The 256,548-nt window shown below is 43.5% G+C and overlaps 2 protein-coding genes and 2 long non-coding RNA genes across 5 annotated transcripts; 3 read left to right on the top strand and 1 right to left on the bottom strand.

Annotated features, from left to right (window-relative positions):
- Positions 1 to 19,644: 19,644 nt before the first annotated feature.
- Positions 19,645 to 25,449, top strand: LOC109283589 (uncharacterized). Its single transcript, XR_009461339.1, has 3 exons — positions 19,645 to 19,946; positions 20,870 to 21,001; positions 23,695 to 25,449. It is a non-coding gene; the product is annotated as an uncharacterized LOC109283589 (long non-coding RNA).
- A 1,776-nt stretch (positions 25,450 to 27,225) lies between these two features.
- Positions 27,226 to 30,837, top strand: LOC132250149 (uncharacterized). The gene is made up of 2 exons (XR_009461749.1): positions 27,226 to 29,881; positions 30,620 to 30,837. It is a non-coding gene; the product is annotated as an uncharacterized LOC132250149 (long non-coding RNA).
- Positions 30,838 to 50,670: 19,833 nt separating this feature from the next.
- On the top strand, positions 50,671 to 83,084 carry NT5DC3 (5'-nucleotidase domain containing 3). Its single transcript, XM_019489318.2, has 14 exons — positions 50,671 to 50,934; positions 58,259 to 58,443; positions 62,644 to 62,718; positions 63,206 to 63,261; positions 67,114 to 67,204; positions 68,283 to 68,420; positions 70,097 to 70,157; positions 70,374 to 70,476; positions 70,604 to 70,705; positions 72,283 to 72,364; positions 72,700 to 72,786; positions 76,068 to 76,208; positions 77,286 to 77,350; positions 79,341 to 83,084. The coding sequence occupies exons 1-14, from the start codon at positions 50,724 to 50,726 to the stop codon at positions 79,600 to 79,602; spliced, it is 1,659 nt and encodes a 552-aa protein (XP_019344863.1). The 5' UTR covers positions 50,671 to 50,723; the 3' UTR covers positions 79,603 to 83,084.
- Positions 83,085 to 83,787: 703 nt separating this feature from the next.
- Positions 83,788 to 222,710, bottom strand: STAB2 (stabilin 2). 2 transcript variants are annotated; one of them, XM_014608426.3, is made up of 69 exons: positions 222,363 to 222,710; positions 215,305 to 215,438; positions 212,696 to 212,817; positions 202,663 to 202,748; positions 201,464 to 201,533; positions 199,783 to 199,878; positions 199,322 to 199,447; positions 197,763 to 197,959; positions 197,014 to 197,147; positions 194,349 to 194,482; positions 190,502 to 190,584; positions 189,301 to 189,450; positions 183,658 to 183,801; positions 182,148 to 182,210; positions 181,904 to 182,023; positions 181,260 to 181,313; positions 180,412 to 180,492; positions 178,461 to 178,613; positions 175,766 to 175,828; positions 174,782 to 174,865; positions 173,198 to 173,284; positions 171,744 to 171,855; positions 170,697 to 170,877; positions 166,157 to 166,250; positions 164,727 to 164,885; positions 163,399 to 163,494; positions 158,664 to 158,759; positions 157,286 to 157,333; positions 152,909 to 153,045; positions 152,422 to 152,536; positions 151,112 to 151,189; positions 150,820 to 150,918; positions 150,604 to 150,711; positions 145,654 to 145,785; positions 143,945 to 144,073; positions 142,166 to 142,219; positions 139,876 to 139,971; positions 139,142 to 139,337; positions 136,783 to 136,878; positions 133,936 to 133,981; positions 132,998 to 133,074; positions 131,103 to 131,228; positions 130,404 to 130,477; positions 127,657 to 127,728; positions 124,250 to 124,369; positions 120,068 to 120,115; positions 118,763 to 118,846; positions 118,529 to 118,675; positions 117,963 to 118,103; positions 117,514 to 117,573; positions 116,687 to 116,863; positions 116,501 to 116,590; positions 115,281 to 115,427; positions 111,041 to 111,097; positions 110,347 to 110,470; positions 109,073 to 109,222; positions 106,064 to 106,168; positions 103,801 to 103,908; positions 102,092 to 102,285; positions 100,906 to 101,047; positions 100,295 to 100,428; positions 97,067 to 97,232; positions 96,717 to 96,823; positions 95,630 to 95,749; positions 94,574 to 94,732; positions 91,724 to 91,828; positions 87,787 to 87,915; positions 85,780 to 85,899; positions 83,788 to 84,634 (listed from the first exon to the last, which is right to left on the bottom strand). In XM_014608426.3, the coding sequence occupies exons 1-69, from the start codon at positions 222,444 to 222,446 to the stop codon at positions 84,584 to 84,586; spliced, it is 7,671 nt and encodes a 2,556-aa protein (XP_014463912.1). In that variant the 5' UTR covers positions 222,447 to 222,710; the 3' UTR covers positions 83,788 to 84,583. The 2 variants fall into 2 exon arrangements, with proteins under 2 accessions (XP_014463912.1, XP_019344862.1); XM_019489317.2 differs by lacking the exon at positions 182,148 to 182,210.
- Between the last annotated feature and the right edge of the window lie 33,838 nt (positions 222,711 to 256,548).

Consider the following 256,548-nt stretch of genomic DNA (forward strand, 5'->3'; position numbering starts at 1 on the left):
AGAGGTGCTCAATGAAGGCTAAAAATTTTCACCCAGAAGATTTCTGTCAAGTCAGTGGCAGAAGGACCTTAACCTAGTTAGATAGGATAGAACAAGTGGACAAAACAAACAAAGAAAGGACACGAACACTGGGTGATGAGGTAACAATAGACTAAAACCAGCTTAGCATAAAAGCAGAAGTCTTTCATATGCTGATTTACAGCAATATTCTTTTGGTGGCTGTGTCTTGTAGAGATGCAGCATGGCAGTTCCACACAAAAGCCACTGCCTTTGTATCACTGAATTGCTTTCTCACATATGAATTGGAAAATCTTACTCTTCTCTGTTAATTTTTCTTCTTGACTAGCCAGTTCTATATTATATAACAGAAGTGTACTTCATGTTTACAACTGCTTTTATCCCCAGCCTACAGGCGGCTTACTACTCCCTTTGCACCAGAACATATAAAATTCCCAAATCTCAAACTACTGCTGGTTTTAAAAGACCTCTTCTCCCTCAGTCCTCAAAACACCTTTAGCCTAAGATCCAGAATAGGCTACATAAATGAGACACTAATCTTAATAATGACTCCTGACTTATTATGACAATAATTGCAAAATTAAGATACCCACACATACTTTCAAAGAAGGTATTGGCACATTCTTTTTGCATTAGAGTGGTCAATATGGGACACATTATGGATGCTAATGGAGCTTCAGTATGCTTAAGCAGAGAAAGAGGCTTTGGCCTTATAGGCATAAAAACGCATCATATCCATTTGTGGCAGGCTAGTATTAGCTGAAACTGATCAGAAACCACTTACTGCTACTGCTAAAAAGAATTGCTAGAAAGAATATGGTATGGCTGGAATAGAAACATTTGTTGGCTGCAAACACACTGCTATAATGCAGTGTTTTAAAATGCTGCAGACAAGGTCTACACACTTCAAGCTGATAGAAAACCTGGTTGATCTTAATTAAAATGTGGACAGCAAGTGGCATATTTAAATATGATTTAAATGTAATTAAGGATTCAAAATATGATTAAGAATGGCCCAGACAGCTTGTTCCCAGCTCTTATTACAAATTCAGAGGGGAGTGTCCAATACATGGAAATCTCTTTACAGGCAGAAGAGTGGTGATCTATATGAGCATGTCCACATGAGTGCACATGTGCCTCTTGCCCCGCCTCAAACTCCTTTGAGGTGAGGCAACAGGCATGTGCGGGAACAAAAAAATGTTCCTCGTGCTGCAAGTTTACAGCGCGGGGAGAAAATTAGACCCCTGGATATCTAGGGGTCTAAAAAAATCAACGTTTAAAAAAGTAGCACAGGGCATGGTCCTAGACCGTGCTCTGAGGCAACCGGAGGCTGGGTCCTCCATGGAGACTCCTGACCCCTGCAGGGGCTGGCCCCTCCCCCTGCCAGCCCCCCGGGGCTCCTGCCCCGTGCCCTGGCCGGCCCCTCCCCCTGCCAGCCCCCACCTCCCCCCGAGGCCCCTGACCCCTGCCCTGGCTGGCCCCATCCCCCCAAGCCCCCCCAATCCCTGCCCCCCTGCCCCATAGTTCAAAAACCAAAAAAACCCCAGCACTTACCTGCAGTCTGGCTGCGTCTGGCTGACTGGGGCCCTGCCCGCACAGTGCGGGGAAGGCTGACAGCCCCAGCAGCCCCAGCCAGGCCTTCATGCCCCTCTGCTATCCTGTGCTGCCTGGGGGGCTCTGCCAGAAGGCCCTGCTAAGGTAAGCAGAGGCTTTTTTCCCATTTTTTTTCTGGGTTTTTTTTTTAAGTGATGGTGCCTGGGGTTGTGGGGGGTAGCCATGGGGGCCTGGGTGTGCAAATTGGGTGGGTGAGGATGGATGGGGCAGCCATCGGAGGGTCTGGGGGAGCGGGGGTGGGGCTGGGTGGGGCAGCCATTGGAGGGGCTTCAGCAACTGGTGGGGGCTGGGGCCAGGTGGGGCAGCAATTGAGGGGCTGGGTGGGGCATGTGAGCCTTGCAAGGTGGGTGATAGCTCTTGTGGGGACCATTTGGCCCCCATTGGGAACCCGTACCCCTTGTGTGGGGGTTGAACCCCCTGTTGGAGGACCGTACACCTTGTGAGAGTGCTGAACCCCCTGTTGGGGGGATGAACCCCTTGTTTGGGCATTGAATCCCCTGTTGGGGGGCCAAATCCCCTGTTGGGGCAGCATACCCCTTGTGTGGGGGCCGAACCCTGTGTTGGGGGCCATACCCCTTGTGAGAGGGCTGAACCCCCTGTTGGGGGGCTAAATCCCTTGTAGGGGGACCATCGCCCTGTGGGAGTGCAGCAAAACATGTATTCATGAATTCATGAAACATGTATTTAGAGTTCACTTTATTATTATAAGAGACTTGCTTTAACACTGTAAGATATATCAATAAAGCATTGTCCAACTGATCACTGTCTCTTTCTTGCTCTCTGTCTTTATAGTGGTCTTTTGTTTTACTTCTGGAGGAACATGGATTTGGGGGTATTTTACAGAGTGACTTTGGGATTTTTTTTAATCAGGGATTTTTCAGTTTTCCAATAGGGAACACCAGAATTCCTGCTAGGGAGGCCAGTGGCAGGACCCTGCTTGCTCAGAGCTGGCACCTTGGACCCATCTGGCTGTGGCTGATCTCCTGGCAGGAGGACATGCTTTGACAGTTCAAAGCAGGCCACCACACCCAGAACATCTTCCAGGTGATAGCTGCCCAGATGGCCGGGCAGGGGCACACGTGGCAGTAGTGCCACACAAAGGCCAACCTTGCAACCACAGTCCACTGGCAGCTGGCCCAGAGGGGTAGATGCCTCTACTGGCTATGCAGTCCCCATCCGAGTCTGGCAGGTGCACAGCAGGTCACATCCAGGCAGCAGCCCCCACTGCTAGACTGCTGCAGTGGGTAGAGGGTGCAGGAAACTCTCAGGGCTGCTTCAGCAGTCCAGTTAGCGCAAGGGTAGTGTCCCCAGGTACCAGTTGGCTGGGCCCCAGAAGCTCCTGAGAGCTAGTAGCCCTGAGCTACTTGCCAGGGCGGCTTTTTATACTGCTGGAACCAGGACAGGGTAGCTTTTTATACTGCTGGGGACAGCACAGGTGCTGGCCCTGGGCTCTAGCTCCCCCTGGCTGAAGATCCAGGAGGAGTCAGGCAGGGTTATTGTGCCCCAAGTGTCACAGTTTGCTCCACAACAAAGTGCATGTCTGAGCATGTGCGCTGAAGCAAAAAGCCCTGGCTCAAATTTGCACCGCTTCTGTTTGAGCTGCTATAAGCGCACGTGCTTGCATGTGTGGACGCACCCTATGAGATTAAAAAATATATTAGAAACAAACCCTACAGGTCATTTAGAATTTGAAAACAGTGTCATAGAAGGGTTAGAGAAACTTTATACTGTCCTCAAATGAACAGCAATATTGAGAAAGCTTTTGAGGCTTGCTGCATGCCAAAAAGATGGACCAAGTCAAGCGAGTAAGCCAATGTTGGTGGAAGGCATAGATCTTTTTATGTTAACTGGGAAAAATTACGTACTTTCTCTAAAGTGTCATTTTTGCTTCTATGTGGTAGCCTTTCCAGGAGGTACTATGGAGATGTGGGTAATCATGTGTGTCAAATATTTTTATTAGATATTGTCTATTTGGCATAATGTCTGACTGTGGACCACAGTTTAGCAAACTTGAATATAAGCACTTGTAATGAACTTCAGGACTTGACATAACCCAGAGCCCCTGCTATCCCTAATCATGGGTTGGTAGAAAACTATCAGAATACTAAAAACCTACTGAAAAAAAAGCTTCAGTCAGATACTGACCCATATATAAGTAAGGGTTGGCAACCATTTACTTATTTCTTGCAACCTAGGCAGTGCTGTGAGCTGCCCATCCCTTGCTATGTCCCAGTTCATACTCTGTGCAGAGGGACTGTGTAGATCAGTCCCTCAGGCCCCCATTTACTGAGCTCCTCTGCCCCCATCCCTCTTCAGCAGGCCCTTAGTAAAACGCAGAATGTGGAATTCAAGCTGGATCCCACAGCTAGACTGTAGCAGGGTTTTAGTGAGCCACTGGTAAAATGCAGAATGGAGTGCATTTCTTTGTGTGCCATATCCAACCTGTGGGCCATAGGCTGCTGACCCCTTATATATAGCTCTGTTAAATTGAAGATCTACAAGGTCCCTTCCGACCCTACTTCTATGATTCTGTGAAATTATAGGATGGCACCAATGAGGTATAGTTTGCCACCTGTGCTGCTAATATTTATTTAAAAGAAAAGTGACAGCAAGAATGCCTATAGTGGTAGATATTGACATCAGAAGAATTGGTGGGGGAGGATTTCCAAGTATAGACAGATAAAAATGATTCATGTTCCTGCAGTTTTCACTACATAAGGAAAACACCACCATGCATATCCATGATGGGTATCCATAGTTTCAACCACAGTGAACATGGGTGACTGGTGCCTCCTGATACTGGGGGGGCACCAGCGGCTGATCGTTGACTGGGGCGGGGGCTGGGGCTGACTGGGGGGGGATCCGCCAGTGACCGATTGCTGACTGAGGGGGGAGGATCCCCCAGTGGCCAATCGCCGACCTGGGGGAGGGGTCCCAGTAGCCAATCGCCACTGCCAGAAGTGCCGCTGGCGTGTCTCTCGGCGCCCCCACAATCTCAGGGAGGGCACCAGCTGTCACCCCCTACTCTCTGGCTGGCGAAGGCCAATCTCAGGGGGGGCATGTGCCGCCCCTGTGCATCACCTATAACAGTGAAATTCAAAGAAGTTGCTCACACACTGGGCACATCTACACATGTATTAATGTACTTTAGTTAATGTGCATTAAATCTAGTACCTCTCTGAATCTATACATGTGCTTCAGGGGGACAGGGTGCTTTAATTAGAGCAGCTCCAAGAGCTGCTCTAATGCTCTAATTAAAGTGCCCAGAGCATCTCGTGTATCAGTGTCTTTGTGCTATCAGAGGGTCAAATCTTGATGAATATCATCTATTCCCCTTGACTTCAAGGGAAGTGGAAGATGTTTAGTAACTTTCACTATGTGTGCAGCACTATGTAGGGTCATGCAGGAAGGCCATATTCTGAGAAATGGGAACACATCACTCTGAAGGTCAGTGTAACTTGCAGGGCATCAGCATGTTTCAGGATCTGGTTTCTTTTGAAAATTGTGTCCTGGATTTATTGATTAAACTAAATCAACTGTGAAGGCTTCTTGTGGCTGGAAGCAGGCTTGATAAGCGCCCAGAGCATCTCGTGTATCAGTGTCTTTGCACTTCAAAATGGCAGCGGGGGTGCTTTATCTAAAACTTGTTTGACAAGCTTTTGATAACGTGCACCTGCTGCCATTTTGAAGTGTGGGGATGCTGATACCTAAAATGTGGAGGCTGGCTGGAGCGCAGTAATTGCCATACTCTAGCAGACTTGATTAATCAAGTCTGTTCGGACACACTGTAATTACAGCATGTTGGAACATCCTCTGCACTCGTGTATAGATATCCTTCATTGTGAGGTATTAGGAAAATGTGCATCAGCCTGTTTTAATGCGCATTAACTAAAGAGTGCGGTTTTTAAGTGACACTTAATATGCATTTGCTTATTTTAATATGCATTAACTAAATAGCACTTTTAAAAGTGATGCCTTAATATTAAAATAGGCTAACTCACAGTAAAGCATACTAGCAGACACATCCACTGGGCATGTCTACACGTTCATTAAAGCACTTTAGATACTCTGCATTTAGTTTAATACTTCCTTAATAAAGCACTAACTAAATGTGTAGTACCTAAAGTTACCGCACCGTAGCACTGGCGCATGGTTGTTTAGTGATGCTTACTAACAATTAGCCTAATAACACTGCACAGTACATTATTAGCAGTTTTTGCTGTGACATGCTACTGCACAGTGTTATTAGGCCAATGTATAGTAAGCGTTTTGTGTAAACGCGCCAACTGAGAAAGAATGGATAGCACTTTCTCCAGTTTCCATAAGTGAGGGAGATAAGCAATACCAAGCCTACCGTTTTCCTGAAAAGTTCTCAGTTAGCTCCAGGGCATGGCGCTGTCAGAGTATATGGACCTTACCACCTGTTGATCACCACGATACTGATATCTTAAGAGAAACCTGCAATTTCAAGCAGTAGTTAAGGCATGCCAGGGATTAATTGACTCTTAATAGGCTGGTCAAAACTATTTGAAATTCTTTGTTATAGAAATATCAGTCATTCATTGTTACTATCAAATTTGGGTGGCAAAAGATGATGTAATCTTAGAAACTATGGGAAAATCCCTGTTTCAGTTTATGTACACGAATGAGCTTTCTAGTCTTGTAACCAGTGTTTTTGGCATTTATGCATAGTTTGCTGTCCCATGCAAATATGTAAGCACCCAAATGACTATGATCATGCTCAGTTGACTGTGCACTAGATGGGCATGTATCCAGCTCCATCTATATATACATAGCTGAGTGTAAATTCCCTAAAATATAGGTGGATGAAGAAGGCCTCCCATGTTGTAGCTGCAATAGCTTTGGGTAGGGGCATTTTCCCAGGAAGGATGTGACTGGTGTTCTGGACCTCCCCTTTCTTCCCTCAACCATCTTTCTGATTGTCTAGCACAGGGGTGAGAAAAATATGGACTGCAGGCTGGCGGGTCCCTCAGTTTTGCCTGGCCCAGGTGCTGTGTGGCCCATGGCATGTCCTGCTGCACCCTGGACATGCAGCAGAGCTTCAGCTGGACTACGTTTTTAGGCAGCCCAGGCAGTGGCGGCTACTTCCACCTGCTGCTGCCACTGGTCACAGCCCATACGCACAACCTTAATCCTGGCCCACCCCACGGTCACTCTGGACTTGGCCTGGCAGAGCAGACCTGCTCCAGCCCAGCTAGAAACTGTGCACAGCCCTGACCCCGGTCTATCTCACACCTTCTCTGGACTCACCTGCCCATGCTGAGCAGTGGCCAGACAGAAGCTACTACTTGGTGTGAGGGAAAAGAAGCCCCTCCCCTCCACCACTGCCAGGCTCTTCTTGCTGCAGTTGCCTGTAACCCACACCCAGGCTGCCCTGCAGCTCCTCTCTACTGCCAGTGCTGCCCTGCTGAGTGGCCCGGAGGTGGCAGTGACAGTGGTGAAGAGGTGCTACAGGGCAGCCTGGATACAGGCTCTGGGCAGCTGCAGCAAGAAGGGCCTGGCAGTGGTGAAGGGGAAGGGCTGCTTTTCCCTCAGGCTCACACCAAGCAGCAGCTTCTGCCTGGCTGCTGCTCAGCGTGGATGGGCGGTCCAGATCAGGCGCAGGGTGGGCCAGGTTTGGGACTGTGCGTATGGGTTCTGACTGGTCCACTCCAGCTCGGGCGAGTCTGGAGCAGGCACAGGGCAGGCCGAGGTCAGCACTGGGGCTGTGCTCTGTTGGCAGTGGTGCATGGGCTCTGGGCTGTTGTGTGTTGAGTGGCCATTTAGACAACAATTTTTGGTGGCAGGAAAAGGTGATATGCTCCCTGTGGCAGGCTCACGACAGACTTACCACATCACCGGCATCCAGGTGGCCAGTCTGCAGGGAAAGTGCCCAGAAGGGGGCCTGTGGAGTGGTCCAGTCCTGGAGAGTTCCCAGGATAAAAGGAACTCCTTGGCTGTAGCCTGAGGGTGGGGTTGGGGGAGAATGAGGGAGCACTGAAAGCCAGAGCAGAACCAGCATGCCACTGTGGGAGCTGGCTGCTGGGCAAGGCTGCTAGAACCTAGACCATGGTGGGAACTCTCTTGCGGAGCCTGGGAACCTACCTACCTGTGGTGCCAGAGCCAGGAATCCTTCCTGAGGCAGGAGGCCACAGACAGCTGGGAACCTGTGGAAGAAAGAGCAGGTTTTGGTTCGGGAGCCACAACCAATGAGATGAAAGATGTGGACCTGATCAAGTACCTGCCTACTACTGTGACGCTGACAGGTACTCTGAAGGCATCCAGGATGGGAGGAAGGATGTCCAAGAGGGACCTATGGGACACACCAGTGGAGGGAACCCATCTGGTATCCCTTTGGCTCCTTACATCGCATGTGAGTGAATGTGGACTCAGAAATCCCTTCAAGGGCAGCACCGGTTTTGCAGGGTCCAAGTGAATGTGAGGCAACATCTCATAAAGTATTGTGGTATATGTCCAGGTGCCAACAGGCCTAGGATGGGCTGGAGTGCAGGGGAGGAAGAGCCCCACAGAAGAAATACCAGCTGAGGTGCCTGGGGTTGAAAGAAAAAGCACTGAGCAACACCTCCAGGTAACCTCAAATAACAAGTTGTGGCGGGTGAGTAGGCCCTGGGATGGCGCCCAGGTGGGCAGGGCATGCTAGTGGTGGCCCTGCAAGCATGGGCCAGCCACTCTCCCCAACAGCTGCAAATCTTCAGCTGCTGTTCCTACGCTGTGCACTACTGCTGCTGCTCTATCATCTCTGCTGCCAAAGCCAGAGCTGGAACTAAAGATTCTACAGGGAAGGTGCAGGGGATATGTGCATATATGTGGGAGCAGGGGGATGGGAGGGTGAAGCACCCACCCTTAAATCCATTCCGGAGCTCCCATTCCTCTAGGTAGCACCTGGAGTTCATGCCCCACTTGTCCGCCATTGTTAGGCTACTGGCATTGAAGACCATAAAGTAGACAAGTATAGTTTAGTGTAGTAGACACACAACACAAGGGCCTGAATTGTCATGTATGACTGTTCTTCATTTCAGATTTAATTTCAGTTAAATCTTTTCAACACAGAGATGAATTGCTATTCTTCTTTTTTTTCTTTTAAAAAATTGCAACTGTAGTTTAGTGTTGGAATAATGAAGCCTTGTGTTTTTCAAATAGATTTCTTTTCAAACTGAAATAATATTTGGTGTTGAAAGTACCTATTTCCAGTGATGGAATTCTTGCTTTTTGTTTCACAAACTAGAGATGACTTCTTACTTTCTCTAAAGAAAAGCCTAACACAGTGATTTAGACTCTTAAACACAGAATAGACTGTTACTTCAGCTCTCATATTTGTGGGGTTGTAGCACACCCTAGTGGACTACAGGATTGCTCTTTATGAAAAAAATCATAGGTAATTCTGGCAGAGAGAAGTTACTTAAAATTGACTGTAGTTTATTGCTTTTAACAATTATTTTTATTACTACATTTAGTCATTCTCTGTAGGTTTCTTTTAAGAATGAGAGAGTTTCCGTGTGAAAGAGAGTCACCTGTATTTATCAGTCACCAGCAAAATTCATCCTTAGGGTGATGTAGAGAGAGGTAATGAGCTGTGTGAGTCTGAAGTCAGGTAGAAGGCTAGGTACAGGTGCACATGAGGTGAAGTGAATATGTAAGATGGGTATAAGCCAATTAATATTAATCAATTACTTAATAGAGCCATTAATATACCTGTGTTACTTTCTCTACATCTTTTTACTTGGTAAAAAGTTTTTTTTTATGACATGCATTTCATTATAATCTCATTGCATGTTTGTCATTTCTGATTTCTGATTGTCCTACAAATCACTTGGTGCATGTCCAGAAATTCAGATATTGCATCTCTGTAACACTTTCAAAGGTATACTAATAAGCATCTTTCAGCAACATTTATCAATACCACATAAAGCTCTCTTGGTCCCTCAAGGCAGATGCAAGTTAAATTTAGGATCATTACAATTAGCAATTTTTGCATTTGAGCTTCATGTATGTGCAATACACAGAAACGAATCTCACTGTCATAGTGAATACTTTGAAGTATGCTGATGCATGAGTTATGGTTAGGAGTTATTAAAGACTGGATCAAAAGCTGTAGCCAGAAGGTAGATAGAAAAAAAAAAAACATTTTAAGCAAAAGACCATCTTTAGGCCTCTCACAGAAGTAAATGAGCTTAGCATGTCTTCTCATTCATAATGCAGTTTTGAGAAATTGAAAGGGTTTTTTTTTAGAAAAACTGATATTGCATGATCAACAAGTTCAAAAAGAAAGGAAGCACTTCTCAGTGGGAATAAGCCATAAAACCTATTTTAAGAAGGAAGGGTTGACTTTCTTTGCCAGAGAGATGCCTCATAGGCCTTTAACAGCAGAAATAAAGTAGTATTTTAGAGTCAGGCCAATGGATTAAAGGAAGTAATTTTCATTTACATGTGCATAAACCCTTTGGTCAACAATGTCAATTGCAAACCTCACCACTATCTACCCAGATCAATCTTTTTCTTAGAAGAACCAACTTGCATGCCTGAGCTATGTATATAACTGCTGCATGCCACTATTTGCACACATAATAGCAGTGTCTTTAAAAACAGGCACCATGATATATAAATGATCCAATAAGAAGGAGCTTTGGCATCTGGCAATTCCATTTGGCAGAAAGGCATCTAGGTTAAATAGAGACAGTCAAAAAGCCCAAGGCTGAACTGATTCAGTCTTTGCAGGTTAGTTCTAAGTTGCAGAGATTAAACTGAGAAACAACTGGACAGACATTCACTTTTGATTTAGGAAATGCAACCACATGCCTGCAGTGGCTCAGGCCAGAAGCCAGGGGTGCTAAAGCACGGCTCTCTGGCATGTAGCCAGCATGGGTTGTGTGTTTTCTTCCTCTTCCTTCTGCCCCTGAGGTCTCTGGGCAGTTCAGACTTAAAGCAGCAGGACTCTGCGGGGTTGCTTCTCACTTCCTCTTCTTGCTTCCAGGTGCCTTTGGGATTTGTAGTGCACAGTTGCAGCCAGCAGTAAATTTTTAGAAGGGCAGGGCAGGGCAGGGCAGGGCAGCTCCGTACTCAGGGGAAGGGATGTTTAAGCCCTCTCCCTGGCCCCAGAGCCCAGCCAAGGTTTGCTGGGGGGGAAAAAACACACCTACTTCCCCCCAGAACCCTCCTCTGCTGGAGCAGACAGTACAGTCCAGCCCAGGGCTGGAAAGCATGCTGGGATGTTGGGGGGGGACTGATTTACCTTGAAACAAGAAGGGGTCTGGGACAGAAGTTTCCTAAACTGGGTTGACCCAAATCAGTTAAGTCTGATACTACATTCAATCAGGTTTATCTTAAACCAATTTCAACCGTTTTGAAACTGGTTTATGTACATTGAGCTTCTGTTCTGTTACAGGTTTAAACCAGTTTCTGATGACTTAAACCAGTTTATATGTAACTTCTTTCCCTAGCCCTAGAAATTAAGCAGCACAGTCTTTTGTGTTGTAGCATGTAAGTCTTTTTGTGGATGTAGCCTTGTATCCTTTTTTCCTTAGGAATAATTCTTGTAGAAAAGGGAAAGGCTGTTTAGTAGCAAGAGCGATTATATCCTTCAAAGTAAGTGGCACTGCATGAAAAATGCTTATTATAGCTGGGCAAAAAGTTGTAGAGCCCAAACCCCCTCAACTGCACAAACTTAACTATGAGCTGTAACTGCTGTAGAGACAATACTCATGCCTGAAGCATTAGTAACTTAATAAAGGATTGAAATATGTTTGATTTTGTAGCCAGGCATGCTCAGGAAAATAACTCAAGTTCTTTTCAAAGGTCACTGAACAAAATGACGAGTTTACATTTACATTACAATGTAGTGTGTGCAACAGTAGAAGGAACCAGGAGGCAATCTGCAGAGCTGTGCTGATGGTTAATTTGGACTACAACTCCCAGAAATCCATGGGGCCCAGGAGGCAAAGAAAAAAGGGAGGGGATAGGCTGAAGTAAGGGGAAGAGAGCAGCATGCAGGAACCTAGTCTGTTCTACACAGAGAAGTGCATAGTGGAGCTGGAGATTTAACTGGATCAGTCAGCCATGACTGTGGAGTAAAAGAGCTGGACTCAGACTTGGAGACAGCTGCAGGCTGCTGTTTGAGCACTCTAGGGACTAAAGGCATGTTTGGGGACATTTCTGGAGATGGGCGTGGGGGGTGCTGAGGTTCTTAGTATATGTTACCACAGTGCTGATGTTTCTTTAATATTTTCTCCCTTTGCCTATGGTAAAAAGTATCTGGGGGGGCTGAGTACACACATACACTGCCTAGCAGGTAAGTCTGTGGAGGGGAAGGGGTAGGGGGAGAGTGAAGGGGTGTGGCAGGGGGCAAATTAAGGCTCCCACAGTGAGGGAGGGAGTGGGGCAGGTGCTGGGGTGAATGAGGTCCTGAGGTCAGGAGAGGTCATGGGACAGTCAGAGCCTGGGTGGCTCGTCTGGAGGTGTGGAGGGCTCCCGCCACTGCACCCACCCTGGGGAAAGCATGGGGGACACATGCCCCCCCAGATTTGTGCACGGGGCAGAGGCAGGCTGCCACTGAGGGCTGGGTTCTGCATCCCACTGCTCCTGCCGCCTTGGGAGCTGCACAATGCCATGTGCCTGCTGCCACTGGGTAGGCAGGGGACGTGGGACAGTGTGGCAGCAACAGGCACACAGCATCAAGCAGCTCTTGAGGCAACAGCAGTGGGGCACAGAGCCCAGCTCACAGCAGTAGCCCACCTTCACCCCGAGCATAAATCCAGGGGTTATGTGCCCCCCATGTCTTCCCCTGAGTGCGCACAGTGATGGCAATGCCCCCACCCCCCTGCCCCTGGATAAGCCACCTGGGCTCCAACCATCCCACAACTGCCTCAGGGCCCCATTCATCCCAGCCCCTGTCCCTGCCCCTGCCCCACTCCCTCTCACTGCTGGAGCCTCAATCTGCACTGCCCCCCCCCCCCCCCAAGTGCCCCTTCCCAGACCTGCCTGTTGTTAACTCTAAGCACTGCCCACCACATATTTTTGAGTCCAAAAAGGAGGACACCTGTCTGGGGGAGAAAAGGGGAGAATATGACTTGGGGGTGGGGCAGTGATATGGCCGTGCCCTGCCCATTCTGTTACCCCTTGCTCCAAGCCACAGCGCCCTGCCCCAGCCCTGCTGCTGTCACTCACTCCGAACCCACAGATCCCAGCCCTGCCAATGCCCCTCACTCCCAAACCACAGTACCCTGCCCCCTGGGGCCATGCTGGTTCCCCTCACTCCCAGCCAGCAGCCCCCTGCTCCCCCCAGCCCTGCTGGTGCCCCTCACTCCCAACCTGCAGGCCCCTGGTCCCTGCCAGCCCTGCTGGAAAGGCCCCAGTTGCCCCTGTCCCTACCAGGCTGGAGCACAGTGGCTCAGAGCGAGTCTGGCCCTAGTGTGGGCTGGAGGGAAGAGGAGGGGGAGGCTTGTGACACCCTCTGCCCTGGGCTGGGGCTGCTGTACCTCTCCAGGAGGCCTGGCCATGGCCCACCTCCCCGCCACCATCTCCTGGCCACTCTGTTCCTGTAAGCATGGACACTGCTGGCCTGGCCCCAGCCCTCAAAAGCGCCCCCCCCCCCCCCCCCCCCGGTCAGAGGGGGTAGGCAACCCCCCCCTGCCCTGCTGCAGCCCCAGCTCCAGCCCTCCAACCCAGACTTACCTGCTTGCAACTCCCTGTCTACAGGAGCCCCTCCCCCTGCTCCCACCAGCAGAACAAAGCAAAAACCCAGATGTTTGTTCAGATTTGAAAAATGCACTCAGACAGAGATAGGAGGACTCAAAAAAAGGACATGTCCAGGAAAACCTGGACATATAGCAACCCTAGCAGTGCTCCAGAAACTGCTGGGCTGCAATCCTGGCTGCGTGCAGGCTGCAGCTGGGTGACAGTTTCTGTGTGCATCCCCTGCTGCAACCTCCCAGAGCCTGCACCTTGGCTGCCTGTGGCCCCCTGTGCTGCCACTGCTGCCCTGTGTTTGGGGGGGCACTTAGCCATTAGCTCTGGCCTCCCACTGCCTATGCCTTTTACCTATTTCATCCCTTTGGCCCTTTGGCTTGTGACCCTAACCCCTATAGTTTTCTATATAAAAAGTGGGAATTCCCCCTTGCTTCTTGTGCCAGTTTCTGAGGCTGCCAGGTTGACAGAACATTGAGTCTTAATTCAGTACTTCCAAGAGCAAAACTATTTTTGGAGAATATCAGGAGTTACCTTGGCATATGAAAATGAGAGACAGCTGAAAAGATTTGAAAATCTCTCAAATAACATGTAATCACCAGCTGTTTTGATATTTTTATGGCATATCATGGGCATCTTACCTTTACAACATGTATATCAGTGGGGACCAACCTTTTTGGCAGGCATACCACAAATTAGTCCAACACCTGCCCCAAGTGTCACTCTAATCCCCCTTCCCCTGCCAGTCTGTTCTGCTTTCTGCTTCCTTTCCTGTGTTGCCTGCCTAATCTGCTGCTTTGCCTTCTGCTCCCTGCCCTATCTGTCACTGTGCTGCCTGCTTCCTCACCAGTCTGCTGCCCAACACAGGCAGGCTGCCCATAGCACTTGTGACACCCATGCTGCATGTTGGCCACCCCTGATTTATATTATGCTGTGGTCTGGATTTGGAAGGTTCAGTTAAAAATTAAGTTTCAGATATGACAAACCTAAGTCTTTTCCTACCCTAACAGCCCCAATGGAGTCAAATACATATAGGTTTAAGAAGTGTTTGGATGCTTATCTTGCTGGGATCCTTTGACCCTAGCTGACTTTCTGCCTTTGGGGCAGGGGGCTGGACTCAATGATCTGCTGAGGTCCATTCCAGTCCTAATGTGAAATCTGTGAAGTGAAGTTGAAAAAGACTCTCCTGGGCAATCCTAAGAGTATTATACATCAAGTTCAAGTTTTTAGAACTTACTGAATGCTAAATAGGTTGGGGTTATTGGTTTGGGGTTTTTTTTAAGTGCTGTCATCCTAGAGTAGGTTTGCAAAGTTTTTGGAATGAATGGGGGCACCATTTGCATTTATTGTGTCTTGGCCCACAACACAAATCTAATCAGAAGAGGTAAGGAGGATTGTTTAAAACATTAACATGTATCAAATAATTTTCCAGCTACAAAGTCTGGAAGTGATTAAAGATTTGATTAGTCCTCATAATTAGTTGTTATTAAGAGCAACAGCACAGTTGTGTTAAAGAAGGTGGAAACTGGAAGTAGAACACTGTGAATGACAGAGTGCAATTAGCAAGCCTGATAAACTAACACAGTGTTGAAAGGTAAGGCCAATGTAGTTTGAACAAAAAGGGTCTAGGTTCCTGGATTTCTTTGATTAACAAGAATAAGAGAGTGCGGTATAGTTCTGGCATCAGAATTTCAATGGAACTCAGCATTCAGGAGCTCACATGTGGACATAAATGTGGGCAGGGCCAGCCCACAATTTTTTGAGGCCCCGAGCAAGATATAGTTTTGGGGCCCCCTGACGTGAAGAAGCAGGTGGCATCGGCTGTGTTGCGGGGGCGATGCGGGTGGCGAGCTGCTGAAGAAGCTGATGGTGGCAGCAGCAGCACGGAGTGATGGCAACAACCCCCCCACCTTTCATTGGCACAGATTTGGAGTGTTCACAGCTGCAGGGGGCCCCTTGGCTGCAGAGCCCCCTGCGGCTGCAGGTTCTGCAGGATAGGACAGGTCAGCCCTGAATGTGGGTGCAGATTTTTAAAGCATCTCAGCTCCCATTCAGATACTGAAATGAAGTAGACAAATTTTAAAACTGGTCCTCAGCTGGTATAAACTGATGCAAACTCCATGGAGTTTGCTAGTTAGGATTCTGTCCCAGAGGTATTCAGAAAGCCTTAATTTGAAGCAGTACATACTGTGAGCTTGCTAGATGGCGCTAGGATTGTATGGTATTGGTGTACAAGTAGACATTTCAGGCTATCCTGGCGAGAGGTGCCTAGAAGAAAACAGACTGGTTTTGCGGTGCTGAAGCTCTATTTGCAGTGTGTAACTCACCTCACCAAATTTGGGCAACGGAGTGACTCTGGTTTGATACTAGTTGTCAAGTCCATCTTCCAAAGGGCTATAGAATTACCTGCCAGTGGCTGTCGTTACCAATGGCATTTGCTCTGCGCTTCTTTGTCAGATTGTTGTCACTAACCCAGCAACTGAGGCAGTGTTTACAACATACATTGCTAAAAATCTCATTATCCTGAGAAACTGAGATGTAACTGCTGCTTAATATTGCTGCTCTTTAAGAAAACAGAGAGAATAAAGTGTGAAATGTATTTAATCTTCCATTAGAAAGCACATTGCATACCTCAGTCCTGCCCTTGAGGAGTGTCAGGGAATGGTGAACTATGCTTGTTCTGTGGCTAGAGAACTTTAATCTCAAAAGCTGATACAGTCTGATACTATTCACGTGAATTTGTTACTGCTGAAAAGATTTAAAACATATATTATATGGAAATACTTAAAAGAAATCACAATATTGAAGAATTGTAATAGGATTTAGTCATTAAAATGTTAGCTAACTTTTAGATTTTTTTTAAAGTTATGAAAATGTGGAAGTACAATGTTACTATCTTTATTATTGATAGCACCATATATTTAATATTAAAAATGCCAACCATATCTTTCAGATGAAGCTGAATCTCATCCATTACCGACAAGTACTATCAGACATGCTTCTGCAGTTGCCTGCTTGATCATGATGTATGAGATAAACAACTCATTATTCATCTGCTTCACAAATGTGAAACAAAAGTAAAGTTATAGTCACAAGCGTGGCTGATGAGCTGGGGGCTTTGAAAACAGTGGACATGTCTACCTCCAATGTGAGGTACTAAATTAATGTGCATTAGACTGTGCTAATGCACAGTATCACTAGCACATTTGCATGTTTTTTTAGTGAGGCTTAATGCACAGTAGACTATTTTACTGAGCATTAGCATAATGTTATGGTTTTTTATGACACTTTAATACACAGTAAAATACTGTACTGTTCATTAAAGTGCAGGTGTAGACCTGCTTAGTGTTAAGTGATTTAAGTCAGACTTGCACTAAAAAGTGGGCCAAAGTAATTAAATTCACAAATGTTATTATTTCAGTGCAAGTGTCTCATTTCAATGGGGTATCCTCAAAGCCTAAAAGAAGATCTTATGCACTGACAAAAAGAAGTTGCAAATTCAAGTGGATTATGTAACTTTTGCAGAAGCTGGTAAGCAGACTAGCCCCAGAGCATGATGCAAAATTCAATTAAGTTCTTTGCAACTGCAAACTTGCTTTATTATTTTTCCATACTCAAAATGAGAGTAAAATCTAAGAGCTGGCATTTTCTTAGAGGTGCCTTGAAGTCTAAAAAAGGTTGAGAACAACTGGTTTAGACAAATGATGTGCTGCTGGTAGGCAGCATGGGGGAGGTCAGGCTGTTAAACAGTTATCAGTAGGTGTTGCTTTAAACAGAAGGAATAACAAATGTTTGAAGCAAATTTTATAGCATGATATGCAACCAAGTCAAACAAGTATTAGCTAAAACCTGTCAGTAATGTGTGGGCTGGACTTCTTTTGTTTTTCTTGTTAATAACTGGGGTGAAGACTTGTATTAAATTACTGTTATGCCAGTAAAGCATGTAGGGTCCATGCTTTAGAGAAATACCTGACTATCTCCAAGGACAGTTTGATTATTCTTATTACTTTAGTTTATTTCTGTCTTCCAGCTTTCCCTGCCAAATGCCTTTGACCATTTATCAGAGAAAATAAGTATCTCTGCATTTTCTGATGTTTTTGCCATCTGTCAACAAAAACAACTATGAATTTAGGGTGTTTACAGAAGTTATATTTTTTTGTAAGATGAGGCCCCTGAAAGCACTCTACACAATAGCCATAATGTAACATTCACAGCTGCAGAGCACTTTTAAAATAGCTGAGCATGTGAAAATCTAAACTTTGTCTGATGAAGTATCAGACAGGGGCACACTAAGGCAGAGCACTGTAGGGAACCTGTGTACAGGTTTCCTGTGAGGGTTAAGTTTGAACAATTCTACCTGCATCTTATGTGGCTATGTGGGTTGGACTGGTGCTCACTGAAATAATTACTTTTGTGAGTGTGACAGGGGGCCATCCCCACGCTTGTCTAATGTTGCCCCAACCCTCTGTTTCTGGGCTAACCACCCACCTTTCTCTCCTGCCATGCCTTGATGGAACAATGATTATGATGTTACTCAGGTAGGAGGCTGCCCATTTACTACCCTGATGCCAGGGGTTGCTAGCCACTGCTCCAAATCTTTCGTATAGGGTAGACCATGCCTCGCAGATGGTATGTAAAGACTAGCACTTTTAATTCTGATTTGGCCTTGAGCAGCCTCAGGTTCACTGCAGTCCTGTCTCTGCACCTTTTCCAGTGCTGGGGCTCTACATAGTAGTGTGCCCCACTATGAGGGCTCCTCATCCCCAGTGGCCCCAGCCCGGTCTACTAGTTAAAACAACAACATAAATATGAGTCCCTGAGCTATAATGAGTAACATAAGCCACACTTTTACCTCTTTAAAACCCCAAACTGGTCCTAGAGTATTGAGTGCCTCCCATCCCTGGGTACCTTGTAGACCCTTGGAGCCTGTCCAGCAGCCACAGTGTTCCTAGGTAGCTCTTTCCTGCAGGAGCTCCTTCCCCTGGCAGCTTGCCAGAGAACTAACTCCTGCCAGCCTCAGCCCTGGGACTTATATGTGCCCAGAGCCCTATCTCCTTCCGGTCAGCTCACCGGCCTGTGTGGTTGGGCTTTTAACCCCTGCCTTCCTGGTTCTTGGTGTTTCTAAAGATTCTGGTTTTAAAGGGGCTGTCCTGACTCCTAGTAACAGGGCTAGGGTTCCCTGTTACAGTAAACACCAGCCCAGCCCTGCCTCTGGGGCTGTAATAGAGAGGAGACAGAAAACCTCTTGTGCAGTGGGGGAGGGAGAGAGATGAGGGAAGGGACACCCCTTGCCACATGTGCCCCCCCAGCTATGCCTGCTGGGGTCTTGGGTGGAGCTGGGCTGGGCCTGCGAAGCAGGGGGGCATCTGTTTCCCCTTGGCCCACCCCAGCTCTGGCCTTTGCAGCCTTGGCTGTCAAAGCGCTCATGCGGGGTGGGTAGGGATGGGGGAAGGGAGCCTCCCCTGTTGTGCCACTGTCAGGATGCTTGCATAGTGGGTGGAGGGAGTTGGGTGGGGGGAAGAGAGCCCGCCTGTTATGCATACCCGCCGCACCACAGCTACCCCTGCTGGGGTTTTGCGGGGAGCCAGGCTGAGCCTGCACAGCAGAGGGGGCTCCCTTCCTTGCCTACCCCCCACGCAAACATCTTGACAGTGGCAGCCTTGTAGTTGCTGTGCCTGGAGCTGGGGTGGACAGAGGTGTGAAACACCCTCCCTTACTTCATAGGCTTGGCCTGGCTACCCCTGCTGGGGTCTTAGGAGGAGCTGGGCTGGGCCTGTGAGGCAGAGGGGCCTAATTTCTCCTCCCCCACAACTTCCCTCCAGCTCCAGGTGCAGCAGCCTCTGCTGCTGTCAGGATGCTTGTGGGGGGTGGGGGCGAGGGAGGAAAGGGAGCCCTCCCTACCACATGGGCCCAACCCAGCTCCTCCCAAGACCCCAGCAAGGGTACCTGAGGGGGGCACGCATGGCAGCAGGGGCTCCCTTCCCCCACTCCCTGCTCCCTGCACAAGCATCTTGACAGTAGCAACCTTGTGGCTGCCCTGCCTGGAGCTTGGGCAGGGGTGGGGAACAGAGTTCCTCACCTCTTTGGCTCAGTCTGGCTCCCCATAAGACCCCAGCAGGGATAGTTGGAGGGGCCTGCATGGCAGGGGGATCTTTCCCTCCTCCCTCTCACCTAGCCACTGCTGACAGTTGCCAGCTGTGTGTGAAGTGCCATGAGTTCGAGTGCCTCCCCGAGAGGCTGCCTGAATTTATGTCCTCACATACCTTCTCTTGTCTATAGCATTAGTCAGTTAGAAGGGTTGGCTCATATTGTATGTTACAGACCTGAAATATTACATACTTCTGTGGAAGCAAGTAATATTTCCTGCTTCTTTGGACTGTGGACAAATGAACAAATTGCAAAAGTTAAATGGGGGCAGGGGCCTACCATGGAGCAATTGATCACAATAATTGTGTGCGTGCTCTTACCAGGACAGTGTAATCCTCAGTAAAATGGATAAATTAACACGGTTCAATTTTCACTTATTGCAGGGTAGCAGTATGCCCACAAACAATTAATTCATGGGCACAGTGGGGACCTTGTCCATGATGATTAATATGGCTTTCCTGAAACAGGTGAGAAGTGAACAGGGTTGGGGGAGGAAAGGGTGAAATTTTATTATTACCACCCATACATTTGTTTAAATAGTAAATTAATCCCTGCTGGCCAGACAGCGAGTGTAGGCCACTAATAAATCACTGCCCTTAGGAACAAAGATGAAGCAGGAAGTACTGACACAATAGCAAGTGCCTGAGTCATACCTCCTAGGGCTGTACCCAGGATGATGTGGCTTTCATCCTACCTCTCATTCAAGGTTGTGCCTAAGATCACAGTACAGCCCAAAGAATGTCTTATTGCAGGCAAAGTAACTTTTACTTTTTTGTTAAACATTAATGTTTTGCACAGACATTTCTTAAAACGTACTCTTTTTGGGAAATACAACTGTTCTAAAAAGAGAGTACAGTGTGTGCTGACATGAATCATTTTGATGCAGCATGAATCTGGAAAAAACTATGGCAACAAACATGCTTTTCAGAATGCAGAGCAGCATAGGAAAAGCTATGTCTTGAAACAGGACTGATGTGGAAAGGATTTTCTTATGACCAGTATGTGCAAAATATTCTGGGACTTCTACCATTGAATAATTTACAAAGAATCCAGTACAGTAGAGTAAAAAGAGTATGAGGGCATGAGCAAGAGCAAAAAACTGGTAAACAGGTACATCAGACTAGCTGAACACTTTCAGGTCATCCAGTCAAACATTATTTTCGTGTCCCTTAAATATTTGCGTAATATCTGTTAGGTTAATATGGGCTGATATTCATTGTCAAGTGATCTCTGCAGTATCAGATGCTCACTGTCATTTAACCAGCTGTGCTTGGTATCAAAAGCCTGATCCAGTATAAAAATTCAGTAAAATATATATAAAAAAAGAAGTCTTATGCTTGCATTCTGCATTCTGATAAATCTCTGACTCTTGCCCTGTTTGAATCACTAGATCTGACTGCCTACACTTCAGTCAACCCTGACACTAGGTACTAGACATTTTGTACTGTTTCCTGGCTCCAATCTATAAAGTTCATAAACAGTTATAAGAGAAGGGACTGGAACCCAAGTCCTCCACTCCCAGGTGAGTGCCCTAACCGTTATGGTGTGGTCTCGTTTCGGCATGCATATTCTCTGGCCCAGGGATTCTTTAAGTAGGCACACCAGAACAGCTTGATAGTGCCTTTATCCTCCACCCCAGAACAGTGCTTAGTTTGTTGGTTGGGATAGTCTCCTGGAAGATACGGGTTTGGTCCTTTCAGGGGAAAAAAAAGGAATGGATGTTGGGTTTCACATCCTCAGTTCATAATAACTAATAAACTCATAAATGAACAGTTCCAAACAGGGGATTTTACCACACCTTCAAGTCTCCTGTGAAATATGAACTTTCATTCTACCTAGGAGAACTTTTACAATATTTTCTCTTATGCCCAAAGAAGGGTGCCTGTGCCTGAAAGCTTGCAAATAAAGACTTTTTTTTCCCAAACAACTAGTTGTTCTAATAAAAGATATCACCTCTATCATGAGTTCTGATTCCTTTTACATTCTAAATTAATGCTCTAACTACTGAGATATTGGTATTTCAAATCATGCTTCTTCTTCTTCCTCTTCTTTTTCAAGAAAGGGCTTGGGCACCTACCTTAAGTTGAAGGTTTAAGTCTGTGAATCTTGAGCAATGCATCTTTATGGAAGAAGAAAGGTAAAATCCCGGGCAGGATTTTAGACATCTGCATGTCCTCAGCTTTTTCTATTGGGTATTTTAGGCAGCTCCCTGGTCAACATGTGGATTCCATCCTTGAGCAGCTAACTGTCTAGGGCTAGGGACAGATGTTATACATAAACTGGTTTAAGTGATCAGAAGCCATGCAGTTAGCAGGGCTGGATTAGCACATAGGAAAACTAGGCACATGCCTAGGGCCCTAAGTGAAGAAGGGCCCCAGTTGTCAGTTGTGCTTATCTTGCCATGGCAGTGCTGTTGCAGTGCTGCCCAGCTCTTTTTCCCTTCTAGGACTGCACACTGCAGCTCCAAGCCCCCACGGTGGTAGCAGCAGCTGCTGCTGCTGCTGCCGCCCTATGCAAAGCAACTAGGTGCATAGTTGGTTTGCCTAGGGCCCACTAAAGGATCAATCTAGTCCTGGCAGTTAGTTCAATGAAAGATATCATCCACAACAATTCCTGCCTCTCATAATTTCTGGACCATCACAGCTATAGCCGCACTCCTTAATCTACAGTGTGCAGTCCATAATGTGCTTTCTGTCTGACTTCAGACTAATGGGGCTAAAACCTCTCTCTGGAAAGATATAGTGAGCCTCTGGTTTAAGAAGCTGGGAGCAATACTGATTTGAAGGGGAAAGGAAACTTCAAAGATTCACAGATCCCAAATTTTCTTAATCTCTAAATGCAGCCTTACTTTTGGCTGAGTATCCTAAAATACACAGAATAACAAGAAGATACTTGTACAGGCAGTCCTTGGTTTTATGATACAATTGGTTCCTGAAAACCTCGTCTTAAGTCAAACCGTTGTAACTTGGAACCAATTTTCTCATAAGAAACTATGCTATAAATGGTTCCTGAACCAAGGCCCAATATCCTATTTTCACCAAAAATACCCCAGAATTTTGTACTCGATCAATTATAGATGAGTAATATAGCTACATTAATGTATTTATATGGTAAATAGCAATCATATTGATTTGGAAGGACTTATTTGAGGTGACTTTGCTGGGCTTTTTGAAGAGTTCTTGGCTGGAGTCTTCTCAGGAGCCCTGGCTGCAGGTTTTTCTGGAGTCTTGTCTGCTTTCTTAAAGAAAGTGTCCAAGGAAGTTTGGACAGATGTTCTCCAGGGAGATGAGCGATGCAGCGAACTTGTTCACTGGCATGGCGTCGCATTGGATCAAGTGTTATAAATTGAAATTGATGTCATAAAGTTGAAACAGGGTGTCAGTTTATAAATGTTGTAAGTGCAAAACTTTGTAACTTGAAACTTCGTAATTCGAGGACTGCCTGTATTACATACTGGCAAAAATATGATTAGTTAACTGATTCCTAGGAGCTGGGAAGTTTTGAAGCTTTTACAGTTGCTTGTTTTAATTTTTTAAGAGATTGACATGGCAAGATTTTGAATACTTGGAGGCTTTCAACTCAGACTGTTTTCAGTGAATATTTAGGGTGGGCAGTCCTTTAATGCACAGTTCCTTTTCACTTTTTTAGGGTACAACCTTAGAGAATTTTATGTAATTAGAAGAAACCTTTGAATAAACTTGGTTATTCATTGCTGATTATGCATAGTTAATACGTAGCACTCATCTGGTGTTTTACCTGTTCCAAGTGTTGAGGAAGTGCTCATGAATTAATGCTCAAAACCACTTTGTGATGTAGGTAAATCAGTAATCCTCATTTCACAAATTGAGAAACAGACTGAGGAGTGACGTGACTTGTCCCAAATCCCACAGCAGAATTTTTGTTATAGAGTCATCGCTTCTACTTGAGATTCATAGATTCATAGATTCGGAAATGTACGGTCGGGACATGAAGGGACCTAAGTAGGTCATCAAGTCTGACCCCCTGTCCTGGGCAGGAGAGAATACTGGGCTTATATGACCCCAGCTAGGTAATTATCAAGCCTCCTCTTAAAGACCCCCAAGGTAGGAGCCAGCACCACTTCCCTTGGAAGTTGGTAACAGATCCTAGCTGCCCTGACTGTGAAGTAGTGCCTTCTAATGTCCAGCCTGAACCTACTCTCAAACACTTTATGGCTATTATTCCTTGTTATTCCAGGAGATGCTTGAGGGAACAAGGTCTCTCCCATTCCCTGCTGGTCCCATTATTCCTTGTTATTCCAGGAGATGCTTGAGGGAACAAGGTCTCTCCCATTCCCTGCTGGTCCCCCCTGGTAAGTTTATAGACAGCCACCAGGTCCCCTCTTAGCCTTCTCTTGTGAAAGCTGAACAGGTTCAGGTCCCATAGCCTCTCCTCGTAGGATCTGCCCTGCTGTCCCAGGATCATGTGAGTGGCCCTCCTTTGGACCCTCCCAATGTTGTCCACATCCCTCCTAAAGTGCAGCGCCCAAAACTGGATGCAGTACTTCAACTGCGGCCTGACCAATGCTGCATAGAGGGGGAGGATCACCTCCTTGGCCCTGCTTGTGATGCATCTGTGGATGCATGACAAGTTGCGGTTAGCCTTATTAACCGCGTCCTCACATTGGCGGCCCATGTTAATTTTGGAATCAATAATGACTCCAAGAACTCTTTCAGCCACTGTGCTTTTGAGAAGGGAGTTCCCCAGCCTATAGGTATGCTGCTGGTTCTTACTGCCCAAGTGCAGTACCCTGCACTTGTCAGTATTGAATCCCATCCTGTTCTGATTCGCCCACCCCAGTAACCTGTGCAGGTCTAGTTGTATCCTGTCCCTCCCTTCTAGCGTGCCCACCTTGCCCCAAATCTTGGTCTCGTCAGTGAATGTGAACAGGGCGCTTTTCACGCCCTCATCCAAGTCACTAATAAAGAAATTGAACAGGTCGAATATGACCCGTCCACCACCACTCTCTGGGTGCAGCCCCTCAGCCAATTTGCAATCCATCTGACTGTGTAGGCATCAATGACACAGTCGCCTAGCTTTTTAATGAGAATGGGGTGGGAGACAGTGTCGAAGGCCTTCCTGAAGTCCAGAAAGACTACATCCACTGCGACACCTGCGTCCAATGATTTTGTGACCTAATCGTAGAAGGCAATCAGGTTGGTCTGACAGGACCTGCCCCTGAACATCATCCCCCCTGCTGGTCTTTCACAGATGTGCTCCTGGATAGTTTTCTCAAAGAGCTTCCCCAGGATTGAAGTAAAACTAATGGGCCTATAGTTGACCGGGTCCTCCCTCCTCCCTTTTTTGAAAATGGGGACCACATTGGCCTTCTTCCAGTCTTCTGGCACCTGGCCAGAGCACCATGAGTGCTCCTAAAGCCATGCAAGGGGCCCCGTGATAACCCCTGCCAATTCCCTCAGAACCCTGGGATGGAGAGCATCTGGACCTGCTGATTTGAAAACGTCCAGCCCCTCCAGAAGTTCCCTAACTCGGTCCTCCCTGACCCTAGGCCTGGCAGTCTCTCCTGAGTCCATCCTGAATCTTGGTGGGGGAGTCCTAGTCCCTGGACAAAAAAATGGAGGCAAAGAAATTGTTAAAAAGGTCTGCCTTTTCCTCTGGTGCAACCACCAGATTGCCTAGCGTATCCTGCAGGGACCCCATATTACCCAGTGCCTTCTTCACACTTCCTATGCATTTAAAAAAAGGACTTTTTGTTGTCCTTGATCCTTGATGTTAGCCTTAGTTCTATATCTGCTTTAGCTTTCCTAACAGCCCCCTTACAGACCCAAGCGATGGAGGTATACTCCTCTTTGGTGATAGTCCCTCCCTTCCACTGGGTGTACGCCTCCTTTTTGGCTTTCAGGCATTCCTGCCTGAGCCAGGGGGGCTTTTGAGCACTCTTGCCCCCTTTGATTCACATTGGGTCTGTCACCCCTTGGGCTTGGAGGATTGTCTCTGTGATGTCAGTTGTCTTATGGATGGTATCACCTGTCAGTAAGGTAGCCCCTCCCCTCGACTCGCCTGCCACGACTTTGCTGTTAAATTCTCATGATAGGGTTCTAGTGGAGATCTTCCCAGAGGGGTTCCGTGACATGGTTGTACTCACAGTTGTTAGGCGCGATGTTCCACGGGGCTCCGCCTCTCCTACACCCCATCCACTTGCCAACCAGTCATGTGCTGGTTGGATGTTAACCTCTGTCTTCGCAGGCTTGCCCCACAGTAGGCCTCGGAGGGAAGAGCATGCAGCTGAACAACTTAGCTGGCTCGTGTCCCTTCTCTCTCTATTCCTTGGACTTCCTTCCTGTAGTTTAGTGTCTTTTCTCCCTATCCTCTTCAGAAATAATATTCTCCTGGGGAGGAGTGGGATGCAGAGCTGCCTTCCCTTCCCCAGTGATCTCCAGAGGACTCTGAACCTCTCCCCTGTTCTATTTCTCCTAGGGGAAGCGCTGGTCTCTCCTTGCCCTCCTTCCACAGGGAGCTGCTGTGTTTCCCCTGCTCTATCTCAGTCAGGGGCTCAAAGGTTTCCCCTGCCTCGCTTGCCGGTACTGCACGGGCTACAGCGTGCCGCTTCCCGGCAGGAGCCTCAGCACGCTGGACGTGCTGCCAGCTGCCTCTTTCTCTCTCCGGCTCCCCCTCCCTGCGGGTCCTGTCAGGGTTTTTAAATGTTCCCACAGTGGCCATGCTGGCTGCCACAATTGGACCGGCTGCCTCCTGCACAGGGAACAGTTGCTTAAATAGCCAGCGTAATGCTGGCTCGCATGGCTGCAGCTGCGGCTGCCACCATGGTCCCGGCCCTGGCACCGCCGAGTCTTCCAGAGGTAAGTTCCTCCCTTGGGGGTCTGCTTCCAGGTTTTGCGCTCCCCGCAGTTTTCCCTCACCTCTTCTCGAGGCCGTGGTGGCACGTCGCCACCACAGTCTCCTTAAGAAATGACCACTTGTCTTGGACACCCAGTTCCCCTACCCTCCAGGACCCCAGTGCCCCTTCTACCAATCTCCTCAACTCATTGAAGTTGGCCCTCTTGAAGTCAAGGGCTACTGCCTTGCTGCAGGCCCTTGACACCCTATGCTGAATGGTGAATGATCACTGTCACCCAGGTGGTCAAGAACCTGGAGTCCCCTCACCAAGTCATTGCCTGTAGCCAGGACCAGGTCCAGCAGGGCATTTCCCCTGGTGGGACTGTGCACCTCCTGCATTAAGTGGAGGTCCTGTATCTCAGCAAGGAACCTTCGTGAGCAGTCCGACCTGGCTGACTGCTCCTCCCAGCAGATGTCTGGGTAATTTAGATCACCCATTATGACTACATCCCTTGCCTTAAGTGCCTCCGCAAGCTGACCCGAGAATTTGCGGTCCAGCTCTTCCCCTTTATAGAACCATAGAATCATAGAAGTAGGGTTGGAAGGGACCTTGTAGATCTTCAAGTCCAACCCCCTGCCTGGGCAGGGGGGAAACTGGGCTCGAGTGACCCCAGCCAGGTAGGCATTGAGCCGCTTCTTAAAGACCCCCAGGGTAGGAGCCAGCACCACTTCCCTTGGAAGTTGGTTAACCTTTGTTCCCCCCCCCGAGGGAGGAACTTACCTCCGGAAGACTCAGCAGTGCCAGAGCTGGGACCGCGGTGGCAGCCGCAGCTGCAGCTGCAGCTGCAGCCATGCGAGCCGGCATTACGCCGGCTATTTAAGCAGCTGTTCCCTGTGTGGAACTTGGTTCCGCACCAAGGTTAACCCCCTTGGTTGGGTGGTCTGTAGTAGACCCCCACCATTAAGTCCCTTTCCCCACAACCCCCATGTATTCTGACCCAGAGCGCTTCAGCCTGCCCCTCCTCTGACCCCATCCTGTTAGTTGAGGATGTGTATTGCTCTTTGATGTAGAGCGCCACACCCCCGCCTTTCCTCCCCATTCTATCCCACCTGTATAGATAATTCAGAGTGCTAAGAATGTTTCTTATCAGAAAGGGGCTACTTCTAGAAGCTTAGTTTTTCATTCTGTAAGAATGAACAAAGATAAACAACATCAATTGTGTATGAGTGCATTGCAGCAGTTGCTATCAAAACCCTGCATCATTTAATGGCAAACAGTAGTAGCTGAGATCCTGCCATTATTTTCTGACCTAAGAAGAAAAAAACAAACCATGAAAAAAAATCATTTCTCCCTGTGTAGTAACTGTTGATAAATTACTTTTTGACTGCTATGTCTGTTTAATCCATATTCATCAATAAGAATAAATGGAAGTTAGGACCCTCGTCTTCAGCTAATATAAATGTGCATAGGTTAGTTTAAATCAATAAGTCAGTAGAGCTGAGTGTCTGGCCCAAGATTTGCAATCTTTAATGACTAAGTAATATTTATTTATATTTATATATGTATATGCTGTTACAGAAGAGAGCAGAATAACTTAGAAAACAAGAGAACAAAACAGGAGAAACAAAATATCTTACAAAAATCCATGCACTATTAAAATAAATTATAAAGCTATAAAGCAAACCCCTCCTAAACAATATTTCAGCTTTGCCTTGCCTGCTAAATGCCTGCCCAGAAAGCAAGGACATACAGTGTCCAGGCTTGGGCTCTGGTGAGTGTCAAAGAGGAGAGAGTTCCAGAGCGGGGGGGACTACAGAGAATGACCTCTCACATGTTTTTGCCAAGCAAACTTGACACATTGGTAATACTTAGAGGAGGTTGCTTTTGTCTAATTTTAGGGGTTGTAATGGGATATAACAGAGAAGGTGGTCCCTTAGGTATACAGGGCTCAGACAGTTTAGGACCTTATAAGTCAAAAGCAGCACCTTAAATTGTGCCCAGAAAGCTACTGGGAGCCAGCACAGACTCCAAAGCATTGGAGTTATGTGCTCCTGGTAACCCAGCCCCCATAAAGAAGCTGGGCTACTGCATTCTGTACCTCCTGCACTTCCAAACAGTCATCAAGGGTGGCTCCATATAGAGCGCATTTCAGTAGCCTGGCCTCAAAGTTATGAAGACATGGGTGATGGTGGCCAGATCAAAATCTGAAAGAAAGTATCATAGCTTTCTTACCTGATGGATCTGGTGAAAGACATTCCTATTTATTGTCACCACCTAGAGATCTAGGTGCAGCGGAGAATTCAGGACCGCCCAAAGGCTGCAAACCTGTGTGATAAGGGGAGGCTGAACCCCATGAATGGTAGGTGTCCCAGTCTTTCCCAGGTAAAGGGAATGCCCTGAGGGGACAATGAGTTCTTGCTCATCAACACTCTCTGGGACCTTTCTGCTAGGAAAGAGGAGAACCAATTTAGAGTGGTCCTGTAAATACCCAACAGTAAAGCTTTATCAGCAACTCATGGTCAACTGTATCAAAGGCTGCCAGAAGATACTGTGCAGCAAATCAGCAAAGTACCATTTACCCTGTTGAACTTCAAACAAAGACTGACAACCAAGGTCATGTATGCAATTTTCATGCGCAGGGCAAAAGCCAGACCAACAGGGGTCCAGGAATCGGATCACATCCAGATGCACCTGAGGCTGTTGGGTGACTTTCAGTGACCTTCTCTAAAAAGGGGGAGTTTAGAGGCTGAGCAATAGCTGGCTAGGGAGTCAGTGTCCAGTGATGGTATACTGAGTATGGACCAGACAGTTGTAGACTTAACAACATCCAGGACCCTGCCCTCCTGAAGGGAGGTACTGACAACCCCACCAGCTGTGGTCCCACTCTCCCTTAACTAGCTTTTACAAGCTGGCAAGGGATGGGTCCAGTTTATAGCTAGTTGCTTGCATCCTCTTGAGCACATCCTTTGTGCCAAAAGTGGCAGTCCTCAAGTCCTGCTGAACACAGATGATTTTGTCACAAGGTAGGTGGTAAACTTTAGCACCTTTTGTGAACTTGCTGAGAGCTTATATTTTGCAAAATTTGGCATGGACTGCTTTTTAGTTTCCAGACACACATAGTCCTGTGCCAAAATGTGCAGCTTTATAAAGCAAATAACTTAAGATGGCAAGTTCTACCTTAGGGCATAATTTCAAAGCAGCATGTGAGTTCATTCTCATTATCTTACCTCACTAGACAGTAGTTGCATTTATAGAAAGAATAAGGCCATATTGCTCTGTCTAGTGAAGGCCATTTTATCAGGGGCATTTAAGCAAAAGCTGTACTAATGGAGTGTCTGAGCTGTTCTTTTAATATCTGTTTTTCCAAGGCTGAGAAAAGGTGAATGATTTCACATCAAGACAATTAATGGAATTGCAATAAAGTTAACAGAAGTTCTCTGCACAAAATTAGGACACAGAAAGCACCAGCACTAAAGCTTACTTAAGAACTGGAATAAATTGTAAGGATGAGAATTGTGATGTATTTTAAGGTTCAAACAGAAAACAGCAATGGAAATACATTTTTAAACACACATTTAACAGGAAGACGTAAGTCACAATGACTGATTTTCATTTACATTATTACCTTATCTATATGAAATTGCACAGGTGTAACTTGAGGTGTGGATTTAGTAGTCCTGTCTAACAGGATCAAACACCAATGTGGATACTCTCATATTAACATGCTCCATGAATAGATTTTTGGCTTAGGCTAGGACAGTTAGAGTACTTTGATTGACACTAAGGCCTGAAACAAATGTTACATTTGTTCCTGGGTAAGTTGTGTCTGTGTTTGTTCCAGAACAAAGCCGCTGGATGCACATGTGTGCCCCCTCTGCTCCCAAGCCCCGGCTGCTGGGGGTTAGGGTAAACCGCGACTTTTAAAATAATTGGTGCGTACACAAATCACTCATCTAATCAGGATTTAGTGAGCAGCTGAATGCAGTGATGCTTTTCTGCCATTGATTCAACAATACAATCCTGGAATAACTACAGGTGTTCTTTGCAAAATCCCAGTTTAAACTGTTACTACCTCTTATCTGGGAAACTTCTTTAGGATTTATCCTGGGACAGCTGGCATGAACATCTGGACCACTTTGTCCCAGATGCAATTATAGAAGTTTTAATTTAAAAATGTTCCCTAACAAAAAATTAAACTAATGAAGTTGGTAGTTAGCTAAGTTAAGTAGCAAGTTAGTTAGAGAGCCAGACAAAGACTCTGCAGAAGCTTGTCTACTGCTCCACAAATAAAGTTTATTGTCTAATTCTTTTTATTTTTGTATACAGGGACTGTGATGATGACACAGGCTGGAGACCATTGGAACCATTATATAACTTGCTTTGTTCTTTGGACAAATGTTATGCAAGTTGATTAAAGGCAATGATTTATAGCTATGCAAAACAACAAATTAAGAAACACTGGGAGAGGCTGCCAAACTTTTAGAATTACTTGTCAATAGTCTACATGTTTAAGCTACATTAAACTTTTCCTAACATTTCCAGGACCAAGCAGAAATTCTTTTTTTGTTTGTCTGAGACACTACTTTATGCAAGCAAGGGACTAGCAATGACTCCTGAATTCCATTTCCAGCTCTGTCACTTACTTGCTTACTTTGAACAAATAACTTTTTTTGTCTTTAAATCACTATCTTTAAAATAGGCATAAAATGTATTCACCCTTGTTGTGGCTTCCTGAACTTTTATGAAGTGCTTTAAGATCTTCATATGAAAGGTGTTATCAAATTTTGAAGTATCATTTCCTACTTAACCAGTTTTCAGACCACACAAACTGGAGCATTCCAGAGAGGATTAATAGACTGGAGTTATACATTTATTTTGATTTGCATAAATCTTGAAAACTTTAGTTTGCATTGCTGCTATTTTCATGCTTTAAAAATGGATTTTTCAGACTAAAGCTTAAAAGATTTGCTAAAGGGAACTGCTCATGTTTGGGAAGCAAAATTAGACATCAATTTTGGCACTGATTGTAGTCAGATATACTGAGATGCGACCTAGTAATCTTTATTAACCTTTTCTTGATTCAAGGAAATACGTTTATGCAGGTCATGATGTCCTTCTGCCCTGCTTTCTTCTTTCATTCTGAGAGTACACAGAAGATCAAAACATACCAGTACTACCCTGGTAGGATGATACATTTTGATATTTTGCAGACTCACAGTGTGTAAACAAAGAGGGTGACTTGGAACACCATATGGTTATAGAAAGATTGAGTGGGTTTGGTGTTAGGAGTAACCAAGCTCACATTTTAGTCATATTACAGTCTCTGTTTTGAAGCCTTGTTTTTTTTAGAGCTTAAGGTTGCATTTTGTTTAAACATGCTGAGAGATATTCTATTTGAAACTTCATAAACGTTGACATCATCCTTTTGAGTTAAAAAGTATTGCTGTCAGTCCAAAAGAAATTAAAACCTGTAACCCGGGTGCACCCACATATGTGCTTCCCTCTCCAAAAAGAAGGGATGGGTGACTAGGCAGGAGTGCTGTGAGAGGGACCTGCAAATGTAAGCCAGTTCCCTCTGTTCCCTATAGAGTCAGGCCAGGACAAAAATGCTGAACTATTTACAGATTTATTAATATACACAAAATCTAAAGAAATTGATATTGAGAAACGTATATACACAAATATACAATTGTCATATAGCATTATATCCCGCAAATGAAGGCTGAAAGATTACACCACCTCAAGAAGCATTGAACAATGCATGGGTAAGCAGTTGATCTGAAACAGGTAAGCACAGGTAAGTATGAAGGAAGGGGTCCCAGCAGAGCCCCAGCTAAGAGTCATATAATCTACACGCTATTAAACTACCAATATACAATTAAAAATACACAAAATATAAAAGGCAGTGTTACAAAATATGAGGCGCTCTCTCACAAAATAGAAGGCGCATAAACATCAAAAATAAACTTGACTTCAAAAGTCCCCAAAACCCAGGCTGTTCCTAAGGCCTTGACTGCACTCCAGTGACTAGTGAGAGGGGAAAACCCCAATGCCCCTTGGGCCTTCCGCAACCCTCAGTGAAGCCTATAAACTCAGAAGGGGCCCTCTCCCCTTGGGACCTCCCCTTCAGGAGCCCCTTACTAACTTAGAGGCAGTGGCGATGCGTAGGGGGTGCACAGGGGTGCACGTACACCCTCTGAGAGCATTGGTGCACCCCATGACCGGCCGCGCTCCCTGCTTAGGTGATGGGCAGGGGGAGCAAGCGAGAGCACCAGTGCCCCCCCTGCTAGTGCCAACTGGGGAGTGGGAGCACCGGATGTAGGCCACAGCCATTTCTGGAAACACTGCAGTCACTTTTGGGAGCACCGTGGCCACTGTCAGGAGTGTCGTGGCCACTCACTGGTCAGTAAGTTTTGCCGGGGGGGGACATCCCCTTGAGTTGGTGAGATTGGCTGCGGGGGACACCCCCACCCCAGTCACTGACTGGTTGCTGGGGGAGCATGTGCCCCCCCTGACTAAGGTGGCACCAGTCACCCATGCCAGGAGGAATTTCCCTTCCCCTGTGGGAATCCTTTTCCCCAGCAACTCACGACTCCAGGTCCAGATTGAGTGGTCCTTGGCCCTTCAGGTATGTTGCTCCTCGCTGGCAGGAGCCTCCTGGGCCTTTGACTCCTTCTGGGCCACTTGCCCACTTGGAACCCTGAGCACCATCATGTGCTCCCAGGGGGTTTGCCTTCTGCTAAGGGTTGGAGGCCTGGGTCACCTCGTGCAACACTGGGGTTTGGTCCACTCCTGGATTCTCTGTGCAGTGTTGTCTGCACTGGGTGGCTGGCTTTCTGTCAGGGGAGCTGCCATGTGTGGCTCACAAGGTCCCGATCCCTCCCAGACAGCTCCATGCCACATTGTCAGCACCAATTACTAGCCCCTGAGCCAGGGGCTGCAGACCCGAGCTGCCTTGAATGGCCCCTAGGGTCCTGCTCCATGCACTGGCCTGTGCACAGCATTCCTGGCTACACATCCAGGGTTGTAGACCCAAGCTGCCTCAAGCAGCTCGCAGGGTCCTGGTCCCTCCTGAACCCTCCGTACAGTGCTGCCTGCACCAATACTGCATTCCTTAGTGGTGGGCTGGGGGTGCAGCTACTGGCCGCTCCCGTCCAATGAAGAAGGGTCTTCAGGCTTTTCAGGGCACTGGCTCTGCCCTGCTGGCCAGCTCACACTATCTTTTCTTTGCCCATCCTCTTCTCCATCCCTCAGTGCAGCCACCCATGTGCTGGGCACACTGCTCTTTTATACCCCCTGAGGCTCCGCCCCCAGATTGCAAATGGACCAATCAGGTTGAAGCAAGGTGCAGGCTTCAACCAGGTCTAGGTTCTCTGCCTCAGGGTAGGGGCAGGGCAAGCTCCTCTCCAGGAATTGTTTGATTGGTGGAAGGGCTTCACCAATCACATTGAAGATTCTCTGAGCCCTGACACACTGGGCAGTTATCAGTAAGCCCAACACAAATCATTTTGAGAATGTCCTTCATTTAGGTTCAATATGTTTTGCCCTTATCTTTTTTCTATTTAAGTAGGTATAGGAGGGGCTGGATGCACACCTGTTATTAAGGTTGCCTAATACTTCTTATAAAACCCTGTTTTCAGTTACTTATACATTTGAAATTTTTCATGTTGGATATTAACTTAAGGATGATGTTTTGTTGTTGTTTGTTTTAATTTCAAATAAAACAGTTCACTTCTAAGAATGAGGTTAGGAAAAATATACGGGGTTTTGTCCATGATCAAAAATGTGAGTTCTTTGAGAAGCTCTTATACCTCCAGGCTTCAGACCAGGAATATGAAATGTAGCTGATGAATGGCTTATGTCAGGAAAATAACTTTGGCAGTTCTTGTGGAAATCTGCCAAAATCTGACCACATTATAAATCTTAGAAAAATTGAAAGTCACACATGTTCAGAAGAGACTTCTTAGATGTTAGCAGCTAAAACTTCTTAATAATTCCACCTGCACTGAACCTCCTCTAGCTGGCTTGACTGTGCAGCCTTACAATATTCTTTTAATGTGGTTTTGTGTAATGTAAAGACATGCAAGCAAACTGCTTATGAAAAAAATAATATTTGGAGGCAAACCTTAATGTATTTTTTGTGTTGTTTAGGAAAGAATGTCTTTGATATTTCTATTCTTACACAGAATATCTATCTGTTTGCCATAGTTTTTGTTTATAGCTGAAAAGCAAGCAATCAAACAAAAATCCTCCCAAGGTCTAGACTGGGATTCTTGCATGACTGAAAAATATGTTCATGAATCCTTACGTATTAGGTACAGTTGTGTGGCAAAAGTAACCTTTTAGCAAGAGCACAAGACCATTTGGTGAGTTAAGTTATGTTAGGATCAGTAAAAAAGCATGCATATAAAATCTAAGCAGTACTTGAAATTTATTTTCACTGATTCCTTACTTTAATTAGCTTGAGGAAAACTCATTATGCAGTATGGTACTACAAAAATTTTGAGCCATATTTGCCATTTTCAGTTGCTTGACAACTATTTATTTCAAACTCTTCTTATTTGTTTAGAGTAACTTCTGTGCAATTAAGTGATTAGCTGGATACCAGATCCTCAGGTGGCTTCAACTTGTCAATAAAGCCCTACTAGCTTATGATACAGATATTGGCATCTTGCCTGCTTGCATGGCTCACTGACAGGTCACAGGATTTGAATTCTGAACATGTGAGGCCAAGATGAGGGCTCCCATTACTTTTGTGTTAGGGCTGCTCTCTGTTGCACAGCTGATACCACTAACCCTAGAAAGATTGCTCCAGTGTAGGGGATTTGCTGGTGGCACAGAGGCAGCATAATACCTTCTTTAACAGCTTTTCTTCCTGTGGCCTTCCAAAAAAAGCATGTAACCTTGCTGCCTTCTTGGTTGTGTGGAGCCAATAGTAATTGGTGTACAGAAGCCTTTAGGTTAGTTCAGGGGTGCTCAATCCTTGGCCCACAAGACAGATCCAACCCTGGCACCATGTCATCCAGCCTGCAAGGGTCTCCATAGGTCTGGAAATCTGGCAGTCAGGGAGTGGTGCCACTAGTCCCCTCTTGCCAAATTTCTGGACTCGTGGGGGAGCCCCAGGGCCTATGCACTAGATTGGGCACACAGGGACTGACTTCAGCACACTGGGCTAGGCAGGGGCACTGCAGACTGCCAAGGCCTGATCCTGGCATGTGGGGCCAGGCAAGGGTGGCACCAGGTCCCAGAGCCTGATCCCAGGGATGGGAGGCGGCAGTGCAGGGCTCCAAGGCCTGATCCTGGTACATGGTGCAGGGCAGGGCCAATGTGGGGCCTGATTCTGGCACTTGGGGGCAGTGTGGGGCCCCAGGGTACAACCCAGTATGTGGAGCTGATGTGAGGGCTGATCCTGGAGCCAAACGTCAGCCACAGGGCCCTCTCTGCCCTGGCATGTGGGGCTTGATCTGGCCTGTGGACTGACCACATGCCACTCATCTGACCTGTAGGACCAAAAGCTTGAGCACCATTGGGTTAGTTAAACTCATGGTGGAGGATAAAACTAGGTCACAGCTGCCCTCAAATTATAAGAGCACAAAGATTACTTAGGATATATTCACACTGCAAACAGTAGTATACTGTAGAGATTCTCAAGCTAGCTATGCATGAGCTAACTTGGGTACTGGCTGCAGTCTAACCACAGCAGCATGGAGCTCTGCATGGGCTACTTTACCCTGACCAGAAGCACATACAGTATTTTGTGCCATTACTAAGAAACAAGGTAAATTAGTCTGTGCAGATTTCCAGGCTGCTAGGGTTGTGCTGCCTCCATACTAGCATAGGCCTATTCCTATTGACCTTTGCACACACAGGCTTCACCCATTTTTGAGGTGTACTGTGTACTCTTTAGCTGCCGCTGATTATTGGGCTCTTAGCTGCACAGTAAATATAAAGTAATTTGGCCAGATTTCAGTTCATTCTCAACCTGTGTAAACTAGGGCTGGTGTCCTAAGCTCTAGCATTGAGAATTAAAGATGTTTAACCCTCACAATATCAGACCTGCCTTTAGGTGAAGAGTTGATCATATAAGCCCATTTAATTATGTATACTTTGCAGTTTAAAACAGAAAGTTTCTTTCATCAGGGTCTTGCTTTTAGCATCAGTAGGTCATTGGGTCTCATACCTGGTTCTTACAGCAGCTATAGCAAGTGAGTAAGCAGTTAGCAGGATTACTGCTTTATTTAGGCTTACCCACTACCCTTATTTTCAGGCCTCTCCAGCAGGCACAAAATTCCTGTGGCATTTGCTTCCAATGAGGAAGTGTCATAAGTGCCTTGGCAGGTGATTTGTATATCTGATGAAATGGCTGGAAGGATTTCACTTGGCATTCAGATGTTGGAGGTGATAGGACATTTGAGTTGTTCTGCTTTGGTTAGCACAGAATCTGATCACTTAGTTGTGTTTTTTGGCCAGAGGGCTTGGCAGATGCAAGCCAGACAGAATTAAATAGCTGTAGTCCTCTACATTATTTCCCCAATGTATGTTTCACCTTAGATTTATACAGCATGGAAAATGAAATTGTATTTGTGAGGAATAAAATGTGAAACTACAACAGAATTATTGAACAGATCATTCAATGTAGGAGTAGGTTTTCCAGGTCCTGATTACACTCCTACCTTCAAAATTGAGTGTTTTCTTTAATTTCTAAGTCATACAATAATTTATATGAATTATAATTTCTATAAATACTTCCTGGCTAACACAGACTCTTTGCAGTTTGTTGAAGGGATTTGAAAGATATAGCCATGGCAGTAGACCAAGGTTCTGCATATAAAAGCCAGAAGGAAGAAATACCACTGGGTGCCTGCATTTGAAAAAGCAATCGGGACTGGACCAGTATGGCTACAACCTGGATACCTGAGTTTGAAAAATAAACTTTTGCAGACCAAATTTAGCACAGATCTCTGAGTTGTTTTACTGTGGCATCTCTAATTAGCAGTTTTACTAAACTTCAGAGTACCGTAAGTACAGAATTGCATCCTTCCAGAAAATCCGAATACAGTTGCATTGTGAAACGTGTCAGGATGTGTGTGGTTTGGGGTTTTTGTTTTTCTGTTTTTAAGTCTTCCTCAGAGGCATTGGGTGTTGGCGGCAGCCAAGGCTGGGGATTTTGATTGGTGTGTGCCAATCTGTGTTTTCCTCCTGCCCAGGCAGGAGGTCGGACTTGAAGATCTATAAGGTCCCTTCTGACCCTACTTCTATGATTCTATGATTCAATACTCCTGCTGAGACTTAAAGCTAGTGGTTCCTGGCTAGAGGGTCTTACTCCTCCATTCAGGGCCAGAGTGATTGTTGTTTTTGGTGTCAGGAAGGAATTTTGCCCCATGGTCAGATTGGTATGGACTATGGTTGGGGCATTTGCCTTCCTCTGTAGTGGCGGGCTTGACCCTCTTCCTGAGATCTCTTGGACATATCTTTTGTTTGAAGAAGCAGGATGTTGGTTGCGATGGTCCCCCTGCTTTACCTGTGGCAGGCTGGGTGCTGTCTTTTGTTGTGTCAGGTTTGACAGTAATTTTACTAAGAGATTAGATTATGGATTTGTATAGGATGATTTGGATAGGGATGATCCTGCCTCAGGCAGGGGTTGGACTATATGACCTGTGGAGGCCTCTTCCAGTCCTGCTTCTTTATGATTTCCATGAGTTCTATGAATATGCCAAGAAAAATTGATAGCATATTTAAAGAGGCTCCTTTTAGTCCTACATGGAAAGGTATTAAAAAAAATCTTATTACTAAGATTAGCACACTAAAAATGACAGTTTCACTAATAGTATAACTTCAGTCTCAGTAAATAAAGGCTTTTCAGACAAAAAGCTAAATATATTTAAATTTATAATTATGCAGTTAGAACATATGTCGAGTTAGAGAATTTTGGACTGGATTGCAGCATTAAGCCTTCTTTCCACAACAGTTTGCTCTTACTTAACCTTTGCACAGTCTTTGCTCAGTCCAGCAGTTGTAATAAATCAGAATATGATACAATCTGTCAGCTAGTTTTATTGCTTACAGTGTTACTTTATTTGGAATATTAGAAAATGGCAGCTACATTAGGCATTTTCACTTCATCTGTATTTTTGGTTTGGTTTTAATAACTAGGATCTGTCTGTTCAATCTTTGCTCTTGCTTAAAGGCTATATTATGAATTTAATTTAACTCATTAGGTGTCGATGCTGCAAACGCATAAGTATGTGAATAACTTTACAAACTGACCAGTCTCAGGAGGTACTAAGTGGCTTCAAGCATTAGTAAAGTTTATGGAATCTGAGAAGGCTCAGCAGACTATAGAAGGTGATTAATATTTTATGGAATCATGTTCCACATAAGCAAAAAAAAAAAAAAAGAAAAACAAAACAAATTAGATAGTGATGTGAGTAGGTATTGTCGTGGAAACACACGCAGCATACTTTTGGGTCAGGTCAGCAGAAGCTTTTATTCAAATGAAACTACAGCTGTAGGGGGGACTCCAAAGTGACATGGATTTCCCAAGCACTTGGAAGGGGTTCCCCCCCACAAGAGCAAAATCAGGAGGCTTATATACTTTTTAACAGTCGCTTACAACTCACGTGATTATATATATAGTAGAGTTTGCTAGGAAAAGCCGTTACAAACAAACATTCGCTCATACTGCTTTGCTGTTATCAGGATGGGAACTTATTGGGGAGGCGAGGTTAGTTCACAAACCTTCTTGTACCTGGAAATCAGAGTTGTACATACTTTTTGCTATCTTTAAGGCTGTGGTGAATGAAGCAGTTGCAGAGGAGTTACAAAGAACAAACACTTTCTCTTATCTGTTCTACTATACAGAGCCAGCAATTCCCCACAAAGCGGTTATGTCATCTTATAACTCGTATGATCAAAGTTTAAGGCATTTATTTTTTTCTGATTCCACAGTATCTATGATAATATGTGCCACACACTTCTGTTTATATGAAATGTATTTTAGAAGTTTGCAAAGGTGTTTTATGCATGGACACACATCAGTTGGTTACTATGAACAGACTCCTTGATTATGTCACTAGAAACTGTGGATCATGGGATCTATATGGTATCTCTGCTTGATTCTTTGCTCATCACAAAACCATTGGCTTGGCAGTAAATACATTTAATGTTTTAATGCGTATGTTGACATTTTATTTCTCTAATTTAAAACAGTGCCTTTGTTTTACAGCCTCTATAATTCTACTTACTTCAGTGAGGTTGGGTGTGTCTACACATGCACTATCTCGTGCAGTAAGGCATCACTGTCTATACATGTGCCACAATTAGGGCACAGTAGATTAATTTACTCCAGTGTAGGATAGTTTTGTGAGATACAGGTACTATCTGATGGCGGAGTAAATTACTGCGCTTAAATGCATGTGTAGATGATGGAGTTGGGATTTCATAGACATATGGGCTGGAAGGGACCCTGGAGGATCATTGAGTCCAGCCCCCTGCCGCAGGGGCAGGAAGTCAGCAGGGATCATAGGATCCCAGCAAGATAAGCAGCCAAATGGGTCTTGAAGGTGTTCGAAGTGGGTGCTTGAACCACCTCTGGTGGCAGTCTATTCCAAAACTTGAGAGCTCGGACAGTGAAGAAGTTCTTTCTTATGTTCAGCCTGAATCAGTCGTGGCAGAGTTTGTGACCATTTGATTTTGTCATCCCTTGGGTTGCTCTGGTGAACAGACGTTCCCCTGGAACCTGATGAGCACCCCTGATAAATTTATAGGTGGCCACCAGATCACTCCTGAGCCTGCGCTTTTCCAGGCTGAAGAGCCCCACAGCTCTCAGCCTCTCGTCATGAGGTCTGTTTTCCTGACCTCTGATCATGCACGTGGCTCTCCTCTGGACTCTCTCAAGCTTCTCCACATCCTTTTTGAATTGTGGAGCCCAAAACTGGACACAGTACTCCAGCTGTGGCCTCACCAAGGCTGAGTACAACGGGAGAATGATGTCCTGGGATTTGCTTGAGAAGCATCTATGGATGCAAGCCAGTGTTTTCCTTGCTTTACTAGCCGCAGCATCACACTGAAGGCTCATGTTCATCTTGTGGTCAACCATGACCCCCAAGTCCCTTTCATCTGTAGTGCTAACCAGCGCAGCACTACCAAGTCTATAAGCATGCTGCAGGTTTTTCCTCCCAAGGTGGAGAACCTTACATTTTTCAGTGTTGAACACCATCAGGTTCTCGTCCGCCCATTTCATGAGCCTGTCAAGATCCACCTGGATCACCTTCCTGTCCTCAGGTGTGGATGCTTTACCCCAGAGTTTGGTGTCGTCAGCAAACTTGGCCAGTCTGCTTCTGACACCAATATCCACATCATTGATCAAGATATTAAATGGTATAGGCCCTAGGACAGAGCCTTGAGGGACCCCACTGGTCACAGCGCACCAAGACAATTGGCTCCTGTCGACCACCATACTCTGGGTCCTACCGCAGAGCCAATTCCCCAGCCAGTGGATCGTGGTGGGGTTGAGGCCACAGCCGCAGTTAGCCAGTTTAGCCAAGAGGTGATTGTGGAATACCAGATCAAAGGCTTTTTTAAAGTCAAGATATACAACATCCATCTCTTCCCCCTTGTCCAGGTGATAAGTCACCTGGTCATAAAAGGAAATGAGATTGGATTAGTTTACTGGATGAAATGGATTAGTTTACTCTAGCTCAAATTGTGATGGAATTTATTCAGTCTCATTAATTGCACGTGTAGATGCACCCACTAAGTAGGGTATAGGTTAGGGAAGAATGTGGCACATACTAAAAAACACTTTGTGATTTTGTTTTATGTCTTTTATGTATATCTCTCATTCACTGTGCACCAAACAGCCTCCTTCAGATACTTCCTCAAAGACTATTTTTTGTGTTACATTTTTTTATGCTAACTTTCCTTCACAACTATATCTAAATCTCTGTTTTTGACCTTTTACATGATATATATCATATGGGTCTCATTTATTCTGTAAACATCTTGGGGAGCGTCCTTGTTTTTTATGTATTGTAAAACACTGCGTATATTCTTATGGCACACTAGCTATAATATCTTATAGGGCTGTACAAAGCTTCGGTCTCTGATTCAATTTGGCGGAGATTTGGCCTGATTCAGTGGCTGAATCTCTGAATCGAATCAGAGGACCCTTTAATCTCTCCAAATCGGATCGGAACCCTCCGAATCAATTCAGAGAGATTCGGAGATTTGGACATAGACACAACTTTAAATGCTTTTTCTACATACCTCTAGGTAGGAGGGGCTCGTGAGTGCTGAGATGCTGGGATGTATGGAGTGTCCCACAGAAGCACAGGGGGCTCCCCAGCGTGCTTGGCAGGAGACCCAGAAGTGGACCTGAAGCACTTCTGGTCCAGTTCTGGGTCCTCCAGGGAGTGTGCGGGGGGGGGAGCCCATGTTCCCCCGGCTCGGCGACTGGTGCCTCCTGGGTTTGGGGGGAGCACCTGGGGTCCTGCGGCCGATCACTGAGCTGGGGGGGCGGGGCCCTGTGCACTTCCCAGTGGACCTGAAAGTGGATCAGAAGTAGTTCTGGTCCACTTCCAGGTTCACTGCCGAGCATGCGGGCCACCCCCCTGCGCTCCTGTGGGATGCTCCATGTGCCCCAGCATCGCAGCGATCACGAGCTGTGCCTGCTACCTCAAGGTATGTAGAAAAAACTTTTAAAGCTGTGTCTATCAGTCTATCTATCAGTGATGTCTGAATCACTGATTCTCCGAATGAGCATTGAATCTTCAGATTTGTATTTGGCTGAATTGAGTTGGGGACAGTGATCTGAATCAACAAATCAAATCACTGTCCCTGATTCAGGCCTATTCGAATCGAATAGGGCCCGTTTCACACACCCCTAATATCTTATTATTTGGATGGAACTGATTGCAGTCTTAATAAGCAGCATTTAAAAATTAATAGCTTTTATAAAAAAGATGTTTCACTTCAAATGCATATTTCAAATTTCCAGATATCTATGTTAATTTAAGTAGTAATGCTACTTTAAATTAATTTATTCTTCTTTTTACCAAATAATTGTGTGCTGCTTAATAAGTGGACCAACTGGTAGGACAAAGGGTGTATCCTCATTTGTCTTGTATGTGCCCTGAAGAAAATGAAACAATAGGAGTTCATGTTGCTGTATTTTATCCAATATTTGCCTTTTGAGCTATGAATTGGGGCCAAATAGAGAAGGGACATTTAATATCATCATAGTTTTAAATCATGATGACTCATGTAGTCATATAGGTTCTGATCCTGCAAGCACTTGAGCTTGCATAATTTGATCCATTTGAGTGACCCATTAACCTCAAAAAGTTTTCTGCATTCTGCAGCAAGTTTAGGCTGTGTGTCCTTTAGGAGGATGCTGTAGCTAGCAGAATTACATAGGATAAGGTAAAGTTTTTTTGCAATCAAGTAAAATACATCACCCGTAGACAAACATTGTAAAAGTAAGTTCTCTGAACCCTAATGAAAACAGTCCTTAAAGCTCTGGGACTAATCCTACAAACATTTAATCATATGGAACTTTCAGTCATGTGAGGAGGCCTAATGAGTAGGGGGCACTTCAGGCTAACAGAAGATTGACAGCAACCCGAATAAAGTGTTTCTAAATCCAGTACTTCAAGGATTTTTACATTTTGGGCTGAATTTTTCACTACCTTACATTTTATATAATCATCGACATGTCTGCTAAATGAGTGTCAAATGATTCTGATTACAGGCATTACATTTCATAGAATCACAGAATAATAGAAAATTAGGATTGGAAGGGGCCTCAGGAAGTCATGTAGTCCAACCCCCTGCTTAACGCAGGACCAGCCCCAATTATATCATCCCAGCCAAGGGTTTTGTCTACCAGTGGTTCTCTTTGTAGAAATGATAAGTGTAGAAGCCCTCACTCAATTTCTCCTGGGGAGGGTAGGGAGTGGCAATTGACATACCCCTTCCAGAAGAGGATTTTTCCAGGTCTCAACCTGGAAGATCTCTCTTATGAGAGAATTTTGCTTGTAAGAAAGAATGCCAGTATGCTCCATTCCTGGCCTGATCTGGGAGTAGAGCAAAGAAGTGGGAAAATGCTCCATACTTTTCTCCAGACCAGAGACTGCCTGGTAAGGGGCATTGCCCTGATGCTCTAGTGCTCTCCCAGGCCAGTTTGGGAGGTGAAAAAGACCCTACCATTCCCCTGATTGGCATCTCCAGCAAAAGGAGGACACAGAAGGTATTGACTGGCTGCTCCTCTGCTTGTCTCCCAGTATCCGTGAAGAGAGCAGAGCACCAGCCACTTCTTGTGGCTCTAGTCTGAGAAGCAGGTGGGGGGCTTGTGGTCCTGATTGCTACGCTTGGCTCCTGGGCACTGGTACGAACCAAGCAGAGAAGCAGCTCCCTGCTGCTCCTCATCCTCTCACCAGACCAAAGTCCCCAGACTGAGGAGCTTTGCCCTTCTGCTCTCCATGCTTTCCCCAGACAGGGGTCACCCTGGTCTCTAGAAAGCACAGGGAGCCATGGAAAGGGGCAGTTGCAGGCTGAGTGCCTGTACTGCTTCCTCTCCTGGCATCATTTCCAGTGGAAACGTTCCACTGCTAGAAATGAATCATATATAAAGTTCAAAGCAACAAAGAAAGAGATCCTTCAGGTCTCACTGTGCTGAATCCTTATGCTACACTTTTCTTTCTAGTTTATTTATCTGAACTTTTAATAGGAATAACCTTGCAAATTTAGCATTAGTTTCTTTCAAGGGGACATATGCCACTTGCTCCCTAATTCTCTGACTGTTCACCTCTGAATGAGAAGAGTCTTTGCTTACTGGAAGAAAAATATAATGGTTTTCTCCTGTTTTGCTTTTGCAGTTAGTGTTCCCTTGGGAAATTGCTGTCTGAAGTCATGTTGGTCACACACTTGACATGGTTATTGTTCTCAATACATGTATTTTTTAGCACTTGGAAACCGTCTTGGGGGCTGATTCTTTGTAAATAGTGAAAGAACAATGTACCAGTTTATACTGATTTCAATTGAGTTGCACCAGATATTAGTTTAGCTCATTGTTACACTAGTGTAGCTGTCCAGTTCTATTCTGCTGTCATTTAACTTTTGTTGGAGGTGGTTAATTAGGAGTTGGAGACCTACAGCCACACTTAAGGTCCAGAATGGTCTTCACTGGTTCTCCTGATCTCAGGAAGTTGTTCTTTATTATTTCTGGTTTTACCTGGAAGCCCTGATAATGATTCATAGATGTTAGGGTCGGAAGGGACCTCAATAGATCATCGAGTCTGACCCCCTGCATAGGCAGGAAAGAGTGCTGGGTCTAGATGACCCCAGCTAGATACATATCCAACCTCCTCTTGAAGACCCCCAGGGTAGGGGAGAGCACCACTTCCCTTGGGAGCCCGTTCCAGACCCTGGCCACTCTAACTGTGAAGAAGTTCTTCCTAATGTCCAGTCTAAATCTGCTCTCTGCTAGCTTATGGCCATTATTTCTTGTAACCCCCAGAGGCGCCTTGGTGAGTAAAGCCTCACCAATTCCCTTCTGTGCCCCCATGATGAACTTATAGGCAGCCACAAGGTCGCCTCTCAACCTTCTCTTGAGGAGGCTGAAAAGGTCCAGGTTCTCTAGTCTCTCCTCGTAGGGCTTGGTCTGCAGGCCCTTAACCATATGAGTGGCCCTTCTCTGGACTCTCTCCAGGTTATCCGCATCCCTCTTGAAGTGCGGCGCCCAGAATTGCACGCAGTACTCCAACTGCGGTCTGACCAGCACCCAATAGAGGGGAAGTATCACCTCCTTGGATCTATTCGTCGTGCATCTGCTGATGCACGATAAAGTGCCATTGGCTTTTCTGATGGCTTCGTCACACTGCTGACTCATGTTTGCTTCAGGCTTCCTGGCTTCCATCTGAGAAAGCTGCTGCAGCAAAAGAGAGTAGTGTGGCCTTTCTTCTACTTTTCTCTCAGTAGAAGAAAGACCAGCAAGGGTCTTTGCCTTGAAATACTGCTGTTGCCAGGCTTTCTTCCCTCTTGCTTAGCGTCACCTTTGTACAAATTAACCACCACAGGCTTCTGTTCCCTTAGCTCAGTGATTCCCAACAGATGTGCTGTGGTACATTAGTGTGCCAGGAGAGCAACTGAAGTATGCTGTGAGATTTCCTGTGTGAGGAGGTAAATGCTCTTATCCTCCAGTCTGGTGCCCCGCACCTGTCCCAGGTACTAGAGGTGCCTATGGCTGCTCCTCTGGGAACTACTGCCTTCCTTCCCTCAGCGTGCTTTGTTGTGAGCGGGTGGGCTGGCAGATGCACAGATGGAGCTATGTTTTGCAGCCTGCCTTGCCCCTGCATTACAGCAGGGGTACTTGCCAACACGAGACCCTGCAGGGGTAGCCTTAGCAGTGCAGGCTGCACTTGTTCCCTGTGGCATAGACCAGGGTTTGGGAGGAGGCAGACAGTGGAAATAGCAGGGCACAGCAGGGTGAGTTCCTCTCCCTACTGCCCTTAAGTGGCACCAGCTAGATCAGCGATCCTCAACAGGTTTTAACCTTAAGGCCCCCTCTATGTCTTTTCTGAATTTAGATCTATCTCAGTGATTTTCAACTGGATGCCACAACATTCAAAAAAATTATAGGGGGGATGGGGACCCTGGGGCTAAAAAAGTGAAAACCATTAATATAGAAACTTATCCTTTGCTAAAACAAAGATGTATTTGGTGTAATTTTTAACAGTACATCTCAGCACTACAATGATTTCCTGTGGTAGGGGAATGGAATAATTTATGTGTTTTGGAAAAAAAATGCACCCTCCACCCCTTTTGAGTGTCAGAGTCAAGTGTGCCGCTGATTTTTTTTTTTTAACCCAGAAAAGAAGTGTGCTCTGTCTCAAAAATTAGAGAACACTGCCTTAGTTTGTCTTACTTCAGTGAGTTATAATAACGTCCGTTAGCAGGATCCATGATTACAATAACAAACATGCCAGATAACATAGTAGCAAGTAGGGCTGTGCGAAGCTTCGGGTGGTGATTCGATTTGGAGATTTGGCTTGATTTGGTGGCCGAATCTCCGAATCCAAATTGAATCAGGGGACCAATTTAAAGGTCCAAATCAATTCCGAAGATTCAGAGCTTTGAAAAGATTTGGAGAGCTTTGATGATTCGGGCAGTTCCCCAGTGGCTGCAGCAGGGAGCTGCAGTTGACGCTGAGGTGGTAAGTACTAGGGGCGGGAGAGGGGAACATGAGAGGACCCCGGCCAGCCCCCCTGACCCCTGCCTGCTCCCCCAGCCCACCGCCTGCTCCCCCCACCCCTCCCATGGCTGGTCCCCCGCCCCAGCTCGGCACTTGAAAGAAAAGCTCCAGTGCTCACCAGGTACTGCTGGGTGATCTCTATTCCCCCCCCCCCCCCCCCCCCCCCAAATGGGTGCCCTGCCCAGGCCAGCTTCAGTCCTTTAAGAAGAAAAACCCAAGAAAAGCCCCGGGGACTCACTGCTCCTGCAGCAGCCTTAGGGATTTGGGGGCTTATGCAGAGTCCCCCACATGGCATGGGGCTGCGGGCATCATCTCCCACTGGCAGGAGTGGTGAGTCCTGGGGGGGGTTTTTTGTGTTTTTTTTCTTAAAGGGCTGGAGCTGGCCTGTGTGGGGCAACCCTGGGGGGGCTGGGGGAGCAAGGAGGGGTGTCAGGGGGCTCGGGTAGAGCCCCCCCATGCAGCATGGGGCAGTGGGGGGCAGCAGGGATTGCTCCCCCCTGCCCAGCAGCACCTAGTGATTCAGAGCTTTTTTTTTTTTTTACAAGTGCCAGGAGCTGGGGCAGCCATTGCCAGGTTGGGAGAGGGCGGGGGATGGGCCTGGCCTGGCTCACTCGGACTTTCGGCTGCTGCTGAATCTCCGAATCAGATTAGGCCAAATCTAATTGGGACAGTGATTCGAATCACTGAATCGAATCACTGTCCCCTGAATCAGCCAAATCTGAAGCAAATACTAGCCACTTCGCACAGGCCTACTAGCAAGGTAAGTGTCCTTTGCCTGCTTCTTTAGTGAAGGCCATATCTGGTGTCCATAGATAACAGCATATCTTGTAAGTCCATACTTACTGTATGTACTCCTGCTACTGTAAGGAAGGTAGGAAAAGGTTTTATATAATGGGAGGGACTATGAGATTTCAGGAAGCTGCAACTCAAATGAGAGGAGCAGACACACTAGGAGTCTACCCACTAATGTTGCCCTTAGAATAATTTTTTTTCACCAAGGTTTTTCTCTATTTTTATGTAGAGGAAATAAAGGATGAAGTCCCTTTCAGAGAGGGAATTCTGGGAGCAATTTTATCTTTAGACCAGTGGCATTGAACCTTTTGGCTGTACAAGGCAGGTGAGTAGAAAATGGATGGTCTGTGCGGGCCAGATTGGACCCTGTGTACCAGGACCAGGCTCCAGGGCCTCTCACTGCCCATTCCCATATACCAGGATTGGGCTTAGAGGTCCCCATGCTGCTCCTATCTGGTCCCACGTGCCAGGATTAAACTCCGGGGCTCTGCACTGTCCCTGTCCAGTCCTGTCCAGTGGGACGTGGCACACCCAGTTTAGCCTGCAGCACTCCCAAAGGCTGGATGACATGGCCTGGGGGGCAGCAGTTGAGCAACCCTTGATTAGATTACTTAGACTTGTATAAGAAAATTACTTAAACGCTTTTACTTATGTATTAAGATTAATATGTTAAGAGATCAGTCTGAACAGGTGCGTATAGAAGCCTGAGCTAAACTGGCTGAACAAAAAGCCTTTATATTGTTGAAGTAATTTTTGGTATTATGTCAAAAAGAAGCCTCATCTGCTACACAGCACAATGGAAGGTCTGAGTAACAGGGAAAGTATGAAGTTGTGTGCAGCCTGGTAACTTGGTTCCCACACTTTGTTTCACTTGCTGTTACACAAAGAAATTAATCTTTGACAAAATCATAAAGGAGGTCAAAGGTAGTTGGAAGGCTCTCAGTATAGGTAGAACAGTTCTGACTGTCCTTATTTTAATCAAAAGTTGGACCTGCTTCATTGTCTTTTCTATATTCATGTCTCAGTGATTCTCAACAAGGTGCTGCACAATGCCAGTACTGTTAGGTGTGCAAACAGGATTCAGAAGATGAACCCAGAGATTTCACACAGGAAAACATAGTGTTAAAAACATTCTGACTTGTGGTCTTTCTGAGTTCTTTGCAGCAGAAGAATTGCTCTATTTTTCTGCAGTCAAAAAAGAGTGAAAACGAGCTGGCATTTTCTGAGTGGGGCCCCCAGGTTTAAACGAGGTGAGAACCATTGTTCTACACTATTCACAGAAGTGGCTGTGGTGTAGCAATATACAAACTAGCTTTAATTAGCTAGCCTAGGAACTAGCCAGCAATCTAGCTATGGCAGCATGGTTTTCTGTGCTGGCTAGTTTACCTGGCCAATACAGAGTTGCTTTCAGATGAAATCAGTGTCTATGCTACAGCAGAAAAAGGGTGCTTTTCCCTCAAGTTTGCTAACCCAAGTTAACTAAACTGAATTAAATAGCTGTGCAGACAGGGAAAGAAGGGTTTTGAGTGAGAAGGTTGCATTCAAGCTTGTTGGGGTAACTGAGTTTGAACACAAAAAACTGTTAACTTATAATAAGGACAGGGCAGTGGCTGCTGCACCACAGCCCAAGAGCTGCCCTGCTCCCCCCTGCCCTCAAAGGCACCTGGCTATGAAAGACTAGTTGCCTCTCATCTCCCCTCTCCCTGGGGCTGAGGAGGCCTGCCATGTACCTTGTCATCAGGGCACCTCTGGACATGGTGCTGGTGCCCCAGAGATGCCCAGGGCAAAGGTGGGGCAGAGCCTGCACTTGCTGCCTGCCCTATACTCACCCTTGGTTATCTTCTTGGCCTGCTTGCAGTGCAACCCCACTGTTTGCGGGTGGCTGTGGGCACACATATGTAGCTATCACTATACATCCTACTGTAAAGGCTAGGAGGAGGAAGAGCATTGTGTGTGGTTTGAACAAATACAAGCATAGAATCCAAAGGGTATTTACAGTCATAGCCGTGGGAGAGAGGGGGTTATAAAAAAAAAACCTGAAGGTGCATTCACCTTTAGACAAGCAAAATCCTGGCAGATGACAGAACAAGGAGCAACTGTCTCAAGTCGCAGCAAGGAAAGTTTAGATTAGATATTAGGAAAAACTTTGTCCTTGGGCAGGGAGTGAAGCAGTGGAACAGGTTACCCAGAGAGGTGGTAGAATCTCCATCCTTGGGGGTTTATAAGAGCCAGCTAGAAAAAGCCTTGGCTGGGATGAGATAGCTGGGGCTGGTCCTGCTTTGAGCAGGGGGTTGGATGAGATGTCCTCCTGAGGTCCTTTCCAGAGGCTGGATGACATGGCCTGGGGGCCAGTTGAGCAACCCTGGATTAGATTAGTATAAGAAAATTACTTAAACTCTTTTGCTTATGCATTAAGGTTAATATGTTAAGAGATCAGTTTGAACAGTCCCCTCATGATTTTACTGCCTGCCCTTCTTTCCCCAACACCTCCCCCTTCAACTCCCCCCTCAGCAGCCCTTCCAACCCGCTGCTCTGGTCTCATGGAGAGCTCAGATGGGGGTTTGTATGCGATGGTTTGGAGAGGGATGCGCCTGCCTCAGGCCAGGGATGGGACTAGACCAGGGGTGGGCAAAACATGGCCCGGGGGCCGGATGTTGCCTGCCAGGCCATTCTATCCGGCCTGCGGGGCCCCTAAACATTTTAGAAAATTAGCATTAATCTGCCCTGGGCTGCCTGTCATGCGGCCCTTGATAGCTTGCCAAAACCCAGTAAGCGGCCCGCTGCCCAAAATAATTGCCCACCCCTGGACTACATACCCTCTGGAGGTCCCTTCCAGCCTTACTCAAGGATTCTACACACACCTGGCAGGCCGTGCTCAGCTCAGTACCAGTGAGGAGGAGGAGGAGGAGAAGAACCCCCTCCCCCCCCCGCCCGGCCAAGGTCACAGGGATCCCGTAGGAGGGACACAAGCCCTTTCCTGCCTGAGGCAGGGGCTGGGCTACACTTGAGGCCCCTCGCAGCCCTGCTCCTCTAGGACGTGCCTTGTATGGAAGAAAAGGGAAGCGGCCAACTTGGACAGGGCTGAGCCCCAGCGGGCGACTGACCACCATCGCTCCCGCCTTCCAGCCCCGCACGGCGCCCTGCGCTGTGCCAACCTCCCCCCCCCGCCGGGATCGGGGCGGGGCGGGGCAGGTCCCCTGCACGGCTGCAGCAGACACGAGGCGGCCCCGGCGGCACGTCCCTCCTCCCTCAGCCGCGGGGCCCGGCTGGCTCCACCCCCGGGAGCAGCGGGGAAGGCGGGGCCCGAGGAAGTGACTTCAGTTGGCGGCGGCTGTGATCCGCGGGTCGCTGAAGTCGCGCTCGCACGCGCCCGGCCCGGCCCGGCCCATGGCAGCGGCGGCGGTGCGGGCGGTGCTGGGCGCCGGGGCGGCCCGGGTGGCTGCCGCCGGGCTGTGCGGCTGTGGGGCGGGCGCCTTCCGGGCGAGCCCCCTCTGCACCCTGGCCCCCTTGCAGCAGCAGCCGCCGCCGCCCGCGGCTCCCCCGGACATGAAGAGCTACTTGTGGTCGCACTACAAGGAGGCCAAGAAGGTGACCAAGGGTGAGTGCGGGCACCTCTGCGGCTTCAGAAGTGCCCTGATGCCGGTGGGGGGCGGGGAGCCGCGTGGGTGCGGGCGCCTGGTGAAGGGAGCTCAGCATCAGGGGAGCCCGGCCGGGCAGGGGCGCGTTTGGGCTCGTGAGAGATGTACAGGCATAAAAGCTCTCTTGAGCTGAAGCTTACTTTGTCAGGTGCTATGAAAGGAGGTGCCATTGTGTATGGTGTGTGGTATCTGGGCAGGGCTGGGCACAGGCAAACAGAAAGGCCTGAAAATGGTGAAAACAATGATTCATTATCTCTGGTGAAGGGGGCCTGATACTGAAAGCTCACCTGGGCCTCCAGGAGTCTATGCTGAGGCCCAGTATGCTGTATGTGAGGGTGTGTGTATTAGGGCTGTGTGAAATTTCGCCAGACGTTTTGTTTCGACGCTGTTTCGACTCATTTTGAGGTCGAAACAGCAAAATGAAAATGAAACAAAGGGCTTCAAAGCCGCCTTGAAACAAAATGAGGCTAGTCAAAACGTTTCGACCATAGCGCTGGGGATGAAAGTCAGTTCAGCTGGGCTGACTCTCCGTCCCTGGCCAATCTAGTGAAATGTGGAAACAGCCTCACTGTTTCGATGAAGCAAAATGGAACAGCTGTTTTGAATTGAAATGAAATTCTATATGAAACGCTGTTCCATCAAAACCTCAAAACTCAAGGTGAAATGGAATGGTGTGTTTTCTCACAGCCTGTGTGTGTGTGTGTGAACTGTCCCTGTGCCTGGATAGGTATCTGCCTACTCCTGGGTACGTATATCTCTGGATGCGTCTGCACGTCCGCTGGACTGCACAGTTGTTAGCACAGTGGTTATTGCACAGTCATCTAGTACTTCCTTAAGTGAGTACTAAATGACTGCATGGTAACCAACATTACTGCCCATTCCTGACACTGCCCAGGTTGTTTTCGACAGTACTGCACAGTAGCTTGTTGCTACTGCGCAGTAGGGTTGGCGTCACGGTTCATGCCTGCTGATGATTCATCACTGTAGTGACACGCTACGGCTCGTGACTGCAGTGATGTAGCATGTTGTGTAGACGCACCCGCTATGCATCTAGATCTGCTTTGGGTAGTCTAAGGTGCGAATTTATTCTTCCTTTCTAATTGATGTCAGACGACACGATTAACTGCCACTCTCTCCTCCATGACACAGTCCAAAGCATTTCGCTTAAAGCACGTTTTAAAATGGATTGTTTCCTAGAGATCCCTGTGCCAGCTAGTCTTAGGTTTGCTCTGGCACGTGGAATGAGACCAACTTTTCAGAGACTATATGTTCTTATAGCAAAACTGGAATAAGTGAGGTCCAGGCTGCGCCCTCTATATGTTTGACAGTATCTTCTTTCTTTATTTTCTGTATTTCTGAATCTGTCTGATTATGACATGCTTATGCACACCACAGTTACTGCAGCTAATTGGAGATTGCCAAAGTGTGAAGTGGCATTGTTCTGGGAGTCTGAATTCTTCTACTTGACTCCCCAACAGAGGAAGTATTTCGGTATGAATGGCTCTTATGTGGGTGGGTTTATCATCAGGCAAACTAACAGCTTGTTTTCACCGTTATCTGCTGTTTAAGTTTTGGGTGATTTTTCATTCTGGTAATGCTTGGAGAGGAATATGTTAAAAATAATAAGATGGCCTGAAGATGCAATAGTAAACTGTGTTTGGAAATACATTGCCCTGGCAGACTATATTTTTCAGAGTACAAATCCTGAGACAGTTCTAGTCCATTTTCATGACTTCTGAATTTAAAAGCACCTTGAAAGGCAACATTTCAGTGTGGTGCAGCTCAGAGCCAGTAAAACTTTTTAATGCACTTATTTGGAAATCTTGGACAAAACTAAATTTAATAAGGAGTTAATGAAATAGTTGTGTGTGATTTTTTTTTTTTTTGAGACCTTTCCTGTAAAGAGGTTTTTTTCTCTCTTCCCCCTCTCCCCCCAAACTGTTCAGCCAACACAAACATGAGACATATGAGATGCTATGCCTAGGGAAGGGGAACCAAATGTATGAATACAGAATTGGCAATAAATGGCTAGGCTGGAACATTTCTGAGAGAAATCTGAGGTTGTGGTGGGTCACAGACTCGAAGGAAGCCAGCAGTTTGATCCAGTTGCCAAAAAACAAATGCAATTTAGGGCTGTGTTAGCAGGACAGGAGTATAGTATGTAGGACACAGAAGGTGATAGTATCACTCTACTTAGTACTGGTTAAGTCTCAGAACTCTTGTGTGTTTTTGGGCTCTGCAGTTTAAGAAGGACCTGGAGAAACTGGAGAAGATGCATAGGCAAGGGACAATGATATGGGGGTTAAGCGTGCAAGGAAGTGTTGAGAGAACTAGGTATATCTAGCTTGGAGAAAAGGGAGACACGATAGCAGCTTTCAGATATTTGATAGGCTGCCATAAAGAGGGAGAACAACTGTTCTCCCTTGCTGCAGAAAGCAGGACATGAAGCAATGGGTTTAAAATGCAGCGAAAAAACATCCCCTTCACAAATCAATGCATCTTACTGTCAGGACAGCAAGATGGTGGAACAAGCTACCCAGGAAAGCTGGAGAATCTCCTTAACTGGAAATTTTCAGAAAGAGGCTGAATAGGCACTTGTCAAAGATAATGTAGAAATAGTGTCTCCTATATTCATTCATGCTGGAAGGCTATCTAGTTCAGGTCCTTTCCAACCTAATGATTTCCAAAGTTGTAGAATAGAGTGAAGTGTAGTTGATATGTATTTCTTCTGTTGTTCAGATAACTGTTCAGAATTCTTCAGGGGATTTTCCTCACTTCTGGCAAATTGCACTGATGTATTGAAGCAAAGAGGTAAATGCATACAAGAAATAGGTTTTATTACTCTGCCTCAGAATAGTTTTCTAAAGATCAGTAACAGAGCCCTGCCACTTCCTATCAGCCAGGTAAGACCAGAAGCTTAAGGTTAAGTGCCCTCAGTGACTCATTATTTAAAAGTGTGGTTTTTGAAGTGTTTTATGACTTATCAGTCACTATGTTTGTAGCTCTCAGATGGTAACAGCTTTCTGATGCTATTTGGCCTGTGCGTTTATTTTGGTGGATTTAATCCAGGTGATGATGATGTATTTTTCTTTTATTATGCACACTTTGCTGGGAAGGACTGTGGCTAATTGTGTACAGGGAATAAACTGTGCCTCAGTGTTGTGATGCAGGCATGTTGGCAGATGTGGAGAAGGTTGTCTTGCTGCTGCCTAAGCTCTTATTATGTGGATAATGTCAGTCTTTCATCAGAACCTAAGGTCTGTAAGGGACCATAGAGTTCACTGAGTCCAGTCCCCTTCAGTTGCAGGCAGCTGGGATACACAATAAATCCAGAAGGGTCCACAAGAGCTTTCACTGTTTCTTCCCCTCCAACACCTGCAATCCCCAAAGCACCCTTCCTGGCCTTCCTATAACATAACAAGCATCTGCTCCATGCACAATTTTGAATCTTTTTCTTCAGCTGTTTTGGAATAATTTATTCATGCTTGTTTCAAGCCATGCTTAAATAAATATTTAAAGGCATAGTTCACCCAGTGCTGATGTGAAGATACAGAATAATATGAGGGATCAGGAAGTCTGCAGATACATGAGTGGGAACAGAGGTAGGGGGAAAGATTTCTGAGATCACTTAGGAGTTGAGAACTTTTTGTTATGAACTATCTTATTTCAAATGTCTGATGGTTTTTATTTTAGTATTAAGATGACTTACTGGTTTTGACTTAGTTCTTAGACCAAAATGACATAACTTAACATGGTTTGGCATGTGCCATCCGGCTAAAGTAGTTAATACCTTCAACCTGTTTATAATACCTCTTTTTGCAGGCAGTCATTAATCGGACTCCGCCTTGTCAAACGTCTAACTTGGAAAATGAACTTTGACTTGGTGGTCTGGAGAATTTACTAAAATTGGCAATAATGATATCTCTTTTCAATGTCAATATAAAAGTAAATGCTATTTTTATGTGTCACTTAAACCTAAATACTGGCTTAGTTGAAGATCCTGTGGTGCTTTTTGATAGCCTAAACCAGTGGTTCTCAACCTTTTTTAGATGTGAGGCACCCCTTGATAGACTTGAGGCACCCTTCAAAAAATGCCAGATCTTGTTTTCACTCTTTTTTTGACTTCAGAAAAATAATAGAGCAACTCTTCTGTTGCAGATAACTCTGAGTGTTTTTAATAGTATGGGTTCCTATTTGAAATCTCTAGGTTTTGTGAAATCATGGTATTATCTCAAGGCACCCCAGGGTCCCATGGCAACCCAGTTGAGATTACTGGTCTAATGTGTGCTCATCCTAATCTGATTAGTTTTACCCTGCTACTTTTAGTACCAATGTGAGTGGTTGTGTAGGGTATGGTATTTTTACTTCATTTGTGTATTTTTGTCCTATGCACTGCTCCGTAGTTGCTAGTCTGGCTTGTTTTACACCCTAGAAGTGGCTGCATTTCAGTGATAGATAGAGCTTTTTATGTCAATATAGATGTGGTAAATGGTCTGGAATCGTTTTGAATGAGCAATACTGCACTTCTTTTGAAATCTGAAATGTAAATAAACTTGCCACTCCTTTTCCAAATACATTTGGATGTGTTTAACAAAAAAAAAAAAAGCCTGGCGAAGTTATGATGTTTCAATATACTACCTCTCCATTAGGGGCATCTTTGCAAAGTTTTTAAATGTAGCCACCCACTCATCTAATGCAGAACAGCATTTGGATTAGGAGATACCTTTTTTTTTTTTTTTTTAAAGTGATTTCTTGCCTTCCCATGTACCTGGGGACAGGTCTTCAAAATAATTTCATAGATTTCATAGACATTAGGGCTGGAAGGGACCTTGGAAGATCATCGAGTCCAGCCCCCCGCCCAAAGGGCAGGACGTCAGCTGGGGTCATAGGATCCCAGCAAGATAAGCATCCAGTTTCATCTTGAAGGTGTTCAATGAAGGCGCTTGAACAACCTCCAGCGGCAGGCTGTTCCAGACCTTGGGGGCTCGGACAGTAAAGAAATTCTTCCTTATGTCCAGCCTGAAACGATCTTGTAGTAGTTTGTGACCATTAGTCCTCGTCATCCCTTGGGGCGCTCTGGTGAACAAACGTTCCCCTAGATACTGGTGATCACCCCTGATAAACTTGTAGGTGGCCATCAGATCACCCCTGAGCCTGCGCTTTTCCAGGCTAAAGAGCCCCAGGGCTCTCAGCCTGTCATCGTAGGGTCTGCTTCCCTGACCCCTGATCATGCGCGTGGCTCTTCTCTGGACTCTCTCAAGCTTCTCCACATCCTTTTTGAATTGTGGAGCCCAAAACTGGACGCAGTACTCCAGCTGCGGCCTCACTAAGGCCGAGTACAGGGGGAGAATGACGTCCCGGGAAATTTGTAAATTTGCTAGAAAATTGTTGTTTTTCTAGCAAATATCAAATGGCCAACCATCTCTTCTGTCCAGACTGTTGTTTTTTTTTTAGGGAAAGGTGTGTAATGCTTCAAAAGAACAACATATCTTGCATCTCTTCTCTACATCAAGGGTGTTTACCTAAATCTGACTTCTCAAGTTTGGTTTCTTATGGCAAAACAACCATTTTCCAAAGACACTGTGTCAAATTACCAACAGAAATACAGGTTTAACATGAAGAACGCTTCTCCTTCCTTGCCAGCCTTTATTAGCCCTGAAAGATAGTTACTGCTTTGTATGATGCTGTGGGAAAAGGAAGAGATGAAGACTATCTTTACGCTTTACCATTGAGGGGGAAGTAGAATTAGCCTCTTTGTATTGGCATCCCAAGTGTTATAAATAAGAGAAATGTAGACTTCTGACCTCTAACATTTAATGTTAATGGTGTGGTTGGTAATGAAGTCTTACAGTATTAATATACAGGTGAGTATTGATCTCTTCTGAAAAAAAACCATCAAGAGAAATGTCCTTCTAAGAACAGAGGTAATATGAGCTTAATGGATGCACTGGTGCCCAAAGCAAGCAGAACATTTTTGCACTTTAGGACTGGTGAGAGGTAAATGGGCCAGTGATACTTACTGAGGTGCTGTTTGGTGTGGCAATCGAGTGGTAACAAAATGGCAGGCGGGTACTTTTGACCGATGGAGCAGAATTAGGCACGGAAGCGTATTGGTTAAACAAAGAGATTGCTTTACTTACACCATTGATGAATACAGCATAGGCAGAAAGTTAACTTCAGTTACAACCGGACGAGAGCTCTTTAAACCGAGATGAATTGTCTGTGACAATTCAACGAGCATGCAGAACACGGAGTACAACAATTCACGAGCATGCAGGATACGGGTACGTCGGGAAAGTCGATGACGGGGAGTCGTTGGTGGTTGATCAGGCCGCCACGTTCACTCCGAGATGGGCGCGGAGTTCTCCAACTTGGGCGGAAACTGGTCTAACTTTTATACAGCTAGCGAAACAATTGCTAGTCACCACGTAGGAATAATTTAGAACCAACCAATAATGGTGTGCGTATTTACATAGGGATGGCGGGAGCTTTTCTGCAGCGGAAACTCCACCGTGCCGAAAAGCTTCACTGTGCTAGAAAATTCCACTGTGCCGAGGCACTTAACTACTAAGTTCTGACAACAGAGGTAATGTGAGCTTAATGGATGCACTGGTGCCCAAAGCAAGCAGAACATTTTTGCACTTCAGGACTGGTGAGAGGTAAACGGGCCAGTGATACTTACTGAGGTGCTGTTTGGAAAGAATGATAATCTGTTATGTTACTTTTACTTGTCTGACAAGTTGCTAAGAGGATAAACGTGCAGTCCTACAAGTATTTTGTGGGTAGGGGAAGGAGAGACAAAGCAGGGGGATGGTGTGGGCTAGAAAATTAATTAAATAATGGTACCAAAGAGGCTCCTATTACAGGAGATGAAACTAGAAGTAAATACCAAAGACCAATTTTGGAAGCAAAGCCAACGTGAACATGTTCTCTTGTTAAGTCCATGCATTGTATATAAAACAGGGATTTTTGTCAGGTTTGGTCTTGAAACAGATCTTTTCCCTGTTACACAGCTACTCATATCGCTGAAGTATGTGTGCTGTATAAATAATATAATGGATTGCCAAGCTATTTTAATAAAAATATAGATGGCACTTTCTATAACGTCAAACACTCAATTTAGTTATATGAAAATGAAATGATTTGATTGTCTCCATCATCACTTGCCTGTATTTAGAAATCTCTAATGGTAAATATCAAGTTTGGGATTTAATCTTATGAATGGGATTGGCTCACACTTAGCATAAGGCTGAAATACTAATTCACTTTCTTTTTTTCCTGTAGATTTGGTTCCATCAATTATGAGTAACTTGCTAAATCCAGATGCTATATTTTCCAACAATGAAATGAGTCTGTCAGACATTGAAATCTATGGCTTTGATTATGACTACACGTTGGTCTTCTATTCTAAACATTTGCACACGTTGATCTATAATGCTGCTCGGGATCTTCTTATTAATGAACATCGGGTAAGTTAAATGAAACAACGGTATGCCTGTCTACTTGTAAGAATGCAACAGGAACTAATCTGAGAGATCCTTAGCTCAGCTCCTCATGATGTGCCTTCAGGTTGACTCCTTCATAGCAGGTTTTGTATACCAGCTATTTTAAGAACCACAAAGGTGCTGGTTCAGTTTTGGCTGTGATAATGCACAGAATGCTTGTAGTTCAGGATCTGGAAGGAAGACTCTTCCGTCCTTCTATTTGGCCCTTAGATATTAGGAATGTTCTTTCCTAATAGGAGTGTGGAGGTTCTTAGTTGGTTGTACTTTTAGGAGAGGGTAATTTTAGGAGACAGTGCTTCTTGCACTATTATGAATACAACTATTAATTTCTATTTGGAATATTATTTGTATGTGACCCAAGATGGACTGCATGGGCAGTGTAGTGTTGTGCATTTCCAATACTGTATTTCATTCCAAAGGTTAACAGCTATATATAAGCATCTATAAATATCTCCTGAGTAACAAACAAAACGTCATAGCACTACGAACACAAACAGCTAGATTCCTCCTAATATTTTACAACACTTGGGAGGTAATTTATGCAATATGAATAAACAAGTGTTATTCATGTTACGTTTTTATAATAGAAACTGAAATTACTGTGCAGAAGACAGCCAAGAAAGCACTGCAGACATCAGGACTATAGTGATAATGAATCTTGTACAATGTGTGAGGGTTATCTTATGCCTAGAATAAAATTATCTATGGGAAGGAAGCAGGAAATTGACAACTCTTGTCCATTGTAACCGACAAGATGGTTTAAAGCTTGAAGCTACTGGTTAAGATTAGTAGTTTCCCATTGGAATATATTTTATTTAACCCAAGGAGAACAATTTATTCTAACTCCATTATGGAACATTTGCTATAGCTGCATATATTCTTATTGGTTTTATTGACCTTTCTTTGTTGCAGCATCAGAATTACCGTGTGGAGAGTCTCTTAGATGACAACCCGTATGGTTTTTCTCAGTCTATTTAAAAGATGATTAATTCTAAGCAAGAAAGTGTTATCTGGCTAGTATATTAGAAGTTGCAAGTTCTGAGATGGGCAGTATGGATATTAGAAGTTAGAATTTCATGAGAATAAACATTCCCTGGAGGATTGTTTTGAGGTTTGACAGTAGATATAATTAACTTGACGATAACTTTTTATAGTGGTTTCTTGAAACTTTTGCCCAGGCTCCTAATTCAGATTGGATTGGTTATGATTTAACAATGAGAACTGGTAGCCCCCAAACAGTGCCATTTATCATTACTTTGTGTCTGATTGCAGGGTATACCTGACACTGTAGGGAGACATTCAGTTGCCACAGGGATTGTTGTATGATTTGGCTAAATATTATATGCATGCACTGGCATACATTTTAAAGACCATTATTAAGGATGTAAAAATCAAGTGCTCTGATGTTAGAAAATGCCAAAATGAAGAGTTTGTTCATCCTTATTCGGCTTCCTCCCATGGGGACATCTAAAGCCTTACTGGGCATCCTGATGCCACAACTGGCATGGGCAGTTGGGGAACCAGGAGCTCCTTGAAGCCCAGCTGTAGGCACCCCAGCATGGAAGCATGGCAGGATGTGCAATTGTTGGGCTCCGCTATAAAATTTTTCTCATCCCGTTGTGTTAATAAGTTAACATCTAACAAGGGCCCTGGTCCCAGACTACCCATTTCACCTCCAGTCCACTCATCCTCCTTTCCTTTCCAAGCTCCTCATTCGTCTTTATTCAAATTGGGCAGAATACTACTTTTTGCTACGTGGGAGTCATTGGGAGGATCAGGCTTTTGGCTCTAAATTCAGGTGTCTGCACCCAGGCCCAGCATAGCCCACAACTGCCTGCCTTGTACTGATTACATCTTTGAGAAACTTAGCTGGTAAAATCTAAGAAAGGCCTGTTGGGTGTATGTGAGGGATCATTTTTTTTTCAAAGACTTGTAATAACTTGACCTAAACAAAGTGTTTTTCTGGATGGGCAAACAGCACATCTTTGATACACCAGGCAAATTTCAAGTCCCTGCTGTAAGGCAGGCACAAGAGCTTTTCAAATAGAAGGTTGCCAGATTTTTTTTTAATGTGGGCAAAATATAGTTTTCTCTAGCTTTGTCCTCAGAAACAGCTGTCAGCAGAACCATTTTAACTGCACCTTTTTTTTAAAAAAGGCAAAAGCCCCTTCTCTTTCTCTTTGTATGTAGCAGACAGCATATAAAATTTCATCCCAAACTGCTAGTTTGGCATAGCTGTAACAGCTGAAAACAGGGTCTTATACCAAGAATTGTTGGGCAACCTCAGTACTAAGCTATAAGCCTTGTTTCATAAATGACCTGGAAAATGAGTAAGCCGTATGTTAATTAAATTGTTAGGTAATTCTAAACTTAGATTTATCAAAGACTGAAGGTAGATGGAATTGCAAAACTCTTAAGGATAATTTGAAAAATCCAAAAAACCCAGAATGAAGTAGATATGTATGGGGTAAGGAACACCCTGATAAACAGAAATGCTGTGAAAGAGGCAAAGAGACTAGAGCAAATAGAATGTATATTGCAATTGGAATATGATGTTTAGGAAGAAAATTTAATGCAGTGCCTGGTTCATGACTTAGGGATATGTAATTTGATTTTATGCATGCATGTGCATGTGTGTAAGCATAAAACACTATTTTTAAAGAATATGTACATGTTGGTTAACTTGCATCAAAAACAAAAGTGACAGCGCGCAACATCTCCAGGACACTAATAGTTATACCTTAAAATAGAAAGTTAACTGTTGTTAGTTCCTTCTTTCATCTTGCCCTTATAGAACAAAAATGAGGCAGGCAAGGGAAAAAAATGCAATTTTTTTGTTATCCTGGCTTAACTTTTACCAAGCAGATGAGTTCTTTCATCAGGATAGGCAATGCTTAAGCCTGTAGATACCACCTCTTCCACTGTAGTTGAGATGTGTAAAGCTGACTGGTTCCAGGGCATAACATGGTGGATGCCTAAGTATTACTTGAATTTTTATTACATGAGATTTTATGCAGGATTTTATGTTATTGTATAAATGATTGAACAGGTGCAAAGTTGCTGCTGAGCAACGTTCTGTAGCGAACAAGAAAATTCTGTTTATGGCTGTCTGGACAGGTCTGTGTAAAGATTGCAAACCTGTTCAGTAAAAATTGAAGAGCTGAACCTGGTCTTCTTGAGTCACTTGCAGATATAACTATTGGTTTGTGCAATTATATGCATATCACTTCAAAGCATTGCAGCCTGCTGTGTCATCATACAGCTGCAGCAGCACAGATGGCCCAATTCAGTGCCTGTAGGGAATATTTCTATCAATTTCAGTGGGCACTGCATCATTCCCTCTGTAACTGCTGGAAAATACTACTGTAATTTGGAAATGTCAACAGACAAGAACCTAGTTCCATTTGGGAGCATTTATGAAGTGAGTAAGCTATGGGTCTCAGCACTTACCTCAGAAATAAAATTTAAAAGAGCCTATAAAATGCAGTAGATAAAATCTTTTTTAAAATATGCTTGGTGAGATTGTTGTTTCTCTTTTAGAAATACTTTTCATTTGGGCCAAATTTCAAATATGGGTACCTCAAAATGGGCATCTGAATTCATATTTAGGTACTTTGTGTGCGTGTCCATGTGGGGGTTTTTTTTTTCCCTCTTCCCAAAGGTACTAAGTACCTGTAATGTACATTGACTTCAAAATTATTGCATTCTGCTCCCTTCCACTGGGGAGGTCTGTACTTGGCATATGTGAGAACCAAGCCTTGTATCCAGGTGTCTGACTCCGTTTCATACACCATTGGTCCATGCCTGTGCAATGAAGTGTGGTGAAGCCTTTTTGATTGGCACAAGAAAGGCCCAGTTTTCAGAAGCAATGAAGAGAAATAACAAACTAGGTGGAGTTTACTACCTCTGAAAATTGTGCCACCCAAAGTACCTAATATCAAACATCTATTTTTGAAAATTTCATCCACAGAGTTTTTTTCCAGCTGTTCTTCCCATTCTTGTACCAGAGCTGTATGTAATTTCATATGAATGTCACTAGTAGATTAAGTGGCATGCTTTAATGAATACTGAAAGTGACAAATGTGGAAGGCTAAGATTTTTTAGACTTGGAAAAATTGGTTCTTGATTTATGTATGTTTGTGAAATAACTGTCATTATTTTTAGTATCCTGCAGAAATAAGGAAGTATGATTATGATCCCAGTTTTGCAATACGAGGACTTCATTATGATGTACATCGGGTAAGTATAACTAACAGTGGTAAATTAAACAGCACTAAATACATACCGTATGAAAAGAAGTGTTGCATTTTATATATGTTTTCTAATGTGTGTTTTACATATGTTTTCTAATGTATTACTTAATGCTCACATGTAGGCAAACTCTTCCTTGTTCTCCTTTGTAGAAATCTACATTATTTTTAAAGCTCTTGCAATTTTTTTTAATGGCAAATCAGTTTGTGGCAGAATAAATATAAACTGGATAGTATTGTTAGGGAAAGTTGTTTATTCATGAGTAATCTCATGTAATTGGAAAATAATGGCGTTCTAACAGTCTGGCAAGCTTGAAATGCAAACCTTTGACAAAATTGCTTTTTAAACGGACTTTAAATAAACTGATTTAGTCTACCTGTTTTTGAGCAAAACCAGATAAAATGAATATAGTTTTTATAATTGAATGTAAGAGTGCTTTTATGATGTGTAGACTGCATTTTTTCTTGTGTTCAAGGCATTATTAATGAAGATTGATGCTTTTCATTATATCCAGTTGGGAACAGTGTACAGGTAGGTGAAATTATTGCTTAGTTATATTTATGTACACTCTTATTTATGAAACCTTTGGACATTTCACTTACAGCCTACTTAAAATTTGTACTGGCTATATAATAGAATGCACTGGGGTGAAGCTGTGTTGTAGTCTTCTGAAAAGCATGAATGCAAAAAGGGTGCTGCTTAGCTGAACTACAAGAATTAATTCTCTAGCACCTAGGTTGCCAAACTGGTCTTGACGAACTGGCTAGTCACAGAGTGCTGACTTGCATCATTTCCAGCTGCTAAATTGCTTTGAAAGATGACTGAAAATACATTAATGCTGCCTTCATTGTTAACTTGATATGCGACTAGTTGCCACTGGGATACTGTGACCACATGTGGGGAGGGAATTTATCAGTGAACCTTACTATGATATGGGTTGTGCAATGAAAAAACTTGTGCATTGATAGCATAGTGATGCATGGTGTGTCATTTTAAACAGAACCTAGGGTACCCTGCTTTAGTTCACTAGATGAAAGCTTTTGTTTTCTGAAGCCAAAAAGGTCAATTTTGAACTGGTTGTGATGGACCCTATGTAGTTCATACATAACAGCGTAGAAAGAATCAACACAGTGTATTTGGAATGTGCCTTCTCGCTAGGGCTGTTAATTCAAACTGTAGCTTTAGAACCTTCCTCTCAATATATTTGTGCCAATTAACTCACTTGGTTATTTGAATAATCTCATTACATGATCAGCTCTATTGTAATAAGGTTTGTCATGCTTACTTTCAAGAGAGTACAAGACCTCATGTAATATAGTGAATTTAATGTAGTTATCATCATGTTTATTGCATGTCAAGTTCCAAATCAGTGAGAGGTGTTACATGGTTCAGTGAATACCAATATAGTCTTTATGATGCATGTTTTGTATGTGAAATATATTAGCACAGGTTTTTTTGGGTATCCTTTTATCCCTAAAACTAGTTGCTTTTATTTTTTTGTGAATTCATATGTTTAGGAAAGTTTCTAAATAATGTGAAGTAATATTTTTAATTAAAAATTTGTAACTTCAGAGTCCTTTTGAGAAGGCTGTAAAGCCTGAAATTAATCTTCCTTTCCAGGAAGAAATTGCAAAGCTCTTTATGCACAAAGATTGCAACTTTTGGCTCCAACTCTGTGTTGTGTTGAGCAAAGTAAAACCGGGGTTCTTAATGTCCTAATTCTGTGCTAGCAATGCAGTGAGATAAGAGATTTTAAAGCCAAGAAACTTGTGTAGGAGGAAAAACTGCACCAACCAATAATTTTGCTAATCTTGAAAATTGGTCTAGTGTACCTCTGAAGAGAAGCAATGATTTTCTGTCAGGTTGATTTTATTTATTAAAAAAAAAAACAAAACAGTTTTATCTTCACACATAGCCTGTGTGTATCCTATGTGTACTGACACATGCTCACATCATCTCTTTAAAGCCTGATTTATAGGGCTGTGCGAAGCTTTGGGTGGTGGTTTTCGATTCGGAGGGGATTCAAATCTCCGAATCTGAATCGAATCAGGGGACCAATTAAAAGGTCTGAATCAATTCAGAGCTGTCTGAATCTACAGAAAAGATTTGGAGAGCTTTGATTTTGGCAGTCCCCGCCTGCTGCAGCTGGACTTGAAGCAGGTAAGTAGGGGTGGGGGAGTGTGGGCTGGTGGAGGGGATGGCAGGGGTCCCCCGTGGTCCTCTTTCTCCCCCTCCCCCCGCCCATGGCTGCCTTGCCTGCCCCAGCTCCTGGTACTTAAAAAAAAAAAAAAAAGCCCCAACTCACTGGGTGCTGCTGGGGGGGGGGGTGCCCCCCATGCCATGTGCCACGAGCCCCCCAGCCTCCCCATGGCTGCCCTGCCCACCCCAGCTCTGGCTCTTTAAGAAAAAAAAAAAAGAAAAACCCTGGGGGAAAAACTCCTGCATTGCCCTTAGGACTTCGGCGTGCTTGTGCAAAGCTGCTTATGTGGCCTGGGGCAGTGGGGATCGCTCCCCACCGGCAGGAATGGTATGTCAGGGGGGTTTCTCTCTTTTTGTTTTTTGTTTTTGTTTTTTTTTAAAGGGCCAGAGCTGTGGCAGGTGGGGTAGCCATGGAGGGGCTGGGACAGTGGGAGGGGGGCTTGGGGGCTTGTGCAGAGCCCCCCCATGCAGTGTGGGTCAGTGGGGATTGCCTTCCCCCCCCCCCCCCCCCCCCCCCCAACCTGGCAGCACCCAGTGAGTCAGGGCTTTTTATTTCCAAAGTGCTGGGAGCTGGGGCTGGCAGGGTAGCCGTTGCTGGGCTTGGAGAGCAGGCACGGGATGGGCCTGGGCTGGCTGATTGCCGAATCTCCAAATCGGATTCGACCGAATTGAATCGGGACAGTGATTCGAATTACCAAATTGAATCGCTGTCCCCTGAATCGGTCGAATCCGAAGCGAATACTCGCTGCTTCCCGCAGGCCTACTGATTTGTACTGAAGTTTGTCAGCAACATCAGCACCAATGCTTTACTGTAACTATTTGCATATTGCACTGGCAGTAATGGGAAAACTGGTGGAGACCAGTCATAACTTACTACCTAGCCTTGCTCTGAACTGGATGAAAAACCCTGTATGTGCACAGCTGAGGTATAAACTGTGGTGATAGCCAGGATTCCTGGCAACTTTCACCTTTCTTGCATGTTAAGGTTTGGACACTGCCACGTCTCAGAAATGATCTAAATATGATCCTGACCATATACTTCACAGACACCCGTAGTCTTCCGGCTGGCTTGGGATTATATGTGTCTGATAATTCCCAAGTGTTCTATTTTGCAGTACTCAAAAAGCACTTGGCAGAATTGTGCAGGGGTTAGAACAGGAATCACTGCTCACTGGTTCTGTTCTTGGCTCTGTAAGTGACTATATGCACCTTGGGCAAATAATGTCTCATTTTCCCTGACCCTGCTGCAAAATGGATAATATCAAATACTTTGGTTCCAGTAGTACATTTCAGTCTCAAATACTGATAGAATCTATAATTATTTTTTTTAAAACATCATCAGTAGTTATTAAGCCTCATATCACTTAAGGTAAGATAAGAAACTGAAGTCAGCTGCCTTGCCATAAAGCTCTGCAAGAAACCTGGGGGAGGGTTGGAAACAAGACCCAGATATTGAGGTTTATTGATATATCCAAAGTGCTCCAATAAAGGGTGTTAGTTGGCAAAAGAAAAACCTATAAGAGTTAAATAATGATCCATTTGGGGATTGTGAGGATAAATGAGGCTATCCTTACCTCTTCATATTATGAGTTTGTATTTAACATTTGTCACAAATCCTTTAATTGTCATTTAAAACTCAATGAGACTGAGTTGTATTGAAATTAAAAATAAACTTTATTTAGTAATAAAAGTTCCATTTTTTTCCCCCCTTGGTCCTTCAAGGTCATACTGCAGAATAATCTGGTTTAAACACTATTGCATCATTGATGCCTTATGAAACAAAGACAGGGAAGAGAATTGCTTTGTTGAAAAACTAGAAGCTATAACTACTCTTTACAAGCCCTGGAAGCAGAGTTTTAATGGAAGCTAATAGGCTTTTTTTGAAGAAAGAAAAAAGAGCTTAAAAATTGGAATGTGTTTCGTGTGCGTCAGCTTTGTTAAAATGTTACTTGTTTGTAATTTGGCAAGATCTGAATCTGTCTTAACTTATAGACCAAGCTGTTCCTTACAAAACCTGTGAGATCCTCTGATATAGTATTAGTATTTTAGGAAGTTTGGGGCTCGAGTTGTTGTTGGGTTTGTTTTTTTTTGTTTTTGTTTTTTTTGTACAGACAGGCTATCATGCAATAATTGCTTGAAATATCTGATGAACTTTAGAACTGAAATGAATATTGGTATTGCCAGGGGTCTTACTGTTGTTCCGGATGAAGAAGTCATTGCAATGTACGATGGTTCCCATGTCCCGTTGGAACAAATGAGTGACTTTTATGGAAAGGTAAAAATTATAAACTACTTGTGTTTTTAGAAAACAAATGGAAATCATAATTGTTTTTTTTCTTATTTTAAAAAATATTCCTATTAGTTGCATTACTGTAACACCCAAGTGCTTTTTTCTATACACTGTACAAACACGGAGTAAGTTCCTACCCTGAAGAATTTATTGTCTAAATTGGTAGACAACTAGTGGGAGAAAGCAAGAATTATCACCTTGTTTTTACAGATGGGAAACAGAAGCATAGAAAGATGAAGGGGCTTGCCCATTGTTCCTTCACACAGCTCAGTTCAGTAACACCAAAAGGCCTGGTGTTGAGTGGGAGGTCTGTCATTTTTTGTCTGCACCCAAGTGATTATTCAGCTAGGGAGGGATGTATTGACCCCTCTAGGGTCAATGAGTGGTGCTGACACATTCCCTTTTAACGCTGTCAGAAGGCATTAAATTAGACTGCGATATGTGAATATCCTGAAAAATGTTTTGTGTTCCTCATGGCATTATGTTAAAGAAGGTTTGGGGGGATTTTGTTTGTTTTTGCTTTTTTTTCCCCCCTGGTCTTGGCCTGTATGCAGCCTCAAGCCAAGCATGTCAAAATTTCTACATATTTTTGTGGAGAGGGGTTGGCTTGACTTTTGATTTTTACCATCTCACTTCAAGGAAGCAAAATGTTCTGAAATTGTAGTCTGTTTTGTTAGCTTATTGTATCATTCTTTGTCTTTATACTGTGTACCTTATCTAGAGGGGATGTAGATTGCAAACTCCTTGACAAATGGGTCCAAGAACCTTCACTTGATTTTTCCCCCCTCCCCCTTTTAAACAGCAAAAAACAAACAAACAAAAAAACCCCACCTAGTTTGTGTGTATTTTTAAGTGAAATGGTATCCTTATACATCTATGGAATTTTTGGTTCTTAAAAGTCAGACAGTTTTAACTTCATCTGATTGGTTGTTTGATGTTTCCCTTTTGTTAGTTTAAATACTTCTGATTAAGTAGTGGAAACAAAACATTTTTACTTAATAGGACACATTTCATATATAGGACTTCATTTTGGTCAATATTTCTGATGGCTTTTTATTTGCAGAGCTCACATGGAAACACAATGAAACAGTTCATGGATATATTCTCTCTGCCAGAGATGACTCTCCTTTCCTGTGTGAATGAATATTTTCTGAAGAACAACATAGACTATGAGCCTGTTCATCTGTACAAAGATGTCAAGGTATCAGTTTTAGCTGAGATTACTGACACTTATACCACTGGTGTTTTTACGGCTGTAAAAAAGCTTGAACCCTCTGTTTCTCCTTTAGTTAAAAGTCTGTTACGGAACCAGTTTTACCTAGTTGGCTGCAGGGGATTTGTGCTGAGTGGAACCTTGTTGACAGGAGATTGGGAAGAAGGTCTAGATTCAAGAGACTCATTCTTGTGAGAGAAAGTTTTGGATCAGCATTTAAATATGTGCATTTGATGCTGTTCCATATTAGCAAGCAGCATAAGACTACATGGGATTTCTATCCATGTGTACTGTCTGCATTTAGAACCCCCTGCCTCGCCTCCCCTCACACACACCTTACCCATTATGGCAGCTTTGAGTGGAGCTCTTCAGTCCTTCTGATTCCTAGAGATGTACCTGGAAAAGACTCAAATTGATAAAGAGGAAATAAAGAATAACTACATAAGAATACATAAGACTTTTCATTCCATTCAGTAAGAGCACACACCAACTGCTGAAGCTTCCTTAGCCTGACGAAGGGTTTTTGAACCTGAAAGCTTGCTTAATAACTATTCTCCAACCATTTGGGTTGGTCTAATAAAAGATATCAAATTCACCCAAGGAACCTTGTCTGCCTACACAGGAATATAGCACCAGAGAAGTTCATGGTCTTTCCTCTTGAAGGCAGTTGTGTTGTTTCTAGTCTATTTTTTTACAGCTTTTTTTTTAACATTTATTATTTTTAGTAGTCGGTCCATTTTTACAATTTTAATACAGCCTACATCTTTTGAGCTATGTATATGAGTGGTAAACTTAACTATACATTCCACTGCACTTTCCCTAATGGATGAGAAACATTTTGGCAAACTCTACAGGTCCCAAGTAACTTTATATTATTTAGCTATCACTGTTTTGGCAGAAGTTCTGAAGTTTCCAAAGCTCTGCCTCTTCTGTAGCTTCTTTCTCCATCTTCTTTTGTTTTATTGTTTGGCTTTAAGTTTTGGTGTTGTCTTTTGACAGGACCTGGACTGTAGCTACACCAGTGACAAAATGGTAGTAATATTGTCTCACTAGGAAATGCGTTATAGATCCAGACGAGGAAACCAGTCAAATGCTTTTAAAGTTCATTCTAGTTTTGTTTCTTAAGGTTTAAGTTATTATTGTCTGTTCATAAATCTCATTAAATGACAGGGTAGTTGGGAGTGATCCTAACTGGAAAAGCTATCTGACTAAGATTTCAGTTTCTGTAGGAGAGGAATGCATTGTGCTCCAAAGCTCAACAGAAATTTGGTGTAACTGGGGCTTTCCTAAGGGTTTTAGCCCCATGTTACCTCTTAAGGTTCACTTTTTGCAATCTTTTGCAATCTTAGCTAATTGACCCTGCTGCTTCAAGTTACACGCTTCCAGGAAGCCTTTAAATTTAGCATCTTGGAAGATAAGCTGCTTTATAGAGCAGCAGTGACGTATAGCTAGCGAACACCTCAACGGAATAAATTATTTTTTTGGTTGGTTTTTGTTTTTGTTTTTAGTTTATGCTAATTATTCTCTTTCCAGTCTGTTTTTTCAAAGAGAATAATTGTTATAAAAGAACGTTACTTGCATGGTACAGGTGAATAGAGTATTCAGATTTGAAAAGATGTTTTTCTTTGGTCTTTACTGTTAATGCTGTATTGCTATCCTGACAGGATTCGATTAGGGATGTACACATCAAAGGAATAATGTACAGAGCAATTGAGGCAGATATTGGTAAGTACCATTGAGATTAAACATGGATAATTTTTCTCTGTGTTTTAATTCTCCTTTTAGCTTTCATCTCCCTTCTAGAATTTGCAATACAATAAAGTGTTTTAGCATTTTACATTTATTTTATAAGATTTTTCTAATTAAATATGGCTTGCTGTGAATGTAACCAAGTATTCTCTTTGAACTGATGTTCTATGGAATTTTAATATCTTTTACTAGAAAAGTACATTTGCTATGCTGAGCAGACCCGTGCAGTGTTAGCGAAGCTGGCTGACCATGGCAAGAAAATGTTTCTCATCACAAACAGTCCAAGTAGCTTTGTGTAAGTGAGCTGCCACAAAACTTAACTATACTTCTAAAACATAAAAATGAGGGTAGTATGTTCTGTGGTATTGTAAATGTTAGCTCACTACTGCTGTATTTTATTAATGCTGCCATGCTTTCTGTAGGGACAAGGGTATGAAGTTCATAGTTGGAAAGGACTGGAGAGATCTTTTTGATGTTGTCATTGTACAGGCTGACAAGCCAAACTTCTTTAATGATAAGAGAAGGTGAGTATTTTGCCAGTCTAGTGTGGCTCCAGGAAGCCACTCCATGTAAGGGTGTGGGACATATTACTCTGTGTATAAAATTGTATTTATGGTAAGTGAGACTTCATCAGAGACAATTTCTTGTTAAAGTCACGGAAAAATATAAGAATACAAGCCCCTCTGGAGCCTCAACTTCCAGCTTTATATTTCAGATATCCATTATGGGACTGCTGGAGTGAGGAAACGCTGTTTCCTTATTATTACATCTTGAATGCTTTCCATTTTTCAGTTAGGTTTAGGGGACTCAGCACATTTTCAGGGTTTTCATTCGAAATGTTATTGTTAAGAATCACTTGTATATTAGGGTAGGCAGGCCTTAAAAGCAAAACAACTTGGTGTGCCTTCTCTGTGCCTATGTATTGGCTTGGTTTTTTTTAGAAAGACTTAATTCCTTTACACTTAATACTGTTTAGGGGCAATAGTCTGCTTTTTCTGCAGTATGATTCAGTTAGTCAGTTCCTCTTGGTAGGAGGGAAGAGGGGGAAATGTTACATCTCAAAGCAGGTTCTTTGCTTATATGTATATGTCATAGTCATCTACATAGCAGGGGTATCAAACTCATTTGACCCCACAGGCAGGATGAGGGATGGGTGGCATGGGGCTAGTCCATGGGGCCCATGGACCTCCTCCCGCTCTCTTCTACCACCCATGTTGGATCCACTACACGTAGTATCCATTCTGGGACCCACACCATATGCAGCGCCTGCCTCAGCTGGTCCAGGATCCATACTGGATCTTTGATACTCCTATATTAAAGGATCAACTAAAATAGTTGGAAAAATTCATCTTTGCAAGCTTTTGGGTACAAACACCCTTTGTCACACTGAGGAAGCATCTGCAGTTGGCTTGTGCTCTTTCTGGATGGAATAGAATGGAAGCCAGAAGTCAGTATGTGAGGGTGCCTCAATTTGCATTTTCACTGATGGGCAGTCAGTGGGTAAGAAGTGGGTGGGGAGGTGGGGGAAGAGGATGCTTTCTCAGCCTGATGAAGGATGTTTGTACCTGAAAGCTTGCAAAGAATTTTTCCAACTATTTTAGTTGATCTGATGAAAGATATCGGATTTACCCAAAGAACCTTGCCTGCCTATATCCTTAGACCAATACGGCTACAACCTATATCCCTGTATTAAAGAATCTCATCTGTATATCATTCCCAATTTTCTTTTTGTTCCCTTCCCAGTTAATATTTGTTGGCTTAGTAGCTGCATACTGCCATCCCTGAGTGGGAGGTCAGGTTCCTGACTTACTCTAGCTAGTTATGGAACTTCAGGGAAAACAACAACTGAGCAAAATTTCTTTAACTTTTTTTATATTTGTATATATAATATTTTATGTATATGAAAGAGATGCAAGATAATGTCTGGCTGTCTGTTGCTATAAATCAAGGCCCAGTAGTTATAAAATACATTTAGATTTATCAGGCCTTAGTTAAAACTTAAACTGATTATTTTGCTGAAAGATTGGCATATGATGAAGCAGTCTCTTGAGCACTGTGACAAGCATGGCAGATGTTTCTTTCTTCCTTTTTTTTTTTAAAGACCATTTCGGAAGGTGAATGAAAGGGGAGTGTTGCTTTGGGACAAAATTCACAAATTGCAGAAAGGCCAGATATACAAGCAGGTATGTACAGTTCCAGTACATTCTCTCATTGTCTTTATAAATTTCATTTCCAGTTGCTAGAATCTTAAGTCTTTCATAGCATTCATAATTTTTTAAAATCAAATTAAACTGTGGTTGAGAATTATTTGACTAATGGAATGATTGTTGTGGGCTTTCAATATACACATGTAATATACATATTCTGTGTACATTTTTGTAATAAAAATGTTACGTATAATGTGGAATTCAAAGTGTTTCAGTGTGGTTTTTAAATTTGTTTTTAAACATTTTCTTGTTCATGAACAGGAATGTTGGATGCTGTTTTGGTACACACTTTTTTTGTTGTTATTCTGCAGGGTAACTTATATGAATTTTTGAAGCTTACTGGCTGGAGGGGTTCCAGAGTCCTGTATTTTGGTGACCACATTTACAGTGATCTGGCAGTAAGCAATTTCTTTTCCTAATACGATTTCCTGAAAACAAACTTTTTTGCTTTTTGTTTTGAAAAGCGATTTAAAACAAGAAGCTCTCATATTCATGTTTCTAATTATTATATTTTAAACCAGCGCAATTTGTGGAAGTTAAAATTTCACAGAAAAGTGGCTTGAAGCATTGAGAGAACTTAATGTAAAATAGCTTCCAAAGAATGATGATTATATTACCTTGCACCTGCCGTGTAGCTTTTAGCTTGTTTCCAAATTGTCAAGGGCAGGAATGCAAGCCCTCATTCTTGAGTCAAATACTGGGTGTATCATTTTTAACTGAGAATAAATACGGATGTCCTACCATACAGTATATTGCTGATTTGGATGACATTTACAACTATCTGTAATGAGAGATGAATGAACTTCTGTTTTGAATTGCAGGAAGCAATCTTCCTGTCACTACTTACAACATCTTGTTTTATGCCGTGCTATCAAGGGCAGCCACATAAAACAAATAAAAGAACAGTTAAGCTGTGGCGTCAAGGTATAGGTTAGTAAAATTATCTTATTTGTGCAGTAAGATAGAGGCAATTAGCTTAATATGCTACTTAAGATTGTCTTGTGCCTTCCCTTATACTAATGGTTTTCAACATTTTGCATACTGTGTTACAATGGAAGAAAACTTTAGGACCCTCCATTCCATCTTGCCCTGCTTAGGGCTTAGCTCATGCAGCATAAGGTTAGCAGAATCTGGGCCAAAGAGGAAAAAAAGAGCAATTGTATTTTGCACAGGCACAGAGAAGGAGATAGCACAGGGAGCTAGTGGCACCTGCCTCACGATAAAACTTCCACAATTGACAGGTCTTAGCAGCTAATAGGGGGAGTGTCTTGTGGTCTGTTATGCCAAGGGAGGTTAAGTACATGAATATTGTGGAGCGTTGCCCAGCTGTGTACACTCCCCCGATACCTCTGGCCTTATGCCAGTAGAGTTCCTTGATGCAGTGTGTGGCAGGGCACTTGATGTACCTGCCACTTTAAGAGGTCAGTCAGTCTGTTGAGCCACCGACAGGTGGAGGTCAAGGCTAATTGCAGAGTCATCTGACCCAGGGCGGGCAGCAGGTGAGGCTAGGCCTGACCAAGGGAGTCACCTGATTGGAGGAGGTTTGGTTTAGATGGGGTATTAGCCCAGACCCTAAGAACAGGGCTGCCAGTAACATTGTGGAAGCTGGTGAAGGAACAGCACCCAGCAGGAAGGCTGCAGCTCTTGAATGCCAGCAAGGAGAATAACATCTGGGGAAAGGGACTGAGAGTCTGGGCCTATTGAGGGGCCAGGTGAGCCCTGAGAGAGGGGTTAAATATTTGGAAGACCTAGTGAAGGGTCTGGGTGAACCCAGTGAATGGGGTGGAGTATGGGGGCCTATTAAGGGTTCTGGATGAGCCCAAATAAGGAAGAAGCTGCATTAAGGAAGACCTATGGAGGGCTCTGGTTGAGCCTAGAGAGAGGAAGTGATCTATGGAGGGGCCTGAGGGGGTGGACCCACAGAGACAAGGGCTGAGGGCTGACCCTGGGAATCTCGACTAGCCTGTGTGGGGCCAGGGCCCAGAGGGGTTGAAGGGTGAAATAGACCACGGTAGAGACTGCCAGAGTTGGGAGAGCCTGGAGTTCTTGACTGGCCTGAGGTGGGACCAGGGCTTGAGAGAAGCTGAAGGTCCTTGTGTGGCTGCAGCCAAGAGGAAGGGACCAAGGGGCATGCAGCTGGGTTGATGATGGCTGATGCTAGGCCATCTGATAAGGAGGGGTCAAGGAAGGGGTCTGAGAGTGAGCCTGGGGGCCAGAGGTGGAGGAGTCAGATGGGACGTGGGGCCAGGGAGCCTAGTGGTTAGCAGCCCAGGAGGGGCATAGGGCATCTTGGGGGAAGGCTGGAGAGTGACAAGTAAGATCAGGAAGGCCTGAAGACTGATCCTGGTTAAGATCTGAAACTGCACCCTACTGAGGCAGGTTAGCGTGGTGGGGCTGCTTGTGGCAGGGTAGCCTCCATGAAATGCCGCATATGGGCCACTCCAGGGAAAGGCGAGGATGAGGCACTGGAAAGCCTCAACTCCCACTGCCTTGTGGGTTACTCCATGGAGGGGGAAGGCTAGGGGAACACACCCTGGCAGAAAAGCACTTGGCAGGAAAGACCAGGACCACATGGGTCCATTGGCCCAGTGCGGGGCTGGGGAATAGAGTGTGTCCCAGTGTGGGGCCAAAGGATAGCGTGCAGGGCCAGACAGATCAGAGGGCCTGGATAGTGAGGCCTGGCGAGGGGTCTGAGGATTATAGTGAGGCCCAGTGAGCATAGTGGGTCCAGCTGCCTAGCGAGGGGCTGGGATTAGAGTGCAGGACTGGGTGGGTCTGAGGGCCTGGAAAACAGCCGGGAAAGTGGAGATCTAAAATGGTCCAGGACAAGGGACCAAAAGGTACTGGCAGCCCAGGGAGTGGTTGTGTGAGACTTAAGGGTTTGAGGGGCCATAGAAGAGACTGAGGGGTCTGGCAACCTGAGTGGGGCCGAGAGGGAGATCAAGGGTCTGGCAGCCCAGGAAGGGGCTTTGCGAAGAGACCCAAGAGGTCTCAAGGCCCAGAGTATGGCTGAGGGGCTGAGGGGTCAGAAGGCCTAGTGAGGGGCGCTGTCAGCAATTGGTAGAACATCTGTAAGGATGCCACCTGCGAGGCATGGTGTAGGGGAGGTATGGAGTCTTGCAACTGGCCCATATGGCCAGGACCACATTCCGAGTGATCATTATCAGGGATCCTGATTTTCCCCAATTTAAAATATCACAAATTCTCTGATTTTTAAGAACCCGACCCCCCCCCCCCCCCCCCCCCAAAATCTGGGATTAAAATGAAAAGCCCCTCACTCTACCTTCCTCCTTTCCCCCCCAGCCCTGCTGGTGCCCCTCGCTCCCTGCCCTCCTCAGCCCTACTGGAGCGGGGGCACACAGCTTGCAGGGCTATGGGGCTAGGGACCCATGTCCACAGCCTCTTGCCCCCAGCAGGAGGTGGCGGCTGCTGCAGTGGAGCAGAGCATGGAGAAGTTGGGAAGTTTCCTTTGCGCCACCAGAATGAGTCCTCTGACTTCGGAAAAGCAGAATTTGAAGTGTATTTTTAAAAATATTGTATCTCATGTTAGGAGGGCCTGACGACCATGTGCTTTGGATTTCTGCTTACATATAGGAAGCAATTAATTTGATACCCTTGTATGGCTAAAGAATTGTAAGAAATTTTTCATTTACATTTTGCTATCCTTGTTGGTAAATAGGATTTGACTCTGAAGCATGGCTGGCGTACTGGTGCCATTATTCCAGAGTTACGATCAGAGATTAAAATCATGAACACGGAGAAATATATTCAAACCATGACCTGGCTACAAACCCTGACTGGATTACTGGAGCATATGCAGGTTTGTATGCTTTTAAGTAGGTTTTATTTAGCAGAGGGAATTCAGCCAGTTCTTCTAGTTACAATTCAGGTTACAAGTGTTTTCTGTCTGATTTTAAGTCTTTTATATTTAAGCCTTTAAATCTGATTGTAGATGACCAAAAATTGCAAGAAGTATTGAATTTTATTCAGCTAGTTTCTTCACAGGTTCTAATGAGTCTCAAAATATACTGAGCGGAAGCAAAAGCAACAAAATAATGTTGTGTTTTAAAGCTTACTCAGCAAAAACTTTTTCTTCAAGTATGCTGGTAAAAGAATCTGTGTATGTACCATGGCCTTCAGCTTGTGTTTGGTGGGTAGGGCATAAGAGATTTCTGCATATTTCTGTTTCTCTGATGATTGCATTTGATGCTTGCCTACCTTCTGTCATAACCCAGTGGTTTTGGTGCCTTGGCATGGTGGAATTTTCCCGCCACGTGAGAGCCTCTTGCAAAAGTAAAGGCTTTCTGTTGTTGCAGAAAACCCCCGGTGCAAGAGAGTTCCCGCCATTCGGATGTAAATTTGTGTCCCGCTATTGGTCAGTTCCAAATTATGCACACGTGGTGGCTAGTAATTGGCTTGCTGGCCGTTTTAAAAATTAGCGCGACTTCCGCCCAAGTCGGAGAACTTTGAGCACGCTGCAGAGTGCTTCTGAAGAGATCTGACTCGTGGCTGAGCTAATCGATAGCCTGATCACCTATCGATTCGTCTCCCCGTCGCCGAGCGCAATCCCAGATGTATCCCTTTCCCTGCCGGCCCGATTTGTAGATGGATGTGCTGGCCTGAGCCCTGCCAGCTGGAACAACTAACGTAGTTGTTCAGACGACCGGACCGTTTTCCATCGCCACAGCAAGCGACGTAAGTAAAGTTTTACAACCATAAAGCTTTCTCGGCCTCTCTATTCACCAGCCTGCCCCGATGAACAAGTAATTGAATCACCTCGAGTCGGCTTTGGCCATCCGAGACACCTTCAAACTTTTTTTCCAGTGTAGAAAGACTCTCAAGCAGCACTTTTTATAAATGGCATGTTCAGTTACTTGATATCTATATTTTTGTTCAGGTCCACAGAGATCCAGATTCTCAAATGGTTTTAGAAGAATGGAAAAAAGAAAGAAAAGAAATGAGGTAAGAAATGAACTTCCTTATATTTGGGTGTTCTTAATGATACTTGAAAATGTTAATATCAACCTCTTCAGTAGGTTTCTGGTTTGGAATTTCCCAGTTTCTTTTCCCCAGCAATTGATATTCTCTGTTATAGTTACTGATAGCCATGCATCTCATTTCTTTCCTATCTTCTATCTACCTCTCCTGCAGCTTTTGTCTCTTTCTACAGACCCCGTGAACTTGCACACCAACTGCAGAGCTTTGTCATGGTTTTTTTTCCTCCTACCCCCACAATACATACATTATGATCTTGGTCCCACACATAGCTTGATGTTACCCTGATACTGTTTTCACCCTCCACAGTCCTGATTTTGTAGTCTTAAATTCTACTTTGTTTCTCTGTGCCTCTTCCATGTTCAATTTGTACCCATTGCTAACAGCTCCATAGATTAACTTACGTCTAATTTAAAACCACATTTCTGAATTGAGAGAGCAGCACTTAAATTTCTCTGAAATGTTATAGCATCTGACATCAGATTTTTTTTTTTGTGGGGGAGGAGTTCACATTTTTTAAAGGATGCAAACAACCCCACTTCCCTCAAAAGAAAGGGAGATTGGTAATAGCATTACAGCAGTTGGCTAAAGAGCATTGGTAGGAAAGCCTTTGGAACCAAGAAGGCTCCTGCCAGTCCTCTTTAGCTGGAAAAACGGTGACTGGGGTAGATGGGATGGAATGCAAGAGCTCAAGAGTGAGATTTGCAAAAGCAGGAATGCAACTTCAAGGCAGAAGGAAAGGCTTTGTCTGGTCAAATGGGAAGAAAGGGGTCTTGTCTCCTTTTAAGGGATCTTTTCTTTCTTATGTGGGGAAGTAAGGCAGGGGGTTCTTCACCTGAGCTGAGAGTTGACCAGAGGTGCTCAGGTAAGCCATCATCCTTGCACACCAGAGTTGTATAGAATTACTTTTCCTGCCCACTGGAGCTCTCTCATACCCTGATGAGCAACTCCTTCCTGCAAGATCACAGCAGGACCAGGTTTTGTGTCCTGCTGTGAGCATTGGGCTGACACTGAAAAGGAGTGTACTTCCCTTATTGCTAGATTGACCAGGGCAGGGTGGGTCTCTTTTACCTTCCCCAAAGTAGCTCCTGGTTGGGTAGGTTAGGGAATATGGTTCAATTTACTGCAGCTTAGCAGGTATCATTGCAGGTACTCCATTCTACAGTGTATCTAGTTTATTAAGAAACTGGAGGTGGAAGTGCATTTTGGAGAAGGAACTCATTAAAGAAGCTGGGGAGCAGGGTTATGACTTCTAACAGCTGGTACAGTGAAGAGGCTTCTAACAGCTGGTACAGTGTTTCTCCAAACTCTCAACTCTCATACAGGGGGAGTCAGTGAGGTCACAAACAGGCTACGACTCAGTGATGGGTGGGACAAGAGGACAGGAGAGGAAGGAATGATGACTTTTGTGTTGGTCATTGCTAGATATCTCCCAGCTGATGACTCTGGCTTCCTTGCTTTTTCTTCCCCCCCTATCCTGGAAAAATGGGAATTATTAAGAACTTGACGACAACAACAAAAGCCTTCTCTTCTCCAGCCCCCCAAAAATCAGAAATCTGACACACTTAAGATTTTGTGTAATGCCAGTGAGGTCAGTGGCAATTTTGATGTTTGTTTCCATAGAAGCAAGATCAAGTTCTTAGGGTAGATTTTTAATATTATTAATAAATAAGTAACAGAATGTCAGGGAAACTTTTGAAGTGAGTTTAAGTGGCTTGCACACGGCGGCAGTGGCCACCACTCTGCATATGGCTGCTGGGTTTTTCAGTTACTGGAATTTTTACATAACTGGCAATCCCTTTACCCTTGGGATGCCGGGTAACAGAGATTTTACTGTATGTATATATTATGTTACCAGTTCTGATAATTTCAGATGCCACTGAATTAGTAGTAGCTGGTAAAAGGTGCTTATTTTTTTTTTTTTTTTCCTCTTTCTTAATTTTTCCTTTTGTGACAGGGAAACTACCAAGAACTTCTTCAATTCACAGTTTGGGAGCTTATTCAGAACTGACCAGAATCCAACCTATTTTCTACGGCGGTTGTCTCGATTTGCTGATATTTACATGGCATCACTGAGTTGTCTCTTGAACTATGATCCCAACTACACATTTTATCCAAGGAGGACTCCTTTGCAGCATGAGCTCCCTACCTGGTCAGATCAGCTGTGTACTGGTACATTCAGAATACCTTTCCTACAAGAGATGCTTCAGATCAAATGAGTGCTGGGCTTGTCCATCACTGTCATTAGTTCTCCCCACCAATGAGTGCATCTACCCAACTCATTTTATCAGAATGTAGATGCCCTTCTGTAAAGCATCTACTGAAGTAATTCTCAACCAGGGGGCTGCAGCACTTTGGAGTGCAGTGAGACCTTTTTACGGTGCCATAGAATATTAGCGCTCTTAGGTGTGCAAACACCTACACATGATTCGCAAGATAAAACCAGGGATTTTAAATAGGAACCCATAATTTCATAAACATTCTAATTTATTGTGGTCTTTCTGAGTTATTTGCAACAGAAGAGTCGTTCTATCATTGTGAAAGCTAAGAGCTGGCATTTTCCAAGGGGTGCCTTCGGTCTAAAAGCATTGAGAAACACTCATCTTGCACATCCATATTGCCTATCTTGATCTGGTCTACATTAACAGACCAAGAATTTATGCATTATTGGCCTCTTCTCTTCTCTGTGTGTAACTGCTCTTAAAAGTGGAGTTTGTTACAGTTGCACATGATGGGGAACATTGACCTCCAAGAATGTTAGCTGGAAAAACAGATTTTTTTTCCCCATAGCAAAACTCCTCTCCACATCCTTCTGGTTTACAGAGACAAAAATGTTTCTTTCGTTTTGGTACTAGAGTTCCACCTGGTGACTCTGATTATATTTTGACATGATAGAAAATGTTGAAGTTAATTTTTTTTAAATTCAGAGCACTATTGTCCAGTTGACTGTGAGGTGGGAGGGTCAGGTATAGTGTAGTATAGTAACTTCCCTTGCCATATTTCAAAGTGTAATGGCTTTTAATCATGTCCTACAGAGAGCAGGCCTATGCTGCAGTCACAACAATGATTGCATTGCAGTGCATTGTAGAGACTGCACCTGAGCTAGCTTTGAATTAGCTAGTTCAGGAGCCAGTAGGAATGTAGCCTCCATAGCATAGAGCTCAGCACAGGCCTTAGGCTGTGGTAGGTTCTGGGGTAGGTTTTCAACCCTGCACTGAGTTGTGCAGTGCTGCAGCTAAACAGCTTTGAGTACCTGAGCTAGTTTGTTTGGAAGTAGCTCAGGTGTTTCTATAATATACTGCAGTTACAATAGGGATCGCAGTGTAGACATACTCTGAGATTCATAGCTAAGAGGCTGCTTTTTCTGTCTGTGTGCATTCATAGCATCATACTTTGTTCCACCCATGACAAAAAAAAAAAATGTAAGCTTTGTCCATGTACAAGTGTGACTAGTAATACTTTTTAACTTTTGTGGTCAGCTTAATGCACCTTGAATGAACATAATTTTCAGACAGTGCTGAACCACCTGCCCTCTGGTGTGTGGAATTATGCATCTTTTGAAACCTGGGAACCATAGTTCTCCATGAAAGACTGCATTTGAACACTAAATCAACATGTAGCTTTTTGCTCATTGTTGAATGATGTCTTATAATGTTTTATATGTAATTATGAAAATGGTTTTATGTAACCTTTGAAATTTCAAAAGATGCGCATGACTAGCCAAAGGACTTTAAGACAAAGAAAACTGAAAAGCAAAATATCTAATTAATTTTTTAAAACTGTCAAAGTTGAGGTGAGAGACTAATTGGATGGAGTGAAATAACTTTGACTGTATGGACTAGCAAGAATATTTATTTAAAGTACTGATGTCCTATGTTAATAGATGAGCAGGAACTTCACACTGTACAGTTCTTGATGTTTCAAAGACTGAACTGAAGTTTACTTGTATTTCGCACAAAGGAAGCATCTTATGACACGTTTCCTGAAACAGGCACTTTATTAAACCACTAGAGAAGTGTTTTCTATCTGGGGTCTTTTCCCTGTTCTGTGACCAAAGGAGAGCTTTCTCTCATCAGTGCTTCCCTATCCAACCATTTCAGGACCTCCGTAGTTTGATTCAATTTAACCCTTTTAAAATATATATTTTATCTGTTAAAGTTTCTAAATTTTAAGTAGTTCCTGAAAATATAACTAGTAAATTGTATACAGCAAGAATTATTCTTCATTTCCTTTTAGGGCATAATTTGCTTCCAACCATGATCATCAGGTAAATGAACTTTTGCTGACCAAAAGGTGGCTTTTCTTTTTTTTTTTTTCTTTTTTTTTTCCCTTTCCTTCTTCCCTTCCACCTCTGTCCCCCTCCTCCCCGAGCCTTTTCCATTCATCTATATTTGTGTGTCTGGAATGTTTTTGACATGCAATATTTTTCAAATTCTAAAAAGCATGTTTGCAAACTGAAGGATGTATTTTAAAACTGCTTGTATAATTCCAAATGTCCTGGATGCTTGAAGTAAATTTGTTGCTGGCCTGGATATAATATTGGTTATAATATTCTTGTTCACAGTTTTCTTGAGCTTGTTTTCCAAACCTGAACACCCCCCCCTTGAAATGCATGAGTTTTAATTTGCTGGGGAGGAAGAGAAATCTCCAGTGATCCTTAGTCTAGCTTTACCAGGTGTGTTGTTGCCTAGATTATACAAGATCTCTTTAAGAGAAATCTATTTTGTATGCTGAAGTTTGTGTGTGGCAGAATCCCCAATTTAGTTTTCAGTACTTTATTATCATAATGCTAAGCTAGAACAGAAACTTGATTTTACTGTACATAGCATCTTTCATACTCCAGGGATCTCAAAACACTTTTCCAATGATTGTATTCTAGAGTATAACTAGTAAATGAAGCAATGAAGGCACTATGCTTTTTCCATCTGACTGAATGGTGAATGTTATATTTAAAAATTGTGCATTGTCACAACTTTTTGGTGCTTATGCTCTTGATGTTGACACTTAATGTTTAGTCTCTTTAAATCTGGTTTAAAAGTCAGTCCTGATATACTGCTCAAGTGTTAAACAAGAACAATTAAATAGATATTGTGTGGGAAGATTTTGTTAGTAAATCTGTACTGTGCATTGTTTCAAGTCTAATTTCATAAATCAGTAAAATATTATTGTTCATAGCTATTGAGAGCTGTGTGAGAGCAGTTGTTTAAATTTTTAGCATGTTGCTTGATTTCTTTAATATGTACTACACACAAGTTTTAGTGGTGGGGGATTCATATTTTTCAGCAAACAGTAAATATGAGTTTGACAAGTTTATTAAGTAGTCATATTTACATTTTCAGTGCTAGAATACTTTTCTTATTTTGGCATAACTTTAAAAATGCTTAGTTTTTCTAACTGCCTCAGCTCTTTAACTATGTAGCTCTGCTTTCTGTGTTAATTACTTCTTTAACACTTCCATTGCTGACTCCATGCAGATTTTACAGCATGTTTAAAGGACAGTGTCCCTTTTAATTTTTGAAGTTTATTTCAGGTGAACACCAAAATGAGGTGAATTGTTTATATCTAATCTAAATTGGTAATCCAGAAAACTTAATCTTCTGATCTAGAGGAAAAATAAAGTTTGGTTAGTAAAACTGTATAAGAGTGTAACCATTATGATAAACTATTTAATTTTGCCACAATAAAAAGTTCTTGTGTTTTATCTTTTTTTGTTCCTGTAAGAATCTTCAATTTTATTTGTCCAGTGAGGACAATAGGGATGGGAAACTGGCAAGCTTATTAACTGTGTCAGTGGAATTTCTTATTCTTTAATGGTGGTAGTTGGAAAAGGAAAGAGAGGGAATGACAAAAAGAATGTTAGTTTCCAGCTCCTTCCTTCAGTCACCGACGCTTTTAAACTTAGGATGTCAATACTTATGCCTGATCTGGTGCATCAAAAAGTGCTGGGCCGATGTGGCTTTTGTAACGTGTGAAGTTTGTTTATATAACCTGCATCTTAGGATATTTTCATAAAAGGAAAACTTTGCTATAAAAATGAGTTATTGTAGAAGATAATGCCAGTATGTGTCATAAGAATTAATATTTAATATCAATGGCCAACGGAGAGGCTATTTTTGATATAGTGTACCTAAAAAAGGTGGCAGCTATTGTCCATTTGACACTTATGTGAAATGTAGAGTATTTGTATCAGCTTAATCTATATGAACAATGCAGAGGATGACTTTTACTCTTTACAAACCTCTTAAGATGAATGTGAAAGGCAGAACAGATGGTGAACAATTTTTTTTTTTTTTTTTTAACAAGTAATCATACATGGTCTACATTTCCTATTAGTTCTGATGTGATGAATACTCCTCCCCTTTCCAAAGATGACAAATTCTGAATAATGTGAAATCAGGCATATACCATATTTGCATCTTCATTTACTTCAGTTTGTACAAGGAAGAACAGTAATGACAAAAGCAAACAATTTTAAAAATGAATGTCTTAATGCTATTAAGTGTTTTTGGCTTAAGCTCCATGTTTACCACATCTAGATTCAACCCCAAGACAAAGCGGAGCTATAGCGGCAAAAGAATAGCGGGCATATACCAATTAAGGTCAACGGGAGGAATGCCTGTGTGTTTTTGAAGAGGTAATATCTGTTATAGAAGGGCATGAGTTGTGAAATAGTTGCCAGGTGGACTTTGGGAAACGGTCATCTTGGGCTGTTATCTGGCAAATGCTATGTTCTTAAACTTTGATATGTTTGAGGAAGAAGAATGGGATCTGCTTAACTCTGGTAGGTCAATTCAGATCTTTATATTTTTGCATTTTGACATGTGAAGTTTGACCTATATATTGGTATAATCCAACTCACTATCTCATAACACCCTGAGCTACAGTTTAAACTAAAGGAAAGAGAAGGAATGACAGAAAAGGAACATTAGTTTCTGCCTTCTTTGTTCAGTCACTTTCCCTTTTAAACTTAGGCTCTCAATACTCGCACTTGCTTCGATCCCAAAACAAAATGAAGGCATAAAGGCAAAAGAACAATTTAAGTTTTAAACTTAAATTGTTGGTGTGATTGATTATTTTAAATGTTGTACTTTGATCATTTTGGAGATGATTCACAGTAAATGTTGGGTTGTGTTGGTTTTTGTTTTTTTTTTTAAACCCCATAAACAAGCATCTCACAGTCTAATTCTGTAAGTTCAGTCTTCAAAACTGATCTTGAGGACCACTCGTCACAAGCTGCTGTTCATCAGAATCCTGTAAAATATAAATTTTAAATTCAGTTTTTGACTCTCTTGTCCAATATATGTTTTATCTGACAGTGAGTTGCTGTATGTATATTCCTATGCACATGCACCAGGAAAACTAAAACCTAGGCTAAAATTTAAACTTCACTCAAATTCTTGACTAGATATCCTGCCAAGATGTTTTATCTTGTATCCAGAAAGGAATTTATGGCCTTTGAGTCTGCTCATGATAAAACAATAGGCAAGGGAAAATTGTCTTCAACCCTGCATTCCGTTGAAGTCAACAAAGGCATCAGTGGGATTTAAGTTTGTGCTTGTATGCTCTTCTGAACTGAGCAATAAGGATTAACACCACTTACCTTTGGTCTCCTTAACTCCTTCCCTGCAAATCTTTTAGGGTGCATATATAGTGCCTCCCATTCCTGTTACCAGAGCCATCCCAAGCAGGGGGCAGGGCCCGGGGCAAATCAGCCCATGTGGGGCCCTGCCCCCTGCTCCAGGGGGATGGGGGGTAGTGAGGGGCTGGATGCGAAGCTGGCAGTGGCAGTGTGGAGTTGCTGCAGCCACTCCTCCCAGCTCTGCGGGGCCCCCCAAAGTGCGGGGCCCAGGGCAGTCGCCCCAATTCACGCCCCCCCTAGGGACAGCCCTTTCTGTTACAAATGTCCACGGTTGTCACACCACATTTACCAGAAATACTTTGTACAAAAGCTGTATGCATGTCTCATAGGAAAAATATTGAGTGAAAATTCCTGTTTGTAACATGGAGTCAGTACAGAAAAGGCTGCAAATGGGTGTTTCCAGCAAAAGTAAAGAGATTGGCCTCAAAAAGAGGTGTGTTCTACATATTTTTCATCTTTTGTTACTGCTGTAGCAATAATGGAGAGAATGATGTTTCACATAGACAAATCACTACTAGCCACCAGTATTTTAACTGGAGTCCCTCTGCAGAGCAAGATTGGTCTAGTAGTCTGCAGTTCTGGTACTAGTATCACAGTATTATTTTTGAGGCCGCACAGTTAACAGTAGGTAATTGTGTAAGAAGTGTGGACATACTTTCCCTGTTCTAAACTAATGTCTTTTTGATACAGTTAATTATCTTCTCTTTCTGTGATCTTAAGCTAGCTACTACAGTTGGAAACCGCACTGAAAACTTACAGAAAATGGATCGTAGGTAGGTTCTGGTGGAGCAGTTGCAGTAGAACTTTCGTATGAGGGATTTGTAATGTTTGAAGGCTGTGAATTGTCCAGTGCTGTTGCATCAATGTCATCTATAGACTGCAGAAAACCACATACCCCTCATTAGATTCCATCATTCTGTTATCAAATGAAGCATTCAGAGTTTCACTCCTGGCTGTGCTTCATGTGACTAAATAATTCATATTGCTATGTCTGGAGGCAGTATGGGCTAGTGCAGCAGGTGCAGAATTGAGACCTGAGTTCTGGTTTGGGCTCTGTTGTATGATTATTGGGCAAGTGGTTTTGTTCTGGACTTCCCCCTTCTCCCCCACTATCTGTCTGCAGATGCTTGTTAGCACAGGAACAGTGTCTAGCAAATGGGGCTCCACTCCAGTCTTGGATACTACCCCATTTGAAATATGTTTCCCTTTATTTAATATTGGCATTTCTAAAAGAGTTGGTGTGTTCTGTATACAGGGTTAGAAGGGAGAGGAGCTCCTGACCATCTCCAGGAAGATTTTTTTCTAATGAACTGCTGCTTTCACCTTGTGTTTTTGACAAGGTGTCAGAATGACTGCTTTTGCTTTCTTTCACCCACACTTACCCCATTTTGGGTAACCTGCGCTGAACAGCTCTATTGTTGCTGGTTTGTTTCCAGTGAAGGAAATGTGCAAAACAAATGGGTTTTAGTTGACTGTTACAATTTTTCTTCTGTTTCAGAAGCATAGCAAACAAATGCTTTAATGTTTAAAAAACTCTGGCCTTTTTCTATTGAAGGGTAGTTCAAATAAACACAGTGGACAAGTCCAGAGGAATGTCTTTTAACATCAAAATATATGGGGAAAAGAGAACGGGTTCTAGTAAGAAACCGTAATTAGACTTTCAAATGAACTCTCTCTCTGTAGCACCTTAGGACGCTGACAGAAGTGATGCTTGTTGTACGATCAGCCCCCTGCATGACTGTAGAGTGCTTTCTATGATGTGACGTGTGCTCTAAAGTAGAGCACCTCGAAGAACTTTGTTCCCTAGGTCAGTTTCTCAGCATGATCAGGGCTGGCTGATGCAACCCATCCCTGCCCTTGGTGCTGTCTGCACAAAGGGAGGAGGAAGGAGCTGTGAGCTCAGGTTTGCCTGACCTGAGCTGGATGGGGGAGTGGGTGGGTTGGAGCCCTCCCAGCCCCCTCCCCCTCCCCCTCCAGCTCAGGTATGGCAAATCCCAGCTCACTTACCCACCCCTATACCCCCTCCCTTCCTGCAAACAGCACCAGAGCTGGGGAGGGGGGGGCGGGGCTAGGGGAGAGAGTCTGCAAGCGGGCAACTCCTCCCTGGACTGGCTCCCTCCCCTGCCTCATGGCACTTTATGTGAAGCACCAGGAATTAGAGCGGGGACCTGCATGCTTGTCAGTGCCCTTAGTGTCGGTGTCAGGGCTGTTGGAGAATACAAGTTTTAGGTGAGTCTGTTGCGCCTTACGGAGTCTTTCTGGAATGACCAGATCCCCAGCAAATGCAGATTTATTCTGGGTCAGACAAATGGGCATGCTGTTTCCCCACAGTGCATGTGGCCTGGTCTTCAAGAGGCCATTACTCGCCTCTTTCATGTTTAATCTCTAGCAGCTGGAGGGAGCAGCCTCGTTATGCCCTAGAAAGCACAGACTGCATATCTCTTGCCCTGTCTTTTTTTGGGAAGCAGTACTGAGAGTCTCCTTGTGCAGGTCACTGGTTTGTACGGGCAAGGCTGTTATTACAGTTCCCTTGAAAGTTTTTGCGTCTCTGTTTAGGAGCAGATTAAAATTTACAAAAGCAAAGCTAATCAAACATCCCTCTACTGGGGACCTTGCAGTGCATAGGTATATATTTTTAAAAGGATCACTGGAGACAGATGTCAGTGGATAGAAATCATATATTCGGGCATAGCTGCTCATATTTTGGGTATGAGATACTGATCCCTGCTCACGGTCAACTCCAACCCTCTTCTCTGCCTCCTACCTTGAAATGCTGGAAGCCACTGGTTCTGTTCTTGAGTCTGAAGTAAGTGTACCCAATAAACACCATGATTCCAATAAGCAGGATGGTGGCAAAGAAGATTCCTGTTCCAGATGCAGCACGTAGAGAATGCTAGTTAAAGAGAGACAAAAATGGTGAATTGTGGAAGCTCTGCTGAGCATTGTTCAAAAGCAGAGTTGTATATAAAAATGCTGGTTTTGGTAGAGTTCCAGGGCTGCGGAGAAGGCAGTGACACTATCTAGGCCCTGACTTGCTTTTCTATTTGAACTTCCAGCTTCATAGTAACCAGGACTCATGGTTGATATCTTTTATTAGACCAAGAACTTTTACAATCTTTTCTCTGATGCCTGAAGAAGGGTGTTTGTGCCCAAAAGCTTGCAATTAAAGAATAGATTTTTGGAAAAAACAAAAGGTCTAATAAAAGATATCATCTCTAACACAACTCCTGATTGCTTTTTCCTTTAGACCAATATGGCTACAACCTGGATACCTGACAGATTCATAGTAGGCATTTGTCTGTCTCGCAAGACAATAGGTTTATGCTGAGCGAGACATCGCCTCCCTGAAGGTAATCCTTGCTTGAAAATAAAGTGAAGCTGGAGTGACCTCTCCAGGGCACAAAAGCCTGGGCAGTGTATATGGAGACACTGAGCTGCCCACCCACCAATGTCCCCCTCTCAGCCTTGCTGGCTTCATAAACAAACATCGAACAAAGTCCCATCTATGCTGCCCTGAAAAAAATCCCCCGATTGTGATAAAAAAAAAAAAGGTCTCTTTTTACCCTACTTTAACTAGACAAATGGTACATGGAGCACCATCCACTCTGCTCATGAATATTTGCGTTCTGTGAAGAAATTACTGACAATTCTATAAATGGCCTTTTAGGTTGGTATGTTCAACGGTGTTTAAGAGTTAGGTACCCAAAATGCACACAAATTCCAATGAGAACTGGATGCCTAATTTCCTGAGGCTGCTTTGAAAATTCCCGCCAAAGTAGAGATGATCTAGACAAACTGCTGACCATCCTTTGCTCTTGTTGGCCCTTCTGGAAGTGGGGAGGGTTTGATTCTGATGCTTCCCTAGTAAGTGTTTAGCTTTATGGCCTAGTAAAAAAAACAAATCAACCCAAACAAACAAATGATTAAACTTGCTCTGGGGAAACCCCCCCCCTGCAGTTATTGCTGCTAAGTCATCTGGAAATTTATTTTTAGTCATACAACATTTAAATAATACAGCTAGACTTTGTTAAGACATTGACAATAGTTGGTGCCAGTCTAGCTAGTGAAATGGGGTGACACACAACGTGACATACTGCTACAATGCACCTGCTATAAATTTCCTATAAACTTGACTTTTTTAAATCCTATTTTTCCCCTCTCTCATGCTATTTTGCATTTCCAGAGATGGCAGGCTAGAAGGGATTTTTGCAAACCAAGTTTAGTTATAGGGAACAGGGCAGGGGGATGGTAGTGAAGAAGAAAAAAAAAAAAGGTGGACTGTTAAGTATCAATACAACAAATACACCTGTAACCCCCCTAATGACAGAGCCAGAGTTCTGTAGTGTCAATGGATATATTCCAGTTTGCTGGGTGAACGGCAGAAATGGAAAAAAAATACTTTGGGTGGCAGTGCTTGTGGTTTAGGCATGACAGCCGATTTCTTCTTTCAGAAGTCCTTACAAAACAGTCCAGATCTCCCCTCTTTTTGTGAGCAGGCACACACCACTCCTACACCAATTCTACCTTGAAGTCACAAGTAGCTCAATTACTGGGGGCATGAGGTTTCATTTGCCTGCAATCTGGTCTTAGCAACCATCAGTAGGTGCCCTCAGAACTCTTTCTAGTAACTACTAAGAGGGGTTAGGGACATTCAGGGCACACAGAAACCAGCAGAGATAGTAGCAAGCTAATTGCTTTCTCTAAAGCGAGATTTGGGACTGGTGCACTGTGAATGTGAATGAGACCTTTCCAATATACAAAAGAAAGAGACGAGGTAGGACCCTTTGAAATTTGCTGGGAATGAAAATAGATTATCCTTACCATTTAACTTAAGCTCTTTAACTGAATTGGGTAGAAATGATAATGCAGATCAGTAGATCTAAGTGGCTTACAAAGGAAAGTGTTTTGTAACAAAATACCAAGCTGCTCACTGCAATACTCCAATCCCTTTTCCAAAGGAAGTCCCCTCTTAGGCAAAAACCCTACCGTCAGCCAGTTTTACCACAGATGGGAGGGGGGGGAGGGGGGGGAAATGTAACTTTATGGAGCACAGTTAGTTTGGATTTGGGATTCTGTGCAGTGGAATGGTACAATCTTAGGCTACATGTTGATTCAGCATAAATGTGGTGTCTGGGGGGTGTAACCTTTTACCAAAATACAGACTAGTATAACTCCTGGTATGGATGCATTGGTATCGGTATAAAATTGCTTTGTGGTGTTAAGCTTTATTCCCTTGTTTGTATAGGAATAAAATATACTGGTAAAAATAGGTCTAGAATGGTATGATTGCATCTAAACTGTGGGGGGAATAGGGGTGTTCCATGTAATCTGTCTTAGAGTGGTGTAACTCATCCTCTTCCCCCGCTCTACTAGTTAAGGTAAAGTAATGCAACTTGTATAGAAGTCTTTTGAGCTGTTTTGGTTGGAGTGTAACAGACAAAGTGCCAGATCTGCCTACACCAAGATGAGGGCCCAAGAGCATCCATGAACCTTGCACTACACTGTTTTCTTTGCCCTGAATGTGATTACTCGATAACTAGAGTAGTGTCGGAATTGGAATTGCCACTTAATGTTATTTTTCTGAAATATTTTGATGATGATGTTCTCAGATTTAAAATGAATGAAAAGTTGCTGCAAATTGTTCCATGGGACAGAAGCTTTAGTCTGTCCAAACTAGAACTTTCAAGAATTGCCAGAGCAACACCTGAACTCCCAACAGGCCTCCCTCTGGGTGCATACACATGTACTAACTTTCTGACAGTTAAGGTGGCTTAACTTTTTTTAAGCTGATTTAACTGTCAGAGCATAAACACGTATGTGCAGCAGAGTTGGTTTAAATGCAGCCTGAGATAATACATCTCTGAGGTATATTATCTTGGGCCACATTAGGCAAGTCAGCTTAGTTTGCAAGACAGCTGCTACCATGTGAAGGAGCTATATATGTGTATGCTATGATATGGCTTAACTTAATTTGGTTTAATTAAGTCTCCTTATTTTAGGCCAGTTTAGTATGTGTGTATATACCTTACTTGCACATCAAATCTAGAGGGATGGTAAGCTTGGACTACTGAGGGAGCTGAGGAGCCAGCCCACCCACTGACCCACCTGACTGGTAACCATCCTGCCCGCTTTGTGTCCAAAGTCCTGATGGGAACAAGGGCTCCTAATACATGTAATTACAACATGTTGGAGCTGACTTGATTCATTGAGTCTGCCAGAGTGTGGCAATTGCCGTGCTCCAGCTGACTCCAGTGTTATGTGTAAAACTCATTCGAGCTTTAGTTAAAGTGCCCCTGCCACCATTTTTCAGCATGGGTATGCTGATCCGTGTGATGCTGTAGGCACTTTAATTAGTGTGGCTCTCAGAGCTGTGCTTATTGAAGTGCCCCCTCCCTCCCCACCTCCCAGAGCACATCTGTAAATGCCCAACACGTTCTTGTTCTGCAATGCTTCGGTTTCTAGAACCGGTATTTTTAAACAGCTCTGGTGGTAAACTTGTTCTCAGGGTTTAAACCTTTTAAAGCTTTCAACTTCTTTCAAAGGAAAATTTGTAACCAAAAGGAGGAAAAACCCCAAAGGAGCAATTACCAGGTTTTAAGGTGCTAGAGGTAGATCTTGTGAACAAATTATAATTCTCAGCAATGAACTCCAGAGAGAAGTTTAGAAAAGAAAAGAAGGGGGGAGAGAGAACCCCAACTTACAGGTATTGGAGGAGCCTTTAAAGGTGCTGAAATGACATGGATTATCCCGTTGGAAGCAATTATATCCCACTCAGTAATAGCTCTTCCATCCACAAAACTGGTCTCCTAGCCAAGAAGAAAACAAAGGGAACTGAGGGACTTTAAAGTAAAACTTATTTCTCTCAGGTTTTCAGTGACTGCGGTGAGGGCAACTTCTTGTGTGACCAAACAGCTGCTGAAGCAAACACCTGGCCTGGTTACAGGATGCCATAGCCCAGGATCACTCCAGTTCTCCAGGGCTTTTCTACAACAGAATTTACTGGCAGGAGGGGGGCTGCGATCTCACAAGCCAGCAGATTGACTTCAGTCACTATTTGCCTGTATCACATTTTCATGCCTGGCTCAATAGTGAAGTTCGTTGTTTATCAACAGAACAAGTGTAATAACCAGAGCAACAGGGAATCTTCCTCCATGCCATCCTGCCAGCGTACTTCAACATTAAACTGGAGCAATCACATAGCCCTCTGTGCCCTATCACTATTTGGTGTCTGTGCTGAAACTGCCCCTCGGGCTGGGGATGCTCTGAAGTAGGTGTCTAGCTAATTCAACTAATTTAAGACCGATCACTGAATAGGCCTTGGATGATAGCTTTTCAGCAATCTGGAAGCAGAATGGCAGCAGTAACGGGAGATTAATCCATCAACCCTGTTATCACCCCCAGAATTTTTAAATCTACCTGACAAACGTGGAGCCCTGGATTTCTCATGCAACAATCCTGAGCTTCTGCCAAGTCCCTTTATTTTGGTTTGTATCGCACAGAGAGGATCGATCTTTTTGGCTGGTGATTCTCTCTGTGTGGTTAGGTAGCATACGTCCAGCTTCCTACAGCTGTGGGGTCTAGGTTTACCGGGGAACTTGGAAGCGATGGTGACAACCTACACGTGGCGGTGTTGGAGGTAAACTGGCTTTGCCAGGTGCAGGAAGATGCAAACAACTTTTTGCCCCACACAACATGTGCTGGGCCTGGTTGTGGACTGGAGCTGAGGCCTTTAACCATTTTCCTACTTTCTTTATACACTGAAGTTTTGCACCCCAGCAAACTTCTTCAGATAGCAACCACTGTGGATGATTTTGCACATAAGTAGGTGACAGCTTTTCTGGCATTACAACACAGCAAAGAATGATTCATGTATGTACTGGCAAAAGAGAAGAATTGACCAGAGCATCTGTGGCTTACTATGAGAGAGAGGACATGCCCAGCTGCTTCCTGAGAAATGTTGGTTTCCATAGCCTAAGAAGATGGGGATGCTAGTCCTTGCACATCCTCCAAATTACCTTTAGCTTTCTTTATAGTGAACATGTATGTAGCTGTGTACCAGCAGCAGCGGGATTGGATGAACACCTTTTTCAGTTTTGCCTATGCAGCTATAACACTGCCATTGAAGCATGTTTCTACTAGAGCTAGGAACCTCTTCCTGTAATCCCTTATTTCAAAAACTGTCATTTTTTTTTCTATCCCTTTAGTGCTCATTTTAAAAGCCTTCAAAAAGCATCATGGGACTGTTCTGTAATGTTACTGAAAAACAAACTGGCTATAGAAAGGCAAATGTTTAGCTGACTGCAGTTAGACATTTCATTTAATTTATCTTCCACCCTCATGGGCGCTGCTGTAAGTAGGGACACTAAAGAACTATAGAGACCATTTGTTTAATTCAGCTTGTTAGAAAGATTGTCATTCATCCCCCAACCACCTTTGAAGTGATGTAGTGGTGCATGTTGGAGTAGACATGTTGCAGACAGGGGCGCACTCTAGTGTTAGAGCACATTCATTCATCCCCATGTGAAGTCTCAAGTGTTTTCTACACAAATCAAGGAGAACAGAAAATAGATTTTCCTGGTGGATTTTAAACAAGGAGTTAAAATTCTTCTGACCACAGGACCTGGGAATTTTCTTTCTCTGACTTGATCAGGAAGACAGATGGAGAAGCTGATTTTGTAAAAGCGATTATTTTCTAAGTCAAATATCAGTCAAGGGAAAAAAGTGGCAGTGGAAAGAACTATGATTCTAATACATGATACATATTAGTACTGTGCTGAGACAATGGTTGTGTCATGACTGTATAGGTAATTGTGCACTAGGCCGTACTGGATTAAAAAAATCCTCATGTTGTGTACTGTAATTGTCAGTGTCAAATGAAGAGAAGGGAGAGGGTTGGGGACAGGGAAGGGGATGAGAGCAATTTTGTTCCACCCTTGCCCTATTCATTTATATCTAATCATTTGTCTTCCTTGAGAAGCCCACATCAGGTTGGCTTATTTCTGTAGTCAAAGAAAGTTGGATGCATGTTCCTTGGAAGTTTGAGCTAATCAAAAAGTGAACACTTCTTATTAAAGTGTGTTCTTTCAAATACCTCTTCAATTAAAAAAAAACAAAACAAAAAAGAGTTAATTTTGTTATTTCAGTGAAAACTAAGCAAACCATTATTTTGTGGCAAAATGCTATTTTCAGTCAGTATTTTTTAAATTAAACTTTTTGAGCAGCTGAATGGTAATCTTCCAGTCCCCTTCAGCCACCATGCTGCTGTCTCCAGTTAATTTGCCAGCCTGAGGTGAAAGTTGGAGCCTAACCAGCATCCCACCACTAGATGCTTCTAGCTTAATAGCCAACCAACTTTTTTCCCTGCACTACTTCAAGTTGTCTCCTTGTCAGAATCCTGTCACTAAATCCTGGATAACTTATTTTGGAAATCCTGGTTTCCTGGGGACTATAAGACACGAAAGTAGAATTAACTGCCTGAACAAATTAAGACCAGTCCCTTGCTATTGTAAGCACAGCAGAAGATGGAGAAAAGATTAATGTGTAAAACATACCTGTTTAATTGTAGGGAGCTGAAAATCCTGGCTGAGGCTGCAGGTAATTAAAAGTTTTTTCCCTATCCGGGTTTGAAGAGTAGTTCCATTGGCCAGATCTTCATAAAACACTGTGCTAGCATTGGACAAATGATATTCAATGTCTCGTCCAGAAAGTGTCTAAAGAGGAGGAGTAAAGTATGGGAACATTAACGCATCCAATTATCGTACCTGATTTTACCACTAGGGGAAATTCCCGTGGTATATTTTTGTATTTGTCATCCCAACTGCAGCATTCATACTACCTGACTAGGCATCTTTAGGGAAATCCCCAAACTAATAAGGGACATGTTTCTCTTACTCCCATAGTACTTCAAACAGTGGCTGGATATGAGGCTTTAATTCTTTGCCCAGTCATCTACAGGAGAGAGGAGCTGCATTGACACTCAAATCACAGCCCAAACAGACAAACAGGGACATATGTCCATGTTAACCAAAAAAAGGGAGTACATTTTGGGTCAGTTTCAGGAAATGTGCCAATTTCAGCTTAGCTAGTTCATCACTATGGGATAACCTGTGTCTTAGGATGAAATCTTGGCCTTATAAATGGCCAGGATATTGCCCTTAAATTTTAAAGCAAAATTTGAGATGGAGACTATCATACCAGGCAGAAAAGCAGCCTCCTTTCAAGGGTGTTGGTATGTGGTACTTGCTACAAATGTGCAAACAACGTTCCTAACAACTCTCTCAACAGATGCAATTGCAAATAGACAGCTGACCTCACACCTTGGAAGGACTTATCTATGTGATAACAAAAAAATGCTCGATGGAAGAAGTGTCTTGCAACGTGTTTGAATGTAGCATTTTTTTTTCATTCATAATTAGGTAATGGAAAGATAGCAAAGAAACACACCTACCTTGTTCAGTAGTAGCATAAGAGCCAAACTCTTTAGGTTTATGTCACTTTACATTTACTAATTTTTATTTTAATTTCAATTTTAACATACTTTTGAAACTCATAAATACTTAAAATGGCCTCTTAATGTGAGAAAAGAAAAGGAAAAAATAGACCCTCACCTCATTTTCCCTTAGTCCATTATTGTTTGGAGCAAAGAGAGTGGCTTGGATTGACAAGTCTGAGAGGTATTTCAGGAACTCTTTCCCTTTCCTGGAGCTGTTAGAATAAGCCAGGACTTCCTGGGAAGAAACAAAGTTTATTTTTAATGAAGGACAGTCTAGATTCTGGTGGAGTTACTGTGAGAAGAGCTAACTACATACTGCATAAAATTAAAAAAAAAAAAAATTATTTTCACACATGCAATTTTGATGTGACAAAGTTACTAGGAGGAAAGCTTTTATTTAAAAACACTTTTAGCCCCTGCAGCTGTAAGTACTTACTTAGGCTTACAATACTTATAATACTTAAGTCCTTACCTAATTTGAAGGACCTAAGTAGGCCTATTGCAGACAATGAGACCATTATACGAGCAAAGTTGCCTGCCTGCCTAAGCAGGACCCTAAGTTTTAATGCTTTGTCTTCTACTTACAGCAATATGGCAAAATTCACATTAGACACTTTACTTGCTGTGGCACTTTAAGAATCTGCTCTCTGTTGGACATTTAGTTAATTATACTTTTTAATTGGCTGTCACGAGGAATGTGTTTTTAACTTAATTTTACAAAGTCTCAGCCAGACCAAAGACTTTTTTTTATAAATCACACTTTAAATTGCCTTTATTTAGATCATTCCATCCTGCTTTCCTGTTGTATCTTTGTTACTCCTATTTATGTTTTCATACAGTAAGAAAAGCGAGAGTCACATACCACACACATTTTTTTTTGTGCGTGTGTGCGTGCGCATGCCCAGACAGGGAAGGGGTACATTCAGAGACAACCATAGGTGGGTGCGGGGCCTGGGGCAAATCAGCCTGTGCGAGGCCCCTTTAACACTGCAAGGGGCACAGCTGCAGCCGCTCTGCCCAGCTCTCCCTCCTGCCCCCCCCAGTTCCACAGGGCTCTCCAAAGCATGGGGCCCAAGACGATTGCCCCCTACCCGAAGGACAGCCCTGGGTACATTTACATGCATGCATATACAGTTGGGTATTTGCTACTGTACATCTGCTCTGTTTTGTGTGTCACAAAACACTGCATTTCTAATCCGTACCGACACAAAGTTTGTGAACGTGGGGAAGGACATCAAGACTTGAAGCAGGTTCCCACTGCACATGAAGCCATCTCCCACGTAGCCAGGCTTACATGTGCAGTTCACTTCTGTAAAATACAGACACAGATGTGTTAGAGTGCAAGGTAAGAATGACAGTTTTGATCCAGGAGGCTGCTTGAAATGGTTCTGTGCAAGAGAACTAATTTTCTAGATTTAAAAAGCGTTGCCTAGCTCAAAAAGAGAGAACCTCCTGCACCTACTATGCTGCGATCTCTCAAACTTAAAGTTGCTGGAAATAATTATGTTGCTATCTTTTGACCCAACAGACTTAGACACAGGGGCTTTACTACCTTTGACTCTGTAGCAGAAGACATCCCAGGTTTCACTCAGGTTGACTCGAGGCCCATAGTCAATTATTCCAACAACTCCTGATCCACAGTTTGGAGAAGAGAAGGCAGTTGGGTAACCTACTCTTCCAGTGTCTAACCAGCCAGCAGAGCAGAGTTGGTATCTTGCCTGTAACCAACACACAAATAATATTACTGTAAATCACAGAGGAAAGAGATTTGTGACCTATCTAGTGTGCTGTGTATGAAACAAACACATGCCTCTATGTAGGGCCATTATACCATCTGTCTATTACCTATATATTACTTCTATTTGAGGGCATAGGCATTTTTCTGGCTCTTTGACCAAAATTGAATATTATTTCAGCTGCTCTTTTTTTTCTTTAGAGAAATGCCTGTAGTCAACCCCCTCCTATGCTTACCTCTGTTTTGTGGGGTTGCTGCAGTTGTGTGAAGCCCTCCTAAAGTCTATGGAGTTTCATGAACACACAGGGAGGGTCTTTTCTACATAGAGCTCAGAGCAGGATCGGAGTAACAGGGTACACCTACACATGCAATTAATGTAAAGCAATAAACCCTGGAGTTTATTGCTCATGGGCACACTGTTTGAACGTATGCCCGGGAGCAATAAACTCTGGCGTTTATTGCTGTTTGCACACGTTCCCCGGATCATAGCACATTGAACTGGGGTTGGAGAAGCCCCTGCTAGCAGAGGGCCCTGAGGGTCAACCTGCTATCTGGGGGCTTATTCTCCAGCTCAATGTGCTGTGGAAGGGTTGGCTGGGGCACAAGGGTGCTTCAGTGTGGAGTTAGCTGGAAGGCAGTTGGCTTATTCCCCAGCCAGCTAGGGCAGCGTCTACATGCCTGCTGCTGTGGAGTTTTTTACTTTGCAGCAGGATAGTACTTATATTTCCAAGCACTATCCTGCTGCAGAATAAATTAGTTTACTCCAGCCTAATAGGGGCGTACATGTAGATGCCAAGATGTTTACTGCAAGCTAATTAGTTTACTGTGCAGTAAATGTCTTAAGTAGACACTCCTATAGAGAAGTTAGCAACAATTGGATAGTTTTTGTATGTAAAAAGCCAACCAATCAGATGTGACTACAGGAATTAGCTTTTTTATCAGTGGTGAAGAAGAGCTGACAGACCTAGTTAAATTTTAATAATAAGTATTTATTGAAACAAGCTAGTACTACTGCTGGTTTTGCTGTCACATTAGAAATATCTATACTAAGGGTAAAACTGGCATGCCAGATCTGAAAGATCACAAACTTCAGAGTTATTTGAATCTTGAGTTCTGTTGAGGCCCCAGAAGAAGGTTGACATACTGAACATGCTCCAGGTTTCCATCTTACTGTTATCTTTTTTTCCCCTTCTAAATAAGGGGCTTCTTCACTACATTTTGAACTCCAAATGGACAGTATCTTCCTGGCTTATTCCTATATGGCATACTATTTAAAATCCATTCGTTTAGAAATCCAAGGTGAAATCCCTATTTTGTTGAAATCAATTGCAAAACTCCTCCTGACTCCAGTCTTCTGTAACCTAGAACATGCTTAATGAAAATCATGATGAAATGGCTACCCTAGGTCTACAGCAGCCAGGAAATCCCTCACAGCCTTGAGGAAAAAAACCAAACCATATGCATAATTTTGTAAGGGATGATTGTTTAAAAAATGTCCATGATGGGAATTTGTAATAAAAAACATGAGCTTTACAATTTTTTTTTCAGAATAAGTAGAATCAGGCATAAAGTTAGCATAGTAGAGACATTTTCTTGCCAGTATTTCCAGTTCTCAAACCATCATTTAACATTGACAAATAAGAACTCTAATGTTTTGTGACTGCTTGCCATAGAAACATAGCCAGACAAGAGAAATTAAGGTAAGAAACCCCTGCACTGATCTTCTTGAAACTTGGCAGGCTTTGTGGCCTCAGTAAGAGCTACCATCCCTGCAGTTTTCACCCCGCTATGTTGTAATGCTTAGATGTGACATGAGTTTTGCTTTCAAGAATTTGGGGTGCTGTTCCCCCCAAACCCCTGCACCGATCTTCTTGAAACTTGGCAGCCTGCATGCTCTCTGCAGAGTCTACCATCTCTGAAAATGTCATCCAAATCACACAAAAAACAACGTTATAGATATTTTATTGTTTCCCCATTATACCCTATGGCTGGATCTCCAAGGCGACTCTGAAGCACTTCAGGAGCTCCGAACCACTTGGGGAAGCCTAACGAGGCCAGCGCTTTGACTTGGATGTGCTGCTTCGGATCCCGAAGCATCTGAAGCTTCTCCGGATCCGAAGCCCTGTCCGAAACCTCGCACAGCCCTACTCTGTAGCAATGATATCCACTGCTAGATTGTCAGGGCTTCAGTTCCTATATGTAAGACCCAATCTGCTTTCAGAAGTGTGCATATAGTCCTCATTTGAAGTCAGTGAGAACTGTATATCTGTGCTGAAGAATAAAATTTAGCTCATAGTGCACAGACAGAAGTTATATTTGTTGTGCAATTGGCCCCCTGAAAGTGCTCTACAGCCATGCCATGACACACACGCATGGCTGCAGAGTGCTTTAAAAGTGATTGATCATGGGACAAATTAACCCTCATAAAATGTGGGATCAGATGGAGGCACTCCACTTCAGAGCACTTTAGGGAACTTCTTTTCCCTAGGGTCAATCTGCACACTCAGGGCTGGGCCCCTGGTGCTGTCTGTAAGAAGAGAGAGAAGGGGGAGTGAGCTGTGGGCTGGGGTTTGCCTGGCCTGAGTTAGAAGTGGGGCAGGTGGATTGGACCCCTCCATGTGTCACTTCCCTTCACACCCCCCTCTTCAGCTCAGGCCGGGTAAACCCCACCCCACAGCTCACTCCCCCTCCCTTCTTCCCCTCTGTTCCTGCAGATAGCACTGGAGCTGGGAGTGGGTGGGGGCCAGGGGAGAGAGGCTGTAGGCAGGCTCCTTGGGTTCAATCAGCTCCAAAGTGGAGCTTGATCCCCCTCCGGCCCCAACAGGTGAACATCTGCAGGTAGGAGGGTGCTCTAAGTCATGGCACTTTATGCAAAGTACCATGAGTTAGAGTGGAGGCCTGTACATCTGTCAGCACCCATGGTGTTCAGTGTACGTCCTCTAGGACATTCAACTTTCAAATAGCTGTCTTATGATCCTTTTCATCCCTGAGTAGCTATTAAATATAATATATATTGTGTCCACTGCTAGTTCAGCACTGTGTCACCTTCTGAGCATATGACAGCTGGTTATATGTAGCTATTGTTGCTGATTCATTGGCGCAGGCCTCTTTTGCTTTTTCATAAGTCAGTTTGTACTGCCCTTGAGGAGACTGGAAATGGAAAACTCCAACGGTGGCATCTGCAAGTAAAGGAAAAAAAATCTTACTCCAGGGCAAGTGAAAGCTAAGCTGGAACAATTCTGGGTTAAATTGCCCCAGTTTACCTTTCACTTACTGTGGGGTAATTGCTAATACAGGAACAGTCATTGCATATTAGCTGCTTTGAAGTAAGTCTTCACCTCCTAATACCTCCCTGAATTTGATAGTTTGTCCATACTCTATCTGGGTATAAACTGAAACTCTTCTTTCACAGTGTGAACAATCCTGAAGGCACTTTCTTGAAATACAGCTAGTATGTAACAATTCCTTCCACCTGTTGCTTCCACCTTTGCTAAGCATATAAGTACATGTTTAATCACTTGATTACATTCTATTATTCAAAGGTAAATTGCTAAATAGGCAAAGGTATCCATACAGAAACTAGTGCCCTTACTGAGACACCAAAAGGAAGGAGGGGTTCACCTTGATGAATCTAGGCCTGGGATATTAATACTAACCCTGGAAGTGAAGATCACGGCAGTTGGCGTTGGCATGGCACTGCCCATTGTCTTGCAAACAACGATCAACTGGAAGTTGCATCACAGTACAGTCCAGCCCATCACCAACATAGTTATTTTTACATTCACATTTCCGTTTATCCTAATAGAAGAGAGAACAAAAAATCCAAAGAGAATATTTTACAAATGCAGAAATGGCAATACAATACTGAGTAAAAACTACTACAAATTATCATTCAAGAAACTGCTTTAGTGCACAAATACGTTCATCTTTATTAAGCAAACCACAAAACCATATATTTGCTGGTTTGCTATATTAAGAATACAAGCATGACTTAAGAGTGTGCTTTGAACACTTGCATGTGATTTAATAAAGAGGCATGATAATTGCTTAGAATTAAATTAGAGGATTACATACGGAACCATAAAAGGAATTTACTAAACTACTAATTGAAACAAACTGGGAAATGAAACCGCTCTTGGAAGATTTGCAATCTCTTCCAGGATGCTCATATATCTCAATAAGCCAAGGGGTCACATGCAGGATGGAAATACCCAAGGACCCCAAAAATATACATGGAGGATACCCGTGCTGTGGGATTCATTCCTTTAGGGCAGGAATGTTATACATCCAGCCCATGGGCCGGATCTGGTCTGCACAGCCTCTTTAACTGACTTGCCAGGCTACTGGGGGGAGGCTGGCCCTCCACAGAATTGGGGGCCCCTTGCCTTCACTGGGTATGGCCATCAGCGGTGAGCTTGGCCATTGCTCCTGGACTCGCTCACCCCAACCTGCTGCTACTGCCACATCTTTTGTTGCAGACCCTTTATTACCACTGGACCCCTGTTGCTCCTGTCGCTGCAGTGGCCACTGTAGCAGCCCTTGTGACCCATGGCTGGGTTCCAGATTAATTTGACCTTGCTTTCTGGTAAAGAACTCACCTCAGTTCCCTGATTGTGCGTTTTTGTTAATAATGTATATATAATTTGTATTAATCTCAGAGAACTTAAAATTACGTGGAAAGTAGGTTGGGATGGATGCATCTGAGTGATGTATCTGAAAATGAGAGTTGTTGGAGAGGTAGGGGGTCAGATCCAGCTCCTGCTGAAGTCAATGGAAAGACTCCTTTTGATCCTCAAAGGGAATTAGCTTAGGCTTAAAGTGAGGGTTTCCAATTAAACTTACAGGTCCTGTCATTGTACAAATGGCATGTTCATGGCAACCACCATTGTACCCATCAGCGCAAAGGTTTATAGGCAGGCACACATAGCCATCTCCTTTGTATCCTTTTTGACAGCTGCAAAAGACTTTCACACCGATTTGTGTGCATTTTCCATTCTTGTGACACCCGCCGTTGTTTTGTTTACAAAGATTCACAGCTGCAAAGCAATAAGAAAACACAGAAGTTGGAGCACTTTCCAAGAGCACATCTCTTCCCCAGGGAAATGCTGTTTCTAGATCTTCACTGTTTTATGAAATATTTGGAATGTTTTTTGACAGACTGGATTGTAAGGTCCTTGGGCCACCTCTGCATTTGTTAGGGATCAGCCTCTGGGCACATCCTTAGCATGAAATCCTAATATCAAAAGTGGGTGAGAGCAGTGCTGCTTGCATGGAAAGCTGCAGCAAAACACCTTTTTGTAAAGAAAACTTCATGAGGATTAGATACTTTTCTGCATCATTGCAGAATGCAGTGGGGCAAGTCCCCCACCCTCAATCTTATTCCTTAGAAAAACTCTCCCCAAGGCTTCCTCAGAGGCTGGGATATGCACTGGTGCTGATGTCCTCAATGCTTCTTAACTGTATGACAGACTCCATGGCCATGGAGGTTCCTAGTGATCTTGGAGACTAAATTTTCTGGTTAACGTCTGCTTGGAGGTAAGGGTAATAATATGTATTCTCTCTGGTCTTATCTCCATCCTGCCCACTCCTTCCAGTGTCTGACCATACTTTTCTTCCAGGGGGAACCTCTGTAGGTTCTATGGAGAGCAAGCCACTGGTGCCACATCCTCTTTCAATTTATGGGTCTGTGGAGAAGATCTAGCCCCCAGGGCTGTCCAACTGGCACCACACAAGGATTAAGGTGTACCCCACTCAGACTCCTACCAGGCTGCCATTACCCCTATTGCTATGGCTGCAGCAGCAGCAAGGGTCTCAGGGCTCCCCTAGCTTCTGTTGCATGGCTCTGCCCCAGGGGGCAGGACAACACGGTGCAGTTTGGCCTGCAGTGCTGGCAATCAAGAACACCTGTGTGCTGTGGTGGCACTGGGGAACCCACAGGGAGCTGAAGGTATTGTAAGTGTGGCATCTCATCTCTGGGGGAATGCTTACTCATGTATGTGGTGAAGTGGGGCTAAGAGAGCAGCCATGTGCATGGTGTAACGGGATGGAGGGTCTGCTCACACATGGTACAGCAGGGGCGGGGAGGGGGAAATTCTTACACATTCTTGCATATGTGGGGCTTGCAGTGTAGGGTGGCCTGTAACCCCTGCTGATGCTGCCCCTATGGTATGCAGACCTGGGGCATGTGGCCTCTGACTGCTTTAAAGTTGGATAGCCTTGATCTAGCCAATAACAACACGTTTTCTCAAGTAATACAGTCACTATTCTCTTGTCTAAAGTCATCAAGTTAAGACTGTTGCAAACAAATTATTGAACTGGAAAACACTGAGGTCCTTGCATACCCAAATACAATTGCCTATCATGTTGCCTAACTTATACCTGGGAAGGTCCCATTACAATCACTTCATACTTTTTGAAGAAAAATATATAAACATTGTTTCTTTCTTTCTTTCAGTCTTTGTATTCTGAAGGTAGATTTTGGTTCAGGGCCCTCTTTGCAAGCATTTCCTCCTGGTTAATAGTTGTACATTAACAGATATAAAAGAATTCACCTGTACATGTGATTCCATCTCCTTCATAAAATGGCTTACACTGACATATATTGTTTTCTTGACAGACAGCGTTACTGGAACAACTAGGTGAACATACGGGTGGCAGAACTGGGAAGAATGTAAAAGAGCTGTGATGAAAATGATGCACTGTAGTTAAAACATACTCCTATCTCATCATAAAAGGAAAACTCATATACATTTCGTGTTAATTCATAAACCTAAGGAAAGATTCACTTTACTCAGCATAATACTGCCTAGCTCTCATGAGGCGTGTCTACACATCGCCATATGGAAATGTTGCTGTGGTGCCGTGCTTTGATACTTTCAATAGGAAGCACTAACCTATGGTGCAGTAACTGGTGCAGCACTAACCCATGGTGTCCGTACTGAGCTCTGTGTGTGGGGCATGGTTAGGTTTTGCTACTACGTGGCCGTAGCAGCATACTACAATGGGGGAGCATGCTAATACGGGGATGTAGCTGCCAATCATGTATAGACCCACATAATTGCTATGTCGCCATACTGCGCCATATGGTAACGTAACGTGTCACTATGTCGCCATAGGGCAATGTGTAGACTTGCCCATGCAGTTACTTTCCATCATAGATCCTAAAGCCCTTTTGCAATATGGGTAAGTACCATTATGCCCATTTTATACAGGGAAGCAGAAGGGTGAAGAGACACAGTCACCCAGCAAGAAAATGTCAGAGCAAGGAATGGAATAAGTCTCCAATTCCACGCATCAACCACACTAGACCTTGATACTAATCTGATGCAAATACTTCACGTTGCTGATCTATACTTACAATAACAGCCTGATATTATAGAGGGGGATAGTTTTTAAATTAGACATTAGGAATGATTTTTGAACTATACATTCATTTAGTATCATTGCATTTTGCACACACCTAGCACTTAATGCTTTCAAGACATCCCATAACGATGTCATAAAGAATCACTATTTAAAACTTCCTAACATCTCTGTGAATTAGGTAGGTAATTATCATCCCTATTTGGCAGAAAGAGAGTGATGAAGCCACTCTGGGGCAGGGGGTGGAGGGGGATACATAGCAACTCAATGTGAGATATGGCGTCAGAATTCTACTATGAACTTTCAGCCCTGTGGTTGGTACATTACACTGTGCTGTTTCCTCACGTAGACAATGCGATAATCTGCCACAGGTGGTTACGGAGTCATGAGAGCAGTCCCAGCATGGAGCTGATAAAAATACTTCCTTAAAGATCATTCCTGCTTTAGAGCAGGGAGATGGACTAGCTTAGTGAAACCCAGTCACTGTCAAGTCAGGCTTTTGTTGGCTGGTATTGATATTAATGAAAATCCCCAGCACTGCTGCTGTCAGCTTCCCATTCAGTTGCCTAAGTTTCCAAATACAAGGAAGCAGAGATCCTCCTGGTAGTTAAGTCTGGTATTGGGAGCAGTTCGAGGTCAGCACCTAGTAGGATTCTATACACCCAAAAATCAAGTGAAAATCATAGTTTGGAATAGTTGTGGGAGGGTTATCTAAAAAAGCTACAAATCCTAACTCAGATAGGTAGACCTTGCTAATGGACATTCCATTACTGGCTTCAAAGGGATTATTAGTATAATTCAGTATTAGCAAGGTCAGGTCTGAAACCCCTTCAATTCCTTTATAAAAGATATCAACAGAAAACTCCCTTGCTTCTGGCAGATTTCCTGGACTAACTGTCATGGCTACAGCAACACTCCAACTCTGCTTCAGTTGCTTTGGACTTCAAAGGACTGAACTCCTACTTCAGTGAACAGAATACAGCTGACTGAAACAATTAGAAACTACTGAAGTAAATGAGTTAGTACCAGCACAGACCAAGATTTCCCTCCATATGTGGTCTTCTAAACCACTACTAATTTAAATGGAGTTGAGCTCCCATCAGACACTTCTATGATAGTGTATTAACTGTTAATTTTAGTTTATTTTATGCACTGGATGGTCATTCATCAAACAGGTTCACAAAGTGCCAGCTTTAGAGGAAAAGTAGATCTTCTTTAGGTACAGTTCAATGATGGTATAGTTTGGCAGAATACATTTTATAAGTTCCTGTCTTGCTGACACCCAAAGCAATACATTCTCTCAGCATTTATCCTGCACAAGCCAGGATTCCTGATGCCAATAACCTATTCTTTTAAACTGCCTTCTCTCTGTGAAAACCCCAGTTAGGTTAAACTTGCTGGAAATGCTGTAATCTGTTGTTTAATGCAACAGATTCCATTGATAAGACAGACCTAGTTTGGTATCACAGAACTGGCCGGTCCATCCAGTCTCACAGAAACATCGTCCTGATCCAGAATATCCCTCATCACATTGTCCATAGGCCGTGCATTCACAAGCTGTAAAAGGAAGGCAGATTGATTGTTAACAGAATAATTAGGAAAGGAAAATATTTCTCTAGAAAAGTATGTCCTAAGTCATCTATTACAATACAAGTTAGCAAGAATGCATTTTCTTTAACAAGTGTCAATGCATACAAGAAAATAAATATAGACCCTCATTGTGATGGAGAAAATGAATTTCACATTGGACCACAGCAACAATGGGTTAATGGCCTATTTTGGAGATCCAGGCTGAACAGCTGCCAGCTCCACCTAACTTGGTCAAGGGCCCTTTAGCTAGTGGGGATACAAAGAGAGTAGTAGACCAGCTTGACAGCTGGGATGTTTTGTGAACAAGATCCTAGACTGTATGCAGAGGTTGAGCAGTCACAAACTAGAGACTCGGTGAGCAGCTGTATCTGGAGAGAAGCGTAGGATTGGCTTTTGATTGTCAACATTGCCAAACCTGGGGTTTGAGCCTTTCCTTAAAGTCACCTGATACACAACCCTGGTTCATGTTTCCTGATCAACCTGACATTTTCTGTTAGTTTTTATAGCATGGACTCCACCTGCTTTTCCCTATGTATTGAAACCTGGGACACAGTATATTACTTCACTGTGAGTAACTCTTCCCTTGTTTGTGCCCTGCAGCAAGGTATGGAACTAGTACCTTTTAAAGAAACCTTACTGTTAGGGGTTCTTTGTGTTTTGATGTTTAAAGAAGTTTTATCTTCTGTTTGTACCTCTCACTAGACTAGAATATCCCTTTTTACAAAAGGAAAGTGAGGATGTGGGCTTTGATTTATAAGCATTTCTGATTCTCTGGAAGAACTCTGGCCAAACAGAAGTCAGTAGCAAAGGCCCTAAACCCCAATAATGACAAGATTTAACTCTTTGATGTCTATTTGTAAAGGGTTCTGGATTCTTATAAGCAAGTGAAATATGCACCCTTCAAGAATATAGAGCCAGAAGTCCATTCTACTTGGCCTTGGTGAGGCCATAGCTGGAGTACTGCATCCATTTTTGGGCCCCCCACTTCAGGATGAATGTGGATAAGCTTGAGAGAGTCCAAAGGAGAGCCACCCGCATGATCAAAGGCCAAGAGAGCAAGCCTTATGAGAAGAGACTGAGGGACTTGGGACTCTTCAGCCTGGAGAAGAGAAGGCTCAGGGGGGACTTGGTGGCAGCCTATAAGTATATAAGGGGGGTGCACCAGGATCTGGGAGAACAGTTGTTCACCAGGGATCTGCAAGGGATAACTAGGTCTAATGACCACAAACCTCTGGAAGGCCGATTTAGACTGGACATAAGGAAAACATTCTTTACAGTCCGAGTGTCCAGGGTCAGACTCCCCCAGAGGTGGTGCAAGTACCTACTCTGGACTCATTCAAAAGGCATTTGGATGCATATCTTGCTGGGATCATTTGACTGCAGCAGGCTTCCTGTCTATGGCAGGGGGGCCTGGACTCAATGATCTCATGACGTCCCTTCTAGCCCCTAATGTCTATGAAATCTATGAAGTCCTCCTTGACCCTTCTTCTCCTAAACATGAAAGTTTTATATTAGAGCCACAGTTTATATACAGTTATAAGCATTCATACTGTGGAGCAACAGTTGGCAAACTGATACATTTTTATCAGGGCGTCTGAATTCATAACCATATATTTTAGTTCACCGCTAGACAGTACCAATCTGGGTTAGATTGAGATCTGGTGACTTAGCATGAAAGACTTGGTGTCACATTCCCCGATATTTTGATCAGTTTCCCAACTGCAAACACTGTGCTAAGATTTTCTAGAGTGAAATTTCCCCTTGTAAAGGGTCACAAGTTCAGTGCATCTAGGGAGTCTCATTTAAGCCCATAGCTTAGGGAACTACAATTGTGATCTTTTGTTGGCCTGTGCCCAAGGGCCCTGACACAAGTTACAATCAACGTATTAACTGCACCTTTAACAGTAAGCTGACCATCCATTAAAGCCAATTTATGGCATGTTAATATGGCAAATGTGCCACAAAGATATTCCACATAAAATGTTTAATGTATAATGGTTGCTTGTTTGTATCACTGAATGTGTGGCATATTGGGGCTGATCATGATGGGTCCTGAAGCTCAGCTGAGCATAGGGGTCCAGCTTGGGACATCGCCAGGGTCCAGGATTTGGCAGTCCCCTACCTGATCACTGGGATTGGGCTGGAGGCAGCACCAGGTTCTGGATCTGACATCCCTGTTTGACCCCTGGAGGCAGGCTGGGGGGTGGGGTGTGCCATGAGTCTGACATGAGTTAATGAGTTAATACATTGATTGTGATGAACTTATAGGCAGCCACAAGGTCGCCTCTCAACCTTCTCTTGCGGAGGCTGAAAAGGTCCAGGTTCTTTAGTCTCTCCTCGTAGGGCTTGGTTTGCAATCCCCTAACCATACGAGTGGTCCTTCTCTAGACTCTCTCCAGGTTATCCGCATCCCTCTTGAAGTGCGGCGCCCAGAATTGCATGCAGTACTCTAACTGCGGTTCCTAAATATATCCTGTTTCGTACTGTGGCTGGAATGGGGAAGGTATATTTTGGTTAAACTGAACTGTAGGCAGAGAAAGAAGTGGAGCCTCAATCTCTTTCTAATTAATGTCCAATGGAAATGTATACATGATGGTAGAATGGATGAAATTCACCCTGGTGCTGGTGATCAAAACACAGTCCATGCCCCACCAAGGTCTCATGCATCCTCTATTTTAAGGCCGTGTGCCAGTTTTATACCTGGAAATGATTTTTAGACAGTGTGAGGACTGCACCGGCTGCAGAAAGACTGTCAGTTGTGGAAGGGAAGAGCAAAGAAAGATGCATAAAAACATTTCTTTTTACTTTTAAAAGCAAAAAAGGAAAAAGGTTATTTTCAGATATTGATTCTGAAATGGAATTGGAACATACGTTTGCAAGAAAAGCCATATCGTCCTGGCAAACACAGCTCACATGAAGTCCCATTGAAGCCGGGGTTACATGTACATTCCCCTGTTCCTGTGTATCCATCTTTACATGAGCCATGATTATTACATGGGGCTTCTGGCCCACCTGGGCAGGCTAGAAAGGATATACAGCTAGTTAGTCAAGTATTTCCTGCTCAGCTTTGTATTTGGATGTTTCTTTGTTTTCCAGTAAAACTTATCTTTTTCTGAAATTACAAATGTTAATGCTTAATGTCTATGGATGGGGTTTTTAAAAGCACTTAAGAGATTTAGGAATACAAGGCTTGTGTTCCTAAATTCCTGAATTGCATTTGAAAATCTATCTCCTTCCTCTCCCAAAACACAGAGTGGACCACAGTGGATCCATACAATCCTATGCACTTGAAGGAATTGACTTAAGGCCTCAGTCTGGCAGTCCAATCCAGGCAAAGCCCCAGCAAACTGGAAAAAAAAAACCTGGTAGGATTCAAAACACATGAAACCCAGCATTCACCCTCATACAGCTGAGAGAAGGCTGGGAACCTAGGAATAGAGGAACCAGTAACAGCCTTAGAAATGATTCTGTGCAGCTGCAGTTTTCAAAACCCATATTAATTTAAACCAAGTAGGCCTCCAACCCCACTAGTACCCAATGCTCTCTGAACTCATACCAGATGCACACATGCCAGTGAAGAAATGATGAATTCTAGGATGTGTTCAGTGCTGGCACATGATCTGGATCTTACTTCTTTTGTCTGTTTTAAAATCAATTTCGAATTGGAGATAAGTGGCTCCATGTAGTGTCACAAAAAAGCAATATTTACCCTATAAAATTCATTTTATTAACCTGGAGTTTAAAAATTGCTGGTAAAACGTTTAAGTCTTTTTCTGAGCATATTTAAATATTTGGAGTGACAAGTAGTAATGTTCATATCCAAGCATATATTGGAACCTCCTCTACAGCATTATCCTGTTTTACAGGTAGGGCACGCAGATATATTGTCCCAGGCTCTAAAAGCTATACCACAGGTGATATTAGTTTGACATTATTCCTCTTCCTTATCCCTGTACTTTGCCAGTCTTGATCAGTGCACAGTCATGACTGCAACACCTTTTTAATTGCAGCTTTTAAAGTACTTAATGTAGCATATTTATATAGTAAAGTATTCAATATCATGCATAGCAGCTCCTGTTCTTGTCACCTTGTGGTTCTTACTCAGCAAGAAGTTTTTGCAAAAGTTAACAAGAGGAAAACCCTACCTTGGCAGTCTCGCCCAAAGTAACCCTTGCAGCACTTTGCAATCCAGATCACCAACGAACAGTCCTGACGACAACCTACTATACTCCTTCCATAGGCGTAATAAGTACATCTCTGGATCCCTCCCTAAACAACACCCAATGTAGCACAAAGAGGATAAAAACACAAGCAATTCAGTGTTCTGTGGATTATTTTAATTTATTTATTTTCTTAAATGTAGTGCTGATCAAGCGGGTGGCCCTGGAGGTTCAATTATTTATCCACAAAAAAAGCTAGGTGCAGGGTTTACCTTGACAAAATGATACCTGAGATCTACATAGAAGAATCAGATAGGGTTTTTCTGATGTTTGGTAAGCACAAAGACAGGACCACCAAATTCTCTGTAATTCCTGGCTTCATAAAAAAATTACCTTAATTCTTCATGTGGAATGATGGATGTGGTAGCCTGCTCCAAACTTCACTGGAGCACTTACAAAATCCATTCAAGTCTGACCTATCAATCACAACTGATGTCATTCAGGAAGGAAATGATTTGGCCCTGATTGCTTTAATCAAGTAATTTCATTCCCTATCTCTTTTGTTCTTCAAAATATGTAATTTTATTATTTGTACAGTGCATGGAGGTCTGTGGGCTAGACTGGTTTAAAAACATTATAATGTAATACTAGAATTAATATTATAATGTATTAGTATTACCTGTGGCTTAGCCCCAGTAGGGCATTTAAGCTTATTGTAACAGCCAGCACAATCCCCCTGTCATGAAAAGGAAAAATGGGTTTAAAAATAGCAACAAAAACAAGCTGTTTGAAGTATCAGAAAAGCATCTGCTGTTACATAGGTAGTAAAATGAATGAAGAGAGAAAGATACTTTGAAAAATCCTCATTTTTATTACTCCTTATATAGATCACACAAGCTTTCCCAAAGAGATATAATGGAGAAACTAGGAGGAAAAGGAACAAAAGGGGTGCATTAATTAATTTAATAGATTTCATAGACATTTGGGTTGGAAGGGACCCTGGAGGATCATCGAATCCAGCCTCCTGCCCCAGGGGCAGGAAGTGAGCTAGGGTCAAAGGATCCCAGCAAGATAAGCATCCAAATATGTCTTGAAGGCATTCAAAGTGGGTGCCTGAACTGCCTCCGGTGGCAGTCTATTCCAGACCTTGGGGGCTCGGACAGTGAAGAAGTTCTTTCTTATACCTAGCCTGAATTGGTCGCAGTGGAGTTTGTGACCATTTGATCTTGTCATCCCTTGGGGCGCTCTGGTGAACAGATGTTCCCCCAGATCCTGGTGAGCACCCCTGATAAATTTATAGGTGGCCACCAGATCACCCTTGAGCCTGCGCTTTTCCAGGCTAAATAGCCCCATGGCTCTCAGCCTCTCATCATAAGGTCTGTTTTCTTGACCTCTGATTATGCACATGGCTCTCCTCTGCACCTTCTCAAGCTTCTCCACATCCTTTTTGAACTGTGGAGCCCAAAACTGGACGCAGTCCTCCTGCTGCGGCCTCACCAAGGCTGAGTACAATGGGAGAATGACGTCCCGGGATTTGCTTGAGAAGCATCTATGGATGCAAGCCAGTGTTTTCCTTGCTTTACTAGCCGCAACATCACACTGAAGGCTCATGTTCATCTTGTGGTCAATCGTGACCCCCAAGTCCCTTTCATCTGTAGTGCTAACCAGCGTAGCACTGCCGAGCCTATAAGCATGCTGCAGGTTTTTCCTCCCACGGTGGAGAACCTTGCATGTTTCGGTGTTGAACACCATCAGGTTCTCGTCCGCCCATTTCATGAGCCTGTCAAGATCTGCCTGGATCACCCTCCTGTCCTCAGGTGTGGATGCTTTACCCCAGAGTTTGGTGTCGTCGGCAAACTTGGCCAGTCTGCTTCTGACACCAATGTCCACATCATTGATGAAGATGTTAAATAGTATAGGTCTTAGGACAGAGCCTTGAGGGACCCCACTGGTCGCAGAGCACCAAGACGATTGGCTTCTGTCGATCACCACCCTCTGGGTCCTACCGCAGAGCCAATTCCACACCCAGTGGGTCGTGGTGAGTTTGAGGCTGCAGTTAGCCAGTTTAGCCAAGAGGTGATCATGGGATACCGGATCAAAGGCTTTTTTAAAGTCAAGATAGACAACGTCGTTCTCTTCCTCCTTGTCCAGGTGATAAGTCACCTGGATAAGTTCATTAATTAATGAAATGAAAGAGAAATGAGATTTCCCAGTGGAAATTTTTAAGTGTGGGGACGTTAATACATTAAATGTGGAGCCTAACTGAAGTGCAATAATTACAACGCTCCAGCAGACTTGATTGAACCTGCTCCAATGCGCTGTAATTATACAGTGCATTAGAGCAGCCTCCTGGCTTGTGTACAGGCACCCTATAAATGTAATTTGAGATACTTTAAGGAGACTGATTTTTTTTTCAGAAAGTATGAAGCAGAGCTATGCAGATAACTGATTTTTCAGTTTAGACATCAAAGAAAAAATAATTACAATTAAGTTTTGGTAGATGTGACATAAAATTATATTTCCTAACTGAAATATAAACTTAACAATTCATTGATTTAGATCAAATGAAATGTTTTGCTTTATTTGGGCTTTTTAACCTTTTAGCATTTAAATTTAGTTAAATTTGGTCTCAAAATGTTATTTGCACATGCAAAATCAGAATGATTTATTTTAAAAATGTTGAAATGAAAGATTTTGACTTTTTAAAAATGTTAAAAATATTTTGGGGGCCAAAAGTATTCACCAAATTTGAAACTGCAAAGAGGCAGTCACTTTGAAACAGCAATTTTCGCAGATAAACTGGTCATTCAGAAAATTTTGCCAGATCCTCATGATGAGTACCCTGCAAAGTAGACTCCTTTATGGTAGGGGTGTGCGAAGTGGGCCCTATTTGATTCAGATTTGCATTTAGCCCAAATCAGGGACAGTGATTCGATTCCCTGGTTTGGATCACTGTCCCTGATTTGATTCAGCTGAATCTGAATCTGAAGATTCGATGCTGATTGGGAGAATCAGCGATTTGGACATAGACACAGCTTTAAAATTTTTTTCTACATACCTTGAGGTAGCAGGTGTGGCTCATGATTTGTACGATTCTGGGGCACATGGTGCATCCCACAGGAGCACAGGGGGTGGGTCCTTTCATGTGCTTGGCAGCGAACCCAGAAGTGGACGGGAAGTACTTCTGGTCCACTTCTGGGTCTGCCAGGGAGCATGCTGGGGGGCCTCCCCGCACCTCCCTGGCTCGGGGATCAGCCATGGGGGGACCCCAAGTGCCCCCTCAGACCCAGGAGGCACCAGTCACTGAGCTGGGAGGGCATGGAGGGGCTCCCCATGTGCTCCCAGGTGGACCTGGAAGTGGACTGGAAGTGCTTCTGGATCTGCTGCCGAGTGCATTGGGGAGCTTCCTGTGCTTCTGTGGGATGCTCCATCCACCCCAGCACTGCAGCATTCATGAGCCCCTGCTACTTAGAGGTATGTAGAAAAAAAATGTAAAGCTGTGTCTATGTCCAAATCTCCGAATCTTTCTGAATTGATTCGGAGGGTTCCGATTCAATTCGGAGAGATTAAAGGGTCCTCTGATTCAATTTGGATTCAGAGATTCAGCCACCGAATCAAGCCGAACCTCTGCCAAATCGAATCAGGTACTGAAACTGCACACAGCCTTACTTTATGGTGCCTCACGTTGGGTGCATCTATACATGCACATTTACTGCATAGTAATTTAGGTTACTGCACAGTAACTGAAATTTACTGCACAGTAAGGGTTTGTGTCTACACATGCATGCCCTTACTGCAAATAAATATGGCGACTTAAGATGACTAGGGTGTAAATTTGATACCTGCACAATGCCCAATTAGTTACTGTGCAGTAATACACGTGTGGACTCATTATTGCGCAGTAACACTGTGTATGTGGACTGGCTTGGGACTAACTTAAGTCTCAAGTCAGTCCGCACAGAGTTTTACTGCACTTTAATGACTGCATGTGTAGATGCCAGCCTACAAAATGCTTACTGTAGTAAATGTATGCGTAGACGTACCCATTGGGTATCTAAATCACTAGTCAATTTTTGAACTTTAGACTACGGTGGGGTTTTTTTGTTTTTTTTTAGATACTAGATACCAAAAAATTCACAGATACAAAATCCTTCTGCTTTTTGGAGTTCATTTAGGTTCAGCAAGAAGTTTCCCTACATGCTGCTGCATATTCAGATCACAAACTTAACATGGCTAGCACGGACACCCTCAATTATTACCATGGTATTCTGCATTCACTACCTTATGAACTAGAAGCAGTGTGGCCACATTTGTTATTTTAGCTGCCTTAACTCTGTGAGAAGACAGTGACGCCACTTCCATTCTGGGAGGTACTGCATGCTAAATCTGCAGTCTAGACACAGCCTCAGATGCATTTAAACACCTGCCTGGGAAGGCACATGGTACTGGCTAGTGTTAAAGTGGATTCCAGACTAGGTAGTGTATTGCTTTATGTAATTCAAGGATACTAATACCATCCTTTTATGGGTAAGAACTTCAATTTGTATTATTCAAAAGGGCAAAATAATTTTTGCACTATGTTTATAGTCATATTTGTATAAGATGGGCTTGTCTAGACTAGGAAAAATGGCTGAAAGATGTAGAATTAGCTAACATGTTTCAGTCAGCTCTGACCTAGTCCCTACCCCCTCTTTTCCTCCGTGTAAGTGCAGCCATACCCAAGAGTTCTTTCTGAAGTTTTTTTAGTGTACATTTAGCTAGTCAGAGTCCACCAGACAAACACAAAGTGGTATATAAAGCCAGGTTTCAGCCATAGAAGGTAATTGTGATTGTGCTGAAGTTGTTGGAAATGGTACTGCTGACTTTGGTGGGACCATGATTTGGCTCAAGGGAAAAAAAAACTGAGCCAAAGGACTGACCGTGAAATTTCCAGTGATAAAGGTATCACATCGTCCTCCAAGGGTAGGGTCCGTTAACATGCAGTCGATACCATATGCAATGCCACCATCAAACTCCAGGTGCCGCTGCATGATCTTACATCTCCTGTCATTCAGATAAAGAGCCCCCTGAAAGAGAGAGAGGCCAGAAAAGAAAGTCACAGTGTAAAGAGCTAACTTCATTGAATGCCTGGATAAAACCCTCTGCAACTTTTTCCAGGAATTAGTAAAATATGTCTTTAAGCCAATTACCTCTTCAGATACTGCAACAACATTTTTCGCTGTGCAGGCCCTGATCTCTATAAGGGGCCCAGAGAGCTAGGCCCCCTCACACTGTTATCATGGCTAATGGGGCCAGACATCACCACCCCATGATTCCCCTATTCTCCAAGAGTATGTCCTGTGCTTCATCACAACACTGACAAGAGAAATCCTTATCCCATGTGTGTATTTTCACAGGACCATATTTTCAGAGACAGGTACTAGAAAAATCAGTTCATTGGGCAGAGGTATAGCATGTTCTGTGCATAGGTAGCAGCAGTAGTAAAGGCAGTGATGGTGGCCAAAGGTGGTAGTGACTGTGGGCAGCCAGGTTGACAGAGGCAGCAGCTACCATTCTTGAACCCTCTCTAAGTCAGTACCTGGGGCTGGTGCCCTGGTTGTCCACTTCTGGGTATACTACTGCATGGACATGTAATAGGTAATTACACACACAAAACAGTGAATTTGTGCATTTAATTACTGTTTGGACCTCTGCAGTAATAATTTATAAAATATAGCTCTTACTGTATATATGCAACTCTTGATGTTTCTTTCAGAGTCATATTCACATTGCATTTATTCATTTTATTGTGATTTGTTACATATGATGCCACTATGATATTTTCCTTTTGAGGTATGTACCAGGCAGTCATTTAAAGCAAATACTGTCTTATGACAAATAAAATTATTGCTCAAAAGGGTAATGAACCATCTAATCTATTAAAAAAACCCACAACACCTTTTGGATCTCTTAGCTGGGGTATTAGGAGCGGCTAATATGGACCACCTCACAGATTCATTGACTTCAGAATCACCACTGCCTTTGGTAGGCTCTACAAAAGGCCAAGAGGAGTCTGCACTAGTGGATCCTAAGATCCATATCTAGGTCAAAGAGGGTGTTCCATGAGGGCTCCTGATGTGTTGGTGCATTAAACACTTACAATATCATTATTATCCCCACATTTTACACTGAGATCAGAACCTTGAAGGGTCTTCAGTGAGTTGGAGCCAGGGAGATCACAGGCTGAAATCTGTAGAAGAAAAAATTCACAGAGGAGGAGGTTTGGCATGGTGGGACAGAATCTTAGCAATTATGAATCATTTGGAAATGTTTGCAAGGACTTCACCTTGGCATCTCTGATGACGTGGAATTTCAGGTATTGTACCAGTTTGTCCTTGTTAGACTTTTTAAACAGGAAATCCTGTTGTTCCTGTGGCAGCGCTCTGATAGCTGCATCTGTAGGCCAGAACAAGGTGACTGGCTTATGGATAGGATCGTTGATTAGACTCATCAAACCAGCATCCTGGAATACACAAGAAGTGTGTGTGAAAGTGTCGTTGTCTCTGAAATCACCTCCATACAAAGGATTCACACAGAAACTTGTACTGTAGCTACCAGTACATTGGTGAAGAGGTGAGAATATTGAAAACATCCGAGCCTTCTTGGTAAATGGCATTTTTTCCCCTCCCTAGGTGCTAAGTCATGATTTAAGAAAGTGGATGTCTCAAGTTTCTATCAGCCTTCAAAATAAGTGAGCTGATTTTCAAATGTGTTTTAGTATCCAGCATCTCTGATTGCAAACTGGGTCACTTATTTAGACACTTAGGTAATGGATGCTTTTTTGAAAAGCTGGGCCAAATAGTTGTGGTACAACAGAGGAGGAGATGGAAGGCTATAGTTGAGGCAGTTATGGGTCCTCAAGGCTTGTGAGACCAGAGAGAGAGAGACATGGGAGGACCAAAGTTTGGGGAGAATTTATGAATATGCAGATCTGCCAAGTGGAAGACAAGCATATTGAACGCTGGGACTACTGCATAACCTGATGAGAGCCAGTCCACATGCCACACTGCACACAGCCTAATCTCACAGGTACTGTGCCAGTTCCACAATTTGACTCTTAAACTGTGTACATTTAAAACTGTGCCAACAGGTCATTGACTCATATATTCATACCTCTAGCAAGTTGCTGAACAGGATGTATCCATGTTTGGCTGCAACCATTTTAAGGCTTTCCTAGAATGACCAAAGCATTCAGTGAGTTTACTGTCTTGTCAGGGAAATAAATTACAACTACATTTAATATGTATATGTTAACTTTGGTTTGCTCATCACTGTGAATTCAAAGCCACTTTCAGGTCTTTTTTCAGATGCTCTCTGTATGACAGATGCTCTGCATTATATAAATGTATTTCTTTGATGAATGTTAAATATAACATTGATATAATTTAAAACATGCAGCAATAGAAAACTATGCTGATTACTCTTGGTAGGAGCTTTATCACAGCATTACTTTTTTTGGGTAACGTTGCTTTTTTTGGGCTAAAAGAAATTAGATAGAAACCCTTGGATTAGAAAGGCAGAATGATATCACTGGAAATTATATGTATGTGAACTAAACGTACCCGCTTAATGCCTGACTCCCCTGTGGGGAACTGCTGAATATGTTGTGGGACTAGGATTTTATCTATGACATGGATCACGCCATTTGTGCCAACAGCATCGCTGGATACTATCTTCGCTTTGTTGTTCAAATACAATGAATTCTGAAAAGGTAACACAAATGTGTTTTCCATGGAAATGTGCAGAAAGAAGACACAGAAATCAAACCCCTTTAACATGACAAAGTTAACACGCTGTTTGCAAAGCACTGCAACAAAAAGGCCCTATTTTTCATAATTTAGAACTGGGTCCTGCAATACTTAGTCACAAAAGTAATCCTTTTGAAGTCAATGGAACTTTCCAAGTGAGGAAAGATTGCTCATACGTGAGTTGAGCATTTGGAGAGTAGAGACCTAGCATAGTAAATGGAGAGGTTTACATTTATCAGGGTTTTATTTTATTGAATGTATTTATTTTGTATTAATTTGTAAAACCAAACGAAGGGAAAAGGGAACATTTTGATTTAAAAAAGCCAAATGAAAATGGGCAATTGTGTTGCTTTAACAATTGACTCTAACCATTTTGTTACCTCTGAGTAGTTGACCTGGATGGGATCCCCCTGGAGAGAAGTGACATTTGCAGTTGTTGTGAGGTCATTATAGAGTAGTCTGGCACAGGCCACCATGTGGTACCGAAGGATTTGGGGCATCACTCCACTGGTAATCCAGTATTTAGCCTAAGGCAAGAAATGAAGGAGTAAAAAGGCAAGGAAAGAATAACATGGAAAGCTGACTCACTGGAAGTCCTTTTGTCCTTGACTTACTTGTGGTTCATTGACAAATGCTTCTTTATTGGGTGCAAACACAGTGAATGGTCCAGAGCCTGTGAGATCATTGATAGCAATGCCCTGGAAAGTTTAAAAGAACAGAGCAGAAATTAATGTGCACAGTTCTACCCAGTTGATAGACTGTACTGGGGATTAGGACCTCAAAATATACCAGGGGCCTCTGTTTTGTCCTCTGTTGAACTGGAGTTGCAACTGCTCACCACCTTGCTTTTGCTCACCACCTGCCTCACACTGAATCCCCTTGTTCATCCCACCACAAGGAAATATGAGGGCAAGAAAAATAGACTGCTGCCATGTGGACTGTCCCCTCTCAATCCCTTTACCCTTGCAGGTTTTAAAGTGTTTTCTCTGCTGGATTTGCCTGACCATGCTCTCTCAGCTTCTTCCGTTTGATGGCAATTTATTCTGTTATATGCTGCCTGTCTTTATGACAATGAACAAGGAGTGCTGAAAAGTGAGGGGGAAAACCAGGCTCAGTAGCAAGGCAGAAAGGTTACAGGTCTTGCAATAGAGTGAGGATAACTCTTTGCTTAGAAAAGTCCAGAAGTGTTTTTATAGTGATGTGTGCACGCACACACTCCTGCATACATGCACTTATGTATAATTTTAATGTTGTTATAGGATCAAACTGAGACAGCTGCCCCCGTTTTGCAAGCTACTGGTCAGAGAAATCTCTCCCAACAATCTAGATAGAAAAGGCAAAGAATAAAAGGGAAACAGAAAGGTGAAGCGACTTGTTCAAGATTACACAGCTGGACAGAGGCAGAGCTGGAAATAAAACTCAGGCCTCTTTACTAACAGTTCAGCGTCCAGTTCAATGGGTTAGGAGTGTCTTCATACAGATGCTTACATTAAAAGAATTGCATCACCATCTGCTGAAATGTTGCTGTAACTGGAGGAGCACACAGTAGCTGCTTAAAAGCGTGTGACCTCATCCTACAGGTTTTCAGAAAGGTGATGAAAAGTATTATGTACACTCAAAAGCACAGCAGGTAAGCAGAATGCAGTTGTCCACATCCCAATGTGGATGTGAAAGGAACCAGTGGGTCACTGACTGTGAGTGGGCAAACCTCAGTTTTCTGTCCAAGATAACAGAGTACAAGTGCATGATGACTCCAGCCCTAAAGAGAGTTGAGGAGTAGAGTCACCAGCAGAACACCTTTTCTTCTTGAAAGTCTCCAAGGTCAATAATAATTGGCCAAAATCAGACTCAGTTAGGCTATGAGCTCAGATTAAGAGAGAAGGCAACAAAAATAAACATGTAATTAAAAAATTTCCTACCTTCATGTGATAATAAAACATGGAAGTATTGCTATTCCTGAGAAGCTCCTGCAACCAAGAATAAAAGAACACTTTAACTGAAATGTGTGAATTTAGGATTCTGCTTGAAGAATATAAATATAATGATTGCATATAATGGGGAAAGAGCAGTCTTTGTTTTAGAAAGGAAACTTGCTGGTCTAGAATATACAGTACCCATTTGCATTATTTCTGTAGTTCTTAACTGGCTCATGATATTCCTTATCTCACTAGCTTTTCAAAAAGCAGTTGCTTTGAGAATCTAAGAATAGTAACATTCATGTTCTTACTATACTGTCATGCAAGCTATATGTCAGATTACTCCATTTCTTTCTTTGATAGTTATTATTATTATGAAAACCCAATAACACCAAACAAAACTTCAATATTACAGGTTACAACCTGGAAAGGATCGCAGAATCAGAAGCCGGGGATGGACCTTGAGAATCATCTAGTCCAACCCCCTGCAAAATGCAGAATGCACTTTTTTTGAGCTGACCCAGAATGAAAGAGTAGGCATTTTTGTCTTGTATAAAGTAGGATCTTTATGGAAAGTTACATATATATGTCAACATTTAAAAAAAATGACTAGTGATTTGGGTTGCCCAACTTGGCACACTTTAAAAAGATCTGAATTTTAGAGGGTAACTTTTCAGTACTGTCTGAAAGCCACATTCCTTTAATAGTGTTGAGGTGATGTTGCCATTATAGTCCAGGAGGTATGTGAGAGGCAAGAAGTGTTGTGGGTGGTATCTTTTATTGGACCAACTGTATGGTTGGTATAGACAGACAAGCTTTTGGGTATTACAGTACCCTTCCTCAGGCCCACATTCCTGTAATGTGTCTCAAGCTGTGCGTTGACAACTACTGGCCTCTACTTAATGGAAAGAGACAGTACACCTAGGACTAGGAGGATAAATGTTTGTACGTTTGAAGAGGCCCTCCAGTGAGTCTCAGGCTTTAGGCTGCTAAAAATTTTAAAATTTTTAAACAAAAAGGAAAGAAAAATTACTGAACATGTTTAAGAAGTCTGACCTCTGAAGGAGGGGCTAAGACACGGGTGGGCAAAATACGGACCGCAGGCTGGATTCGGCCCGCCAATTGACTGGGTCCAGCCCATGGCTGTCCCTGTGGCACTCCACATGGGGCCAAACCCCACCCACTCCTGCTGGGGCAGCCCACACCATGCTCCCGCCTGCTTGTCCAGGCCCTGGACAGCACAGGCAGCTTCTGGCGGGGCTGTTCTCAGTGTGGCTGGAGCTGGTCAGGTGCTACTCTGCTCCTCTTGCCTCCAGCTGCAACTCCTCCTCCGGCCCTTGCTGTACGGCTCTGGGCAGACAGGGAGGAAGCTTCATCTGGGTGGCCCCTACCCCAGCATATGAGGCTCAGCATGTGCCCCGGCATTCAACACCCACCTGCAGGTGGCTGATCATCACTAGGTGGGTGGAGTGGGAAGAAGGGAGCTGAGAGTTGGAGCTGCAGCCCCTCACGCTGAGGCTAAAGCTGCCCAGCTGGAGCTCCCCCCTGCTTGGAGCAGTGAAGCAAGTGCAGGAGCAGGATGAAAAGCCACCGCTGGAGGTGAGAGGAGAAGAGCAGCACTTGGCTGGCTGCGGCAGAACTGGGAACAGCTCCACCAGAAGCTGCATGCACTGGCTGGGGCTGGGTCCAGGGCTGGGCTGGTGCGTGCGAGCGCAGCGCGGCCTGCTTGGGAATGAGTGGTCGGGGCTTGGCCCCATGTGACATGCTTTGGGGGCAGCTGTGGACCACACCACCCAGGTAAGCTCTGCTGCATAAGCCTCCCATGCCTGCCCTCCCTCCCCTCCCCTCTGGCTGGCTCCTGGAACCTAGTGCCCAGGCAGCCCCCCACAATACACGAACCCCTCCAACTCTCCCCACCTCTTCCACAAGACAGGTGTGGAGGGAGCAGACTGGGGCTTGGCCTGGGCCCTGGCCTAGAGCTGTCATTGCCCTGTGACCTGGCCCTGTGACCCTGACCTGCCCTGCTTCCAAACACTGTTCTCTGCCTGCCCAAAGCCCCATAGGGAGTTTTGGTGAGTTGGTGGGGTGTGGGGGTGGGGGTGCTGATCTAGCTCACAACAGCTCATCAAAACTCCCTATGTGGCTTCTGGGCCTAAATAATTGCCCACCCCTGGGCTAAGAGAACTAACTGTACACAGAGCAGAAGAATGGTAAGAAGTAACACACAGCCATCTCTTAGCATCCGTGAAGAAGGAGAAAAAAGCAGGAAGGGAATGACTTAGTGACAACTTCAGGATGCTTCTTATTTAACAGGTAAAGACCAGATTCATGCTAAATAAACTGAGGAGGAAATGTGTCTTGGACATCATCTCTGAGATATTACTGCTGATAACATAAAGTCCCTTCTACCTTTTCAGTTCTAGACCTTTTGTTACTAGATGTGGAGGAGCAAACCTTTGCTCTTTAAAGTTCAGGACTTTGTCTCTGCCCAGTTTATATGACTTGTGTAAATGGGGGAGATGATGCTTCCAAGAATACACCACTTACCTGTGTCCTCGCACATGATCCAAATTTGACATTGCAGTGGTGAGGACACTTCATAAATGTCTCCTCATGATTTCTCTCAATATCTTGGTTTCTAGTGACCTTGGCAGCAGCCACTGGAGAAGACTGGGACAGTCTTACTTGCACATGTCTAAGTCTGTAGTTTGTGAGTGAGGGTGGGAGGAATAGGTAGGCATGTTTGGAAGCATTCCTGCTATTACCTGGTGCAGCTGCAGTGTATACCTCTCTCAGAGGTGCCCTGAGCACTGTAATTTCCATTCATGTCAGCTGGAGAAATGGGAATTTTAAAATCTCTGAAATTGAGGCTGTGGGTGTTCGAAGCTGGGCATCCAATGCTGAGATACTTAACACTTGTTGGTGCATTGGAAAATTTAGCCCTGAATGATTTGTGCTGAAGTTCAATGGTAAAATAGGAGCCATTTATTCACTTCTAGTCCCATCCACAATTTACAAGCCCTTTTTGATCGTTCACAAACTACCTAACATACAGCAGCTGTACATTAGAATATACCAGATAAACTAGAGGTATTCTTTACAGTTATGGAAGAGAGAAGGAAATACTGAGGTAATCATATCTTTTATCTAAGCAGAATTGACATATTTTTAAGGCAGGGGTGGGCCAAATACAGCCTGCCAGGCAAATCCAGCCCACCAGGCCATTCTACCTGGCCCACAGGGGCCCTAAAAAATTTAGAAAATATTTATTTGCCTCTGGCTGCCTGTCAAAGATGACAAGAGCCAGGAACAGTTGGACCCAGGGGGAGCCATCACCAGGATGCAGCAGCCCACCCCTGCCCCACCCTCAGCCATTTCCTTGCCTTCCTGCCCTAGTACTGTTCCAGCACTATGTGGCTCCCAGCTGCATCATGTGTGTACGTGCGTGCGTGTGCATCTGTAGGGAGGGACGCTGTGTGTGTGTGTGTGTGTTTGTAGGGTGTTCCACATGCACACCCCACCATATACATGCACTCACACCCCCCTGCACTGTCATATGTAGACCCCCACACACCCTCACTCACCCCAGCCACCCTCCCCCCTACACAACCCTCCACAAACCCCATACCCACCCACATATCCCTAAACACACCCACATGCTCCCTCACCCCACATCCATACCTTGACACCTATCCATGCCCCCACACACCCACAGTCCCCCACAAACCTATACCCCCACAACAATATACAAGAGTAAGACTTCATATTAAGCTATTATATACAATAACCTCTATGTACACTACACAAATGGATGTAAACCAGGACAAAAATATTTTTTTGAAATCAAATTAATGAATGTTTTAGATGTTCGTGTTTTATAATATAATTTGGTATTTTTCTGGTTCCAAGATGACAAAACCCCTTGCTGAAAGGAGTACTTCCAGGGCCAAGGGGAGGGACTTCTGGTGACAAAGGTCAGGGGTCAGGACTTCACAAGATGGCAACCTGGGAGTGAGGCACCTGTCCAGGCATGGGGTTACCCATGCAGCCCTTGACAGCTTGCCAAAACTCAGTAAGTGGCCCTCTGCCTGAAATAATTGCCTGCCCCTGTTTTAAGGGATTACTATTGATTTACATAACTATTTGAAAACTATTCCGTGGCAGTAAAGGAATGTTATGTTTTACCTGATAGATGTTGCCTTGACATGTAAATCCATCCCCAATATAATCAGGTTTACAGGTGCAGGTCCGCTCTGTCAGCTCTGTGTCATTGCAGATTGCAAATTCACTGCAGCCACCATTGTTCTTATTAGATCATGAACACCAAACAAAATCTAATTAGTTGGTGTAGTGTTGCCAAAATAATTTTAGTTTGTCACAACTTCATTTTCATGTATTCAGACAGGAAATACTTAATCCCACATGCTACTCAAAAAAACCCCAACTTGATGAAATTTCCACAAATGGTAAAAAGTTTTCAAAATAATTATTGACACTTTAAACAAAGCACATGATCCATTTTTTGCTCCTTATCTCCTCAGTGTGCTGTAACATGCTATGACTTACTACTACCCAAAGGATTTCCATGCAGGCCTCCTTTTGGAGCCTGAGACTTCTGGGGTCTGGAGAGTTTTGGGACCTTGAGAATTCTGATCTCTTCAGAAGGGGGGGGGGGGGGGGAGCCACAAATGACTGTACACCACCTCTGTAAGTCTGAGATTCAGCTGGTTAAACTTCAGCAAATGCTCTATCTTATGGCTGTTGTACATTGCTCTCTGTGTAGCTGGTAGGTCAAAACACCTGGGCTAAGTACAGTCAAAAAGCCCAAGGTTGAATCGATTCAATCTTCTCAGGTTAGTCTAAGATGCATAGATTAAACCTATAAGCAGGAGAAACAGACATGCACTTTTGATTCTAGAAATGCAACCACATGCCTGCAGTGGCCCAGGCCAGCAGCTGGGGGGCACTAGAGCATGCCTCCCTGCTCTGCTGGAGCAGACAGCTTGCGCCAAGCCTAGCCTACCCATCATGGGAGTAGGGGAGGGTTGCTGGGGAGGTGCAAAGCATCCTAGGATGCTTAGGGACTGTGAGTTAACTTTAATCAGGAGGGGATCTGGGGCAGAAGTTTAATAAACCAATTTAACCTAAATCAGTTAAGTCTGATACTACATTCATCCAGGTTTATCTTTAAATTGGTTTTAGCCATTTTGAAAGTGGTTTATGTGCAATGAACTTCTGTTGTGTTACAGATTTGAACTAGTTTCCGATCCCTTTATTGGCTTATGTGTAATTTCTGTCCCTAGCTCTGGAACACAGAGCTGCCACATCCTTCTCCAACACACTCCCATTCTTATCCCAGCTCTCCATCTCCAGCTGGCCCTGTGCTGAGAAGTGTAATGTGAGAAGTACAGGTGTCCCCAGTTGCTCAGTCTGTTTTCCAGCCTCTTTTACACCCATTGTACCTGCCTACACTGGGTCAGAGTACAGCCCTGAATTGGGGTACAAGAGTAACTGAGATAATCTGATCTTCACACTGCAACCTGGCTTGCTTCCTGGACTTCATTTAGTCTGACCTCTTGTGGGAGAGCCATCCTGAGCTGCACCCTCACAGGATCTTGCCCAAAAGGATCCTAGCATACTTCTGATCATATGCAGTAAGGTTTCTGCGTGTGCACTGGTTATTTGGGTAGCTCTAGTAAGGCTGATGGAAAGGGAACTGCATTTATTCAAAATTTTCTGGGAGGCTTTGCCATGGAGAGGTTGGCTACATTACAGTTGGACTGGCATGCTGCACAATTGACAAAAGGCAACCTTTGGTACAAACATTTTTAAAAAATGTGTTTTAAACAGCATTATAATTAGCAAAGTAGAAGAGAAGCTGGTGGAATAAATCCCACACAAAAAACATATACAGCAACCCTCACCCCTAGCTTTTGATTTCTATTTTTTGCGTATTTTGTTTGTGCAGCCATTGAAGCTTGGAGACATAACCTGTTGACAGGCCAGGCCAAGGGGTGACAAAAGATTAACACCTACGGCTCAGTGGCTATGTCTGCATTGTGGACTGCTGGGTAGCAGAGCAAATTAGACTGTACAGAATGCTCTGCTGCTGTAGCTAGATCTAGTTGGGGATGGTCCTGCTTTGAGCAGGGGGTTGGACTAGATGACCTCCTGAGGTCCCTGCCAACTCTAACTTTGTATGATTCTGGTACCTGAACTAGGTTGTTTACAGCTGAACTTGGTTGTTGAACTAGGTTGCTAGCCCTGGTATTTGCACACTACATTATGCCCACCAGTGCAGACACACCTAGCAAAAATGTATTCGTTTTAAATACTGAAGATTTTTCCTCTGACACCAATAAGCAAATGCTTGTGTGTGTCCTATAGCTTTCTCCTGCACTGTTTATTTAGGGAAAATATAAATGGGAGTTTAGTCTGAGTCAGGTATACTCAATAACACCTCTTGGGCAAAATTCAACTCTACACCAAGGGCCAGCGCTAGGACTAGGGCTTAAGTGGAAGCAAATGGTGCCCGGAGCTAGTGCTGATCTCTGCACTGGGGTAATTTCATGAGAAAGGGCTTGACTGTCCAATCTGACTGAGCCCACCCCATGCAGAATGGCATTTCTCTAATTCAGCAGACACAGGGGCAGGCCTAACTTACCTCTGGGACAACATGCCACTGGAGGAGTTAGTGCAAAGTGTCCCTTCTTCCTTTTACACCAGCAAAGAGTTCCCTAGCTACTTTGTGCTACCTTCCTTTTGCAAACTAGGGAATCTGCCCCGCAGTAGTACATGGCTAGGGGAGCCAATAAGCAAAACAGGAATGAGGCATTGGTTTTCATCTCATCAATTTCCCATTTTACTATCTCAACCCAGTTGTTTAATTGTGTCTCCTAAAAACAGCACTTACAGAATTCTCTTAAAAAACTAGTACTCAAGAAATAGAAAGCATTTTATACAGTGGGGTTTTAAAAACAGTTCCAGCAACAACTGAAAACACCTGTAGAGAAACAAGGAAAGCTTCTGCTCATATTTACAAACAATGAACCAGAGTCTGTCCAAGGCTATGATTTCACACTCTTTTTGTACATCCAGTGAGCAAGTTGGTGGTGTATGTGGTGGCAGAGTAGTTTATACGTCTTGCTATGACCTCTGAGGCCTGCGTTTAAACACCTGAGTTCACATCAACTGTCCACAGGTGATCCAACTATAAACAGGTAAACTCGTCATTCAAGCTGGGGAATAATGGCAGCCAGATGTGATGCTGGCAACATCACTCCTTATGGTTGTTCAACTGTATATAGAAACTGGGGTACCTTAACCATACTAGCTCTACAGACTTCTAGGCTTGGAAAAAACTTGGAACAGGCTAAGCACTAAACTGTACTGTAAGGGAGGCCTGATACAGAAAAAGCCCAAATCACATGTTGACAGCACTGAAGCACATGCTTAGATGTTTTCCTAAATGGGGTCCTAGCTGGGATAAGATACACATTTCTAAGATAGGCTTGAATGCATGTCAATTCAAAAGCACATTGGTGTTATTTCAAAAATTTAAATGATGAACAGATATAAAAGAAGATACTCACCACTGAGCACAGACTGATGTACGTGCATGTTTTACCATCCCCTGAATAGCCCTTCAGACAATTGCACACTGCCTATCAGGAGAAGACAGGAGCCAGATTAACACTAAAGCACATGAAACTTGATCACAGTAACTTTTAATCTTATTTGTTTTATATCATCCAGGCTGATATTCATGCCAAATGAAGGGAAAAAAGAATGCAGAATCCCATTGTATAATCAGAACCATTTTGTAATTTTCCCTTTCTTTAGCTACAGGCACGTCATCCCCCTGGGGCACATCCCCAGATGGTGTAAGCCACTGTAGCCCCATCGGTCTCAATGGAGCTATGCCAGTTTAAACCAACTAAGGATCTGTCCTTGTACATCTATCTATCTATCTTGTTTTGATTTTGGAGCTCTGGCTATCTGGGAATGGCCTCTATCTCACCGCCTACAGTGTTTCCATTTCAAATATCAGCTGAAAACACAACTCCTCTTCCATTTTTATCCGTATTATTTAAATTGGTAAATCAGGTGACAATATTTGGAATAAAAATAAAAGAAAGAAACTAGGGCACTTTTATTAAAACCTTTTTAAGGTGATGAAATACTTTTACAAAAAACAAAAACATTTTGTTCAATAAAATGCATTCTGTTGTTGCTACAGGCATTTTCTTATTCAACAGTGTCATATTCATTTCTTATTGTAATTACACTATGATTTTTTCTTTGCTACATGCTGTTACTAGACAGCTGCAAAGTTAATATGGCTAAATGAAATTACTTGGTCTTCCTTTAAGTGTTGTACTTAATACCTGTCATTTTAGAGTCTGGGGACATCCATTACATTATGTTCTTGTTATGAAATAATACTTTCTGAGGTATTATTCAGGTATCAGAAACTAAAACTACCAAGCAGTAATGGCAGTTTATTTAGTGTACTGAGATTTTAAATATACCTTAATAAATGACCTAACTCTTTGGGGATACAAGTTTCATAGATTCATAGGTCAGAAGGGACCTCAACAGATCATCGAGTCCGACCCCCTGCCAGTGGAAGGAAAAAGTGCTGGGGTCACATGACACCAGCCAGATGCCTATCCAGCCTTCTCTTAAAGACCCCCAAGGTAGGGGAGAGCACCACCTCCCTTGGAAGCCCATTCCAAATTTTGGCCATCCTTATCGTGAAGAAGTTTTTCCTGATATCTAGCCTAAGTCTGCTCTCTGTCAGTTTGTGACCATTGTTCCTTGTTACCCCAAGAGGTGCCCTAGTGAACAGAGCATCTCATGATCACCCTTCCTGGACTCCCATCTTGCCAATACTCTTATCCCACAGTGTATCATTGACTAGACTCCTAAACATGCTGAAGTTAGCCAAGTTGTAGCCGTATTGATCTACAGGCAAAAGGAGTCAGAACTCATGAAAGAGGTGATATCTTTTATTAGACCAACTAGATATTTGCAAAAAAAAATTCTTTATTTGCAAGCTTGTGGGCACACTTAGAGAATGCAAAGATTGTACAATTTCTCCTAGGTAGAAATGAATACAAATGAGAAATGAGTATTAATAAAATATGAATTTTCATTTCCACCTAGGAGAAATTTTGCAACCTTTGCAGTCTCTATGCCTGAAGAAGGGTGTGTGTGCCTGAAAGCTTGCAAATAAAGATTTTTTTTTTGCAAATATCTAGTTGGTCTAATAAAAGATATCACCTGTACCACGAGTTCTGTTTCCTAATTCTTTGGGGAAGCACAGGCAAGTCAGGTTTAGAATTAATCCTCTGCTTGTACGCTTTTACAGAAGATAGAAGTATCAAACATATTACACTAGATGGGTCAACTATGGGGCTTCCTAGGAAGAAGCATAGCAACTGCTGGGCTGCCATGACCCCTTCCGTCTAGATGGGTGGTTTCAGGCCCCCCACTATGAGCTGTCCCATGCATAAGAGTTGAGATGAAGGAGTAAGTGATCTGTGCTAGCAAAAGGACTGATACAGATAATTTCCCTCCTAGAGGAAATGGGAAGCATGAACCTGACTATGACTCACATTCATTGTCTTTTTTGCCCTGCTCCTAGGGAACACACTTCTATATTTTCCTTTTATGCAGGCTGGATTATACAGTTACAGTCTGGTCCACAGTTACTGAAGCATGTCTGAAGTACTAAACTAGAAACACAGTAATAAGTAATTCAATTATACAGTTAAACTTACTTTCATGAATCAGTGGCAATTACAAGTGTCAATAAGTAGAACTGTAGTATTATTAGTTAATAATTTGTTGTAAACATATTGTACTTACAATCATTGAATTATAATGTCTAACTGTTAAACACTGCTAGCTTCAATTACATTTGAATGGCTGTAGCTACCATTGCTCTGATTTCAGTAAGGACAGAGCCATAGTGGTTGATATTTGCACCAGAGATGCCAATTGTGCTAATGGAAGTTTTTCCTCAGGGCTTCTAGCTCTGTTTTCAGATGAAAACTGCTAAAAAATATAAATTAATCGAGACTCTCCTCCAAATTACATTTCCTGTCAATTTTTTTTTAGCTTTATTTTTAGCTTTCTCCATTTTTTAGGTTTTAACAAGAAAATGAAAATTATTGAGGAAAGCAGACACTTCCCACAAACTACTTTGTCATACCAAAAATCCAGCATCTGAAAATAATAATTAAAAAAAAAAAAATCAGACAGAATTTTTTTGCTAGTTCTAACTGGAAATGGTCAAACTAATCTTATATGACTGCCCTGACATATTACTTACCTGGTTTGGTCCAGTTTGTGTGCATTCTGCATTTCTATCACATCCACCATTGTTCTTCAAGCAGGGGTTGATTTCTTTATATAACAAAAATAACCAGAAAGATCTGAATGATTTATACATTCTCACTTAATGGTCTGTGTAAAGTAAAGTGTACTAAGATTGTGAATTTGAGATAAATATGATTCTTTTTGCTTCTTAATATGCACCTTATAATTCTTTTCAACTTTCTTGGCAAGGACTGTAATCATTCAGACAATACTGCTCATAGAATGGTTTTCTGTGAGGTTTAATATGGTAAGTCTTTTTCATGCTTGAATGGGTTAAGGAACCATAATCCAAAACCAAATGCCCACTGAAGTCAATGGAAGCTTTTGACTTCAATAAGCTTAGCATTAGGATCCCCAAATAGTTATTTTTGTTGGGATTCAGATCTCTGGTATCTTCACAGTTATTAATGCAGAAGAATTGCTAGTTATGGTGAGTCTTGCATTTTGCATTTCTGTGGATATGATTTTCTTTTAAAAGTCTTTTGCATTTTGCTTCAAAGCAAAAGGTGCAGAGAGTGGTATCTCTTTAGGGATCCCTGGCTTCCCTTGCTTATGCTAAGCGGTATTAATATATACGGGATATGCATTCTATAGACATGCCAGTACTACCTCTCCAGATTATGACAGGACCACCGACACAGTTTGCACTTACCAAGGCAGACTATTCCATCCCCAGTGTATCCAATTTTGCAAACGCACACTCTGTTCCCAGGGTTGGTTCTTCTACATTCTGCTTTGACAGAACAGCCACCATTACCAGTTTCACATGCATCAATAGCTGCATCACAGGGGAGACAGAAAACCTTAATGCATTTGATTTGTTTATTTTTCATTTGAAATAACTCTAAATACAAATAGATTCATTGACATTTCATAAACAAACCTTTCTGATCTAAGAGTTCACAGAAACAATTTGCATTGTCCAATTTATTTCTTAATGATTACAATGGGAAAAGGAAAAAGTGAATTTCTAATGTGGGTATCATTTGTTCTTCCAAAATTCCTATCTCTTATTGCTACATGTGACAAAGAAAAATAAATGAGAAGGCTTTCACGATTTTCATGGGAACATAGGGATTCTCCTAAGTTTTCTATAGTTTGCTCCTTACCTCTACACTTAAACAATCTTGCTTTGCAGGATGTCTGGATGAGTGTCCAGTCCTTGAGCTTCCCCAAGGTGGATGCATGTGTCTGTAGGGCAGAGCGCTTTGCCCCTACCAGCCTAGTAAGTCAGAGATTGAACCTCTGGAATCAGAATTTCAGCCTCTAGTTTGACAAAGGTGAGCATTTCCTTCTGGGCCAATGGGCTTTTCTGATAAAAACAGAAGTCCTGTGGTATTCAATTCATGCTAAAAAATGCTGTCACAGCACTGGTGTCAGATGTCGTATTTTCAGCCATTACAGTCGAATACAATATTTTTAATATGGACAGTCCTATGACATCACTCAGCCGTCTTCTAGGAAGAAGTCCCATTGACACAAAGTCAAAATGGCATAAATACATGGGTGGCAGTACACTGTGTAGTACTTTGACTATTCAGATGGAAATTCTTGCCATTTTCTCAATTCCAGAAAATGCTGGGCCCCTGATAGTGACCTGGGCTGGGCTGGGCTCTGCTGAGATAGGTGTGTAGGGATGCAGAAACCTGATGCCCATGGCCCCAAAGAGCTCTTCTGGAAGCTTGAATAGCCATAATGCGGAGGCATTTTGGCTCATAAGCCTTTCTGCTCAGGAATATTTCAACACCAGAAACCAAGAAGGGTTGGCATAGAGCCACTATGTCAGCTCTGCACCACCAAGGGCTCCCCTTATACACGGAGAAGTTCTAGGTAGCAGATTAAACTGGCTCTCGGACTTCTGCCACTAGGATATAGCAAATATCCATCTGCAATACAGGTGCCAGAATCTTGACTTCGGATACTGCTCCCTATTATGGCGAGACAAACACTCCCTTGTTCTCCAGGGCACTATTTTAATCAGATAAGGATTAGGAAAGGCAACTATCACATTAATTACATGTACCGTAGCAGGAAACAATCTAGGTCATAAATCTGGACATGTCAATTTTTCAAAAGAACACCTGGGATTAACCGCAGTTGCCTCTTTCTTAAATTCTCCATTAAGTAGTTTTATTTTAGCATCTGAAAATGTGCATCCATTCAGAAAACAGACTAACTGCAGAACTGACTAAAAGTGCTATTGTACCCCAAATCAGCCTATATTCAACAGGCTTTGTCTGAAACAGAGAACAGACACAAACCAGATTTTGTCACTCCCAAACTAACCCAGCTCCAGTTGTGCACAATATGTTCCTTATTCCCCATTCTTCCCTTTTAGCCACACTCTACCACATCTCAAAGATTTGTCCTTTGCTTTTGTGAATCCGCACCTGTTGCCATCTATTCATTTTGAGTAAACTGGCAGCAATCCTGTTTTCAATTCACGTATATAGAAACATGCATCTCTTGCCAGCACTTCTGTTTCACAGTGAACATCAAGTACTTCAAGCACATTCTTTTAAAAGGTAGAAAACAAAATCTACTTGCCTGTACAGTATGTTCCATTCCCCTTAAACCCAGCTGCACACTTGCAATATGCACTACTATTAGACCGGAGAAAACAGCTAGAATAGTGAGAAAAAAAAAGTGCTACATCAAAAATAATCACTTCCTCTGTATTTTCATCATTCTTCCACTACAACTTTCTAAATGTGATGCTCATAAAACCGAATGGACAAGCAGCTTTGAAATATGACACTGTTATTACAATGCTGTTAATTAAAATGAAGGTATGTAAAAATTTCACAGTGACTTTATTACACACTCTAATTTTAAGCATCCAAGTGTCTGCTCTAGCCCTGCAGACATCCTTGCCATCTATAAATCTAGCAATTGCATGTCTGTTTTCTCATGACTTGTGCAAAAGTGTCATTTTTTGAATGCAAACCTTGTTTTTTTGCAGTCTAGAAATTTAGGGGCCCAAAGTTGGGCATCAAAACATTTAATGGCCTCAAATTAAAGACTGTTTTTGTAAATCTGGCTGATACAGCTAAAAGAACACCTGTTATGAGCTACAAAGAACAGATAGAGCAAAAGTCTGCACTCGGCAGATTACAGGGCTGCCCAGGACTGAGTCCTGCTTTTTTAAACATACATAGAACTCCTCTGTGCTGATCTGAGAGTATAATTTTGAACAGTAGTTGGGATAAATATTTAAATGAAGTGGTCAGTGGAAAATAAAATCAGATCACTGAAAGATTTTGAGGTCTTCTCTCTTCCTGTTTTCCTGGCCTTAAGTCTGTACACATGGAATGATCTTTCAAAATATCTTTCCTTACTCTCTAAAAACCTCATGTCCTGACCAGTGTTCTCTTGTGCGTATGGTGACTGACTGGGTTCACTTCAGTAAGTGCTTAGTTCAGGGGCAGCCATGTCCCTTAAAATTTTATTTGTCCCTCCCCTACATGGCTGGATTTTATACGTACTTTGCACTGGTATGACATGTTCTGTTACATGCATCATCTTTGATTTCTGAAAGAGAGAAACCACACGGACTTTTACAGCTTTGCAAGTCAACATTCTAAAATGATAAATCCCTTTACCACTCTTGTTTCAAATACTCTCTTCCACTTTCCTCCACAGGCCTACAGTTTTACATTTATCTTGCAAGAAATCTGATAGAAGCCACTGGGATTTACTTGTGGTTTAAGATACTCTTCATTGGGTGCAGCTACACGAGATGTTTACTGTGGAATTGCCTGACTAGCTCCATAGTAAATGTCTTGCATCTACACATGCAAGGTTATTAGGCTGCAGGAAACTAATAAACTCCACAGCAGGATAGTACTTGTAAATACAAGAACTATCCTACTGTGGACTTATTTACTGTGCAGCAACACACGTGTACATGCTGACCTGGGTGTAAATTGCGTCTGGTCAGCCCAGCCAGCAGAGGGCCACAGTCCTGCCTGCTGTCTAGCCACATGGCTCAGCAGCTGCAGGAGCCTCATGGCTCAGTAAGCTCTGCTGCCACCTGACACATGCACCTGCTGCCTGGTCCTGGCCCTCCATGCCCCTTGCCAGCCTGGGGCTGCCCCCTGGACCCTGGGCCACACTGCCACTGCCAGCTGGAGCCTAAGGCTGGCCCCTGTGCCTTCTGCCAGCCCAAACTGTCACCTGGGCAGCTGTGGCTGGAGCCTGATGTTCCCCCTGGCTGCTGCAGGGATCAGAACAGGGCAGGAACAACTCTGGCCTAAATTGCTCCTTCCAGTTCAATTTGCTTTTGTCCTGGATGCACGTGTAGATGCTGTGCCTAGGAACAGTTTAATGCATTGCAAAATGCTCCACAGTTTATTTAGTTGTATTAACTGTATGTGTAGACATGCCCACTGGGAATCAAATGGCAGTATTCAGCCTTCTGTTCAGAAAAATCCATCCCTGTATACTGGGATACCTGTCCTAAGCACCACTTAAACCATATTTGGGGGCATTAGGTGGCCTGTAATTGGTGCACTGGCCTTGTGCTGGCATTTTACCTATTTTTTAAAAATGGGAGAAAAGCACCCTTTTTAACCACTTAATAGTTATCAACAATATAAGATACATGAGTTAAAGGAATGAAAGAACCTCCAAGCAATTTAAATTATGGATTAATTGTAATTATTACAAAAGTTATCTTCAACATTACCTACTGCTTGACTTATCCCCCATCAGACAGTTCTGTTAATCTAGTAAAAGGAAGGGAGCTGTACTATTTCTCTTCATTCTTTTATTCTATAAAGCCTACTGAACAAGTATTGTGTTGCTGCATTAACTCACTGTACTGTACCTAATTTCATTTTCCTATTTTAAATCTTATCTAAAAACTTCTTGTTCTGCCCCTCTAGCAGCCTTGGATAGAATTCAAAGTTTACAGGGGGATAGCAAAGGAGCTAGGCATGACTGAAATGTCACTGAAAGATCCCAGAATAAATTTTAGTGAGAGTTCAGTGGTGCATACATAGCTGCCTTGTGCTGGCTGATGCATAAGATGCATTTCATCTGTAGGGCATGTACTGGGTCATCAGTATTACACTACATAAAAAAATAGCAGATGGACAACACAAACCCCCTAAGCTGGGGCATCATCGCTCAATCGGGGGTGGGGGGAAATTGCCTCTGAAACAATGAGGCAAAATGCTATTGGTGTAAGTTATACAGATTTAAGGTTCATCTGTCCACATCCAGTCTGGGGTAGATGTTTGTTAAAGTGCCAAAGTGGTCATTACGTGCTCTTTTGTCATCTAGAAGTGAGTTGCTATAATGACTGCCTCCTGTGGGAACTACCCCAGTATAGCTGCACATCAGTCCATTCCTGATCCTGGTTTACATTATAGAAGTATACAAATGGATGTAAATTACATTGGGGTATGTGTACAGACCCTTGGTGTACTGGTATTCTCACTTAGTTCATACTGCATTTTCATGAGGGGCTACTAGCTACTGATTTTCTCTCTTGCATCTCCATATGTTGGTGAGCGACAGAACTTTTTGTGTTCCTCCGCAATATCTGCCTGGTCCTTTGGTATTAAAGATTCTATGTCATCTAACCTATTAATTTCATACAGCACCTATCCAGTCTAGACTGATACGTCTTACATTTGTGCTGCTGTTAAGCATGTAGACCTGCAGCCCAAAAAGAGTCACAGGGAGTTAATTACTCAAGTCCCATTGCAAGTCTATGCTTTTCCAAATCAATTTTCTGTTCTAAGCCATGAATTTATCCCCGATGACTTCTTGTTAACACTGGTGGTTAATTCCTTATATGTAAAACAAAAAGCAAAATAAGGATGTTTCCTTCTGTGGCAGGCTGAGGGCCTTTTTATAGTGTTGAGAAGCTGCTTGTTCTAGGTGAGAACCTCAAGTACACATTACATTAAAACATACAAAAAACTAAAACTCTTGGTTCCAACATGATACCTTTTATTAGACCAACTGGAAAATGGCACAAGGTGGTAAAAAGTCCCCATAGCTGGAAATAAACTTCATTTAGAGGGAGCTTATTTCCTACCTATGGGGACTTTTTACCATCTTGTACCATCTACACTTTTCCCAGAGCCTGATGAAGGGACTTTGATCCCGAAAGCTTGCAGAAAAGGACAATTTTCTTGCCATTTTCCAGTTGGTCTAATAAAAGGTATCTTTTTGGAGCCAAGAGTTCTAGTTTTTTGTACGTCTTTTTGTCTCAGACCAACATGGCTACCAAGTACACCTCATTACATTAAGATGTATTTTTTTCTGGTTACTGCTCTAGATCCACTGAAAAATATGCTGACTTCTTCAGAGAAACTTACCACTGTTGCATCTCACACCTCTCCATCCAACATCACATTCACAAGTGCCATCGCCTTCAGTCCCACTGTTGCATTTCCCATGAACACAAGGGCATTCTAAGTGTGCAAATATGATTAAATCATTTAATCCAGTAATGCTCAACTCCCAGCCCACGGGCCAAACCCAGCCTACAGAGCCATGGCATGTGGCCTGCAGGGTTCTTTGGGATTTGGGAAATTTGGCTGTGGGGGAGCAGTGACAATTAAAACTGCTACCCTTCCTTTGCTGCTGAATTCCCAAGCATGGCACAGCAAGTTAAAAGCCTCATATAGTCTAGACAGCAAGTTAAAAGTCTAGACTGGGCTACGCAACCTCCTCTGCACAGTCAGATCAGGCCAGATTATCCTCCTTCCCCGTGTACATAGCCAAATTGAGGCTGGGACATGCCCCTTCTCCCTCCATGGCCAGATGGAGCCAGGCCATGCCCTGTCCCCCCACGCGGCCAGGTTGGGGCTGGGCCACACCCTATTTCCTCCCTTCTCCCCTCCCCTGCGTGGCTGGATGGGGCCTACTGTTGAGATGCAGCCTGCAGACAGACTAGGTACAGTCCATTTGGCCTGCAGGGCAAAAAAGTTGAGCACCACTGATTTAATCTATACAGTGAATAGAGTACAGGGACAATGGAAACATTAGAAGGATTTTCCAAATGTATTATATCCACATAGTCTTTGTTTTCTACTCTCTGGCTCCTTGTGCCCCCTATTAACCAGGGCTGTGCTGGCTCAACATGTTGCAGTACTGGGCATATGTTCAAACATGGTGCCCAGAAGCAATACACTCCAGTGTGATATGCGCCAGAGTTTATTGCTCTGTGCTAACTGCACATGTAGCTATGCCTATTATGTATATTTCAAGGGTTGTATTGCTTTGCAGTAGGAACTTTTCAAAGACAAATGCACTAGGGGTATGTAACCTTTTTTTGTGCCTTTGAAAAAATCAACTCCTAAGTTGGGGGTAAATTATTTAGATGAGTGTTTGCAATTGGTGTTTGTTTGCCACTTAGCAGAGAATAAATCTGAAAAACTAACTGTATAATTCTCAAGTTACTGCTTCCATACAGGACTTTTAACTGGAAATCATATTGGTGAGAGGTGAAAAGAGAAAAGCTTTTCCTGAGCCACTACATGAAGGTAGTGCATGTAGGTCATGCAGGCAGAGCTAATGAGCAGAGAATTGCTGTGAGAAGCATGGTAGAGGGCAAACACCTCTATTAGAAAAAGCAATTACAATGCTGTGCATGAAACTGGCCCAGTATAATTGGGTAAAATGAGGCCTTTGAAAGATAGGAGTTTTGAGACTAGTTCCAGGGCTGCCCTGGTCAAAAGGTGAAAGTCCGGCTGTGCCAGGGAATGAGAGGCTGTCCTTCACTTGCCTGGGAAGCTAAAGGCAAGACATTTTAATTTTAAACTACACTCTGGGTGCGCCTATATGAGATGCTATGTTGCCATAGCGAGGAGCTACAGTGATGTTGCTCATTGCTATGGCGACTTAGCATTGGCATGCACAAACCATGAAGCAAGCAGTAGCAACAAGCTCCTGTGCAATAACTTGTTGCTACTGTGCAGTAGGGTCAGAAATGACCCATGTGGTGCTGGGACTGTGCAGTACTGGTGGTTACTGCTCAGTCAATTACTGCTCAGTAACAACTGCCCAATCAGGCGCATGTGTAGATGTTCCCTCTGTAGTTTATGCTTTTGCCCAGTCTTGTGATTTAACTTCTAGTCTTGTGATACGTGTTAATGGGAGTCTCAGCTTCCAATAATAATGGAAACACGTAAGAAACTAGCTCTCACAGCTGCAAACAGAAGCTTGAAAAAGTGACCCCAATACTTGTTTAAAATAAATAAATAAACAACCCTTTCAGAAAGGCAAATAAAAAGAGCCTTCAAAGTTAGTGGGTTTTGTTGTCATTGTTGTTTTTTAAATCTCCTAATTTTTAAACCAGTCAATGAGGTTTTGGGATCTGATTCATGATTTTGAATACTTGGGTTTGGCAATACTGGATATATTCTTTTCTTAACACCCTGCAACATTCTCTCTTCCTCAAGCTCAGTGTGTGTGTGTGTGTGTGTGTGTGTGTGTGTGAGAGAAAGCAAAATGATTGACCTTGTATAATTCTGGTGACTTGGTGGAATTACTTCTGACTGATACTAGTGCAGGTAAGAAGTTACTTAGCACCTACACTGAGGGTTGAGAGAGTTGAATCATTCAGCCACTAAATCTCAGACCAATGTCAGAGACTTTTGGTTGGTTGACTTTTCTCTTACAGAACTTGCAAGATTCGGGAAGGTGCCCATGTAGTTTAGAAGCAGTAAGTACCTTGGTCACAGTTGCGGCCATATTTGCCTTCATTACAGGTCTCACATGCTGTTCCATTAAAACCCTCATCGCATTTACACTCTCCTGTGCCATTAACACCATCCATGCATACGCCATTTCCAAAGCAGGCATTTCCAGCTTTTCCTGGACAGGGCTGGCATTGTGGACCAAAGAAGCCTGCACAGCATCCTCTCGTCTGAAGGAGAAAGACAACATACCAAAGGGTGAAGCTGATGCTTTTAAGTCACTTCCCAGTGACTTAGGTGCAGGGAGCTGTGCAAAGCCAGCTATGGGGAGGGTGCTATGAAAGCTCAGTTTCTGTGCATTGAGGGTGGGGAGGAACGCAAATGGGGAGTAGTCAACTTTCCCTCTCTTACCTTTTCAGTGCTTGTAGTGTAGGGACTACTACTGAGAAGATTCAAACTCCTCCTTCAGTTTAAGCCTAAGGATATTACCTAATCTCAACTTCCAGCCCTTGCCCTGGACTATTCCTAACTGCTGACATCTTGTAATTGTCAGCAGCTTCTTAAACTTCTGACCAAGCACTGTGACCAGGACCTCTTTCAGTAGTGAGGCCTACTGAGAGAGTTAATAAACTGTACGGCCGGGGCTATCTTTTTGTTCTGTGTTTGTTCTGTGTTCTTAGTACAGTGGGGTCCTGGACCATGGCTGTGTCTCTAGGATGCAATCATGATACATATGCTAAAAAAAGACATTAGTTAGGGAATACTCACAATGACAGTCTTCATGCATGTGGCCTGACATCCAATGTGACTGGATAACCTTCCCCTATAGTATTCAGTATAGATGCAATATTTCTTCTCTCCTACCTGTTTAAAAGATAACTGCATCAGGACTCAGTGTCATATAAACAGGTTTTAATCCACACAAACTGGTTATTACCATAATGAGTCAATTTAACCCAATGTCCCTGAGCAAAATGTTTCAACTTAAAAGTAGTCATCCTTGGTCAAAATCTGAACTGGAAATATTTCTAGGTTTGAACATTATAATTTTTTCAGTTCAATTGCTTTTATTTTCCACTGCATTTCTGTGCTTTTCCATTCTGTGTGGACAAGAAAATATCAAAACACTGTTTTGATGGCTGTTCTTGTATTTTGTTAGGTCTGGACATAATTAGGAAATGCCATATATCTTGGGAAAGCCTTTTCTTCTAAGATTTCCTGCCTGACTGTATAGTTGCAAGAGGTTAGATAAACAACTCATGGCATGAGGTTTTATTAGAATAAAAATGCCAAAGTTCTAGATTTTTGTCCATCATTACTTTTGTAAGGATGTGCTAGTCTCTTATACTAATAACGTGCAGAGAAATTTACAGACGTGAGGTCATGTTTGTAATCTCATTACAGACACACATTTTCAGCCTTAGAAGAATATAGCAAAATCTATTCATATTCATTCTAGATTTTTATTTCAATCCAGCTTTAACTTAATCTGAAATGGAAATCTACCCATAAAGAAATCTACCCATAAAGGAAAATCCAGGGATGACAAAACTCCTAAACTCAAATCCTGTTCCACCTCTATGATGTCAAAATTACATTTACTTGTCTTTTAGGTATCTAAGTCACTAAGTGAAATCCTATTTCCCTCTGTGCAGCAGTCACAAAACTGCTAAGATACTGAGACTCCTTGCAAATTTGCCTTTTGGCCTGAAGATTTCCAGGGCTAGGGACAGACATTACACATAAACCAGTTTAAGTGATCAGAAACTGGTTTAAACCTGTAACATAACAGATGTTCAGTGTACATAAACCAGTTTGCAAATGGCTGAAACAAGTTTGAGATAAACCTGGTTGAATGTGGTATCAGAGTGAACTGATCTGGCTCAAACTGGTTTATGCAATGTTTGTCCCAGCCCCCTTGCTGGTTTAAGATAAACCAGACATCTTCAGCATGCTCTCTGGGCTGGGTGGGACTCTCTGCTCCACATCAGGGCTGGCCCCTCCCCTCTGTGTCTGCCTGGCTTCTCCATGCTAAACAGGGATTATTCCCCCTCCACGCCTCTGCTTTAGCAGACAGCTTCGGATTAGCTAGCAGATCACATGCTGGCTACAGTCCGTGCTGTGGGAGAGACAAAGGCAGACAGGCTTTTTGGAGCTAATCAACAGGTATCTTAATATCCTTCCTTCGAAACCTTTGAGAAGAGCTGTTTGCTTCCCTCCCTCCCCATCACCACTCTCTGCTAAGCACAGATACCCCCCTCCCCTCTGCCTTTGCTGAGCTGTCTGTATATTAGCCAGCAGACCACATGCTGGGTGTGTGCTGAATCAATAGATAGCTGGTAATGTCTCTGTACTGTTTTCTTAATGGGGCAATAAATACTGAGATAAGGGTGATAAACACTGTTATCAACTCCCCCCTTCCCCCAGCTTGCTTGCCTCTCAGTTTGCTGCAGACAGTATACAGAAGTAGAGAGGGAGAGTGAAAAGCTCTGTATCATTAACAGATGCATGCCCCCCCCCCATTTGCCTCTGAGTGCTAGCCCAGGGCTGCAGTCTGCCAATACTCCCACCCCTTGAGCAGTGAGCAAGCTCTGCATTTTGCTTTAACAGTCTTTGGATAAAATGTAAAAACAGCATTGGGAGCTGGGGACTCTCCTGGAGAAGCACCTCTCTCTAGTCTCTAGTCCAGATTCAGAACCATGAGCCTCCCCTGGAGTTACGCACCACTCACTCCTGTTGTGCTCTTTCTGAGTTTTTTGCAACTGAAGAAATGTTTTATTAGCATTCTATAGTAAAAAAACATGGGTGAAAACTAAGAGCTACCATTTTCCCAGGGGTGTTTTGAGTCTAACCAGGTTGAGAACCACTGGTCTAAATCATTTAAAAGAAAGGGACAGGCCACATAATTGATATCATTTTACTCAAATTAATATATACTTATACCAAGGATAAACTGAGCCCATTAAATCTTTATCTGTCTGAAAATTATATAAACAATGTATGCTTTGGTTTCACTATGAAATTAATTGATTACTAACATTAATTGTAAAATACTTACTGCTTTAGTTCCAGGAGGGCAGCGAAATCGAAACAAACATGTGCTACACTTTTCCTTAAGAAACACAAAGGACACATGGTTAATGAAGAAAGAATACATGGGTACATGCATGATTTATGACCTGCAGATATCATCAAGCTGTTTCTTAATCTAGCCCTCAGAGGAGCTAGGGGACATGAAACAGGGAGGGGTAACCCCTTTATTATTCTGAACATTCAAGATTACCGTTGGAACTGGACTTTCCAGGAAGGAAGTTCTATACACTGCAGGAGTTCATAACCCTCAGCAGGAAGAGTCTTCAATGGAGTGGAGAAGAGTGGAGGCTCCAACAGCCAGAGACTGTCCGGCTCCACAGTTTCCCTTATAAAATCCGAGTTCAGATTCTGGTCCTAGTTCTGTCCCCTCTGTGACACAAGGGCAATGACAAGCTAGAGCAGGTAAGGATCCCCTGATACACCATATGACAATGGTGTGGATTCAGCTATGCCCTGCTTCAGCAAAGCACTTAAATACATGCTGAAGACCATCTCTGTTTAATGAAAAATGTGATTAAGTCCTACTGACTTTAATGGGACATATGTGGTTATGTGCTTTGCTGAACTAGGGGCCCAGGAGAGACAAAAGCTGTCCAAGGACATCACAGATCTATACCACTCGTGTTCAACTTCCAGCCCACAGGGCCATGTCATCTGGCCCATGGGGGTTCTCTCAGGCCTGGAAATTTGGTAGCAGGGAAGCAGTAGCAGCATTAATTGTTCCAAGAGCTGCAGCAATTAACATTGCCACCCCTCTCTCACTGCCAAAATTCCAGACCTGTGGGGAGTCTTGTGGTCTGGATGACCATAGGATCACATCAGGGTGTGGGGTTGTGCTGTGGCCAGATCCGTTATGCAGGATTGTACCAGTGCACAAGAGTACACCTGCAGACTGACTCCACATTCAGACTCTACTTTGCATCCTGCCTACTGGCCAGCTCTGCACCACTCATCTTGCCCATTGGGCAGATAGAGTAGACCAGCGGTGTTCAACCTATACTGTAAAGTTTTGGTATTAGACTGAGAGAAGCTTAATGTGAACTTCTAGGAGAATCTTTTTGATAGTGAAATATATTGGATGGTGGGATAGTTTCCAAAGAAAACAAAAGAAGCTCCAAAACTTCATTCACTTAAATTTAAATGTAAGCCTCTTTAAACTGGGCAAGGCTTGAACCTTGCATAGTAAAATCTCTTTACTATGCGAGAGAGCCTTTCTCCAGTTAGAGTGTGAGGATGAACAGACTGACAGCCTAATGATAAGGAGGGCAGGGCAAGGTACCAAAAGCCAAACTTCAAGTATCTGAAGGAAGCCTCCCAAATCTATTAACTTTTGACATTAAGATGTGTCAGGCAAAAGAAGGGAAGGCCAGACAGGGGAAACAGGAATAGGGTGGTTCCTAGGGGACGTTGCAGCCATCCCTGAAAGCAGAGCCTGTAACATTCACTCTTTAGTATAGATAAAATCAGACTATTTATTAAGGTGGTGGATTAATTTAGGCTTAGACCAATGGCCTGAAAAACGGTGTGCACAGTGGGCTGTGATATCACTATTGTTTTTGATAAAAGTTGACTCTTGCAGAATCAAAGCAGTGCTTAAAGGATGGCAAAGCTATGTAGGGTTTGGTTGTGGAAACACCAAACACTTTCTCCTGGCAAATACAGTACACTATATCCAACATGCCTTAGTTGTATTTTGCTACAAACTCCAATGCTGGACTTCTGTCTCCAACAGGACACAACTTACGTTTTTAATCACAGTGTCATTTATATCACATCTGTTCTTCTGGATTTCCAAGACTTTTCCTAATCCATGAATAATGCCCTTGTCAGTTGCAATATTTGTATAATTTATAGGTGCATCATTAATGTACAGCTGTTAAGAAAATAAAGGCAGTTAGAAAGTAGTAGACCAGGTTAACTACTCAGCAGTAACATTAACAGTTAGAGGCAAAACATACGCTTAGAAACAAACTAGCATTTTTGGTGCCCTGGGCAGGAGGTGTGTGCAGGAGGGAGAAAAATGATATCATTCAGTGATAAACTCTATTCAAGCAACCATTTAAAAATGTGGGCAATCCTAAGGACATGCTGGCATCCTATTAATGTACGTGAGAGCATTGTTGAACTGGAGTCATTTTATGGAGGAGACCACAGGACAGGAAAAGGAGACCAGGGCTACCCAGTACTAATTTGGGTAGGTTGTTTCATCTTCTTGTGCCTTAGAGCATCTTTACATGTGCTCCAGGAGTGGAGGAGCGCTTAATTAGAGTGGCCCTGAGGGCCACTCTAATTAAAGCACCTGCAGTCTCTCACATATTCAGCATCCTGCACTTCAAATTGGTGGCAGGGGGTGCTTTGACTAAAGCTTGTTCTACAAACTTTAGTTAGAGTGCCCCTGCTGCCATTTTGAAGCATGGGGATGCTGAATACATGAGACATGGAGGCTGCTGGAGCATGCTTATTAGCTAATCAGTGGCTACTGGCCTGCATTGTACAGCAGCTATTAATTCTACGTCTTACTGCTACTAGAGAGTCTGTTTTCATTTGAAATAGTAATGCTATTTATTGGTGGTCTTTTAATACCTTCCATCTCTGAAGATGAAAGTGCTTTGCAACATGGATAAAACTAAGGGTGCTTGTAGACATGGTTGGATGCTGTTCCAACATGTTGGAATTACAACATATCAGAGTGACATCCCCACATGTCGACAGGCATTCTTAGTTTCTTCATGAATCAAAAGAGGTGTTGTGAAGGTAAATTCATCCATGTTTCAAAGCGCTTCCATCTCCAGAGATGGAAGATATTATAAGTAATAGTATTAAGTATAATAAGATAGTAATATGTATTATAAGAAAGTATTAAAAATAATAAATAATATTACTTTTTCAACTGAAAACAGAATCTCCAGTAGCAGCAGCCACTAGACATGCAACACCACCATCATGCCTTATAAAACCAGAAGCTAAATCTCAATAGCATAATTTAAATCCAACTGAAGGTCACTTCCAATATAACTTTAAATTAGGCAGGCTGTGTCTAGACATCGCATCTGAATGGAATTCCTGTGACATTAAATGTTTCAGAAGTAATGTTGAGTCAATAGCTCTTTCTGCCTGCAAATCAATCAAGACAGAGGCAGATAGTATGGCCAGGTTCAAAAAAGGACTAGTCAAATTCATGGATGATAGATCTATTAATAGCTGTTGCACAAAATGGTTGGAGTTGTTTTCTCTGGCATCTCTAATCTAATTATCTTGGATACCAGGAAAGGTAATGAACAGGGGATAGATCACAGTAGATATATTTGATTCAATGATCTCCCTCTAAAGCATCCACTAGTGCTACTGCTGGAGACCTGATACTGGGCTGATCCAGGATGCCACTTCTTATAGTCATATAATCTTAAGATTTCTAAAGAGAAGAAAATTTAAATTAACTATAGATAGCAGCACCTGGTCATTTTGGAGAAAGAATCCCACTTGATAGGAAAATCCAAGCATGGTCTCCCTGTGCATGCCATTGTGCATGTCACTCTTCAAGAGCTTCTCCTCCAAGACAATGTGGTATCGGATTTGGTCCTCATCCTGCAAGGTGCGATTAAACCAGTGATACTTTGCCAATACTTTAACATGGGTGCTCTCAGGTGACAAACACATTGGGTGAAGTACTTTTCATAAAATAGTAAAAAATACATGCTGGGTACAATCTCTGATGCTTCAAGACATAAATCAAGCATTAACTGCTTAGATTTTGGAAATAACTTCTCCATGAGCAAGTTATGGGGCTTCTTTGCAATTTTCACCATATAAACATCATGGTACTGACCACTGATGAAGACAGGTTACTGAAATACAGAAACTACTGGTCTGAACTGCTATGGCAATAGTGTGGCTTTGTGTACAAGCCTAGCCTAAAGATTTTGGAGTTACCCAGATGATTCTTGGGATAGATCCCACATTTAACTAATTAATTTGACATAAGATTACATGTGTGGAAGGAGTCTACATGGCACCCTCCAACCCAGTTCCCTGCTGCAGATACAGAGGGAGCCCAGTTGCTTGTTTCTTTTTGCTTCAGCAATCTGTTTATATTGATTTATATATGTTTTTATATATGAAGGCTATTGTCACCAGGGAACAACACTTTTAAAATGACCATTCTCTGCCTCTCATCAGGGGAATAAATTATTTTTTTCCCAAAGGAAATGTCAAATTATTTTCTGATTCTGTAACTGATTGTGTGTGTGTGTGTGTGTGTGTGTGTGTGTGTGTGTGTGTGTGTGTGTGTGAGAGATCAGGCCTTTCCCCATATTACTAGAATTGCTTTGTAGCATGCCTTTGGTATGGTCACAAATGCATTATTATATACAGTTTACTGGCTTGTTCCCCTACCATTCATCTAGTGGGACTGAGGCAAAATTTTCAAAACCTTCTAAATGGTTTAGGAACCTCAGTATTAATAAAAATCAGTGAAAGTCAGGCTCCTAGGTCATTAAGTCACTTTGGAAAACAGAACAAAGATAGAGCTGTTCAGCAATCAGAATTCATATTCTGAAGGAAATTAGGGCATTTCACAAAAATGTGTTCCAATTCAGAAAGAAAACCAACATTTTTCAAATTTTCTGCAGGAGGGAAATTCTGAAAATGGTAGTGTTAGAAAAAATAAACCATTTCCATTTGATTTTTCTGAAATAGAAATGGCTGCTCTGACTTTGGAGGACTCTCCAAGGAGACTGCCAAAGTCAGGGACTTTTGGGGTGGACACCTGCCAGTCTAGGAGCCCTGAGACCCTGCAGCTCAACTTGGGAGTCTCATGGTTTCTAGGCTTCCTCCTGCAGAGCTGAGCTCTCTAGCTAGAGCAGGGGCTTCCAGCGCTTCCAGGCTCTAGAGCTGGGAGTGGAGCTCCTGCTAGAACCAAAGCTCTTAGAGCCTGTGTTCTCCTGGATCTGACACGGGGAATCTTGAAACTTCAGGCTCTTTAACTTTTTCACCTCTACAGCAATGCTGCCCTGGAGTTTCAGAGCCTGAAAATGCCATGGGAGTCCTGGACTGCAATAATCCACATAAGCAAAGCTGTTCTGGACCCTTGGAAGTTCTGGAATATATAGCTTCTAGGCAGCCTTCATGGTGGGGCTGGTATGGACCTTGATAGCTCAGTTTCCTGAGGAAACTGCCACGCAAATTAACAGAAAACCTGGCAGAGGTCTGATGGAAACCGTTCTGTGCTGCCCAAAGTAAGATATTTTTTCCTGAAACATTCTGGGTTTTTATTAATTTTTCTGATGGAAATTTTTTTTTTTATTAATTATTTAGTTTATTTGACTAACTTTTCTTGTTGTGCTAGAAAATTTCTAACCAACTCTAGGTTTAGGAGCCTAATTTGCATAGGCTGTTTTGAAAATCTTAACTTCAGATGGTTTCTTTTTAGTAGGACTGTCCTGTCTTTCAGCAGTTGAGTCTATTCCTCCCTTTCCTGCTTCCAAAGGAGACTAGCTAAGCATCATATATTTTACACCTGCAAAATGTATTGCAGGGCTCCCTACAATGCCTATTTTGTCTTCATTCACCAGTGCTGAAGGTTAATATATACAGGATGTTTTTTAGACCCTTCCCCCTGCCACATTTTTCATCTTAAGATCCACACCATTCCCCACTCTTTAGCCTTTTCAGAAATTTATTTCAGAGATAACAATGACCCCAAACTGCAACATCGGTAGTGTTTACTATCTTACTGGCTCTGTTCATGCAGTGAAGTAGTGTTAACTTAGGGCATTTGTATACACCATGGGGGTTACTTCAGTTTAATTCTCCCTAAATTGAAGCAGTGGGTCTTTAAAAACACCAGCTCAATTAAGGGTGAAGTAAACCCCCGTGGCATGTACACAAGGGTCAGGCTTGACTCTTACCTGCCTTTCCAGTGGTGGAGAGGGGAGGGCGAGCTGCTGTGGGGCGAGTGGTCCCTGAGCTGCAGGGGGACATTGGTGCTTCCCTCCATGGTAGCGGCGGTGCCCCCCAAGAGGCACCTGCCTGCACGCACCTGGCCCAAATGGTCCTGGAGGGCACTGCAGCTGCGGAGGGAAGCACTGGGCCCCTGTGCAGCTCAGGCAGGCAGGCAGACTCCAGGGAGAAAAGAAAACGAAAAACAGATCAGGCTCACCTGGGATCCACGAGGCCCAGTGCTTTCCTCCATGGCAAACTAAACCACCTTGGAGATGTTTTATTCGTCTGCATCCCAAAGTCACTTAATGCATGTTATGCCACCAACACATGCAAACAGCTGCACTGTTAAAGCGGTGCAAAAGGGCAGTAAGCTGCTTTAAAGGCCAATTTTGTGGTGTGTACAAATGACCTGAAATTCCACCAGTTGTGGCTTCTATTGGTTTATTTTCAGACACTTCATTTTCCTAACCTGGGCACTTTGGATTGAAAAATCAGCTCTTATCCCTCAGTTTTTGAAACGCAGGAAAGTATTTTCAGTCTTCTCTCCTCAGCAGAGTGCAAAATCCCTCTTTTCTAACCAGCGCTTTGTTGGGCCACATCTTAGTTTAACTGAACACAGGGATTGAGCCTTTGAACTGTGCCTGACTCCTCCCCCTGAGGTGGAGTTTGCTTGAAAGGGCCAACTAATTAGGGTAAGAGGAGGCACACAGCTTTGTTAGCACTTCCTACTTGTCCTTTGCCACACCCCAAAAGTGAGCCACCAGGGATCACAGCCGAGAGGAGAACTATAGGTAAAGATGCAATAGCAGAAATGCAGGAATTGCTTCACAACAAAAAGAAAAAAAATGTGATTGTATAAGTTACAGGAAAAATGAGAGAATGGTGGAAAGGAAAAGCCACTGTTCTCTATTTGCATAATTGATTTGTAAAGATGGGCCAAAGTTAAAGCCATTTATCTAAAATTTCTTCCTCCATTTCAGGGTGCAGATAAAGTGGGCTTCAGGTCCCAAGCCTTTCCATTTCTGTGATAAAAAACCTGGTTTCTTAAAAATCCCAAGCCAGAACAGTTATACACACTATATTTCTGATTTAAAGACAGGAAGCACCTATGAAGCTTTTTTCTGTCTAGAGGCCTGATTCTGGAAACATTTGTGTGAACTGACTTGACTGGGGCTGAACTGAATGGTATACGTGAGTGTTTCCAGAATCACATCTAAACTCTGTGAGGCTGGAGGGCCTTGACACTGGTGTGTGTGCTTAGCTGCTCTGTTACATATTTCATTAATATTTTAAAAGCTAGTTTGGGGTTTTCAAAGCTGCAAAAGCAGCTCTTAAGGGATACCCTTTCAAATGCTCTTTCTGGGAGGTGACACAGAAATAATAGTGTTGTACCATGATATTGTAATCAGCATAGTAATAAGAAATCCTTTGAGTGGCCTTAGGCTCATGTTCTTGAATTAACCCTTTTACCGAGGCAATGTACTCCAGTGAAGAAAGCATTGGCCTATGGCTCAGGAGACATGGACTTCTGTGCTGAGGATACTGTGGATAAGCTACGTCAGGTGAAGTAGTTGCAGAGAAGATAGGGAAATATTAGTGCCATTGTACAAGCTTTGCTGAGACCTTAAGTGAAGCACTGTGTACAATAACTGGGCTCCGAGGTTCAGAAAAAAAAGATAAATTAAAACTGGAACAGAGTGTTCAGAAAGGTTACTAGGGTGATCAGGTAAATGGAGAGTCTCTCTAACAAAGGGAGACTAGAAAATCTTCATTTGTTTAACTTAGCAAAACCCAGCCTGAGAGAGAATGTGACTGCTATCTATAAATATACCAATTGGGTAAACACGGGAGAGGGAGATGAGCTATTTAAGTTTAAGCACAATGTTGGCATGAGACAAAAAAAAAAAAGGTATAAACTCTCCACAAATAAATAAGAAACCTAACTGGTCCTAAGATGGAGCTTGATAAATTGATGGAAGGGATCATACGGTAGTCTGAATCCCTTTTCCTCAAAGGTGTAACAGGCCTGCTTTGTGGCAGCAGCTATTTTTGTGACCCCTCTCCCAAAGGTAGCCTAGGGGGCTGTGGCACCCAGTCACACTCCCTAAGTTACGCTACTAGTTTTCCTGCCAATTCAAAACATGTGAGAGCTTCCTTTCAGTCCTATGTTCCTATGCTGATCTTCTTTTTATAACAATTTGCTGATGAAATCTGCTAGATATTGTGATACCTGTACTTTCAAGTAGAGGTGGGCAAAATTCAAGACCAATACCTGGAGTCTTCCCGTAAATGGGGGAAAAAGGCTTCCTGGATTTGTTCCCACCTACTTGTTTTGGTTTTAAAAGAATACTTACTTCACTGAATTTTTCTAAAAACAACCCACCTATTCCCTTTCCAGTCCTCAGCATTAGTAGTTTTAGAACTGTAATGGTGATAAGACAAGGCTTTGTGAATTATACATACCAGAGTGACAGTCCTTTTATACCAGAGGTAACTTTCAATTGCATCGTTATTTGGGGCAAAAATTGTGTAACTGTTCGCTGCTTCTATATCGTTCGCCAGGTTATATTGCTGTTGGGAAAAGATGCAAAAAACAACTTGTCATGATGTTCTGTGACTACTCCAAAAGCAAGTAGTCTGGGGAACCACTTTTATTCTGAAAATTATATGGATACTTGCAATGACATAGCCCCTGAAAATGGAGTAATCGGGCATCTGTTCTAAGCGAGCCAGCAGTTTTGGCATCGTGCTGCTCACACCGATGAGGGGCATCAGAACCTACAAATTAAGCACACAGAGTATATCAGAGCATTTGTATATGTGGGGCTTGCATTTCGGAGGATCAGAAACTGGATAAAATGATGTATCATACAGTATTTTTCAACAGCTGTTGGCTGTTTTCCTGTACCAGGTGTATTGCTTTGCTTACGAGGATCTCCAGAAAAGATCCTTTAATCGTATGGTCCTGTACCTTATCTATGACATGTATGACTCCATTGGTGGCAGCAATATCACCAACCACAAATTTTGCTCCTTCGACAGTGATATTCTGGAAAGAGGACAAAAAATAAGGTTTGCTTTTACATCACAATTATATCAGTTCCCTAAATGTGTGTTGTTTCACTGAGGGCCTACTCTATGTCCTGGTCTAACGTGCAAGCAGCTGCAGGAAAAGCAGTAGATATTCTGCTCTTTCATAGCCGAGGTGGGGGGCTGCCCAGGATCTCCTAGAGCAGAGGGGCTGCAGCTCTGATGGTTCATTGTGAAGAAATTGCATGGGGAATAGATGGCACCATGGCTATGTGTTCCTTATACGCAGGCCTGACAAACTGTTTGGCCACCCAGGGTAGGAGTATGCTGGATCTTTTACATAAACAATGAAGTAAATTATTCCCTCTTCTGCTAACTATAACCAGGGGCCTCCAGAGGGTTTGAGCCTCTCTGAGGCCAAATTCCTCCTGCTGTTTTCTAAAGTGGTTTCTCTACACACCACCTCCTATTATGGCCTGCATTCTAAAAGCACCACATATCCCTAAGTAATTCTGAAAAGTAAAGTCTATACATTTCTATGTTTCAAGGCTTTACTGACCTAGTGGAATTATCTTCAGGGAACCTACTTAGACGTCTTCCTCCATGGATACTCAGCTAAAGAGATTCAGTATAACTGATTGTGTGTGTTCCCAGAAACTTCCCTGCTAAAAGCAACCAGCTAATAAAGCTAGCTTGAGGGGTTGTTAAGGACAGTTGACATTAGTTATGTAGTATTAAAAAGACCTTCAGTTAGTTCGGGGCCATCAAGCTGTGCATACAGCCAGCTTATGTAACTGCTTGACCTTGTTACTTTTACTTTAACCACCCTCTTTCCCCTTTCCCTAATGCCTCCCGTTACAGTTGCTTGATGTGCCTCGTCTTAAATTCATTTCAAGTTAAGAATTGTGCCTTCCTTATTCCAACCATACACTTGAGTGTGGGAGTGCCACAAATTAGCTTCCCACCCACCCCAAGTGCCACTCTGATCCCCTTCCTCTGTCTGATCTGCTGCTCTGCTTTCTACTCCCTGCTCTGTGCTTTCTGCCTGATCTCTGCTTCCTGTCCTATCTGTTGCTGTGCTGCCTGTACCCTCTTGTGCGCCACAGACTGGCTGTCCCTGTTATAGAGAAATACCCTTACTGCTATTTAAGTGTAAGAGCATGCATGGATTTGTGCATTTATACCACAGCTACTAATAATGACCATATGGGAGCTAAATATGATTTCAAGGTATTTTGCAGGTTATCTTACCTCATTTTCTTTTGATACGTGCAGGAAGTTGCCATGGAGAGATGTTGGCAGTGTATCAGAGGATGACAAATTCTGGAAGTCAGCCAGTCTATAAGCGCCCACTAATATGTGATACCTAAAAGGAAATTCAGTTGGATTCTAATGTTATGGGACAAAGATATTTCTACTTTCCCAGAGTTTTTCAAATGAACATGCTTTGTGTATCAGAAAATGTCTGCTAGGTGTATAACATTCTGCTTTATGTTATACTCTGATCATGGCTGGGGTCTCTAAATGTGACTGAAACAATACAAATGGCGAGTAATTGTATTCAGTGAGGTAACTAGATTGATAGCAGTGTAACCAAAGGAGAATCTGGTATGTTCCTGAAGGCTGGAAAAACTGTCTTGCTTGCTTGTAAGTCTTCAAATCAAAATTTTGTTTGGCAAGAAAAACAAGTCATTTCAAGAACTGGATTTAGCACACGCTAGACATATCATTAACGTACTTCAGCAGGGCTACAATGTTATTCTTTGACATCCAAAAGGCTTTCTCATCTTGGTCCATGTTTTCAAATGCTTGAAGAGAAGGTACGAGGACAGTTAGATTTGGAGTTGTGGATAGCACCGAGTTGATTGCAGCTTCCTGCAGTGAAGTAAAAAGGGTACAATCACTTGTTCTGCAAACTATTTAAGTCTTATAGACAAAAATAGGTGGAAGCAGGAGACCTTTTAACGGGGTACTGTATGTGGATAATTCTGTCATCGGCCTGGGAAGGAAGAACTACTGCACTGAACTATGGCTTGATCCAAAGGATATAAATAGAGCCATACAAAAATATGTGGACTGAAGGACAAGTCAGTTATCAGCCTATGTTTTGTATAATATTTTTCAACATTTAAAGGGCAAAAATGCTGTGTATCCCCAAAATTAATTTTCCTGTGATGCCCACAATGCAAGTCAACTCCACAGTTGTTACTTGAACTCATTTACTTATATGTTTGCATGCTTTAAAAACCATGTTTCAGGGGTATACTTGGTAACCGTGTTTGCCTGAGACAAGAAGACATATAAAAAACTAGAACTCTCGGTTCCAAAATGATACACTTTACTAGACCAACTGGGAAATCGCAAGAAAATTGGACAGTTTTCTTGCGATTTCCCAGTTGGTGTAATAGAAGTTATTATTTTGGAACCAAGAGTTCTAGTTTTTTGTATGTCTTCTTAAAAACATACCATAATCACCGTTTACTAGGAACTGAAATTAAACTATCCAGAAAAGGTAATTAGAAGTATCTAAGAAACATGGCCAAAAGGTTAGTAACCATGAAATAGAAAATCCACCTACCCCCTCACTTAATTTTGACAGAGGATTGTATCATTTAACAGAGCTTTTACAAGTTGCTGAAACCTGTTACATGCCTAAATTCCTTTAGGTGCTGCTACCTATCCCAGTTTTAACATACTGCTCTGGGCTACTGCAGGCTGCAGAGTGGATGGCTTTGTTCCATGTAACAGTCTTTGGTTTTACATTTGTTAAGAGGAGGTTGAGAAGAAGAGATAGTGAGGACATGGGTACTGCCCCAAAATAACCTCCCTGGGGCCCCAGTGTATAAGCGGAAAGGAATTTTCAGGCTCCAAAACCTTTCATTTTTCACTCTTGCACAATATCATGGAACAATACGTTCAGGTTCTGCCTTGCCCTAGCTGGGCTGCCTGGAAGCTAATCTATTCCTGGGGCTCCTTCATCACTTGTGTTGTCATTTTGGTGTTAAAAAAAGGGGAATGTATATATGCAAATCTATTGCCTAAAATAGCTGGGAATTTTATCTTCACCAGCATCTTTCTTTCTGGTCACGATCACTGTCGCCTGCCAGGTATTTAAGAGTAGAAATAACAATAACCATTTCCCCTTTTTAACCTTCCCAATCTGTAGGAAAAATAGCATTTAAGTATGAAAAATAATAAATATGAGCATTCTTGCTTACATGTGAAGTTAAAGCCACACAGAAAGATGCCTCCCTGTTTTGCTCATGTTATAAAATACTATTTGATTCAGGGAGAGTCTTTCTCCCTTCCTCAGAGCATTAGCTTCCAGGTAGAGTTGCTGCATACAGTGGGGTCTGATCCATAGCCTCCTGAAGTCAGTGGAAAAAACCTCCCATTTAGGGGCCTATGAATAACTTATTTTGTTTGACCTGAAACAGAATAATTAATTTTGGGGCATTTGTAATAAAATGAGGGGCAAGATTCAAATGTACCTTGTCCCATACCCCTACACTGTGGAGTCTCTTGCAGCTGTTGGTCTTCCAGTTGTCCTGCAACCTTCTCACCAAAGTAGGAACACCTGCTCATGTCTTGCCTGCATTGACATCTGCGTATTTTCTGTAGGGAGCTCCCAAGGAGCTGAACCTTACGCCACACATAGGACTTACAGTGCTATGTAACTTCCCAGTTGCTCCATTTTCATTACCAATGGATCCTCTGCCTTTGGAGCTTTACACACCAATTGCATTTAAGGCTGAAATTTGGACTTGGTGCAGAAATTTGACCACCTTTGGCCTGGTAGTGTTAGAATAATGGTGTAGCCACAATGGTTCAGGAATTATGTAAGAGACAAAGATTTTTTGGGGGGTGATATCTTTTATTTGGTCAACTGCATGGTTGGAATAAAGTTAGGCAAGCTTTTGAATACAAGACATAATGAAGAATGTCTTGCATTTGAAAGCTTGTCTAACTTTATTCCAACCATACACTTGGTATAATAAAAGCTATCACCTCCCAAAAAAATCTCAGAAACATAGAAAATTAGGGTTGGAAAGGATCTCAGGAGATCATCTCATCCAACCCCCTGCTCAAAGCAGGACCACCCCAACTATATCATCCCAGCCAAAGCTTTGTCTATTTAGGTCTTAAAAGCCTCTACAGCTTCTCTGGGTAACCCGTTCCTGTGCTTCACTACCCTCCTAGTGAGAAAGTTTTTCCTAATATCCAACCTAAACTTCCCTTCCTGCAACTTGAGACAATTGCTTCTTATTCTGTTATTTGCCACCACCGAGAACACGCTGGCTCAGGGGTGGGCAAAATCTGGCCCACGGGCAAGATCTGGCTCACAGAGGGACTTTTTCCAGCCTGTGGTGGGTCCCTTGGTCCCACATGGCGCAGGTGCCATTTGGCCTGTGGCATGTCCCACTGCCCCCAGACACAGTGGGGTTGGGGCGGCTCTTCAGCTGCACTCTGTTTCTAGGCAGCCCAGGCAGTGGCAGTTCCTTCTGGCTACTGCTTCCAGCCTCAATCCCCTGGAGACTCATGGGGACCCATGCACATAGCCCCAGCCCGGGCCTGGCTCGCCCCACACCCACCCTGACTGGAGTGGACCAACTCTGGACCAGCTGGGACCCACAAGCAGAGCCCCAGCCCTGGCCTGCCCCATGCTTGCTCTGGACCTGCCCGCCCACAATGAGTAGCAGTGGTGTCAGCTGCAAAAGAGCCTGGGCTGGGTGTGGGGGAAAAGCAGTTACCTCCCCCTCACCGCTGCCAGGTTCTTCTTGCTGCAGCCACCCAGAGCCTGTACGCAGGCTGCCTATGTCTCCTCTCCACCACCAATCACCACTGCCACCAGTGCCACTTCCAGGCAACCCAGCATAGCACCTGTGGCAGTGGAAAGGAGTTGCAGGACAGCCCAGGTGTGGGTGGCCGCAGCAAGAAGGGCCCAGCAGCAGTGAGGGGAAGGTGGCTGCTTTCCCCCCCCCATGCCTAGCTGCGGCTTCTGTCCACTTGTTACTTCTGCCACAACACTCATCGTGGGTAGGCCAGTCCAGAGCAAGCGCAGGGAGGGCTGGGGCTGTGTGCGTGGGTCCTGGTTGGTCTGCAGCTTGTTTGCTTTGGCCAGGGTGAGTCTGGAGCAGGTGTGGGGTGGGACAGGGCTAGGGCTGTGCACTCAGCTGCTGCTGGGTGCTGGTGGTGGTGGTGGTAGCGGGGAGGAACTGCAGGGTGCATGGGGGCCGGGCTGTTGCAGAGATGAGGTAAGTGCTGACTGGCCTGCAACAGCTCCCCAAAATTGCCTATTTGGCCCACAGACCCAAATAATTGCCCACCCTGGTCTAGCTCCGTCCTCTACCCTTCAAGTTGTTGAAGGCTTTTATTTAATCTCCCCATAGTCTTCTCTTCTCTAGACTAAATAAACCCAGTTCCCTCATCTTCTCCTCATACGTTATGTTCCCCAGCCCTCTAACCATTTTTGTTGCCATCCATTGGACTCCAATTTGTCCACGTCCTTTCTGTAGTGGGGGGCCCAAAACTGAACACTATTCCAGATGCGGTCTCACCAGTGCCAAATAGAGGGAAGTAATCACTTCCCTTGGTCTACTGGCAACTCTGCTACTAATCTAGCCCAGTATTGTGTTAGCTTTCTTCACAACAAGGCGCACTGTTGGCTCACATTCAGCTTATTGTCCATGGTAACCCTTAGGTCCTTTTCTGCAGAGCTGCTGCTTAGCCAGTTGGGCCCCAGACTGTACCAGTGCATGGGATTATTCCATCCTAAGTGCAGGACTTTGCACTTGTCCTTATTGAACTTTGAGATTTCTTCTGGTCCAATCCTCCAATTTGTGTAGGTCTCTCTAAATCCTAACCCTACCCTCCACCATATCCACTACTCCCCCCAGCTTGGTGTCATCTGTAGGCTTGCTGAGGGTGCACTCCATCCCATCTTCCAAAATCCCAATTTTGACCTGGAATTACATACTCTGTCTATTCTGATGTCAGTAAACAAGCTGGCCAATGGGAACATCACTCAAAATCCATGTTTCTATAGATTAAAAAATTAGCAGTTTCTTTTCAAATTTGTATATACTAATAAAATTCAAACAAAAATTATACTTACATTAATCCATTGGTTAAATCCAGCTGCCTCTGACAGAGCAGACAACTCCTGATACAAGAGAGAAAAAGGAATGACTATCTAGGATACAAAAGTTTGCACATGAGGAAGAGGTGATTGGTAGCTTGTAGTAATACAATGGGCCTGTCTTAGCTTATGAGCATAGAGATGCAGCATTCCAGCATCTGTACTGAATGAGACCAGGGGCTGTTGAACCATCATGCCTAAGTCAGTAATGCTTTTCTGGTACATTGTGGTTTCAGTGGGAATTGTGAAGACTCAGCTCCACTGAAAATCGGGCTTAAAGTTAGATGTCTAACTTTGTCCCAAACTCCTATTCCACCTATTAGGCTTCTAAATGTGCTTCTGTGCCACCCAGCTTGAGTCCTTGAAGAAATGTTAACATTTATCCTCCACCTCTTTGCTGGATTTTGTGGCTTTGTTTTAGGGCTAAGCTACAGCAGTGTTACAAAGTGGATGCATTGTTTTTTCAGGAACTCAAACAGGATGGAATAGGATTGCACTTGGGCACCTAATGGATGGAATAGGATCAGGACTTCTCTCTCTAGGGAATGGGGACTGAACGCAAATCTCAAAACATAAATCAAAAGAGAAGTGATTTTTGTTCTGTGCTTGGCCAGTACTTTGTAAAATGGTACAGGCCTGGGGTTTCCAGATGGTGCCACAATGCAAACATCACATAAAGAACAGTTAATGCAAATAACAAATAATAGACAGCTTTTTTGTAATGCTGACCGAAGATGGAAATCCTTTAGGGGATATTTCTGCAAATGAGACATCTTTAGCAGCCACAGTGGATTGTAGTCCTAGAAAAATTATGCTGTTGTTAGCTGCTGATGAGATTTCCTTTGTTACTATACAACTTGTATACTGCAGTCCTTCATTTTGAATGCAGTATTTCCCCAGACAGATATTTGTTTTCTATCACCTGGAGGGTGGAATTCTAAATGAATGTTCATGCTTTTTCTTGTTTTTTTAATGTAGGGTAGGTTGGGAGAAAAAAATGGAGGTGGAGCAAGGGTAATGCAGAATCCATTTCTTACAGCTGCCAGCGTATAAAAAATAGCAGAGAACCTTGACACATTTTCATTCACTCATCTGATATAAAACTAGTTACAAACTTACCTTCTTCACTAAATGAAGTATCCAGCCCCTTCAGGCCCCTTAAATTCCTAGCCTGTTTTTAAACATAATAGATCATTTTTGAAACCTGCAAGAATCTCAGGCAGGAACACTGTCTGCAGTCAGCAGTTTTTATGATGAAAATTAGAAATGACTTTACTGTCTCTCTGGCTAAGATCACTGTAAACATCCAAGAAGTTGATCTCACACTTAGACAAAGGACTCCTATCTTACTTACATCTGCTGCATTTCCATAGCACATAGTGCCATCGCCCTCATAGCCCTTTGGACACACACAGCTCCAGACACCAGAAGAGACAAACTGACAAGTTGCCTTTAAAACAAGAGAGAGAGGGAAAGATTACATTTGCCATGCTGTCAAGAATTCAATGGGCTGTTGTCAATGCAATATATTGCAATAAAACACACTGCAATGTTGCAGCATAGCAAGATTAATATACAGGAAACCCTCACTATTTGTGGTTTTGGCATTCGTGGTTTCAAATATTCATGAATGCCAAACCCGCTTCTTAAATACACTTAAAGGAGCTCCTCGGGAGCTCTGCGCTTGCCACCACCACCGTGCTCCCGCTGCTGCCAGAGTGGCAATGCCCCCCGCCACAGCTGCCAGGGGCACTGAGTTCATGAATGCAGTCGGTGTTCATGAACACAGTGCCTTATTCGCGGATTTCACCATTTGCGGGGGATATGAGAATGTATCCCCCATGAATGGCAAGGGTCGCCTGTAACTGAAAAATCCCTTCATTCCAGAAAGTACACATGTTGGGAAGCACTTATATACATTTGTGTCTTACTTAAATCAATTGGATTTAAAATATATTCTTAAAGGTGTACACGTAACCAATGTTCCTTCTAAGGAGTAGCAGTCCGTGAGCGTGCCGCCTCGGTCCGTGAATGTGCTGCCTTGGTCCATGAGCACGCCGCCTTGGTTTGGAGTGGGACACTTGTCAAAGGGGGCTGAGGCTGGGGCCTGGAGCCGAGAGGCTGGGGCCAGGGGCAGGAGGCTGGAGCCAAGAGGCTGGGGCCAGGGGCAGGAGCTTAGAGGCTGGGGGCTGGAGGCTGGAGCTGGGGCCAGGGACTAGGGCCAGGGGCTGGAGTGGGCTCTGCCGGCTCCAGGGAAGTGCCCCACTCCCCCGCATCAGGGCCGGGGAGTGGAGCACTTCCCCAGAGCCGGCCCCCCACTCCGGCCTCCATCCCTGCCTTGTCTCACCTTGGGGAGGAGCTGCTGCCTGCCCCAAGTGAGGCTCTGCTGGCTCCGGGACACTGCTCTGCTCCCCCGCATCGCCTCGGGGAGGCGGCACATGGCGTCAGGCTCCCGCCCCCACCTCTCTTAGGAGCAGACCTTCAGCTCCTCTCCTGGTGCATGGCCTTGAAAAGTTGGTGCGTGGCCAGACTTTTAGTTGTGTACGGCCGCGCACGCACGCACCTTAGAAGGAACCTTGCATGTAACTACCATATTTTCTTGCATACATCATGCTCCTGTATATAATACGTGCCTTGTTTTTGAGAGGCAGGATGAAGGAAAAAAAATCTTCCTTGTAGTAACTGAGTAGTAGCAGCTAGGGAGCCAAGCCTATTACGGAACCTGCTGCCAGCCCTGTGTGCTGGATGGGGCTGTGGACAAACCTGGGTCCATGTGCCAGGTGTGACCTGGTACGCTGAGTTCAAACTCATCTGACCCAGCACTGGGTCTGGGGCCATGTGCCAGGTCTGACCCAGTGCACTGTATCTGGAGCTGCATACTAGGCCTCACCTGGCTCAATCCCTCCCAGAGGTATGGTAACTAACACTGCCACTACTCTTCTGCTGCCAAATTTCTAGACTGTGGTGATCCAGTTTTCTTTAATATATTGTGCACCCTAATTTCACCAGCTGGTTTTAGTGAAAATGTGAGTTATATGTGAGAAATACAGCACTTCTTTGACTTAGGACCTTATGATAAATAAGTTTGGTTGAGCTATAGAAGCTTGATACAGAAATCACTGGGTGAAATTCTGTGACCCATGCTATAGAGGAGGTTGGGCTACATGATCACAGTGTTCCCTTCCAGCTTTGAAACTGGCCTTTACCAGTTAGTTTAGCAGACATAGGGGCCGACTCCTGAAGCGCTGATCATCTACAACTCCAAATGAAGTAAATAGATACTGAACTCAGGTTACTCCACCTCTGTGCAAATTACATTAATATTCAATATTTTCTTGTGATTTTTAAAAGGAAAGTTCAGGACTACCATGAGAATGATGCCGAATTATCAAAACAGATGGGTGGCACTATCTGAAGCCATAAACAGAATGATGTCTTTCTGGACTTCAGCAAGGCCTTTGACACCGTCTCTCACCCCATCCTCATTAAAAAACTAGGCAACTGTGGCATCGCTGCCTACACGGTCAGATGGATTGCTAATTGGCTGAAGGGTCGTATGCAGAGGGTGGTGGTGGATGGGTCATATTCAACCTGGGAGAAGTGGGCAGTGGAGTCCCCCAGGGCTCGGTCCTTGGGCCTGCACTGTTCAATTTCTTTATCAGCGATTTGGACAATGGGGTGAAAAGTAACCTGTTCAAATTCGCTGATGATACCAAAGTCTGGGGTGAGGTGGGCACGTTAGTATGGAGGGAAAGACTGCAGAAAGACCTGGATAGGTTGCAGGGGTGGGCTAACAAAAACAGGATGCATTTCAATACAGACAAGTGCAGGGTGCTGCAGTTGGGCAGTAGTAACCGGCAACACACTTATAAGATGGGAAGCTCCCTTCTTGAGAGCACGGAGGCAGAAAGGGATCTTGGAGTCATCATTGACTCCAAGATGAACATGGGCTGACAATGCGAGGTCACAGTCGGCAGGGCTAACCAGACCATATCGTGCATCCACAGGTGCATCTCAAGTAGGGTCAAGGAGGTGATCCTCCCCCTCTACGCGACACTGGTCAGGCCGCAGCTGGAATACTGTGTCCAGTTCTGGACGCCCCACTTGAAGAGGGATGTGGACGATATTGAGAGGGTCCAGAGGAGGGCCATCTGCATGATCCAGGGACAGCAGGGCAGACCCTACAATGAGAGGCTACAGGACCTGAACCTGTTCAGCCTTCACAAGAGAAGGCTGAGGGGGGACCTTGTAACCGTCTATAAACTCACTAGGGGGGGACCAGAAGGGTTTGGGGGAGACCTGGTTTCCCCCAGCACCCCCCGGGATAGCAAGGAATAACGGCCACAAGTTGTTGGAGAGTAGGTTTAGATTAGACATCCGTAGGAACTACTTCATAGTTAGGGCGGCTAGGATCTGGAACCAACTTCCAAGGGAAGTGGTGCTGGCTTCTACTCTGGGCGTCTTTAAGAAGTGGCTTGATGTCTACCTGGCTGGGGTCACTTGAGCCCAGTTTCTCTCCTGCCCAGGCAGCGGGGTCGGACTTGAAGATCTACAAGGTCCCTTCCAACCCTACTTCTATGAAATTCTGTTTTCATTTTATTTCTCTTTAGCAGAGCTGACTGAGTAACTACTGCTAACCAGAATTTATGAAAGTATTCAAACTTCTGCTTGTTCCAACCACATCCATGCCTCTTTCCTTTGGAATTGTCATGAATATTTATGCAAATAAAAACATCTTTCACTGTCAGGTGAAGTTTATGTGCATTTTGAGAAATGCTGCTGCTTGAGTGAATACACATCTGCGCATAAGAAACAGGATATTCCAGGCCAAACAAGAACATTTGTAATCCCATTACAAAGCTTTTCATTCACTTACAATATGATTGCAATGTTTGGTAATTTAGATAACCAATTAGCTATCACAAAGTGGGAACAATCAGAGAACGGTTAGTGAAAAACCTATAAATTGCATGAACTGTAAATGATCATGAATCGCAAAGTCATACAAATCAAATCTGTTTCCGTATAACTGAGAAACAGGAATGAATGTCTTAGTTAATCAGATAACTTATTTGCAATAAATAATATAACCAGTTCTAACAAAGTCTGTTTATGCACATTACAGGTTCCTTCCAAATGAATTGTGCTAATGTTCTTCCGAGCTATCATGCAGATGCTTCTGGTGCAGACAGGAAAAATCATAGCAAAAGATGCTGGGAGGGTATGCCAAGGGGTATTTGAATTGTCTGGTATAAGCAGACTGGACCTTACTTCTGAGGTGCCCTTTCCTTCCAAATAAAACCTTCAGTGTACTTAACACATCTACCTTGGGGAGAAAAGCATATCCTGCTGCCTGATTTTATGGTAACAGTTTCTGCAATTAAACAGCAGCAGAAAATGTCATTGTATCTTCATTTTGCTTTGCCAATTAAAAAAATCCCAGACATGACAGTGAGAAGATGAAGACCACCTTTCTATTAGTTGGGGTCTTACTAGCTTTCCTAATTGTTGCATAGTCTATGAGTGATATTGTAGCCATGATGGTCTAGAAATTATGTGAGAGGCAAGGATTTTATAGAATAATATCTTTAGTTGGATAAACTGTGTATTTGGGATAGAGTTAAATACACTTTCAAATGCAAGTCATCAGGTATGACCAGGGTCATCAGGTCTGACCACAACAAGGCACGCACAACAAGCCATGCTGCCTTTGCTGTGCCTGGCTTGTTCTGGTCAGGTCTATTGAAGAATGTCTTGTATTGGAAAGCTAATCTAACTCTAATTTTGGGGGGGGGTCTTACTCAGTTCTTCCTTAGCTTCAAGTCAGAAAAACAGTAACTGACCTCAATGGAAAAACTGATGAAGGATCTAAGGATTTGTCTCTGTATATTTGTAGTAACTTCACCTGACACTGAAAGATGTTTTTATGCACTCAGCCGAGTGTGGAGTTCTCACAGTGTGGAGTTCAAAACATTAGCTCTGGGGGAATGCCATTTGTTCTTATGTCTGTGGAAGAAATATTGTTTCCTGGTATACGTGGAGAAAGACATGCATGCTTGAATTCTTTGTTCAGTGATTAATTAACTCACCAGATGATGGCACTTTCCATTTTGGTCCAAACAAGAATTTATTGGTTCACATTCAATTCCATTCCCTCGAAATCCTTCCTTGCACTCACAGTCATTCTACAGTTCCAACAAAATGTTGCAATAAATTAAAGTGATTAAAACAGGGTACATATTTTAGACACTATGACTTAGTGTTTATCTATGTAGCTTTGTTGACTTCACTACCTGAATTTTATTAAGCACCTACCAAAGGGCTTATCTTTGAAATTCATCCTAATGCCTTGACTCCAGGGATGTTCCCCATGCTTTCCTCAAATTAGGGGAGTCCCACACTGCATAGTGGGGAGTCTAGGAACCCCCGCTACAGCCAGTGTTCACATCAGGTTTGTTGGGCTCCAGGCTGTGCAACAGGAAGCTTTAAAATTGGAGGGCCTTACCTGGGGATGGATCTTCCAGGGTGCTCAGGGTCATTGCTGTGAAGTGTGGGGCTTGGAGGCTTTGAGCTCCTGGCTCCTAATGGGAAGGAAGGGGTTTTGAAGCCCTGAGGGCCCTAGCTCAAAATGGAGCTCTTAGACTTCCAGACTACCTGCTGTGCAGCCAGGAGCTGAACCCCAATTACTGCAATGGCTTTTGCTTTACCAGCCCCACAGCAGGGATGCTGGAAGCCATAGTCCAAGGCTCTGGAGCACTCCACATGGTAAGGTTGCCATGGGCCCTGGAGACTGAGGCAATCCATTGGTGAAGCTACTCAGGAGCTGCAGACCTCAGACAACCTAGCATCATTTATCTTCTGGTAGTCTTGTGGCAGGTCTGTGCCCAAGCCATGGGCCTCAGAAGCCCTTGGTTTCTAGACTCCAATGCAGTCCATGCTGGGAAGTTTCCCTAGAACAGCAGACCCTAAAAACCCATGTTTCCCAGCAGGCCTGCACATGAAGAGACCAGAAACAAAGTAAGTTTCCAATGGAATTTTGCCTGTGGTTCATCTGGTAGTTTATGAAAAGAGAGGTTTTTGTAAAACACTTCAGTTTTGACAAACTGGCATCTCCTGATGAAAGCCTGTTACATTGAAAAGAACTGTTCTTCATTCTTTAGAGTTTGTCTGGAATTTTCCAATGGGGGATTTCAATGTTGACATTGTTTTCAGATGAGCATTTAAGGCAAGGTTTAGAATGGAGAGGAGGGTAGTTATTTGGGACACAAGATGACAGATAGTTTTGGGTGTGGAGGGTGTATGGAGGATGATACATGAAGGGAAGTGGAAGAAGTTGTTGAATGGAGCATATAGGCAGCAGACTTGGGCAGCACAGAATGAGTGCAAGGCAATATAAGAAGGTTAGAACATAACTTACCTGTCCTGGCCCTACATACATGCAGGTGGCATTGTCATGGCATCCTCCCCTGTTTGGTAGCAGACAATTATTAATTGCTGAGCAGTCTCTTCCATCCCCACTCCAACCTGGCTGACAGATGCATGTGTGAGTTCCAAGGCCTGTTTTAATGCATTCTGCCTGTGGGGAGAAATGTTCAAAGTAAATAATGTCAATTCAAGTTATGCTGATATCAAACAACATTTGAATGTAGGACCTGGTAGGGACCTCCTCTGTTAACAAGTCTGCTCCCTAGCTGTCATTTTCAGAATGTGAGGATCTGTTGGAAAGGGGATGGAATGCTAGCTATGACCTTTGAAAGCTTTTTATTCCTTTGATATTTTGGTGATTATTTTTTACTGCTGGATTGGCAGTCCTGGGAGATTCAAGTGCCCCCTTATCTACATGTGGTAATGGCTGGCAACCCTTACAATACCCTGTCAGAGTGTTTCAACCCTAACTTGGAGAGAAGGACCATATTCAGGGTATGAGAAGGTATCTCCATGGACTGAATTGAATTCTTGGCCTATTCATTGATACTACCACAAAGAGGGTAAACAGGGCATGTCTATACCATGTCAGGACTGTCTAGGGAGTGCAGCAGTGAAGCATGTGCACCGTCTCCTGAAAATAACATAATGTAGCCATCTTAATGCAGTGCTGGGCGCATGCTAATAGGTTAATTCTCTTCGAGTCTTTTGACACATGCCTCATGTTGCAATACATTGGTCCAAATTCTGTAGGTTCAGAAGGTAGTGAACATGTTGTTTGGTGCAATGGTCCTTAGGAGAGACCTAGTGGTGTGTAGGTATGCCCTTCATGCCAATCATAGTGGATTATATTAAGCAGAAACCTTTGCTCTGTTAACTGTTTTCTGCCTAGAAATTCATTTCACAGGCTTCCAATCACCAGGTAGTAAGAAAGAACTTTAATTTGCCAATATCTTGGACTTGAATGTGAACTGCCAATTAAAAATGAAAAGTTATTTTCATGCCATTTTTATGCCCTGTGCTAGTGATGGTCTTCCTTCTAATATAGCCTGGGTTGCTATCTCTAAAGAAGAGCAAAATCACTGCCACAGCTTTAGCTTCATCATGTATAGAATGGACAAGGGGAGGTGACAGGAATGAGGGTTGTAGAGAAATTTCAATCTGTGGTTCTGCTATTTGGAGGAGGATTGTGTAGTAGCTTATCCTGATAATGCTTTAAGAAAACTATGTGGCTTCCATTTTTTGAATAGCAATGTTCATGGCAGTACAGTCCTATGGCTAAGAACTTGCACTCTGAGAAGGGTTTAAGTTTGATTCTAAACTTCAGAATTTACTTATGCAAATATATATCTTACTGGCACCCCCTAACTTTTTTTTTGTTTCCTTTGGAGTGACTCATTTGATAAGGAATCATATACTTACATTGGTATCGCAACCGCCTGGAATTAAAGTAGCACAAGGATCTACTTCACTGCAGGTTGTTCCATCTCCCTCATATCCAGGATTGCAAACGCATCTATTAAAAACAGGACTAAGTGAAATCACCAGGAATGAAAGAAGAGCTGTAAAGTTAAGATGAATTCAGTTTTCAAGCTGTTTGTCCATTTAGAGGCTGAATAAGATGAATAGTTTTGACTTTAAGCACATAAATGGTGTGCATAATTAATTTTGAAAAATGGGATCATGTAATGAAAAATATGGAATCTGTTAATTATTAGATGCATTTAGATCTATTCTGTATTTCTAGGAGATGGAAAGTAATATATGTCCTACTGTACCCTCCACTCTCAATGTCTGTATATAAGGGTCACCTTGATAGGTCTGAATTAGAACACAAGTATAGTTATACATTTATTTCAGCAACATAAAAGTTACCAGCAAATTCAAAAGGATGTATGGCTAAGGGCAAAAATCAGAAAAATGTATGGGACTGTAATAGGGCTAACTCTAAGAAAGGACTGATGGGAAGGAAAAAGCAAGTAGGCCCTGTGACAGGGGGGCATCCCTTGGCCTGTCCAAAGTTGCCCTGACCCTCTGTTTCTTAGCTAACCACCCACCTTCCTCACTTGCCACGCCCTGATGGAACAATAATTATGATGTTACTCAGGCAGGAGGCTTTCCATTTACTACCCCAATACTAGGGTAGTCACTGTCCACCGCTCCGAGCCTCCCCTCCACGGTGGCCCATACCTTGCAGATGGTATATAAAGACTAGCACTTTTAATTCTGACTTGGCCTTGAGTGGCCTCTGGCTCGCTGCTGCCCTGTCTCTGCAACCTCTCCAGCACTGAGGCTCTACACCGTAGTGTGCCCCCTATGGAGCCTCCTCCTCCCCAATAGCCTCAGTCTGGTCCACTGGTTAAAACACAACAACATAAATATGAACCCCTGGGCTATAACATAATACAAGTCATGCAAGCCACATTCTGCCTCTTTCAAACCCCAAACTGCTCCTTGAGTATTGAGTGCCTCCCAGTCCTGGGTACCTTGTAGACTCCTGGAGCCTTATTAGCCATATAAACAGTTTATCCAGCAGCCACAGCATTCCTAGATAGTTCTTCCTTGCAGGAGCTCCTACCCCTGGTAGCTTGCCAAAGAACTAACTCCTGCTAATCTTGGCCCTGGGGTTTATATGTGCCCAGAGCCCTATCTCCTTCTCGTCAGCTGACTGGCTTGTGTGGTTGGACTTTTAACCCCTGCCCTCCTGGTACTTGGTGTTCCTAAAGACTCTGACCTTAAAGGGGCTGCCCTGCCTCCTAGTAACAGAGCTAGGGTTCCCTGTTACAGGCCCCCATTAAGAACTGGACTTTTGAGGCTCAGAGGGGCAAGGACTTGGACAAGGGGAGCTCTGCTACAGAACAGGGAAAGAAACTTAGCTCCAGACCCTGTAGAGAAAAGAATCTTGATCACGGGGGAAGAGAGGGAGAAAACATTCCAGAGGTGTCACAACTAGGGGAGACAAGCTCCCTAACCAGAGGCCACACTGAAGCTCAGCTCTGGACTAAGACTGAGTGACAGACTGCAAACTGGTGCAGAAGCTGCTGATGGGGTAGAAACTAATCCCAGGTGTAGGCCTGCCTTTGGCAGAGCTGGATGGAGGTGAATGTGGCTACAAAGTGGATAATAGAAAACCCCTGTGTGAGAGCTAGGAGTCGGGGATCAGCTGACTTGCAGGTAGAGCTGGGCTAGCATATAAAATGACTCCAGCACAAAATGAGCACTGTGGGGTCAGGGATGAAAGAATTGTTTTGCAGAATGGGTAAGCTTGGCAGGGGTTGGGTGCAGTTCTGGGAACAGCTGGGGCTGTTATCAGGAAGCATAGAAGTCTCCCTCTTGGTGGGTGAGTGTGGGGTAAAGTTTTCTTAAGAGCTATTTTTGTTCATTCAGCAGGGTATATTTTTGGTTTGTGTCTATTGACCCACAGGGAGGGGCTAGAACTTTCAACTAGGAGTGTACATAGTAACAGTCAGTGGTTTGGGAGCACCTATAAGGGGTGGTTTGGAGGCCACACAGCAAGGTGGCTGGGCATTCTGAATCTGGAGTCTCTGGGTGGGGCTGGGTTGTGAAGTGGGCTGAGGCTGAGGAGTTGAGACCAGAGCCCATGGCCTGAGGCTGAAGGCTGCAGCCAGAAAAAGGGGACTATGGCCAAGGGGGCTGAAGCCTGGACAGAAGGGCTGGAGCCTGAGTGGGCAGAACTTATCTTCTGAGCTGGAAGACTCAAGGAAAGCAGATGGAGTTACACATACAATACCTGGGTGTGACTATAAGGGGTGCTGCAGGTCATGACTGATGTGCTTAAGGCACACTTACAGCCAGCAGGCCACAACTGATGCCACTGAGGCATTGGCTTGTTACTTGAGGACCTGAAGAATGATACAGGCTAGGGACAGACTTTTAAAAAGCTTGGGCCTGAACTGATTCAATCTTTGCAGGTTAGGCTAAATCATTTTGTAACAGCACAGACATCCCTTCTGGACTGAAAAAACTCAGGCACATGGCTGCAATGGCTCAGGCTAGAAGCTGGGGAGCAGTAGAGCATCCCTTCCTTCTCTTTGAGAGTGCTGAGCTGAGGGGTGTGTGGCCAGGCCTGGCAGGGTGCTATGATTAGGGAGAGAGTGTCATTTCCCCCCCCCCCCCCCCCCCCCCCCCCCCCCAGGCAGGGAATGTTTATCATCCCTAACTCAGTGTTTATCAACCCATTTAAAAAAATAAAGCCTCTCTCCATTAGTCCAAGCTCTTAAACAGCTTTTCCAAGGAAGGACTTTACCAGCTACCCGTTGATTATCTCCAAAAAGCCTTTCTGCCTGTGTCTCCCACAGCACAGACTGTAGCCAGCATATGGTCCACTAGCTAATGCTGAGAAGTTTTTTTGTAAACCAGAGGGGTGGGGGGAATAATCCCTGCTTAACAGGGAGAAGCCAGGCAAATGCCTGTAGTTTGCTGGAGCTCCATTCAGGGAGCAGAAGGGAGAGGCCAGCCCTGCTGTAGAGCAGAAAGCCCCACCCAGCCCAGAGAGCATGCTGGGATGCTGGGGGAGTCTGGTTTATCTTAAATCAGCAAGGGGTCTGGGACAGACACTGCATAAGCTGGTTTCATAGTGCTTGGGTTGGAAGGGACCTAAACAGATCATCAGGTCCAACCCCCAGTTTAAGCCAAATCAGTTAAGTCTGATACTACATTCAACCAGGTTTATCTCACACTGGTTCCAGCCATTTTCAAACGGATTTATGTGCACTAAACATATGTTTTACAGGTTTAAACTAGTTTCTGATCACTTAAACTGGTTTATGTGTAATGTCTGTCCCTTGCTATAGGGGTGGATAGACAGAGGGAACCACCTAAGGAACAGAGAAGGAGAGAAACCAGGAGGAATAGAGGCTCCTAAGGCTCCCATGGACATTTTCTCTAACTTCATAATAATATTTCATCGAGGCATGGCAGGAAAGGTTACATGTTAGCTTGGAGAAACTCAGAGAGACTAGACAAGGCAGGGGTAGTTCTGCTAGTGGGTGTGGTGTCACTACTAACCCTAGAGACATATCCTATTATTAGAGACAATATGTTCAAAAGTGCCAAACTCCATTTTCTAAAGTGACTGCCTAATCTGCAGTGAGGTGACTGCAACTCATCTACACATACCTGAGCTAGCAACAGCAGGATTGTGTGTTCTGCCTGCCTGAGTATTTAGCCAGGATTCTGGGCCTGCATAGTCTGCTCTGAAGCTCATGTTGTCAGGGGAGCCAAGTACCTGGGGGCCTGAGGGTCCTGGCCCCCATTAGGAAGAGGGATGTCACCTGAATTGCGTAAAGCTTTCCACATGTCCATCATCTGAGCGCCCCCCCCAGCCAAAAATAAAAGTTGGTGCCTATGCATGCTGTGGTAATTTCCTTGCTACTGTTGCCTGAGCTAGTTGGATTAAAATTCACTTGGGTGTTTCAGCATGCTTCAATTACATGTAGATGTACCCAAGTCTCATTAAGGTATGTAGATCTAGTTATTCTACAGATGTATTCATGGTTTACTACCTTTCAGCATACTTAGGCACATTGGGGGAAGGAAAAAAAAAAGAAAGACTTGGGTTCCTAAGTAACCTGGATGCTTCAAAATATTGCCTCCTTTAACAATTCTGCAAGTTCATACTCATTGATCTTTGGATCTGTTAAGCTGGGTATGAGATATAGAAATGAGTACAGAACTAGGAATTGAATATTGCTGAATGCTTATCCCTTGTCTGCAGGTGACTCGCTTTGTGGCCTTGAGCAGGTCACTTGACTCTTCTGCCTCAGTTTCTCACTCTATAAAATAGAAGTATTTATTTATCTCATGGTATTCTTATAATGGTTAATGTTTTTGTGCAGTACTATATAGTGTTATCTTGAAACAGAAAATTCAAATTGGACTATAGGATTAGCATAGTACTGCACCACATCTAATGCTAGCTACAGGTAAACAAGGGACTTACCTCCTGATGCCATCGCTGAGCTGACAAGTTGCCTGTGCATGACAGAACTGCACAAAAGGCTGACATGGGATGATATGCTTATCACAGAATTTCCCAATATATCCACTTTTGCATGATCCAGGCAGGCAGACCCCTTCGCTGTCTATTCTGTTATTACATTTTCCATACATACATGGACATTCTATATATATGGGGGGGAAAAATGAATATGAAATAAAATTTTTGTAGAAGGCATATATGTCCCTATGTGACATTCTTGATGCATTTCATGTTCCTTCCTCACCCTGCCCTAAAATCTAACCCCTGTCTCTTTAAATTCATGTCTTTTGAAAAACATTCTTTTAAACATTTATTTACCAAATACATATCCTTTTTAACCACCTTCTATGTATTGTCACCCACAATATTTTATATAATAATTGTATCATTAATATATATATTCAACAACAACAATAATAATATATGTTTATAGTGCACATCTTTAAATTTTTATGACAGATCTTCATAAAAGCAGTTGAATGATTAAATAGATTAAACAAAATCGCCCAGTGCTGTGGGGAAGCTTTTAAAAGTCAGGTCCTTGTCCTAAAAGGATGCTGACCTATTTAACTGAAATAGGTCAGTTAATAAGCTTGATCAAAATCCCAGTGAAGTTGGTCAGAATCTGTCCATTGCTTTCAATGGGCCTTGGACAGGTCCTTTGTCAATCACTAGATGCAGTAAGTTCAAGAGGGTGAGCACTCCTGTTCCAGTTTCTTTGGATACAATAATTCACCCCCACAAGTAGTTGTCTTAGACAGCACTTTACACTACTATTCCCTGTTGCTCTGCCATCCTCCAAAAATACCAGATCAGTATCAACTAGTGACCACTGTAATACAAATAAACTTCAAGACACTGTGTTAAACCTCAAGACACTGTCTTGTCCGCTGTGGTGGATGAGATGCTGAAGGCAGGGTAGATACATATGTGCCTTACAATAAGATCTATATAGAGCAGATGCTTTTGTAAACTCAGGTTAACTTCATCAGATGCTGCCATGCTTACTTTTGTCACACTGAGGTCCATATTTATCAGGGTCAGAACAGAACTGACAGTGTGATCCTTGAAATCCATCAGCACAAATACAAGTTCCATTTCCTTTCATTCCAGCCATACACTGAAACATAAAAGATAAGATTTATATCCAACTGGTAAAATAAATCTCTCTGAAGAAGTTGTTGCATAACTGATGTAGGCTTATATGTATTATGATGTCATTACTCTTTTAAAATGTAAGGAAGATGGGGGTGTATCTACACATGCAATTAGCTTGTCTCAATAAACTCTGGCACAGTTTGTGCTAGAGTCAGCTGCTCTTGGGTGCAGCATATACATGTGGGCCTGGGACCACAACTGTTTGGGTCAGGGTGGAACAGATCTGGGCTGTCAGGGGAGTCAGGGGTCAGCCCCAGGCTCCAGATCACAGCATCAAATAGCAAAGGGGCTGGCTGGGGCAAGCGGGTGCTACTGTGCAGGGCCAGCCAGCAGGCAGCACACACACTGTAGCACCCTCATGCCCCAGCCAGCCCTGGTCACCATCTACACATGCATTGCAGCATGCTAAATGACTCTGCCACAGGATTGTACTTGTCCTGGGCAGTACTATCCTACAGTGGAGTTAGTTAATTTACTGCACCCTAATATAGGTGCACATGAAGACAATGATGCTTTACTGCAGAGCTAATTAGTCAGTTCCACAGTAAAGTGCACATGTAGATGCATCCAAGGAGAATATTTGTTTTTCCTAGTGTAAACTTTCATACTCTTTGTATTTCCTTCCCACTGCTGTATTCCTTATGCTCTCCTACTTCACAATTTTAGAAAATTACTGGATTTTCTTGTTACTGCATTCCCCCTGTCCAAAATCCTAGGTCCACCGATGAGGCTGTTCAACTTATGGTCTGTGGACCACATGTAGCCTGTGAGGGCTTAATTCATGATCCGTAGGCTCCCCATCTGGTTGCCATTCCCCTCATTGCTTATACTGCTGGTGCTGGGATTTCCAGGTGCTTATTGCCAGGTTCTCTGGGCTTCCCCCCATCCTACTCCTCCAGCTTTTGCTTCTTCCCTCTGCCACTGCCTGTGGGGCTCAGGGAGCCTGCAGCCTGAGGGGGGCTTGAGGGGTGTCCATTGAGTACAGCGCAATGTAGTGTGTGTGTGGGGGGGTAGAGGCACAGCATGGAGGCCTAAGGATGCCTTAGTGAATATGAGGCCTCTGAACTCTCAGAAGTTGGACAGCCCCGTCTCAGAAGACTAGAGGACTCTACCATCTTTTTTCTCCCTGTATCACTGAATCTGATCACTGGGTTGCTAGATAGAGACAATAAGCTGACCATACACTTCTCAAAGTGCTGTCATATTTTTGTGTACTGTGAGCTCAGGGGACTCTGGACACTCCCTTGACCCAGCCAGTCTCTACCGTATACATTGTGCAGTATGCTGCTAGTGCTTTTGTTTACCTGTCCATTTCCTGAGCAGGGCTTGGAAAAACCTCCAGGACATTGACTGCAATCTGAACCATAAAAGCCTTTGCAACATTTAGGTTCCTGTGAAATAAAATAAATATTGCTGCATGGTATGGACTGTAGAAAACTTTAGTTGCTCATCTGAATACTTAGAGGGACATATCAAAGCACTCAGGCCCAGACTGTGCACTTTCATCACAGCCCTGCTCTGTGGTTGGCACGGAGCCACACACACCAGCATTTAGATGCAGCTGGTCTGCCAGAACTACTGTCTCTGTGGTGATGCGGGTAGTACCATGAAGAAGCCCACTCTGCTCACTTACTTCTCCTGAGTGCATGTTCAGGTCTGTGTAGTCAGTTAGGCAGTGTAGTCAGTTCAACATGGTCCTTTTTGAGCCACAGGAGATATACCTAAGGCAGTGTATCTATTTGTGTTACCCAAATGCCATGGGACCTAAGGCCCACCCAACTAAGTAGTGGCCTCTACGGTGTGGGGCCAATGAATGAATAACACAGCAAAATGCTTGGGACAACTAAGGCAAAAACAGGGTGGGAGCATCGTGTGGGTCAAAGGGTTAAAATGTGAAAAGAAGTGCACTTCTTTGAGGGGGACACTGAGGGGGACACTGAGCAGAGCCCCTTGGGCTGCACCCACTGGTCCTTAAAGGCATCCAAGGAGCTGGTAGACGCTGCCCACTGGCGCTCTGCCCGGAAATGTGCACGGACAAGTGAAAGCAAAGTGGGCTCGCAGTCCCTGGGCATCCTCTGGCCAGAGCCTCCTTCCTGGTCACGTACAGGGCCCACTTGGCCAGGGCCAGGAGGAGGTTGACCAGGAGCTCCTGGGACTTGGTGGGGCCATGCATGGGGTGACCAAAAACAAAAAGGTGGGCTTAAGACAGCCTGAGTACAGCTTCTGCTCAAGACCATGCCAAGCAGACTATGCTGTCTAACTTCTGGGGTTTGGTATGTGCTGAGCAAGATGAGTGCCCAGGGTCTGCTTCTTGGCAGTGCTCCTAGACTTAGCATGGAGACAGTGTAGACATGCTGTTAGCCTTTAATAGGAGCATCACTTGCAAATAAAGGGGAATGATTCTCCCACGCTGGCACTGGTGAGGCTGCACCTGGTGTACACTGCATTGTGAAATCTTTAATAAAATGTATTTGACCAGTATTGCTAATTATCACACTGCACAGTCCTTCATGGATGCAGCCATATAAAATAATGAAAAATGTTGGGTGTTTGGAATGTAAATGAAAGAAAAACTTGAGTCTTACCACAAAAAAGCCCTGAACAGTCACGTGTAACAGCTGCAACAGCTCATTAATATAGTTGATATAAACAGAGAGAATGAAAAGGCATTCTTTCATGTAATGCAAGGGAAAGTATCAGCAGAGGAGCTAAATATAGCTGATACTTTTGCTCTAAGAACTATGGAAATTCTTTTCTAAACCACCTGCTGGTTAAGTATGTGCTGTGAAGACCTTTAGATGCTATTCAGCTCCAAAAATTAAGTTAGCAAAGAAAAATGGCTAATTCTAAATATATCCCACCATAGCAAACCATATATAACTCTTTACCTTTACTGTTACATTGCAGTATCTAGCACAGCCAGTTGCTAGATTGCTCAGGGTTTCATAAACGCATCTGCCTTTTGATAAAGACTAGAACATGAGTAAATCAAAAACATTAGTATTTCCACACAGACATTCAGTACTTCAATACAATCAAAACATTAGAGAATATTTTAACAGGAGAACGTGAAATATCTCAATGTTGGTTGTGGGTTTTTTTCATTGTTCCTTTTGATATTTAAAAGATATTTTGAATTCTAGTAAACCATTAATCTTCTTGACTTTTGGGATCTTTACTATAATTTATAACTATCTGTCTGTCCCATATACAATAAATATTGGTGAATGCTAGTAACAAAATCACTTCATAGCCATACCCAAGTCTTCTATATGGAAAAATTTGCAGCCAAAATGCCTGTGCTCTCAGAGGTGATGCAGATAAGTTTTCTGTTTATCCTAAAGCATATGTTCATTTAACCAGCTCCTTACCTGCACCTTTCCTACGCAGCCACCCAGTCATGTTGTGATATGGGTAACTGTAGGGGAAAGCCCAGATGGAGGCTAGCAATTGTGTGCGTATGCTACAAGTGGGGCCTATGGCACTAAATCTAGGGGAGGAAGTGGCAAAATGTTAATTTGGGGGGTGTTAGGGAAAGGAGAAACTTTGGCAGCTTTGGGTCTAGTGTAACGTTAATGTAAACTCATATTTTTTGCATCCAAATTTCGGAGCAGTTTTTGTAGCAACTCTTCTTTCTCTTCTCTTACTTAAAAGTTAAAACACCATTCCTGCAACAGAATACTACCCCATTTCAATTTTCTGATGCCCAAGATAGAGTTAGGAGTTATAGATACAAGACATTTCCTACAAAGTAAATTGACTTGACTGCACAGGAAAAGTGGATCAGACACAATGCTCAGAAAACTGTAGATTGACAGAAGTTGAATACAATCATCACTTTCTCACAATCTTTGTATGGGAAAGTCACTTACTATAGGCTTTGAGTTCCCTGGACAAGTGCTCCTATAGACCACTGAACATTTTACACAGGAACCCTGGATAGAGACAGTACAACACAATCACATTTTAGGAAGGTGATAATAATGATGAGAAACTCATTCACAGCAGATTCGCACTATACATCTTCAGGAGTTTTCATTCTTTTTGTTTGTCTTCATTAACTTATCATGGCTCATGGAACTGCGACTCCTACCTCATTAGGGTTCCTTTGGACTGTCATTCATTCTTATCAATTCGCATTCCCAGCCTGGATACAGTGTACGGATGCTTGGTTTTGGCTGAGCTCCCCACTGACTGGAAGCTACACCCACACTGCAGCCAGGGAATGAGGAGGCTAGGAGAAGCAGTGGTGGCATGGGAACAACTGCCTACTGTCTGGCCTCAATGTGGGCACAGGAAAAGCCACCCGGCCTGTGTCAGACTGGAGCTGGGTTGTTTTGACTTTTATCTAGGTTGCAGCGAGAAGCGGTGAGAATGTGTATGTTTTCTCTCTCTCACTCACACACTTCAATGCACGCGGATCCTCAGCTGGCATGATGAACTGGTGCAATTCATTGAAGTTTGTGGAAATATAGGGCATTTATAACAGAATGGGATCTGGCTCAATCTGTGTATTTCACTGTCCATGATGGTATCTTCTGTAACTCTTAGGAAGACAACCTTAGATAACCCCCTTGAGATCTGTTGCATATAAGCAGTGTAAATAGAGAAAAATATTTTCTCTGCATCCATATCATTCTTGCACCCTGCCAAAATACAAGTATATTCACCCACACTCTTCACCTTTTGGCTTACTGTCACAAATGGCTGCATGTTCTAAAGAATTATAGACAGATTTACAAAGATACTTAAGTATCTAAAGATGCAGCTAAACATCTAAATAGGGTTTATAGACTTTCTAAACTAGTTAGATTCCTAACTTGTTTAGGGGTTTTTAATCTTAAAAGGTGTCTATTTACATCTTTTGCTACCTAAAGGCATTTGCAAATATTTGGCTCATAGTTCTTTAAAGCATTTAGTTCTCTATGATGGATTTTCCCACTGTTCAGCATCACACAATGTTTTCTGTTTGCTCACTCTCAGTTCACATAATTTTGCCATTGTTACAAACCTAGACTTGGACAAATATGCCTTTGTTTGATACTGACAGTGCCTTCAATTTGTATAACCTACACATTTCCAAAAATTCCTGAGAGAACAGGACTCTATGACTAAGTTTGTCTCTTACGTTGTTAAAGGACACTGCTTTGTGACTGGAATTGCAGTGGAATGTCACAGCAAATCATATTTTGAAGCCTGGGATACTTACCATACCAGAACTCATACATGGTAACTATTATAGGGCATGTAGGAAGGCACAGATATTGTTGCTATCTATGGCAGTTCTAGTATCTACAAAGCACTTACAAAAGATCATTATTATTGTTTTACAAAAAGTGAAGTCAATGCACTAGGAATTGGAGATAAGCAACAAGTCAGTGGCAGAACAAGAACAGAATCCAGGTCCAAATGCATTTTGGCATTTAGGCAGGTATTATGACTCCTGGACCAGTGCTCTGTCTCCTACTTAAAATCTTGTATAACAAGTTATATCATAAATTCTTCATGAAAAATTTAAGAGCTAACAGATGTAAGTAACTTTATTTTTTGTTTTATGCAGATGAGAGTCTTTTAGATCTTACTTCCCCTCTATCTTTAAATTGTCTCTCTTTTGAATGAGTGCATTGATCAACGTAGGAAGTGACCACTACTCAGGTTTCTTTTAAAAGATTAGAAATGCTATGCTTGTTAAGTTTTGCTTAGTGTTCATACCAGAAATTGGTGTTGGAGCTCTGCCAGGTTTATGATTAGAGAGAGCACATGGAACTTAGCCATTAGCCATGGCAATAACAACCTTTTATCATTAACTCTTGTTGTTTCCTTCAGTAAAATTTGAGCCTATCCAGTTCAATTGAAGTTCTATTATACAGTTTTGTTTCTGGATTATTCTAAATTAAACTGTAATTGGTTTACATCAGTGTATCTTCACTGTGCCAGAAATTTTATTGGCTCGGATATGTACTTGCATATGTTCACATACTGGATAATCAGAGCCACATTTATTGCAAAGGATAAGCTCAATCTGACAGGCACTCTTATCAGCAATGGCATCTGATTGCTACTTGGTTTATAACATGTAATATGCTTTTGATCATGAACATGCTGGGTGGAACTCAATTATTCAAAATATGCATTTATTATTTCTTAACTTTAAGAAAATCTAAAGTAAGACTGAAAAAAAATCCATGCTCTTTATTTGCCTACTGTATTTTCTGCATAATTGGTTAAAAGGAAAATGTTGATTTTTAAATGGTTGCCAAGGGAACAACAAGTAGCCACATATTGGTATATATATGCAAGTAGAATTCTGTGGTGGGGAATTTGACTTGACTTTAAGATAGCTAGTTATACCTGGTTGCTGTAGAAACTGGATGGGATGTCAAGATGAGGTACCTGTTCAAGTAAATATCCTGCTTACATGCTGTACCATTAACAGGGTTGGTGCATTTCATGAACGAATTACCATATGTTACCATATTTTTTGCTGCTTTTTTGATATTGCTGTAAAGAGGAGATCGAAGTTGCAAGCATGTTTACTAATTAAAGTTTTGTACTGACTTTCCTTACCATTTTAATTTCACTTCTTTTTTCATCACATCTGTGAGGTAGAATAGGAACAATTGAGGGAGGGGTAAGAACACCTGCAATGGTGTAAATTCGACCATTTTTTGCAATGATATCTGTTTCTTCCATTTCTTCACCATTCACCAAGATTTGTCCCTGCAGAATGAAAGTATTTCAGATAATCTTTGAAAACTAGTGATACCACTACACCAGCATATTTTATTGTCATTACTTTTTTAAATTGTTAGGTTATCAATTAGGAAAACAAGACCTAGTCTTCTCTTTCTCTTCTAATAAATGACATATGTACATATATTGCACCTTTTCCTTGATATCTTTCTTATACATCTAATAGCAGCATCTGAGCTTTATTGGTTAATTCTCACAGGTCTTCTGTGAAGTTGCTAACTAAGGGCCTGATTAATAGTCACTAAAATGGTGGAGGTCTGTTTTTTTGACAGCAGAAGTCACTGGGTTGGGTCCATAGTGTTATTTCCGTTTTACAGATTTTACACATTTTACAGATGGAGGGAAACATGAGAAAACTTGTGAAATGTCCAAGGCTACTGAATAACTTGGCATAAGAGCCAGAGGTAGAACTCTATAGTTTCATTCAGGCACCTTAATATCTGCTTAGCCCTTGAACTCATCTGCTTTTTGTAAATAAAGTATATAAATCTACTTTTTTCCCCATAAGGTAAAAACTTGGCTAATACATGTTAACAATAGAAAGAAGTTCAATACAGCAGTTAGCTCCACTTACTAAAAGTACCTCAGATAATTCTTTGAAAAAAACATGCCACACACAAACAACCATGTTTCATTTGACTTATTTACTGCTCACTAATTTAAAGAGTGCATCTTGAATTGAAATATTTGCCATCACTAATTCTAGAGATTTTCCAAAGGTTGCAGATTTTCACAAGTTGCATAGGCTTGATCATTATTGTTGTTTCCATTTCGAATGGCCTCTGATTACATTTGTACTGCTTCCCTGGCCTTCCTGTGGATGCAGCCTGTGAGCATGCCGCATTCACCTGCTGCCACCACCACTCCACAAATGCCAAACTGGGAAACGAGGTAGGGTACCTGCTCTGGGGCAGAACTGGAGACAGACCGTAAGTGGTGGCAGGGCTCTCCCCAAAGTGGCTTCCCTGCCTCATTTCTGGGTTCCAGGCAAGTGGAATGGGAGAAGACATATCTTGATGCCCCAATCCAAAGTCTGACCGTAAATAAAGTTTTTTTTTTCTGAGTAATTGGCTTTCAGTGGGCCAAAATCTGGGGTTCAAAGTAAGTTTTACTCTGCCCCTATTCCTACAAATGTCCTTTGAATTCAATGGAAATCTGTCTGATTGTCTATTGAATAAAAACTAAGGGTATGTCTAAAGAAGGGGAAGAGGTATGTTTTAAAATGAGTTAATGAAGTGCCTAATTAATGCTTTTAAAAATGTGTTGCCTGGGTTCACTAGGACAAGTGAAAATGTTATTTAAGGTGTTAAGCACATCTACACTAGGTCCTGAGAGGGTTAATGCTAATTAAAAGCTGTTAGTGAACATGATTTAAAATGCACCAGTTTCCTAGATTAGGTAGGACTTGAATGAGGAATCATTGTAGACTACAATGATTCCTCATTCAGGTCCTGCCTAATCTAGGAAAACAGATTACTACAATTTGTAGTAGAAATAGAAAACTACAATTTGTAGTTAGTGAGGAAGGGGAAAAACGCATACTAGAGGCTTTTCTGACAAACCAGTCTAGATATATTATATATCTATCTTTCCTAAATAGAGCTGGGATTAGTGTTCTGTAAATTTCCCATTCACTTCAGCAAGGAATTCCTTTGCTTCTGCTCCTGAGAGGTTCACTGTTTTTCATTTTGTGCTGAAAGTACCTGGATGGCTAGATCAGAGAAAGGAAAGTTCATCAGGAAAGGTTCATGTATTTTTGACTCACGTTGCTGCTTGTGTTAAAATAGATGAATTGGTTAGCCATGCTCCTGACGTGTTCTATTGAGATAAGGCTGGCTACCTCCAGCTGCAACAAGCGGAAGTGGTAGAGAGTTAGAAACAGATATATAAAAGCTAGTGGAACTCAGTTGCAATCTACCCCTTCTGCCAATGATCCAGACAAGTACTAGGATGATCCCCATCCTGTGCAACCTGTCCTGAGGGTTGTCTTCAGACTCTACTTTCTTCCCTTTTGATTCTGGTAAAAAAAGTAATAAAAAGCTAGGAAACTTGTTTTGATATTGACAAATCCCCTCCTGATTTAAAACTAGGCAGGTAACAATCTTAATAGAAGTACAGAATTGCATTTGCTTATTATAATGACAAAAATAAGTTTTTCCTACATTTTATTCCTGTTCTCTCTGTAGAGCCAATACTGTTACATTCTGAGGCATCAATAGAATAGCTAAGAAGTTTCAGGTCCATATTCTGCTTTCACTTGAGCTATGTTTTCATAGCAAAAATATTATTTTTTACATTGAAGTGTATATCACAATGCTAATGGAAACAAAACACAGATAATTTTTACTTTGAGATAGTTAGTTGAGGTTAATCCTACACACTGAGGTTACAACCCCTTGCACTGGTTAACAATCTCTGTAGAGATGCACCTTTTTTTTCTTTTTCTTTTTTTTGCAGGGGAGACATAGCCTTAGCTCAGTGCAGCCCTGCTTAGAAAGCCCTTTGCTTTCAATGATGAAGAATGTTTGAAATCATCCTGGAAGGCCAAAATAATGCTTTTCTAGAGATACGCAGAGTGTCTGTAGGATAGGATAGTGAATCAAGCTCACTTACCTGAGTGTAGGAGATGATGTGGTAGCGAATGAGCTCCAGGAGCTTCCATGAACCCTGCTCAAATGAAGGAAGGACTATTCTTAAAACCAAAATAAGTGATAACACAAAATTCATCTGTATTACAATGACATCAACAGGAAAGGAAGAATTTTATCAATTAATTGAGCCCTGGGAAGATCAGGAACCTAAATGGTACCGCCCTCATGGCATGTACCCGAGCCTAACAGTTCTAATCATCTAGTCTGGATTTTCGTGTATTCACCTTCACTTCATTTTTGGGGGTGGGGTGGGTCTTTATTTGCTGTATGTTTCAAGCTGCCCATAGGTTCTTAGCAACATACATATGCAAAGAATCCTTTCTGTGTTGATGTCCCTTTTCCACGTGGATGCAATGCTGCGTCAGACCAATGGTCCTTTTAGTTCAAACTTCTGTCTCTGATAATGGTCAGCTATCTCTGAGGAAGCTACAAAAACCCCATGCTGTAGACAGGTGTGGGATAATCTGTCTCCCATATTAGAAAATGGGAAGACACCTAATAATTAAAGGTAAGTTAAGACCTGGAGCATAAAAATGTAGATGTGACTGTATCAAAATATATTATTCTAGAATATAAAGTATTGATTTGTGTTATTGAAAGATGTACCTCTGCAGAAAGGAGATAGTCTAGAGCTCCATCTTGCATGTTATCCAAAGCATTGTTACTTGGAACAAAGACTGTGTAAGGTCCACCATCCTGGTCTAAAGCAAATGCCAGGGTAGTCTTCTGCAGGTGTGGTTTTTTGGTTTTTGTTTAGTTTTTTTTAAGAAAGGAAAAAAAAAAAAGAAATTTATATACCAGCTTTGTACATTAAAAATAGGTTTACAGAATTCCTTTTCTAGGCTCTTACCTCTAATAAGGATCTAAATCGGCTGTATTTCCTATTGTCTCGAAGCACTGACATTATGCTTTCCTAAAAGAATATTTGGTTAATGTTTATGTCGAATTACATTTCAATTAAAGAACAAAATCACTAAACAAACAGAAGATATATTCATCAGAGGATCTGATGAACCAGAGTTTACAAATATTGGACTGATCTTAGTCATGGGTTTGCAACATAAGGTCTGTGGACTGCATCCAGCCTGCAGAGCCACTGGATCCAGCCCATGGAGCTGGAGAGCTTTGTTTGTGCCTGTGTTGGGGCTGGGCAGCTGGAGGCTCTGTGCATCACTGCTGCTTTTCCTGTGCCCTGCATCCCTGCTCCCCTCCAGCTGTGGCGTGGATGCACCTTCAAGCTGGTGGGGAGCTATACCAGGGCCAGGCAGCTGGAAGCTCTTCAGCACTGGCTGTCCCTTCTTGGTGGTGCCACAGATAGGAGGTGGAATAGGGGAAGGGGGCAGGGATAAGTGGTGGCAGTGCTGATGCAACTTCCAACTGCCTGTCCTTGGCTCAGTTCCCCACCAGCTAGAAGTTTGGAAGCTATACCCACACTGCAGCTGGGGAGTGGAGTTAAAGTGAAGTTGTGGCAACGTGGGTTTAGCTCCCAGCTGCCTGGCCCCAGCTTGGGCACAGGCGAAGACACCCACTGTTGAGGTGCAGCCAAAGTTTCCTACCCCATATTGGACCAGAGCTGGGTTGTTATGGAGCATGGCTTATATGAGCTGCTGACTGCTGATCATAGTCATTAAGAACTTGAGTATATTTGCTCTTTTTATATACTATTTGTGTTGCAACGGCATCTAGAGGCTTTGAATGAGATTGGGATCCTATTTTAGTAGGGATTGTACTTCATATAGTAAGAGATGACCGCTACTCTAAAGAATTACATTCTATATCCTCAAAGCACGCAAAGGGTTGAAAAAAGGAAGTAGCATTATCCATGTTTCCCAAACGAGGAAGTGAGGGAAAGAGAAATTAAAGTAGTTGGCCATAAGGTCACGCAGGAAAAACTGCCTCAAGAAAGCAACTCAGGCTGGGCACTAAAAAATGAAGGCACCCCAAACCATCAATCACTTTTCAGAATCTATGGTTTTAATATTTTGATTAGTGGTTTGAATATATTTAGGTTGGCAACTATCCAAAAGTCTCTATCATCTAATGGCTGCTCTGTTAAATGAATTGGTTGTTTTAGTCCATTTTCTAGTGGAAAGGAATCTACAAGTCAGATTACCATTACACCCGACCACTTTATGGGTCATGTAATAGAGAAGTGAATATCTGAATGGCATGGTAACTGCCTGTCCCCTTTCACTTTGAAAGTTGTGTGTTAAGGTCAGGGTTGAAGCACAATGGCAGGATACAGTGAGGAAACTTGTACAGTTGTTGTCAATAAGGCATGTTTCATGAGCACTGTATTCATTGAAATGTAATTTAAATGGAAAGTCCTGTAGTTAACACCTGTGTATATTAGGCCTCACCTCTTTAGTGTTCTCAAACGTTGGTTCAACGTTGTCCATGGCCTTGTCAATAATGTGCAAAATTCCATTGGAAGCAATTACATCCCCCTGTAAGATTTTTCCTTTCTTCTTACCCCCCTGGAGTCTAATTTTTAATTGATTGTCCTAAAACAAATCAGACAATAGATATTGAATCCCTTGAATCCCTTTCCTGGGAGCTTTTGCATATGAAGTTCAGTGAGAATATGCATACTTTATGGTCTATACCAGGGCCATTCACCTGGCAGCCCATGGGCCACATCTGACCATGGAAAGGTTAAAAGCAGCTCCTTGTCCCTTGTCTAGCCACCACTCCCTCCATCTCTCTCCACCAGCTGCCACTGGAGTCTCTGGGTTCCCCCTCCATCCTTCTGCTTCTTTTGCCTGAGCCCACCTCTGGGAGCAGGATGGGGCATCCCAGACCTTAGACAGCCTGCAACCAGAGGGCTTGGGCAACCCAGGCACCCTATCAGTCATGATAGTGTCAATGCAGCTGCAGCACACCAGAGAGTCATAGGGAAGGGGACGGGGATACACAGGACAGGGTGTGGTGTGATGCAGTACAGTTGGGAGGGCACAAGGCATGGTATGGGGGTACAGGCACAGTGCAGTAAAAGAGGCATGCAGTGTGCAGCAGTGTGCGGGGGCATGTGGCACAATGCATTGGGGGGAGGTGTTGTGCATGCAGCACAGTGCACTGTGGCAGGGGGGTTGTCCCCGTGGCATGGTATGTGACCTGGGGGCATCTGGTCTGTGCAGTGTGTGGTAGAAGTTGGACAGCCCTGGTCTATATCAATACAGCGCATACCATCCAGGGCCATCACCTGGAACATTAAATCTGGAAGCTCAGGCCTTATCCAAAGCCCAGCAAAGGAGAAGGAAAGGTTCCCAGTGACTTCAGCATACTGTATTGCTTGTTTACAAGACAGCAAAGTGCAGAATAGACAAAAGGATGGTGAACAGTATTAGCTTTATGGTAAGAGGAAAAATCTAATTTTACAATAATACAACTCTGATGGCTTGGACTAATAAAAATCTGCCAGGAAACAATTTACAATGTGATTGAAGCTAATGGATAAACTCAAGTAACCTTAGGGGCACATAAACCATTTCCTTTTATTGTGTAGCTGTTTAAAAAAAAGCCAAAATGTTGCTGATCATGCTTTGTACTGAAGTCTGCAGGAAACTCTGAAACCATAGGCTACACGTGTGTTTTCCTGTTATAAATGGAACAACTCTTCATTTAAAATTATATATATATTTTCTTAGGTGACTCTGACCTACTGAAATAAATAAGGAAAACTGGCTTTGAGTCATCACACAGGCTTAAGTTATTGAGTGAGCATTAGCTGCTTGTGAACAGCACTACCTGCTCTTAAAAACGTTATGGGTAAGTGTACTGCATTGAAAAAAGTGATAACTGTTCAGCTATGGAGTCAAATCATCCCTGGTTTCATTCCACATTATCCTTAGTAGATGAATTTTACCATACCTCTTTAAAAAAAAAATTCAGCCCTATTTTATTTATATGGATAACTCATTGTGGATGAGCTTTACATTGGGGGCTGGTTGTGACCCAGTACGTCACAGGGTTCTGCAATATGACCTCTAGTTGCTCTTATATGCTGAGGCTTATACTAAGCTTCGGGCACAAAGCGAGACGATCCCGATGCGAGGAAAAAGAGGGAAAGGGGCCAGGAGGCTTCCTTGGCTGACCAGAGAAATCCAGGGCAGCCTAAGGGCCAAAAGGGGAGCACATAAAAAGTGGAAACAGGGAGAGATCACCAAAGACGAATATACCTCCTCTGCTCGCGCTTGTAGGGAGGCAGTTAGACGGGCCAAAGCTACCATGGAGCTGAGGATGGCAACCCAAGTAAAGGACAACAAGAAATTGTTTTTTAGATATATAGGGAGTAAAAGGAAGGCCCAGGGAGGAATAGGACCCCTACTAAATGGGCAGAAACAATTGGTGACAGACAGGGGGGACAAGGCTGAACTCCTCAACGAGTTCTTTGCCTCAGTGTTCCTAAGTGAGGGGCAGGACAAGGCTGTCACTGGGATTGTAGAGAGGCAGCAGCAAGGTGCCAGACTACCATGCGTAGACCCTGAGATGGTGCAGAGTCACTTGGAAGAACTGGATGCCTTTAAGTCGGCAGGCCCGGATGAGCTCCATCCGAGGGTGCTGAAGGCACTGGCCGGCATCACTGCACAGCCACTGGTGGGAATATTTGAATGCTCATGCGCACGGGCCAAGTCCCGGAGGACTGGAAAAGGGCCAATGTGGTCCCCATTTTCAAGAAGAGGAGGAAGGAGGACCCGGGCAACTATAGGCCAGTCAGTCTCACCTCCATCCTTGGCAAAATCTTTGAAAAAATTATCAAGGCTCACATTTGCGAGAGCCCGGCAGGACAAATTATGCTGAGGGGAAACCAGCACGGGTTCATAGCAGGCAGATCGTGCCTGACTAATCTGGTCTCTTTTTATGACCAGGTTACGAAACGCCTGGACACAGGAGGAGGGGTGGATGTCATATACTTAGACTTCAGGAAGGCCTTCGATACGGTATCCCACCCCATACTGGTGAACAAGTTAAGAGGCTGTGACTTGGATGACTACACAGTCCGGTGGGTGGCGAATTGGCTAGAGGGTCGCACCCAGAGAGTCGTGGTGGATGGGTCGGTTTCAACCTGGAAGGGTGTGGGCAGTGGGGTCCCACAGGGCTTGGTCCTTGGACCGATACTCTTCAATGTCTTCATCAGCGACTTGGACGAGGGAGTGAAGTGTACTCTGTCCAAGTTTGCAGATGACACAAAGCTACGGGGAGAAGTGGACATGCCAGAGGGCAGGGAACAGCTGCAAGCAGATCTGGAAAGGTTGGACAAGTGGGCAGAAAACAACAGAATGCAATTCAACAAGGAGAAATGCAAAGTGCTGCACCTAGGGAGGAAAAATGTCCAGCACACCTACTGCCTAGGGAATTCCCTGCTGGGTGGCACGGAAGTGGAAAGGGATCTTGGAGTCCTAGTGGACTCCAAGATGAACATGAGTTGGCAGTGTGACGAAGCCATCAGAAAAGCCAATGGCACTTTATTGTGCATCAGCAGGTGCATGACGAATAGATCCAAGGAGGTGATACTTCCCCTCTATCGGGCGCTGGTCAGACCGCAGTTGGAGTACTGCGTGCAATTCTGGGCGCCACACTTCAAGAGGGATGCAGATAACTTGGAGAGAGTCCAGAGAAGGGCCACTCGTATGGTTAAGGGATTGCAAACCAAGCCCTACGAGGAGAGACTAGAGAAACTGGACCTTTTCAGCCTCCGCAAGAGAAGGTTGAGAGGCGACCTTGTGGCTGCCTTTAAGTTCATCACGGGGGCACAGAAGGGAATTGGTGAGGTTTTATTCACCAAGGCGCCCCCGGAGGTTACAAGAAATAATGGCCACAAACTAGCAGAGAGCAGATTTAGACTAGACATTAGGAAGAACTTCTTCACAGTTAGAGTGGCCAAGGTCTGGAATGGGCTCCCAAGGGAGGTGGTGCTCTCCCCTACCCTGGGGGTCTTCAAGAGGAGGTTAGATAACCATCTAGCTGGGGTCATCTAGACCCAGCACTCTTTCCTGCCTATGCAGGGGGTCGGACTCGATGATCTATTGAGGTCCCTTCCGACCCTAACATCTATGAATCTATGAATAAGCTTCCATCACCAAATGAGTGCCCCACTTCATTTTTCATACTGTTGACTTAGATTCTTGCAGAGTCCCCATCCTTGAGGCAGAAGGTTGCATGCTGTGCAGGCCAAGATACACCTCTGTGTTTGGGATGATTTTTCTAAAATGAAAACACCTTTTCTAATATATGAAAGCCTATCTATTCAGCTTACTAGAAGCCTAAACAGCTTACTGGAAGTCTAATGGTGAAGCCTATTCAGTTTACTAGAAGTCTAATGGTGAAGCCTATTCAGTTTACTAGAAGTCTAATGGTGAATTTCTGCTTTCAAGGAAGTTAATGGGAGCTTTGCCACTGACTTCAGTGCAGCCTGAATTTCACCAAGACTCTCTGCAGTATTGGGACTGTGGCTATTGTACAGTAATGCATACAGTAGCCCAGTGGTGCTCAACCTTTTATTCCTGTAGGATGGATGCGTGGCATAGGGCTGGTCCATGGACTAATACCAATAGGTGGAGGGAGACATTCTTTTGGCGGGGGGGGGGGAGGGGGGGCTGAGCACGCATATGCATGTGCACATGCCCCCCGCTGTGGGAAAGTCTGTGTGGAGAGGGGAAAGGGGCATGGGGGGGGGAGGGAGTGGGGCTGGGATTGGGGCTGGAACCAGGCAGGGACTGGGAGGGAACAGAGTAGAGCCGGGCCCGGGATGGGGATTGGAGCTGGAGCCTGCTGTACCTGTGTGGCCACCCTTCCCTTGTACCTAGGGTCGTTGCCCAGCACCAGTGGCCCCTGCGAATCCGCCACCCCCCCGCCCCGCCACCAACTGCCTCCCACAGTGGCCCCAGCCCCGCACCACCCAGTGGGGCCTGGAGCCAAGGGCCAGGAGGGGACAGAACCCCCAGGACACCCACGGCTGCTCCATCCCTCTCCAAGTCACCCCCAGGAACAGCCTGGCGCAGCTTGGGAGCTCCTACAGAGGTGCAGTGGTGGAGAGTCAAGAGCGGGGGCATGTGGCCCCCCAATCTTTGGATGGGCCAAGGGCAGGCTGCAGCTGCGAGCTGGGGTCTGCCTGCTTCCTGCCTCCACACCTTGCTACTACCTTTGAAAGTGGTGCGGCGCCATGTGCATCCCATTGCTGGGCAGGCTGGGCAGCAAGGCACATGGTGCTGCACCACACCGCTTGGCTCCCTGGCACTTTGACTCCCTAGCATTACACCTCAGAGGAGCTGCTGGGCTCCGATTGTCCCACTGTCTGGCCTGGGTGAATGGGGCCCCGACCAGGCCGGGTTGTGGGCCAATCCCCATATTGTAGCAGGGAGCAGGGCAGGGGTGAATGATTCACCCTTACCCCACTCCCTCCTGCACTGTAAGGGTCTTGATCTGCCCTGCCCCTGAGCCCAGGCAGCCATAAAGAAAGCAGATAAAAAGAAACTTACCTGCCTGCTGGGCCATCTGTGATCCTGGCTGCGCAGGGTATCTGAGTGTTCGCACTGCTTCCCCCCTGCTGTAGCAGCCTATGGCCAGGCTGCCCTACTGCCATACCTGCTACCCTGCATTTGGGAAATCTGAGCCCTGTTAGCTCCTCCTTCCTCCGCTTATGCCAATACCTCGTGGGGTTGCGCTCCAGTCCGTGCAGCCTTAGCCCCACACAGGGCTACACTGGCTTTGCCATGGGTCCAGGCATTTGGCAGCAGGGAAGTGGCAATTAACACTGCCACTGCTCCCCCAGTGCCAAATTTCTAGACCCTTGGGGAGGCCAGTGGGACAGATGACACAGCTCCATGGGCCAGATCTAGCCCCCAGCCCAAGGGTTGAGCATCCCTGAGCTAGCCAGCTTACAGTCTGCAACATGCTGACTCAGATGGTATGGCTGACATTTTCCTTATAAAATTAAAAGCTCCATAAATATGGAGGAAATGTGCAGATGCTATTTTAATATCAAAATCTAGAGGTGCTCTTACTTTGTCACCCTTTAATATCTCCCCTGACTTTCCAGTCAAAGTATAAATTGTATTTGTATTATTCAAGTCATTGGTGCCCAGCTGACCAGCAATTATATGGAGTTTTGCAAAGTACTGGGCTTTCTCCTTGTTGCTGAGAAGATCTTTTATCTAGAAGATAAAGGAACACAATAGTGATTTATTTCAATATATTACAGACTATATTAAAAAAATGAAGAATTAATGTTGTTTCCAGCTTTGCAATAGATTATATGCTAAATTAACCAAGTGGGATGCAAACACTATATGTTCTGAAATGAATGTATAGGGTGTGATCCAAGACCCATAGAAATTAATGGAAGACCTTCTATTGACTTAGGTGGGCAGATCACACCCTTACACCCATGCTGAACAGTAAGCATGTGAGTATACCACTGATTTGAGTGGAAGTTACTGATGCTCAGTGCTTTGAAAATCAGGCCACTTACTAGGCACCCAAATATTGATGCCAGGGTAAAGCTCGTAGAATGTGTCTTTTCCCTTTGACAGACTTCTATTTCCTTCCAAATATTTATTTTCCAAAGTAATGAGAACAGTTTGGAATGTAATTGTTGTGTTTTGCTCCCCTTCTTATTGCCCCGGCTTGTCTGAGTCAGGGCAACGGAGGAGAGACTGACAGGGTAGAAGCTCCTTCCCCACCCGCTGCGCACCCCACTTGAAAAAGTTCAGTTTGAAAAAACATTAGGTAAATAGTCTGTTAATAAGTAATGAAACATTTTTCATTAAAATGAATCAAATAATTTTGGTTAAACATTTTTATTTCAAATATTGCTTTTGGATAAGCCTTACATAAATGCCTAACCAGAGGCATCCATTTTGGAAAAGTGTGGCCTTAATTTTTTATTTTTTTACTGCAAGTAGCTTTGGATACAAAACATACATAAAGTATATACAAACAAAACATAAAGTTTTAAAGTAGCATTCCATCTTGGCCCAAATCAAAATAAATAAATACGTAAATAAAGACCTTTGAATCTTTTTCAAGTATCAAAGCAATATTATTTTGATTCCTTGACGGGTATGAAGAGCACTAACTCCACTGGAAAAAGTTTTTATTCCCTGATAGCTATAATTTTCTGTGGAATTTGAAATCTGATTTTTTGTCAAAGGATAAAAAACAAACAAACAACCGCCCCCCCCACCCCCAATTCCCTGTACTTACATTAACTCCTCTGAAGCCTTTGTTTGTTGGTAATAGCACAGTAAGTGGTCCCAGACTACTTAGAGCCCATTCATAGGCATATTCTTATAAGGAAAAGCAAAAGACATAATTTATACTGTGCGCCACTAGAGGCAGGATTTCTATATTCTATGTTCTATACAATGTAAGGGTACTGTTGGTGCCCACTCAACAGAATAACAATATCTGTGTTTATTAAAATGTAACTGCTAAATAGCTTGGTGATTCACTGAATTATGAATAAGAAATTATTCATGGAATCCAAACATCCCTATGTATACTCAATATGCAGAGGAAAAACATGTATTTTGATAGTCTAGCTGCCATGGCATGGAACTCAATATAAGTCTTGATAACAGGGTTCCCTTAAGCTTGCATTAGTTTCTGTGCAGAAAAGCTGGATTGCTACTTAAAAAAAATTGGCTTTTGAGGATGTTGCCTATGCTGGTACTGCATATATCAGGAAACAGGCAGCTAGGTCATACAAATGGATGAACTGCTATGTAAGCTTCCCATGATGACACATCCATTTCTAAAACAACCATATCATAGTACTAGTGCCACAGTTAAAGTCATTAAGTATTTCTTATATAAAAACTTGCTTCCATAGGTTTAAAATTATAACTCTAAATGTTGGTACTTGGAGCAATTTTTTTTCTTTTTATAGTTACAAGTACTGTCTGCTCTAGAATAAATTCAAGAAATACAATTTAAGACTCCATAGTTTGGCTTAAAAATGTAGAGCATGAACTGCTTTGTGTAGCTGATTCTTTTTTGTTTTTACAGACAAGGTTATTTGGGTAGATGTGATAGCTTTTATTAGACCAACTAAATAGTTGGAAAAATTGTTCTTTGCAAGCTTTCGGGCACAAACACCCTTCTTCAGGCATAGGGAGAGTTTGCTGGTGTTTTGTGTGCTTTCCTGGGTAGAATAGAAGCCAATAAGCAAAATGTAGGTCTTTGCAAATGCAAATGTGTGGCAGTGAGGATCAGAGGGAAAGAATTTACCATGCAATTACTGTAGTGTAACCTGTGCAGTTAACATGCATACATCAATAAACTGCTGGTAAATCAAAAAGGGTATTAAATGAATGAGTAGAGGGCAGACATCTTGCATTAATGTTATTTTTCATTATTTGTTTCATAGCAAGACTTGGAGATCTCAAAATGTTAGCCATCATGCAAACATGTAGTGAGAACACCAAATGAGGGTACACCTCCAGTGCGTAGTCCTGATGCATCATATTCCTCTATGCACTGCAAAAAGAATGGGCTTATTGGGAAAAATTAGCATATTTTATCCTGAGGCCAAATATGGGGAATTTTCATTCTTTTCTGGGTAAGAATTTAGGATCTTGCATAGTTTAATTGCAGTAACTTTACTGCATAATGATGATTAAACAAATAATATCTTTAGCACTGTTTCTTAGCCTTGAAGTATTTAACTCAGGTGTGTGGTATCATTTTGAAAGTAGCTTCACATTTTTAAGCTTGAGATAAATACAATATTTGTATGTTATACTCCTCATGAGATGCTTGCAATATACGATAAACACTGTCACTCTTTAATTAGGCCCCTGAACTTTTCTGAACAGGTTGCAAAAGCAAGCCATGTTTGGTGCAGAGTCTGACTGAGCAAAATCAAAAGCATTCTAACTTGGGCTTATACCATGAGGTAACAGACATGAGGAAACAGTTGCAGAAACAGATAACTCACATTTCATCTTGTTCACAGAAACAATGCTGTGTATTCCACACACACAACCAAAGCATCCTGTTTCCCAAATTCTTTGTTCTCTCTCCTCAACAATCTCTTCCACTATCTCTTCACTATCCTTCCTGTTTACCTGCACTTCCAACTAGGCTATTTCCTCCCTCTCATTCCTCTTATAGTTACAACATTCAGGAGATTAGTACTGCCACAACTTTAGCAGCTCATCTGTTTTATAGTAGCCAGAGCTTTATCTCACTTGTGCAGTTGTTTATATATTTTTTCTGCTATCATTACATTAGACTAAAAATACTCCAAACTGCCTTGGTGAGTGGATTTCAATTACTATCTAATAGACGGTTTGTAGCTCTTTTTTCCACCTCTAACTTGCTTCATCATATCTGACTTGGACTATTAGCATAGTAGATCATTTACATGAAACAATTTAATCAGCAAATGGTGAGTCTCAGTAGGGTAAAAGTATTCTCTTGAAACATCTAGTGTTCAATGAATTTTTTGGTGAATCCAAAACAAGTTTCAGCAGGAACTGCTTAAGGACTGAGGACCATAGGCAGAGGAAGAAAATATGCTTTGGGGGGGTTGAGTGCACGTGCATGCAAGTGCACACACACAGGCCACCCCCACCCCCAGCAAGGAGCAAGCCTGTCATGGGGAAGGGGTGTGGGGGGAGGCAGATCTAGGCCCCCACAGTGCAGGAGGGAGCAGGGCTGAGACAGGCAGGGGCTGGGGTGGGTCATGGGACATTCAAAGCCCAGACAGCTTGTCCAGGGATGTAGGGGGACTCCTGCTGCTGTGTGCACCCCCAGGCCAGGCACAGGGGGCATGTGTTCCCCAGTCTATGTGCTGGGTGGAGGCGGGCTGCCGCTACAGGTTGGGGTCTGCACCCCGCTGCCAGTGCCCTGGGAGTGGTGTGACACCATGTGCCTCCTGCATGCTGGCTGTGCTGCCTGCCCGGCAGTGGGAGACACATGATGTTGCACAGTTTCTGGGGCACCATTAGCAGGGTGTGGAATGTAGCCCACAACAGCAGCCTATCTCCATCCCGCGCACAGCAGATTGGGGGGCATGTATACCCTGTGCCTGCTCCCAGGGGTGTGGACAGTGGTGGGAGCCCCTGCTGTGCCCCTGGACAAGTTGCCCAGGCAGCAAGCATCCCATGACTCATCCTGGGGCCCCATTCACCCCCCCTCCACAGGGGCCTCGATCTGCCCCCCCCCTACATCCCTTCCCTCCCCCGCACCCCTTCTTGTTTACACATTAACTTGCTGGGCGCTGCTCCGCACATGGCCAGGCTGGGTTCCCAGTTGCCTGCAGGCTTCAGGTACTTGTCTCTGTCTGTGCATGCCCCTCCCCTACTGCTGCAGCTGCCCATAGCACATGCCCAGGCTGCCTGTGTTTGAGGGGACTAAGCCCCGTTTGCCCTGGCCTTCCACTGCCTTTGCTGAGGACTCTATTGCCTAGGTCTGTAGCTCTCTGGCAGTCATGAAAGGAGCAGAACTGTAATGTTGGGATCCCAGGAGACCACAGCTCCTGGGTTAGACAACAATTCTAGACCATTGAGGGTCAGTACCTAAAAACCCTGCAAGTTCTGCTCCAACTAAGACTTCACTCCTGGCACTGGAGCAGGAGCCTGGAAGACCTGAGAATGCCAGTTAGAGCTAGGGACCTCACAGTTTTCTGTTTTTTGCTAATTTTGCTATTTCTTGACATAGGTTGGGGGGGGAGGGGTTCGTCGTAATTTCTGATTCACAGGGAACTTTCTAATAGGATGCTTTCTTTTAAAGCAATTAGAAAAGTAGCTCTGGGTGAGATCAGAGGAGGAGCCAGAAATTGTTGAGATTTCATTCATAATTTCAAAACCTGCCCTGCTAGTATGTGTGTGTTTATTTTTAAAATCACTTGGCATTCTAAAGCAAACAGAGTAGAAAGCTTTCCAGAATCCTTCACTAAAAAATAATGAGCTACTAGATACTTTGGGGGACCAGATAAGTAATCATGCATTTTTAGTGACCATGGAAATTTCTAAGTATCAAATTAGGCATTGTTTTACTGAGTCTTCTTTATACTAAATCTATGTACTTATATTTAGGGGCCTACCCATGAGTGATAAGGCAGATGTCAGCTTTCCTTGCCATTGCCCTTCTAGTTCAGTGTTCAGATCTCTGATGCGTTCCATGATATTTCCATAGCATATGAACCCATTGCCTACATAGCCCCTCTGACAAGTACACCTGTAAAAAGAAAAGAATTTACCCTTTTGCATTGTATACCAGCAGTCTTTTGTATCAGCTTTTAATGACTGTAGATCTAATTGAATCGTTATGAGCTACTCATCTGATGAGCTCAGGCATTCTTTGCAAATAAATTATTTAATTATTTAACTAGTTTCATAGATGATCAGATATCATTTTACAAATGACTGATTCATCAGCTTTCTGTAACTCATTAAATGAAGCTGTCATTTAATTTATTCATTATTTGACCAGCAGAAATTTTATCTTTCCAAAGTAACTGCTTGTCTGTCCTGGCTTAGCCCAACACAACATGATGTGGTGAAAGCAAGGGTTATTTGTAAGCCTTAGTCATAAGCCACACCACACTGTAGCAAAAACATGCTTCTGTCAGACCATTCCAAAATGAACATCTATTTGCTAGATTTTCTGGTTTCTTTTAGCTAAATTTTCTCTGTCTTTATTGGCCCTTATTGACCATATGAGAGTTAAGAACTTATTTACTAACACTAGCTAGGTGGATTTGCAGCTGCACTTTTATCTTCCCTAAAGGACACTGTATATCAGGTAGGTATAAACCATTAGTTGCTTATGTCCTCTTTACCAAAGCAAAATGATGGTTGTAATGGTGCTGATATCACTGGTAGTTTACCATAGTTTACCTTAGTTGTTATACTATAAATCATAGTTTACCTATAGTTGCCACTAAATTCTGCCGGCACTGGGATGTCTCAAAACATTGAATTCGGCAGCATTTCCTCCCTCAGCAGTGACATCTCCTATTGGTTCAAATACACTCCTTTGAACCAGCCCTACTTCCTGTCACAACCCAGTGATTTTGGTGCCTCGGCACGGTGGAATTTTCCCGCCACATGAGAGCCTCTTGCAAAGTAAAGGTTTTCTGTTGCTGCAGAGAACCCCCGGTGCAAGAGAGTTCCCGCCATTCGAATGTAAATTTATGTCCCGCTATTGGCCAGTTCTAAATTATGCACACGTGGCGGCTAGTAATTGGCTTGCTAGCCGTTTAAAAATTAGCGCAACTTCCGCCCAAGTCGGAGAACTTTGAGCACGCTGCAGAGTGCTTCTGAAGAGATCTGACTCGTGGCTGAGCTGATCGATAGACTGATCACCTATCAATTCTTCTCCCCGTCGCCAAGCGCAATCCCAGATGTATCCTTTTCCCTGCCGGCCTGATTTGTAGACAGACATGCTGGCCTGAGCCCTGCCAGCTGGAACAACTAACGTAGTTGTTCAGATGACCGGACCGTTTTCGTCGCAACAGCAAGCGACGTAAGTAAAATTTTACAACCATAAAGCTTTCTCGGCCTCTCTATTCACCAGCCTGCCCCGACGAACGAGTAATTATTGAATCACCTCGAGTCGGCTTTGGCCGTCTGAGACACTTCCACCCTCTCCCTGAGTGCCACCCCAGCTCTTGTCACCTCCTTGACTGCTGCCCCAACTCCCATCAGAGGTCCCCCTTTGATTCAGTGCCTGGAGCTTATGGCCTAGTCACCCACTGCTAGTTAAACTCTTGCATTTGACTAATTCATTTAATTGGTGCTTTTCAGTTTGGGGTCAGCCAAAATGGAAGTAAAGGGTAAGAGGAGAACAGGCAGGAGGGAAGTTTATATGATTCAGCCAGAAAGAAAGGACCGGGGGCTGTTCTGCTTGGCATAGCTCCAAAGGCTTCCAATCTAATATACCTCCTATAACCAGCTCTATTAGCTAGCTGCCATGTTGTGCCTCAACTGAAGCTTCTTGAATACAGCATCAAGGCTTTGTTGTCTGTAATTTCTGTACTACAGAGCAAACCAATGTGAGGAGAGGATCACTGTTGGAGGAGAAGCAGATAATAGTAGCCTTACTTTTTCAGGCTGTTGCTATTTTATGACCTTTAAACTTCAACCCTGGTCTTTCTCCCTCCACAAACACTTTCTCTGGGAAGCTGCAGTAACAGTTTCAGGAAGCTGGCAGTACAACTGTACCTGTGACCTTGGCTATTTCCACTTTGGCAAAACCATGACTAACCTTAGTGTGAATCACTAGTCCTGACTGCTTGTCTCTTGGGCAACCCTTACACATTGTTTTAAGAATTTGCATTAAACTGATTTTCATTAAGTGAAAGCATATAGTACCTGTAGCATCATACTGTATAATTCCTTGCTGATACATTGTGCCACCACCTCCGAGAGTACCATGTGTGCTTGATCTGAAGTCTTTAAAAGCTATTGGAAAGCTTCCATTGATCTCAATGGACAGTGAATCAGACCATATATGAGAAATATAAATACAAATCCATATGCATGTTCTCTTTCCACCTCATCACTAGATATGTGTTTCCTATGCTATATCCATAATTTATTCTCAAATTAGTAGTAGGTTTCAGATATTCTAAAACCATATACTGATACCTTTATTAAGAAACTAAGGATACCCAGTGAGAGTTGCAGTGATCCCTTTTGTCTTAATGACTTATTTACCGAAAAGAATTTATCTTAATATAAGATTCTGAGGGAAAAAAGACTTACATAATTTGTCCTGGTGCAACCATTGTGCATTTAGCATTTTTATGGCAGGTGTTGTTAGTCACGCAAATATCTGTCATACTGCATCCTTTTCTAGGTACAAAGTTTCTGTAATGTTCTTTGCATTCACAGTGGGACTAAATCAGGGGGAGAAAAAGTTTGTACATGCAATCCATACAAAAATTGCTAACTTTAGCATTTTTTCTATCACAAAAGCTAGAGCCAAAATTGAACAGTAAACATCAAAAGCCAAAGATATGCACATAGTAAGTTCAAATCTGTCCATGCAGCTAATCCATATTTATTCAATGCAGTTCTCGGTTTCACAGTAGAAAACTACTGGCTTTCAAATAATAACCTTCAAAATAAAAATTAAATTATTTAGATGTGCTAGAAAGAAGAATTTATTAAACTCAGTGTGGATATATCAAATTAATCTATGTAGGAACAGTCTTCTCCATCCCAAAAGAGGTTCCGGAGCATATTGCTATCTACTTGTATTCAGACTGCATCACTAAAATACAGCAACCTTTGGAGTAGGTCAGCCAGCCATCCAACACACATGCACTGTGAGAAGAGGTGAAGTGACTTGCTTGAAGTCACCCACCTGATCTGCGAATGGAACCCAGGACAGATGAGTCTTAGACCACTAATCCTCCCTGTAGGTGAAATGGCTTCCCAAGAAGGGGAGCTGATTCTTGGTCCTACTTAGTTGTTCTAGGAAATGGCATGGGTTCTAATTCGATACTTACTTTTCCTGGGCCATCATATTTGCAAATGGTAGACTGTGCAGGGCAATTTCCATACCTTCCTTGGCAAGGGTCTATTGGTAAGCAAACTTGACCGTCTCCTTTGTAACCTTCTTGGCAGGTACATTCATGACGATTAGGTCCAAGATATATGCAATAAGCATTGGGATCACAGACCGCTTGGGAGCATGGGTTGATAGCTTGAGAAAAAAAACAATAGTAAAATACATAGATCGTTACTGCAAAGTTACAATAACTGAGTGTAAAGATGTGGTGGAACTTACTGGTGGCAAACAGAGCCCATAAAGTAACCTGCTTATAACAGCAGTCTAAAGCATAGCATCAACATGGAGACAGAAGAACAGAATGTGTTTATATTCACACAGCAACCGACTGGGTTTGTTCTCATACAGAGATGATCTTTAAATTTGGCATATTGAGTTATTACTTGCTTATATCTATAGTACTGCAATCAATGAAACAAAAATCAAAACTATCCACAGTTTCCCCCTTTTCTGGTGAATTTTATCTTAGAGGATACAGGTGAAGCTGAAGTGGCTTGAGGTGAAGTAAATACCCTGAAGGTTGGTTATCTTGGTAGGAAAATACTCCTCAACAGAATGAGCCTTTTGAACCAGAGGTCTCTGCAGATTTCTGTCATGTCACTGGATAACTTTATAGCATGACTGCTAATTCCTGGAGGACTGGCCAGTGAGTTGCTTTATTTCATTGCTGTGTCACATGGCCTATAGGCCACAAGCTGTGGCCCTGTGTGGTAGGCTGGGCATACAGGGTAGTGTGGGACCTGTTCTTGGTGTGTGGGGCTAGATGGAGGTGACGCAGGGCCCTGGGGTCCTGATCCCAGCATGTGGCACTGGGTGGGGGCTGACATGGGGCCCTGATCCCAGTTCATGGGACCAGGCAGGGGTGGCACAGGGCCCGAATCCTGGCATGTGGGACCAGACAGAGGTGGTACAGGGCCCTGAGGCCCCCAATTGCAGTGTGTGGAGCTGGGAGGGAGGGTGGTGTGGGGCTTTAATCCCAGCATGCAGGCCTGCAAGGGGGTGGCATAGGGCCTGATCCTGGCATGCTGGTTTAATCCTAGCTTATGGGGTTTGGGCTGGCCCCACACCACTTTGGCTTACAGGGCCAAAAGATTGAGCATCAGTGCTTTAGTCCATTTTCTTACTTTAGTCTTAGTACATTGCTCTGTCCACTATGCTTCCCATGTTAACTTAGGCATTCATCAGGTTTAAGGGATGTAGGGCTCTTGATTTAGGCTGGTGATGCTCAACCTTTCTGCTTCATTGGCTGGATGGGTGGGGCCCAGTCCATCTGCGGGCCAGGTTCAGCCAGTGGACCCAATCTGGTGGGTGCACTGGGTCCTGATTTGGCTGCATGGAGGGGCACAGGTTCTGTCATGAAGCCATATGACACAAATTCATTTAGCAAGCCCTCATTTAACATCTAGTTTGCTTACATAAAATTAATTGCTGACTAGATGATCATGCCTTCCCTCCTTCACTCTTCAAAGGGGTCCACTGGGCTTCCCAGCTACTTACGTTCACATGTTTTACCATCTCCCTGGTAATTGGGAAGACATGCACATTCCAAGTTTGTTTCATCATCAGGAGAAGTAGAACATCGGGAATTTTCAGCGCACTGCAAAGCTTCACAGCTGGGTAGTGCTGGAAAAGGAGGATGAAAGGTCATAGAATGGCTGAATATCACATTAGTGAATATTACACACACCTTACTGTTGTATACTTACCATTTAAGAGTGTCTTTGGCAAGGAACAGTTGCCTACAGTTATGGAGCCATTATTAGTGGTGACTGAGGATGTGGTGATGCTTCATGAATGATTATGGGACTTTTTCATGTGTGGATGTAAAGGGGATTGAGTTTGGGTACGTATTTTGCTGCTATTTTTTCATTACCATTAAGACAGTGTACTCAGCTGCTACCAGCCATCACCATAAATAAGTTGTTGGATATGTTCTGAGGTAAAAACACTATACTTACGCTCATCACAGTTGATCCCTTTGTATCCAGAGAAACAGGTGCATCTACCATCCCCTGTAATTCCACTGTTGCAGGCTCCATGGATACAGCTGCAAACTGTGCAGAAATGGATTAGTTTTAGTAAATAACAATGGGTTTGAAAAGAATTCTCAAGTGACTTTTTTTTCTTACCAATAATGTTTCAGTCATTGTTATTAAATACTATGTTTCCTGATGCAGAGGGTACAGTTTTCAAATGTTAGTTTTATGGGCTTGATAACGGGCTGCTTAAGTCCCCTAACTGCAAACTGCAATAGGCTGCTGGCATTTTGTTCTGCAGGGGCTGATTTGTGGGAGCCAATGAAGATCTGGTTGGTTTACACTTACTCTGCTTTGAATATTAAGCCTTTCAATCATAAAATTGAACAGTTCATATGCTAATATCAAGGAGCAGAGAGAGGAGAACATTTGTCATATAAATAACTAAAGATCATTTTCTGTATACTCCCCACTCTGAAGATTTTATTTTGTCCTTCCTGTGTTTATAGCCAGTCATTTCTGGGCATAAGTTTGTCTAAACAACTTTTGTGGCATATCATTTGTATATACCGATGTGTATATTTATAAACTCCAAGCAACACTTGAAGCTCGCTTTGAAGATTTGTTCCATTGGCCTGGTGTACATGTACAAGCTTTACTTGTATAACTATTTCAATTTGGTACAGATTTCTATTTTATTTTATTTTATTTTATTTTATTTTATTTTCATAGAGAACATATTGTGGTAGAAGCCCTAGGATAGACACAGTTCTGTCATTACAAATGTGACACATCTATATATCGATTATTCCTCTTTCCATACAGGTATAAGCTATACTGGCATAAATACCTTTTATACTGACATAATCACATTCATAATCTAGGTAGTATCATTTTAACTAGATCAATATACTGGTACAATTTTTTAACGTCAACAAGCCCTTATTGTCTAAGGCCCTTATTATCTAAGATACATGTGAGGTTTTTTTTGAAAGGCATATTTCTTGTCAGGTCTGCAAATGCACCTTCAGAATTCTGAATTGCTGATATGGCTGAAGGTTGAAACCCCAAATCATCCTTAAATGAATATGCAGTTGACTCTTTGAAGTGCCCTTAAAGATAATTACATTAAAAGATACTGACTTGGTTCAAGCATCTCATTTTGACTCAACATGAGTCAACACTGGCATCCAGTGGACAACTGTTAGAAAAAAAGGCATGCCTTTGAAACAGCACTAGTACAAAAGTTAGTACAGATTATTTAAGATAGGGCCCATGTATTGTGGCAAGTAACTGTTAATGTATCAAGGACATGTTATTCATTTGACTTTTTTGGGTAACAGTTTCGTGTACGATTATATTCTGTGGCATAGCAGTGTTAGCTAGGAAATATATGGAAGGAATCTTTGCTACCTGATTTATGCGGCAACACTTATCTACCAAGTCTTCTCTAATCTCTAGCTCATTTGACTATCTGATAAAACAAAGGATATTCTTTTTCACAGGATTTCCCAGAGACTGTTGGGTATTTTTCATTTTAAATTGATGGTGTGATAAATATATTTAAGGCTCCCATTTTTCGCAATGCTGCATGCAGGATATTTATTTTGCAGTCCATACTGCACTAATACACTGCATTAAAAGGAATCAAGATTAGAGATACCTGATGTGCAGTTGGGTCCAAATAAGTCATCTCCAGCACATGTTTCACAAGCTGTCCCGCCAAATCTTCTCTACAGAACAAAGAAGGGAAATCAAGCAGCTAAGTAGCTAACAGTTTGAAAACAAAAAGTTTAACCCCAAATTAGAGAATCTCAATTGCAATCCTGAGCACTTCTATGTCCTGGGCAGTGTCAGTGGCTGGGCTGTTGGTAGCAGTAACTGTACTGGCAGCACAGTGGCTGCTATTTTTGTTGCCCCCCTATCAACTTGTCAGCCAGGGCTGGTGCCCTTGTTTGCCCCCCCCCGGCCACTTAGTTACACCACTGGAAAATCTTATAATGGTGAAAGGACTGAAGATGGCAAGTTGGGGTGTGGAAACATTCTCGCTCCCAAGGAAAACAAATTTCAAGTATAATTTCTTTTGGCCTTTAATTCCCCTGAGATGTTTATATATTTGATTTGATTTCTGTTAGTTTCTAGCTATGGTATTATGCTTTTATCAAAAGCTCTACATACTTGTACAAAACTGCAAGCTGCAATATAATCAAGAGGTACAATAGAACATAATGGATTGTCCATGCCACTATAATAATTATGAGACAACAGAAAATAACAAAAGCTTCACTGCTACCCTAGGCCTTATTGTTCATCCTCACCCCCAGGTACCAAAAAAGAAGTGCTTTTCAGCAAATCTGGAGGGGAACCAATGGCAGATGAGGTGGATCAAATTAATATGACCTTTTACTTTACCCATCAGAATGGAATTATTAGATGGGAGTACAAAATGAAGTACTAAAAGCCTTGCTAAACTTGAGGATAAAAAGTTATGTGCTCTACTTGACCATAAAGAATACTTGTCTGGAGGAGACAATGTAGGGGAAGAGTTCTGGAAATACACTGCCTGCATAAGTATAGGACAACCTGAGCTGCCTAAGAAATGGAAACATTTGGCTAGCATAGGTAAGACAACTGCTATCAGTGAATGCTTGAATCTCTGCACTGGAGCTAAAGTTCATATATGAGAAGCAGCAATGTAAAGTTTTTTTTGGCAAGTAGTGCTCAAAAAAAATCATCAACCAAATCATCTTGTTAGATTCTTCCTGGAATACTCTCCTTTTATGCACTATTTTAGCTAAATATGCAGTAGTATCTGGCTCTTACTACTGTACAAGATATTGTTAAAAAAATGGAAGGTCATACTTGGCAAGCACATGTTCCATCTCCATTTATACCCTGAGAACAGCGCCCTCTGTTGTTGCAGGGTGATGTGGCTCCTCCTGGACATGCTGTAGAGTGAAAGCACATGAGAAATCAAAAAAACTGTGGTGACTACACTCACAGGTTTGTGTACATTAGTGATGGTGGCTCTCAATGGATTTGGGCACTCAGTTCAAATTAATACCTGAAGGCTAAGTACAGACAGTCAACTTCCGAAGATGGAGATTCCATAATTTCTGTAGGTAATTTCTTCCAATGCTGGACCACCCTCATAATCAGAAGGTTTCTCCTAATCTTCAACCTAGATTCTCTCTGCTATAGTTTGAGGCCATTGCTCCTAGTCCCATCCCTTACAGCCACAGAGAAAAGCTCATTTCCGTCCTCTCTTGTAATTGACCTTCTGGTATTTGAGGACTGTTTTCCCCAGTTCTTAGTAACTTGAATAGGTAATTTCTGCTCAACAAATCTGGCCATTCTTTGAGTTTCTACCTAAGGATTTAAGAGCTCAACTTTAGGGTTTTAGTTTAGAAACTCTTGGCCAATACTCCTGACTTGTGGGTACTAGAAGGGGATGATGCCCCATTTTCTAGAAAAGATGCACCCAAGTGATTCTAACTCAAGGAATTGGAGAAGTTGTATCTGGAAGAAAACATCAGCTCATTTAGATCATCTCCCAACTACGGTCTGTTTACTTTATTTTGTCACTATAAACAAAACAGTGACATAGAAAATAGGTTTCTGGTTCAGCATGGTTTCAATATGGCTACTTTAACTTGTTGTTTCCAGGTGGGTGTGAAATCCACCTCTCTTGGCAGACAGCCTAAGAAAGTGTTTATGATGGGTCTGTGCAGGCCACCCAACCAGCTTAGACTGGTCAAAAATTTGCTGTTAAACTGGGTTTGCAAATTGGGTTTTGAATTAAACTGTGTTTTGCTCTCCATTGTACCTGCTTTCCACAGAAGTTGTTTTTTCCCCCAGTGAAGTACTGAAAACCTGAAAACTGATATTTTTGGATATGCTGCTGCTGTGCCTCAGGGGAGTTGAAATTTTTAGTCCCTATTCCATTCTTCTCTATGGTCTCAGACTTCTCAGTCAGATTATATTTCCTATGATGCAGTGGCTTTCCTCATCATCAAGGTGGATCATGATGCATCCTGAGAGACCGAGTCTAACCCATAGAAAGGAATGAGATGCACTGACTGCATTTCCCAATATTCAGATTTTCAATGAAAAAATATTTTTTCCCCATGGAAAATTCAGACTACAATGTTTTTTATTTTTATTTTGTCAAAATTATCCATGAAAAAGTCCTTGATTTTTCTTGCCAGTTCTAAACCCAGCATCTCAGTGGCAACTCTTCCTTCATGGAAATGTACAGTTTGTGACCCCCCCCCCCCCCTCCAATCTCCCGCTCAAACTTCTCTCTGCCAGCCTAATTGGAGCTTACCCTACTAAGGCGTTAGGCATGTACAGAAGGGAAGCCCTACTGTGTGCTGTTTTACCTTCAGCCTGCCTGGCTTCACTTCTTGTCCTTCATAGCAGGGTTGCTAGGTGTCCATTCTGACTGTCCATACATTTATGGATAGTCAGTAAAAAATAGGACTAAAAATGCCGGTCCATGAAGTCTGTTAAAAAAAAAAAAATCTAAGCAATGAGAACTTGTTGGAAGATCCCTGGTTGGAAAGAAGCTGGGTGCACACCAGCACCACCTGGTGTCTGAGCTGGAGCATATCCTCCTGTATGAAGCCTTCTCTCAGAGGTTTGTGACGCCCTCCCTCTTAGCAATATGATGCTGCTGCTGCATCCTGTTGGCTGCTTATGCTACTGTTGGGTCACAGGTAGGCTAGGATGGGGGAATGCTATGATGGGATGGGGAATGGGGCCAGAGGGGTGAGGCTTGTGGGTGGACTGGGGGGAGGCAACATGGTGTAGGGTATGGTCAGGGGCATCAGAGTGTGGGGGTGACTAGATTACCCATAGGGTGGGGAAAGCATGTTGTAAACCCAATGCTGCCATCAAGCAAGGTTACTAGCTCAATAACTTTTTCTACTGCACTTTTTACTGACAACCATCTTTTTTACTTATTTTGCTATGGTTGGTGTTATACGTCTAAATTTGAATCCAGCCTTTCTAACTAGGACCTGGAAGAAGGGCAAAGCTTGGCAAAAAAAATTACATTATATAAAACTTACATCAGTAAAAAAAAAAAAAAAAAAAGTTTGGTTGCTTGTAAAAAGTTTGCAGATTGTCAGTAAAAACAACTATTCTGGGTTGGCAACCCTGTTCCATAGTGTAGAGAGACTTTCCTGATCCTACATAGTAGGAGTGGAATATTCTCTGCTCAAAGGGTCAGCAGAAGAGTTACAAACCATTCAGGTTATTTAATCTAGATTTCAGGAGTTTTAGTGATGCAGGAGGCTTGTCCTGTTCCTCTGTATAAAGGTGTATTTCACCTGGTTTGAGTTGTGAGCAAATAAAGTGGGTGGACACATGCATACACATAATTTTTTGTGAAAAATGTGGCTGCAAGCCATATTTTTTTAATCCATCCTTTTAAGATGAATCAATAATTTAATGTGTACCGCTGTAAGTTTCTTTTGCAAATCACTATGTTACAGATATAATTTCAGTCCAATATACACCAGACACATTGGCATAATAATGTGGTATTGAGATTTGAGATCAAATAACTTGAGGCAAGGCAATAAATACATATTAATGCTAGTGTCTAGTGAATCCCTTGTTTTTCAAGCTGCTTGATAGCAGGTAAAAATTAGTCTCAGGGTTAAGACTGAAACAAATCAGCTAATCTATGTGATGCATATACTATTTTTACCTATTGGCTGCACTAGCACCTCTGTTAAAGGTGAAAGGGTAGCAAATACACAAAGAGGAAGAACACAGGATTTATGGTTAAAGCAAAATTCTAGGAAATCACACATTAAAAGTTGCTGTCAAAACAATTCTCCAGCTGCTGATTTCATTTCACTTCCGCTTGTCATTACCACCACTTTTGCCTCTTGTTTTGATCCCACCATTATGGGACGACCAGTCCCTTTTTCAGTCACTTGGCAAATTATTGTATTGTTCTACAACTTTAGTTAGATAAAACACTTCTTCATGATCACTATATTCTAGAAGACACTGATCTGCATTTACCACTCCATGAGTTGCTATACTATTGTACAGTTTTATACTAGTGTAAGACGACTGTACTTCATTGTTATAAGGATGACATAAAACTAATGGAACAGAGTGGAGAATCTAGCTCTTTGTGTTCAACAGAGATGTGTATGTTTAAAAAAATGTTAAAGTAGATGTATTTTCCAATTTAATATTCTGAGAAAGTAGTGTGAATTCTATCTCCTTGTCTGAGCATAAAACTGGAAATGTCTGGGAACTCAGCAACTTTCAGACTTCTGGTACCCTAATTCATGGCACAGTTTTTATTCAATTTTTGAACCTCCAAACATTTTTAAAATCTGTTTTGTAACTAGAGAACTGCAAAAATGAAGAAAAATAAATTCTACTGAAAAGTAAAAAAACCCCCAAAACCCAGATAATTTAAAAACATAACAGGAAGAGGAATGCTTTTGGCTGCTAGACTGTTCCCCAATTGGCAGCCAGCAAAACTTTTTAGCAGTTTGTTAAATCTGTCACTCCCTTTATTTTATTTTCCATGTGCATTTAGTAGTCTAGCTTGCATGACTGGTGTACTGTCATGGACAGGTATACACTGTTTAGGAAGGACAGGCAAGAGAGAAGAGGAGGAGTTGCTGTTCTTTATGTAAACGAGCTGTATAATTGTTCAGAGCTTAGGGTCCGAGGGGAGATCAACAAGGATGATGTTGTGGTGAATGTTTGCTATAGGCCATGAGACCAGGAGGATGAGGTAAATGAGGCTTTCTTCAAACAGCTAGTGACGTTTCCAAATCACAGACCCTAGTTCTCATGGGGGGGCTTCTATCACCTTGACATCTCCTGGGAGGGCAATACAGCAGTGCACAGGCAATCTAGGAAGTTTTTGGAGAGAGTTGGGGACAACTTCCTGGTGCAAGTGCTGGAGCGGCCAACTATGGGCCATGCTTTTCTTTACCTGCTGCTTACAAACAGAGACGACTTGGTGGTGATCGTAGAAATGGATGGCAACTTGGGCAGCAGCAACCACAAGATGATTGCATTCAGGATCCTGAGGAAAGGAAGGAAGGAGAGCAGCAGAACAAGGACCCTGGACCTCAAAAAATCAGACTTCGCCTTGGTCAAGGAATTGATGGGGAGGATTCCCTGGGAAGCCGGTGTGAGGGAGAAAGGAGTCCAGGAGAGCTGGTTGTATTTTAAAGAAACCATACTGAGGGCACAGTAACAAACCATCCCACTATGTGGGCAGGAAGACTAGCAGGTATGGCAGAAGACCAGCTTGGCTTAGCAGAGAACTCTTCAATGAACTAAAACACAAAAAAGAAGCTTACAAGAGGTAGAAACTTGGACTAATGACTAGGAAGGAGAGTAAGAGTATTGCTCAGGCATGTAGGGATGAAATCAGGAAGGACAAAGCACAGTTGAAGTTGCAGCTTGCAAGGGATGTGAAGGGTAACATGAAGGGTGTCTACAAGTATGTCAACAATAAGGGGAAGATCAGGGAAAGTGTGTGTCCCTTATAAGTGGTTGACGTCCCTACTAGTGATGGATGATGTGGAAAAGCCTGAAGTACTCAAGGCGTTTTTTACCTCTGTCTTCACAGGCAAGGTCAGATCCCAGACTACTGCACCTGGCAGCACAGTTTGGGGAGGTGAGGAGACAACAGTGGTGAAAGAACAACTTAGGGACCATTAGAAAAACTGGACATGTACAAGTGCATGGGACCAGATGGGATGCACCTGAGGCTGTTGAGGGAGTTGGCTGATGATATTGCAGAAAACTCATGACGATTGGGAAAAGTCCTGGATGGTTGGAAAAGGGCAAATATAGTGCCCGTCTTTAAGAAAGGGAAGGAGGAGGATCTGGTCAGCATCACCTCAGTCCCTGGAAAAATCATGGATCAGGCCCTCAAGGAATCCATTTCTAAACACTTGGAGAAGAAAAAGGTGATTAGGAACAGTCAGCATGGATTCACCAAGGGCAAGTCATGCCTGACCAACCTAACTGACTTCTATGACAAGATGACTGGCTCTGTGGATGTGGGGAGAACAGTGGACATGATATAGCTTGACTTTAGCAAGTCTTTTGATACAGTCTCCCACAACATTCTCGCAAGCAGGCTAAGGAAGCATGGGTTGGATAAGTGGATTGTAAGGTGGATAGAAAAATGGCTGGGTTATGCAGGCTCAAAGGGTAGTAATCAATGGCTCAGCAAGTTTGTGGATGACACCAAGCTGTGTTGGGGAATAGATACATTGGAACAGGGGTGAGCAATTATTTCGGCTGGTGGGCCACTTAACAAGTTTTGGTGAGCCACACACAAAATCTTTCAGAAGATATAATTTTACTAAAATATAAATAAAAAACAAATCATATATTAAAGTCACACATTTACTATAACATTTTAATTTTCTTTCAAAAATATTTTTGTCCTGATTGATGTTTTTTGAGTAGTGTATGTAGAGGTGCTTGCATAGTAACTCAAAATAAAGTCTTACTTTTGCGTGGGGGGGTATGGTGCGAGTGGGAGGTAGGTGCATGTGTGGGAGGGTGGGGGTATGCATGTGTGTTGGGGTCTGCCTGCTCCCTAGTTCCCAGGAGCCAGCCAGGGGTTGGAGAAGGTAGGGATGGGGCCAGGGGTTGTGTGCAGCACAGTTTGCTGGGGCAGTGGGTGCAGGTGTGGTCTGTGCCCCTCATCTGGCCTGTGGCTACCCCTGCAGCACTCTGCATGGGGCAGCCTGTGCTGTGTTCCTGTCTGCAACCACTCCATGCCCACCAATGCCCACCCCAGCCCCAGCCCCAGGCCCAGCCAGTGTGCACATCTTCATGGTAGGGCTGCCTTCCATGCACTGGCTGCCTGCAGGTGGCTGTTCATTGTGTTGGGCAGGCAGAGTGGGAGGAAAGGAGCTGGAGCAGGAGTCCCGTGCATTGGGGCAGGAACTGCCCTTCTACATCTCCCCCCACCCCCACCTGCCACCACTTCTCTGCAATACCTGCTTCCCAGAGTGGCGCAGCAGGAGCAGGAGGAGCAAGAGGAGCTGTGTAAGGTGGGGGGGAAGCCAAGCAAAGGCTTCTGTACCTTCCCGAGACTCTAGTGGGAGAGGGCAGCTGCTACTCACAGATCAGAAGTGAAGGGTAGAAGCAACTGCCAGCTGCTCCCTGCCAGCTTCTTGCACTCAGGGGACTCTGATCTGAGCATCAGGCAGGGGTTTTGCCATGTTTGGCTCCAGGAGCTGAGCTGAGGCAGCAGTGTTATCCACTTTTCATACCAGAGTCCCTGGAGTGAGAAGTGGGCTAGGGGCTTTGTACAGATGCCCCCCTCTCATCCTGGACTACTCTGGGATCAGTAGCCAGAGTTTCCTGCCTCCCTGACATTCCCAGTGTTGGGAAGAAGTGGGGGCTTTGCCAGCCCTGTTGGCTTCCCCTTGCTGCCTATGGCCATTTGGGTGGTAGGGGTGGTGATTTAAAAAACAGTGGATCCAGAAGGTGGGCTTGGTGGGAGAATCCCCAAGCTTGGTTCCTGGACCTGTTAACTTTTAAATTGCTGCCAAGCTGGGTGGTGCAGGGAGCAAGGGGAAGCTGGCAGGGCTGGTGATAGGGCTTGGCAAGGCTCTCCCCAGGGTAGCGGAGCAAAGCAGCCACTCATTCCTCACGCTGGAGTAACCGAAGCGAGCAATGGCTTGGTATGAGACTCGGTCCATTTGGCTCTTGATGCCTGGGAACTAAGTGGAGGGAGCAGGGATACCCTCTGCCTGGATCTGACACCAAAGTCCTGGAGTGAGAAGTGGGTGGGGGTGGCCTTACTGCTTCCTCTGTTCTGCACCTTGAGACCAGGAGCAGAGCAGAGGAGCAGCTGTTTGCTACTCCCTGCTCACTTCCTAGACCAGTGTTCTTGGTCTGGGGAACCAGTGTGGGGCTTTGCCCAACTTCACCCTTGCTGGAGCAGCCACCTCCACTCTCTGCCTCTTCCCCAAACTGGGCACTGCCTGGTCTGGGGTAGGGTCTGGGGCTTTGCCAGTCATCTTCAATTTGGAAGCAGAGTGGAGGAAACTCCTTACTAGGACTGGGAGGAGTGGAGCAGGCACTGTTCCCTGTGCCTTCCCCAGATTGCGTTCACCCTGGTTTGGAGAAGATGGGGAGAGCAAGGAAGAAAGAGCTGCTTTAGACTGAATGCCCATGTGCTTCCTCTCCCAGAAATGTCACAATCCGAGCCAGCCTCAGCAGGAGACGGCTCCTGGGGGAGGGGGCAATGTCTCAGCCCCCAGCTCTGATCTTGGAGCTGGGGGCCAGGAGTTGCCTGTTGCAGGGGACATTGTTCCCACCCCATCTCAGTGATCAGAGCAGAGATTGGGCAGCAAGCAGCTGCCTGGGGCAGGAGTGGGGGTAGGTGACAGCTGCCCCGGAGGTTGGACAGCTCCCTCCACCCCTCAGAGCCCAGGCCTAACTCTGGTGCCCCTTGCCAGCCTGGGGCAGGCACCCAGGGGAGTCTAGAGCTCCCCTTGCCTGCCATATAGTAGCTACACTGAACTGTTCCTGTCAGGAGCAAATTTGCCTCTGATGGATACACTCATGTAGTTGTGCACTCATGGAAAGCGTACTGCGCAGTAAGCTTTCTGAGCATTTATTACATAAGTAGATGTGCCCAGTGGGAGATGGGTGCCTAGCTGCTTGCCTAGGAAACTCTACAGGCTAAAATGGCCTGATGATTCAAGGAGCCTCATGCAATTCTGAGAACACTAGGGTGGGATTGATCTGTTTACTGTGACTTGGGTATTTAAATGCTGTCTAAGTTCTGTTTCAGGCCACCGATTGGATATGGCTCTAGGTTTCTAGCTGTAACTATTTAGCTTTGACTATCTTTATCTTAGTCCTGTTAAGCCTAAAAAAAGCAAAAGTTCTTGGAGAAAAATGATTCAGTTCAACTTATCTGCAGAATTGTGCCACTTCTGAATGAATTTGGGCAATGGCTCCTTGTTGCCAATGACTTGGGGTTTGTTTTCTTTTGGGTTTTTTTGCGTAGTGGTTTGTTTGGATTGAATGTCCCAGCGTGTAGATCATTTAACTTGGAAGCTTTACCACACTGGAGTTCTGCAGCATATGAGTGAAAGACAGAACAGTACCAGTTGTTCCAGTGTAGCCTATCACTTCAAGGAAATAAAAGTGCTATTTAAGAGTATATGTTGTCATCACCCTCAAGTGCAAAAGGTGAAGTGTGCTGCTAGTCAGGGATTTTTCTTCTAGCCTTAGGAAGGAACTACTTTCCTCTAACATGTCAAAGCATACAGTTTGTTCTTAAGCAGATTATGATAAAGAGAAGTGCTGTTTTCTACCCTGAAGTGATGGGAGAAACAATGCCTAGACCTTGATTCTTAAACTCCTTCCCCCCCTGCTCTTTTTTTTTGATGGCCAGGAAGTTTACTAGAAGGAAAACGGGGGCCTCCTAATTCACATGGACATAAATTCCAACACTGCTCCTTTTGGAGCACAGTGAACTCTTTTATACCATAAAATGTCTCCATTTCCAATCCCGGGCTCATAGAATACAGTGCAACTAATTAAATATTATATTGCCTTCGTTCTATCATTGTGCATTTAGTATCCAATTCAATACTTTAGTTAAAAAGCAAATTTGCATTACCCTCTTTTTAGGGTTAGAACTGTACTGTCAATATATGTGGTTGGTTCTTCCCTATAGCTTTTCCCATTCCTACATGAGAGTCTGCTAATATTCTTTTTGTCTATTTGGTCAATGGCATGACTTTGGATGGTTGTATCAGGCCCTTAATCATTTAACTAAAAACAGAAAGAAACACTTAGCCTCACCCAGAAATATATCATATATTAGCATATATTAACATATATTAGCAACATTAGAGTCCTGATTTCTTTTTCCTCTAGACCAATATGGCTACAACCTGGATACCTGGCTAATACATTATGCAATGAATGGAGCACTCCAAACTGTAAACTATTAAATGTGAAGGTCTTCTCAGGACTCTTCTAATAGAATAGTTAGTGATCCAGTCCACCAGTGATGTGAAAGGCACTAAACCCATGGGGGAAAGTTTTCCATCCTTGATGTAAGACTCTGAAGCAGTGCTGGATTTAGGCATAAGCTAAGTAAGCTTCAGTTTAGGGCCTCACATTATGAGGGGCCTCTGAACCAACTCCTGGGCCATGAAGAGTTGGCTGCCAGACCAGAAGTGACTGTGGACTGGCAAATCGTGGCCCTGCAGAGCCAGGTGGAGAGGCCGTGTAACCTATCACTTCAAGGACTCCTTCCGCAGGGCCTGCAGCAGCTGCAGTTGAGGTTTGGGATACAAGGAGTATCTGGCATAGTGGCACTCCTGACTGCAGATGTGCTGGGGAATATCTCACGGCAGGGAGGGGAGGGAGAGGGTGGGGTTGCAATCCTCCCCAGTCCTGGGCTGATGCAGAGGAAGGACACTGCTGTGAGAAGATGTGTTGCCATGAAGAGCCAGGTTAAGCCTTCCTTGGCTCTGCAGCCGCTGCTAAATTAAGGAAATGTTTTGGGTCAAATGAAGTATTTTGTTTGACCTGAAATATAACATTTCATTTAGATTTTTTTAATGCTTTATTTATTTAAATATAAATGAAAAGGGAATTTCTACATGAAAAACGCTTCTTGAAGCACATAGCATTTTGACATTTTAGAATGTTTTCCATTTTTAGGGGAATGAGCAATGCAAAACAATGCAGAAAACTTGCACAGTCACCAAAAGCTTGGCTAAAATATTTCCCTCAGTTCTATCCTTAATATATTTTGAAAATTAATCATACGTTATGAAAATTATTCGTGACAAAAGAAAAGTGATTGTCACACACTGACAGAATACATGGCAAAAAAAGGGCTTACCCATACAGTCTGGGCCCCAATATCCCTGGCAGCACTCGGGTTGTTGAAATTCCTTCGTACAGATATGTCGACAGCCAGGAAGAGATAAAGTGTAGGTCTTGATTTCAATTGCAAGATAATACCTGAAGGTAAGAGATTGGAGTTGCATTAGACTACTTAAAAAGCCTTAAAGCCTCTACAAACAAATGAAGTTTGTAACCTTCATTTCCTTTAATTCCAGATAACTGTACTTTAAAATTAGACTCAGAGGTTTTTATTAGGGCTGTCAAAAGATTAAAAAATGTGATCATGATTAGTTGCACGATTAAAACAATTAGTTGTAATTAATCATGATTTTAATCGCACAGCTAAAAACTCAAAGTTGTGTGCAGAAAAACTCAAAGTTATGCAAAATTATGCAGGCACTTTGTATCGTTGGGGTGGGTGTGGGGTGTGTGTGGGTCAGGGGAATTTGTGAAGGTGTGGGGGGCTGTGGGTGTGTGGAGCCCAGGTAAGGGGGATGCTGCATAGCTTGACAGGATGTGGGGTACTGGGGTCAGGAGTGAGGGGCAGCAGCAGGGCTGGGGAAGCTGTGGCTTGGGAGTGAGGGCCAAACTAACATAGACATAGACACACACGTACCGCCCAGCAGGCAAGTCTGTGAAAGGAAAGGTGTGTTGGGGAGGGAAGGAGTGTAGCGGGCAGGTTTAGGACCCCACAGTGAAGGAGGGAGTGGAGCAGGGGCAGGGGTGAATGGGGCCCTGGGACTGGAGCGGGTCATGGGACAGAGCTATGGGCGGCTCATCCAGGGGCTTGGGGGGGCACTTCTACCACTGTGCACACCTCCAAGGGAGGCATGGGGGGCATGTGCCCTTGGATTTGTGTGTGGGGCGGCGACAGGCTGCCACTGCATGCTGGGCTCTGCACCCTGCTGCCATTGCCCAGGGAGCCATGTGATGCTATGCGGTGTCTCCTGTTGCTAGGCAGGCAAGAGATGCATTGCAGCCAGTGCATGACTCCCAGGGCAAAGGCAGTGGGGCACAGAGCCCCAGTGCACAGCGGCAGCCTGCTTTTGTCCCATGCACAAATCCAGGGGGCATGTGCTCCCCATGCCTCTCCCGGGGGTGTACACAATGGCGGGAGCGCTTTTGTGCCCCTGGATGAGCCACCCATGGCTCTGTCCCACAACCTGTCCCAGCCTCAGGGCTCCATTCACCCTAGCCCCTGCCCCTGCCTCTGCTCCACTCCCTCCCTCACCATGGGGGCCTTCATCTGCCCCCTCATGCTCTTCCTCTTCCTAGACTTGCCTGCTGGGTGCTGCTCCACATGCAACTGGGTTGCATTTATGGCTGCCTGCAGTCTGCAGCTGTATGTCTGTGTCTGTGTGTGGCCCTTCCATGCCCTGGCTGCAGCCACCCAGAGCCCGCCCCTGGGCTGCCCTGCAGTCCTCTGCACTGCCACTGCTGCCCTGCAGGGTGGCCCAGAGGTGGCAGTGGTGGTGGTGGAGTGGAGCCCGGCCATGGGCTTCAAAACTACATGTGCAATTAACGCGTTAAAAAAAATAACACGAACAGCAATTTAACACAATTGTGCATGTTAACCATGATTAGTTGACAGCCTTAGTTTTCATATACATTTTTCATGTAGAAGATGAGATTTTTCCTACTGTTTCTTGCAGTCAAAAAGCATCGTGGCAGCCTTTTCTAGTTTAGTACTGCACTATACCCTACTATAATGTACTTCCTCTTTTATTATCTGTAATATGAATGTTCCACAGCTTCTTCTAATTTCATAAGTCTAAACTAGGATAAAGGAAGTTGGAAAAAGATTATTAACTGAGCAGGGAACATCACTAATTAATTTTGAAACTCCATTTTTTTTAGTATTTGTCTCATAATATTTTTGGATACTGAATTAATGAATGACAGATTAAATATGGGAGCTTCATGCCCCAAGTGAGATATGCCTGGTAGTAATGAAAGCAGGACAAAACATTTCTTGGTAAAAGATAAATTTTTATGAAAAATGCAGTTTCAAGGGGACCAAGGGTATTGGATTTAATTTAGCAGTTTATTTAATCTGAGAAGGGTGGGATGCAGGGGATTTTAAAAAAATTCATATGATTTTGTTCTGACATTCTATATAAATGTTTGAAATGCTTGTTTTAATGTGACATTTTAATTTTGAAAAGGACCTATTTAAAAAAAAATAAAACATCAATTAAGTTATATAGCCTAGAAAGAAAACAAAAGAAAATGTTTCATTTGGTTCAAAAAATGTTTCATTTGTCCCAAAATGAAATTATTCTTTTTAGATTCACAAAATTTAGCCCAAATTGGTTATTTTTAAATTCACCAACCAAACTACAAAATCTTATTACCACAGCTCTAAAGTAACTCCAGAATAGCTATAGGAGTCATTTTACAATACTACTTATGACAGTTTGTCTCTATATCATCTATACCAATATTTACATCATTACCAACCATATTTAAAAGTAACTCTGGATATAAAATAATCTGTGTGGAATCTTTACCCCACAGAAGTCTATGGCACACCTTGAAGGTGGGGTTAGAAAAATGAAAGTAGTTAACAGTATCTGCATTGAACAATTCTGACAGAAGAAATACCTGCAATCTCTTATTCCAGACCCATTTGTAATTTTCATATAACCAGCAGGACAGTCCATTTCAAGGTTTAGAAAACAAGATTGGCATTCAGTTTTCATGGTAACAAGCAGCTTCTCATCACATCTTTTCTTTGCCTGTAAAAAGCACACAGATAGATTAAAATGTTTAGGGTGGGATTTTCAACTGTGCTTTGTAAGTATATTCCCAGTCAATGGTAAATCTTGACCTAAATTCAAACAGTCTGCTTTTCATTATCGCACATCCCCATCATTGTCCTGGGGCTAAAATCCACTTTTTCACTTCTGTTAGCTCGCTTTGGGGCTAAAACAGGTCATGGGGCCAGACCGCATGGTGTTACTGCAATCTTTCCTGCAGGAGAACTTTATAAACTCTGCCAGCTGAATCCCTCTCCTTCCTTCCTGTCATCCATGTTCTGTATCCCTGCTGGGAACATGATAATATTTTTGGCCACTGTTACTAAGTCTGATATCAATATATGCTCAGTTCAGCATGGAAACCAAAGCCAGGCCACTGAGACAGTCTCAGTGAATGGGTCATTAATTATGAGGCTGGCTTCGATTTGCCAAGCAGGCCAGAGAAGTACAGTGCTGGCAGGTTCCATCTTCATTCTCTGCTAAACCTAATCATTAGCTACTGAAGCAGATGCATGTTTGCTCTGCTAGTATAATGGTGGTTGAGTTCCTCTGTCTGGGCTGCTTTCCTATTATCAGTGCTACTGCTTCTAGCTAATGGACTAAGGCTGGAGTTTTCAAACTTACATAAGGGAATACGGCACCCAAATCACATTCTGGGGTGGTTGGGTAATTAATTCCTTTAGGCACTTAGGAAAAAACAAAACAGCTTCCTTCTCTGAAGAAAGCAATGGGCTATAATAGTGGGGATCAACCCTTTTGGTAGGTAAGTGCCAATTAGCCCCATACCCACCCTGAGTGCTGCTCTGATCACCTTCCTCTACTTGATCTTTGTTATGCTCTCTGCTTCCTGCCCTGTGCTTCCTGCCTGACTGCTGCTCTGCTTTCTGCTTCCTGCCTTGTCTATCACTGTGTTCCCTGCTTCCTCCAGGATCTGCTATGAGCCACACTGCTGTGCCACTCATGGCATGCATGCTGCATGTTGGCCACCCAGGACCATAACATACAGCTTGTGAAACCTGCCCTTAGTTCTTTAGCTCAAATGATAGGCTCCCCCTTCTAGCTTCACAGGTCCCAGATTCCAAACGTGTTGTTAGTTCTGCAGATTGCTATTGCAAGAAAACGCAGGGACAAGATGGCAAAAGAAAGAGAGAAAATGCTGCTGAAGTTTTTTGTGCAGAAGCCTTGGGGTTAATAAAGCAGAGGTTCTGTGGATTTAGCAAGAGATTGTCCATAAAACTGCTGTACTTGTCACTGAAGTATCATTGATAGATGATAGAAAGCAAATTTAAAATCAAAAGATCTTCAATGGACATCTCTTATTACTTTGAATGCACCTCTCCCCTTCTGTCTAACTGGTCCTACTAATTCCCTCAAAATAATCAGTTTTACAATTTATAAACAATGTAAAATTACCAAATCTAAAATATGTTACATATAATTTAACCACAATAAATGCCAGGAAAATAGTAAGATCTAACATTGCCTTTTCTTGTTTAATCATTCACTGCATACTAAGTATTTACTAAATATGGAAAAATGCTTTCCTCTTAGTTTATCTCTAAGTAACACTTACCAGATCCTAAGTACCCTCAAGCAGTGCAGTACAATTTCAGTTAACTGCAAGGAAGAAGGGTATGATGGAGTCAACTCAGAGATGGGAAAATAAGGTTGAATAATTGCAAGAGCAGTGTGAGGAAATATGAACTGTTTGTTTAAGGCAATTGCACCTGCCCGGTGAACAAGCTGTGTTTAGCATCTATATTGACATATTTACCCTCTGAAATAATAATGATCAAAGAAGGAAACATCTAGTTTTATTGATTATAGAGCCAGAAAGGACTTCCTGTATAACACATAACCAAGGACTTCCTTGAATTAATCCCCATTGGAACAAGAACATGCATCTTTTAGAAAAATGTGCGGTCTTGATTTTAAAATCTCTGTGGATGGAGAATCTACTACTGCTATTAATAAAACTGTTCCTCATAGTTATTTATTCTCACTGTTAAAAACTTGCTCCTAATCTGAATGTATCAACTTTCAAATTCTAGCCATTGCTTGTATTATACCTTTAATTGCTACAGTTGCTCCCAGACTTTTTGGACCACACGCTCCCTTGTCAACCCTCAACATTTTTCACAAATCATCGCTCACCTTTATTATCAAACTTTTAGCTGAAAAAGGCGAGGGTATCGTGTGATCCATGGACCACTCACTGTGATTTTTGCAGCCTTGAAGCTATCAGCAGATTGGGAACTGCTCGTCTGTAAGTTTGTTCTTTCCTCATTATCAGATTTCCTTTCCTCGTGCAGGTATTTATAGATTGTGAGAACATTGCAAGAAGGATGTGGACAAGCTCGAAAGGGTGCAGAGAAGGGCCACCCACATGATCAAGGGCCTGGGGGATAGGCCTTATGAGGAGAGACTTTGGGACCTAGGTTTGTTCAGTCTGAGTAAAAGGAGGCTGAGGGGTGACTTGATAGCCACCTACAAATATGGCAACGCAGAACACCAGGATCTGGGAGAGCAACTTTTCAGAAAAGCAGCCCCTGGGAGGATGAGGACCAATGGGCACAAGCTAGTCGGGGAAAAGTTTAGGCTAGACATACAGAAAAACTTCTTTTTCGTAGGGGTATCTAGAATCTGGAACGCACTTCCAGCAGAGGCGGTGCAGTTGCCATCCCTGACGGTGTTCAAGAGGAGGCTGGACAAGCACCTCGTTGAGCTCGTTTGAGCCCATTACCTTCTGCCTATGGCAGGATGATCTTGATGAACTTACAGGTCCCTTCTGGTCCTTCTTTCTATGATTCTATGATTTTATGATTACCATGTAACCCAGACGTGGGCAATTATTTGGGTTGGAGGACCACTTAGGGAGTTTTATTGCTCTGGCCCTGTGCTGTCACAGCCCTACAATTCTGACCCCAAACCTGGCCCTATCCAGCCACCCTGCTCCCTGCCTGCTTGCGGCCCCATCCCATCTGCCCGGCTGAGTGCGCCCTGACCACATAGGCCAGTCTCCACAGAGACCCTGGGATCACTGGGCAGTATCCGCATGGGGCTGGGGGTGACTATCTAGCCATAAAAAGAGCCAACAAGCTACAAAGTTAGTACTGAAAATGTGTAACAACTCTATAGCTGGTTTCTATCCAGCTTTAATTTGAACATGTGGCAGGACCCTAACAGACCACACCTTTCAAATTTTCCTGATAATCTCATTTAAAACACATTGGGCCTGATTGTAGTCTAGCTATGAGTCACACAAATGGACTTACACACCTTGGCTGCTTGCAGATGTTTAAAAAAAAAAAAACAACCCCTCCCAAACAAACATGCTTTACCATAAACATCAGTCTGTTTGACCTGGCTCCATAGCATCTGTATAGATCGGGCACTTCAGCAAGGCTTTTTGGCACTTTTATCTAATAGCTGATTCAATCTATATTGATGTTTAAAGTAAAGCACCGTTTTTGGGTTTTTTTCCTAACGTTTGCAAGCAGCCTTAATTTTGAGCCCATTCTGCTCTGCTTGAGTCCATGAAAAAATGCTACTATGCCTATTTCTGTAACAAACCATCATCTTAGCCTTAAGACAGAGACTAAGTACAGACGGTCAAAAAAAATTGGAGACACGATCAATCAAATCTATGCAGGTTTCTCTAAACTGCATAGATTAGACAGTCAGTGAACAGAACTCACATTCACTCTTCGGTTGGCCAAGGCAAGCAGATGCCTACACTGGCCAGGCCAAAAGGTTGGGGGCACTCCCGCATGCTTCCTGGCTCCGCTAGGCTGTGATTGCCCCAGCCCCACCTCCTTGCCATCCGCCTGCCTCTCAGCCATCAGGAAGGGGGGCAAGGGAGGAATGAATCCTCTGCCCCAGTCACCCCCCCGTCTGCTGGGGTCAGCACAGTGGGTGGTAGTGGGGAAGCTCCCACCCTGGATTTCCCCAAGCAACAGTCCAGCTCTGCTGGGCTGTGATCACCCCAGCCCTGCCCCCTTGTTAGTCTCCTGCCTCTCAGCAATGGGGGAGGCAGGTAGAGGGAGTGGACCCCCCCACTGTGGGGGTTTCACCCCCACTATGCAGAGGGAGGGGAGGTAAGTGGGGGAGAGGTAAGTGGGGGCATGTTCCCTCACTTGCCCACCCCCTGCAGCTGGCTTGGGGAGCAGAGGTTTTGCTGCCTCAGCAGCCTGGGGGCTGGGCTACCCAGCTCAGCCAGAGCAGACAAGTGGGGGCAGAAGCTGGCCTGCCCAACGTGTAAGGGGGAGTTAGTGGCAGGAGGGGAGATTGTGACCTAACTTGTGTCGGGAGAGGATCTGGAACAGAAGTTCGATAGACCAGTTTAAACTAAAGTGTTTAAATCTGATACTACATCCGGGTCTATCTTAAACCATATTCTGTCATTTTGAAACTGGTTTATGTTCACTGAACTTCTGTTCTTTTATAAGTTTAGACTGGTTTCTGATCACTGTTACTGGCTTATGTGTAATTTCTGTTTCTAGCCGTAGTCTCAAAAAGTGGTGAACAGAAGGAGGATCTTTTTTCTTTTTGCATGAACTTTCAAGATCTTGAACAGGATGCAATGGAATCACCCTTAGGCCATGGACTCATTACATCTGTAGTGTTACAAATGCCTTTGTAGTACTACAAAAAAATGAGTGTCCACATAGTTGCACCATCTGTAGCACCACAAAAATGGTGGATCTGCCATAGAAATATTTCTCTTTCAAAGAGGAACTTCTTTGTAGTGCTATGTTGTGTAGCACCACATGTGATGTGTGGATAGTTACATGTAGCACTTCATGAGTACCAACAATGGGGTGGCAGAGAGGGCTGCTACTGCAATGAGGCAGCTCCAACAGCTGATGCTACTATTGTGCATAGTAGTGACAGAGTGCTACCTCCAGCTAATTTTGCCAGTGTTGCAACTGGAAGCAGCTTCTCTATTATCCATAGCTCTCTGAAAGGCTCCCCTGGGGGTGGGGGAATGACGTAGCAGCCCCAGTTTTCTCCCTGGCTGGAGAGCATACCTTAAGGAAACTTTGTTGTGCCCCAGTCAGGGGGACTCTGCATGTGTGCATACCCACAAAATGCTTCATTTTTATAGTACTACTAAGTGCTGAACTTTGAAATGCTGTTCCTCAGTAGAAAGTCTGTAAATACACAACCTATTCAATTATCTGAAAAAATACACTTCGAACAATGTTCTTATGCAACAAAATAAAAGTCAGATGTAAATATTTCAACATAAAGGACTCAATCCAGCCATGAATTACTCCCATGAATAATCCCATGGATTCAGCTATGTAAATTAACACTGAAGGAACAAGAGAGTTCATTTTAAGTGCAGGATGCTTACTAAACTGTTTATTTCAACACTGGTGTTCCTAATGTGTTATGATTTTTAGTTCCTGATTTGCAAAGTTGAGCAGAGCAAGTAACTTTAATTGTGAAGTCCATGGGATTTGGTTTTATGTGTAATAGATTCACTTGCAACAGGCAATCTATCATAAAGCAGTAGGATTTGCGGATGGCTGAAATTAATTCACTGAAACATTTTTCCCCATAAAAAATGCGGTTTTGCAAATGGCATTTTTTCCTTACAAAATTTGGTTTTGGATGATATTTTCCAAAAAATGATTGGAAATAAAAAATTCCAATAAACTTATTTCCTCCCCTCCGCTCAGATATTTTGGAACCTTTTGTTTTCAAATAGCATGAAAGTTTGTACTTTCTTTCACTTTCCCACCTCTAACTTTTTTCTTGTTGGAAGAAAATGACTGGGATGATAATAATAATAATAATAATAATAAAAAAAAAGCAGTTAAGGGAAAACCCCATCACTTATTTATACTCGTTTCAGGCTTTTCTAGTTGGGGAGGGGGGTGGAGATGGATGACACACACACCCCATCCCACCCCCACACAACAAAGATAGCTTTATACTTTTTTTCAGGATTTTCCAGTTTTGGTGGGGCACACCCACCCCACCCCACCCAACCAAACAAGGATAGCAAGTATAGAGTGTTTTTTTTCTCTCTCCTTCTCCATCCATTTAATTTTTGTAATAGTCTGTTCAAATCTTCCCCCCTAGTTCTATTACTTAACATGTGTTAGAGTGCATAGATAGTTTAAACCAGGAGTGTCAAAACTCACTGTTGGCCCTGGGCTGGATCTGGACCATGGGCTGTATGTTTGAAACCCCTGGTTTAAACAAATACATCTTTTTGTTGATTAATTCTTATTGTTATGCTTACTTTTATAATATAACTTCAATAAATATGTGTTGAAAAACACATTGTGAAATTCTAGAAATCCATTAAATCTGTATTTGCATGATACATGCATCAGTTTTCATAGCCTGCTAATCGCAAGGCAAATTTGTTACTTTATTATCATTTTCTACAGTGGCTAAATTCTCTAGGCTATTTTTCACTTGTCTAAAATAGCTTTTCTTGCTGGGAAAAAATAAAGCAAGTTGTTTATTCTAGCAAAATGGCTTCCATCTCTTGATATGATGCAAATCTAGTATTTCTGTTGGTTTTGGTTTGTGTGTCAAATGTAATCTATTGCCAGTTTCCCTGATGTAGAGGTATCTTTTACACTGGGCAAACAGTGTGCCAGATTTTAAAGCTGGTATAAAAATTTCACTGATTTCAGTATGGCTATTCTGTGATATACACAGTTGAGGACAGGTATCTATTTATCTATGAGTAAATAGCACATAATCAATAATAGACAATTCACTGTTTTTCCCCATAAGATACAATAGATGATATGATATACTATGTATATAAAAGCAGTAAAACTAATACAGAACAATTCTGTTATATTATTTATATGATTATTTATATTTCATTATCTGGATAAATTGATACAAAATTAAATGCAAGGGTTTTCTTACCTGATCTGTGGTTTGTGATGGTGAATACAGACTCTTTGCAACCAAAGGAAACACCAAGAATAAAATAGCCAGATCTTTTTCCATTATGAAAAGTTGTTGATTTTTTTCTCTTCAGAAAACTTCACTCACGAGTAATAATGTTATAGCAGAAAATGTCCACAGTTTTGTTAGCTTTTCTACTTTACTGCATTCTTAGGCAAAGACTGAAATGATTCTTCCCTCCTTTTCCTGAAGAAAGCATTGGACTGAAAAACACAGCATGTGAAACTTGCCCTTAGACAGGAAAAAAAATCTAAAATGTGGGGCCTTTGCTGGAAGTTTTCACTGCAAAGCTGAATAAACCCTTCTTAACTGAATGACAGGATATCCTGACAGGACTCTGCTCTGCAGATCCCTCTCTCTAAAACTGTTGACAGGACAATTCCAAGGCCACTGAGCAACGGTGGCAGAATATTTTGTCTTTTAGGGGGATATGACTTGAGGTTTGGAGTAACTGTTGTTATCATTATACTTAACTTGAACGAAGTTAGACAGTGAAAAGACTTCATTGATATGGACTTATCAGGTCTTGAAATGAAGGGTGTTTCCACGAAATGTAGTTCTGAAAACAGAATTATCTAAAGAGGCCAAAACACCATCTTCTAGGTTTGGTTAACTGAATAGAAGAGGGGATTTCTTTTCTCCTTTGTTTTTAACCACTTTGAAGCTTGGTTATGTCATTATGACTAATCTTTTAGAACCATAAAGAACAAAATGAATCCAATCACATCAGCTATGTATTACTAGGAAGGACTGAATACTTTATAGATGAAATTATCACTTGTACTCTTCTCAAAGTTTGTTGCAGCTCTTTTTTTATTCATTTACTGCTTTGGTATCCAGTCACTCCTGATCATAAAAGCAATGGCCTGAATTTTCAAGAATATCTTGTTAGTTTGGGTGACCTGTATGGTGGGCCAGTAGCGGGTGCTCCTGTGTTGAGCCACCAACCTCACTGTGCCCAACCACCTTCCAGGCCCTGAGTGCCTCCCTGGGGGTGCCTCACATCCAGCTGATCCCCTTCCTGGAGCACACCCACAAGCCTGGGGGTAATGCTGCCACCACCCAGGGTCTGGACTAATCTTGGCCCTGTGCTCCCTGGGAAACACAGGCCTAGTTTTCCTTGAGGGTACTTGACCCACTGCAAGACCTTGAGGTGCTTCCCTCAGTCTGAAGCATAAATAGTGGTCTCCCTTAGTCAGCCGAACGAAGGGGACCGTAAGGCATAATATAGGCCCTCTGAGTACTATTCTGTTGATCCTTCAGCTTTCTTCCCAGGGGCAGATCCAGGGGGTGCAATGGTACAGTTACACCCCACTTTGATTCCTGGTCCTCTCCCAATAAGTCTCCCATGCTAGGTACAAAGGAGAACTTTATTGGTTACAAGGAGTAGGTTTGGAATAGGGTACAGGGTAGAGCAATATCAGAGAAATACCTTAGAGCAAACAGTGGCATGGTAGTCTTTGATTACACATCTGAGTTACTGCAAACTATATAGCTAGTTAGGTCTCAAGTAGCTTACTAACAAGTATCATCCAGAGGCAGGTGGAGATTTCCTCTGGAGGCAAGCAGATCATTGAACATGAGTTCCAAGAGAGAGAGCGCATTTCAGATGGTCCATCTTCTCTGAGAGATCTCATCATGGCTGCTGCCCCACCTCCTGGGCAGTCCTACTTTTGATTACTTGACTTTATGATGAGTAGAGTAGGTAGCTAGTGGCATTAGTCTGAAGTCAGGCAGAAGGCAGCCTAAAAGTGCACCATATAGAACTGAATCAAAGGTGCATCTCACCTTAGTTTATAAAGTGCACCTCTATCTTACCTTCTGCCTTTCTTTTGTTGTTTTTGATAATTCAGCACCACTAAGTATCTTGTTTTCTCCTTTCTATGTCTCCCCATTTTCCTATTTCTGACCACAGGTATGTGTTGCAATTATGCTTATTCTATTATTTGCCATTTGATACAGAAATGAACCTAAACCAAGCTCTCACTCCATGTCTGACCTTCTTCCTACATGAGCCCTCTGCTTGTTCTGTTCAACCAGAGGGCTTGAAAATAAAGTAGGGATGAGGGAAGGGCTGAATACAACTCTTGTTTTTCCCTGGGTGAGTAGTGGAACCCCTTATGAGCACTAGGACCCTCAGGAATTTCTGAGGTGAAGACTGACTGATGTTTTATCTCTGATTAGAGGTCTCAAAATCAACTAAGAATATACTTTCGGCTCTTCTTAAACTGAAACACTATAAGAAAGTTCTGACTAACTTGTATCAGTCCTTCTGCTTCCAGCTGAAGTCAGAAAATACTGAGTTTCTCAAGTGAAAACAGAGAAGTAGCAGAACTACTTGAAATCTTTTGTTCATGTTCATGCTGAGGGAGCTCTTGTACTTATCTGAATCAATCCCTCCTCTTTAGTGTTAATATATAGGGTAATACCGTGACACACAAAATATCATCATAGTTAGAAATGAAGGTGAAAAACAAAGCAATTTTTCTACAAAAGATGTTGCTTAGACTATATAGGAAGGTGTTAAATTACTGTAATTTTCAATATATCAGTACTACTGGAAACTATGCATCTCTTCTGTATCACTTTTGGATTGTTGCTTGATAAAACACTTACTTCTTGTAATCACATGTATCTTCTTGTGCTACTTGTTTCTGCCTGTGCCATGAAACAATGTCAGTGGTGGAGATTTTCTTATTTCTTGCTGGGAATTTTGCAGCAGTACCAGTATAGGGCATACCAGGTGCTTAGTGTCTGAAGCCCCATGAATGAACAATCTGGTTGGTCATTAGGGATCTATTTTCCCCACCAACACTAATTTTTGCCTGAAGTGTTGCCTCAGTCCAGAATGTGTGTCTTACGGCACCTCAAAGGCTTTTGAGGTGCCACAAAACGCACGTGGTGCACATGAAAAGGTTCTCTGTGCTGCATATTTGCAGTGTGGAGCCAGACTGGATACCAGGAAATCCCAGTGTTTAAAAATACGTGATAAAAAGCATGGGGCAGCTCACATGGCTGAAGAGTGCGGCTCCTGAAACCGGAGCCTGGCTCACCAGAGCCACACTCCAGCTGCTGACCAGGCTCTGCGTGCCCAGATCACTGATACTGTAGTCTCAGGAGGTCCCCAGGACCCCAGGTAAGACCACTGGGGCTAGCCTAGGTGCTGACCCCAGGCTCCCCTACCCCATCTGGGGCAATTTGCTGCGTGCCAGAGTGCACGTGCAGGGGTGTTCTCTAGGGACAAGTAGCAGTGGCACAACTATGTGCCACTGCTGTTTTTCCCCAGGGAAATGCATGTTTCTGCTTGTTTGGATGTACCCAGGGTGAACTTTATCCTGTTTGAAAACATTCAATAAATACATTATCAAAAAGAACAAAGGTCTCTAAGCTATCACCTCTTTTTATAAAGTTCAGTTGTAAAAGATTTCATAGATTTCATAGATATTACGGCTGGAAGGGACCTTGAAAGATCTTCGAGTCCAGCCCCCTGCCCGAGGGTCAGGAAGTCAGCTGGGGTCACAGGATCTCAGCAAGATAAGCATCCAATTGTCTCTTGAAGGTGTTCAAAGTAGGTGCTTGAACCACCTCCGGTGGCAGTCTATTCCAAACCTTGGGGGCTCAGACAGTAAAGAAGTTCTTCCTTATGTCCAGCCTGAAACGGTCATGGAGGAGTTTGTGACCGTTCAACCTTGTCATCGCTTGGGGAGCTCTGGTGAACAGACATTCCCCCAGATCCTGGTGAGCACCCCTGATAAATGTATAGGTGGCCACCAGATCACTGCTGAGCCTGCGCATGGCTGTGAGCCTCTCATCATAAGGTCTGTTTTCCTGACCCTTGATCATGCATGTGGCTCTTTTCTGCACTCTCTCAAGCTTCTCCACGTACTTTTTGAATTGTGGAGCCCAAAACTGAATGCAGTACTCCAGCTGCGGCCTCACCAAGATGCATAGTGTCATGTATATACTTATATGATATCATATATTATCAGTATTTATAGTATATATGTTATGACACATGTAATACCATCACAGTTAGAAATGGAGACAAAAAACAGAGCAGTTATCTCAGAAAAGGTATTACTTGGATTGCATAGGAAGGTGCTAATTTGGGGGGGTGTGCATGTGTGTGTGTATATATATAACAAAATTGTTGGTAGGAACTGGAAGGGCAAAGGGGTTTCCTGCACACTCATCAGATCCTGTTCCTTTCTGTTACGGGATGAGGAAAGTAAACCATTTCTTGTTTATGTGGACAGTGTTCATGTTGTACACGTACATTCTGGAGGCACGTATGGTCTTAAAGACTGTAATTTTTTCTTTGTTTGGTCAGGCTTTCCCAGACAGCTGTATTTTTATGTACAGTCTGCAATCGCTGAGCCACAGATACTAAAAATCTCAATTAAGAGCCAGATTTTGGCTATTCTCCATGTGGGGGACACTCAAAGTTGACAATTCTTAGATATCCTCCTAAGACAGAGGCTGGCAGTATTTTAAAGCTGCAGGCTGGAGCAACTTGGTTCCAGTCCAGTGTGGGCCCAGTGCTTCAGTGGTGTCACACCTGTAAGGGGGGTTTACCTGTGCCTATGCTGGGGCCAGGCATCTGGGAGCTGCGCCTATACCACTGCTGCTTTTCCCACCCCCAGCTTCCTGACTGGGGTGTGAGCACAATTTCGAGATGGAGAGGAGGTATGCTGGGGCTAGGCAGCTGGAAACTATACCCATGCTGCTGCTGCCACTTTTCCCCACCCCTGCTCCCCACCAGCTGCTGTGTGGACCTAGCTTCTAGCTGGTGGGGACCTGTGCCATGACTGCACACAGCTGCTGCTCCCTACCTCTGCCTTCCCCTCCCCTCCCCTCCAGCTGCAGCACAATTTTAGCTGCAAGCTGCCCAGCCCAAACTCAGTTTCCTACTGGATGGAAGCTGTGCCCATGCTGCAGCCAGGGAGAAGGGGGTGGGGAGAATTGGTGGCGATGTTGGCACAGCTTCCAATTCCTTGGTTCCAGTGCAGCTCCTCACTGCCCAGCCCCAGCAGGGGAGCAGGCAGAGGCAAAGCTCCACAAGGCAGATCCAGTGGCTCTGTGGGCCAAATATTGCCAAACCCTGTCCTAAGGGGTGGATTCTTTCTAGTAAATTATTCAGCAAATCAGAGATTGACTGAATGGTATAGAATGAAGAAAAGATTCCAGCTGACTCCTCAGTTTCAGACTTCTGTTAGGTAGATTCCACCTCCTTGGTACCTGGTGTGCAAGGGGATGTCCATCCCTTGTGTCTGTTCCCCTCTGTCAAGACTTGCTGCAAGGTTGGCTTGTTATTTTTAAAAGAGAAGGTAGGGCCCCAGTCCTTGCTACTCCAGCACAGTCTTTCCATAACACTGTCTCTGCAGGAGGCTTAAAGTGAAGCAGCCAGAGAAACCTCCCCCATGTATTTTGTTCCATGATACTGCATTATTCTTAGTGGCCAACAATGACGAATATTTTTAAAGAGAAAATCTGCAGGTAAAGCCACAGACACAGTGTTTTTTGTGGCATGAGTGGTTTTCTGGATACAGCAATGCATGATGATATATATGCTTGCTTCAGAACTGACAGCTACTAGGGCAGTTTAAGGTCAGCATGATTTCTCCCCTCTGCAGTGCTGAAAAAAAGAGCATGAACTCAGGCATATCCATTTCCTGTGTTGCAGAGTGAGATAAAAAACAACATCCATCAACTCTGTTATCTGCTTTGTTACACTCTGTTGTGGCATTCAGATGGGGGTAAAACCTCTTTCTCTTGTGAAGAACTTTTCCTCTTTTCCCCATGTTGCAATGCAGTGTTTTCACTGACTACTTCAACTACCTCTCTCCTACTCAAGAGGAATCAGCACCATCTTCAGTTATTGGTATAATGAGTCCTTTCTCTTGCTGGAGGTTAAACAGACTATATTAGATTGTGCTGGAAAGTAATTAGCAGCTCATAAATGTAGTTCTTTTGCCTAGCTCCTGTCCTGGCCAGCACAGGAATGGTTTGCAAAGATGAAGCCTTGTGCATCATCTGGCAGACAGGACAGGATTCCTTGGTGTGGGCTCAGGCACTGTATAGTGCATTGCTCTTTTACGCTTATCTGAGCAGAAGTCACATATGAAGCCCAACACCTGCTAGCTCAATACACATGCTGCTGATAGCAGCATACATGTTAGCCAGCTTTAGGAGTTGGTCAGGCCTTCCAATTCATAGATATAACTCCTTTAGTGATGTGGTATGTGAATAGGTGCATTTGGGTGGTTTTACATCCTCCTGTGGTACTGTCTACTATGGAGGGACACTGCCATGTTCCTTCACAGGAAGAAGGCTTTGTCTGCCCCCTTCATTAACAGATTTTGACAATGGGAAGGGCTAATGATCCTCTAATCTAATGGCCTGCATAAACAGAGCCCTGAACTTTCTACATCAGACCCTCCTCTTTCTTCCTTTCCTGATGTAACAACAGAGGGTAGGATGGAGACCATAATGTGAGATTAAGTTTTCTAAAGGATTTAGGAGACAGTGGGCACATATACACCTGCACTTTAACGTGCAGTAGCTTGTTCTACTATGCATTAAAGCAGTGTGTCAAAAACTGTGCTAATATGCTAATGTGCAGTAGAATAGGCTTCTGCACATTAAGCATCACCTAAAAAGTGTGTACTTGCTCTACTGAGCATTAGTACAGCCTAATGCACATTTATTTAGTACCTCATTTTGGAGGTACTAAATTTAATGCACTTTAGTAAAGGCACATGAATGCACATGTAGACACCCCCAGTGAAGCCTAAGTCCTATCTTCAAAAGTGACTCAGGGGTTTTGTACATGGGGGTGGGTACCATAATAACCCACAAAAGTACTGTGGTATTTGTATTGCTCTTGGAAGCAGACAGAATTTCACTTTACTGAAATTGCTGCTTACTAATGTAAATGTGGTTGTATCTGCTGCGTACTGTTCTGTTGATCCTTCAGCTTTCTTCCCAGGGGCAGATCCAGAGGGTGAAATGGTACAGTTGCACCCCACTTTTGATTCCTGGTCCACCCGACGTTTAAAACCAACTGCCTAGCAGCAGCGGTAGCATTTCTAGTCAGGCAGTGCTGAGGGAATCCATTGACTTGATGCTTCATTATAATGTACCTGATTCCTTCTAAACTCTTCATTTCACAGGTGTTAACAATGTAGAAGATGACATAGAGTGCACCCTCAGCAAGTTTGCAGATGACACCAAGCTAGGGGAAGTAGTAGTTATACTGGAGGATAGAGCTGGGATTCAAAGTGACTTGGACAAATTGGGGGATTGGGCCAAAAGAAATATTATGGGGTACAACATGGACAAGTGCAAAGTCCTTCACTTAAGATGGAACAATCCCATGCACCAGTACAGGCTGGGAGCTGACTGGCTGGGCAACAGCTCTGCAGAAAAAGACCTGGGGGTTACAGTGGGCAATTAGCTGAATATAAGCCAGCACTGTGCCCTTGTTGCAAAGAAGGCTATTGGCATACTGGGCTGCATTGGTAGGTGTGTTGCCAGTAGGTCCAGGGAGGTGAGTATTCCCCTCTATTTAGCACTGGTGAGGCCACATTTGGAGTATTGTGTCCAGTTTTGGGCCCCCCCACTACAGAAAGGATATGGACAAATTGGAGAAAGTCCAGTGGAGGGCAACAAAAAATGGTGAGGGGCCTGGGGGACATGACTTCTGAGGACAGGCTGAGGGAACTCGGCTTATTTAGTTTGGAGAAGAGAAGACTTGAGAGGGTATTTAATAGCAGCCTTCAACTACCTGAAGAGGGATTCAAAAGAGAATGGAGCTAGACTGTTCTCAGTGGTGGCAGATGACAGAACAAGGTGCAATGGTTTCAAGTTACAGCAAAGAAAGTTTAGGTTAGATATTAGGAAGAATTTTCTCACAAGGAGGATAGTAAAAACTGGAACAGGTTACCCAGAGAGGTGGTGCAATCTCCATCCTTGGAGGTTTTTAAGAACTTGTTAGACAACGTTTTTGTTGGGATGATCTATCTGGGGATGGTCCTGCTTTGAGCAGGGGGTTGGACTAGATGATCTTCTGAGGTCCCTCCCAACCCTCATTTTCTATGATTCTATGATTAACAAGCCTCTCTTCAATGATCTTGATGTTCTAGTAATTAAGCTATCTTTTGTTCTGCAATTCTGCTGTTTGTTTGCTGCTTCTGGTCCTATTTCACAGCCCTGCAAATTGCTTTTCACTCATTCCAATGAAGTTATATTTATTTTTGCTTCAATCTTGAACTAAGTGATACAGCCCTAGGTCCCTAGTATATTAATAAAGCTTCTAGTTTATTTTTAAATGGAGAAAATGATCTGTTGTGTTAGGTGTGATGATGTACTACAGTATCTGCATTTTCAAAATCCTAGATCCACCCATATATCTTCCCATATTGTTTTGTATCCTGCCAGGACTGGTCATTGTGTTTACCTGTGTGTTCTTTACTGTTCAGGGTTATGATAACCAGCTATCTCTTCCTGGTATGATGCTGGTGCACTGATAGCTGAGATTTGTTTGCATTCAGATGGTCTTGGAGTCAGCATATCTTGCATTTTATTCTAGTCTTGAAATATGTCCAACAGGAAAAATGTGGTGGCCCTAGATCTCCTTGCCATCTGAGGAGAGGTGAAGATTTGGAAAGTCCTAGAGTAAAGACATTGAAACCTGGACACTTCTGAGGGCATGGACCCTCAATTTTGGTTTGAACACTGCCAATTCACAAGGAAGGCAAGGGACTGTAGGACCAAGAGTAATTCTAGGTCAAGACAGAAACTCATTGACAGATAGCAGTCTGACCAAACCTCCATTGAGATATACCTGAATATTCAGCTCCTTATTCCTGTTGCTCACCAGCCTTCAATCCTTGAGAGCGGTTAGGCTGCCAACAGCACTGCAGAGGAGGAGACAGGTAAGTAAGTGTCAGTACATTTTTACATATAAAAAACTAGAACTCTTGGTTCCAAAATGATACCTTTTATTAGACCAACTGGAAAATGGCAAGAAAATTGTCCATTCTAGTTTTTTGTATGTCTTTTTGTCTCAGACCAACATGGCTACCAAGTACACCCCTGAGTACATTTTTATTAATTCAAAGAAGTTGGTACTACACCTTATGGTATATACCCCAGTAATGATTTTTTCTCTCAGGGGTGCCATTTTGGGTGGATGTGAATTAACTGCCTTTCTGAGATCTATCACCCTCCCTTTCTGAGTTATACCTCCTTTTGTGGCTGCTCCAAATGGTGACTGTGTTGCAGATAATGAGCTGGCAATAGTCATTTTGCAACAGCCAGACTGACAGCCACAGCCTTCTCATGTCTCTCCTCCCAGCTCCCTTTCCCATCCTCCCTACTGAGCCAACCCCCTCTCACACCATGCACTCATGTAGTGATTGCCTTATCATCCATTTTACTATAGCCATCTTACTAGCTAGAAACCCTACCTTTTTTCCCAGCTCCCTCTTGTCCTTGCCACTAAGCCTGCCTGCCATGTGTTCAAATAGCAGTTCTGGGACCAGGCTCAGAAAAGGAAACCTCACCATAAAGGTGATTATAGCATACAAATGCATTTACTGACTGCAGAAAAGTTTATAGTAATATTATAAAATGTAAAGTACATAGTGTGTTTTCATCAAGCCAGAAATTAAAACAGTTAATTAGCACCAAAGGTTCTCCCTCACAACTCTTGGAGGAAAGCTTAGGTGTCCCCCCACCCCTTCCAACACCCTGCCCAGAAAAAACTTGGAAAGCGAGGTTTTTTTAAAATTTTCTCCTTTCCCAAGTTGCCCACTACAGACCTAGTATAAACAGTAAAAAAGAATGTAACCTACACGGCAATAATAAGCAAAGTACAGATGGGAAACTCACATTTTGGGACTAACAAGATATTTAGCTTTAAATCCTAAAGGGTAGTCTATGTGACACAGTGCCATGCAGAGATACATCAGCTATCTTTGAGCAAACCAACTCCCATTCTAATATTATAAAAGCCTTAATCTGTCTGTCTGTCTGTCTGTAACGCTTTATTCATGCTTTGATTGTGGCAGTGCTCTGATTGTGGCAGTGGTGGCGGTGGGGCAAGGGGAAGGGGAGGAGTGGGCCCAACACGATGGGGGGAAGTGGGCCCAACATGGCAGTGGGGGGTGAGCAGTGGGTCTGGTCCAATGTGGCCCAACACAGCAGTGACTGGGGGAGGGGAGGAGTGGGCCTCCTCCCCCTCTTGGGCCTGGGCCCACTTCTCCCTCACCCATCCTTCCATATGTTGGCCCTGAGCCCACTCCTCTCATCCCCCTGCTCTGCTCCCCCTTCCCCTGCCCCCACCGCAGTGGCCTGGCTTCTCCCCATGCTCGGGCCCAGTCCTCCCCTGCATCAGGTCAGGCCCACTCCTCCCCCCCTCCGACACTGTGGCAGGGAGGGGGAGAATGGGCCTGGACCCCAAGCAGCAGGAGGGAAGGGGGGAGCAGGCCTGGATGGGGCGGAGGGGGTGGGGCATGGGGCTCCATCCTCGCCTGCTCCCCCCCCTCACTCTTGACGGGCAATTGGCTAGTACTGAAATAAGGATGTAAAATGTAACTTTAGATACAGAATGTGCTCCTACCATTACAAGGCAGTGCTACTTTCTTCCTCATTCCAGGATAGGTGGCCAATCACCTCCAGACATGCAGCACATTGGGAGGCACAGTTCTGGTGAATAACAGCAATTTCCTGCCCTCCCCCCAACTTTGTTATACGGATCAGAGATACTTCTAACTGTAGAGCTGTCTGCAGAAGTGCAAGTGCAATTACTAAACTGGCCCCATCAGCCTACTGTCTCCAGGCCTAAAAATATTATGAATAGGTAACCTAGCCCCAGGTCCTAAAAACTCTGGCCACAATTTCACATAGGAAATTCAGTCTAGTAAAACATCAGTCCAGCATGCCCTGAGATATAACCAGCCAGCCAGCTAGCTACCCATTGTTAACTGTTTGTGTGGTCTAGGAAGGTTCTTGGCATTCTGGATCCAAATCCAATGGGTGAGGATGAAGGGGAAAGTAGAAAAGGATTGACCTTCTCTAAAGTCTCACAAAACTGGGAAGAGGTTCTGGGGATGGTATCTCAAATCTGTGGGCTGAAAAGGCATTTATTTATCTTTGCCCTGGAAACAGACCAAGGAGCTACAATTCTCTGGCGCTTCTTGCAGCGCCGGGTGTTAACCATTGTACAATATCAGGCCTGTTTGTGAGTGAAGAAGAAAAGAGGAATGGTTCCTAAGTTACTTTTGAAAATGGATTTTTGACTCCTAATCCACTTTGGTACTTTTGAAAATGTTACTTGCTATGGAATTGCCACTCCTGAGTGACACAGTTACAAACTTCATAGCAACCAGAAAAGCATGAAAAATTGTGGAAATGAGAGGTGTCTGTAATTTTGCCACCTGTCCCGGCACATAGCTTCAATTAAACACTTAAAAAAGGAAGAGTGAGACTAATTTGTGGCATGGTTGCTTGTTTGTGTGACTCATATGATGTCCAAACCCTCTGAAATTTTTGCAACCAAAATGTTTTAAACCAGAGAATGATGAACAGCAAATCATAACTACTGTCATAAATGCCTTCATTTACATGTGAACATGTGGTCATACAAAGAACAACCACTCAAACATACATGTAAGAACAACTGCATTTACAAAAAATGAAAGAAAAGTGCCACAAATTTGATCAGTCAAAACCTCACTGAAAACTCATGTGCATGACTCCCATTTAATAGGCTGGCAGTGTTTGCTTGAAAGACCAAGTCTTGTCAGTAGGCAAGTGGTTCTGTATTTATGGAGCTAAATAATGCCTCTCCTCACTCAGATATAATGGAAGTGGGAGTGGCTAGTTTAGACAGGATCAGATTAAGGGGCTTTTCAGTAGGTGTCGCCAAGCCTGAGGGCAATAGGAGAGCAGGCTTGAAATCCATTTAATTTTATTATTAATACCATGACTAAGTGAATTTGTAAGTAAGTAAAGTTGATGCCCAGGAAGGGGGTGTATTTCTAGCTATGCAGTATGTACTTTGTAATAGTACTTTGATTTAGAGCAAAAGAAGGAAAGGAACCTGCTCTTGAAAAGAAAAAAATACTTGTAATTAGCAACAGCTCTACCGCATCTACACATGCATTTGATTCAGCCTAAGTTTTCTTTGGTGTAAGCTTCTCTGGTGTAAGCCCTTTTGGGCAGGTGTCTACACATGTGGAAATAAGGGAACAGATTTGTTGCTCTTTGCACCAAGTTTCCTGCAGCCCTGCAGTGGGCGGATGCCGCCACTGTGGGGAGCTCTAGGCTCTGGATACAGCTGCCAGCACCTGGCAGCTGTCCTTAAAAGCCAGCCCCTCTCTCTTCTCTCTGGCCAGTCCCTTCTTTGCCCAGGAGCAGTATGCCAAGTGCAGGGGTAGCACGTGGCAGCTGTCTCCTTAGCCACTCTGCCTCCCTGTGCTATGGCTGCTTCAGTCCCTGCCCCTGGCAGTAGTGACCAATACCCCATGCTCCTACTGACTTCCACGCCGGCTCTGCTGTTCCACCGCTCCGACCACCACCTGGCACATGGCCATCTCACCCTGCCCAGTTCCCACACACACAGCAACCGCCTGCCTGACCACAGTGCACCGTCCCAGGGCTGCTGCTTTGCAGCTGCCATTGGCAGGGATGCCAATGAGGGGCTGCCATTGACCTCCTGGGCCTCCAGCCCCACTGCCTACGAACTGGTGGTGGCACATTGTCCAGCAGACCTGGGACAATGAGCAGTAGCTGGATGCCTTCTGGCTGACCCAGGCCACCTTCCGGGATCTCCTCCAGCAGCTTCAGCCCCACCTGGAGTGGCAGGACACCAGCATGTACCCGGCCCTTCTCAAGGGCATCTGACTGGCCCTTGCCCTGCTCTAGCAGGCCATGCCTACCTGCCTGTGGTACGCTGGACATCTGTTCAGTGTGAGCAAGGCCACCACTGGGGAGGCTATCTTGGAGGTGCGCGGCACCCTCCAGAACATGTTGGGTGACACCATACTCCACATCCATGACCCACTGGCGATGGTGGCAGGGTTCTGTGCCCCAGCACTCCCCCACTGCATTGGGGCCCTAGACAGGACCCACATCCCCGTTACTTTGCATCCCATGGAGACTGCCCTTACTACAGCTGCTGGGGATTTCACTTTGTGGTCCTGCAGGTTGTTGTGGACCACCGCAGCACATTCATGCATGTGAGCGCCGGCTGGGTGGGCAGTGCCCATGACACCCATGTTTCAAAACTCCGGCCTGTCAGGCCTGGTGGAGAGTGGGCACTTAACGGCAGGGGTGCTGGACCTGCAGCTGTTCATACCACCTACTGTGGCTGTGTCTGTCTTGGGGCACGGGAGACACTACTGCAGGCCTGGTTGCTAAGCTACTGTGTTACCAGTTACCAATCAATCATGATTCATTCAGGGACCAGCTCAATACACAGTACTAGCTAATGTAGCCAGTTAATTGCCATCAATTAACACCTACAAAACTAGGCTGAGAGGAAGGAATCAATACAGAAAATCAACTGCCCCAAGACAGGAACAGTCAGTCCCACAAGCACCCATGGCATGAGTTTTGCCTGTCAGCAGCTAGGGGTGCAGGGCCCCAGAGCCCCCCTGCACCAAACTCCTCAACAGCTGGCAGGCTTCATGGCCGCAGCAGGGGCCACCATCCCTGCAGCTTTTACCCCGCTGCGCCTTAACACACACAGTGTCACCCATGTCATGAGTTTTGCTTGTCTGCAGCTTGAGGTGCAGTTCCCCACAAACCCCTGCACTGATCTTCTTGAAACTTGGCAGGCTTTGTGGCCTCAGTAAAAGCCACCACCCCTGCAGTTTTGAGCCCCCCACTCCCCCCCGTGGTGTAACACATAGATGTGACAGGAGTTTTGCTTTCAAGAATTTGGGGTACAGTTCCCCCCAAATCCCTGCACTGATCTTCTTGAAACTTGGCAGGTTTCATGCTCTCAGAAGAGGCTACCACCCCTGCAAGTTTCATCAATCGGACCAAAAAAGCCAAAGTTATGGCTGTGTCTTGTGGCTGGGCCTGGGGCTGCAGAGCTGGTGAGGCAGGCTTTGGCTAGGGCTCCCTGAGCTGCTGGTGGAAAATACAGCCAGGGAGCATAGTGGGATGGGATGCTGCACACCCGAGAGGCCCTCCTTTGGTGACATGTCAACAGAGATGCCAGGCCGGGGTGGGGGCTTGAGCCTTGGGCAGGCCACCTGTGCTGTTAAAGATAGAATGACTGCAGCCTGTAGGGTGCAAGAATGGTATCCAGTTGTTGCTTAAAGGGCATGGACTTGCAGGGATGGCTGGACCGACAATTATGGTAGGTCACAGCGACCCACTGTGCCCAAAAGGACTTGACTTTTATGCAGCACTGTTGGCCAACCAATCATGCCCTCGCTGCCCCATCCAGCCTGACAGCAACTCATATATGTTGGCGCTGAAGCGCCTACCCCACTCAAACTGGTGCTGCACTTCTGCCTCACCCCACAGTACCCTGAGGTTGTCAGTCTCCTCCTTGGTCCAAATGGGGCTTGGGTGGAGGGCATGGGCCTGTGTGGGGAGGATGAGGCCATGGTGCATCCTGTGCTGGCTCTCTGGGCCCGTGTGGCTGTCCCAGTGCTGTCAGCCCTGGGCAGGTGCCTGCAGCACCCAGCGCAGGGCCACAGCATGGGACTGGAAGCCATGTGACAGAAGCAATGCCCAGCAGCACCTGCAGGCTTAGGGCAGGCTGCTAGGGATGTGCTGCAGGCAGGTGGTGCTGGCCCTGCTGGCCGGAAGCTGCTTGCAAGTGGCCCTGGGGCCTGACAGGCACGGCCAGAAGCTGCAGCATCCTGTAGCACTCTGCTAGCTGGATAGTACTGTCCTGGCAGTTGTGAGACAGTGCAGTGCAGGCAGCAGTGCTGGGTGCTGGCAGGTAGACACAGCTAGGCTGTGGCCTGCCCAGGGGGACACAGGGGCTTGGAGTACTCCCAGGCTTCCTGTCTGTGTTTCTCCAGGGCTCAACATGTCTGTAGGCTGCCCTAGAGCTAGCCCAGCCCTGAGGCAGGAGCAGCTCCTAGCTCACATCCCTGGGGCTAGCTTGAGACTGCCCTTAGTGGCTGGACAGACCTGGGAGCAAACTAGCTCCCAGGTTGCATTTACATGTGCATTACTGCACAGTAACTAATCCCATTTAAATTTGCTACTTGCATTTGCAAGTAGCAAATTTAAGTAGGATTAAGGGTTTTTACTGTGCAGTAAGCACGTGCATGTGTAGATATGTATGCTTACTGCTCTGTAAACTATGCTAGTGCTCGGTAACATGTCTCATGTAAATGTGCCTGTAGTGTATTGTGGGACTGTCATTTTTTTCTCTTTTTCCCCTGAGAGTACAGCAGAATTGGATCTGTTTTCCAAAAAGAGAAGCAACTTAAATCCTTCCAACATCATACCACTAGGAAGCCTAAACTTTAGCTGATAAGCTTATGATGGATCTGAATTTACAAGACTGAAAATTGAACGATGTGTGTAATTTTAATTGTGCAGTTATGACAGCTGTCATTCTGAAACTTTGTGACTATCAGAACTAATTAATTCTTCAAGCCTATAGGATGCATTAAGATACAGCTGCAGCTGGTATGCTAAGGAATGATGCTTGTCTGACAGAGGCCATCACTTTTATCAATGTTAATGAGAGACAAGGCACAGACAGCTGATCTAAACTAGAATGTGTTCACGATGCATACAGCTGATGGCAATGCAGGCTGCCAGTCAAGGGGTGGTCTTAGCCATAGATTAGATCCTTGTAGTGGCCTCTTCAGCTTTCTTTTTCTTTTTCTTTTTTTTTTTTTTGTTCTCAAAAGAGTCTCTCAGCTGGTGAAATTGTAAACAAAAGGCATTCTATCTGAAGCAAGGGCACAGAGGGCTCTGCTAGGAAGGCATCATACAAGAAGCTATGCCAATGAGTCTCAGCAGCACAAACTTATACAACATATTTAACATGAGTTTTAATCTGCTCTTAGACCCATAAGGCTGAACTTTCATGTGTAGTCAGCACCATGTTCTAAAGGAAATAGCCGTGAAACATTGTGCAGATCAGGGACTTTTACACCACTGTTTTATGCAACGTCATTGTTTAAAAATTTGAGACTGAACATATCCACAGCTTTGTCCTATGTACCCTACACTAATACCACATAAAGAAATATAAGGGCTATAAATAAGCCAAAATGATCTGGGGAGAATTCCCTAGGCCCAAGAATGTAAAGCAGCTCTATACTGTCTCTTACAGGTGTAATAAGCAGTTTTTGCTCTTTAGGCCATGGAGGTGGCAGCCAGGCTAGCAGTAGCAGAGGCTGCCAGTCTTACACCCCATCTAAATTAGTGCCCGGGGCTCCTGCCCCTCTAACCTACCCATGGTTACCCTACTTCTGTCTCTCCTTGCCAGCCCTAGCATTAACTGCAGGAGCAGAATACTATAGGGTAGGAAAGGGAGTAGCTGTAGTTTGGTATTAGGGAGACTCAGGGCTGCAGACCAATTTCAGCATAGGGGGAGGGTATTGGAAGCTTGAGCTTATAGTCCATGTGACAAAAAAGGTGGAATAAGGCTAGCTTTGTTCCTCTTCTCCCTGCTCTGCACCATCTATGTTGTAGTACTCAGGAGACTAAGTATGGAATCTGGCCCTTTAGCAGATCCTGATAAGAGCTTTAAATGTGGGAGGTACCACCATAAGCAATGAGACTTTTCATTATTAATAAATGTTACTATCACCCTCAGGCTTCACACTGTTTACTGTTGGTGCTGACAGATGTGATGGTTTGTTGCACAATCGGCCACTGAAAGCGCTCTACAGCCATACAGTGACTGAAGTACACAGCTGCAGAACACTTTAAAAATGTCTGGTTGCAAGACAATCTGAACCCTCATTACATGAGGGTTCAGGTGAAGGTGCTCCAAAATGAAGCACCTTCATTAATGTCTGTCAGCATATGCTGGGAGCGGGGCTGAGCTGACTTGGAGAAGAGAGTGGGGCTAGGGGACAGATGCTGCAGACACAGCCTCTCCCCCTGAATTGGCTCCAAAGTGGAGCTCAATCACCCATTCTCTCATCAGTGAACGTCTGTTGGATTGGGAGGGTTGGTCTAATTCCCGGCACTTTCTGTGAAAGTGCCACGAGTTAGATCAGAGAGCTGCACATCTGCCAGTGCCCTGTAAAGCTACTCAGTCCCTTCCTCTGATCTGCTCTAAGTTGGCCACTCCCATTTCTATTATATCAGAGTGAGGAGGGGAGATATTGAGCTCTATAAACTACCCTTCCTCAACAGAGTCAATGCCTGCTGATGGGAACTGATCTTTGAGTCAAAAAGTACCAATCTATTACATGGGAGTCATGAATATAGGTTTTTAATGATGGTTCTGCCTGACCAAGTAATGCCTGTTTTTGTCCATTTTTTGCAAATAGAATTGTTATCACCTATATATTTGGGGAGTGGCTGCTCTTTGTATGATAACATGCATCCATGTACAAACTCAGGCATTTGTCGCCTCATCTACACATGTGTTTTAATGTGGATTAGTCTATTTTAATGCTCATTAAAGCATCACAAAAAACCGCATGCATTAAAATAGGCTAATGTGCCTTTTTCTAGTACCTCACAATGAAGGTACTAAATTTAATGCACATTAGCAAAAGTGCATTAATGAACATGTAGATGCACCTTGCGAGTGTGTTCTTTCCAGGTCAAAACATACTTTGACAGAATTTTAGGTTAAAGGTACAATATATTGAGTTTATGAATAATATGATAAATAATACCCTTGTAATTTAGGTAAATTTTGCTTCAACCAACTTCAGCCTATTAGTGTAGTGCCAGCACGTGAGATTCCTAGGTTTGGTAAGCAATAGTATGAGTTTGGGACTTCAGAATTAGCAATAAGCTTAAACAAAATAAGACAATGCAATAGAACCTGTATCCCAAACCTGAAGCAAACCTGTGTGGAAGTTAATTTAAGTTTAAGTTGGCAGGATATGGTTATTTGTTTGTATGTCTCTTGTGCTTCTGGGTTCTATCTAGACAAAAAAGGAATACCAAAATAGTGGAAACCCAAGATTCATATATTTGGAATTCATGTACAGCTCGGAATCAAGAGTGCCTTAAATACTATAGGTATAGTGATGGTTTTTTAATGGTGGCCACTGTACAGTCCTTGCGTGCATTTACTAGAATGCTAGTAAAATGAATACCACTTGAACTCCAATTTTGTCATTTGTGGTGATGAAACTATGGTTCATTCCCAGTCCTAAGAATCATAAGTACAAGCACCTGAGCCAACAAATGTTCAAATGTTATTTTTGTCCATTTGCATGCTTTAGTAAACAGAATATCCCACATTTTTGGGGTGTTAGCTGTAGCCATGTTGGTCTAAGGACATAGGCAGACAAGATTCTTTGGGTAAATGTGATGTCTTTTATTAGACCAGCTAAACAGTTGGAAAATTGTTCTTTGCAAGCTTTTGGGTACAAACACCCTTCTTCAGGAGAGTCTGCAGTTGTATTTTGCTCTCCTGGATGGGATAGAAGCCAGAACATTATTTAGTTGGTCTAATAAAAGACATCACATTCACCCAAAGAACCATGTCTGCAGAATATCCCACTAAATTCTCTCCTTACCTAGACAGTACAGATTGTTTACTACAGTTTTCAGTGACCCACATAGCCAGGTTTTTCTGGTTAATAATTTGCTCGTAATAAAACTGGATTGCATGTGTAATGATGTAAAACAATCAACCTTTGCTCAGCTTTAATAAAAAATTAAACAGCCTTTTATAATATTGTCCAAATGTGCCTATTTCTGTCTACAATGAGTTGATTTCAGCTGTTACTTTGTCTGGGGGAAAGCATAGCTATATTTGTTTGTAATGATCCATTTATAATGGTAACTTCCATGAGCACGATAACTTTATCTTTTGTGGTCTTCATACTTTTAAATTATAGGCCTGATAAGAATTACACACTTTTTAAAAGACCACTTACATGCTACACAATATAAGTAACAGAAATCTCTGTATGAGGACGAGAATAAGATACTATCAGGGGTTGAGTCAGGACACTGAAAACCTGGGTGCAATAGTGGCAATGAGCTCACTGCCATATGTGTCTGGGGGTTAAGACTAGAGCTCTTGGTAGCAAAGAGGGGTGTGATTGCACAAATGCATCCCTGCTGGATCCTTCCCTGGATGATATTTGTATAGAATAAGACTCTATTTGTATAGCATAGTCTAACAGATATGTCAATGGATGTGGGAAAAGAAGACCTGGTTCTATTTCTGACTCTGCCACTGACCTGCTGAATGATTTAGGGTAAATCACTTAATCTCTTGTGCCTCAGTTCACATCCCATCCTTTCTGTCTAATCTGCTTGAGTTTTAAACAACTTGGGGCCAGATGCTCTCTTGTCCTTGTATTGTATATTACCTAGTATAATTAAGTCATAATCATGCTTGGGGCTTCTGGGTATTAGTATAATATAAATAACAACTGAATTTCCCATTTATATTGGTCATCCCCATTAAGATAAAAATATTTAAAAAAATCTTTAACAAATTGGTTTTGTAGATCAAAATGATATTTGCAGACTTCACATTTGTCATCTCCATGTTGTGATACCAATTGTATACATGTTAGCTTCCACTGAGGTTAGTCATGTTGTATTCATTCTGCACTGGTGAAGCTGATAAATGATAGCTTTCCACTTTTTTTTTAATTAGTAATGACTAAAAGGGTCCCTAGAACTCAGTCCAGTATGTATGATGAGGTGATGTTAAATGTAAGCACAGGAGTACATTTCAGAGAGTCATACTCCCACTGAGCGTAGTAAAGGAGGTTAGAGACATATTAGAAGAAACTTAAGATTTCTGTTGTCCAGCACTTGGGATCTACAGAAGTCTTACTTTTGCTCCTGCTATTTTCTCAGTCAAATGATATACTTGAAAGGAATGAGTTACAAGTACTGTAAATTTAGACATCCATTACAGAACCACCAGAGGGCAGCAGAATATAAGCCATGGCTTTAAATGAAAAATGACTCCTCATGGTCCAAAAGAAAATAATGTATAACTGCCCCTGAATTAATTACCGTGTTGCAGATTTCTATGGGAGGACTTGGGAGAGCTTGTTGCCTCTGAACATGGTAAGCATTCAATCAGTATCTTACATGTGGTGTGAACACACACTTTCTTGGTTTGCTTTGCCTGTCAAGACTGATTTATTCTCCTTAATTCCCCAATGACCTATAAATGCTGCAAAAGGAACGATATCAAGCTAGGAACTGTGTACTCACCAAAGAAATCGTTTCTATCATCTTCATTTAGTTGTTATCTCAGCCAGGCTTGATTCAAGGCAAAAACTTTGACCTTTGCCAAAGCATGCTAATATAAAAGCCAACTTAAAAACATCATAACACACAAAATGATGACCAGTGGTGCAGACATCTAAAATATTTGGTACGAATGACTTCTCTGGCTGATTGTGCCACAATAGCCCTTCTCAGGAATCATTAGCCCTTTGCCTAGTGTAATCCATCATCTGACTGGAATGATATTTTTCTGTTCCTTAATCAGATGACCAAAGTTTTATAAAAAGAGAAGACAAATAAGATTATGCAATGCAAATGTATGAATATGTATCTGAGGCATAAACCTTCTGTGACCATCTTTGAAAGTATAACTGTGCTTATGGAAACATGAATGCAACCCAGATTACCAGTGGTGTGAGTACTGTTAAAACAAAGCCATGTTATTTGATTGAACATATGTAAGTGAGTTTTTGAAGTATTAATGTGACCCTGCCCTAAAAATGTGAAATACTTCACATGCTATATCTGTCCAGGGCCATGCTTGTGAGTGCATTGCTTTGCACCTTTAATGTTTGTCAACATAACTTTTGAGGAATATTGTTTCCTAATTTGTTAAAAAATGAATACACAGAATTCCATCACGTGGCATTGTATTCAACCCCAGTTTGGGTCATAAGCAGGATTTCACACCTTCTCTACTACTTGAGCTACCAGGGTACATCTACACATTCTATTAGTGCAGAGCAATAAGCTCCTGCACAGTTAGTGCTGGAATTAATGGCTCCCAGGTACAGCAAGTACACGTGTGCCCAGGACTGCAGCTGTTTGAGCCAGGGCAGAGCAGCCCCAGGCTGGCAGCAGGGTTGGGGGGTCAGCCCTAGGCTCCAGGTCACGGTGGCAGAGGGGCTAGCTGGGCCATGAGAGTATCCAAAGTGCAGAGCCATGTCACTAGGTGGCAGACAGCAGTCTGGTCCCCTGCTGCCTGGGCAGACCGGGTGCAATTTTCACCTGGGTCAGCGTTTAACATGCATTTAGGCGGTTATTTTCAGTGCCATAAGATAATATTGTGCCCAACAGTACTATTTTATGTCAGCGAAAATTAGTTTGCTGCAGTCTAATAGCATTGCACGTGTAGACTGTGACATTTCACACTGCTGCAAATTAGTCTACTGCACAGTTAAGTGCATGTGTAGATGTACTCACAGAGTAAATGAGTACAGTAGAAGGCTGTTGTATATAGGACAGTCACTAAGTAGAAAGTGAATGGTTACACATTTTTAGGGAGGGGTCACATTCCTTTATTTACAGTAAAGGAATGTGGAGATTGAACTCCTGGGTTAAATTCTGGGTTCTGTAGCACAATGCCTTTCTAGCCAAGTACCTCAGCATGTTCCTGTCTCTTTCTGGTCTTATTTGCTTCACTCCGGCTCCAGCCCTTGTCCTCCTATCCACACTCCTTCAGCTCCTGCCCTCTGTGCTTTTTCATATTTCTTTGTACCCTGTCTCCCCCAGCACAAATATAATTCTCACCCTTCCGCATTCATTGTGGCTGCTTCAGCACCACGAACACTGAGAAAAAGTTCTCCTGTTCTTAGTTCCTGAACTTACTGCTATAATGGCATCCAGCTGTGAGGAAGAGTAGTTATAAAAGACATCTTGCCTTATCCCCACAGTTTTGGGGTGGCACATGGTTGGGTGTTCTGCGGGGAAGGTGCATTTGCAGTCTAGTCAGCATTAGCTAAGCTGTCAGTGGAGGGTGTATCTTTAGTTCAGAGGGAATTGTCAGAGAATTTGCTTGCCAAACTCTACAGAGCATGTCTCCATTGATATGCATGATTGACCCAGAGCCTGGCTGCACATATATTTAATGTAGTTATTAATTATATGGTGTAATTATTTTATCATTTTAAAAGTTACAAGTACAGACTTGCTTTGATTCCATATTGATGGTGTGTCTTTTTCTTGAATACAACATACGAATCTAATTATCTAATTTCATAAGGATCTGATAGAATTCGAGAGGGGACAGAGAAGTGTAGTCAAAATGATAAGACGCACAGCAAGACTTCTATATAAAGAGAGATGTAAAATATTAGGACTATGTAGAGTAGGTAGGAGATCACTGAGAGATGAAATAATAGCGGTACATAAAACAATGGTGGATGTAAGACTGGTAAGTCTGGAGGTCCTGATTATCTTTTATCCTCACACTGGAATAAGGGAAATAGCCAGGAAAACTTAAAACAATCACAAGTAAAATTGACTACAGACAATACCTTTGTAAAACAAAAACATAATTGACCTAAGGAACTAGCTCCTTTATAATATTTTTTAAAGAACTAGAGATTTGTATTAATAATAACATCTACAGGTTCATTATCTACTTGTAGGATAAATACATATAGGGCGTGTCTGCACATTGCCCTCCGGTGACGTTGTTACTGCTCCGTGCTTCATTACTTCTTTTTGGAAGTACTAAAGCATGGTGCAGTAACAGCCTGTTCTGTGCCATACGCGTGGTGCACCCAGTCCTGCTGTAGTCCTTCCTGCTCTGGCTCTGCACAAGGCACATATGACAGAAATCTTAGTTGAGAACCACAGAGGTAAGCTGAAGCAGCACAACAACGGTTTGCAACTGGGCCTTTGCCAAACACAAAAAGGTTGTGGAAGGGTGCCCTGATTCTAAAAAGGTTGAGAGCCATGGGTATAAGGGACTTCAGCCTATCCACAAGCTATCTAGGGTTTAGAGTAAATTAGGCAAGAGATTGCCCATTATGGTGTTTCATATACCTTCCTCTGAAGTGTTTTGTGAGAGCTATATGGGAACAGAACTTTCTTTCTCCTGGAACCCTTTCAGATTTTGAAAAAAGAAATCAGAAGAGAATTGTCAATAATTTTGACAAAAAAGGCTAGCAAAATTCCAGTTCAGAGGAACCAAACTAGAATTTCTCAGCTTGCCTATGACTGTCTGGGAGGTGGGCTTCCTGTTTCCCTGAGTTACTCAACAACCTGCTTTGAGAGGCTATTGAAAAGCCTGGAGTCTGGGAACCTGAAATGCTGCAGAGCAAAGGATTCCACAGATGGAGGAGCCTGCCAGTACTGAAACTGTTGGCTCTCTGGCAGTGTGCAAAACAGTCACAAGAGACAGTAAGAAACTGAAGAGCTGTATAAGTTCATTTTCATAAAGAGCCTCAGCTCTGAAACTCCCCACCAGGTGGGCTGCCACAGAGCTAGGAAGTCTGGAAAGGTTGACTTCTCAGTGGATTATCAGACAGGTTTCTGTGAATCCAGGGAGCATGGACCTTTGGGCTGCCAAGAAACCAAAATTGAGTTTATGGGAATTAAATCGTCTGGTGAAAATTTACTGACCAGCTGTACCTCTGGTGTAGGCTACTATTGGGGAGTGGACACTGGACTAGATGGACCACTAATCCAACAAGCTACAATAATTCATGTATTTCAAAAGATTTACGATGCATCTTCCTCATCTAAGGTCCAGACTTCATTTTCTAATATGGGGACAGATGTTCCAGTGCTTGGCATTCACAACTGGGAACAGATTTTCAAAAGAACTGTTTCCATTTTGACAAGATGACCTTTATTTTAAAAGACTCGGTGCTGAAATCTTTTGAAAACTCAGTCTGAATTACTTAGGTCCCTAAATGGAATTTGAGCCCATTTGTGAGAGCTGATATCTTCTAGAAAATTTGGCCTTAATAGAATACATATTGTTAAGCTTAGCTTTCCTGTTTTATATATGTAGTTTCCTTCACGTGCATCTATAAGTTGCACTGTTGACAAAAACATGTTTGGCTGCACAACGTATAGTTTTTCCTTGAGCCTAACATTGTCAATATAGGACCATGCAGTACAGCTTTGTTTCCTTGAGAGAGATGCCTTGCACAAACTTGAACAATCTATTGGAGAAGAAGGACTCCAGATTTCTTGATTAGCCAAAGGAGATAGGACAGAGCAACATATCATACTGTAGGAATGAAGAGAATCACTTTAGTTACACAAACTTCCTAAACTAATGTAAAACCCCAGGATTATGGACATGGAATAAAGATGCAAGGGAAAGCAGTTGTGGCCTAAGGATAGTGGTGAACCCACAATATAAAGAGCAGGTTTGGAAATCTTTAGTGCAGAAATCACTGTAGAATTAAGTTCAGTTGTTTTCTGTTCAGGGTGTTTCAGAGGTGCTTCAGAGGTGTGTAGGAAATAATACAGAATTTAGGTTTTAATAAACATGAAAAACATTGTATAACTCAGTTTATCATTGTCTTTTTCATTGTTGCTCATATATCCCTAAGCTATGGTGAGTCTAAGGTAAGAATCACAATAGTATCTAATTGCTGTCTTAATTTTCTGGCTTGGCATTAACTGAACTAGGGTACATACACATGTTTGTGAGATCTGATTTACGATCATGTGGCTTACTTTAAGTCACATTATCATAGGTCAGGTCCTGCTTGTGCAGATGTTCACAGGTGCTGGGAGCTGTGCCAGGAACCCTATCTAAATCATTCGGGGTGGGGAGTGGGATGTGCTAGTAGGTCGATGACAGGGTTTGGCAGGTCAGGGGAGGTTGGCAAGATTGGGGGCCTGGATGGCAGATCTGTGGCGGGCGGTTGATGGGTCTGCAGGAGGTTGATTGTTTATCCAGGGGTGGGGGATTTGGGGGGTTAAAAATAGCCTGGTCAGCTGGGCTTTCTCAGCCCTGGGGCTGTGCTCCAGTCATTAGATTGGACTAGTCCACTCCTGATCTAACTTAGCTCACCTCCTTAAGTAAACTAAGTTAGATCAGGCCAGCCATTTTTTGCAAGATCTAACCTTCCAGAACAAACTGTACAGATCAGCATAAAGACTGACCTAACCCTGAAACAATTTTCCATCTCAATGTAGTGGTCTGGATTTTCACCCATTATGGTCCTAAAAGTTTTCTATTTGGTCTGTCATTTCTTTATCCTGTTGCACGTAGCTAGTATTCCCTACATTTACTTTTATGTTCGATATATATGTGTGAAGTGACTAGTATTCGCTTTGGATTTGGCCAATTCGGGGGACAGTGATTCAATTCAGTGATTCAAATCACTGTCTTGAATTGATTCAGCTGAATCTCATTCAGAGATTTGACCACCGCCAAATCATCTGAATCTCCAAATTGAACAGGCCCCAAACCCTGCCCACCCTCCCAGCCCTGACAATGACTGCCCTGCACAACTCCAGCATCCCAGCATTTCCTGCTGCCCTGCCCTGGGCCCCTGCTGGCCCTGGCCCCCACAGAACATCCCTGTGTTGCATGGAGGGGCTCTACCATGAGCCCCCAGAGGCCCTGATGGCCATTGCATCAGTTGGTGAGTGCGGGGCTTTTTTTTTTTTTTAAAGCTCTGGGACACTGGGGCCAAGTGGAGCAGCCATTGATGGGGCTTGGAGAGTGGGCAGGGGTCAGGGGGTGCTCAGGGGGACTGGGGGAGCAGACAGGGGATGGAGCCTGGTGGGGGTCCCCCCATGGTCCTCTCCCCCCCTCCAGGTGCCCCCCCCCCACTTATGGACACAGAGTCTGGGTCCAGCTCCCTGTGGCAGCGAGCAGGGACTGCCCGAATCTCTGAATCTTGTCCAACGCTTTTTTGACTTGATTCAGAGGCTTTGAATCAATTCAGACCTTTTTATTGGTTTCCTGATTTGATTCGGATTTGGAGATTTGGTCGCCAAATTGGGCTGAATCTCCTCTGACTTGAATCAGCAAACGAAGCTTTGCACAGCCCTAATATGTTTCTTTAAGACAGATAAAAGAGAAAATGTTTGAGGAAGAAATATAGTAGCAGCAACTGCCACAATACTAAGTACTTATACTGAGTACTTATATTGAAAGTACAGGCAACCCCTGCTTAACACTCTTAATTGGTTCTGGAAAAACCTACTGTTAAGCAGAACCACGCTAAGCGAAACCCATTTCCCCATAGGAACAAATGTAACTAGAGATAATTAGCTACCACTGCTTCTTGCTGCAGTTTCGTCCTGCCACCACTGCCTCTACACACCCCCCTACCTGCCCGCCTGCTGTTCCGTCCCCACTTGCCAGCCCATGCCCCACGCTCCTGCTGCCCTGCCCTGGGCCCCTGCCGGCCCTGGCCCCAGGCGCTGGCAGGGCCCCGCACTCACGTCTGCCTCCCCACTCGTTGTTTCTCACCGTTGCTGTTTCTCTCCACCGCTCTGCCTGCCGGCCACTTCAGCACCATGTGCCAGCCCAGCCCCACACACCTGCTGTCCTGCCTTTGGCCCCTGCCAGCCCTGGCCCCATGACATGGTGTGGGGCCTGTGCTCAAGCCCGCCCACTGCCATTCACCGCTTCTTGCCACTGCCGCTGCTTCGCTGAGTGCTATAATGAAACTGGCTCAGTGGAATCATGTATGAATTTTAAATAAGTGCTATAGCGAAACAGCACTAAGTGAAACTGTGTTAAGCGGGGGTTGCCTGTAAGATAAGAATAGAGAAACTATATATGTATTGTTGATTTTTTTTGTAAAAAAGTCTATCTTGTAAGCAATATATTGCTCTCTCTCTTCATAGCAAAGGTTGGACAGTAGATGAAATTACAGTATTATTTTGAACTGTCTTTGAATAACTTGGTTTTTGACTTAGCTGTTGATATAAACCTTTCCTGTTTGCAATATAATGTTTTTGATTGCTTGGAAATTAGATACTTGCACAGAGCTGTGAACATTATCTCCAGAATGTGAAATAGAATTTTCAGGTGTATTTTGAGTGAGGTTGACCCATATATTATATATAAGAAAGTATACCCAGTCATAACAACAACACTGCAGAAGTTGTATTTTCCTCTTTCTATTATTTAAACCACTTGAGCTTGTCTCTCAAAGTTAATAACACCAAAGATGTCCATTAGTGAAACTGTAGTTTATGATCCCAAGTAGGCTGCATTTCATTCTCTATTTCCTAAATTATTATTTGTCAGGGCTGTAGATTGCTTTCTGTAATTGTCCTTCACGTGACAGAGGCAACAAGATTGCCCTGCTTCTCTTTATTCTTCTTTTCACAGAAGAACAGTGTAAGCCTTCATAAAGGTATTCAGACATCTGCCTATTTGTGGTTATTGTTGACTTCAGGAGGGAGATAGATTTTGTCAGGTTTTTTTTTTTTTACGTAGCTAATGTTTTGGAATCCCCTGTCCTGGCCTTGCCACATCAATCAAATGCTCAGCTGAAGGAGAATAATACAGTAAGTGCTACCATCATCATAGATTGGGCTAATTTTATCGCCCATGCTGGGGGCAACTGAGGGGTTCCTTGAATTTTCATTACACTCGTAAATCACTATTTAATTCACGGGTCATTAGATTTACTATATAAGTTGCAGTTCAGCCTTTCAATTTCTGTAGCTGACAAGGAGTTGGCAGGAGTGAGGGTTTGTATAAATGTATCTCACCTGTTCTTTCAATAATACGTTCTGTCATTATATTATACCTAGAGTAGAACTGTTTTGGTTGGCTCTTTACTCAACGTAACTTATAAAGTATGTTAGAAAAGAGGAGAAATCTGAAAATGTACATGAAAAAGTGGAACTAACTAAGAGGGACATCCCATGCTGTTTCAGTAGTTAAAGACAGCCAGTTCATTTTTAGAGGAAACCTGGATTTTTTTTTTTAGTTTTCCAAAATGTAGATTGTGTGTGTGTATGTGTGTGGAGGAGGAGGGGGAAGGTACTTCGAAACCTACAGATTTCTACTGGAAACTAAATTTTATTGTCTAAAATAATTTCTTTTCCATTGGAAAATATGGACCAAAATGAATTTTTTCATGAGAATATTAATTTGGATTGACAAGCTATTTTTCACATAATGTTTAAGGTAAAATATTTTGGCAGCTTTATTATGCATACTCATGTAAGCTACAAAGAATTAATACCAGTTAATAAATATAAAGATCCAGAAACTTTATGTTGCAGTAAGAGGATAAAGAAGCTCAATCTATTTAGGCAAAGGGAAGGCTAAAAGGCAACTTGATTCTGATCTTTAAGGAAATGTTTGATAATTTAAGGCTCTGTAATCTAGGAGACAAAGGCATATAGCAAGCTCTTGTAGCTACAACTGAAGTTAGATATATTCAGAATAGACATAAGGCATATTTTTAAGTGAGGGTAATTAACCATTGGGGCAAATTACTTGGCATGTAGCGAACTCATGTTGAAATTAAGATTGGATATTACTCTAAAAGAAGTATCCTCATCCAGCTAATAATTAGGGTCTTGATTCAGGGACAAATTTGATCTTTTTGATAAAAATAAAATTGCACTAGAAAATCAAAATGTTCCTTTTGGCCCACAAAATATATGCATCTTAAAAGCTATGCAATGTTGAAGTCCTAAAGTTTGTTATGGATGAAGTATTGTGAGTATTGGTACTCTACAGACCCATGCCAGCTTCAGAATATCTGCTTGTAACACGAAGTGAAGAGGTGTGACAAAATACCAATTCTCTTTTTAAAAAATTAGAATTTTGATGTTTTAATTCTATTAACTCTTCTGATATCTAATGCATTTGAATAGAGATGTGGGGGTGGGGGAGGAGGCAGAGAAGTGGGTCAAGGTTTTAATGATAAATTAAACCTGTAATAAAGTTAATGTTTGACAAAGGCCCAGAATATTTCATGCAAAACATTTGAATTCCACTGGTGAGCAGAAAGACGCTAAATTATACCAGAACACAGAGGTGGGTCATTAAGTCAGGCAGAAGGCAGAGCAGGTAGCACCTGAGAGACTAACTGGTTCAGAGAGACATGAGCTTTCATAGGGAACAACATGCTTTGTCAGGTGCCAGTCCATTCAAAGTATCTGACAAAGTTGGTTGTTGCTTATAAAAGCTCATGCCTCTCTGAACTGGTTAGTTTCTAAGGTGCTCTGCCTTATGCCAGAACTGAACCTATCACAGAGGCAGAAGCAGGGGTGAATTCAGGATTTGGCAAAGGTACAGGAGCAGCTGCTCACATTCCAGGGGTGGCTGCAATCTCACTCCCAGCCTCCTCCCTTCCCACCAAATCATGCCATGGGAGACCCTGAAGATTTTTTTTAAAGTTCCCAAAGCACATAAGAATCTCACGCTTTTCTCTGTGCTCAGAAGCATGTCCCCCTTCCCCCATCTTCCCCTGCCTGCGGCTACTGTTTTCCTGCTGTCCCGGGGGCAGGGGAAGCTTCAAAGCTGCTCCTGCCTGCTCCAGCCAGGCTGTGAGGGGGGCTGGGCTCAGCTGGGAACAGCAACAGTGGCAGCAGTGGTGATGAGCAGGGTTCAGTTCCCCCAGCCTGCCTGGTCCCTCTAGGAGCAGGAGCATGCTCAGGGAAGGGGAACCCTTTTGCCTATTGCTGCTACTTTTGTCACCATTCCCAGCTGAGCTCAGTTCCCATGCAGCCCAGCTGGAGCAGGCAGGTATGGCTTTGAAGCTTCCCCTGTCCCCAGAACAGTGGGGAAGCAGCAGCAGCAGGCAGGAGAGGGAGGAAAGGGAATGGGAGGGAATGTGCCTTTGAGCGTGGAAGGGAAGGGTGCAGCCACACCACTGCACCTCCTCTGGATAGGCCCCTGGGCAGAACTTTAAAGGAAGTGGTTTGACTCCCCTCAAATAGCAGAAAAGTTGCTGTGGAATTATATTAAAATACACTTGATAAAAAGGGAAGAAACCTGTAATGAACATGTGGGTGAGTTAGTCAAAATCCTGGTGGCCGTGTCTACATGAGACACTGACTACGCAGTAGCCCAAGACTACTGTGCAGTAGCGCTGCATGGCAGAAAGCATGACACAACGCTACCATGCAGTAGTTTTGGGCTACTGCACAGTCAGTGTCATGAAAAAGCTGTTTGATGGTGCTGCTGCTCAGTAACTCTGGTTACTGTGTAGTCATTTAGGACTCGTTAATACAATTACTAAATAACTGTGCTGTAAAGACTGCACAGTTAGCATCTCATGTAGATGCATCCACTAATCCACAAAATCTTTCTAAGCAGTAGCTGGAAGATGAGGCCAGCAGTTATTACAGTCCGAAGAAGGATAAATGCCCTAGTGGTTAAATAGGAAGAATTAACATACTTTGAAGCTTTATCTTCCACAGGCTCACAGATACCATCAGAGATTTTCAGAAACACTTCATGGTGGCTTAATTTTGCTTTTACTGAATTCATTGATAAAGTTCAGGGGTGTACTTGGTAGCCGTGTTGGTCTGAGACAAAAAGACACACAAAAAAACTAGAACTCTTGGTTCCAAAATGATACCTTTTATTAGATCAACTGGAAAATGGCAAGAAAATTGTCCTTTTCTGCAAGCTTTCAGGATCAAAGTCCCTTCATCAGGATCTGGGAAAAGTGTAGATGGTACAAGATGGTAAAAAGTCCCCATAGGTAGGAAATAAACTTCATTTTTGTACAGAGGGAGCTGAGGATGGAAGGCTGTCCCTCTGGGTCCATGAGAGTGTCTTTGTGACCTGTGCTGAGTAGCTCTTTGATGTGTTGATCAGGTAGAATTCCTTCCCTGGAGGTGTAGATGGCAGGCAGGGAGGTTAAAAAAAACTTCCGTGTTGTTCTGCAATGGATTTTAAAATCCAAAATCAGCTAAAATTTGGCATAAACTGATGAAGTTCAGAAACTGAGCAGTACGAACAACTATGGTGTAGCCTTGGACCATCATTAAAGTTTTCGGGCTATGCTATGAGGGCAAGCCTGGAACAATTTGTGATTAAGGGGATTTGGGAAAGAAGCTTGTAACAACACAATTCATTATTTTGACTCCATATTGCAACTGGTGTATCTACAACATTCTTCAGATGATTCCTGAAAATACTGCTGTCTGAGACAGTGGGATTTGAGGAGAGCTGGCATTTTATGAGGGGTGCCTCCAATCTATCTAGGGGTGCTGTGAGTCCAAAGCAGCTAAGAACCATTCTAGTAGGCAACTGGTGATCCTCTAAATCATGGTGTACACATAAGAGGTCTGGTCAGATGTCTGATGAATCAGTTTGTGGCTGACAAGCTAAATTTGAGAGCAACACAGCTCTGTGTGTTGTCTGAGTTGGAGTCCAAATATATAGCATGCTGCTTTCTTCCTTCTTGCTTTGCTTCTATCATCTGGATCAAAGCTGCTTTGTGCTGAGTTGCACCCACTGTCAGTTGTTTTCTCCAGAACCATTGGACTACAGGTATATCTCTGCTGTGGTGTACTGAAGTAATACCTGTGCTAGCTGTAAACAAACTTGTCATAGTACCCGAAACAGTTTAGCTGGGATAACACAGAGCTCTGTACAGGATAGTTTACTCCTCTTCTCAGTAGGGTAAATTAGCCTATAAAGCACTGAGCTACTGCTGATAGACTGCTTCCAGCATCTGAGCTACCTTAAGGGGTATCACTATACTGCCGAATCAGGCATTATGGATATATTCTATAGGAGGTCATGAACTCCTGTGCTAATTTCCACTGTGGTTACACCTTCTTCAGTGAAGTGTAATTTTGCGGAAGGTTCTGCCATAACATCTGGTGATGTGACCATTCTTTCAGAACATGACACATGACATTCAGATCAGAAAGACTGTATTCATAGTATGCAGTTGTGTTCTGCTGTATTGGCGGGTCCACTTAGTTTACTACTTCTGCCAAATAATGGTATTATTGTCTTAGCTCAAGTGACAGAGGTCTCTGTTTGGGTGTTGAAGATCCAAAGTTCATATCTTGTTGGCAACCTGCGGTGGGGTCATGCAAATCGCTCTCTAAAAACCCATTTAAAGACAAAGGGTCATGCCTTCAAAAAGTGAACTTTCTGTTTTCTACTATAGTAAATTGCCACAGCATTTGATAAACAGAGTTACTATTGGGCAAGAGGGGATATCTGCTATAGTTATCAAAAGTTAATTTTCTAGACTCGATTTATTCATTTGGATCATTAGAGCTATTAAATACAGTCTGATTATGTTAAGGAGCTGGCTGTGCTGGAGAGCTAGAAAGAGACTGAAAAGAATCATATGCTGTCAAGATAAATGATTGAACTGTTCAATGAACTCTTTGACTGGCATTGGTTCCAGTCATGCCAGCTGAAGCACAATTCCTCTTTGTATGTGTGGTCTTGTTTTCACCTTGCCTGTGGGGTGAAAGAGGTTTGATGTGACCTCCTTGAAGACTGAAGCATGAGTCTAACCCCTATTTACATCCTGTCATAATAGGGAGCTGGCAAACATAGATGGCTTTAATGGCTGCTGTAGTTATCCTAATTTTCTCTGTATTTTTGTCAAATAGTTAGCCATCGCATATTCTAATGGGAATCTAATTAGCATACCATGCTCAACAGCAGATGATGCCATCTGAATGTAGTATATTTAAAGTTGAATACAATAGTTTTAAGCTAAGTTAAAAAAGAAGTTTAAAAATATGCTCATATATGAGCTCTTGAGTTTTGAATTAGATGTGGTATGTAACTTAGAGCAATAAGGTCCTCCCCTAGTTTTAAACTACAGTGCACTCGTCAAATTAAGTACAGTGTTTATGGTTTAGAACAAAGGTTTGTGGATGGTATGCAGTACTTTCATGTTTTGTTTTGTTTTTAAATATTTTTGACATTTGGCTAATATTTTCCAAATATTTTCCTGCTAGTTTAGGTAGGTTTGGATGTTTCTACTGACTTGATACTAATTTTTTTTTGTAACAATGAAAGTCCTGTTCAATCCACTCCTTTAGGGTCAGAATGTTTGTCACAACTCTTTCCCTTCTCCTGCTGTTCATTTGTCATTTTCTGAGCTTAGATATCTCTCTAGAACTGGAATGGCAGAGCACAAAAACTTCCCTAAAGAATGTCAACCAAAGCCTAGTCTGATAATGACTGTGACTAATTCTGAAAGAGTCTACACTGTGGCACCCAGCGCTCTTATAAAAGTTAATGAGGGGAGGTGATCTGGAAAAATATTGGGAGAGAGTTTATCAGGTTGTTTCATTTACAGATATCGGAAGAGACCTCATAGGTGCATTTTTGGCTTTCCCAGGTAGTTTGATAGCTGTCTGACAATGATTTATCATCCTAATATTCTGAAATTTTGGGGCATACCATAGTGATTTACGATGCACTTAGCAATAGGGAAAGGATGGGCCTTGTGTGTGAAAGATTGAGGTGACTCTAAAAAGAAAAATACCCAATGGATCTACTCAGCTTTTCATGGGATCATTTGGAATGACCACCAAGGACGTAGGTTGAAAATAGAATTGCAGCATTTGTACACCACTTTAATTGCAGCACTAAAAGGAAGCGAGTTGAAAATCCAGTAGTGTTAAACAGGGGTGTAAAACTTGGTTGACCCTGTGTGTTGGATCCAGACCACAGAGCTCTTTGCAGGCCAGATCTGGCACATGAGGAGCATCATGGGAGTTAATACAGCCATTGCCTGCCCACCCCCTTTCTTTCTCCCATTCTCCCCACCATCCCTCCCCAGCTGCTGACAGGCATACCCTTCAAGGCTCTGTTGCTTGTAATTTACTGGCAGGCCCTGCTCCGAATTCCCAGCCAGTCCCTCTACCAGCCTCGTGGGCTAGGTGAAGCAGCTCTGAGGATTGGGTCTGGCCCATGGGCTGTAACTTTGCCACCCCTGGTGTGACGTATGGCTTGATGTTTAGATCACATCATAGCATATTTGTATTTAGAATTCAACCAAGGATTTTATCAAAATGAGTCGTAAATAATATGAATAAACATTGACATAGACAAAAGTAAATCCCC

The sequence above is a fragment of the Alligator mississippiensis genome, chromosome 4, assembly GCF_030867095.1.
Source record: "Alligator mississippiensis isolate rAllMis1 chromosome 4, rAllMis1, whole genome shotgun sequence".
Classification (NCBI taxonomy): domain Eukaryota; kingdom Metazoa; phylum Chordata; order Crocodylia; family Alligatoridae; genus Alligator; species Alligator mississippiensis.

Excerpts from the sequence above, each read along its gene's own strand:
- NT5DC3 (XM_019489318.2), top strand. The coding sequence starts at position 50,724 with ATGGCAGCGGCGGCGGTGCGGGCGGTGCTGGGCGCCGGGGCGGCCCGG. Across the intron at positions 58,444-62,643 it reads TTCTTATTAATGAACATCGG|TATCCTGCAGAAATAAGGAA; the intron begins GTAAGTTAAATG and ends CATTATTTTTAG. Across the intron at positions 62,719-63,205 it reads TTCATTATGATGTACATCGG|GCATTATTAATGAAGATTGA; the intron begins GTAAGTATAACT and ends CTTGTGTTCAAG.
- STAB2 (XM_014608426.3), bottom strand. The coding sequence starts at position 222,446 with ATGGAAAAAGATCTGGCTATTTTATTCTTGGTGTTTCCTTTGGTTGCA. Across the intron at positions 116,591-116,686 it reads ACGTCATCAGAGATGCCAAG|ATTTCAGCCTGTGATCTCCC; the intron begins GTGAAGTCCTTG and ends TTTCTTCTACAG. Across the intron at positions 115,428-116,500 it reads GTGGGGATAATAATGATATT|GGGGCTCTTTATCTGAATGA; the intron begins GTAAGTGTTTAA and ends TCTCTCTTTCAG.